The following is a 288,358-nucleotide window of genomic DNA, read 5'->3' as shown; positions in this document are numbered from 1 at the left end:
GCCACATACAGGCACTCAATCTATTCCATTTTTCTGGAGGGCCACCTACCTGCTCCTCTGGTTTAAAAACTTTTTTGGACTGCCACATACAGGCACTCAATCTATTCCATTTTTCTGGAGGGCCACCTACCTGCTCCTCTGGTTTAAAAACTTTTTTGGACTGCCACATACAGGCACTCAATCTATTCCATTTTTCTGGAGGGCCACCTACCTGCTCCTCTGGTTTAAAAACTTTTTTGGACTGCCACATACAGGCACTCAATCTATTCCATTTTTCTGGAGGGCCACCTACCTGCTCCTCTGGTTTGAAAAATTTTTTGGACTGCCACATAAGGCACTATCCAAATTGAATTGTCTCCATAGCAGCCTCCACACGTTGTCTCCATTGCTACCTCCAAAAGTCGTCCATATAGCTGCCTCCATACATCGTCCCTTTATCAAACGAGGTTTGTCAGGCCGAAATTTGGGTTGTTTTCATGGATTCCACATCAAAGTTGTTAACTTTGTCGCCACCCTGCTGTGTTATCCACAAAATACACTGGCAAACTTTTACCATTTACGGATATTATTTCAGCGCTTCTTGCGCATCTGTTTACATTCCCCTCACCCGCCATATCCCAAACTTATAAGAACGCTACTACACTTGATCTTATACAAAAGGTTCTTAGAAGTGCTGTTTGGGGAGTAGCCTAGAGACAGGGGCTTGGATTGGCGAAAGCTCGCCTGGCAGCGGAGCGGCAGCTCCATGCCAAGAACCAACTAACATAGTTTTAACTGCAGCACCTTTAATCTACTACTAGTTCACTGCCTCCATACATGCCCGCCTTATCAAACGTGCTGTGTCAGGCAAAATTTTGGGTTGTTTTCATGGCTTCCACAACAAACTTGTTAACTTTGTCGCCACCCTGCTGTGTAATCCACAAAATATACTGGCAAACTTTTACCATTTACGGATATTATTTCAGCGCTTCTTGCGCATCTGTTTACATCCCCCTCACCCGCCATATCCCAAACTTATAAGAACGCTACTACACTTAACTTGGTGCAGGCTGGGACCGAGTCTGACCCTGGGGCTGGTCATATACTGCCGACGCAGAGGATTGCGGGGCCTACCTCGGTCCAGGTCTCAAAGGCCTACTATACCTCCAAATCCTCCCACCCCTCCTCCACCTCCTCCTCCTCCGAATTACCATCCGTGGGCATGGCGCCATCAGTCGGTAGCTCTAGGCACAGCAGCAGTGCCGTCGCTAAGCGACAGCAGGCGGTGCTCAAACTGCTGAGCCTAGGTGATAAAAGGCACACCGCCCAAGAGCTATTGCAGGGCATTCCACATCAAACTTGTTAACTTTGTCGCCACCCTGCTGTGTAAGCCACAAAATATACTGGAAAACTTTTTTCATTTACGGATATTATTTCAGCGCTTCTTGCGCAGATGTTTACATTCCCCTCACCCGCCATATCCCAAACTTATAAGAACGCTACTACACTTGATCTTATCCGAAAGGTTCTTAGAAGTGCTGTTTGGGGAGTAGCCTAGAGACAGGGGCTTGGATTGGCGAAAGCTCGTCTGGCAGCGGAGCGCCAGCTCCATGCCAAGAAACAACTAACATAGTTTTAACTGCAGCACCTCTAATCTACTACTAGTTCACTGCCTCCATACATCGTCCCCTTATCAAACGAGCTGTGTCAGGCAGAATTTTGGATTGTTTTCATGGCTTCCATGTTAACTTTGTCGCCACCCTGCTGTGTAATCCACAAAATATACTGGCAAACTTTTATCATGTACCGATATTATTTGAGCGCTTCTTGCTCACCTCCTTTGGTTCCTCTCTGCTACCCATTGGTTTGAAGCCTGAGTCCATTTAGGGTATGTCGCCATGCCACTCTCTAGCCTTCCGCTGCTGCCGCTGCCTCTGCATGCCGTCCCCTATAGTGTCAGGGTCAATTATTGGATGTTTTAGATGCTATCTAGCTTCATTCTGTCACTCTGTCATGGCCATGCTGTTGCCCATAATTTTGGCATAATGGTGCATTTAAGCAGCCTCAGAGGCATCCATGCATGCTGCCCCTGCTGTTTCCTGTCCATTTCCGTGGTGTTTCCATCCTTTTCTGAGGTTCCCAGGTGTTTGGCCAAGCTTCCCTGTGCAGAGCCTTGGTCCCCTTGAAAAATGCTCGAGTCTCCCATTGACTTCAATGGGGCTCGTTACTCGAAACCAGCACTCGAGCATCGGGAAAAGTTCGTCTCGAATAACGAGTACCCTAGCATTTTAGTGCTCGCTCATCTCTACACTTAACCCATTCCCGACATTAGATGTAATAGTATTACAGTTAGAAAGACAAGTTTCCAGAGGATGCAGAACATGACTTGTTCAAGTCAAAGTATGAAAAACCGCAAAGAAAAGGGGAAAAAAAGTGAAAAATAATTTTATGATAAAGAAAAAAGAAAGAAAAAGCCACTCATACATCACATTTCCATAAACAAATCCAATAAAGTGTAAAAATCACAAAAACACAAAAAATTCACATGTTTGGTATCAGCATGTCTGCAACAAGAAAAAAAAGAGAATGTTCCAGCTCACCTCCAGCCTCTATGTGCTCCGGAAACGGCACGGACTTTACCTCGTCTGTTGAGGTCAAAATTGCATATGAAAAACTCTCGACAGTCCAGCCAAATTCCAGGAAAACTTCAAGACTTTATTTAGTCAAATCCATACATCCACAGCATTGTTTCCAATGTTCCCTTCACAACCCAACGCGTTTCGAACGGGTTAACCGTTCTTAGTCATGGTGTATCTGAGGAGGAGACGTGCACTCGACTTTATATTATCTGAAATAAAGACATGCACCTGTGAAAAGCTGTGTTGTGTAGAATTGTGCACGTATGCCCCCCTATACTCCATGTTACAAAAGTTTACATGGAAGTTTACATATACTTGTCAATACAAAAGATAAAACATACAGAGCTTTATTATAATACATTGTGGAAAACTAAAATTGAAAATAAAAAACACACACTAAATATCAAAAGTGAAAAAAGAACCTTTGCTGTTTCTTGCTGTTTCGGTCAAACTTCCGATGCTTCCCTTCACCAGGGCAACGGAGGCGTTTCTAATGATGATTACATGGAAATCATGTGCTGAATCCTTGTGTGGAGTATCAACAAGGCGTGGGTCTCGAAGGTCACATGTGATATCACGTGTTAGATCGCCCTGGTGACCCATATACAGTGGGAGGAGTTACAAGGTGTGGGTCTCGAAGGTCACATGTGGTATCACGTGTTAGATCGTCCTGGTGACCCATAATTTTATGATAAAGAAAAAAGAAAGAAAAAGCCACTCATACATCGCATTTCCATAAACAAATCCAATAAAGTGTAAAAATCACAAAAACACAAAAAATTCACATGTTTGGTATCAGCATGTCTGCAACAAACCTTGCAATAAATCTAATCCAAAGTAAACAATTTAAAAAAAACATTATGCCTCTAAATGAAAAAATAAATAAGATTTACTCCAAATTAGTATTTACTATATAATATTGGTAAATAAATAAATAAAAATATATGACTGAGGAATTCCCATAATCATAGTGACCCATAGATTAAAAAGAACCTATTATTTGTGTGGGGTTTTTACTTTTATTTAGGCTTCTAAAAGTCGCTTGAAAGCATGAAAACTTGTATCTTAAGTTATAATCCTAGTTAAATGAGTAGACACATAAACAAACATGCCAACATATAGCACACAATTTTAACAACAAACCTGAAGTACAATGTGTCACAAGAAACCAGTCTCAAAACAACCTGGATATGTCAAAGCATTCCAAAGTTATAACCACTTAAAGTGACACATGTTAGATTAGAAAATTGTGCCATATCAGGAAGTTGAAAAGTGGTTTAGGTGACAAGAGGTTAACACAACCCAGTCATATGGTTCTCCGATTATTTTCTACACATTTTTTATGTATATTGCTTTTTATACATTTTAATATATACATTTTTGCGGGTCGCGGGCTCACCCGTGCCTCTCGTCCTCCGCGCCTAGCATGCGCAACTCAGGGGTCCTGGCTCATGATCTGCCCCGTCCGGCCCCGGCTGCTGCTGCTCCATCCACCTCTACTGTGACAGTGGTTCAGAGGATCCAAAACCTCTGAGCCTTACAGTATTACATATTTTGGAATATTTACAAATGAATAGTAGTTTGTTATAAAGCAATTTATTATAAAGCGATCATCGGTGTAGTAGAACATTTTATTCTATTTACCATTTACCAATTGCAGAGGTTGCTTGGGGCATGGCGTCGTCCTAACTCTCAGAGTTCACAAAGGCTACACCACGCCTCTAAAGGTAATTTGTATAAAACATAGTAAAGTTACAAAGCTATGTCTATGGATGAGCCATACATAGGCTATCTACCTCTGGAATTACTGAGTAGTACTATCATTTCCAGACTTTTACATTTAAAGTTAATTTAACTGTGGCAATACATGGAGAAGATAGAAGGAACTATATTTTTGTCATTGTTTAACCATTATTTGTTAAGCAAAACAGTCATATTTTTGTTCTTGTATAAAATATTCAAATGAAACGGCTTGTTTTCCCTATTTAAAAAAAAAAAAAAAGATTTTTTATATGAGTTGACACTTGCTCCTGGGTAATACAACAGGTAAGTTTTTATGACACCATGTAAAAAATTGCATATACTATAGTTGATGCCATACAATATCCTTGCTTATATCTTGTAGCTTTCAAATTGCTGCTAAATCAGAAAAACCACTATAGCTGCCGGTTTTAATCTAAATAGTGTTACCTGTTCACTCTCCTAAGCCTTGACATCTGACAAAATTCATTATCACCTCTCTTGGAAATACTCCTGCATGTTCCACACTGTTTTGCCAACACATCCTGACCTTGAGGAACATAGATAACCAATAACAATTCTAAATTCATCATATTTGAACCTTATGACTCATTATTAGAGATGTAATAGACTATGTAATAGACTAGAGCAGCTAAATGACTGCAATGACTACTTATTACTTAGGGTTTGCCCAAGAGTTATGGGTCAGGGGTGTCAAAAGTAGCATCCAAAGCTATACATATCAAACTTTAAAGAGAAAAAGCGGATGCTAATGTACAAATAACATTTTATTGGTTCATATAGATACACAGAGAAGAGGTATAAAAACAGTTAAAAAGCACTAAACGTGCATATATAGTACCCTTGTCCCCAGTGCACAATGGTAAGTAATGCAAAAGAGGTTAGTACAGGTTACAATAAGATCACACATAATAATCTTAGTAAAGGATAAGGAGCAAAGTGTATTCCATATAAACATATATAAAGGGGTAACCTGTATATTACCTAGATGAAGAATATCCAGTAGTGACACTGGGGGCACTAATCCCCACGCGTTTCGCCTGGAACACCAGGCTTCCTCAGGGGTAAGATGGTAATGTGGGGGCACAGAATAAATAGTCCGCCCAGCCCTCGTAGCGGAATTAAAAACAGCTGTGGTTAGGCGCCAGCCGAAAGAGTGCGTGCCATATGATCGGAGTGCGTGTCAAACACCGGAAGTGATAATACGTCACTTCCGGTGTCATAGAGGCAAAGAAAAATTATCTTGGCGCCTGCGCAGTCTCTGGCGATTTGTGGCGCATGCGCGACTAACAGAGCGTTACTTGTGGCGCATGCGCGCCTGACAGAGCGCTGTCAGATATTATAAAGCCCATTCATACATACTAATACATAAGGCAGTTGTGCAGGGAAACAGAGACCAATTTACTTATTACTTAGGGTTATCATAGCTATCTTTACAATATGTAATGTTTATAAATACTAATGATTTATGGCTTATCTGCTATGCTGTAAGTGTCCAAAATATTAACCAATATAAATTAGAAGTCTTAGGTATTCTGTACAAAAGTTTTTATGCTGTTATTGTCATACTCCCTGGGACACATAAATAAAGTCTCCTAAGATTTATTTAATGGTTTTCAGAAATAAAAAATTATGTAATTAATAATGTTAATAATGTTATCCATGGTCTCCATTCCTTTAAAAACAACTTATAAAATTATGTTGCTACATCGGAGCGCACCCTCTCCCTTTCTCTCAACACTTTTCTGTCCATCTGCCTGTTGTAATCTCACACAGTGTGAGGGGTGAGTGCTCCTGCACAGTGTCACAGCCTGTGAAGCAACAGCCCTTCAGACTCATTAGCATAAAAAATATTCTAATATGTAATAAGAAAGTAGGCCAAAGATAACAAATGTCCCTGGATTATTATATATTTTGATTGTAAAGTTCCTATAAAGAGGAACTGTCACCCCAATATTGTCTATAGGAGCTGCTTAATACAGCCCTACCCCAGTAACAACAATGTTAACTTGCTAGCTTTATCGGAATCTTCTGAACTGCCATAGCACTAAGAACGCCAGACCAAGCTTATAACGGTCCAGCGTATTCATGAGAGGGTGGTCCGAGGATGCGTTGGCTACAGCATAAGCCTAGAAGTCAGTGCTGGCAAATGGTATGGGAGGGACAGTCTGCAGGAGAAGCAGATAAGAGGGAAGCACCTTGGACAGCCCCCCTACAGCTTTCCGGCAGTTATGTAGCACAGTGTTTGCTATCTTAATCAGTATGTTCCGATTAAAGCTAGCAATTTAACACTGCTATGGCTGGGGTAAGCCTAGAGAACTGCTTACGTTAGTAAGCAGCCCCTAGACGCAATATTGGGGTGATAAGTCCTCTTTAAATAAATAATCGATATCGAATTTCCTATATGTAGGGTAATATTTACTGAATAAATGAAATGATTTTATAATCAATTTACACTATGGGGCATATTTACTAAGAACAGTGCAGTCTGTAGTATATGCAGTTCGCCTGTGTATAGTGCAGAGGGCACAAGATTCATGATTTCACGTATACGTTACAGACATATACGTTAATATCTTAAAATCCTGTGCAAGGAGTTTGCACTAGAAAGAAAATGCAAACTCCCCATAGTAAATGTTCCCCTATACACTCACCGGCCACTTTATTAGGTACACCATGCTAGTAACGGGTTGGACCCCCTTTTGCCTTCAGAACTGCCTCAATTCTTCGTGGCATAGATTCAACAAGGTGCTGGAAGCATTCCTCAGAGATTTTGGTCCATACTGACATGATGACATCACACAGTTGCCGCAGATTTGTCGGCTGCACATCCATGATGCGAATCTCCCGTTCCACCACATCCCAAAGATGCTCTATTGGATTGAGATCCAATGTCAAATCCAGATGTCAACGTATGAAAAAGTTGCAATTTTGATGCAAATCAAGGTTAAAAAAGGCCAATAAATATTAGAAGTTGAAGTAGAGTTTGAGACTTTTGTGCGACTTTTTAATAAAAAGTCTCAAAAACCCTACAGACACAGCTATAACAGATATATCAACCTCTAAGATAAATCAACCAGGTCTAAAAGTAAAAAAAAAACAAGAATAGACGCACACACAAATGTCCTGACTAAAGATAAATGACCCCCAGTGCCTTTTTTGTTCGACTAATAGTTGTGTAGGGAGCCTTTTTAACAGAAATTTAATTTTTTTTCAAAATCATGTAACTACATATCACTGCATCTGCAACAGGAGAACATACAAGGACAATTTTATGGAATGTGATTGAATTTCTGAGGGATCATAATATTAGTTTATGTTGAGATAACTGTGATTCTGGCACATATCAATCCATTATATGAGTCAGATTCTCAGCAGCTTTCTACAAATTAGAAATAATTAATGAACGGGTGAAGGATTTGTAATTAGGTGACATCATTTCATCAGTAATTGTTTTGTCAATATCCTTTTTTTGCCCATTATCTTTGCAGAGATGATGTGAAAGCTCTGTCATGCTGTTCAGGAAAACTATAGATTTATTGTTTTTGCAGACTCTTCAATCTACCCATATAATTTATTCCTTACTTTGCAGAAGTGAAAATGACAGTGACTTGAACAATGGTTACTAAAAGTGCATGTGGGAAAACTAGCTGTAGTTACAATTGCTGAGAAGTAATTAGCTTTATTTCTACACTTGTACATTATACCTATACCTATTGAAGACAAAGTAAAGAAAAATACCGCACTATTATGAAATTTTTGTACATTATTTTTACATTAGTTTTAGGGATTTTCAAAGAAAACAAAATAAAGGGAAAACATTAATGCCTTCTACCATGTACAGCACTGTGTCGTGTCAGCATAATGGCTCACTAACTAACATTTAGTCTACACAGCTGCAGCATCAGAGATAGAAAAATGAGATTTTGACTTGCACAGTGACTGATATAAATGATGTATGTATAGCGAATAAAAAGTGGTGGCAGACCAGAATATCAAGCACAGAAGACATTTAAAGGAAATTTACCACTTACAATACAGCTTTTTAAACCACACATACCTTTATCGAGCTGCAAGCATGCCGTGAGATGATATTAGTTTCTTTAGCCAAATAATCTGGGATTTTGCTAAAACAAATTGCTTTTAGGATTATGCTAATCACTATCAGAGGCTCCTGACACATCACATGAAGGTGCTAGGCGCTCTGCTACTAATTAATCACATCTCCAGCCTCCAGGGTGCATTTCATAGCACTTCCCTCTCATTCCTTTTCCTGACATCTGGAGACATCACCATGGTCTCCTATCTAGAGTATGTACTGCAGAGCTGAACTGAGCCTCATACTAGGATGCACAGTAGGTAGTCATGAGTGAACCACAGGCAGGGGAACTCTTATTGTGAAACTACCTGCACACGGGACTATTTTTTCTTGCAGCTGCTTCTCCTGTTTCTCTGCACAGGAAGGGGAATGGAAGGGATTAGTTCTCTAATGCTGACGAGTTGGAAAGATTTAAGGTCCCAGCTCCGTTAAAAATAAAAACTTTCTTTATTAGAACATATTAAATAACAGTGACATCGCTATCTGTACTATAATCTTTCCAACTCGTCTACATAGTTTTGGCTACGATCCAGGCAGTCTGGTCTCAAGCCCCAAATTAATCGGATACAGCTGATTAAGGTAAGTGGCTGAGCTGTGAAAGAACTTCGATGAAATAGCTGTCAGGGGTAGTGGACCCACTCTACCACTGCAATCGATGACGTAAGCTGACACCTGGGAGCAGAGTCTAAGTCTAGTTTTTATCAGAGCCTGCCGCAAAGTGGGTTGGACTTGCTGTGGCGAGATACCACCGGGTCACTCCACAGGCACGACCTTGCTCGTGATGGCGGCCAAGGCGAAGTACAGAATCGGGAGACAGAATCATAGTCAAGGACAGACAGGAGGTCAGGAAAGGCAGTACGAAAGGTCAAAGGTGGCAGCAGAGTAGCAAAGTCAGTAACGGAAGCGGGGTCACAAAGGGAAATCAGGATAGACGCACAGGGCAACGAACACAGCTTTCTCAATGGCATGGAACAACAAAGAGATGGCGGGGCATGTTGGAAGAGGCTGGCTATTTATAGATTGCCAGGTGGCCAGCGACCTAGGAGGAGGGGATGCGTGTGCTGGATCGTGAGAGACAGTGCTCCTGGACAGGTGAGAGAGCCTGCCACACAGCTGAGGTGGCACAGGGAGGCACACAGGTGTGCCTGCAACCCGAGATGCACCCATGACATACTTTTTTACCATTATCCAATGCTCCCTGCAGGCTGGTGGTGTGCATAAATAGGAGCAGAAGACAGCACCCAGAACCTCAGAGTGACGTGACAGGAGCCTCTGAGAGTAATTAGCATAATTTTAAAAGAAATCCCTGGGTTTTATGGCTAAAAAAGGTAATATCCCACATCTAAATAAAGGAATGTGTGGTTTTAAAAGCTGTTTTGTAAGTGGTAGATTTCCTTTAACAACAGAAAAAACACTTAACAACATATTCTAGCAAATTGGTCTTTAGCCCCTCATTTTTCAGTTTTTTTCGCGAATGCCTTCTACTAGCTATAACTTTTTTATTTTTCAGCCACCATAGTTTTATAGGGTCTTGTTTTTTTAGGACAAAATGTAATTTTTAATAGCACAATTTTGGTCTCTTTATATCCTACTGGTGAACTTTTATTAACTCTGCACAATATATTTAAAAATATGTAAATGTCCTTTGTTTTTTTCGAAAAATAATTATTTGCTTTTATCATCAAACTAAACAATAGGAAATACAGTGCTACCAAATTTATAGTCTTTTTTATTACCTCCCTTTGCATAATGAAATAGTTTTGGCCACTTTCTAAGTTGTAACTTATGGCATTTCTTGTCACTGTGGCTGTATGTGGGCATTCTTTTTTACTTTTTATACTATTTTACAATTTTGTGTACAGACCAGTGTAAGGTGAAAATGTTTACAGGATAGGATGGGATGATGTTTATACCGTTTTGAAAACGATACGACCTTTTGATCAGTTTTTATTAAAATATTTATTGGAGGCAAATTGGCAAAAAAGTGAAAATTAGGAAATTTATTTTCTGTTATGGGGTTCATTACTGGAAATAATTGTTTATATAGTTAAAAAGATCAGACATTTTAGAATGTGCTGATATCTTATATGTTTACGATTTTACTTTTTTAATTTTTATATGTGTTATAGGGAAAAGGGGGTGATTTGAATTTTTTTTTTACCTCTTCATTTTTTAAAACTTTTTAACCTTAGGGTGAACACTCTATACCCCCATTCACAACCAGCTGACTTATATTTACATTGTGTAATTGTGAAAGGGTTTAAGTAAATAAACTATTAATAAAAGCAATATTAAAATGGAGAACAAATATAGTAAAACAAATGACATCAGAAATGCTGCTGTTTCGGTCAAGGCAACAAGGACAGTGAGATCTAACCATAAACGAACCTAGCTGTTCCTACCTACTTGCCATTCCTACCATAGAAAACTTGTCAATGTTTCCTTCCTGTACTAAAGTAAAAAAATACTGGCAAAACAGAACAAACTAATGGTCATACAGACATACAGAGTCAAAACCAAAATGTATGGTTAGAAGAAAATGCTAGCAAGCTCCAAAGAAAACTTATAGTAAGCACTAGGAAGTGGTCCGACAATCCGCTTATGAGATATGAGTAGGGGAGGCATATGTTCATCACAGTTAGATTAACTCTGCAGCCAAGAACAAAGTGAATAGTCACTTGTGATGGAAATCAATTAAGACAGCCAGGAGTAAAATAAGCAAGTGCTCAGACTAGTGCTGGACAAAATGAATATCTTCTGCTGCATTCTACTGGTAGAGGATGGCACTGAAGCCTAGAACTATAATTAACTAAATATATGTGGTAAGATAACGTATAAGCATTTATCATATCAGTGTGCCACCCATGATTTAGAAGGAGCAAATTAATAGAAAGGTAGAACACACAACAAGACACAGAAAGTGCAAAGAGGCAATAAGGAAGTGTGTCATTTAAGGTATTACTTAATATTGTTACATAACTTTTGTTTTCTATGTCCATGTGCAATTTAAAATTTTAATTAAAATATTTATTTTCAAACATTTATTGGGAATAAAACCAGTGAACTACTGGAGGTAACGAAGTTTGGAACATAGAGCAAAGTAGCGTTATGCAGAGAGGAGCAGAGCTGGCGCTGATCAACGTCAGTCCTCACCAGTGGTCATTTATCGGTGTAACTGGGGCTATTGTAGATGCCCCAGTTACAGGGGAAAACTTATAAAATAAAAAAAAAGCTGTGAAAATGTCCCGCAGGGACATGACCTCATGAAGGACATATAAAGTAAAACACACACCTAAAAAATATTCATAAATATTCATAAAAATACATTCACATTTTCCAATATAATAAATAAAAAAATATCCCTGCTACACTCCTAAAAACATCACCATAGTCTCCCTGTCTGCCCGAGACCAAATAGGGAATTCTTTTATATTGTTCATTGTGAATTAATTTGAAAATTAAAAATTATATATACAGGCAGTCCCCGGGTTACATTCAAGGTAGGGTCTGTAGGTTTGTTCTTAAGTTGAGTTTGTATGTAAGTCGGAACTGTATATTTTTCATTATAATCCCAGCCAGAACTTTTTTGGTCTCTGTGACAATTGGATTTTAAAAATGTAGGGTTGTCATAAGAATCAATATTAACACTAAAGCTTCATTACAGACAGATTTGATAACTGTTGTAGCTGTTTATTGTAGCTTAGGACTAAAGTAAAATAAATTACCAATATCCAGAGGTCCGTTTGTAACTATGGGTCGTATGTAAGTCGAGTGTTCTTAAGTAGGGGACCGTCTGTACTATAAATTACAAAAAAAAGCCTTATTTCCACTTTTAACCCCAAATAAAACAGAAAATTTTAAAAAAAACTTTCTATTACAGTTTAACTAGCCTTATATGTCCCGATAAAAATGCCACAAAAAATATGAGGTAGCGCACAAAAAATAGTTATGGCCCCAAAACATATATTTGCTAAAAATGTCCCAGTCATTGAAGCCTTTTGAAGCTTTTTCAGGCCTGCTTAATTAAGGGGTTAAATGAAATATAATACAAAGTTTGCCATCTGCACTAATAATTTATGCTATTAACTTAAAAGTTTACTTTTGCTTTATTTAAATGTGAAAAAATTAAATATGAAAGCAAATTTTCTTTTGTTCTTAGTTGGTATTTATAACTTGTTAAAAAATATATATATAACCAACAAGATATATTTATAAAACAAAGCAAAGTCTAAATGTCTAAAAAGGTTGGTCATGTTTTAATTTAGGAAATTGTTCCTTTTTGTACAGAGATAGTTCCGAAAATAATTGGACACTAACACAGATTTAGTTTTTTACCTGTTTCCTCAAACATATTCAAGTTATAGTCATATAATGGACATTGACATAAATTCTATACTTTCAGATTTTATTTGAGGCTATCCACATTAAAATTGGATGAAGGTTTAAGAAGTTTCACCCTCTTAAAGGGATTGGGGATCCAGCCGTAAGCTGAACGTGGCCATGTTTGTTGACATGTGGCATGGAACAGAGCAATAGCAGTGAGGGACACCCACAGGGTGCTGTGAGGTAAGTACATGTTTATTTTTTTAATCAGCCCCCTCCCGGCCACCTTTCTTTTTTTATAAAGTCTTGGGCAACCCCTTTAACACATACCACCCTGTTTTTAAAGGGACTAAAAGTATTTGGAAAATTGACTCAAAGGTTTTTTCATGGAAAGATGTGGACAATTCCTTCATTAAAAGGCCTGAAGCTAAGTGGAGGCGTGGTGCTTGCCCTTTGAAGATTTTGCTGCAAAGAAAACATGCCCATGTGCCGCCATCTTTTTGAAGCCGTCGGGCAGCTTTGCCAGCAGCGATTGCCGGGATAAAACCCGCAATCGTTGCTAGCACCAATTGCGGGTGTTACCAGTAAGTCTTTGCTGCATACTTCAGCAAAGACTTACTGGTTATGCAGAGAGCTCAGCCCATGAGCCCTCTCCAAGCACCGGGACCCACCTTGCACTGTGAATGCACGGCCGACAGTTGCCGAACCAGTTAAAAGTGTTTTTCCATGTAGGAAAGTTAGTCCCTATTTACAGGATAGGGCCTACTGATCAGTGGGCGTCTCAGGCCCCCTTGACGCTCCGCATGACCATTCTGCTCCATTAATCTCTGTGAATCTGATGTTAGTTGCCGATCGCCGCGCTCTCCAATCTCGTTTTCACGATTTACGGGGTTCTCAGCACTGAGACCCCCACTGATCAGAAAGGTAGGCCCTATTCCATGGATAGGTCCTAACTTTCTTCCGTGGGAAACCCCTATAAGTCAATTCTATAGAGCTTAAGTTAAAAATAGCCATGTTTTTTCATGTACATCCTCTTGTCCATTTGCTATCTTGAGGTGCTCCTGATTCCCTCTAGATCTTTGAATTCTCTTGTTTTGGGGTGTGCTGCTCTGTGGTTGGTCTCTAATTGTGCCACAGATGGTTGTGTTGTTAGTGAATATTTGAAACACTTCCTTTGTGGTTCAACTATCCTGTTATGTGATGCCCTTAATTGATTTTGTAGTCATCTGGTGTTTCTGTGTGTTTGTGTAATGAGAAGAGTGTGTTATTATTTGCTTCTTTCCTTGTTGATGGTGTTTGTGATATAACTGTAGTGTTTCCAGGTGATGATATTGTGTTTATGTTGTAGATCCTGTTGTAGATCCTATCCTGTTATTGAGGATGTTTGGAAGAATATTGTGTTCTGTAATATTGGCTGGAATGGTTTCAATTGTGCCTTCTTTGTGTATATGGTTTGTGTAACCTGTATTCCTGATTGTCATCGGAATATATTGTTTAGTGTGTCCACCATTTGTGTGTCCACTATATCTATATATCTATCCCTCTTATCTATCTATCCCTCCCATATCTATCTATCCCATATCTATCCCATATATATCTATCTCTTATATGTATGTATGTATCTATCTATGTATATCCTATCTATCTATCTATCTATCTATCTATCTATCTATCTATGTGTCTCTATGTATCTATTTCATATCTATCTATCTAAAAATGGAAAAGGCAGGCAGCACTCCAGGGTTCAAATCAAACGTGAGTGATTTTTATTGGAACGAGTAGCTTTATTTGCTACTCATTCCAATAAAAATCACTCACGTTTGATTTGAAACCCTGGAGTGCTGCCTGCCTTTTCCATTTTTTGACTACAAGTAAGGACCAGGCCAAGATCCTTGGAGGCACTGCACCCCTCCGCCTGAGGAGTTCTTTTACTGTGCGGACTTGAACTTTATTCATTCATTCTATCTATCTATCTATCTATCTATCTATCTATGTGTCTCTATCTATCTCATATCTGTCTATCTATATATGTGTCTCTATCTATCTATCTAAGTAATACTCAGGAACAGCACATGAGGGCACAGCTTGGAGATTGTCTCCTGCCACTTCCTTGTGTGAGGTGATGGGGGCGGGCTGCAGTTTCTATCAGTGTGGATTATTTGTTTATACACAAGTGTAGGGAAAGCTGAGGAGAGCGAAGTGTAGGTGTTTGGTTATCACATTAGTTAGGGCTTCTCTCTGCACATGACTGCTGGGGCAGTGAACCATGAGGTGATCAGCTGTGAGCAGAGAGAGATGGGGGCGTGTCTCCTGTTCTGTAGTCTCAGCTTCTTTATGAAGACAGAATGTCCATAGTAACGGCTATCTGAGCAGTCACTGCCATCTAGGGGAAGTCTGCAGAATACAAGAGGAAGGAGCAAGATTCGGGCAACTAATCCAATTGCAAAAGTGCTTCACATTACCTGCCCTACAACATATCCAAAGTTTTTTGAAATGACGGTTACACTTTAATAATCTGCTCATGTAAATGGTTTTATATCGGTAAGACTATAAGAGATCATTATGTGAGGATTTGTGAACATATAGAGTCTATTGAACAGGACAGGGGGCTTCAAGACTAATTGAACACATGAGATCTTGTCATAATTTTGACCCTCTTTAAATGTTTTTTGCACCAATAGAGTTTGTGCCACTAATCAAGGACATCTACCACCAGATTGCTGTTGGCAGACTGTCTACACAATCATGCTCGTTAATTTAGGAGGGTTGATTGCAGTCTTTATTCTCCATTTCAATTCTCCATTTCAGGTCCAGAATACCATGAAAAATAACTATATAAAAATATGTAAATGAGCATGTGACGCTCAGGCTGACATCACCTGAGCAGCTCATATCTCTAGCGGTTGCTTATTATTCACGCCCCCCTCTCCCACTTATACTCTTTCTTGCTGCCCTGCTCTTTACAGACAGCTGGTGACGTCTGCAAGTCTTGCGCATGTGCAAGAACTCCATTCTTTGCACAGACCACTGGTTACCATTGTTGTGCCTTATGGATATATTCCTATTACACAACATGTGTTATTAGTCACAACGTAATTGGTGTAACACCCATATAACTTTTGGTACAACAGTATAATGATGATTTATGTATATGTGCATTATACATTCTATGCAATTTATTTATGCAATATACATAAGCCCCCTATCCGCAGAATATAGCCTGCCAGCCACCTTCCCCCCAGTATTTAGCCTGCCTCCTGCCCCCAGTATTTAGCCTGCCTACACTAAATAGCCTACCTCCTGCCCCCAGTATACAGCCTGCCTACTGTCATCATTATATAGCCTGCCTCTTGCCCCCAGTATATAGCCTGCCTCCTGCCCCCTGTATATAGCTGGCCCCCTGTGTATAGCCTGCCTCCTGACCCCCGTATATAGCCTGCTTCCTGACGTGAGTGTGTGCACTGTGAACCTGTGCAAAGACCGGCCAATGTCAGGAAGCAAGAAGAGTACCTGCGGGGGGCATGAGAAAGGTGAGTATTGATTTTTTTTTTTTATAAGACTTGAGTATAAGCCAAGTTTAGTTTAGTGTACTGAAAAACTACTGGACTATATACAGTCAGAGTTAAATAGTTTTTGGTTTACATGTGTGGCTTATGTTCCTCTACTTGGTCACAACTTTATTTGCAATGCTATTATATTTATAAAGAACTTTAATTAAAAACTATTAAAACAAAATACAACAATAAAACAAGTAAAAAAAATATTTTTTCAAATATAACAAAAACTTTATAAAATGTTGTATATTCACTATTGTACTGACTCAAAGAAGAAAGGGGATTTGTCATTCCCAACACATATAGAATTTATTTTCAGCCTCCCAGTACATTGCACAGCATATCAAAGGCCTCCACTAGCAAGTATCATTTGTCCTGTAGAAGAAAAGCCCCAACACTGCTTTGTAAATGGAATGGAAAAATAAGAAATGCTAGCCTTTGTTGTGTGGGGAATGAAAAACACAAATGCAAAAAAATTAGAAAGGGCCCAGTCATCCCTTTAGAGTTCATATACAAAATGCAGATAATTTACTATTCATAAACAAAGAGAAGGTAAATGTGATGTAAATCAATTAAAATTATAATGAGCAGATATATGAAAGCACAGACACGAAGATAGCTGTGCACACATTTGAAATTAACATGATAATAAATATATATATTATTAAAATTTCTATTAAGTTTTACCTTACAGAGAACGTGTTTTTCTTATAAAAGCAGGCCTAGAAATGCAAAATTAATCCGTGATCTATTTAAAGACTTAAATGTGCTTTACTTGCAAAATATTATACTATTACAAGCTGCATAAGCAAACATAATTAAATTATGTAAGAAAATGTAATTTCCTTCTAACATGCCTCTAAGATTTAGTGTGCCAATGCAAATTTCACTTGCCACAAATTAAGCAAATATGCTTTACATCAAAACTTTTTTATTTCTTTTACTTTCTTTGTGATGGATTTGTCTATTGGAAAATAAATCAGTTGTTGCTATAGGTAATTAGTTGTAACATGATAATATTACAGATACTGGATAAATCCTTGTAAAATAGGTTTGTTTATATGCTATTTCTTCCAAGCAGAGTGACAGTAAGACAAAAGAAATTTCACTATTAAATATGCTCATAAATTTATTTAGTTTATTTATTGAACTATCCTCCATCAACTCTTTGGTGGGAATTTATGAAGACTGGGTGCATTGTGCTGCAGTCTTGACATTAACCTAGCTGGCACATGGCACACCAAGGTATATAAAGGTCTCAGACCCGGCAAAGAATTGTGCTTTAACTTGCTATAAGAGTGTAAAGTAGGGGAGTAATGATCACAGTTGCAGGGGGTGACGGAGATTGGATCCCTGTGAGAGAAGGGCCGAAGACGGGGCTGTCATATCTGCCTAGCATGTGGCAGTATATTGACCCGTGACAGCTGCAGCCCAGGCCCTCCTGTATTATGCCGGAGATAGCTGAGGGGGTGGGAGTGTGACTGTTACAGATTAAAATTGTGACAGGGGTGGAAATTGCATGGGTTACTGTAATATGTAATAAGAGGAGCAGGAGAAATTACAATGGCTACTGTTATGTAATAAGAGGGGGTGGGGGAAAGTATAATGGCTATTGTTATGTCATAAGGAGGGGTTGAAGGAAATTACAATGGATACTGGTATGTAACAAGAGGGGGTGGGGGGAAATTATAATGGCTACTGTTATATAATAAGAGGGGAGAGTATAGTGGCTACTGTTAGGTAATAAGGTGGAGTGGGCAGAAATTATAAAGGCTACTTTTATGTAATAAGTGGAGTTGGAGGGAAATTATGATGGCTACTGTTATGTAATGAAGGGATGGGGGAAATTAGAATGGCTACTGGTATGTAATAAGGGGGGTGGGGGAAATTATAGTGGCTACTGTTAAGTAATAAGGTGGAGTAAGAGGAAATTATAATGGCTATTTTTATGTAAAAAAGGGGGTGGGGGAAGTTATAATGGCTACTGGTATATAATAAGGGGGCGAGAGCATATAATAATGGCTACTGGTATGTAATAAAGGGGGGTGGGGGATATAATAATGGCTACTGCTGTGTAATAAGGAGGGTAGGGAGATAAAATAATGGCTACTGGTACGTGATAAGGGGGTAGGGGATGTAATAATGGCTACTGGTATGTTAAAATAGGAGTGGTAGCCATAATAATGGCTACCGGTATGTAACAAGGGGTGGGGGGTGGAGGGGGAATTATAATGGCTACCTGTATGTAATAAGGGAGTGGGGGGGTAATTAATAATGGATACTGGTTTGTAATAAGAGAGGGATAATGACTCCTGGACAATATATTATAAGAGGGGGGGGGGTAATCTTGGATGGTATATTAATAAGGGGCTCCTGGAGAGTAAATTATAGGAAAGAGGGCTCCTGGACAGTATATTATAAGGGGAGGGTAGTCCTGGACCTAATATTATAGGGATGTGTGCCTTCTGGATGGTATATTATAAGGGGGGATAGTAATGGAAGACTTCTGGACAAATTAAGGCTGATAGACAAAATATTTATAGCTGGGTGCTGCTGGACAATGTATTAACTACATTTATTAGTAGTAAGAGGGGTTTATATGCTACACATTAATTACTGGGGACACTGTTGACTATGTATAGATTGGGGTGAGGGGGGCTGCTTTGGTACTTTTATAAATGATGGGGTGCAGGGTTACATTTAAATTAATGGGGTACAGCTTTGCTAAATATTAATATTAAATATTTGCTAAAAAGAGCAACTGGAGGTGGGGTCCTATCGCCCAATATCCTTATTAAATACAGACTTTAAAATCCTTGCCAAAGCATTAGCCCGTGGGCTTCAAAAAGTAATTAAAGATATCATACACAGTGATCAGAAGGGGTTTATCCCAGATAGAAAGATAAGTGACTGTATGCTGAGGATATTCTCAGCTGTAGAGATGGGCTGTGGGAGTCATCGCTCCATCCTGTCACTGGACGCTGTTAAAGCGTTCGACAAGGTGGAGTGGTGCTTCTTATGGAAGGTCTTAGCCAAATTTGGTTTAGGGAGTAAATTCATAGGTTTTGTGAGGAGCATGTACAGCTGTCCGATGGCAAGAATAAAAATGGGTGATACTTTTTCGGAAGCATTTCCATTATCCAGAGGTACTCGCCAGGGCTGCCTCCTTTCCCCACTCTTATTTGCGTTGTATATAGAACCCCTAGCCATTATGATCAGGGAATATAGGGGGATTCGAGGTGGGGGTTGTGGTGGCATAGAAGACAAAATTTGTCTGTATGCCGACGACATGGTGTTATATCTGAGCAACTCTTTACAATCTGTCCCGAGGGTACTGGGTTTGGTTAAGAAATATGGGAGGCACTCTGGACTGGATATTAAAGGGGTTGTGTCACCATAGCACATGTCTGTATTGGGTTCAATGCATTGTGACAAGTACTTTCACCATTTACACTTATTAAAAAATATGCAGGCTTACTGAGATAACTCCTTTTGTCCTGGTTGCTGGCGCCCCCTAGTGGTAGCTGTGTCCCATCCTGAGATACAGCTGATCTGGCCGAGTCTGCGCACAGGGAGTCAGTCAGCTGCTCTACACTACAGATCACTCCATGGGATCACAGCTCCTCTCCACACTGAGAGGTCACCTGACACACTGCAGCCAATAGGAAGTGAGACAGGGGGCAGAGAGCTCAGCCGTCTACACCAGTGAATGAGGTGATTTCCACTGCTCCACAGTTGCTTCCAGCAGCATATACAAGGTAACTGCTGCACAGAGGAGTACTCCCCTAACATGGATCATAGCAATATGGCAGCCCTTCCTCCCTCCACCATTAGTCAGGTCACACAGGAGCCTACAGCAACAGATACAAGGTAACTGCAGCCAGACATGACTATCTGCTGCACAGAGGAGTCCTCCCCTAACATGGATCATAGCAATATGGCAGCCCTTCCTCCCTCCACCATTAGTCAGGTCACACAGGAGGCTGCAGAGATAACACAAGTAACAGGCTGAGCTCTGACCTCTCCTGATGCAGTCCTCCTCCTGTACTCTTCACCATTCACTGTCCCTCCATGTTACACAGCTCTCCTGCAAAGGGGCCCTTGTTCCTGACTAGCAGGGAAGTAGCTAAAGATCAGTAACATGTGAGAAGCTGTCACCTATTTATCTATGCATCCTTGCATGTCAGCCTGACCGACCATGATGCTGTGAGAATACATAGTACATGTGTACTATGTGCAGTGTCCTGTGTAGTGTGCCCCCAGGATTTCTAGCGCACGTTCTTCATGAATCTGGTGCCCCCTGCACTGCTTTGACAGACTGCACCAACTTTTTTTGGTGCACTTTTAACATGGGGCGTATGACACATTTCAATTGGACTTCTATTGGATCAGTAAATGCAGGGACTATTTGAGCACAGCAGGTGGAAGGAGACTCTGAAGGGTGAGCGCTATGTAGCACTGAGTTGTGCAATAACTGCTGCTGTCAGTGCTGTGCATGTGCCCGGCTAGGCCCCTCCCTCATCTGCCTCTCTGTGGAGCAGAATAGAGGCTTAACAAGCATCATAATAACAAATAGAAAGGAATCTTTAATTCCAGGTAACCATTACAAATAGATTTTTGAAATATTTTAACCTCTTTGACAGCTTTTTGCAGTCAATTGTTTTGTGGCATAACCCCTTTAACTGGCAGAAATCTTTACTCTTGCCCTTATGTCCAGAAGTGCAGGAAGCTTTTTCAAACAAAAATGAACTCCTATGTGTGGATCATTTCACCTATTTGGGTACTGTCGTTTCTAAAGAATTGAGCGAGTTTGAGAAGAAGAACTTAAGCCCCTTGATACAGGGAGTAAGAAATAAAGTGAAGACCTGGGGAAAATTACCATTGACAAAGGCAGATAAGACGGATTTAATTTAAATGATTCTGCTCCCCAAAGTTTTATTTACCCTGTCGGCCTATCCCGTCTGGATAAATGAAAGCTTTTTTAAGATGTTGGAGAGGATTTTGAACGATTTGTTATGGGGGCGAAAGAGGGTTAGAATTAAGATGTGCTATTTATACAAACCAATTGATCAAGGCGGTTTAGGATTACAGTTTTTTAAGGGATATTATTTGGCAGCCCGGTTAAGCAACTTGGTAAAATGGGAATCGAATATTACTTTTTCGCATCTGGTTCGACTCGCGGAGGGTAAAGTTAGTAATATTGTTGAGCTACTTGAATCTTCTATTCTGCTAGCCGAACCATTTTCAAAATCTTTAATATGCCACACTCTGTATAGATCTTGGTTAGAGATAAAGAAAATATTTGCAATACAAGGATTTCAAGACGAAACACCGATATGGTTTAACGACAATCTTCCAGATATGAAAACGATACCAGATAAGGGGTTTTGGATCAAGGAAGGGGTCATATATTTATCTCAAGTGGTGTCAGAAGAAAAGGTAGCGGCTTTTGAGGAATTAAGAGTGAAATGTAGATTAAGCAGGGATGATGTGTTCAGGTATATGCAATTTTCACATGCACTAAGAAGAGGAAAACACTTGATTAGGTTAAAGAAAGAAACACATGAGGGTTTGGAGTTAATTAAAAAAAATAGGGGACACAAAAAGAATTGTATCTAAAGTATATAAATACATTTTGCATACGTGTAAATTTTCACATGGATCTAAAATGAAATGGGAACGGGAGATTGGGACAGGGTGGTAAAGATTGGCAGAGAATGTATAGTAATTTTAAACAATGCTTGTTGAATTGGAATCACAGGATCATACAAATGAATTTGGTATATAGAATTTATTATACCCCCGATTTGTTATTTAAAATGAAAATTAAGGAAGATTCGAGGTGTAAATGTAATAGATTTGAAGCTGATTTCTCACATATTATATGGGAGTGCCCGGAGATGGAGAATTTTTGGAGAGAAGAGTTCGACTATACATCTGTGAGAGTTGCTGTAGTTGGTTTAGTCGAGCTTGAAGGGGTTACCAAATCCCAGAGGAATTTAATATCTAAACTAATGAATATAGCTCTAGTTTGTGTGGCTCGCAAATGGAGCGACAAAGACCCTCCCTCTAAAAAATTGTGGCATAATCTCTCCCTGAGAGTGAGTCAATACGAAAAAATGTATTCCGTTAGGAAGGGGCAGTTATCCAAATGGGAAAGTATCTGGTCGGGTTGGCATTTAAGAAAAAGGAATTTTTTTTTTTTTGTCGGGCCTTGGTTTATGTATAGTCATGAGATGTGAAATGTCTAATTAACTTAAGGAGGACTTTGTATTAATGTTAGGATGACAAGGTATGCATTATTGGGATAAAGGTATCCCTCTTTTTAATGTCTTTACAAGTTGGTTCATCCTATCTTTTTACCGTATAATGTGAAATATTTAATAAAGTTTATATGTTTATATTGGAAAAAAAAGGGGAGGGTAGTCCTGGACCTAATATTATAGGGATGGGTGCCTTCTGGATGGTATATTATAAGGGAGGGATAGTAATGGAAGACTTCTGGACAAATTAAGGCTGATAGAAAAAATATTTCTAGCTGAGTGCTGCTGAACAATGTATTAACTAGATTTATTAGTAGGAGGGGCTTCTATGCTACACATTAAATACTGGGGACACTGTTGACTACGTATAGATTGGTGCGGGGGCTGATTTGGTACTTTTATAAATGATGGGGTGCAGGGTTACATTTAAATTAATGGGGTACAGCTTTGCTAAATATTAATGAATGGGTGTAAACTTAAATTAAGGGGATGTTGTTGCTGTATAACAGTTAGTAGGAGTCATATGTAAATTAGGAGATAGGTTTTTATCCATGTAACATTATTCTGTAAGGGACTGTGGTGTTTTTAGGTACACAATTTCGGGATGTGCTGCACAGAGCTGAAGAAGTCTTGTGGTGAATTCTGTAGCAATAAGTCATGGTGGAAGAATTTATCAAGGTTCTGTAAACTGATGGAGAAGAAGAACCGTCATCTGTGAGGAGCCACTAAGATGAAGACCAGGACAGATCAGAGGTAGAAGGTCGGAGCTATGACTGAGTTATGCAGTAAGTGATGTCTACATCTGCCTTATGACAGGCCTGGTGTGCAGTAATTTTTTGATGCTGTATAGTAATGTGCAGTATATTCCCAGCTGGTATATCTGTATGTTTGTCTAACTATCTGTATCTCTGTATATCTGTATGTCTACCTATCTGTTTGTTTGTATATCTGTATGTCTATGTGTCTATCTATATGTCTTTTTATCTGTATGTTTGTCTATCTATCTTTATGTCTGTCTGTCTATCTGTATGTTTGTCTGTTTATCTGTATGTCTGTCTGTCTATCTATCTGTATGTCTGTCTATCTGTATGTTTGTCTATCTGTATGTTAGTTTGTGACTTACTTAAGCCTAAATCCTGCTACGAGCCTCCCTGGTAAGTCTTTTATTTTGGTTGGATATGCTCCCTGCATATAAATTGATACCATTCTAATATTTCCATTTATAAACTTCTCCATCAAGCTTACAATTCTTATGTATAACTAGCCCCCCTAGTTATACACTTATAGCTCCTATGTATACTTATTTCCTCTTATTTACATTACTCATGCATTGTCCCCCATTCTCCCATCATATGCTCTCTGATTTATTGTCCATTGTTTTACAATTATAAGGATTCTCTTATCGATAAATGAACGTAGGGATTTTAGTCTAATTTTTGATCCATTTTATACCTTAATTTATCTATATACATTGCTTCATGTTTACAGAATATACTGTAACTATGCATTTTTTTTTACATGTATGTTGCTTTTATTACATTGTGTACACAATGTTTCCTACTCTTTTTACATATGACTACTATTTGATCATATAGGATCTGATGAAGAGGGATGTCCTCCCTCAAAACCCGTCATCCTCATATTTGTAAATAAATTATTCTGTCTATGTGGAAGTGGCGCCTCAGAGTATGATTTTTGTTTTCCAAATCTCTATATAAAAAGAGAGACAAGTAAAAGAGCAACCCAATTTTAACCCCCGTTCCCAGCTCAGTTTTAAACATTTTTCAAGAAACACTAATGTATCTTGACTTATCTCATTGGCATCAGGGAGCTTGTCTAGTTTTTGTGATTCTCATGTTTTTATCAGAATGAACCTGGTGGCAGGTTTGTGTTGTAGAAAATGAGACTTTCAAAGCTGGAATAAAGGCATAAGCCCCAAAACACAAATATCTGTAGAATTGTAGCTTCACTGAAATAGTTTTGCAAAAGTGGCCTATTCAGTAGTCTACTGGTCCTCATATTCACATACTGTATGTTAGTGCTCTATTGTATCCCCTTTTCTAATTGTTTGTCACAATGAAAAGAAAAGCTTATCTGCCTAGTTTCCTCATACAATCTCTAAAGTTCAAGGCTTATTATGTCATCTTGTCTATTAAAATATCAGCTGTAACAAAGGACATAGCTGCTGCTCCTTGTCAGCTCAACAGCGGACCACAGAAAATATGTCTCCCGGGGGACATATAATTAGCATCTTTATACTCTAGGTGTTAAAAGAAATGGTGCTCTAACTGGTCCACTATGCATTATTCCAGAATACTCTGCTTCTTCTCCCAGAAAAAATCATGTCATGAGGGAAGTTACAGCTCAAAATTTCTGTTTGCTAAACTCTATGTAACCTACAGCTTGACATCTGCTTTGAGGTTTTATAGAGATGGAGTATAAAAGAATGGAATCACAAAGACAATAGTCACTTTAAAAATGGACCAAAGTGCTAACCAGTTAAGGAATGCGACTCACACACTAAATAATGTCTACCCAATGCCCCTACTTTTAAAATACTGAAAATTGCCCCTTCCTTAAAATGTCTACTTAAAGGAACCCCCACTTATCATAATAATGCCTCAACAATTATTAATGCCCCCACACATTCAGTAAGAGCCCACTACATTTAATTAGAGCCATCCCACATTCAGTAATAGCCTACCACACACTCACTAAGAGCCCCAACACACTTAGTAACAGTCCCCATACACTTAATAATAGTCCTCACACACTTAGTAATAGTCCACCAAACACTCTGTAACACCCCCTACACACTTAGTAATAACCCCACACACTTAGTAACATCCCACAAACACTAAGTTATAGCCTACACATACTCAGTAATAGCCCCCACACACTTAGGAATGATCTTTCATGCTCAGTAATGGCCCCACAAACTTAGTAATAGCCCCCACACAGTAATAACCCACTATACACTCAGTAATAGCCCCCACACACTTAGTACTAACCTACAACGCACTTAGTTATAGCCCCCACACAGTAATAGCCCCAACACACTTAGTAATATGGAAGGGGGCAAAATATATTGTTTATTAATGGTGGTCTATGATGTTACAACTCATTATTGGGGGTCTCTGTTTGTTTAGTAAAATTCAGTATGGTGGGCTCTCTTTATATCATAATTATTAATATTCATAATAAAGGAACCATATAAATCGGAGAGTACTGTATATATTATAATTAATATAATTCATTAGGGGGCATGAATTATTATTTAACTAGGGGTGTACAGCAAATATACAAGTTTTTTTCCAAGGTACGATCATAGCCATGGCAAGTTGCAAGGTTCCTTTATTTGCTGGATTGTCTGTTCTCTCACCAATACGGCAATGTGTCTGGGTTGCTTGCCTGGACTCGAAAGCAATGGTTGGTTCCGCTCACATATACTTTCTTACTTGACTCCTTATGCTTTGCTCCCTCATTCTGTAACTGTTAAGAGCCTGCTATCACACCAGGACTACTACAATTATGAGGGGGGGACATTTTTTCTTGGTAGCACCACTAATTAAAGGGTAGGGTAGTGTAAAAAGAGACAAATCTAAGTTTGTGCTAGTGAGTTAACATTCTGTGCCATATCTACTAATATTAGATTTTTTTTTTCTTGCTAATATAGCGGGAGATGACAGTATGTGAATGACACATTTTCAAGGTGGTAATAATTTTGAAGCATGTGAAATATCATATGATGTAAAAGAAAAACTTGAGGTACACCACATGTATTGTTTGAAACTAAGGGAAAAATTGTACTGAAACATAGTCTGCTGTCTTGGATTCTGAGAATTCTACTTTTTGAAGTTCTTTTGTTCTGTATTGAATTTGACAGGACAAAGAAATTATATTTATATCCACAGTTGAATATTCTTCTCTTAGCATTGTCTGAACAAGTAACAGTTTCAGTTGGGTCATTAGCATCTAAGCTAGAAGAGAACTATAGAATGTCTTAAAATAACTCCATGAAGACCAAACGAAGAAATTCTAGGACACTGTATTAATGTTACCCCAAGGACTAAAATCTTGTATTCACAGTAACCATTGAGGAAAAAAAACTATTATGTAAAGTAACATTTAAGCTTTATTAAAACCCCAGGTTTCCATTCATATCCTAATAGTTTGCAGTTATTTTTCTAATTATTATTATTTTGAATATAATTATAATGTATTATTTATGAAAAGGGTCAACAACAAGAATAGAATGCATATCATCCAGTTAATTATTGTAAATGGTTCTACTACATAAGTTGGAGAAATACAAATATTATAAGAGTGAGTTTATGTGCTGTGAAACACATTTTGGGGCAGATTTATGAAAAGTGTGGTAAGGTAAGACAGTGCAGAGTTAGACAATTTTGTGCTGCTCAAGATTCATTAAATAGATACTAATGCTGGTTGATAAATTGAGTGCGGTATACAACTGTCTAGTCATACTTTGCACCTCCTATTAGTTTTAGTGCAAGAACATACCCCCTTTACATAGACCACATCCATTTGCCGAACAAGTCATAGGGATCTAAATCCCTTTATAAATGTGGCACAGACAGTTTTTTAGTACAAATTGTATCTTGGACAGATTAATAAATCTCCCCCTTTGTATGTAAAATTTTGAAAAAAAATCATGCATGATGTCAAAGGGGACTAGCTTACAAGGTGTCCAAGAGGCAATGTTAATATTTGCATATTTTCCACAATTCAACTGTGGAGCATCAATGCCTCCACATGTCTGCATAGATAGCTTTTAATGGTAAAATCTGTATAATGAGTCTTCTTACTTCCCTTCCTTCTTCCCTCATCTAGGTATGATAAAATGCCCTGCCTAAAATATACCCTCAACAGCCATTAGACTATAATCAGAGCTACAATCTGTTTGCCAATGAGTGTATTTAATTCACCAAAAGCAACCTCAAATCGATCAAATCCATATACCTAGTGCATCCTATGTTGATCTTCAAATCTGGGAAAAATGTATAACATGTAAGGATGAACGGATGGGATAAAGCTACATTGATATCACACTTGCTCCTGAACTCTATATTACCATGTATACTTGAGTATAAGCCTAATTGTTCAGCACAAAAAAATGTGCTTAAAACCCAAACTCGGCTTATACTCGAGTAAAAAAATATAAAATCTCACCTTTCCAGCTTCCCCCGCTGCTGGCTATATACTGGGGCAGGGGGCTGCCTATATACTGGGGGATATGGGCTGGCAGGCTATATACTGGGGGGCAAGTGCTGGCTATATACTTTGGGGCAGGGTCCAGCAGGCTATATAATGGGGAGGCTGTGACCAATGCATTTTCCACCCTCAAGTCAATAGGTTTTCCCAGGTTTTTGTGGTAAAATTAGGGTAGATTACCATATATCTTATCACTGAGTTTAATTAGCGAGGATACACATTTTTGGCTACCCCATTTAAAGACTGTTTGAAACTATTTAGCAACCCATTTATCAGCCTGGCATTTCTATAGCATATAGGTCTCAGTTAGGGACCATTTAATACATCAAAATAAAATAGTTACATGATACAGCATAATTTTTTTTTTTTTTTTAATCAAACTAGAGAGAAAATGATTCTATGATTTTTATTCAGTACTGCCCAGGTTAACATAGTGGTTTCATGCTTGAAGAGCATGTTTGTGTATGCTCTGAAGAGCATGTTTGTGTATTTCTTTTGTCTATTTAATGTTCTCTGTACTTTTGCTTTCTCCATTAATTAGGAGATTATGATTACATTTCTGTTATCATTCTGGATACCCATTTGTTATTTTCAATCTGTATTTTGCCTCAAAATGCAGAAGATACATGAAACGTTTATCACGGAGGATCAGACACTACGGAAGATAATACTATTCTTCTGCCATGAAATCCTTTATCCTTTTTAAAGTCTGTTTTTTGAGCTATTTTGGTGACAGATGCTTTGTCTTTACAAAAAAAAATCAATATATTTTTAAAAGTAGATTTTACTCTCGTATTTCCATAGTAGATTCTAACATTGAGAATCATGTATTTATTGCCAGCTCAAACAATAAGATATTGGGGCACATTTACTTACCCGGTCCCTGTGCGATCCCCGATCCGGAATGTCCAACGAGGATGCCACGATTCACAAAGATTGTGCGCATGTGTTGCTTCCCCACTCAAGTCCAACAGTTTACCATCTTCTTCCCGGTGCAAGTAAGTGCTTGGCTTGCGATTTTAAAGTTAAATCCTGCAGTTTGTCCGAGTCCGTTGGATCATCCGACGGCCCACCCCCGGTTTGTGTCACATGAAAGCCGGCGCGATTGTGCCAAAATCCGATCGCGTGCGACACAATGCCCTTCTAAATTCCTGATCCCCGATAAGTCAGAAAACCCGCAGGCCGCGGGACCCTTAGTAAATAAGCCCCATTGTCTCTAGTCATTATCTGTTAATTATAGCTTATAATTTTAAGTGAAACAAAGACAAAAATGGAAAACAGTGGGAAATATTCATATTATGGCAGTTTGTGACAATGTATTTTCTATGTATGATTAGATATATAAATTGTACATGTACAGTTGCTGAATAATAAAATAGGTCAATTTTAAAGATATAAAAAGAACCTGTTATCATAAAAATTCTGTGTATTTTGTAGACAGCAGGTCACTCTAGTGAGTATATTGAAATGTCCAGTATTTGTTTTGCTTTTTTAAAATGTGTTCAATATGCAAATATATTTTCCATGATTTCCTCTAAGAGATCTGAAAAGGTAGCCCCCATAACATCAAGCATGACATGATGCAGGATAAAAGCTAAATTAGCATATTATATAAGAAACAGAATCCCACCTGTAGATAGCGCTGGTTTAGCTACATGAGAGGTTGGATGCTATATCAGAGAAGTAAAAATATGTTTTCCAGGTTTTGAACTAGTTTGTTGAACTATGACTTGATGTCTTTCTTAGGTCTGATTCTTAGTCCCATTTTTATCAAAAGTGAGTCAAACTCCATGTGCATGGTGCGTCAGATAGTTGAATACTGGGGCACATTTTTCGATTTTCTGGTGCACCATGATGCTCTGATCTGTAAGTGTGCACCATTTTTTATGCACCTTTAATATACAGTGTGTGACACAATTCAAATGTGTTGTTGCATTAAATGTGTCGCAAAAACTCATGCTAAGCAATAACATGCCCCATTAGGTGCACATTTTTCTGTCTTGTCAGACCTAGTGCAGCCGCGAAACAAAACTGGCACAAACATTTCATAAATACATGTGCAAGCCAATTTGACTGTCTTTTATGTGCAATGTTAGACCGAAAACTGTTGCAGCAAATTTAATAGACCTGGGTCTTTGTTTTTCTGTACTGTGCACTTATTCATGGTAGCTGCTGCCTGCCAATCGGAGCAGGAGACACGCTTTCCCTGCAATGCAAGTCAATCTATTTGCATTTTTTAAAATTTGTATTTATTGTTTGAGTATTTATGAACATGTCCAATTAAATGGAAAAGATTTTTTTATTTACAATTGAAAATGCTGACCTTTTTGTCATCATATAGTCTTCATACTTGCTTTGACCTATACAATAAAGTTATGTCCTTCATGATTCCTTAATGATGAGTGTATAAATAATATTCAAAATCAATATTGTAATTAAAACACTGGCAAAAGGTTTTTCTCCAAAACCTGTCCACCCACCACAAGGTTATTTACTAAAACCTTGCTTGCAATGTCCCTGCAAGCCTTTATTTTTGGTTAATCCCTTAAGGACGCAGGGTATTTCGCTGATTTATCGCTCTCCATCTTCAAAAATCTATAACTTTTTCATTTTTTCGTGTACAGACCTGTGTGAGGGCTTATTTTGTGCGTCAAAATGTTTATTGTCCCATGATGCTATTTATTATTCCCTGCCATGTAGTGGGAAGCCGGAAAAACTTCCAAATGTGGAAAAATTGAAAAAAATGCATGTGCCTCACGTTCTTGTGGGCTCAGTTTTTACGACTTTCACTCTGCGCTCCAAATAAAACTTCTTTATTCTTATGATCGCAGTATGATTGCATTTTAATACATTTTCAAAAAGTAAACAAATGTGTACAAAAAAGAAAAAACATTTTTTGCCATCTTCTGACACTAATACTTTGGTGCACAGAGCTATGTTATGTGTCATTTTTTGCAAAATGAAAATTATGTTTCATAGTAGAAGAAGCAAAAAAGCGGCACTCACCGGATTCGTGCAGAAAGATTTATTCGGACACACAGAGTGTAGACGTGGACATTTGTGCAGACCGCGGCAAGCGACGGGCCGTTTCGCGCCTGTGTGGCGCTTTCTCAAGCCTACAAAGGCACATCTCTGGGGCTGCCCCTCTTATATACCCCCAAAAGAATGAGAGATTTGCATTCTCCTTTGGCTATAGTCCACATGGAGACGCTATCCGAACAGCCATATATAAGAACTGGGACCTCCTTAAAAACGATCCCCAATTAACAGAGATCACCATGCAGAGACCTGTTATCTCATTTAGGAGAAGTAAAACCATCAGGAACCACCTAGTCAGTAGTCAGTTTTCATCTACAGAAAATAGAAAAAACACTTGGCTAGAGCGTAACATCCCCATTGGGAACTACAGGTGTGGATCCTGTAATTTTTGCAAATTCAACAGTCAGGCAAAATATATTGAATTGGGAGGCATCCGTTGGAAAATAAATTCGTTCATTACGTGTAAAACCACACATGTGGTATACATTATTTGGTGCCCATGCAGACGTTTTTATATAGGGAAGACTATCCGGAATCTGTTTATACGTTTCAGGGAACATTGCAGATCCATAGAAACGGGCAATGGCTGCCCTAGAGTCATTGAACACGTAAGGGAACAACACGAAGGTAACCCAGAGGTACTCCAATTTGCCGGTCTTGAAAGGGTCGATAAGGACCCGAGGGGAGGCAATAAAGAAAAAGAACTTCTACGCCGGGAGGCAAAACATATCATACGGTTCGATGCCATGGGGAGACTGGGCCTTAATGACAGAAATGACCTAAGCGTCTTTTTGGGCACAGGTTAAAAATGGTTTTAAAAAAATGACTAATATAAGAAAATTAAGATTCCCTAGGTACACCACCATAGAAAAAGAACCCTAACCAGAACCGGAGGATCTGAGCACGTTTAGGTGAAGCTGTAAAATAAAAATAAAAATAAAAAGATAGGCCTAATAATAATAGAGAAATAGAAAACAAAAGATAGGAGTTCTATAATAGAATAAAATGTTGCATACTCCAAATAGGAAGGAGCACGGTATAGTACTCTTAATTATCTTTGTATTTTGCTCTTTATTTGCCTGTTTTATCAGTTGAACTTGAGTGACAGGTAGTCACGATGTTTTGTATAAGTATACACCATTGCCTTTTAACATCTGGATCTTTTTTGTCTCCCCGGACTTGCCCACATTTCATTGAGATCGCCCCTTTGTTTTTCTATTATATTTTATGTACTTTCTATGTCACAACTTTTTCTCTCTCTTCCACTGCACTAATAGTGGCCATGTTTCATGGTTAATTATGCTAGGACAATATTAACATACAGGCATAATTCCATTCAATTTTCTTATTGACGATGCCGGTATTGTTTTATTAATACTTCCGATATGTCTAATAGACATAGCATAATGTTGGCGATCTTAATGCTGTGTTGGTAGTCCGATCAGCATTATGTCAATGCTTCGTTTGTTGCTAGGTAACAATACAATGAGCGCGTCACTGGGGGTGTTTACCTCCCGGCTCCCGGAAGTGCTGCCTCATGTGTCACATGACCGGCGCACTGCCGGAAGTCGTTCCATAAGAGGGGCAGCCCCAGAGATGTGCCTTTGTAGGCTTGAGAAAGCGCCACACAGGCGCGAAACGGCCCGTCGCTTGCCGCGGTCTGCACAAATGTCCACGTCTACACTCTGTGTGTCCGAATAAATCTTTCTGCACGAATCCGGTGAGTGCCGCTTTTTTGCTTCTTCTACTATGTGATTTTGTCTTCTCAGCTTTTCATTAGCTGAGCACCACCTTAGTGCAGCCTCGATTCCTATTGGAGTTAGGCGAAAAAGGGATGAGTGTCCTCAAGGGGTAGTGCAGGGCATCCATCTCATTGTGTACATGAAAATTATGTTTTATATCAGTTCTAGGGAAAGGGGGGTGATTTGAACTTTTAATATTTTATACATTTTTTTACATTTTTAAACTTTTTTTTCACTATTTCTTAGACCATCTAGGGTACATTAACCCTAGATGGTCAGATCGTTCCTACCATATACTGGAATACTTCTGCCACTGGCTCATTGTAACGAATCCTCAAAAGCCATTCAGCCTCGGGTCTCACGAAGACCCGAGGCTACCATGGCAACCAATCGCTGCCCCCCCCATGATGTTCAAGGGAGCAGCGATCGGAGGTAAGATGGTGGCGCCCATGCGCTGCCATGCTTTCAGTGCCGCCAGCGACTTTGCCAGTGGCAAACAACAGGTTAACACCCGCGATTGGTACAAGCACCGACCGCGGGTTTTAGCGATGGGTCTTTGCTACGATATTCAGCAAAGCCCATCTCTGTATGAAGAGGGCTCAGCCCTCATACACCCTTCATAGCTCTGTGGCGGATATATCTGCCACGGAACGTGAAGAGGTTAAACACCTCTCTGTCTGCAGTCAGGTTTCCTGGCTCCTCCATCTTCCATTTTGGGCTGGTGGCCGCTCGCTCTCAGATTTTTTAACAAACAATGGGGGTCATTTACCAAGGGCCCGAATTGCACTTTTCCGTTGGTCGCCGAATCGCCCCGAGTTTTTTGCCGCACGCGATCGGATTGTGGCGCATGGGCGCCGGCATGCATGCGACGGAAATCGGGGGAGTGGCTGTTGGAAAACCTGACAGATTTGGAAAAAACGCAGTTTTTTTTTAAAAAAAGTGTCGCTTGACACACGCTTACCTGTACTCAGCATAGGTTGGTGAACTTCGGCGAATTCCAGCGGACCTCGGCGCAGCAGCGACACCTGGTGGACATCGGGCGTACTACCTTAGTGAATTGCTGGAAGACCTGAATCCTCGATGGAGAACGCGCCGCTGGATCGTGACAGGACCGGGTAAGTAAATCTGCCCCAATATGTACAGGAGCATTTGTGTTCAATGATCACCTTAACTATATAGCTCACTATTTGTGTTTGATTCTTGGCCTATTCTGTGACTATGTTCCTCCATGTACAACCTTGGCTTATTACTGATGCCGTGCTACCTGCCATGACCTTTTGCCTTCTTTATGACATTACTTGTATACTGCCTGCCTTGATTTTGGACTGAACCTGGGTCTCAGTCTTGAACATGCCTTAGTAAACCTTTTCACTCACCTGTGGTCTGCTAGTGAGGTGTCAAAGAATGCAGAAAGTGCTGATATCTGGACCTTTAACATGCTCAGTCGGAGGCCTTTCTCAAAATAAAATCTAAAATCTGTGAAATATTAGGAGAGTTTTGATCAGGAGGAGAATCAGCAGAACAAGTCTGTTTTCCAGACCACTTTGGCTATTGGGACATCAATCTATTGAGGGTATTATACCAAACTTTTGTCTCTTCCACATCAAATGTAAGTCTATTTTAAAACTCCTTGGTTAGCTGAAAACATCTTTCTGGGTCTTTCCACTCCTCCAGCACTAATTCTTTGAGATTATCGTTAATCAGAAAAACTTTTTTTGCATCTTAAGAATCCAAATAAATCGTCTTAGATAGATTTTTCCTCCACCATATCCTCAATTTTAATGAATCACGCAACGCTTTAATTAGAGGTTCTAACTCCTCTAAAGGAAAGACATATTTAGTACCGATTTTTTGAGACGTGCTACAAGATTCAGTATCTGGGGGGAAAGAAAAATAGAGAGAGTACAGAAGATGAGGGGTACAATATGTAGACCCGACTCCCTAATTTTACACAGCTCACCTTGCGCCGCAAAATCCGGATTTGCAAACTATGTATAACCTCCGTCAATCTTTGTTTTTTAGAAGGGGGTCTCAGGGACCGTCTATGAATAATGAGTTTAGTCATGGCCTGAAGTCAACCCAGTTGATTAGTACACTGGTCTTAAAGGAAACCTACCACTTGTAGTGGCAGGTTTCCGATGGAAATACCGGGCACCAGCTCAGGGTGAGCTGGTGCCGGAGCTTATTTTAGTTAGTGTTTTAAACCGCGGTATCGCGGTTTAACACACTTTTTAAACGTTATACCCGTGCAGGCAGGTACGCGCTCGGCGCTTACCGTGCACGCGGCTCTCATTCACTTCCTATGTAGCCGCGTGCACGGTAAGCGCCGAGCGCGTAACTGCCTGCGCCGGCTATAAAGTTTAAAAAGTGTTTTAAACCGCGATACCGCGGTTTAAAACACTAACTAAAATAAGCTCCGGCACCAGCTCACCCTGAGCTGGTGCCCGGTATTGCCATCGGAAACCTGCCACTACAAGTGGTAGGTTTCCTTTAAAACCTCTGCGGAAATAGCTTTTTAATGCATTTATCCAATTACACAAAAATGATTATACCCCAAATAATATACACAATTTATAAATTCTTTGTTAGCAGGTTTTAACTTGTTAGTTGAACAAATAAAAAAAACTATGGATCTCTATTGCATGTCTGGGCATACCTATTCTAAAGTCCACCCCTCTAGAAGACCCATTTTTTCAGCAATTTTGTTAGTGTTACAGTAGGTCTTTTTTTGTAGACTGCTTCTCATATTTTGACAGCTTTTCATAATTTACAGGCTGTGGTATGTATTTGACTTGTATGCATGTTAACCATTTTATGACCAAGGGTCACTAGTAATTGTTTTATTCTTTTATGGTTATAGAATTAGCAAACAAATGACTAAATATGTGAAACCATAATTTGCACAAGGATTAGGTTTCTAGGTGCCACATAACCAGAGATATCCACAGTTAAACTCAGATGTAAGATTTTCATACACAGATCCTACTCCCAACTGTAACATCCACTGTGGATATCTCCATTTCTGTGGTTCCTATAAATACTATCCTGGTACAATATGACATTAGAATTGTGTTTCTAGGTCCCACCTTTTTTTACAATAGATATAGCCTTTTGAAGTTTGCCCTCTGCCACGACACGTGTACAAGTGTTGATCTGCATGGAGGTGTGCAATTAGGACATACAGCTGAAACCATAAGTTTACATGCAATATTTAAAAAGACATATATGCATGCTTTTCTCACTATCTGACAGGAAATCAGAATAAACCGTTCCTGTCTTTGGTAGAATTACCAAAATTATTTATATTTGCCAAATGCCAGAATAATGAGAGAGAGAGAACATTTTGAAATGCATTTTTACTACTTTCTGCGAAGTCAAAAGATTACTATACCTTTAAACAATTAGTGACAGCCCATTTGATGACACCATGTATCTGGAAGCTTCTGATGGTTTAATGACAACATCTGAGTTAATTAGAGACACCCCTGCGCATCAGAAAGTGGAGATACGAGCCAAGATATATGAAAGAGAATTGTGGACTTTCATAATTTTAGTTCATCAGTGGGTACAATTTCCAGAAACATGAAGGTGCCTCGTTCCCCTATACAAACAATTATACATTATGGGGCAGATTTATCAAGCTGTCTGAAAGTCAGAATATTTCTAGTTGCCCACAGCAACCAATCACAGCTCAGCTTTCATTTTACCAATGCTCATGAATATTTTAAAGGGGAGCTGTTTGGCGCTGGCCACTTCCGGGTTTTCCTTAAAGGCCGGCTGTTCCAATCATTCCCTGCCTGATCTTTGAACTCATAGCCTATGAAAAAGCTTCCTTGCATTGTTCCCAGTGTTCCTGTACTTCCCTTGCCTTGATCTCCTGTTGCCGACCCCAAACATGACCTCTGACCTCTGCATCTCTGCCGCCAGCCCTGACTGACGTGAGCCTCAACACCAATTCTGTACTGCGGCCTTGGCTGCTACCACAGGAACGAAATGGGGGCACCATCCCGCTTTGTGGTGGGTTCTGGTGAAGACCAGGTGCCGGTCCCAGGTGTCGGCTAGTACCATCTCCTACGGTGGTCCAGGGGGACCATGAACCCCAACAGTTTGCAAATACACACAGCAACAAAGACCTTCATTTTTGGAGACATGGCCTGTGTTCTTATAAAACTAAAATTGTTTGGCCATATAAACCATCATTACATTTGAAGGGAAAATTGAGGACTCCTATTGACCTTAAAAAGGAAAGGTTTGTTCTATTTTAATGTTAGACCTTTGTGCTTACTTTAATTATACTTTCTTAAGCTTGGGCTCGTTTTTCCCCATATACTTCATGTTTAAAAGGATAGTGCTGAACATACCAGGTGCAGGATACTTTAAGTGTGTTTTCTGTTAGAAACATAATCTGACACATTTATTCATACGTGTCTATATGTTCTTCTTCTTTCAGAAAGCCTAAATAGCCTGATTGATTCGATTTTCTTTGAAAATGAGCTCAGCTCACATACAATAGAGTACGATTAATTGTCCAAAATTGGAAGAAAGAAGAACAGTAATGACTATTGCGTAGAAAATAGATTGTATCTTTTTCCTGTCATGCCCAACTAAACAAGTATTGATCACAAAATATAACCTGAAGATACTCACAGCAGTTGAAGCGGTTAAGGAAGAAAACCATAGAATTTTCCTGAAGAAAATTACTTGCACGAATTTAAGTAGACTGTAACAATAGTTTTCATACATAAGGTATAAATTAATAGGGCACAATAGTTCTTTTTTCTCATGGAAACCACCTTTTACAATTTGGAACAGTTTCTGCTACTTTTATTTCTGAAAAGCAAACTGAAAAGTTATTGCCAAACACATCTTGATTTAAACATGTTAAAGTTATAATCTAACAAAAAATAACAAATAATGATGTAATGACGTAATTTAAGTAACTCCCCTTTACAGTCCTATCTCTTACCATACCTCCAGGTGACTGATAGGCAGGGTAATGGTGAATAGCTAATTAGAGGCCAGCTTCTTATCATGGCGCAAGCACTCGGCTTACCCGGGCAAGTGACCGGGGCCTCAGGGTACTCGAGGGGCCCACCCGGGCCCCCGGATCAATTATACCAGTGTCGCTTTAAGACACTGGTACAAATGATCGTCTTCTGGCTAATGTTGATTTCTGTCTCTATGCTGTGCTCACCAGGAGGGCAGCATAGAATCAGAATCCGAAACTCACTTCCTCATCCCCCTATTTGGGCTGATCATATGTGCTGATATGATCACATTAACGTCAAGCGGGCGTTTTTAAACTTCTTAAACTATTCAGCTGAAAGATCATGATTAAGGCATTGCCGTAACTGGCCAAAGCCAAAACATGCAGATTAATGCTGTCTGCCTTGTGTGCTGCTTGATGTATCTTCACTTTTACATGGAATAAACTTCATAATGTGTGGCTACTACTTTGGAGTGCTGGATTCTTATTTCCTAAAAGTGAAGCTGTCTTTTACCCCAGGACTTTCCGGTCACCGTTGCGTACTGCAGCCTTGGGTCGGTGAGCAAAAGACTTCCATTTTTCTTGTATTCTAAGAAACTAGTGGAAGGAGAAATTTAGATTTTTGTTAATGTTTTTGAGGCCAAAAAAAATAAGGGGATTAAAAAAGGAGAAGTTGCATGTCAAAAAAAAAAATAATTTGTGAAAACACAAAAAATGTGTAAATGCAAGATGAGTAGATTCAATCTAATGATTACTGCTGCAACTTAAATAAATTATAGGAAAGAATGAACTGTGTAGAACATTCAAATATTTAGCAAAAAAAGATCCAGCTCACTAGTATTTGGGGGGCAGTTACTTTCGCAGTATGTGCTCCTTGGTGCAGCAAAATATCAGATTGATGCAGCACCAAAACTCTCGAGTTATTTCAAATGTTTTGTCTACAGACGTTATTTGAGAAATAGCAATTGTTCCATAAAACATATCCAGGACAGGTACAGGTAACATCATATACCTATAATATATATAAAGAAAATGCTCCGGTATTTATAAACAGAGTGTGAACGCTGGTCTAATATACCAAGCCTCTCACGCTTGGGGTTAATGCAGACTTCAGAAAATATAACTTAGACCATATATAGCAGCGATAATTCTTTATATCTTTTACTTATAACATTGACATAAGGCATTAGTACATCACCATTTTTCGGCTAGCATGCCGTAGTCCATTGTAGTACAAGTCCACGCATAAACTTTCATGGCTTCACTGAAGACCTCCTTCTTCTGACATGCGCAGTGATGACCATGAACGGGTTTAAATACCATAGGCAGTAATCAAATATAATATACATATTTTTGCATTAAATATACATTTAGGCTATCCGTTCTGTCAATATAATACAAGCAACAGGTTTAAAGCTTAATGAATTACAAAAACACGCTAAAATTACATTGTTCATTAAGACCTCTCTGATACAATGTATCCAATTTAGTAATCCAGTACACCTCACGTTGGAGGAGTCTAGACCTCGAGTCATTGCCTTGTGTCACTTCTTCTAAGATCAACCAACGTATGTCGCTAACATTATGTTTATATTCTCTGAAATGTCTAGCTAGACCTGTTTCATGTTTAGTTTTAACCTGTGTATTTAATTCTTCTTCTGCTTTATTTAAGAATTGCCTGACCATAGATCTATGTTCATTCTCGTTACCTTTGCTAGGATGATATACAACGTTACCTTTGATTATACCCGAACAGTTTTGGCAAGACAGGCATGGATAAGTTCCATTTTTCTTTGCTGCCAAAAAAGTTTGGCGTGTTTTTTTCTTTTCTGTTATGTCTGATCGAATCAAATGGCTGGCTATTGATCTACCTTTTTTATATATAAATTTAAGTGTATTCTTAAATAATATCCCATATTTTCGGTCATGGGACAGTATGATCCAATTTTTCAAAATTGATTTTTTTATCAACTTAGCATGTTTGTCATATTTTGAGATTTTTTTATTTTTAGGTAGTCGAATTTCTTCTCTAGGTATTTTAGCTACTTCTAATCCCACTTTTTCTACTTCTTCAATGGGGTATCCTCGTTCTACAAATTTTTTTACTAGTTTTCTCCTATGTATTTCGTATTCTTCCTCATTACTACAAATTCTGCAGGCTCGTATAAACTGGCCTTTTGGTATTCCTCTGAAAGTGTGAGGAGCATGGTGAAATTATATATATATTACGATCGGTTTCTTTAGTATACAGCACCTGCAAATGACCATAAATAAAACTCGCACTGAATTTGATATGTTAGACGAGTTCAAATCCTTGAATAAACTGGATATGTATAATAAAACACATGAAGAAATGAAAATTAATATGGATAAATTAAAAGATACAAGCTTTCGAAGTTTGAAAGAAACATTAAAGATTATCAACTAAACAGAGTTTACACCTGGTCAGAAGAACGAAGGATAAACCGTAGAAGGAAGGAAAATCCAGATTCTTGCGTTACAGACAGTGACTATACGGATAATGAAAGAAATTCAAAAAATAGAAATAAAACAAAGAAAAATGACAAAAGCGGAAATTTTTTAAACACGGGTTGTCAGGCTTGCGGGTTGTGGATCCACTGGACCACTGCAGACGATGACTCAAGCCACTATCTGGAACCGGAGTCTAAGTGGTACCCGGTTTTCACCAGAGCCCGCCACAAATCGGGTTAGACAAGCTGCGGCGTGGTACCACCAGGTCGTTCCCTGGCATGACTTGTCTGCAGTGGCGGCCAAGGTTGAGGTACAAGAACGGCAATCAATCTTGTGGTCAAAGTCCAGGCACAGGGTCAGGGCAGGCGGCAGAGATGCAATGTCAGAGTTCAATCCGGGGTCAGCAACAGGAGGTCCAAGCAGAGGGGTACGGGAACACAGCACACAGGACAGCAGCACGGAGGATCACTGGTACACGGAAACACGTAGGAGCTCAGGTAACACAGGAACACGGAGGGACACAGGAATGCAGGAGACACAGGAACGCAGGAGACACAGGAATGCAGGCTAATCGCAGTAAAGCTTTCTCTCAGGCTGTAAGGCACAAAGATCTGGCAGGACTTGCAGGAAAAGGCAGGCTTATATAGATTTGGGCAATATGGCCAGCGACAATTAATGGCACGTTGGCCCTTTAAATCTTGAGAAGGAGCCGCACGCGCGCCCTAGCAGTCGGGGATGCGTGCGGACCGCAGAGGGGAGTGAGCCGGAAGCCGGGCCAGGTGAGACGTGCCGGCGGCGCGCTGGCAGGGGCTGGGCAGCACGGGTGACCACCCGTGACACACGTCAAGTGATGGAGCAACCGGAGGGATAACGAAAGGGAAGACAACAAGACAAAAACAGAAGAAGAAATTATAATAAAAAACCTTGCGGTTAATATTTCATCTCGTACATTATTGAAAGAAGAGAATGATGTAATCAACAAAGGTTTAGGATTTGTACCTACTCAAAACATAGATCATTTTGAATTTATGTCTAAGACTAAAGATGTTTTTTTATGGTCAAAAAAGTAAAGAGAATTTTGTTCCACCTGCATTAAGAAAGAAAAGTAAGTTTGATCCTAATATTTCTTCTACTTTTTTGGAGACATTTCAGAAAATCATTATTAACGAAGTTACCAAAGAATGGGACACCTGTAGAAATCATAAAGTGAATTTATCTAAAGAAGAAAGGACTGCATTAACAAATTAGAAAAAAGATCCATCCATCATTTTGAAGAGAGCAGATGAAGGCGGAGTTACCGTCATTATGAATAAAACAGATTACTGCCAAGAAGCATTGAACCAACTGTCTGATGAGTTGGTGTACCGCAAATTAAAAAATGATTCAACTAAAGAATATAATGAATACATCGACGTAATATTAGAAGAAGCACTGAGATCGGAGACCATCACGGAAGATATATATAATGTCTTGAAAGTAGATACACCACGGGTACCAATCCTATGCTTATTGCCCAAGATACATAAAGGGTTAAGCCCTCCACCGGGGCGACCTATCGTTTCCAGTGTGAATTTCCTTCTACAAACCTTATTCATTTACGTCGATTCGTTTTTGCAGAATATAGTAACTAAGTTACCTAACTGTCTTAAAGATACCAATGCCTTTCTCTCTAAACTAGACACCGTGAATTGTTCAGAAGTTACCTGGGTGTGTACACTCGACATAGAAAGCTTATATACTAATATTCCATATGAAGAAGGAACTGCTGCCGTTTCTGAAGCTTTGAAGAAAGATAGTTCTTTGAACAATAGAGACATTAAATTCATCATGACTTTGCTCGATGTTGTCCTTGAAAAAAACTACTGCAGATTTGGTGAGGAGTTTTACTTGCAGCTACAGGGATCCTCCATGGGGGCCCCTGTGGCTCCAACTTACGCCAATATTTTTATGGCGTATTTTGAGGACAAGTTCGTGCATAAAAGTCAATGGGAAGAGTCCATATCTCTATGGACAAGATATGTGGACGATGTCTGCCTATTATGGAAAGGTTCTGAAACAAACCTGGAAGAATTCATTGCGTATCTTAATCAATGTCATTCACTGATTAAATTCTCGGCTGAGAAGACTACACAAAGTCTACATTATTTAGATGTTGAGAAAAATCTGATACTCAATTCATTACTACTTTGTATACTAAAGAAACCGATCATAATAATATGTTAAATTTTGAAAGTCAACACGCTCCTCAAACTTTCAGAGGAATCCCTAAAGGCCAGTTTATACGAGCCCGCAGAATTTGTGGTAATGAGGAAGAATACGAAATACATAGGAGAAAACTAGTAAAAAAAATTGTAGAACGAGGATACCCCATTGAAGAAGTAGAAAAAGTGGGATTAGAAGTAGCTAAAATATCTAGAGAAGAAATTTGACTACCTAAAATTAAAAAAATCTTAAAATATGACAAACATGCTAAGTTGATAAAAAAATCAATTTTGAAAAATTGGACCATACTGTCCCATGACCCAAAATATGGGATATTATTTACACCTAAATTTATATATAAAAAGGTAGATCAATAGCCAACCATTTGATTCAATCAGACATAACAGAAAAGAAAAAAAACACGCCAAACTTTTTTGGCAGCAAAGAAAAATGGAACTTATCCATGCCTGTCTTGCCAAAACTGTTTGGGTATAATCAAAGGTAACATTGTATATCATCCTAGCAAAGGTAACAAGATCCAAATCAAAGGTTTTTTTACTTGTAATTCATCTGCAGTCATTTATATGATAAAATGCCCGTGCGGACTAGCCTATGTAGGACAGACATCAAGGGCAGCCAAGATTAGAATAAATGAACATAGATATGTGGTCAGGCAATTCTTAAATAAAATAGAAGAAGAATTAAATACACAGGTTAAAACTAAACATGAAACAGGTCTAGCTAGACATTTCAGTGAATATAAACATAATGTTAGCGACACACGTTGGTTGATCTTAGAAGAAGTGACACAAGGCAATGACTCGAGGTCTAGACTCCTCCAACGTGAGGTGTACTGGATTACTAAATTGGATACATTGTATCCGAGAGGTCTTAATAAACAATGTAATTTTAGCGTGATTTTTTAATTCATTAACCTTTAAACCTGTTGCTTGTATTATATTGACAGACCGGATAGCCTAACTGTATATTTAATGCAAAAATATGTATATTATATTTGATTACTGCCTATGGTATTTAAACCCGTTCATGGTCATCACTGCGCATGTCAGAAGAAGGAGGTCTTTCCTCCGAAACGTCACACAGGACACAGTCCAGTCGTTCAATCAACCAGTAAAGCCATGAAAGTTGTACTACAATGGACTACAGCATGCTAGCCGAAAAATGGTGATGTAATAATGCCTTATGTCGATGTTATAAGTAAAAGATATAAAGAATTATCGCTGCTATATATGGTCTAAGTTATATTTTATGAAGTTAACATCATATACCTACACTGTCAGAATTCACAAATCGTTCTGATGGGATCAGGTTTCAAGCTTCTTGCTGGAAAACCACACCCAGAGCTGCCTGTGATTGACAGCTCCCTTTCTGATATTTGGGAAAGCTGGGTGTGTTCTTGAACTCATTTTGTCTGCAGCAGCGGTTTGAGTGATGGACGGCTGAGCCAGTCAGTGCTGGAAGTAGTGTCCATTACTCCCTTATTTTCTTCCCAGCCCCTTTATTGAGTTCTGGTTATTCAGTCTCCTCTGTTTTCTAGTGCTCTAGCGTTTCTTACTATTTTGTGTATTGACATCTGCTTTGCCTACTGACCATTCTATTTGCAAATAGTTTGTTATCCCTTAGTATCGTTTATCTCCTAGTGTGACCCCACTTTCCTGCCTTAGTCTTCTGTTGGCTTCTGTGTACCAGTGTGAACATCCAGCAGCTGCCAGTCGAAGTAAGTCTTCCCTTTCATCTTGTAGGGTCGCTCAGGGACCGTCAGTTAGGTTCCTGATAGTGGGTTCGCCCTTACCAGGGTGGTTTATCTGCTTAAGGCAGGGCCTTATCCTGCAGGGACATCTCGGGGTGAGTTCGCCACCACTTACCTAGTCTGACAGCTAGCGCCAAGCCTGGTTGTGGTTGCGTGGTTGCTTGACAGGTACTCACATACACACTTTAATCATGACCAGAACCAAGTAGAATATGAAGGCAGCATGGACAATGTTAAGATTTTAATGAACTATTGAAATCTAATCTACCGTAATCTATACATAATATATAAAAATTGGTTGTGCCAGTAATCATTTTCAAATATATTGTGCTCTATCGGCATTTATTTTTGCTATTTCTGTAATACTAAAATATATTTCATATATAATCCAAAAGTCTTACAATTTGGTTGTTATGAGTACCAGTCTTACATAGCCCTTGATAGAAGAGACATTGGTCTTCAGATGCATTTTTCATATTAATACATTATTTATCTTAATTCTTTTAACTAAACAAAGCTCCTTTTACTGTAACTTCCCTTTTAAATAATCTCTCAACTGTTTTCATTCTTAGTTTGGAACTCCTTATCAGTTATGAATATTTATCTTAGTCCTGCTTGGTATTAACAGATGACAGGTATATTGAGAGCACTGTAATTATAAGATAGAATAAATATACAGTGTGAATACTAATAGGAGGGCACTGAAAATCAGAAAAAATGGAAATGTATTGTGATTAAGTGAATGCTTTAATTACAACCAATCTTTATTAAGAACCATATACTTGTATAATAAAGATAGGATGGTCTAAAATTGTTCACAAATAAACAATAAAGTGAACAAAAAGGGTTAAACAATTCAAACACTTTGACATTTGTATTTTTTATTTATGCCTTTTGTCTTCTTTAACCTTTAAGCTAACGTTGTTTTGGATGTGGTAATGTATTTTTATTTCATTTCATTGCACAATTAATACTTGTATAAGGGTTTAAGGTCACTTTGACATCAAGATGTTAATCTGCGGTGAAATGAGTTAACCATTATACACTAAAACCATTAATACCCTGTATGCTTCTAAGCTTCTTTGGCTTCCAACAACCAGCATGTCTCTGTGCAACAAAAATGCTATTAAGCTACCATATACAGTGGGTACGGAGAGTATTTTGATCCTTTTACATGTTTGACTCTTTGTTTCATTGCAGCTAATTGGTCTGTGAAAAATCACATGGCCATAAGTATTCAGACCCTTTACTCAGTATTGAGTAGAAGCACCTTTTGAATTAGTACATGGGACTTCTTGGGAACAATGCAACAAGTTTTTCACACCTGGATTTGGGGATCCTCTGCCATTCTTTCTTGCAGATCCTCTGGTGGATGCCATTTTCAGGTCTCTCCAGAGATGCTCCATTGGGATTGGGTCAGGGCTCTGGCTGGGCCATTCAGGAATGTTCACAGAGTTGTTCTGAAGTCAATGCATTGTTATTTTAGCTGTGTGCTTAGGGTTGTTGTCTTGTTCCAAGGTGAACCTTCGACCCAATTTGAGGTCCACAGCACTCTGGAAGCGATTTTCATCCAGGATATGTCTGTACTTGGTTGCATTAATCTTTCCTTCAATTGCAAACAATTATCCTGTTCCTGAAGTTGAAAAACACCTACATAGCATAATGCGGCCACCACCATGTTTAGCTGTTGGGATTGTATTTGGCAGGTGGTGAGCAGTGCCTGGTTTTCTCCACACATACCGCTTAGAATTAACACCAAAAAGTTCAAGAGAATTGTATTTCTTATGTCACTTTTTTGTGAACAGTATGCAGGCTTTCATATGTCCTGTGCATAGAAGCTTCCAGCCCTGGACAAGAAGCTTCCAGCGGCACACTATGCCATAAAGCCATGACGGGTTCAGGGCTGCATTGATATTTACATTTTCAGAACTTACTCCCATTTCCCTCTCTCCCAATCTCTAGTGCTCAGCCACAGTGATCTTGGGGTTCTTCTTAGTTTGATTGCTTCGTTTGGCTGGATGGCTAGGTCGAGGAACAGTTGCGGTTGTCCTAAACCAGGGGTCTCAAACTCGCGGCCCGCGGGCCAACTGCGGCCCGCGGGACAACATTTTGCGGCCCCCACCTGGAAAAGCACCGCCCGCCGTGTATTCACGGCGGCGGTCAGGTCGCGCTGCATGGAGAGGGCTCACGGGCTGAGCCCTCTCCATAGCCGGTAAGTCTTTGCTGCATATTGCAGCAAAGGCTTACCGGTAACACCCGCGATCGGTGCTAGCACCGATCGCGGGTGCTTTCACAGCGATGGCTGCCGGCAAAGCTGCCGGCAGCCTCAAAAAGATAGCGGCGCATGGCCCATGCGCCGCCATCTTACCTGGGATCGCCGCTCCCCCGGGGGCAGCGATCCGTCTCCATGGTAGCCTCGGGTCTTCCGTAGACCCGAGGCTATTTCGTTTTAACCCCTTCATTACAATGTGCTGATAGCACATTGTAATGAATGAGGAGGAAAATCCCCATATACTGCCATACTGTAGTATGGCAATATATGATAGGATCGATCAGACAACCTAGGGTTAAAGTACCCTAGGGAGTCTGAAAAATAGTATAAATAAAAATAAAAAAAAGTTTTTTAAAAAAAAATTATAATAAAAAAACATTAAATTTCAAATCACCCCCCTTTCCCTAGAACTGACATAAATATAAATAAACAGTAAAAATCATAAACACATCAGGTATCGACACGTCCAAAAATGCCCGATCTATCAAAATATGATAACGTTTTTTACAATGCGTTTAACCCCGTTACGGAAAATAGCGCCCAAAGTCGAAAATGGCACTTTTTTGCCATTTTGAAAAATATAAAAAAATCTATAAAAAGTGATCAAAAGGTCGTACAGTCCTAAAAATGATATAATTGAAAATATTGTCATATTTCGCAAAAAATGACACCACCCACAGCTCCGTACACCAAAGTATAAAAAAGTTATTAGCGCCAGAAGTTGGCAAAATCAAAAAAATAATTTTTGTACAGGTTTTAATTTTTGTAAATGTATGAAAACATTATAAAACCTATACAAATTTGGTATCCCCTTAATCGTACCGACCCAAAGAATAAAGTAGACATGTCATTTGGGGCGCTCAGTGAAAGACGTAATATCCAAGCCCACAAGAAAATGGCGCAAATGCATTTTCATTGCATTTGGAATTTTTTTCCCGCTTCCGAGTACATGGCATGTAATATTTAATACCATCACTATGAAGTGCAATTTGTTACGCAGAAAACAAGCCGTCACACAGCTCTTTACGTGTAAAAATAAAAAAGTTATAGATTTTTGAAGGTGGGGAGTGAAAAATGGACATGAAAAAACAGTAAAGGGCCCGTAACCGGTTAATCCCCTTCCCTCCGGTACTTGAAGAAGATGAAGTCGCCGCTCTGAACCCACTTGGTGAAGGTCAGAGCGGCGACTTCATCTTCTTTGATGGGAGGGACACGGGGAGGCAAGTACCGGGGGAGAGGGGGGGATGGAGTGTCCTGGGCTCAGTGCGGTAGGAGCTTGGGACCCCTCGGTGCACAGGACGCGTTCATAGAGAGAACACGTCTCCCAGCTCGGGGCTTTCCTTGCGCTGGGAGACGCCATGACATTTGAATCTGAATAATGATATTTTGTAAGCGCATTTTGTGTGGAAAACTTGATGCGGCCCAGCCTTACCCAGAATCTACCTCCAGCGGCCCCCAGGTAAATTGAGTTTGAGACCCCTGTCCTAAACTGTTGTCTTAGAGACCTTGAGTGCTGCAGAAATTCTTTTGTAACCTTGGCCAGTTTTGTACCTTTCCAGAATTATGTCTCTGAGCTCCCTGGACAGTTCCTTGCTCTGACATGCAGTATGAGCTGTGAGGTCTTATATAGACAGGTGTGTACCTTTCCTAATCAAGTCCAATCAGTTTAATTAAACACAGCTGCCCTCCAATGAAGGAGTAGAACCATTTCATGGAGGATCAGAAGAAAATTTAGAAAATGTGAGTTAGATATGAGTATACATATACTTATGACCATGTAATATTTCAGATTTTCTTGTTTAACCCCTTACTGAGTTGTGACATATTAGCATGTCGCATATCAGCTGTGGGGCCTGGAGGAAGGTACACCTATATAACCCTTCTTTGGCCAATACTTACCTGAGACTTACAGTCTGTGGAAACTCTTTTGAATCTCCCCCCCCCCCTATTATAGGATTCTGGCAGCCTAAATATATTACAAGTGACTAGAGGGACTCAGATCAACACACCGCTGATAACACTCAGGGTGAACATTAACACAGGGCAACTTGAGCTAAAAGTCTAACATCATAATGAACTACTGACTGTACGCACTACACAAGAGTATGTGACTCCTTATTCTGGTATGCCTGGGAATACCACTGATCTACTTATATTGACAGATACGTTGAGCGGCACACTATGTTCTTAATTCTTTAATCTTCACCACAACTTTTTATTAAGGTACATTAATAAAAGTTACATGTTAATACTTGGTTATAGTATACATGGGCTAAACCAGTGATTTTCAACCAGTGTGCCGTGGCGAAAGTTCCCCAAACTATGGTGCTCCCTGTACAGTCACGGTTTCTTACAATGTAGGAGACATGTACAATAACACATGTGCAAGCTTTGAACCTTGCGCAACAAAATGATGTCACCGAGGCCGGCGCATCATCCTGAGAGCGGAGAGACTCTCGCATTTCCCCACAACCAAGGTAATGCCCGCCAATAATGCTGACTATATGAGCTTTTGCCTGAGTATATGAACTGTTGGCAGAATACTCAGCATATGAGCTGGTACTTTTAGTACTCCAGCAGTATACTGCATATAACAATGAGAAATGTAAAATGAGAAATACTATAGTCATGAGGCTGGAGTACTACAAGTACCAGTCCATATTCTGAGTATATGAGCTGGCACTTGTACTCTGGCCTCATGGCCACAGTACTTCTCATTGTACCCCTTTATTTTGCAGTATGAGCCACATAATAATCAGCACCATATACTAAAAACTGGGAGAAACTGAGAACTTCGTATGTGTCTTTCCACCATTCCTGCCAGGATATCCCTTTTGTGTTTATCGAAACAGGCCCAGGTTTCACAATGAGTGAGTAAAATATATTTAGAATCTATATTATTAACTATATGTATAATATGACTGTTTTAGTGTCATTTTGTGCTATTTTGGTTGGTGGTGTGCCCCAGGATTTTCTAAGTATAAAAAGTGTGCCGCGGCTCAAAAAAGGTTGAAAATCACTGGGCTAAACCATAGCCCCCTTTTGGATGGTCTGTTTTGAACCTACCAAGTATAGATCCCTCCCAATTTTTTGTTTATGGCAATTTATACTCTATATCACAGTGTGCCAAATGAGGACTGTAATATATGTGCTGTAGAGTCACAATATATTGCTTTAAAATTGACTTGCAGTATTCTGCATCAGCGGTCAGACCCCTAATGTTCACCCTAAAGAACCTACAAAATAAGTAAATAAAAAATGATTTAAAAATTCTAAAAATATTTTAAAAATGAAAAAAAGAAAAATTATCACCTTTCCATAGAATAAATTTAAAAGTAAATAAACAGATAAAATCAGAAGCATATCAGGTATCAGCTGCATACTATAAGTTCAATTTTATTAAAATATAACAAAGGTTATTGGCAGCTGTGAACCCTACATTTTTAAGTAAAAAGTCATCAAAAAGTCATACAGTCCCCAAAATGGTGGCAATGAAAAGATCAGTTTGTATTGCGATGTATGAAAAAGTTATGAGCTTCAAAATAGGACAAAATTGAATGGTTTTTTTTTTACAAAATGCTTTAATTTTTTACATTTATTAAAATTTAATAAAGCTTATAGAAATTTGGTATCCACATGATCAAACCGATCAAAAGAATAAAGGGAAGGTATCATTTTGAACGCACAGTGAAAGACATAACACCAGTGTTTGCAGCCAGATCTTGTTGCAGTGAGCTCTGCAGATTTTTGTGGCAGATAACCTTTAAAAGAAGCATCAGAAAAGCGAGTGTGGGAGCTTGGTGGCGAGTGTGCATTGATCCGAAGTGTGTGCAGTGTCTTAAGTGTGACTTAGGTTTAAGGAACTTAAGTTTGAGGGGCTTTAGCAGGTAACTGCTGTATTTTGTGTTACTTCGACTGTAACTTCTTCTTTCTGTGCATATTTCTATTGTAATCCCCATTAGAATAATGGACTCCATAAGTGGCATTGCTACATGGTGTACATCCTGTGCCATGTATGCTTTCCTTGAACAGCCGTTCGAGGGGGAATACTGCTGTGTGGGGTGTGTGAAAATTGCTCACCTGGAAGCCCAGATTCTGGATCTAAATGAGCAAGTTTCAAGGCTGCGGGCAATTGAAGGGGCAGCCAACACTCTAAACTTCAGGAGGGCAAATTTTCAGCAACTAAGGGAAGACCTTAAAGGCATAGACTGGGATAATGTTCTCAAAGACAAAAGCCCCCCCCCCCCCCAAAAAAAAAAATGGGACTTTTTCTCATATATTCAGAAAAAGTCCTGTGAGAAACACATACCTTATGGGAAAAAGCATAAAAGGAACAAGAAAAACCCTATGTGGCTAACTAGTCTTGTAAGGAAAGCAATAAGCGTGAAAGATAAAGCGTTTAAGGTGCTAAAACGTGAAGGTAGTGATGAGGCATTACAGGATTATAGAGAGAAAAATAAATCCTGTAAAAAGCAGATAAAGGCCGCAAAAATAGAGACTGAGAGAAATATTGCCAGGGAGAGCAAAAATAATCCCAAATTATTTTTCAAGTATATAAATAATAAGAAGCTAAAAACAGAGAGTGTGGGTCCCCTTAGAAATAACATGGGGGTCATGGTGGAAGGAGATGAGGAAAGGGCCAATCTACTGAATGTCGCCTTCTCAACTGTCTTTACCCAGGAAAATCCCCTGGTGGAAGACACAATGAGGAATAATGTTAATTCTTTTTATAATGTCAACAGTTTAACCCAGGAAGTGGTACGGCGCCACCTCGCAACCACTAAGATAGATAAATCACCTGGGCCAGATGGCATACACCCCCGGGTTCTGCATGAATTATGTACGGTGATAGACAGACCGTTATTTTTAATATTTGAAGATTCACTGAGGACTGGTTATGTTCCACAGGTATGGCGCATAGCAAATGTGGTACCAATATACAAAAAAGGATCAAATAGCGAGCCTGGAAACTACAGACCCGTGAGTCTAACTGCTGTGGTGGGGAAAATATTTGAGGGGTTTATTAGAGATGCTATCCTGGAGTATCTCACTGTGCACAACCTTATAACCCAGCGTCAGCATGGGTTTGTGAGAGATCGGTCCTCTCAGACTAATCTGATTGGTTTCTACGAGGAGGTAAGTTCAAGACTGGATCTGGGGGACACTGTGGATGTTGTATATCTGGACTTCTCAAAGGCATTTGACACCGTGCCACATAAAAGGTTGGTATATAAAATGAAACTGCTGGGAATAGGAGAAAATCTGTGTATTTGGGTAAGTAATTGGCTTAGTGATAGAAAACAGAGGGTCGTCATTAATGGCACATTCTCAGATTGGGTTGATGTTACCAGTGGAGTGCCATAGGGGTCAGTATTGGGGCCACTTCTTTTTAATATTTTTATTAATGACCTTGTAGTGGGTTTACACAGTCAAGTTTCAATATTTGCAGATGATACTAAGCTGTGTAAAGTAATAAATACTGAGGTCGATAGTTTAGCATTACAGAGGGATTTGTGGAAGCTTGAGGGATGGGCAGAGAAATGGTTGATGAGGTTTAATGTAGATAAATGTAAAGTTATGCACTTGGGCCATGGAAACAAAAAGTATAATTATGTTATAAACAGTCAATTACTTAGTAAAACTGAAGCTGAAAAGGACTTGGGGGTATTGGTGGATGGTAAACTTAATTTTAGTGACCAGAGCCAGGCGGCTGCTGCTAAAGCAAATAAAATAATGGGCTGTATCAAGAGAGGAATAGATTCTCATGATAAAGACATAGTTTTGCCCTTATACAAATCCCTGGTCAGACCACACATGGAATATTGTGTACAGTTTTGGGCACCAGTGTATAAAAAGGATATAGTAGAGCTGGAACGGGTGCAGAGGAGAGCAACCAGGATTATTAGGGGAATGGGGGAACTAGAATACACTGACAGATTAAAAAATTTGGGATTATTCAGTTTAGAAAAAAGACGACTGAGGGGAGACCTCATTACAATGTACAAATACCTGAACGGACAGTACAAGGATCTCTCCAAAGATCTTTTTATACCTCGGCCTGTGACCAGGACAAGGGGGCATCCTCTACGCCTAGAGGAGAGGCGATTCTACCATCAACATAGACAAAGGTACTTTACTGTAAGAGCAGTGAGACTGTGGAACTCTCTGCCGCAGGAGGTTGTTATGGCGGACTCTATGTACATGTTCAAGAGAGGCCTGGATGCCTTTCCGGAGAGAAAAAATATCATGGGTTATGGGGATAAAACATTTATTTAATTCTTAAAGGTTGGACTTGATGGACTTGCGTCTCCTTCCAGCCTTATATACTATGATACTATGATAACACCCAATTGATAAATTATTTTCCCTTCCCCTAGCCATGCTCTCATCACTAATCTTACCTTGCCTTGCCACTCCTTCTCCTATCCACAGATCCAGACAACATTCCCCTCTCATATATATATATATATATATATATATATATATATATATATATATATATATAAAAGTTGCTGAATATCCAGCTTAAAACACCCCTCAGTGCTTCTTTAGCTGTAGAAGTAGAGTACTGGTGCCTGCAGCTTCGTCTGTCGACAGGAAAGAAATAACTCTGACAAGAGTGTTGTTTTTTATTTGCCAAATTTAGCTAAAATGCCCGGGGGAGTACTTATGTAAACATGACTTTCCTATTTAGTCTAATATATGTTCAGTATCATCATTTCCTATGTGTGCTGTTTAGGAGTTGCTCATTGCACCTAATATATCAACATTTAAATGTATGAGTTTTCTGTTTTCCATTCACTCCATGGAGCTTCAGAGTTGCAGCATTTATATATGATACTCAAATGCTTTAAGTATAAATTAAGCATACATTGTTTGGATATTTAAACTTAAGCTCACCGTCCAAATTTGTCACCACAAATTTATCATGAACTACTGCAGGGACAATTAACCACCTTCAAACAACAGGCCAGGTATTTTACCATTGAGAATGTCCAGTGTTTACTTTTTAAGTGAACACTGGAAACACGAAACACACTGGGGCTCATTTACGAAGGGTCGCGTTGCTCAGTTTTGTTGGACTGTTCGCCTTTTTCGAGGATTACATGGCTTGGACAGATATTTAACAGGTGAAGAATGCACAAAACCATGTGTCAAGTAGCCAAAAAGAAACAATTTTTATTGATAACTGTACATGAAAGAATACACTACTCGGACAAACAACAATACAAAAAATTAAAAAGGGGAACACAGCCTAACTGTTTCCCTGTGACAAGGACACAGGGGAGACAACGGCATATAATGACAATGTCACCCTGTACGTCCCTGTTCTGTACACCGTCCTATGCAAATATACAATATGCTATAAGTATGATGCCGAAGCAGGTGACAGGCTAATGGCAGCTTACATATACACATGAAAGATGCAATAAGGGAATCCAAAATCTGCCATATGCCTGTATGGTGCAGAATATAAACCGAATGTAATCACCACACGGGGAAGGTGAATGGCACTAAACCTGCTAAACAGACAAAAGACAATATTTACCATAGACCGGAGAGTGTGCAAGATCAGGGTTGAAAAGCACCCTACGCGTAACGCCACGACCCACGGCTTCCTCAGGGGTGCCCGATACGTGCAGTGTCCGCATATAAGTACCTATGTGTGCTGATTACTGTTTACCCGCAGCTGAGACATGCCCGGTATCCAAGATGGCGGCCGCCATATCAGCCTATGTCTTTGGGAACCGTGACGTGAAATGACGTTACTTACGGATTTGCCGAATGCAGAATGCCGCGCATGCGCGCTGCCGTTTTGTGTCGATACGACCACGGTGATGTAATATAAGGTAACATGTGTGAATTAGGAACCTATCTAAGTATCCAGTAAATGCTGCAAAGTGCCAATTAGTGCGCATATTTTGGAAACATAGAAAATGGAAAGATATATATAAAAATATAAAAATGAGAATAATAAAAAGTTAGTATACAGTTGGTTTCTAATTATCGCCCCTCATAAATATTTCATAAAGTGAACACCAATAAATAAATAAATAAGTATACAAAATTGGAAAACCGTGTGGTAGTGCACAGAGTGGACATAGTGCGAGTACCATATAGTATCCACTAATAAAAATCCATGTAAAAAGTAAAATGAATAAACAAAAAAGAATAAACAATAATAAATAATAAATACAGTGCCAAAAAGGGGTATGAACCACACATAGATTCACACACCCACGCAACACATGGGCTCATGTTCAGACATACCGTCATGCATACCAATAATGGTGCAATGTGTAATATTATAACCAGAGCGAAAAAATAATAATAAAGTCACAATAAATTCATATATATCTGCAAGTAACACAGAAGCTCAAGCAGATGATGTACAAATATATGCCTACACTAAGGACATGAAGATACAAAAATGAATAATCGGAAGTGTATATCTAAAATATGGTATCAATATAGGTGCTGGCAAGGCACAGGCCAGGAGATTACTTGACAGAAGCATAAGATACAAAAATGAATAATCGGAAGTGTATATCTAAAATATGGTATCAATATAGGTGCTGGCAAGGCACAGGCCAGGAGATTAGAAGCAGAATTCAATGCCACTGGTCAAAACTTCATGGAAAGTAACACCACATCAGAGCATAAGGATCCGGGATATGACAAAATACACTCGTAAGAAGATATAACCGGTGAAACAATCCTAGGGACAATAAACTGATAAAAACAATTATATGCATGCCACAGAAGTGAAGGCGGTGTCTTCAAATGAAAGAAAAAAAGGAAAGAAGAAAAGAGGGAAAAAAGGGAGAAGGAAGGAGGAAGGAAAAAAGGAAAAAACATGGGCAATTGTGAAATGTGTGTGATGTGACCCCTTGAGAGAAGAGTGGGCCCAAAGTATGTGGAAAGGAAACAAGCAAAATAGACCAAGGCAAGAGTGAAAAAGGAAAAGAAGAAAAAAGAAGAAGAGGAAAACTTTAGAAGAAGAAAAAAATATATAAAGGTGAGGTGCAATGTGCTGGATAAACTATAGGGGATAATAGGAATGAAAAATGTAAGGTGATCCAATATGTGCAAAAGAAAGTGAAATTATAGGATGTTGGTGAAAGTATCAGTGCCTTACTTTTGGTAAAAGCCGGAAAATAGCCTGTCTTCGTTAATCCCCTGTGATGCCAATTCGAAGATCTATTTGGCTTCTAAACGTAATAGTGCAGGTATACCATCACGTATATTGGGTTGCACCTTCTCTAGTCCCACAATCCTTATGCCCAAAGGGTTGCCCCGATGAACATTGCGGAAATGTTTTGCCAGAGTCGATAGTTGCTCCCCATTCGCGGAATCCTGTTCCGCATTGTGTATTATGGAAATATGTTTTTGAATCCTTTTGCGTAATTCCTGTGTGGTTTGACCCACATAAATCTTCGGACATGGACATATCAAACCGTAGATGACATTTCGTGTGCGACAATTCATGTAGGAACGAAGTGAAATATTTTCCTAATTTGCAGGGTTTGGGAAATGATCTCCTCTCAAAATTAGTGGACATATTGTACAGTCTCCGTATGTATAAGAACCAAGCAGTCTCTGACCACATCCCAGTGTATTAACTGGTCGCTAAAATGGCTTCTGGTTAGGGGGGGGATATGAATTTCCAGTCTTGAGTCACTCTTTAGGATGCCCCAGCTCTTATACAGCAGCTTATAGACATCTGACCATTGATTATGGAAAGCAGTGAATAGGCAAGGTTTCCCATCAGAGAGTTTCTGTCTCGGGATAAATGTATCCCTTCTGTTACAATGTTTTGTGCGCATATAGGCTTTGAGGATAACTCTCCACAGGTAGGCCCGATCTCGAAACCTTTGTGTCAAGTCTCTAGAATGATGGAGAAATTCCCTTTGTCTGCTGCAATTTCTCCTGACCCGTAAAAATTGGCCAATTGGGATTTTATCTTTCAGGTGGTGTAGGTGGAAGCTTGAGTAATGAAGAAGGTTGTTTGTCGCATGTTGTCTCGATGTTGTCTCGATGGGTTTGTCTCGATGGGTTTGTTCTCTGATGGATGAAAATCTCCAGGTCCAGAAAATGCGCGAGAAAAAAACGGTGTTAGGCGTATCTGCCAATCATTAGCATTCAGCTCCCCAATGAAATCAAAAGAGGACTCAAAAGGGCCCCTCCAAAACACGAGGACGTCATCGATGTAGCGAAACCACAACTGAATCTTGTCTCAGGAAATTTTCTGTGACATTGATACCCACCTTGTGTATGATGTTGGTGTATAAGGACTCCAGGTCCGATGGAGCTATGTAAATGTGCCCCTATGTGCATATACTACACATATACCACTGCTGAAGACAATCACTATCCCTAGCTTGTATAAGCATGGTCAGCACATGGTCAGTTAAAAGAAATTAATAGAAGGATAGTTAATACAGTATGTGCACAGTTATGTGCATGTGATCACTATAGGACAGGTAACAAATATCACTGAAATGACCAGAGCAGCAGTTCTGGAAAAATGGGGTTTTAAAAGTTGAGAATTAGTTAGTTTGCTACAAAGGTATGTTACCATTCTTCTTTGCCTTGATGTCTTATTTTTTTTTTTAGTCGTAATTAAACATTGTTGGGTAGACACATCAACAAAGTTTGCCATTAGCAAATCACTACTGTAAGAGGTTTAGCTTGATTTTTAAATGCAGTGGAAAACACAGGTTAAATGGCAAAGCAAAAATATAAATAAATCAATGAATAGTAAAAAAAAATTGTTAACATATTTTGTATCAACCCCTTGGCACCAAAGCCACTTGTCACCTTCCTGACATGGCCCATTTTTTTCAAATCTGCCCTGTGTCACTGTAAGTGGTTATAACTTTGGATTGTTCAACATATCAAAGTGATTTTGAAATCGTTTTCCCAGGACACTTTGTACTTCATGTTAGTTGACAGATTTTGGTGGTATGTTTTGCGTTTATTTCTGAAAAAAACCATAGTTGGTGTAAATTTGGAAAAATTCTTGATTTCCAAAATTCAAAATGTTCTACTTTTTCAACAAATAGTCATAACAGAAAAAGACTTCATAACTAACGCTTACCAAATGTCTACTTTATGTCTCCATTGTTTTTACGCGTCCTCTCATTTTTGCAGGAGATTATGGGACTTTAGGTGCACATTTTCATAAAAAATTTCACTATTGAGGGACCTGCTAAGGTTTCAAGTCACTTTGAGAGGGCTAAATAATAGTAAAACCTCATAGATTACCCCTTATATAAACTACACCCCTCATTTTTGTTAACCCTTTAATTGTTTTACAGAGGTTAAAACAAAATAGGATGCAATTTTGACATTTAATTTTTTGGGGCTAAATGAATGTGTTTTTCAAAATATTTACACATTCTCAGAGGATAAAATACCAAAATGCTCCACAAGATTTGATGCCCAATCTCTCCTGGGTATAACAATACCCCATATGTGGTAAACTGCTTATAGGGCCAAAGTATTAAAGGAAAGCCGTGCAATTTAGAGCAGATTTGCGTTGTCACTTTTTAATGGCTATATAATCTTTATTTTTTTGCCAATTTGGACATATAAGGGCTTATTTTCTGTGACATGACATTATTCAATAGATCACTATAATTATGGTGACACCTCATTTATAGGTTTTTTTATATATATTTTTACAATTTTACTAAAGAAAGACTAATATTGAGAAAATCTTATTTATTTTGGTATTGTCATCTTTTTGGAGACATAACTTTAATATTTTTTGGTTGACAGATCTGGTTTAGGGCTTTCATGAAAAATGTACATTTTGGCAAGTTTTTTGGGTTTTATTTTTACGGCATTCACCAAGCGGGACCAATCCTGTATTTAATTAATTCTTTTTATTAAAAAGTGTTTTCATTGAGTGTTTTAAACTTTTTTTTTTTTACTTTTACAGGTTGGCTTGAACAAGCATAATAACACAGTCTAATACAGATGTAACACAATGATCATGCTGCTCCTGGAGAGGATTGTGCATCTCCGATCAATGGTGTTAGCAGTGGGTGTCGGCTGTAATATACAGCCGACACCCGCAGCTTCTGGAACTGGCAGGCGGTGCCAGAAGTGGGATGTAGTACTACGTCATGATGCGGCAAGTCCCTGCCATCCATGATGCAGTACTACATCAAATGTCGGAAAGGGGTTAAAATAATTTTCTTGAATTAAAAATTACAAAATTGTACTAACAGCACATATCAACTCACCTAGAGCAAAAAATGAAGCTATAAAATACATCCACATCAAAAGAAAAATATAAAAAGCTTTGGTAAAAAAAATCTTTGTTAAGGTTGTAACAAGATATTGTCATGTCAGAGTTACGGTTGTACCTTTTATTTGAACTCAAATATGCTAAAGTCGAATCTCCAGAATATAGAAAGACATCATGGTGATTCTATTACTATCTTGGATAACAGGTTGGTGGCAGTTTGTAGGTCTAAATCCTAAGTTCCCTTTAAAAAATAAATCTAAATTTTCTTTTGTTTGCTGCCAAGCTAAATTTGAGCACACCATTACACATGCAGAACGTTTATAAAGCCCCAGCACATATGATTATTAGTAGAGAATAATGGAAAAAGACATTTTCATTATTGTTCTTATACTCCAAAGATATGTATGTGCCAAGGTCCCTTTTCCAATAAGAATGCTTGTGTTTATATTTAACAACAAGCAATGAAGAGAAATCCATCTACTTTAATAAACCTGCTCTCTTTGTTCTTCCTTCTGACTTATCTGTTATGTTCTTCACATATAATTGTTCATCTATTCCAGATAAATCATTGGAAATGATCGTACTCGCATTAGTAATGAACAGAGGCATACAATATGAATGTGCATCTGACAGTAAAGCTTTTGTCACAGAAAAAGAATATGAGGCAAATGAAGATTATGTACAGTCAACATCTGATTTTCAACATATTAAATTTCATAGAAATAAATTTTGTTAAGTCTATAGATAAATGGGTCAAAATCACAGTTCAGCACTATGAACGGTAGATGCCTACCTAATGGCAGCTATATGGAATGGCTCAGCAATATTTGTTGTGGATCCATCTATAATAATCTATAAATTTATACCAGCTATAGACAATGAGAAGTGAGTGAGTTGTTCTCTGAATGTAGTGAGAATGGAGTATTCCTTTATGTGCCTCCCCTGACTTATGGATCATTTGGCCCCTTGTCCTAGTGACCCCTTAGGATTGTGGCCCATCTCCTCCTGTCCCTTGTGATTTGGGCCCCTATCCTCCTACTGTTGGTGAATATTAAATAAAGAAACATCAGATTCTTATCTCTCCTTGTTCCCCATGCAGTAGTGCAGATTCCTCCTCTGCTCATCTCTGAAGCCGGGAGATGCAATGATGTAATCACATGGCAGCACAGCTGGCAGCTTTTTCTATCATCAGCTGACATCAAAAGACATTTCCCTTAAAAACTAACTGTTTCAGGAGGCACACATTAGAATGTAAGTGGGCTATGTTTGGAAGCACTGCATCCATGGTAGATTTCCTTTAAGTCATTCTGTCTTTTTTAGGCCAAAAAATGGATCCTAAAAAAATAAGGAAGTATTTTACACTTAAACTTAGGACCTCTTTAATGACGAGTAGTCCCACTTTTAGCTTGCTAGAGCACAGTAGATGGAGCATCTACTTCAATCAACCAAAATATAAATTATGAATATAGAATGTAAGTCATAAAAATAGGAGTCAAGGGGAACCTCTTTTGAGAATAGTTGTCAAAGGCTGCTTTCACATGACCATGGGGGGCACGTATGTACATATGTATGTCCTCCATAGACGTCATTGGGCGGCACCATAATGCTTTTTACATGGGGAAAAGATACCTTCTCTGTGTTACGGCGCTGTACGCCATACATCATTATTTTGAAGGTAGGGGTCACCACTCCTCCTCTCCATTGCGACAAACATATGGTCTACGGCCCAGCAGGCATACGTTTGTGTGAATGTAGCCTAAATGTGTTGTACTTGGCTGCAAAACTAAAAAATAAAGCTACATAAATTTTGTGCTGAGGAAAACCAGTCTGTGCCATAATGAAATCATTTAAGAGTCTCAAACAGCACTTGCACCAAGGTAACAGTTCCCTCAAACAGCTGAGGGTGGGGGTGGTAAAATATACAAAGGGTAGACTAATATCTGTAGGCAGTTTTAAATAGTGAAGAAGGAGTAGCGCAGATTGATTTAAAGATATTGTGAAGTTTTTTTTTTAGTTATTAACCCCTTAAGGACGCAGCCTGTTTGCAGGTTAAGGCTCGCAACTTTTTTTTTAAATTTGACCTGCGTCTCTTTATATGGTTATAACTTTTGAACACTGTTACTTATCAAAGCGATTCTGATATTGTTTTTTCCCCACATGTTGTACTTCATTTTAGTGGTAAATTTTGGCTGATACGTTTTGCGTTTATTTACAAAAAAAAGAAAAAAATGATGAATTTTTAGAAAAATTTGCCATTTTCGAAATTCAAAACCACCGCGTTTTCAGGCAGATAGATTTAACACCTAAATAACTTGCAGAATAACATTTCCCATTTGTCTACTTTACATTTTCATAATTTTTGAAATGTTTGGATAATTTATTTTGACGTCACGCGGCCTACAAATCGAATAGCGATTTTCCGTATTTTCGGAATTGACTATTTTGGGGATAAATACTGTTTGAAATCAAATTTTACATATTTAGCAACAAAACCGCCTATATAACCAACCCATTTTCAAATCTGCACCCCTCAAACTATCAGAAACAGCATTTACAAAGATTGTTAACCCCTTGAGATCTTCATAGTAATTGAATCAAAATGGCGGTGAAATTTAGAATGGTCAAATTTTGTCGGTTATACGTTCATCTAGCCCTAAAATTTACACATTTCCAAAAGATAAAAAGAGAAAACTCACCATAAAATTTGTTCTACAATTTCTCCTGAGTGCAGCGACCCCCCACATGTGGACATTACTTGTGTTATGGGGGCACAGCAAGGCGCAGAAGGGAAGGAGGGCGCTGCAGCTGCCAGGATTTTAGTTTTCTGGTTGCCCCCTTTTGAGGGCTATAACATTTTCGCTTTTCCGTTATTTGGGCCATGTGACAGCATTTTTTTTGCGGGACGAGATGCTTTTTCCAGTGTTACCATTTTGGGGTTGGTATCACCTATTGTTGAAAATTTAGGAACTTTTTTTTGAGGTCATGAGTAGAAAAGCATCAATTATGTACTGGATTTTTTACTTTTTTTTTTTTTGTGTTCACCGTATAGCCTAATAATCCTGTTATCTTTATTCTATGGGTCGATACGATTACGGGGATACCAGACATGAATATTTTTTCTTATGTTTTACTAAATTTGCCAAATAAAACCCTAATGTGGGGAAAAATCTATCATTTTTGCATCGCCGGCTTCCAAGTGGCATAACATTGTTACGTTTTTGGCTACAGAGCTGGTTGATGGCTTGTTTTTTGCGGGACATGTTGTTCTTTGCAACAATATCATTCTGGAGTACATATGTTTTGTTGATCACTTTTTATTGCATTTTTAGTGGGATATAATAGGTAAAAATCATAATTTTTGGCGGGTTTTTGACGTTTTTTTTTTACGGCGTTCATCATATGGGTTCAATAGTTATTTAGTTTTATTCTACGGATTGTTACGGACGCGGTGATACTATATATGTGGGGTTTGTGTTATGATTTAGACTTTTTTGAGTGTTATATGTCTCTTTATATGTTTTGGGGCTTATGGGCATTTTTAGTGATTTATAAAGTAATTTTTTATTGAAAAACATTTTTTTTTACATTTTTTTACATGATCCACCATGGGATATGAACAAGCAATCATCTGATTGCTTGTTCTTGATAATACTCTGCAATACTAATGTATTGCAGGGTATTATCAGTGCCAGCCTATGCAGATGCATAGGCTGACACTTTGCCTTTAAGATGACGTCACAGACGCCATCTTAAAGGTAAACCCTCCAGGCTTCTCTGGGGTCCCGATCGGACCCCAGAGGTGCCAAAACAGCAATCGGCCCCCCCGAAAACGGTGCGGGGGGGCCGATTGTGATGTAAAGACCCCCAGAAGGCATGTTAAATGCCGCGGTCGCGTTGACCGCGGCATTTAACGGGTTAAACACCCGCGATCGGAGCCCACTCCGACCGCGGGTGTTAGCCGGGGATGTCAACGGTAGATTACCGTTGAAATCCCGCGGCTAACGATGCCGGTTCGGCTGCTATACAGCGCTGAACCGGCATCGTCTCTGCGCAGTAGCTGTACTGCGCTGAGCGCTATTCGCGGGACTCAGCGCAGTACAGCTACGGCGCAGAGCGCTAAGGGGTTAAAATATCTGCTATTTCTTTGTTTATCAACAATGAAATATATACAAAGTATTCTATCACAAAACTACAGTAGATATCAATATACACTGCTTCTTCTTCTCTATATCATGCTGCCTATAAAGCTGAATTTGTAAAATGACACAATGCTTTCGTCTAGATAGATAAACTTCCATACATGAAGCGGAGGACCCCAGGCATGGCATCTTAGTTCTTCCAGGACAAAATGTACATAAAGATTTTATTTAAAAATATTTACATTTGTACACTTTCTTAAAGATGTGTCCTTTGATCATATGGCAAAAATCCCAACAATACCAAAAATAAACATAATTGTTCAAGTCACATCCAGAAATGTCCTCTATGTAGCAGAATATAAAATATTGTGATATTTCTGCATGGTATATGATATTATCATGCTGCCTGTTTTTGGTCATGTTGCCTTCCATAAAATGAAATTAAAATTATCACAAAAGGAGTATGTACAATAACATGGGCCAATAAAAACAACAGCATGTGGAAAAAAAACAAACACAACACAACTGGCAGCAAAGTTAAAATAAAAAAAATAGCATAAATTATGTCTGATTTCCAATAGATTTACAGAACATTTTAATTGTCATACAGAACATTTCAAATTATTGGTACAGAGCACATGAAAAAGAAATCTATGAGTTGCCACAAGGCAAATACACAGCAGAGAAACTAAAATAAGGAAAAAACTTGGTGGCAGATGGCTGGCAGTAGTCTCACATCAGAAATCGCTGCCACTTCCCAGCCTCTGGCTTGCATGATTGTGAAATGTTGGGAAACAGCAAAGTCTGCTGGATTTATAAACTATTGTTGTAAATGGAGAGATCTCCAATATCCCTCGGGAAAATAGATGCTTTGGATGTATTAACTGTATTGAACCAAAAATGCATCAATCAGTCTGGCTAGTGAAAGGAATCAGAAATGAATTTACAGATTGGCGTTCTCCTCTCATTCCTAATGCTTTCAGCTATGAGCAGAGAAATCTTGGCACAGGGCTAGATATTTAAATTTAGTAATTTCCGCAAGAGCTAAGTGGGTGCTGGGATGTCATCACACCCTGTGCTTTTCTGCTATAAGATGTGATGTCTCCATTCTTGTTTTTTGCCTCTGTGATCAGCCCTAAACCCAATAGAAATGTTTAGATGTTCTGTCCTGTTCTTCCTTCCTTATCATACAGAATTTTACTAGCACACTTGAAACAACTATTCCCTAAGGCATGGCATTATGATATCTAATGGTAAGTCTGATTTTTTTTATATATTTTTGTTTTCTAGTACAGTATTGAGCTGTAAATAATGGAAGCAGTCATTGATTACATAGTATTACAACATGGAAGATTTATGGGATAAATACTAGTCTAGGATTGGTAAAAGTTCCTCTTCAGGATAGTTTACACTTTTTAGGCTGCAATGGCTAAAATGCTGGCTACTAATATTCTGTGCTAATGTTCTAATTACTTTTTTCACATCTCTATGTTTTTGCTTAATATTTTTTTTGTGTCATACTGAGATTTATTTATATATATATATATATATATATATATATATATATATATATATATATATATAGTAAATAACTGACAGAGAAATAGCACCTGTTCTGAAAGTATTTAAGAGTCATAGAAATAGTTGTCTGGGTTGCCACATACAGATTTTTCAATATGTGTTTGCATTTGTTATTAATTGCTGTTTTAATATATGTACATAAGAAACTGCATCATCTAATTAGATTGTGTTATAATAGAATGTGTTATTAGGTTGAAAAGTTTATTTTTGCATAGGGTATTGTAATGGTATAGTAGAAAAATAATGTCTTTTAAGGTTGATGTTTTTGTTCAATAACATTCTAAGGAATGTCCACATGGTTGTGATATTCAGTGCTTTATGTATGTATGCCATGGTTATGCCAACTAGATCTCAAGACATATTAAAACATCACAAATCAAGTGGCAGGTATCCACATAACAGTCATTACAGCAATGCTGCCAGTTATCCTTTAATCACCTGTATTATACAATAAGAGAAAGCATCAAATGTTAACATGAAGACTGGAACCTCAATTACTGTATTGTTTCAATGTGTAAGTCTCATGAGATGTATTTAAAAAAAACATGCTAAATGATAAAAATCAAACATTTGTAGTGTAAGGAATAAAAGTAAACTATGGTAGAATTGTAGGTCTGTTTATACAGGTAGAAATGGCTCATTTTTAAGCAACTACCACAGATTTTCACATTGTATTGTGTCCTAATTTAAAATCTCTCCATGTAAGATACATATAGCTCAATCTGTCTACATGTGGCTTTCCTGCAAATGAATATATACATTTTTAATGAAGATTTTTCTATCTCATGGTATTACTAAGAGTTAACCAAATTGACATGCTGGAGATAAGAGAGCCAATTACACATTAAGCAATTTTATCTTTTAGCTTCGCATGGTATAAACTCAATCTGCATTTTCAGAATTATTGGTGCATTCCAGCAATTAATGTCTATTTTGAAACAATATATGCACTGATAAAGCTTTCCGATATTCTTTTGTGGACAAATGCATTTTTATTAAAAAAATTGAGTTTTTTTTACACTAGGAGATGCTGACATTTCATTGTAATATAAGTCTAATGTACACCAAACTAAATATCTTCTAACTAAGAACATTCATATCAGTATGTATACATAATTTTTAATCTTTTAGTTTCTACAAGTTTTATTGAATAGTGTCTAACAATAGGTTACGGCACAACATATACTCTTCGCAGGGGGAACTCATAGAAATTATTTGATACATAGCCAGCCACTGTACGAAATGAACAAAACTAATATAGGAGAGAGTAGGAGGGGACACAGAGGGAGGTAGGTATCCTGAATATAGAGTTAGTAAAAGATCAGCATTGGTGATCGCTATAGGTGTGAGTGGTGACAGCCATGTGTATCGATGAGCCGCGTGTCATCTACAAATATTACAAGGGGAACAGGCATAGGTAAGGCCTGTGCAGTGATCCATGGATTCCAAATGACCTCAAATATGGGTAGAGTGTCTGTCCTGGTCGTCCCTATCTTCTTGAACAACATCAGTAGGTTTACTCTGTTCTTTACCTCAGTAAGTTATAAATCTGGTGCTATAAACTGAATCAAATGATGAGGTTACTGGGGTCGTATTACCTTAGACAGAGTGGATAAGGGTCTTGTTATTCCAGAGAGGCGACCAGGGGCAGTGACACCATATGTAGGCCATATCGCCCAGAGCAATACAGCCTCTGAAGCAGCTGTTGGGTAGGTGGGGGAACATATTAGATAGACAGGTGAGAATGTAATAAACTCTATGTAATAACCTAAGGGAGGTCTCTGTCAATGACACTTGCTGGCTACCCTTCGCCAGAGTAGAGCAACAATGTCCCCATAATTCTTAATATTTTAACGTTGTTTTCATTCTGGTCATTTTAACTGTATCCAATTTGGTTTCTTTTTATATTAAAGTAAAAGAATATACCCATATTTTAACATGGAGCTGCACACCCTCATCTGCGAAGCCGGAGTTCTGCGCATGTGAAGTAGCTCCGGCTTTGGGAGTGACCGTGCAGCTGTGGGCCTGCATTCTGCGCATGCATACATATTTTGTGTGTATGTCTGTTTTTAATAGAGCACATGAAATACCATGCATTACTAATATGGTAATCTGCAAATCTTCCATATTGTGGTCCTCTCTGGAGAAATGTGCAGCTACTGGGAGATCTTTCCTTCCATTTTTAATATCAGATGTCCAGTTAGGCTACCGACCAAAAGTGACTTACAACCAAATAAGAAAAGCAGCATATACTCGCATATAAGGTGACCCAACACGAAGCCAGAGTACCCCTGGAAGTCACTTAGCCCACAACTGGAGATCCACGTCATATTGCCAAGGAACTCCAACCAATTCTGCATAAAGACACAAGACTCAAAGAAATATTCACAGTCCATCCTCTCCTGTGCTTCCAGCAACCTCCAAACCTGAAACAACTGGTTGTCTGGAGTGCCCTGAGACCCCCATCAGAAAAAGGTACCTCACCCTGCCTGCAAAGCATGTGTAAAACATGCAAGCATATTCGCACAGGTGACCAGGTACCTGTACCTCAATCACAGCATGCACATCAGATCAAGTGGACCTTTTCCTGCAGGTCCTCTAGTGTGGTCTACCTTATTGTGCGTCAACAGTGTCCAACCACAGGCCTCTATGTTGGGGAAACAGGACAGGGACACCATCAGCACATGAACTTGCACCGATCTGACATTAAAAATGGAAGAAAAGATCTCCCAGTGGCTGCACATTTCTCCAGAGAGGACCACACTATGGAAGATCTGCAGACTACTATTATAATGATTTTCGTATAGGAGTTGTATCGCACACCTTAGGTTTTGTTGTTCAGGTGCTCTGGATAGGGTCCCAATCCCATTCAAACATCATAGTACGGAATCCAGTCACACTGATTATGAATTTGAATTTTTTTATTTTGCACACAGTTAAATTTAAGTGACGTTTCGGTCAATCACTGACCTTCTTCAGACACTGTGAATGTTAAGGTGGGATAACATAAGTATTTATACATGACAGTGGGGAAGGAAACAAAGGGATATGTACAGTGGGCATATTAACATATTTACACAACAAGTATACATGATACAAATACAGAGAAGGTCAGGATAATTCCTGTGACAGCAAGGGTAAATCATGTATCAATTAACATAGTATATCAATTCATATGGTAATGGATGAGCAGGGAAACTTTGGGAATGCTATAAGATTCAATAGTAGAAGGCTTGACAGGGTAATCAAGTAGTAATGGTACCTGTAAAGGAAGCATAAGAATATAAGACAGTGCTTACCAGTATGCAAGTTTAGTCAGAGTTCAGAAGCTGCTATGCAGGCTGGGCGCTTAGGGGAAGAGCGGGAGTCCGCTTGTGTGGTAGAAGCGCTGCAGTGGTAAGTGTTGTGGGGCTTTAAATAGAAATATTAGGCGCGCGAGCGCCTGAAAACGTCACTTCCGGTCTGGACCGGAAGTGCGTCATAGCTTGCGTTCCACCCGTTGCCGCGAGGTGGAACGCATGGGCTGTTATATGCTGATTGGAGCAGAGATGGTGGGGGAGTGGTTGTAGCAAGAATTAATGTAATGGATGTGCTACACGATAAGAGAAATTAGGAGAATGGCGCAATGATAGTATCAAAGGGAGATACTATTAGTAATATGGGATAATGGGAGTAATTAGGCTAAACAGTAAATGCCTATATAATAGAATAAATTGAAAAGCGCCAAATATAGAAAGTGATCTATAGTGTATCTCATGCTACAATGGGAGTAGATGCAATAGTATGGAATGGAATGTGAGAATATGGAATGTGAGAAAATATATGGCATATGTAGATGTACAAAGTGATAACATAGCAATAACACAGATTAGACATATATCTACTATATTGCATATACAATACCATAGCGTTGATGATATGTATTGTTTTCAGCGTCTCTGTAACAAAAATAGAATTGTTCATGTTAATAACAAATCAGCAGAAGCTTTGGATATTATAAACCCTATTCATTCCTTTAGGTGACAACGTTTGTAGTGTGTGAATCCAAAACGACTCTCTTTTTTTCAGAATTGATACTCGGTCCCCACTGCGTCTCGGGGTCCCTATTTGTTCGATAACCTGGAATTTTAGTTGGTTAATGGAATGCTTTTTTTCAAGGAAGTGGGCAGGTATTGGGAGTAAAGTGTTCTTTAGTCTGATGGTAGATTTGTGTTTGGAAATTCTGTCTTTGATGGGTAATGTGGTCTCACCGACATATGCGAGGCCACATGGGCATTTGATCATGTAGATCACAAAATCGGAGTTACATGTGAAGAAATCATGTATGGGATAATTTTTCCCGTTAAGGGGGTGTGAAAAAGTCTCGCCTTTTTGTACATTGTTGCATTGTGCACAAGAAAGGCATGGGAAGGTGCCTTTTTTCTGAGTTTTCAGGAATAGTTGTTTTTGTAATTTAATTCCCGAGCCTATGTCAGCTTTAACTAGTCTGTCTCTTAGGTTATCGGGACGTTTGAAGCAGGGTAGAAATGGTTCGTTGAACTCTGGGATATTTGGGTGTCCTTTATGGAGTATGGGCCAGTGTTTCCGTATGATTTTATGGACTTTGAAGGAAAAAGGGTGATAGGTATGGACAAAAGGTATGCGACTTTGGGCGGACCTTTTGGGTCTCGAGGGCGTGTTTCTGTATTTTGTGAGTGTGTTGGAAGGGTATCCTCTTTCTGAGAATTTGGCTTGCATCTCCTCTAATCTAGTGTTTAGGATCTCTGGTTTGCTGATGATCCTTTCAAGTCTTTTATACTGGGAGATGGGGAGTGAGTTTTTTGTAGATTTGGGGTGACAACTAGTAAAGTGAAGGAGGTTGTTACGATCGGTTGGTTTGGTATAGAGATCTGACCATAAGGTCCCATCTGTCTCTTTGATGATCATGGTATCTAGGAAATTTATTTTCTCACTGTCACTGTGGAGTGTAAATTGTAACTCTGGCCAAATTGAATTGAGATCAAGAAGAAAATTGTGCAGGGAGTCCAATGTGCCACCCCATATGCAGAACACATCGTCGATGTAGCGTTTCCAGATGCGACAGTGGGTGGAAAAGAGTTGATTCGGATAGACAAAAGATTCTTCAAAGAAGGCCATGTAAGTGTTCGCATATGGGGGTGCCACATTGGACCCCATGGCAGTACCCTGTCGTTGGATGTAGAATGAGTCTTGAAACATGAAGTGATTTTCTGTGAGTACGATTTCTAGTAATTCCAGACATAGATCAATTACAACCGTGGGGTAGCTAGTTTCTTTAAGTAGTTCCTGAACCGCTCTAAGGCCTTTGTTGTGGGCTATCGAGGTGTAAAGGCTGTTAACGTCTAAGGTAACTAGAAGGTCTGTAGGGTGGACTTTTTTAATGTCATTAATAAGTTCGAGAAATGAGTTGGTATCGAGGAGAAAAGACTTAGTGGATCTTACCAATGGGGTTAGAATTTTTTCGAGAAGAATAGACAGTGGTGAGAGTATGGATTCGGTTGATGCCACTATGGGACGGCCTGGAGGTTTATTGAGATTTTTATGAATCTTTGGAAGGGTATAAATCACGGGGATAATGGGTGTTTTTTGTGTTAGGAAGGTGTGTGTGGAGGAGTCAATCGTGCCAAGTGAGAGATGTTTATCCAAGGTGTCTTTTATTCTTCTAGAGATCCTGGCTGTAGGATTTCTATCTAGTTTCTCATAGATATTGGTATCATTAAGTTGTGATAGTATTTCGTTAATGTAATCCTCTTTATTTTGGATTACTATAGCTCCGCCTTTATCGGCTGGTTTTATGGTAATCTCTTTGGATGTCAAAAGGTTAGATAGTGCTAATTTGTCAGTGCTACTCATGTTATTGGGTGCATATAGTTGGCCTGAGTCTATGTTCTGTCTCAGTTGGGTGATGTCTCTGTTGACTAAATTAATGAAGGCTTCAACACTATGTGAACCTTTGGGTGGCATGAAGTGACTTTTATTCCTCAAACCTAATGATGGAAGATTGATTGGGCTTCTATTCTCGATAGTTGGTGGGATAGAGTATTCAAAATGTGTTTTGAGGCGGATCCCTCTGAAAAATTTTTGTAGGTCCATTTCTAAATCGAAAGTGTTGAATTTATGTGACGGACAGAATGACAGACCTTTCTGCAGTAAACACATTTCTGCTGGGCTAATGTTTTTAGAGGAGATATTGACAACTAATGGAGTCTCCCTACCTGGGACCGAGTAGTCATGGTTGCCATGTTGTCTCTTGTGCTGCCCCCTCCGCGTCTTCCTCTTGGGCGGCGGCCTCGAGTTGTTCCTAAAAAAGAAGAAGAAGAATGGGTATGATCCTGAGGTTCTCCCTCGATGCTTGAGGCCGAGGAGTTGGCTGATGATCTGTAGTTTTTTCTGTGGAAATATGTTTGGAAGTTGTCTTGCCATCTGTACACTCTGTCGTTAAGATAGTCTTCGGCGTCTCGGAAGAATTTTCTCCTTTTCTTGTTTTCTGTATCCTTTTTGAAGGAGTCGAGATAGGTGTTGACTTTGGTTTTGAGCGAGGTGAAGTCTTCTGTTGTAAGAGTAGTTTGTAATTGAGTTTCGATGTTCTTCACTTTCACTTCTAGATCTCGTATTTCCTTGTGTAGAAAGTCTATGGTGAGGGTTATGAGGTCTAAAGAGCACTTATTCAGAATCTGTTCATATAATGAGCAGTATTCCTTATTCTCCTTGAAGAATGTAGGGCGTAGTGGGACTCTTAGTCCTCTTGGGATGCGTTGAACACGTAGGTATTCCGATAATGTGGCGCAGTGGAGTTGAGAGTTAAGAAGTTGTTTTGATGAACGTTCCAAATCCCTTGATTTAAATTCGTTCGTCGGGATCTGTAAGAAATCGGTTGGTAATTGTGTTTGTGCAAGTATGCCGGCAACCTCTTCTTGATTGTAGGAAAAAGTTGGTAAAGACATAGTAGGTGGGTGCTGATACTCGTATGGGTAATCAGATTTTCGTATAGGAGTTGTATCGCACACCTTAGGTTTTGTTGTTCAGGTGCTCTGGATAGGGTCCCAATCCCATTCAAACATCATAGTACGGAATCCAGTCACACTGATTATGAATTTTAATTTTTTTATTTTGCACACAGTTAAATTTAAGTGACGTTTCGGTCAATCACTGACCTTCTTCAGACACTGTGAATGTTAAGGTGGGATAACATAAGTATTTATACATGACAGTGGGGAAGGAAACAAAGGGATATGTACAGTGGGCATATTAACATATTTACACAACAAGTATACATGATACAAATACAGAGAAGGTCAGGATAATTCCTGTGACAGCAAGGGTAAATCATGTATCAATTAACATAGTATATCAATTCATATGGTAATGGATGAGCAGGGAAACTTTGGGAATGCTATAAGATTCAATAGTAGAAGGCTTGACAGGGTAATCAAGTAGTAATGGTACCTGTAAAGGAAGCATAAGAATATAAGACAGTGCTTACCAGTATGCAAGTTTAGTCAGAGTTCAGAAGCTGCTATGCAGGCTGGGCGCTTAGGGGAAGAGCGGGAGTCCGCTTGTGTGGTAGAAGCGCTGCAGTGGTAAGTGTTGTGGGGCTTTAAATAGAAATATTAGGCGCGCGAGCGCCTGAAAACGTCACTTCCGGTCTGGACCGGAAGTGCGTCATAGCTTGCGTTCCACCCGTTGCCGCGAGGTGGAACGCATGGGCTGTTATATGCTGATTGGAGCAGAGATGGTGGGGGAGTGGTTGTAGCAAGAATTAATGTAATGGATGTGCTACACGATAAGAGAAATTAGGAGAATGGCGCAATGATAGTATCAAAGGGAGATACTATTAGTAATATGGGATAATGGGAGTAATTAGGCTAAACAGTAAATGCCTATATAATAGAATAAATTGAAAAGCGCCAAATATAGAAAGTGATCTATAGTGTATCTCATGCTACAGTAGACTCAGGCCAACTATATGCACCCAATAACATGAGTAGCACTGACAAATTAGCACTATCTAACCTTTTGACATCCAAAGAGATTACCATAAAACCAGCCGATAAAGGCGGAGCTATAGTAATCCAAAATAAAGAGGATTACATTAACGAAATACTATCACAACTTAATGATACCAATATCTATGAGAAACTAGATAGAAATCCTACAGCCAGGATCTCTAGAAGAATAAAAGACACCTTGGATAAACATCTCTCACTTGGCACGATTGACTCCTCCACACACACCTTCCTAACACAAAAAACACCCATTATCCCCGTGATTTATACCCTTCCAAAGATTCATAAAAATCTCAATAAACCTCCAGGCCGTCCCATAGTGGCATCAACCGAATCCATACTCTCACCACTGTCTATTCTTCTCGAAAAAATTCTAACCCCATTGTTAAGATCCACTAAGTCTTTTCTCCTCAATACCAACTCATTTCTCGAACTTATTAATGACATTAAAAAAGTCCACCCTACAGACCTTCTAGTTACCTTAGACGTTAACAGCCTTTACACCTCGATAGCCCACAACAAAGGCCTTAGAGCGGTTCAGGAACTACTTAAAGAAACTAGCTACCCCACGGTTGTAATTGATCTATGTCTGGAATTACTAGAAATCGTACTCACAGAAAATCACTTCATGTTTCAAGACTCATTCTACATCCAACGACAGGGTACTGCCATGGGGTCCAATGTGGCACCCCCATATGCGAACACTTACATGGCCTTCTTTGAAGAATCTTTTGTCTATCCGAATCAACTCTTTTCCACCCACTGTCGCATCTGGAAACGCTACATCGACGATGTGTTCTGCATATGGGGTGGCACATTGGACTCCCTGCACAATTTTCTTCTTGATCTCAATTCAATTTGGCCAGAGTTACAATTTACACTCCACAGTGACAGTGAGAAAATAAATTTCCTAGATACCATGATCATCAAAGAGACAGATGGGACCTCATGGTCAGATCTCTATACCAAACCAACCGATCGTAACAACCTCCTTCACTTTACTAGCTGTCACCCCAAATCTACAAAAAACTCACTCCCCATCTCCCAGTATAAAAGACTTGAAAGGATCATCAGCAAACCAGAGATCCTAAACACTAGATTAGAGGAGATGCAAGCCAAATTCTCAGAAAGAGGATACCCTTCCAACACACTCACAAAATACAGAAACACGCCCTCGAGACCCAAAAGGTCCGCCCAAAGTCGCATACCTTTTGTCCATACCTATCACCCTTTTTCCTTCAAAGTCCATAAAATCATACGGAAACACTGGCCCATACTCCATAAAGGACACCCAAATATCCCAGAGTTCAACGAACCATTTCTACCCTGCTTCAAACGTCCCGATAACCTAAGAGACAGACTAGTTAAAGCTGACATAGGCTCGGGAATTAAATTACAAAAACAACTATTCCTGAAAACTCAGAAAAAAGGCACCTTCCCATGCCTTTCTTGTGCACAATGCAACAATGTACAAAAAGGCGAGACTTTTTCACACCCCCTTAACGGGAAAAATTATCCCATACATGATTTCTTCACATGTAACTCCGATTTTGTGATCTACATGATCAAATGCCCATGTGGCCTCGCATATGTCGGTGAGACCACATTACCCATCAAAGACAGAATTTCCAAACACAAATCTACCATCAGACTAAAGAACACTTTACTCCCAATACCTGCCCACTTCCTTGAAAAAAAGCATTCCATTAACCAACTAAAATTCCAGGTTATCGAACAAATAGGGACCCCGAGACGCAGTGGGGACCGAGTATCAATTCTGAAAAAAAGAGAGTCGTTTTGGATTCACACACTACAAACGTTGTCACCTAAAGGAATGAATAGGGACTATAATATCCAAAGCTTCTGCTGATTTGTTATTAACATGAACAATTCTATTTTTGTTACAGAGACGCTGAAAACAATACATATCATCAACGCTATGGTATTGTATATGCAATATAGTAGATATATGTCTAATCTGTGTTATTGCTATGTTATCACTTTGTACATCTACATATGCCATATATTTTCTCACATTCCATATTCTCACATTCCATTCCATACTATTGCATCTACTCCCATTGTAGCATGAGATACACTATAGATCACTTTCTATATTTGGCGCTTTTCAATTTATTCTATTATATAGGCATTTACTGTTTAGCCTAATTACTCCCATTATCCCATATTACTAATAGTATCTCCCTTTGATACTATCATTGCGCCATTCTCCTAATTTCTCTTATCGTGTAGCACATCCATTACATTAATTCTTGCTACAACCACTCCCCCACCATCTCTGCTCCAATCAGCATATAACAGCCCATGCGTTCCACCTCGCGGCAACGGGTGGAACGCAAGCTATGACGCACTTCCGGTCCAGACCGGAAGTGACGTTTTCAGGCGCTCGCGCGCCTAATATTTCTATTTAAAGCCCCACAACACTTACCACTGCAGCGCTTCTACCACACAAGCGGACTCCCGCTCTTCCCCTAAGCGCCCAGCCTGCATAGCAGCTTCTGAACTCTGACTAAACTTGCATACTGGTAAGCACTGTCTTATATTCTTATGCTTCCTTTACAGGTACCATTACTACTTGATTACCCTGTCAAGCCTTCTACTATTGAATCTTATAGCATTCCCAAAGTTTCCCTGCTCATCCATTACCATATGAATTGATATACTATGTTAATTGATACATGATTTACCCTTGCTGTCACAGGAATTATCCTGACCTTCTCTGTATTTGTATCATGTATACTTGTTGTGTAAATATGTTAATATGCCCACTGTACATATCCCTTTGTTTCCTTCCCCACTGTCATGTATAAATACTTATGTTATCCCACCTTAACATTCACAGTGTCTGAAGAAGGTCAGTGATTGACCGAAACGTCACTTAAATTTAACTGTGTGCAAAATAAAAAAATTCAAATTCATAATCAGTGTGACTGGATTCCGTACTATACTATTATAATGAGACATTTTAAGACACAGAGGGAAAGGAAAGAATGGGAGTATAAATTAATGAGGAGATTCAACACCTTGCAAAGTGGTCTTAACATTCATGTCAGCTTCATGACCTACTATCTCTGACCTGAACAAGAAGATAAGAGCCAGGGCTCTCTTTTCATACCTCACAAGTTTTTAGTGTGTTTATTGCTGTCCTGTCGTAAATAAGATGTTCCCTGTATTTATCAATCTGTTGTTTTAAGGTTTTTTTTAATATCCTTTGATGATCACTGCCTAGTGTGTATAAAATGCTGTGAATTTTCTGTTTGAAGCATAACATCATGTCTGACGAAGAGAACTAGTATTCTCCAATGCTCCTCATCAAATATACTCAGTTAGCCTCAAAAAGTTATTGCCTGCTTTCTTCACTCTTCTCCAGTTCATAAAGGGTATCCTATGTGGTGAAACCCTCTTTTCGGTCATTGGCTGGGTAGGAGGGCAAAATGGTGTGGGTTCTCTGGGATGGTTCACTATTTTATGGCCACCCAGCACATTAATAGAAATACAATTCTTAACCCTTTCTATTTGTGTTTCATAATCCTTATATTTACCCATTAACTTCTTTAGGATGATGAAAAATGATACAATTTTCCAATATACTTTCTATATCAATTCATCACAGTTTTCTAGATCTCTGCTTGCTGTCATTCTATAGAAGGCTGCATTATTTATCAGGGGATAGAAATTTATCCATGGTCACACAGGTGTGTCTCATTACTATCATAAAGAGTAATCAGAGTGTGACTATGGTTAGATTTCTGTCCACTGAAAATAAATGATGCAGCCATCTATAGAAGTACAGCAAGCAGAGATCTAGCAAACTGTGAGGAATTGATACAGAGAGTATATTGGAAATTAATAGAACTTTTCAATATTCAAACAATATCAATTACTTGTTACTTTAAGGCTCAGACACATTTTTTTGTAATCTGTCACTTTACATGGTTATAACTTTTGAAGTTTTTTATTAATACAAAAATAAAACAATTTTTAAAAAAAAAAAAAGATCTTGTTTTCAAGCGGATAATTTTACCAGCTAAGTTAGTTACTAAATAACATTTTCCATATGTCTGCTTTACGTTTTCATAATTACGTTTACTTATAATGAGGGAAACATCCTAGACTTGGTATTCTCCCGACTTACTTCAATATCTAATTTTACCAATTCTTCTTTTCCACTTTCGGACCATAACCTTCTTTCTTTTACGTTCAATAACCTCTCACCTTCCCAGAATCCTTTCACCCATCATTCATATCAGAACTCAGGTGCCATTCACCAACTCATAGAGACCTTCTCCCATCTCCTCTTTCACCTGGCTACTAACCATTATAATCATATTGTCAGAAGTGCCCTAGATGATATGGCACCACTCTCTATCAGATTTTTTTAACACAGATGTAGGCAACCTTGGCACATGGACAAAACTTGCTTTCTGGGTCCAGAGGTTGGGGGGGGGGGGAGCATATAGAGAGCGTGGCGGCATGGCAGTGAGTGTGGCCTCCATGCTGGTCCCCGGCTGCTGCATTGTGGAATCCTGACCTCATTACACACCGACATGGGAGCCATCACCGCCGATGAGTCCACAGGCGACTCCTTATCGACAGTGATGGAGCTGGCAATGACCAAAAAATCAACTTACTGGATAAAAGTTTTAGAAAAAAGTGGTCTAACTCCGGGTCACAGGAGGATGGATATTCCCAGTACTAGCGTATGCAAAGCAGCCTGTCTCAGTGCTCCTTCTCCATGGGGAAGACTCTCCTAGTGCACGGTCTGAACCTCCAAAAGATGGAGAACTACAAGATAAACAGTGATATTGAGAGCAGCATAGTTGCCACACATGTAATGATTGCCAAGCGTAATAAACAGATGCTGCAAGCCAAACATATCCAGAAAAATTGTCTTCTCCACCACGGTCTGTGGGATCACTATAGCACCAAGGTGGGAGGCCTGCTGTCTTGGGGTTGTGCTGGACCCTGACCTCTCCTTTGGCCCATATATTCAATTTCTTGCTTGGTCTTGTCACATGCATCTCAGAAACTTCTCCAGAATCCGTCAGAATTTGCTTATTGTTAGTCTGACTCACTTTTGACCAACTCTAACTCACTCTTGACCAACTCTTGACCAACTCTTCCACTCATTAAATTCTCTCCTCTAGAATCTATTCTTAATGAAGCATCCAGGCTTCAGACCAAATGCTACAAGGATGATTTCAGTTTCTGTAATCATTCCACAAAGCTCTACATAATACTTGGCCTCCCTATCTTACTTCTCTCATCTAAGTCTATCGCCCAACCTATTTTCTTCAATCTGCTAGTGATATTAGATTAATCTCTACCTTAATTCGAACCTTTCAGGCACATTTCCAGGACTTCTCCAGAGTTGCACCAAGTCTCTGGAATGACTTTCCCAGGACTATCAGGCTAATACCCAACCTCTAAAGTTTCAAACATGCTCTTAAAATCCATCTTTTTAGGCCACCCATCCACGCTCATGAAAAGTCAACTTTCTCTTTACTAATCCATCCTATATTTCCTCCCATCAGTTATCCGGCAAACTCCAAATATATACCAATCTCAAAGCTTCTCTGCACTCACATTCACCTTGGATATATACATAAGAGGGTGGCTGATGGCTGGTTCAAGCAGCAGAATTTTTATTTATTAAATTATTTTAAACTGTTATAAAGAATGGCTGGACCATTATAGAAGCTCTTATACTTCTCGTGTCACTCCCTTCATCCTTATAGACTGTAAGCTCTTTCTAGCAGGGCCCTCACTCCTATTGTTCTATATGACTGTTTGTACTGATTTCATTTTTGATCTACACTATCGTTTAAAAGCTTGGGGTCACCTAGACAATTTTGTGTTTTCCATAAAACTCTACTTTTATTTTTCAAATGAGTTGCAAAAAAAAAAGATCTTGTTTTCAAGCGGATAATTTTACCAGCTAAGTTAGTTACTAAATAACATTTTCCATATGTCTGCTTTACGTTTTCATAATTACGTTTACTTATAATGAGGGAAACATCCTAGACTTGGTATTCTCCCGACTTACTTCAATATCTAATTTTACCAATTCTTCTTTTCCACTTTCGGACCATAACCTTCTTTCTTTTACGTTCAATAACCTCTCACCTTCCCAGAATCCTTTCACCCATCATTCATATCAGAACTCAGGTGCCATTCACCAACTCATAGAGACCTTCTCCCATCTCCTCTTTCACCTGGCTACTAACCATTATAATCATATTGTCAGAAGTGCCCTAGATGATATGGCACCACTCTCTATCAGATTTTTTTAACACAGATGTAGGCAACCTTGGCACATGGACAAAACTTGCTTTCTGGGTCCAGAGGTTAGGGGGGGGGGAGCATATAGAGAGCGTGGCGGCATGGCAGTGAGTGTGGCCTCCATGCTGGTCCCCGGCTGCTGCATTGTGGAATCCTGACCTCATTACACACCGACATGGGAGCCATCACCGCCGATGAGTCCACAGGCGACTCCTTATCGACAGTGATGGAGCTGGCAATGACCAAAAAATCAACTTACTGGATAAAAGTTTTAGAAAAAAGTGGTCTAACTCCGGGTCACAGGAGGATGGATATTCCCAGTACTAGCGTATGCAAAGCAGCCTGTCTCAGTGCTCCTTCTCCATGGGGAAGACTCTCCTAGTGCACGGTCTGAACCTCCAAAAGATGGAGAACTACAAGATAAACAGTGATATTGAGAGCAGCATAGTTGCCACACATGTAATGATTGCCAAGCGTAATAAACAGATGCTGCAAGCCAAACATATCCAGAAAAATTGTCTTCTCCACCACGGTCTGTGGGATCACTATAGCACCAAGGTGGGAGGCCTGCTGTCTTGGGGTTGTGCTGGACCCTGACCTCTCCTTTGGCCCATATATTCAATTTCTTGCTTGGTCTTGTCACATGCATCTCAGAAACTTCTCCAGAATCCGTCAGAATTTGCTTATTGTTAGTCTGACTCACTCTTGACCAACTCTAACTCACTCTTGACCAACTCTTGACCAACTCTTCCACTCATTAAATTCTCTCCTCTAGAATCTATTCTTAATGAAGCATCCAGGCTTCAGACCAAATGCTACAAGGATGATTTCAGTTTCTGTAATCATTCCACAAAGCTCTACATAATACTTGGCCTCCCTATCTTACTTCTCTCATCTAAGTCTATCGCCCAACCTATTTTCTTCAATCTGCTAGTGATATTAGATTAATCTCTACCTTAATTCGAACCTTTCAGGCACATTTCCAGGACTTCTCCAGAGTTGCACCAAGTCTCTGGAATGACTTTCCCAGGACTATCAGGCTAATACCCAACCTCTAAAGTTTCAAACATGCTCTTAAAATCCATCTTTTTAGGCCACCCATCCACGCTCATGAAAAGTCAACTTTCTCTTTACTAATCCATCCTATATTTCCTCCCATCAGTTATCCGGCAAACTCCAAATATATACCAATCTCAAAGCTTCTCTGCACTCACATTCACCTTGGATATATACATAAGAGGGTGGCTGATGGCTGGTTCAAGCAGCAGAATTTTTATTTATTAAATTATTTTAAACTGTTATAAAGAATGGCTGGACCATTATAGAAGCTCTTATACTTCTTGTGTCACTCCCTTCATCCTTATAGACTGTAAGCTCTTTCTAGCAGGGCCCTCACTCCTATTGTTCTATATGACTGTTTGTACTGATTTCATTTTTGATCTACACTATCGTTTAAAAGCTTGGGGTCACCTAGACAATTTTGTGTTTTCCATAAAACTCTACTTTTATTTTTCAAATGAGTTGCAAAATAAATAGAAAAGATAGTCCAAACAAGGTTTGAAATATTTTTTCTCATTTGAAATAATTTTCCCCTTTAAACTTTTCTATCATCCAAAAATTCTCCCATTGCTGCAATTACAGCATTGCAGACTAGAGATGAGCGAACATACTCGTCCGAGCTTGATGCTCGATCGAGCATTAGCGTACTCGTAACTGCTCGTTGCTCGGACGAGTATTTCGCCCGCTCGAGAAAATGGCAGCTCCCGCCGTTTTGCTTTTTGGCGGCCAGAAACAGAGCCAATCACAAGCCAGGAGACTCTGCACTCCACCCAGCATGACGTGGTACCCTTACACGTAGATAGCAGTGGTTGGCTGGCCAGATCAGGTGACCCTGGGATAGACTAGCCGCTGCCCGCGCTGCTCGGATCATTCTCTGTCTGGATGCCGCTAGGGAGAGAGCTGCTGCTGCTCAGGGAAAGCGTTAGGGTGTTCTATTAGCTTACTGTTAGGCAGGAGTGATTCTTAAAGAACCCAACAGCCCTTCTTAGGGCTACAATAACGTTATAATTTTTTTTTTTTTTTATTTGCAGCTAGTACCATATTGTGAGGAATTAGCAGGGGACTTGCTACCGTTGTGTTTAGCTCTTAGTGACACACACATCCACCTCAAACACCAAAGTGGGAAAATTTATTAGGGGTTTGAGTAGAATTAGGCACAGTCTGCCAGTTTCTTTTTATTTTACGTTTATTTTTTTCATAACTCAGCGTCATCTCATCTGGCATAGTAGTGTGCTGTAATACTTGGCTAGAAAATAGCCATAGGAGAATACAAACGTCTTAATTACGCCTGCAGTAGCGTTATATATATTTGATTTCTGGTTGATCTGCTGGTGGCTGTACTTGCTGCAGTGCATCTACTATCAAATTGGGAGCAATTTGGAGTCAGACTTGCGACCACTGTGTTTTAGTGACGCACATATCCATCGCAAAGACCGAAGTGGGAAAATTTATTAGGGCCCAGGGTTGTATTTCAATTAGGCACAGTCTGCCAGTTTCTTTTTATTTTACGTTTATTTTTTTCATAACTCAGCGTCATCTCATCTGGCATAGTAGTGTGCTGTAATACTTGGCTAGAAAATAGCCATAGGAGAATACAAACGTCTTAATTACGCCTGCAGTAGCGTTATATATATTTGATTTCTGGTTGATCTGCTGGTGGCTGTACTTGCTGCAGTGCATCTACTATCAAATTGGGAGCAATTTGGAGTCAGACTTGCGACCACTGTGTTTTAGTGACGCACATATCCATCGCAAAGACCGAAGTGGGAAAATTTATTAGGGCCCGGGGTTGTATTTCAATTAGGCACAGTCTGCCAGTTTCTTTTTATTTTACGTTTATTTTTTTCATAACTCAGCGTCATCTCATCTGGCATAGTAGTGTGCTGTTATACTTGGCTAGAAAATAGCCATAGGAGAATACAAACGTCTTAATTACGCCTACAGTAGCGTTATATATATTTGATTTCTGGTTGATCTGCTGGTGGCTGTACTTGCTGCAGTGCATCTACTATCAAATTGGGAGCAATTTGGAGTCAGACTTGCGACCACTGTGTTTTAGTGACGCACATATCCATCGCAAAGACCGAAGTGGGAAAATTTATTAGGGCCCGGGGTTGTATTTCAATTAGGCACAGTCTGCCAGTTTCTTTTTATTTTACGTTTATTTTTTTCATAACTCAGCGTCATCTCATCTGGCATAGTAGTGTGCTGTAATACTTGGCTAGAAAATAGCCATAGGAGAATACAAACGTCTTAATTACGCCTACAGTAGCGTTATATATATTTGATTTCTGGTTGATCTGCTGGTGGCTGTACTTGCTGCAGTGCATCTACTATCAAATTGGGAGCAATTTGGAGTCAGACTTGCGACCACTGTGTTTTAGTGACGCACATATCCATCGCAAAGACCGCAGTGGGAAAATTTATTAGGGCCCGGGGTTGTATTTCAACTAGGCACAGTCTGCCATTTCCTTTTTTATTTTACGTTTATTTTTTTCATAACTCAGCGTCATCTCATCTGGCATAGTAGTGTGCTGTAATACTTGGCTAGAAAATAGCCATAGCAATAGGATAGCATCGTTTGGTTTTAAAAACTAAAAAACACAAAAAAAAAAAAAAAAAAAAAAGTTAAAAAAAAAATACAAGTTATAACTCTCATTTTCAAAATGTTTAACCCGAGGGCTAGGGGTAGAGGACGAGGGCGGGGACGTGGGCGTCCAACTACTGCAGGGGTCAGAGGCCGTGGTCCTGGGCGGGGTGAGACACCACCTGCTTATGAGGGAGCAGGGGAACGCCGCAGAGCTACACTCCCTAGGTTCATGTCTGAAGTTACTGGGACTCGTGGTAGAGCACTGTTGAGGCCAGAACAGTGCGAACAGGTGATGTCGTGGATTGCCGACAATGCTTCGAGCAATTTGTCCACCAGTCAGTCTTCCACGCAGTCCACCCATGTCACCGAAATCGGCACTCCTCCAGCTCCTGCACCTCAGCCTCCTCCCCCCCAGTCTGCCCCCTCCCAGCAAAATTTGCCATTTGAACCGGCATACTCTGAGGAACTGTTTTCTGGACCCTTCCCACAGTCACAAACCACTTGTCCGGTTGCTGATGAGCAATTTTCCGATGCCCAGGTTTTCCACCAGTCGCAGTCTGTGGGTGATGATGACCTTGTTGACGTAGTGGAAGAAGTGTGTAAAGAGGTGTCCGACGATGAGGAGACACGGTTGTCAGACAGTGGGGAAGTTGTTGTCAGGGCAGGAAGTCCGAGGGGGGAGCAGACTGAGGGATCGGAGGATGATGAGGTGACAGACCCAAGCTGGGTTGAGAGGCCGGGTGAACACAGTGCTTCTGAGACGGAGGAGAGTCCTCGACCAGAACAGGTTGGAAGAGGCAGTGGTGGGGCCAGACGGAGAGGCAGGGCCAGAGCTGGTGCATCAGCGCCAAATGTGTCAACTAGTGAAGCTCCCGTGGCGAGGGCTCCTGCGGCGAGGGCTAGATTTTCAGAAGTCTGGAGGTTCTTTAAGGAAACACCGGATGACCGACGGACTGTGGTGTGCCACATTTGCCAAACCAGGATCAGCAGGGGTTCCACCACTACTAGCTTAACTACCACCAGTATGCGCAGGCATATGAATGCTAAACACCCCACTCAGTGGCAACAAGCGCGTTCACCTCCGGCCGTGCACACCACTGCTCCTTCCCCTGTGTCAGCTGATAGTCAGCCCCCTGCCCAGGACCCTGCCACAAAAACCCCATCGTCACCTCCACGATCCTCCACAGCATCCACCAGCGTTCAGCTCTCCATACCCCAGACGCTGGAGCGGAAACGCAAATATAGTGCAACCCACCCGCACGCCCAAGCCCTTAATGTGCACATTTCCAGATTGCTAAGCCTGGAGATGCTGCCCTATAGGCTAGTAGAGACCGAGGCCTTTCGCAGCCTCATGGCGGCGGCCGCCCCTCGGTATTCGGTCCCCAGCCGCCACTACTTTTCCCGATGTGCCGTCCCAGCCCTGCACCAGCACGTGTCAGACAACATAATCCGTGCCCTGACCAACGCCGTTTCTGACAAGGTCCACCTGACCACGGACACGTGGACGAGTGCTGCCGGGCAGGGCCACTATATATCTCTGACGGCACATTGGGTTAACTTGGTGGAGGCTGGGACCGAGTGTGACCCTGCGGCTGGTCATATACTGCCGACGCCGAGGATTGCGGGGCCTACCTCGGTCCAGGTGTTTGAGGCCTACTATGCCTCTTCCTCCTCCCACCCCTCCTCCACCTCCTCCTCCGAACGACCATCCGTGGGCATGGCGCCATCAGTCGGTAGCTCTAGGCACAGCAGCAGTGCCGTCGCTAAGCGACAGCAGGCGGTGCTCAAACTGCTGAGCCTAGGCGATAAAAGGCACACCGCCCAAGAACTATTACAGGGCATCACGGCGCAGACTGATCTGTGGCTGGCACCGCTGAACCTGAAGCCAGGCATGGTTGTGTGTGACAACGGCCGTAACCTGGTGGCGGCTCTGCAACTCGGCAGACTGACACATGTGCCATGCCTGGCCCATGTGTTAAATCTGATAGTTCAGCGTTTCCTCAAGACATACCCCAATCTGTCTGATTTGCTCACGAAGGTGCGCCGCATCTGTGCGCATTTCAGGAAGTCCAGCACAGATGCTGCCACTCTCAGGGCAGCGCAGCGCCGCCTCCAACTGCCCGCTCACCGACTGTTGTGCGACGTGCCCACGAGGTGGAATTCAACACTGACCATGTTATCCAGAGTTTACCAGCAGCGCCGAGCGATTGTAGACTGCCAGATGTCAACTTCCACCAGAACTGGTAGTCAGGTCAGTCAGCTTCCTCAAGTCTACAATGAGGAGTGGACGTGGATGTCTGATATCTGTCAGGTGCTGAGTAACTTTGAGGAGTCAACACAGATGGTCAGTGGCGATGCCGCCATCATCAGCCTCACCATCCCGCTGCTTGGCCTGTTGAAAAACTCTCTGGTCAGCATGAAGTCGGAAGCTTTGCGCTCCTCACAAGAGACAGGGGAAGAAGATTCCCTTGTTGATAGCCAAAGCACCCTTAGGTCTGTTTCTCAGCGCATATCGGAGGAGGTGGAGGTGGAGGAGGATGAGGAGGAAGAGGAGGAGAATGTTGGCGAGACACAAGAGGGGACCATTGTTGAGTCCTACACTGTTGAGCGTGTATGGGCAGAAGAAGAGGAGTTGGAGGAGGAGGAAATGGACAGTCAGGCCAGTGAGGGGAGTGAATTCTTACGCGTTGGTACTCTGGCGCATATGGCAGATTTCATGCTAGGCTGCCTATCCCGTGACCCTCGCGTTCAAAGAATTTATTCCAGCACCGATTACTGGGTGTTCACTCTCCTGGACCCACGGTACAAGCAAAATCTTTCCACTCTCATCCCTGGAGAGGAAAGGAGTGTGAGAATGCATGAATACCAGCAGGCCCTGGTGCACAAGCTGAAACAGTATTTCCCTTCTGACAGCGCTAGCGGCAGAGTGCGTAGTTCTGCGGGACAAGTAGTGAGGGAGAGTAGGCGAGCAGGCAGCTTGTCCAGCACTGGCAAGGGTACGCTTTACAAGGCTTTTGCCAGCTTTATGTCACCCCAGCAAGACACTGTCACCTGTCCCCAGTCTCGGCAGAGTAGGGCTGATCTTTACAGAAAGATGGTGAGGGAGTACGTAGCTGACCATACCATCGTCCTAAATGATCACACAGCTCCCTACAACTACTGGGTTTCAAAGCTGGACATGTGGCACGAACTGGCGCTCTACGCCTTGGAGGTTCTTGCCTGCCCTGCCGCTAGCGTCTTGTCAGAGCGGGTTTTCAGTGCAGCTGGTGGCATCATCACCGATAAGCGTACACGCCTGTCGACTGACAGCGCTGACAGGCTGACGCTTATCAAGAGGAATAAAGCATGGATTTCTCCTAATTTCAAATCTCCAGCAGGTGAAGGAAGCTCAACCTGAATAATTTATCCACTCCTCCTCCTCCTCATTTTCCTCCTTCTCCTCCTCTTTCTACAGTAAAGCAGAGGAAACTGGCTGTTTTTTGACAGGGCCCACTGGCTCTAGGTATAGTACTTTATGCATTTAATTTTTCTGGAGGGCCACCGACACGGTCCTCTGTTTTAAACAATTTTTGGGAGTGCCACATACAGGCACTCAATCTATTCAATTTTTCTGGAGGGCCACCTTTCCGGTCCTCTGTTTTAAACAATTTTTTGGGACTGCCACATACAGGCACTCAATCTATTCCATTTTTCTGGAGGGCCACCTACCTGCTCCTCTGGTTTAAAAACTTTTTTGGACTGCCACATACAGGCACTCAATCTATTCCATTTTTCTGGAGGGCCACCTACCTGCTCCTCTGGTTTGAAAAATTTTTTGGACTGCCACATACAGGCACTATCCAAATTGAATTGTCTCCATAGCAGCCTCCACACGTTGTCTCCATTGCTACCTCCAAAAGTCGTCCATATAGCTGCCTCCATACATCGTCCATTTATCAAACGAGGTTTGTCAGGCCGAAATTTGGGTTGTTTTCATGGATTCCACATCAAAGTTGTTAACTTTGTCGCCACCCTGCTGTGTTATCCACAAAATACACTGGCAAACTTTTACCATTTACGGATATTATTTCAGCGCTTCTTGCGCATCTGTTTACATTCCCCTCACCCGCCATATCCTAAACTTATAAGAACGCTACTACACTTGATCTTATACAGAAGGTTCTTAGAAGTGCTGTTTGGGGAGTAGCCTAGAGACAGGGGCTTGGATTAACGAAAGCTCGCCTGGCAGCGGAGCGCCAGCCCCATGCGCATCATGCGCATCTTGGGGCTGGTCATATACTGCCGACGCAGAGGATTGCGGGGCCTACCTCGGTCCAGGTCTCAAAGGCCTACTATACCTCCAAATCCTCCCACCCCTCCTCCACCTCCTCCTCCTCCGAATTACCATCCGTGGGCATGGCGCCATCAGTCGGTAGCTCTAGGCACAGCAGCAGTGCCGTTGCTAAGCGACAGCAGGCGGTGCTCAAACTGCTGAGCCTAGGTGATAAAAGGCACACCGCCCAAGAGCTATTGCAGGGCATTCCACATCAAACTTGTTAACTTTGTCGCCACCCTGCTGTGTAAGCCACAAAATATACTGGAAAACTTTTTTCATTTACGGATATTATTTCAGCGCTTCTTGCGCAGATGTGTACATTCCCCTCACCCTTCATATCCCAAACTTATAAGAACGCTACTACACTTGATCTTATCCGAAAGGTTCTTAGAAGTGCTGTTTGGGGAGTAGCCTAGAGACAGGGGCTTGGATTGGCGAAAGCTCGCCTGGCAGCGGAGCGCCAGCTCCATGCCAAGAACCAACTAACATAGTTTTAACTGCAGCACCTTTAATCTACTACTAGTTCACTGCCTCCATACATCGTCCCCTTATCAAACGAGCTGTGTCAGGCAGAATTTTGGATTGTTTTCATGGCTTCCATGTTAACTTTGTCGCCACCCTGCTGTGTAATCCACAAAATATACTGGCAAACTTTTATCATGTACCAATATTATTTGAGCGCTTCTTGCTCACCTCCTTTGGTTCCTCTCTGCTACCCATTGGTTTGAAGCCTGAGTCCATTTAGGGTATGTCGCCATGCCACTCTCTAGCCTTCCGCTGCTGCCGCTGCCTCTGCATGCCGTCCCCTATAGTGTCAGGGTCAATTATTGGATGTTTTAGATGCTATCTAGCTTCATTCTGTCACTCTGTCATGGCCATGCTGTTGGCCATAATTTTGGCATAATGGTGCATTTAAGCAGCCTCAGAGGCATCCATGCATGCTGCCCCTGCTGTTTCCTGTCCATTTCCGTGGTGTTTCCATCCTTTTCTGAGGTTCCCAGGTGTTTGGCCAAGCTTCCCTGTGCAGAGCCTTGGTCCCCTTGAAAAATGCTTGAGTCTCCCATTGACTTCAATGGGGCTCGTTACTCGAAACGAGCACTCGAGCATCGGGAAAAGTTCGTCTCGAATAACGAGTACCCGAGCATTTTAGTGCTCGCTCATCTCTATTGCAGACCTTTGGCATTCTAGCTGGTAATTTGCTGAGGGAATCTGGAAAAAATTCCCCCCATGCTATCAGAAGCCCCTCCCACAAGTTGGATTGGCTCCATGGGCACTTTTTGCTTACCATACACTCAAGCTGCTCCCACAACAGCTCAATGAGGTTGATATTGAGATGGAGTACAATACAGGTAGAATACCAGCTTCCAACTTCTTCACTAAATTGTTCATGCATAATTTAGAGGCATGCCAAAGGTGTGCTGAGGACCAGCATCCTGGAGTCAGCTTTTCACTTTAGAGGTTGACACTATTATTTGGAGGGTACTAGTTAATGAAGATGCCAGTGAAGGACCTGTCAGGCGTTGTTTTCTCAAACTCTAACATACTTGTCTTGTTGCTTAGTTGTGCAGTGGGGCCTCCCACTTCTGTCTATTCTGGTTAGAGCCTGTTTGTGCTGTCCTCTGAAGGCAGTAGTGCACACCATTGTGGGAAATCTTCAGTTTCTTAGCAATTTATTGCATGGAACAGCCATATTTTCTAAGAACAAGAATAGATTTTTGACATGAAAGTTCTTTTTTCTGTCCATTCTTTGCAGGATCTTTGTTTCCCAGTGCTCACTGCACATTAAACTGATGTCCTACCAGTTCACCACCGAACGCTCTAAGCTAGTGTTTGTTTTCTCTTTGCTCTCTGGAGAGGCCCTGGCCTGGGCTACTCCTTTCTGGGATAGTGGTGATCTGGATATCGCTACAGATACCACGTTTCTGGCAAAAAAAATGGTCCAGGTTCGAACAACCTCAAGTCTGGCTTCCATGCCTGCCATGCTTGTCCCCGGTGTTCCCAGAGTCTCCTCCAGCATACCCAGAGGCCACTCCACTCGGTGCGGTAAATCTTTGCTGCAATATACAGCCCTCTCCATGCACCCACAGCCGACCCGTGATGTGCTATTACGTCACAAGTCATGAAAGGGTAAAAGTTCAATGCAGATATGATCACAACCTAAATTGATATGGACAGGAAAAATGATTTCTAGAAATTCCTTATATTCTGCTATTTAAACCCATTTTTCTCTGCTGCCTTTACATTTTAGGTAGAGGAATACCGTTTTAGGAATAGCTCCTACTAATGAGCCAGTGCAGCTTGAGGCTTAATAATTTTGCAACCAGCCGCTGCCTCTTTGTAATGATATTTTTTTATTTCAAGTTAATTACCCAAAGAAAAAGGTTACCTAAAAAGTATGACAAAGTTTAACCATAATGAAAAACAAATCTGTTTATGTTGGGTATATAGTGTGGGAGATTTGGCCCAGTAGAGACCGTGGTAGCGGGGTACTGTGATGCAGTTCAAGACAGTGACACCAAGGTACAGTCCAAAACAGGTCTCGCCTGCGTAGCAGCAAAATAAAACAGCCTTTACATTCAGGCATTAAACAAACAAAATCCTACCCGTCAGGGTGCTAACTAAACAGAGTTTCTCTAACTCACCACTAGTACATAAAATAAGTCGCTGCTCCAGGCACAGAGGTCAGGGCTGTGTGCTCTCCAGCCTCCTTTCAGAGAGACAACACTTTCAGCTCTGCTCAGCGGCTTTATGCAGACTGATTACGCTGCTCCCATCACCTGTGTCCAAGGTGCTGGACAACACAACCTCAGCACTCAGGCCTCGCATAGTATGAAAACCTAGGGGAAACATACCGCCCATCCACAGTTAACCCCTTCAGTGTCTCACAATAGTTATGTAGTTTATACTGTAGATAGTTCAGGTCACCTTTTGTAAAGCTGGTTTCAACTGTATTAGAGTCAGAGATCATATGCTAGAGTACACACATCTATCAGATGAATGAACATTTAAGGTCAATGGGGGAGATTAATCATACGCCCTCCAGGGCCAGGCTAAGCTGGCTTACGATGCCCTGCCTGGCATAGATTTGTGCTACCATTGACCATTCAGGCTTGAATGGTCACAGTCTACGGAGAGTTTGCTGGCGCAGGACAGGAACTCCCCACACCAGCCGATTCCATTAGATAATATTAGACTCCATGTAATCTACAATAATGTACTGTTACAGGATGTTTGCATTTAAGGAATTCAAAAAGTGGGGTTGGGATGCGATTTATCAAGGAGCCAGCACATCAAAGCAACCATTGAATGTATTCAGCAAGGATTTTCATGAAATGCATGCCTATGTGTTCTATTTTGCCCTGACTCACAGTCACAAATCCCCCTGATGTGCAGTGGTCCCTTGTTTACTTTCAGTCAAATAGTGTCCCTGTATGTTATTGTTGTTATTTGGTGTTAACTGAAGTGCTGTACCTCTCCCATTCACCTCTTGGATATACAATCTTGTTTTCTCATCAGGTCCAGATGCATGTAAGAGATGATATCAGCCTCAGTACTTCCCAAACTTCTCCTGCATGCCTGTTAGTGCTGGAGCTCTGCTCTATTGCCTTCAACGTTCCTCACCTACTCCTCTGAATTAGAGGAGTTTTTTTTCCCCGAGTGTTTATACCTGGGATATAGGGCTTGAGCCATTTTACTTGTCAATTTAGTCCTCCATTTCATGTCTCTATTGTTTCTTTTCAATAACACCTTTTCTTTTTCATTGCCCTTTTATATTTGTTTACCTCCTCCCTATAGTTGTACTATGTCTCATCTTTTCTGTTTTCCCTGGTTGTGACCTTCGTATCTCACTAATGGTGGTGCCTGGTCTTGAGGGCCCGAGACAAATTAGTACTCAATTCCCTCAATGTAAAGAGATTACATAGCCCTGAGAAGAGCTCTATTCTTTTTATTTTACTTAGAGGAATGAAGATACAGACTGCCTTCATTCAGGAGACTCATCTTAGCGAAGTGAGACTGTACAACTTCACAGACAGAAGGCACAACCCCCGCCCCCCCCCCCTCCCCGCCCCCCGTGATCCAACGGCACTTTGATTCAATGGAAGTTTTTGGTCTCAAGATTTGACTCTGATGGTGAGGCCATCCTAGTCAAGGGCAAGATAGCTAATAGCATATACACTTTTTCCTTTCTCTATTTACCCATCACTAGACAGGCCCGGGTCCAGGTCTTTATTGTTAGATTTCATAGACAAATTTCCTGAAGGAGTCCTAGTTGTCAGGCTATATTAAGTTTATCATGTGGCCCCGCTGTAAAAGAGGCAGAGTGACATGCCACAACCTTACTACAGCCAGGAGACTGAAAGGTAGAGGCTGCAGCTGGAGATAGGGATAGGCATATATGGACTAAATAAGAATGCATAATTGCCCTTTTCAGGGCATCTAGGTAATGAAAGTAGCCTGTTATATATGGGGACAGCTAGAATTGTTAAATAATTGTGACTATAACTGTATTTGTATATGCATAATATCCTGTAGTGCAGTGCCAGATTTCGAACACAGTAGGTAAGTGCTAGGAACCCTGTAATAATTTGGGGATCACGCGTCCCCTGTTGATCTGCTAAACATGCAATCCGCTCAATACAGTTCTATTTTTCTAAGTTCCACCCTCAGTGAGGGGGAGGAGGAAGCATTGAAGAAGGAAGGAAGAGTTGGTCTTACATGGCTGAAGTCCTTTTTAAATTTAGTATTTGTGCTAAAATATCTAGCTGGATTATGTCTCTGGACCTTCTTCTGCGTCTGTCAGAGTGAATGGCATTTTCTTTGACAGCTTTCACATACAGAGTGGCACGAGGCAGGGATGCCATCAGACCCCTTTTCTTTTAGTTCTCTCTCTAGAACCTTTTCTCTGTGACATTCTTGATAACATTGATATCTCAGTGATTTGGGTTAGGGGCTCCATGTATAAGATAGCAGCCTACGCTGATGACCTTCTCTTTTTCCTCACTAACCCCCACGTCTCCCTTCCCAATTTAATGTGGGAGATACAGAAATTAGATAATTGAGCAAACAAGTGTATAAACTGGTCCAAGTCAGAGGCCTTATACTTTTCCCTGCCTCAACACGTTAAGGAAACAGTGGAAGCATCATTTAACGTTAAGTGGACATCCCAGAGTATTACTTACTTGGGAATTCAGATGTCTGCAGATCTGTCTAAACTTTTTGCTATAAATTTTCTACCACTCTACTTAAAAGAGTACAGAAGGACTGCCACAGGTGGACCAGGGGCATTTTCTCATGGTTTGGCAGATGCACCATAATCAAAACTAATATCCTGCCACCCTTGCTTGATCTCTTCCATGCAGTCGTTAAATTGGCAAAGGCCTACTTTCAATCACTGAATGCCTTTCAGCAAAAATTTATCTGAGCTGGTAAACCTGCCAGAATCAAGCGCACTACTTTGTACCATCCCAAAATCTCGGGATTCTGGAAAGCTACCATATGGCTGGCCACTTGGCCAGAGTCCTAGACAGTTGCTAAAATTCCAACTTGAAACCTTGGATATGCCCCGAGCAGTCTTTCACTTCATCCTGCCCTGCAGGTAGCACCTTGGCTAGACCCCAACAAGACGTCCACCCTGAGAACCCATCCTACAGTTGGCTCAACCGTTCTTTGCTGTCAGACAGAAATAGTGAGAGATCGCCTCTTATCCCAGCACTACCCACTTCTGGGCCATCCAGATATCCCTATGGGATGTGAGAACATTGTTTACAAAGAGTGGAGAGGAGCCGGTAGATTCAGAGAAGAGCACTCACTCATGGAGCTCACAGATCCTAGTAAATTGCATGAGTGAAGAACCGTTATGACGTTATCTAACCTCCCTTCATCCTTGCTCTAAATTCACTTGTAACAAGACATATTTTGAAAGCCTTTGTAACACTCTACATCACACAGTTTCATGCTTATACTGTACTTGTGTCTTCTGGCCAATCCTGATAATCCTAGTTCCCAGTATTTAGTACAGTGAGAACTAGGCAGATGAGGATATATGAACTATGCCACAGCACCTCGGTTAGCTCTAGGTATCAACGCCAGATGGTAAAGAGTTCTGACCAAGTTACATACCTGTTTCATGCAGGTCCCAGACACGTGTTGGAGGTGTGGAGAGGGTGAGGGAACCTTCCTTCACGTGTTTTGATCTTGCTACTGGTACTCACTCCATTCTGGCGGGAGTTACAAAGTCTTATCTCACTGATTTGTGGAGACTCAATCCAGTCAGACCGTCTTCTTCTCCTCCTACACCACTGTGATATCGTGACATCAGCCTACAAGCTCCCTATTATACTTTGGAATTACTGCCACCTGGTCCTGTATTTCGATTCTGAGGAAGAAGACCATTCTTCTGACTATTTCCATGTGCATTACTAACGTATACAACATTATGCATAAGGACCTTACCTCATCACTCCATGGAATGCATGTCAAGTTCCATAAAAGTTGGCCACCATGGCTCCTCTCTCAGTAATCTGCTGATTATAGACAAGCACTTTGAGATCCTGCTTGTCCCCCCCCCCCTCCCTCCCCAGTCTGTACACCCTCTCCTCCCCCTGGCCCTCACCCCTTCCTTTCCTCCTACATTTTCCTCTTTTCCCTATTCCTCTCTCTTCCCTCAATGTTTCCTTTCTTTCTCTTTCCCCTTACCATATTATTTCCTCTTTGCTTATCTGTAGGGCCCTTTCTGTGGACCCGATGATGTCACTGGGCTTTCTCATTGTTTTGCCCCTTATAAAATATAAAGCAGGCTAGGGTGCTTTAATGTGGGTCCTTTATTTCCATGTTTGAACTCTTTATATATGATGTTTGACATTATTTATGTTGTAAGTTGTTCTTATTATGTACATTTTTCTTTTTGTGTACTGAGTGTAATAATGAGGACTGTGTTCCTGGCTTTTACCTATGTTCTTGCCACTAATAAAGCAAAAAAGATGAAAGTATCCAGCAAGATAAGAGGATGTGTCACAGATATGCACTTACACACTTACCCCTGAGGAAGTGAACATAAACAATAAAACATTTGGGGTGCTTGCATCTTGCTGTCTGTGTGCCCACCTCTTTAATGTTATTGTATCTGGTAATTTATCTTATATTGGTTGATTCTATTCACTTAAATTTTGTTGTGTATTTTTTGTAGATTAACTTTATTATCTGATTGGTTCTTACTGCTGTGTATAAACTATTGGGGACTTGACTATTGTAGGCAGAAGGGCTTCGGTGGAAAAGGCACATTACTTCACAACATCAGGGTGTGGATTTACTGGCTGTACTATTTTAGATGATCGTACCTTTTTGTCCTTTCATGTCATGTCTAATTGCTATATATCAATACAGAGTTGTAACATATCTGAGCCTCTCTGTGACACATCTCTTTTCTTGCTGGATACTTTCAAAGGATGTTGGCATTTGTAGTTGCTACATGTCTTTTTGTGTGCTGCATGATACTTCTGTGACACTACTGCTTTTGGCTGCTTATGCCAGATGATTATAAGGAGAATACATGATTTCAATTGACTATTTGTCTAACATGCAGAATAAAAGCTTCCCCCTTCCCCCGGTTATTTTGCCTGATACAGCTGAATATTTTATATGCTAATGTAAATTCTATTTTTGTTCCCGTTGGGATTTTAAGTGATTGTAATTGTTGCTCTTCAAAAGCCAAACAGATGATGATTGCTGCTTCATGAATATACCAAAAGAAACCCAGCGTTGATTAAACCTGCTCATCCACTTCATAATTATCTCTATTTTGTCTTGCTAAGGAGGAGAGATGGCAAATACACTTCATTGAAAGCTACTTCAGTTATTTAAACATGTTTTTATAGAGAAAACAGGAAATGTTAAAAAGAAATAGATCAATCCACCCTCTCATTGGGTCAAGAAAGTACTGAATTATGATAGGGCATTGCGCAGGCCTTCTGAACTGAAAAACTTAAAGAAATTAGGTTGACACATCTCTCATGTGTTATACTCCATATTACATTGTGGATATAGAGGATTAAAGGATTAAAAAAAATGTTTCTCCATGTTTGTTATTTGTGAAGATCCAGAAGCAAGTTTGAAAACGTATTAATGCAACAAGGATAATAGTTAACCCTGTTTTAAAACTCAGATTTCTGAACAAAAAATACATTATACCAAATATCAATTTCAAACATGTCTTTACTCTCAAAGTAAAACTAGTAATGTTTAGAATTCATATCTGTTTCTTTTGACTTGTCTTCACACAAAACAGACCAATACACCAAATCTGAACATACACAGAATTAGTTATCTGGTTAGTATGTATAGTATGCTGGTTAACATTTAAACACAGAATTGATAAATGGTTTGACTATATGCAGGTTTTCCCATAAAAGGTATCATTCACAACTTATGAAGTATCTTCATTTTACTTCGGCAGTTGAAAAAAGATAATTATGAGGCTGTTCTCAATGACAAATGACAGTAACAGTCTGTGATCTTTCTTCCTAGCCTGAGTCTAAGGTTGCCCCTTCCCCATCTACACATTGAAAAAAAAAACATTGTAATACCTTTTACACTGAACCCAGAATGAATACTGCAGCCTACATATTGCACACAGAAAATATATTATCTTTAATACAATACCAAGTACCATGTCTTGTCACATCAAGTGGTTAAAGAGGTAAGAGAAGTCCCATAAATCTTGTAACTGTTCATGTGTATATTACAAGTATCTCTTCTAGAGGACAAGTATCTCTTTCTAGTGGGCCTGGCATGTTAATATAGTATACAGGCAGCCTATTGACTTTAATGGGGACAATGAAGTACTGTCATTCCCCTAGCAAGTAGAACGGATGCCTTGGGTTCCCAGCATTGGACATCCTGTTATCACTTCATTGTTGGGGGAAATCCTTCTAAGCAAAGTTGTTCCGACAAACTTGCTGCATGCAGTAGGAAACCTATGCCAGGTCCTGCTAGGCATAGATTTCTGCTAGCCTGGGCCAGGATCCTGTGCAGCTTAAAGTAAATTAGCTAGCCAGGTGTCCCTGTCCTGTGTCCCAACCCAAGAATTTGCAACTTTTTTTGCGAAATTCAAAGTAATGTAAAATTATGTGATATATTATTCATCAGGGTGGCTATTCTAACAAGTGTGTACCATCCAATGAAAAAAATGTAAATAACCTTCAGCATACCAACTAGTAATTTGAATTTGCAGCAATGTATAGAGACATCAGCCCTGTCAGCCATTAGATATGTTATATATTACATTTCAATGCCATGTGCTCTGTGACTAGGCACTTTTCACCTTGGAGTGGCTATAGAGGAGCAGTCACCCCCCCCCCCCCCCACACACACACACACACTTTTGGGAAACCACTCCTCCATGTGAACTTTTCAAATATATGAATAACTTCCATCTTGGTACTCCCCATGACATCATTGCGGAGTGGCTATTGGTTGCCATGACACATTGTAATGCATCCTATGTAAAAATGCCAAAAAAATAGTAAAAAAAATTTTACAGGAAAATGTTTAAAAAAATATTTCAAAATAAAACATAAATAGACATTCAAATCCCCCCCTTTCCTTTCCCTGGAACTGATAAAAAACTAAATAAATAGTTAAAATAGCAAAATGTCCGATGTATCAAAATATAAAAACAGTTATTGCAGTTATAATGGAAAATAGCCCAAATGCCCAAAATGTAACTTATACACCATTTTACAGAACATAAAAAATTTAATAAATAGTGATCAAAAGGTCGCAAAATGTATTAAAACACCATAAAAACTATAAAAATTTTGCATCACCGTGATTGAACCCAATCAAAGAATAAAGTAGACAAATGATTTGGAGCATACAGTGAAAGTCGTAAAAAATGAGCCCACAAGAAAGTGACACAAGTTTTTTTTTTCACAAATTTCACCACATTTGCTATTTTTTTCCATCTTCCCAGTACGCGGCATGGAATGATAAATAATATCACTGAGAAGTAAAATTTGTTACACAAAAATTAGCCCTGACACAGTTCTTTACATGAAATAATGAAAAAGGTGGGGAGCAAAAATTGAACGAAAAAGTGCTGCAACATGAAAGGGTAAAGATATAATAATGGTTACTTACCAGTATTGAACTCCATAACAGAAAATAGCACCCAAATGTCCTAAATGGCACTTTTTTTACATTTTGCAACATATTAAATTTTTTTTATAAAAGTAATCAAAACATAGTACATTCCCCTAAATAGTGGCAAAGAAAAAAAATCAGCTTGTCCCACTAAAAGTTGATGCCTCAAAAAGTCCATACAATGAAGTATGAAGACGTTATTAGCGTTGGAATATGGCAAAATATGTGGTATCTCTGTGATTATACTGACCCAAAGAATAAAGAGGACGTGTCTTTTGGAGCGCCAAAAAGCCACTAGAACTGAGCCCATTTTTTCACCAATGTTACCTCATTTGGAATTTTTTTCCCACTTTCAAGTATTTTTACTTTACGGTGGCATGGAATATTAAACACTATAAAGTGCAATTTCTTATTTAGCCTTAAAATGTTTATGTTCATGAAGCATAAAAGGAGGAACAGCATCTCAGATTGCGTTGTACAGTTTTGTCCAACTATGGCAATAACCCTAATGTAGATGTGAACAGCTTTATGGGCCCACAACCTGGTACTGAATGGAAGAAGTATGATTGATCTTTTGGAGGGCAGATTCTGTGAAAGTGACATATTTGAAAAGTTCCTAAGGTACCTGAACAGTTAAACCACCCTTCTCACCCAGAAATGTCTTTCATGGCCCAATATTTGAATGATTGATTAACCAGCTGCAACTAATGTTCAATGAGACTCTGGACCCCCAGATTGAAGGAAACCTCTAGAAATGAAAAATAAAAAAATTTAATTTTTCATAAACACATCATTTATAGGACAGATTTTTCAGGTGTAGAGCAAGAAAGTTAAGAAAAGGGGTTCCATTTTTATCACGCTGTTTCTCATGAGTTTAGAAATACCCCCAAAGTGGCAAAGATATGGTCACTGGAGATATGGAAGGGCCTGGAAGTGAAGCATTAACCTAAGGCTTTCAAGGACTAATATTTGAATGATTGATTCACCAGCCTTAAATAATGGTCAAAAAGACTCCAGAACCCAAAACGATGGAAACCCCGCAGAAATTACCCCATTTTAGAAACTACACCCCTCAAAGAATGTATTTAGGAGTATAATCAGCCTTTTGACCTAATGGTTTTTTTTTTCATTTTTTTGTTGAAATGATCTTTGAAAAATAAAAGTTTACAGACAGCACTAAAGTAAGCATCAGGAATCAATTGATGAACTTTCAGGGATTATCTTTAAGGCAGTAAAGGCACATCAGAAATGTATGTAAAATAGTGGCCAACCACTTTAAAGCTTTTTCCCTTCATGTTTTGTAGTCCCCAGTTTGATTTACACTGGCCCTAAATAGCCAAAATAATTTTAATACTGCTTTAATAAAATACCCTCTAAATACTAAGGGGTTATGTAAGTTCGCTTGGTACATTGGTCTCTTGTAGAGATGAGCTAGCATACTCGTCCGAGCTCAATGCTCGTTCAAGCATTAGCGTACTCGCAACTGCTCGGTGCTCGGACGAGTATTTTGCCCGTTCGAAAAAAAGGTATCTTGCGGCGTTTAGATTTTTGGCGGCCAGAAACAGAGCCAATCACAGGCCAGGAGACTCTGCAGTACACCCAGCATCAAGTGGTACACCTACATGTCGATAGCAGTGGTTGGCTGGCCTGATCAGGCTACCATGGATATACAAGCCTCTGCCCGCGGTGCTCGGATCATTCTCTGCCTGGATGCCGTTAGGGATGGAGCTGCTGCTGGTCAGGGATAGTGTTAGGGTGTTCTAGTAGATTACTGTTAGGCAGGAGTGATTCTCCAAGAACCTTACTGTTAGACAGGAGTGATTCACCAAGAACCCAACAGCCCTGGTTAGGGCTACATTAGCGTTTTTCAAAAGTTAAAGTGACAGACTAGCCATAGCAATCATCTTCTGTGGTTGCTGTCTGATTTCTTCTGCATGTTTTGTTCTATAAAAAAAAAAGAAACTGAAATTTTTTTTTACAGTTTATATTTCTGTTTTGTCGATAAAATAGACTTTAATTTTGAAAATGTTGAACCCGAGGGTTAGGGGTAGAGGACGAGGGCGTGGGCATCCAATTACTGCAGGGGTCAGAGGCCGTGGTACTGGGTGGGGTGAGACACCACCTGCTGACGAGGGAGCAGGGGAACGCCACAGAGCTACACTCCCTAGCTTCATGTCTCAAGTTACTGGGACTCGTGGTAGAGCACTGTTGAGGCCAGAACAGTGCGAACAGGTGATGTCGTGGATTGCGGACAATGCTTCAAGTAATTTGTCCACCAGTCAGTCTTCCACGCAGTCCACCCATGTTACCCAAGTGAGCACTCCTCCACCTCAACCTCCTTCCCCCCAGTCTGCCCCCTCCCAGGATAATTTGGCATTTGAGCCGGCATACTCTGAGGAACTGTTTTCTGGACCTTTCCCAGAGTCACAAACCACTTGTCAGGTTGCTGCTGAGCTGTTTCCCGATGCCCAGGTTTTCCAATGGCCGCAGTCTGTGGGTGATGATGACATTGTTGACGTAGTGGAAGAAGTTTGTAAAGAGGTATCGGACGATGAGGAGACACGGTTGTCAGACAGTGGTGAAGTTGTTGTCAGGGCAGGAAGTCCGAAGGGGGAGCAGACTGAGGGATTGGAGGATGATGAATTGACAGACCCAAGCTGGGTTGATAGGCCGGGTGAACACAGTGCTTCTGAGACGGATGTGATTCCTATACGAGAACAGGTTGGAAGAGGCAGTAGTGGGGCCAGACGGAGAGGCAGGGCCAGAGCTGGTGCATCAGCGCCAAATGTTTCATGTAGTGAAGCTCCCCAGATACAAGAAAAAATAAAAACAATTAAAAAAGCACCCTAGGTGCTCTACAAAAGCCCTTGTCCCCAGTGCACAAATGATAAGCAATACAATACATGTAAACAGCCTGCAGTATTCATCTATGAGGCACCATCAATGCAATTTATTATATGAATATGGTGTGGTAGGGGAGTAGTGTGGGGGCAAGAAATTCTTGTCTACACTACTATACTACTTGTCCACCACTACTAGCTTAACCACCACCAGTATGCGCAGGCATAAGAATGCTAAACACCCCACTCAATGGAACCAAGGCCATTCACCTCCAGCTGGGCACACCACTGCAGCTTCCCCTGTGTCATTTGCTGCCTCTGCTAGTCAGCCCTCTGCCAAAGACCACGGCACAAACACGGCTCGAAAACCACACCTTGGCCTCCACAGCGTTCACCAATGTAACAATGCTCTATACAGCTGTCTATACCCCAGAAGCTGGAGCACAAGAGGAAATACAGTTCCACCCACCCACACTCCCAAGCCCTCAACGTCCACATCTCCAAATTACTGATCCTGGAGATGCTGCCCTATAGGCTGGTAGAGACCGAGGCTTATACTTGTAAGAACAGTACTGCACTTGATCTTACACAAAAGGTTTTTAGAAATGCGGTTTGTAGCCAGTGTACACTCTGGTTATGTCGCCTGGACAATCGCCAGACTGAGGCTGCGGCAGCTGCCTCCACACGTCGTCCACATAGATTCCTCCATACATCGTCCCCTTAGCAAACGAGCTGTGGCAGGCAGAATTTTGGGTTGTTTTAACGGCTTCTACATTAAACTTGTTAACTTTGTCGCCACCCTGCTGTGTTATCCACAAAATATACTGCCAAACTTTTATCTTTGACCGATATTATTTCAGCGCTACTTGCGCATCTCTTTACGTTCCCCTCCCCCACCATAACCAGGCCAAATACTTATAAGAACAGTACTACACTTGATCTTACAAAAAAGGTTTTTAGAAATGCTGTTTGTAGCCCCCGCCTGCTTTGAAAATGATAATTTTTTCAAAGTAAACGCTTCGGGCCCTCAGGTCCATTTTGGGTGGGGAGGAGCCAAGAGGCAGGGGCTTGGACAGACGAAAGCTCGCCTGGCAGTAGACCACCAGCTCCATCCCAAGATCCAACTAACATTGTTTTAACTACAGCAACTTTAATCTAATACTTTAACCTTTTACCTCTAAAATCTATCTTTTCACTTCTCTTTTCTCACCTCCTTTCGTTCACCTCAGGTGCCATTCCCATCCCCTCCACACGTCGTCTACAAAGCAGCCTCCACAGCCATCTCCATAGCAGCCTCCACATGTCGTCTCCATAGCTGCCTCCACATGTCGTCCCCTTAGCAAATGAACTGTGTCAGGCTCATTTTTCGGGTGTTTCACCAGATACGTTATGGAACTTGGTCACTCTGTCGCCGCCATGCTGTGTTATCGACTGAATATACCGTCAACCTTTTGTTAACATAGGAAATAATTTCAGCGCTTCTTGCTCACCTCCTACGGTTCCTCTCTGCTGCCATAACCAGGCCAAATACTGATACGTACAGTGCTACATGTTATCCTCGCCAAAAGGAATTTTTTTAATTGGTTTGAAGCCTGAGTCCATTTGGGGTATGTCACCATGCCACTCTCTAGCCTGCCGCTGCTGCCTCCGCATGCCGTCCCCTATAGTGTCAGGGTCAATTATTGGGTGTTTTAGATGCTATCTCGCCTCACTCGGTCACTCTGTCATAGCCATGCTGTTGCCCATAATTTTGGCATAATGGTGCGATTAGGCAGCCTCAGAGGCATCTTTGCATGCTGCCCCTGCTGTTTACTGTCCATTTCTGTGGTGTTTCCATCATTTTCTGAGGTTTACAGGTTTTTGGCCAAGCTTCCCTGTGCACAGCCTTGGTCCCCTTGAAAAATGCTCTAGTCTCCCATTGAATTCAATGCGGTTCGTTTTTCGAAACGAGCACTTGAGCATCAGAAAAAGTTTGACTCAAGTAACGAACACTCGAGTATTTAAGTGCTCGCTCATCTCTAGCCTCTTGTTTTTATGGAACAAATGTGCTGATTATCTAAAATATTGAAATGTATTGTTATAAGTGTTCTCTTAAAACATATGTTTCATCAACAGACATGAAAGTTGAAAAATATACTCTGAAATTTATAAGGTTATTTCTAAAGAACCCTTAAATGGCCCTAATGTACTGCCTGAACACATGGCATGGCCTGATGGAATGCCACAAAGATTTTGTGGCTGTCTTTTAATTGGTATTTATCTAAGAGTATGATGGGAATGATACAAATATATAAATTATACAAATACATTTTTAAAAACAGGTAAAAAAAAGAAATTGTCCATAGATGTGTGGTATTGGTGGTTATTTTTTTCTGCTGGCTCTATTGTTTGTGCTATCCTTGATATTCTACTGTCCTTCTGGTTTGCTGATTTTTGTCTATTCTTCTGTGACTATCCCTTTGTATCTGCAATTTATTGCATTATCTGCCATCTCTGCTGTGACCTAGGCCTCTGACCAGACGTTATTGTATTTACCATTTATTTGTCTTGTTTTATTTCGGCACAGTGACCTAGAAAGGGACTATCTTCGTGGTTGTCCTGATTGCTTAGGATACACAGAGGCAAATAGGCAAGTGACAGTTTGGGGGAACAGTTTAGGGGTCACTCTCCAGTTTGTCTTTCCAGAGTCCCAGTCCCAATTACACATGCACATTTTGTAGAGCTGTTAAACATACGCAAAAGAAATCTGATGTTTGAAGGATTTCAATGGCATTTATAAATAGTTTTTTCCTATTTGCTCTACTTCTCAGAATCCAAAAATGTCAAACAAAAACAGATTACCCTTTCTAATGACTTATGAATTTCACAAAATTACCTCTAACACCCACTCCAAAAAAAAACAAAACAATGTTTAAGTAGAAACTACCATTTTTTAGGGCCAGACCACAACGTAATTATTTCATGATTTTTTTTTAGCAAAAGCTTTGTGTGTAATTTTTAAGCATTACACTCAGGGCTGGCCTTGGAGGGTTGCAGCGGGCATTGTCCAGGGTCTGCATTACCAAAATTTCTCACTGCCCCCAGTGGGAGGTTGGGGGGTGGGGGAGGGTAGGGTTATATATATTTATAAAAAAAAAAGTAAAAATGCATGTGAATTGGATTCTCACAAGTCTATTTTTTAATATGTGATGATATTTGTTTTGCTATGTGCTACTCATGTGGGAAATAATGACATTGTAATTGTGTATTCATAAATAAAGGTTAAAAAAAAAAAAAAGAATTGCCTCTCCTCTAGGCATAGAGGATGCCCCCTTGTCCTGGTCACAGGCCTAGAATCAATTCCTCTCTTGACAAATCCCATGATTTTATTTTGTTTAGCAGCAGCTGCCTGGGTCTGGTCACTAAAATTAAGTTTACCATCCACCAATACCCCCAAGTCCTTTTCAGCTCCAGTTTTACCAAGTAATTGACTCTTTAGAACATAATTATAATTTTTGTTTCCATGGCCCAAGTGCATAACTTTACATTTATCTACATTAAACCTCATCAACTATTTCTCTGCCCACTCCTCAAGCTTCCACAAATCTCTCTGTAATGCTAAACTATCGACCTCAGTATTTATTACTTTACACAGCTTAGTATGATATGCAAATATTGAAACTTGACTGTGTAAACCCACTACAAGGTCATTAATAAAAATAAAAAAGAAGTGGCCCCAATACTGACCCCTGTGGCACTCCACTGGTAATATATGTTCTTAATATTACATAATAATATACAATCAATGTACAGGGCGGTCCCACAAAATTTTCCCAGTCAGGGGCCCCAAAATTCCTACTGGTGGCCCTGACCTACAGGGCCATGCATTTGACTATATTTGGTCTAGTAGATATAGTTCCGAGACTGATTGATGAAAGCTCTCTTGTAAAACCATCTAGCTTATCTAGCTATTATTCTCTCTCTGCTTGCTTCACTGCTCTTCTGGCCCTGGGTGAAGTGCTTATGTCTTTGTTTGTACAATGTGCTAGACTTTTAAGTATCTAAAAACCTTGTATTCTGCTCCTAGGAATAGCATCTCCCACTGGAATCTGGCTTTGCAATGGTTCCTTGTTCTGGAAACAATGTTGCCATTTCGTTAGGTGATTTTGTATTTGTTGACTACCTTAACTTATGCTTGTGTGCTTTACTTTGATTTGTGATCTGACCATGTCTATTTCTGTTTCAGCCTTATTCCTTGTTTACTGTGTCTGCCGGGATTTACCCTGTGTGTTGTTTTGTAGATGTTCTTTGCCTGCTCTCTTGCTATGTCCCCTCGGGGCTATCGATTATTGTATTAAATTATGGTTTCCTCTTTCCCGGAGGAAATCACATGTAATTAACACCTATCTATCAGGCAAATGCATTAATAGAAAATTGTATATAATACTTTCCTCCCATGTCCCATGAATAGAAATGTTGATGGATACAGAGTTTGTAACTCCAAGTCTCATTTTTTTGCCAGGTGTCTAAAATGGCTGCTTAAGAATATGGCAAAATGATACTTCAAAGAAAACCTGGTCGTAAATCAAATATTTCTATTTTTGGTCAACCAATCTCTGATCAGCATCCTCTGATAGTCCTGGGGTCTCAAACACCAAGGATTTCAAAGTTGTGTATCTAAGAAAATATAATTGTGTTTGATATTGTCGGATTTGTTAATTCATACTGGGAAGGGTGCTGGGTGAATCTTCTCCATGGAACCATGGAACAACATATGAAATATGTCCTATGTTGCATTAGGAGATGCAACAAGATTTTTAGGACTGTCCATGGTTTTCATTGGTTATCTTCCAAGGATTTCTATGCCAATCCAATTCGTAAGAGGTCTTTATTTTTTTTATTTCATCTCTTTTTACTTCACTGTTTTTGCATTTATGTATGTTTCCCCATTTCTGTAACTAACAACCATTGTGCCTTTTTTGCATATTAAATTGGCATTTAATAAGTTTTTCCTTGTGCTCTAAATGTTCCCATACCTCTATAGAGGCGAATTACCACTAAGCTGTGTTACCTTGTGATTGTCTGTGTGCTAGCAGTAGCTATAAGCAGTTTGTGTGTGCAAGGGGAGGAATTAGTGTAAAGGAATTACACTAGGAATTAGTGTAAAGATGCCATTTTGGATAAGTGGTGGAGCTTAAGGGCTAGCAAGGTTCTATAACGTACGTGATTGGACCCAAGAGTGGGGGTTCATGACAGCTAGTGTTTACTGTTTAGATCTGGTTTGTTTTAACAACTTCTCCAAAATTAAGTTATTAGATGGTCCCTTGATGATCTCAGGAAATCAAGGAGATCATTTGGATAATGCTCTTAGTTCAAGTAGCATGGCTGACAAATCTGGTGTTGTATAGGACTAACTAGTCTAGCTTTATTTCTCCTATTACTTGGCTTAGTTTAAACCAGTAACCAGTGCCAACATTCTGGTAATTTGCTTTTTTTTTAGGGGAACACCCTTTTCCTGCAAGGCAAAGCCAATCTTATTAGTTGTAAAATAGTCTTAAACCCTTGAAAAATGTGGGAGCTAGGCATTTAACATTGATTTAGAACAAATTATAACAGCGTCATTGTGTCCACACCCGCTGTACATTTTATCTCTGAACTGAACGTAAGGCATTGCAGTTTTGTATAGTTCCAGCCTCAACACACAACAAATTATGTTCTGAAATATTATCAAGGAATTAAAAGAAAGAATAATAATGTGAGTTTTAGTTAGAGAGTTGTCTGCAGTTCAGGAGATATACCATAAATGTGCACCATGTTTCCTAGGCTGAACATTTTTATATATTTCCCAATCCTAGGTGACAAAGGCCAGTCTCTAATAGTGAATGTTAATGTCCAGAAGACCGAGAAAGAGCAGAAACTCTGTTTTTCTTTGCAGGATGATACATGAGAACAAAGTCAAAGCAAGAAAAGAAGAGAACCCAGAGAAAGCCAGAATGGGTGTTTTATTATAACTCAACTTATCCTGCTGTATTAGCTTTATTTTATTAAAATTAAGATGATTCTTTGTGTATTGAGTATTATAGTTTGAACTTGGAGAAGTCAAGGAGGACTGGCTCTCTTGACTAAACTAGACCTTTGGGGGATTTATAATCTAATCCAGTGACTATGTCCTATGTCATTCACCAGCTGTGTTGCAGAAATGTGTTAATTATGTTTCCTTAATATAAGCAGACATCGCCCCAGACATGTCTGCAAAGAAAACTGATATACTATTCTTCTTGAGAGTTATTTTAATATCCTAATGCTGGGATTTCTAGATAATTTTAAAAGTTAAGGATACTTAATTATTGCACAAATAATGATGAAATTGATTGAAAATTTCTTGACAACCCCTTGACAAAGTTTTAATTAAAGCACAACTGCAAAGTATAAAAGCTTTTGACTAATTCTGCTCTAAGCAAAAATAAGCAATTTTCTAATTTACTCTAATTAGCTATCTTCAGGGTTTTAGCTGGTAGTAGAGGCTTTACCATGTCCCCTCCGGCTACTTTTGTCATGCTTTTTGGTAACCTTGGGAAACCGTACACGACTGCTAAAGAAAACAGGAGGCTTGTTGGGAGGGGCAATAGAAGAGGAGTGCAAGAAAACAGAACATGGAGTGACGTCACAAGCAAGTGACTTATCACATGCTTCAGGTCATTCAATTACAAACATGCTGTCCTAATTCATGTGAATGCCCTCAGTGCTCTGGCCTCACTGCCCTTAGCTGATGTAACAACAAGGAAGTCCTGCCCACTTCAGGAAAAGCTGAATATGATTTATAAGAATGGCTGCTAGATTAGGCTGTATACAAGCCTAGGAAGTAGCCAGAAGCATGATACAGGTATCAATGGAATTGTTGTCAAAAGCTCTCCCCAGCTCTCTCTAGCTGTTCTAAAACTAACAGTACTGTTACAGTTATGCTTTAAATTAGTTATTTGGAATACAGTGATTTAGAAAACGATTACAAACTATTGTTACAGCACTGAAACCCTTCAACCTGGGTGTATAGGAAATCTACAAAAAGTAGGAGGTGCGCTGCAAGAAAATGTCCAAGTGCCAAATGGACTAAAAACAAGGATATTCACTTATTAGTGCTCAGCCATTTATTTATTTATTGTTGACTAAAAAACTATCTTTTTGATGTTCAATCTGAGTTTATTGAATTTTTTCACATATTAGAATAAAAATAAGAAACATGAAAATGATCATGTAGGAATTATCACAATAAGAAAAGCAAAATAAACTACAAAACAGAGCAAGTAGACAATCAAGAGCCACATAAGATCCAGTCGAGTAGTATAAGAAGTCCTTCCAAACATGGAAGAAAAAGGAAAGTGTAATGAGTACACAGGACTCAGGGATGGCAGTGCACCCTAAAACTCCAGCCCCCTAACATCCCTCCCTGCTTGCCTCCAGGTATCCTGGGTGATACTAGACAACTACAAAGACTGTATGCCAAAATGGGACACGGAGACAGACAAACCAACAAACACAATAAGGGGTAGTCAACAATCTGGGTCAAAATGGAGATGGCATATAAAGAACCAAATTGTATACACAAAAGTATAATCAAAAAAACAATAGCAAAGAATCAGAAAACATGAAGTACAGAAATGGTGAATAATAGCACAGACAATAGAAGTAGAGAACATAATGGTCAAGTGACAAAGCATAGAAAATGTAACAGTTAGTGAGCAACCCTGCTCCAGGTGAAAGTGCCAAGCCTCTGACAATTAGAGTAAGTAAACCCCTGCAGGTCCAGAACCAAACTGCAGAGAGCGGGGCATTGCAGGCTCAATCAGCAATAGAACTCAATACAGAGAGATCAGCAAATTGTCAAAGAAAGATTTGTAAAATAAATTTTAAAATTTAGGATAATATTTTAATATTTAACTGTAGCAGCTTTAAAGGCTGCTACAGTTTGCAAGGAGCCCTCCTTCCCACTGTATGTTGAATCATTCTCTCTTGCCGAGAGATTATAGCAGGTAGATGAGAAGGTGCTGAGGGAGCAAGGGGAGGGTGAGACAGTGGATCAGCCTATGTAGCTACATGCATGAGGGGCTCTAGTAATGATAACTAGAGCTTTTCTGGCTCACTAGCATCATTTTAAAAGTTGACTCCAGAAGGAAAGATGCCATTATTAACAAATATAAGAAGATTACCACTGTCACAGTGCCTGAATCTATGAGTTAGTGTTACTAGTTTATCATGCTGGATATGATGGTACATTTCCTTTAAATAGGGATTATGTCTGTATTTGGTAAATACAAATCAACATGTTGTAGTTGGTTATCTGAGGATGTATTTACCTAATTTTAAGGACAAGATTTCTTTTTATTATGTCCTGGTATACAAAATAATGAACCTTTTCTTTATTCATTACTGCATGTACAGTCAAAACGAGCATTTTAAATTAAAACTCATCTTACAAAAAGCCTTCATATACCTCCATCTGTGGATGCGTAAAAAAGGCTTAGTCTATAAGGGGTTATTACAATTCACGATTTGAATATTGAAAATATTGTAAATATTATTTGAAGAAAAAGATCTTTCTTGCTTTTTAATTTAATCAAGTGGAGGCTGATAAACAGATTCAGGGGCATTTCCTTTCTGGCCATGATTGCAGAGATAATCCTCTTCACTATCAGAAAGGAGGTGCTGGTGTTTTATGGAAATCTTCTCTGAGGCTGCAGCCAGTGTCAGAGAAGCTGCTGTGTACATTAACACTGTGTTCTCACAATGCTGATCTATGAGATGCTGCAGTCACCACAATAGCAACATAGCTAAAACTATTTTATTTTCTATCAAAATAGCTTCAGTAAGGTTTTGAGGAATGAGATAGGGTTTTAGATGGGAGCATTTTGTAGTACATCCAATCTTTTGACATTTATTTTTTTTGTGAGAGAAGATACACAAAAATTAGCAATTGTGGCATAGTGTTATTATTTATTTTCCATTTTTATGTATTTCTTATTCATTTTATTTATTATAAATCAGACAGTAGTTCACAGACCTGGGGGCCTTTGTCAGGCAACCCCAAAGAAGCTAGTGACTGCTTTACAGTTGGCCATGGAGGTGACAGAGGGAACATAGACAACATTATCTAGGGGGTTAAATTGCCCTAAACAGAGGGGAAACGGGGCATTTTTTGTGTTCACGGCAGAAGTAGCAGTTCCTGCAGTTGAGTGTGCAGGTACAGTGATAGTAGCCATGCCATCTGCAGGCTGAGAATGTTTGTCCTGTTGTATTACCTTCCTGTAAATCAGGACAGGCATGCTTGCTCTCCATCCTTAACCTGTGAAAAATGCTTTGATCTGTATAATGTGAAAAGGGATGATAATGAATTCTGTAATCTTTCTACAAAAAAATTTCGTTAAAGTGTGGCAACTTCTTAAACACACATAGAAAGCATAGCATGCTTCTCCACATAGAAAAATGTCTAATTATATCACAGATCTGCTACAACATAAGCAGAATTGTCAACACAGCACAAACACAGGGTTGACAAGATATTGGTCCTGCCAGAGGCAGAACTAAACTAATATATATTGCAGCTGTTGTTAAGACCCAGCTGAGTACTTTCTCTCACTAATTATAAAGAATGGATAAGGCTGAGTCAAAACAACAAAACATGGGCACAGTTAATAGAACATTCTATATCAATTATTGCATGGAACACAAACCATACATTTGTGTATGGAAATATATGTCATACACACTGTTTATCAGGGAGTCATAAGAGTTATGAATGAACAATGTACATTGCACATTGTATTATACAGTATATAAAGAATAAAGAACACAAAGTTCCTATTATTATTATTATTATTATCATGGTGACTCAAAAATGGTCTTGACTCCTTGTAAACTCACATGTGGTAAGGACTGCTCAATGTATTAACACTAGAGATGGGCAAATCGATTCTAACGAATCGGAATTTGGTTAGAATTTCAGGAAAACTTTGATTCACCACGAATCCGAAGTTTACGCTGATTCGTGGGAAAAAAGTTTTTTTCCCCTCCTTTATTACCAAAATGGCTGCGAGCACAACGTGTAACATGGGGCAGAGAACTCTGGGAAGTAGAAAGGAACACCCTCGATCGCATGTGCAGACCTATAAGCCTATCAGCGACAGGCTTATGTGATGTCATACAGCCCTATAAAAACAGGAAGCCATTTTCAATCTCGGCACTTCACACTGCATGTAGTGTGTCTCCAGCGTCTTGATGTTTTTACTGTAGTGCTGTAGCGAATTCTGCCCCAATCCCAGGATGTCCGTTTTGGGGGATCTGTATACCCCAAATAGCAGTTCTATTTAGTTGCTGAAGTGAACAGGAAGAAATCTGTGTAAAATCCACATACTTTCTGAAGTGATTTCTGCTTCAATCTCAGGGTGTCCATTTTGGGGGATCTGTATATCCCAAATAGCAGTTATTTTTTGTTACGGAACTGAATAGGAAGAAATCTGTAAATTCCACATACTTTCTGTAGTGATTGAAGGATCAGTGGATCCTCAGGACCACAGCGGGAGGCGGTACTAGCTGACACCTGGAACCAGAGTCTAAGTGGCACCTGGTCTTTACCAGAGCCCGCCGCAAAGGGGGATGGACTTACTATGGCAGGGTACCACCAGGTTGTTCCACAGGTGCGACTAGTCCGCGGTGGCAGACGAGGTCGAGGTACCTTAATGGAAGACAGTCTCGTGTTTGGGTCCAGGCACAGGGTCAGGGCAGGAGCCAAAGATGCAGGGTCAAGAGCAATCTGGGGTCAGCAACGTGAGGTCCAGGCAGATTGGAATGGGAACACAGGCACACGGGACACAGGAACACAGCAACATGGAGGAACATGGCAACAAAGGACTCAGGAGCAGGAACACACAGGAACGCGGAATACACAGGAACGCAGTAATACACAGAAACGCAGGAATACACAGGAACACAGCTTTTTCTAAGGCACAAAGATCCGGCAGGGTTTGCAGGAAGAGGCAAGGTTAAATAGATTACCTGAAAATGGGCAGTGCCAATTAGTGGCGCGCTGGCCCTTTAACTCTCTTAAAGGCGGCACGTGAGCCCTAGGAGTCAGGAACGCACGTGCACGGCCAAAGAGGGCAGAGCAGGAACCAGGACCCGTGAGTTGCGCATGCGACACGCTGGCGGTGAGTGCGGGGCACATGTGACCCCACGATATGGGTCGCGGGACCACTCATTTTATAGTATGTTACGGTGCACAATATGAACATGTAAATGGATGGCCATATTGCTATTGTAATAACTGGGGGGGCCTGTATGCTACACATAGGGGCTTACTTACTAAGGGTCCGCCGACGCACTTTCGTCGTACATTCCGCCATTTTTTGGTTTGCACGGCTGTGACAGGTATTTAACAGGGGATTGTGTCGCATGCGATCAAATTGTGGCACAGCTGCGCTGGCTTTCACACAACAGAAATCGGGGGCGGGCCGTCGGACAATCCAACTGATTCGGACTGAGCGTGGGATTTAACTTTCAAATTGTGTCGCAAGATCAAGCACTTACATACACCAAGAAGAAGAGGGTTAACTCCGTCGGACCTGAGCGAGGAAGCCAGACATGCAGGATATCGGGCGCATCTTAGTGAATTGCGGCAGAGTGCATGATCGTTGGACAATGCACTTTCGTTGAACTCCTCGGACCAGGTAAGTAAATGTGCCCCATATTTGTTAACATAATTTTTATTTTGGTATGTTGTACTGCACATGACCAAATATTTTTGGGGTGTGGAACAAATCCTCTGCGTTTCAATTATTTCCTATAGGAAAACTTATTTTGATATGTGAGCGATTTGGATTACGAGCACAGATTCCTTTTATAATCCAAGGTATTTGGTCATTGTGGAAAAAATTGTCTGGGTTTCCTATGGGAAAACTTGCTTTTATATACAAGTGATTTGGATTACAATACTCATATGAATTGTGTTCATTATCCAATGTTGCATAGTACTTATAATTTGGTAAAGAGTACTCACCATGTCAGACATGTCAGACCCTTGACCTTGACCCTGAACAGATATAAAAACAAAAAAAACATTAAGATGTTCCCAATCTATCAAAATATAAAATCAGTTATTCCCGTCGGTAAATCCTCAACAGAAAAGACCGCCCAAATGTCTAAAACACCATTTTTTTGCAACAAATAAAAAATGTAATAAAAAGAGATCAATAGGTCATACATTCCCCAAATGTACATCCTGAAAATAATGGTACCTTACAAGGGCCATAACCCATAGCATGAAAACATTATTAGCATCATTTGGAGTGCACAGCACCAGCTGTAAAGCAGAGCCCACAGGAAAATGGCGTAGACATTTTTTTTGTCAATTTAACCACATTTGAAATCTGTTCCTGATTCCCAGTACACGTAATGGAATATTTAATACCGTGACTAGTAAGTACAATTTGTTAAGCAAAAACATAAGCCCGTATACAGCCGTGTACAAGTAAAAATAAAAAAGTAATGGATTTTTAAAAGAAAGGAACAAAAAATGGAAACGCAAAAATGAAAAAAATTGCATTGTTAGGAAGAGCTTAATAAAAACCTACCATCAAGAATATAATATTAAGGTAGATCTAATGGTGGGTTCCTAGTATATTTTTAAGCCCTAAACTATCTTTCTTTAGCTCTATAATACTTTATAACCTTACCTACACGTTATCTAACTAATATCCTAGCAGAGGCCACTGGGGCCCCAGTTGTCCTTTGCTGTCCCTTCTACCTAGTCTTCCTAGTCACATTTTTGTCTATCAGCTGACTTCTTCGGTTACTGCACATGTGCATTAGCTCAGGCTCGAATGCCAGGCATGTGCATATTGTTACTTCTGACAGAAGTACGACAGCATAGGCTACTGGGGCATTGAGCAGTATAGTAAAAATGAAGGTAGATTTGCTTTCTTTTTTAAATATATCACACAGAAACAAAATATAATCAACAGAATTTGTACAACTCTAAATTTTTCCATTAAAAGCTACAAATAAATCTAGAGAAAACAAGACCCAATATAGCTATGAATATAGTCAAAGTAGTAAGGGGTTAATGTACAATTTCCCAAAACTAATGCACACCATGTCTAAAAACTATTCATGTTTGAAATATAGCATGCATGCAGATCTTCAAATATATGATATTCATAGTCGAAAAGACTGTGGTTGATTATCCACAGTCTTTCAGCTCCATTCAATTGTAAGGGAGTTTTGAAAATTGAAAAGCACAGCAGTTGGCTATCCTCAACACTACCAGACAGGGTTAGACTGGCCCGGTGGAGGACCAGAGGATCGGCACCTGGCTCTGTGGTAGGGGCCTCTGACCCTATAGGATGCCCCTGCCAGTTCTAGTATGGCACAGGCCACTTGTGCACCGTTGCTGTACCAAATGTATCAATGGCATTGTCATCCGTAAGAATTTTCTGTATTTTCATGACTATAAAAATTGTAGATTCACACTGAAGGCAACTATAAATTAACACATGTGAAATTATATACTTAACAAAAGTGTGAAACAATGGAAAATATGTCTTATATTTTAGGTTCTTCAAAGTAGCCACCTTTTGCTATGATTACTGCTTTGCACGCTCTTAGCATTCTCTTAATGAGGTTGAAGAGGGAGTCACCTAAAATGGTCTTCCAACAAAAGTTCCCAGAGATGCTTAGCATTTATTGGCCCTTTTGCCTTCACTCTGCGGTCCAGCTTACCCCAAATCATCTCAATTGTGTTCAGGTCTGGTGACTGGTGCCATAGCACCCCATCACTCTACTGCTTGGTCAAATAGCTCTTACACAGCCTGGAGGTGTGTTTGGGGTCATTGTCCTGTTGAAAAATTAAATGAAGGTCCAACTAAACGCAAACCGGATGCAATTGCAGACATGTGCTGCTGGGAGCTGAAGACATCATGATTGGTGGAAAATTCTGCAGCCATAAGTCATGATAGGGAGAAGTAATCAGAACTTCTGGAATCAAAGGATAAGACATGCCACTTGTGAGGTAAAAGATCCCAATGGAGCTGACACTTACATCCCTGACCACAGCCCTGCCCCCAGGAGGAAGCCCACAAAAGCAGGGGTAACTCTTATAACATCCTTAACACTAATGCCGTGACATATGGTCACTACCAGCTCAGTATATAAACAGAAAGCCGTGCACTGGAAGAGAGGGAAGGAGAAATTCTGTATTAGTTATTCCACTACCCTACCCGTGCCTAAAAATTCCCTGATCTCACACTATTGCAATGTAAGTAATATTTCTATGTAGCGGTAGGGTATGCCCCCAGAATCAATTTCTCTGGTGGCCCCAAGAACCCCTGCTACCTGATACAGTGAAAACTAATGTTTTCTTTAAGCATTATAACAAAAAACTATATAATACATTACCTAGCTGTACTGACCAGAATAATGCTTACTTGCTATTCATGCAGTACAGTAAATAATCCATAATTATTTTCTAAAACTGATATAAGATTATTTCAGTTTTTTACTTATTGCTCCAAGAAATAAATAAAACTAGGCAAGAAAGTTTTGCAAAAATAAAAAGGTTTTAAATATCATGCTACGTTCACAAACTTCTACAGATGACATAAACGTGTTTGCTCATAAACTCAAGAAGGAAACATGCTTTAAACCTATCTATGCCTAGATAGGTGAAAGAACAGAAATAGTTTAAATGTTTGAAGGTAAGGTAGTTCAAACCCTGTACAGCATTTAGAGATAAACTTACAGTAAGCAAACCTACTGTTCTTTTATTATACCACTGTAGAGGTCACTGTACAGGAGGGGTAGATAAACTGTGACCATCGCTTATTGTAAATGTTGGATTCTATAAAAGTGGCTTCATTGTAATTTTGCCTTTGAAGAAAAAGTTTACAAAATATAGATATAACCATGATAAGAAAAAAGTTAACAAAATGCTTAACTGTATAGCGACACAGGAAAAAAAAGATCATCCAAATTAGCGGCCCATTGCCGCAGTTGGAGAATGTTTTTTCCTCCTCCGAATAGCATTGGCACACAGACAGTAGCAGGAGACGGCTGTTACATACAGCCTAGTGCCTTTCAAGTCTGTCCTGCAGGGAGACCTCTCAGCTCGCGATCCTGGGGTGTCAGTGGGTTGATGTGGCATCTGGAGACCTCCGTTTCTGCCATGTAAGATGTCCAGTCCAAGACTGGGTCTCATAAGCAAACTGTCAGTAAAATACAGATACAATACAATGCAGTACAGTAGTAACACTGGAATGTACTGTATGAGGGATCAAGGTATACCCAGTGTAAGTATCCTAAAAGGACAGTAAAAAAAAGTTTAAAAGTTTTTAAAAATATAAATTAATAAAAAAATTAACCACACACTATATATAATTCTATTTTGCATTTACAAAAATAAATAATAAGACCAACCCCAGCAATTTTAGTGTTTCCTACTTCCTAATGTAATAGAAAGAGATTCAAATGAGTGTTGAAATGTACCCTGTAATAGTACCAATCTTGCCAATATCTATTCCTGCAATAAACAAGCCCTAATATTCCTTTTTTGATTGAGGAATAAAAGCGTTAAAGTTCTCTGAATATGGTGACACATAACAAATCATTAAAAAAAGTTTTATTTGCTAAAGTAGTGTTAAGGTCAGAGGTAGTGGACTTACTGAACCACCACGAGCAATGATGTAAGCCAATACCTGGGAGCAGAGTCTAAGTGGCACGCGGGATACCACCGGGTTTCTCCACCTGCATGATTTTGTTTGCGGTGATGGTCAAGATGAGGTACAGAAACAGCAGGCTGCAGAGAATCGAGGTCAAATCAAAGGTCACAACAGAAAATCACATAAGTCCCAAAGTCAAGCTTTCTCTCAGGTTATGAGGCACAAAGATCCATCTGGGGTTAGAGTAGAGGCCAGCTATTTATCAGGTCATCAGCCAGCCAGCGCCAATTAGAAGCACACTGGCCCTTTACATTTCACAGAGCTGGCTCGTGCGCACCCTTGGAGGAGGGGAGGGGTGCCTTGGATCACAGCCATCGCTGGAGCTTGGAAAGTTGAGTGAGGCTGCGGCTACCGAATATGGGTCGCAGGAGCACCCGTGACAAGTAGTAAAGCATAAGAAAACTTGTACATGTCTCCTTAATCCTACTAACCTATAGAATGTTTATTATACTGTATGGTGAACATTTTAATTAAAATACAAGTGACAAAACAGCTGATTTATTCTGCTCTGCTGCAGGAAAGAGTAAAGACATTTGAATCACCCTATTTTTACCATAAAAATGAACTCATTGGAAAATATAAATCTTACCACAAAGAATAAGCCCTCATATACCCAAGTCAGATTAAAAGTCATGTCTTAATTAGAGTTGGTAAAAATGTAAAAAAGGTCTGTGTCCTAAAGGCCATTTTAAACCATATTCTTGAAGGACATCTACCACCAGGATTGTAAACCAAGCAAATGGACGTACTGATATGTGCCCACCATTGAAGCATCTGTTCTTCTTTAAGCTTCCTATGCTCTTGTTTTTCAGAAAAAAAGGCTTTAAAACAATGCAAATGAGACTGAGAGGCTCCAGGTTCCATTAACACCTTGTGGGGAATTGCTCTGGTAGTTGACTGGTAGCAGTGCAGGAAGCAGTGACACACGCAGGTTTAAAAGTCCAACTTAAGTGTTTATTCACACTTGCAAAACAGAACACAAATTCAGCCTTGGCTTAGGCACATGCAAAAAACATTATAAAAGTAATTCCTGCCCGGCTAGGCGCTGTCTAATACATTTTGAGGACCATAGCTATCCGGGTACCAGGCTGCCTGGCACACGCTCTTGGCCAGCAGCAAGACAGGAGACCCTCAGTTACCTTTGCTGTGAGAATGCAATCTCGCTTTCAGCTCTCCAGGTAGGGCCTCTCCTACTGCTTCTGGCCTGCAGACTAAATCAGGCCCTAACGAGGCCTGTGACCCGCACCTGTGGGCAATTCACAAACCCAGGACCGAAGCCCGGGTGGAGTAGGAGTCCCACTACCAGCCTACCCCTACTCCATAATAAGCAGGCCCAGTACGGACATTACAAATGTGTCTGTGTTAGCTAGGCCAACACAGACAAAACAGACTATTCCTGCTTATCATGTCTGCATTAACCCTTGGGTTACTGCAGACAAACCCAGGGCTTTTACCACCAGCATTTCATCTGCCTGTAAGACAGATAGGGGTTTTCCCACACAACACCTCTCACTTTCTCACAACCTATAGAGCCTGGAGCCCCTCATGTTCATGTGCATCATTTTAAAAGCCTTTTTTTGTAAAAACCAGGAATTAGGATGCTAACAGAAGAGTGTATCCTGCCAGAGCGGGTAAACACCAGCATATCGGTGTGCTTGGTTTACAATCGTTCATCCTGGTGGTAGATGTCCTTTAAGATATTAAGAAATATGTTTAACCTAAAAAACTTGATTTTAAAATTAGATCATATTCTAAAGACACAATACATTGAAAGGAGGAAGGAGACACTTATATTTTGCATGCGTCCAGGGCAGACTGCTAATAAAAAACATTTATGCTACGCTTTTGTGCATCATTATACTAAAATAAAAAAAATAGCAAGGCTTAATGTTACTACTCTGTTTTTTGTACATAGTAGCCACACTGAGAACAACCTAAGGGCTTCTTTTGGCACTGTTGGACCACAGTTGTCATAGTCGGTGCCCTAATTTGCTGATCCCTCCAACAGACACTCTTATCTTTTGTAGGTCAGATATGCTGGAAATTGTTTATTTCTCAGTTTGACCAACTAAAGCTGCTGTTCTGCATTGTCGAGCATAAAAAAACAGCCGTATGCGGTTATCAGGAGCTGAAACGCTTTTTCCAGCAATTTCATTTTGTCACTGTCCATGTCATCTTAGGAATTAATGTATTATTTGTATAGCTCTCATTAGGGTTTATTATAACTGCTAAAAGCTTTTGCTGATGCTGCAATCCTATAAGGTATATAAGGTGTATAGAAAGTCTTCAGAATATGTCTGTTACAGGTAAGTGATATGAAGACTGTGTGATCCTGTCTTTTGTTTTTCACATATTTCAAAATGAAGATTTTGAAAAAAATCAAAAATGAATATGGTTCTTCATTACAGTATCAACGTTTAGGAAAAGAGAACGGATTTCAATGTTGTGGTCGTAAGAAAATGAAAAATAAATGTCACATCATTACAGTTTAAAAACAGCCTATAGATGGCACACAGGATTTTAAATACATTAAAAGAAAGAATCCTGAGATGAAATGATTCTAAAAAGAAGTAGCAAAGTAGCAAAGAATCAATATTACAATATCAATATTACATTTTCAATATTGTTATGTTTATTTCTGTTCCGTCTAGTAAATTCAGGCAAGCAGAACATGCACAAAACGCAGCATTACATTTTATGAAACCAAGTGTGTGGACCTATGTGAAAAAGCTTAGTGCTTATATAGCAAGACAAGTTGTAGTGAGGGTAGTTGAGAAACAGGGGGACATGCAGGATGAAGAAAAGAGGATGACATGGGAGTGCAAGCTTTAATCTGCTTATAGTTCCCTTTAGCTAAAAAGTGCCTTTTACTGTCTCTCTTATAAGGTACAAAGATCTTGAGCACCAGCATCAATAGGCAGATATTTTGCATAACAGAAGATTAAGCTTTTACACTATGAAAGACTGCGACACACTGGGAGGGAGGAAGTGCTTCTGTTCAGTTTAAAAGCCTGTGAAGCTGCATGGAGGGGCTTTGGTAAGGCCCTTTCTACACTTGTGTTTTTCATGCGCGTGTTCTGCGCATGAAAAATGTATTGAAATTGCATTGAAAATGCATTGAAAAAGAGTGTGAAAAACCGAAACACTGAACAAACTGACTGAAAACTGATTAACCCTTTCAGGACCTGGCCCTTTTTTGTTTTTTCATTTTCATTTTTTACTCCCCATGATCAAAAATCCATAACTGTTTTATTTTTCCATGTACAGAGCTGTGTGATGGCTTATTTTCTGCGTAACAAATTGCACTTCATAGAGATGGTATTGAATATTCCATGCCGTGTACTAGGAAGCGGGAAAAAAATTCCAAATGCAGTGAAATTGGTAAAAAAAACGCATTTGTGCCGCCTTCTTGTGGGCTTGGATCTTATGGATTTCACTGTGCGCCCCAAATGACATGTCTACTTTATTCTTTGGGTCGGTACGATTACAGGGATACCAAATTTGTATAGGTTTTATAATGTTTTCATACATTTAAAAAAATTAAAACCTCCTGTGCAAAATTTTTTTGGGGGATTTTGCCATCTTCTGGCGCTAGTAACTTTTTTATACTTTGGTGTACTGAGCTGTGGGTGGTGTCGTTTTTTGTGGATTTTGATGACGTTTACAATGTTATCAATTTTAGGACTGTTCGACCTTGTGATCACTTTTTATAGAATTTTTTAATTTTTTTAAATGACAAAAAAAGTGCCATTTTCGACTTTGGGGGCGATTTTCCGTTACGGTATTAAGCGCAGTGAAAAACCGTTAAACACCTATTGTGTTTACGATTTTTACTGTTTATTTATATTTATATCAGTTCTAGGGAAAGGGGGGTGATTTGAGTTTTTAGGGTTTTTTATTATAATTTTTTTTTTTTAACTTTTTTTTTATTTTTATTTTTAGTACTTTTCAGACTCCCTAGGGTACTTTAACCCTAGGGGGTCTGCACGATCCTATCATATACTGCCATACTACAGTATGGCAGTATATGGGGATTTTACTACTCATACATTACAATGTGCTGATAGCACATTGTAATGCATGGGTTAACCCGAAGTAGCCTCGGGTCTTCGCGAGACCCGAGGTTACCATGGCGACGGATCGCCGCTCCCCGATGACGTCACGGGGAGCAGCGATCCTCGAAAAGATGGCGACGTCCACGCGCCGCCATCCTTTTGAAGCCGCTGGCAGCATTGCTAGCACCGATCGCGGGTGTTACCGATAAGCCTTTGCTTAATATGCAGCAAAGATTTACCGGCTATGGAGAGGGCTCGGCGCGTGAGCCCTCTCCATGCACCCGCGGCCGACCCGTGACGTGCAATTACGTCACAGGTCGTGAAAGGGTTAAGCTCTGATATGAAATGTCAGTTTTTCACTGACCAAACGCAAATGTGGAAGGGGCCTAACACATTTTGCATCAAAGTTCAATCAGTTTTCAGTCAGAGTTTGTTCAGTGTCATTTTTAATGCAATTTCAATGCATTTATCACGCGCAAATAATGCGTGTGAAAAGGACTCAGGACTGAGCTCTATCTTTTCTATGGCAATGAATGTGTGAAAAACGCATTGCACTTGCATTGAACTTGCATGTGTCTCAGAGTGCAATGCATTTTTGATGCGTCTCCATAGACTTGTATGGTGCGTTTTTCACGCGCGTGACTTCCAAAAGTAGAGCATGCTGAGATTTAAACATACGTTTTAAAAAATGCGTGTGTGTGCGTGAAAAAAAATGCAAGTCTGAAGAAGCCCGTTGATTACAATTACTTATACAATTACTTGTACGTACCCGGTCCTGTTGCGATCGAGATCCTGTCCGACGAGGATTAAGTCCGCCGCGATTCACTTAGATGGTGCGCCCGAGATCCTGCATGTTTCAGTTCCCCGCTGAGTTTACCTTCTTTTTCCCGGTGCATGTAAGTGCATTGTCTTGCGACACAATTTAAATTTTAAATCCTGCGGTTTTTCCGAATCAGTTGAGTTGTTTGATAGCCACGTCTCCTGATTTGTGTCGCATGAAAGTTGGCGTACGCCAATAGCCCCTGTTAAATGCGTCACAAATCGGAAATAGTAGGAAACACAACATAAATGCGGTGTGCGGACCCTTAGTCAGGGGCGTTGCTAGGGTCGCAAAACATGCGGGGGACGGGCCCCAATGCATATGTACCAAATTTTCAGTAATATTCACTCATGTACATAACCTGTAATAATAACAATAATAACAACTGTACCTAACATATACAGCTACAGGCCCGGCATCACCATGTCTCCTCTTCAACCACTTGTCCTCCCTGTGAAGTTCACCACACAGACATCTTATGTTCTTTATTGTGCCATCATCTTGTTCGCAAAACAGTGTTATCCTGCTGCTACCCCTAACACTTTCTCTCCTTTACTATAAGGCCCTTTTCACACACACATGTATGCTTTGCCTGGGCAAGGACTGCTGGAGGGGGACGAGTGCTCCTTACTCCTTCCCTGTACATAAGAAGCCGTGCAGCCTGGCCGTTCTTACTGGAAATATTTGTTTTCCAGCGGCGGCACGGTGACACAAATGTGTGCTCACCATGCTGGACTTTGCTATTGCCACCAGTAATGTCCCCCTCAGCCCCCTATAAGGTCCCCCATAGACCCCCCCCCCCCCCAGTGTCCTCCACAGCCCCAACTAAACAGTTCCCCTCAACCACAAGTAAAGCCCACGGCCACAAGTAAGGTTCTCTGCAGACAATTGTAAGGTTCCCCGCAACAACCTGCAATGTTCCTCGCAGCCTCTTGTAATGTTCCCCTCAGCCCCCTGCAATGTCTCCCACAGCCCCTGCAATGTCTCCCACAGCCACCTGCAATGTCTCCCACAGCCCCCTGCGGCCCCCTACAATGTCCCCCACAGCCATCTGTAATGTCCCCCACATCCCCCTCTAAAAAGTCCTCCGAAGTCCCTCATGTCCTCATAGCCGCCCTTTAATGTCCCCAGCTTCAAGTAATGTACCCCACAGCTCCCCCCCATGTGCTCATAAATCCCTATAATGACATCTGCAGCCCCCATGTCTTCATAGGCCCCAGTAATGCCTTTAGCTGCAAGTAATGTCCCTCACAACCCCCCCCTTCCCAGGTCCTCTTAGCCCCCTGTAATGTTCGTCACAGTCTCCTCAAAGTGCCACTGTATAATTAAAAAAACAAACATAATCACTCTTGTCTTCCATCTGTCTTCTCACAAGACTGAGGGGCGGTGACGTCATCAGCCGGCGTCTCCTGCTCCCAGCAGCTGTAGTGAGCTGCTAGAAGCAGGAGACGCTGTGTGATCACGTCTCCTGCTTTCTGTAGAGGAGAACGGAGCTGGCGGCTCTGTTAACCACTACAGTGCTGAGGAAATTTGCCCAGGCACCTGGACATTCGGGGCACGGGCCAAAAGATTCGGGGCTCAGGCCCCGGATCTTTTGACCTAGCGACGCCCCTGCCCTTAGTAAATAAGCCCCAATGGGTTAGAGTGCAATGCAAGATCTGCGTCAAAAGGACGTGAAAAACGCAAGTGTAGAAGGGGCCTTAGTGTCCCAGGTTTATGATGATTGATTTTGATGGTAGATTTTCTTTAAAGGATAAACCACAGTATCTCAGTCATCTCACCAGTCTATGAAGTCCTTAATTCAAAAAGACTTCAAGAACATCAAAGGGATTTTTGCAACTCTCATAGGATCCTTTATGTTCTTCTTTCCCTTACAATGTTTCTGCATTGTTTCTATTTCTATCAAACGGAAGAGCTTTAAATGCCAAATGAAACACACTGCAGTAATAGTCTCTCTGTGTCACCAAACCAGTATGACTTTGCACTAGAGCTAAAGGTGTTATCCGAAAACCACTGAAGGTTTTTGCCCATTAACTCCTGTACAAGGATATGGACTTCACTGCATCAAGGTCATTAGACCTTGGAATACTTCTTGCTATAGTCCACAGTCAAGTAGAATCCTATCTGCTTTTGATCAAAGCAATCTTGAGGCTGCCCGAGGTCATAGACTGAACCACATTGGTGCTCAGCTCTAGACAGCACAAGACGCTCAATTTCACTTAGAACTATATAGAAAAAAGGTGCACCACTCACCGATTAATAGACATCCATTTTATTTCATCTAAAGGTAAAAACATTTCATCTAACGGTAACATCTAACGGTGCCAGAGGTACAGCTGGGTCTTTTTTCAGACAAAAGCCAATGTTAAAGATTTTTATCTTTGGATGAAATCAAATGGATGGCTTTTATTCTGTGAGAGCCGCACCTTTTTTATATACCTCTTGTAATAGCCCATGTGTAGGTGAGACCTGTCTGTCTAGGGCTAACAGGCATGGTCAAAGATATAGGACGAGGTAAGGACAGGCAGTGTTTGGACATAGTTAATAACCCAGGTGATAATACAGTGCAGACAGAATTGATTTAAAAAAAAGCCAGGGGTCGTATACAATACCTTCAAATGATCTGGAGCTTGGAAACTTTTTGCTCAGAGAGTTGCCTTTAACAGCCCCCAGATTCAGGAGATTGGCAAGGAGCCAACTGCAAGTTAGTGGACCAAACAGACTGCGGCATACTTCTACATCAGACATTGCCTGCTATAGAATTGTATGCTGGTGCAGCCGCTCCTCCAAATACATGAAGAGGCCGCAGACTCCGCATGTATACAGTGGCGCCGATGGGGCTGGGTGTTCTTCATATGCTGGCACACAAGCACTGGCATATGATAAATGTCCCCCACTGTTCTTGTCCAAGGCCAGCAATGCACAATGTTCTTCTGCGTTCTTTTTTAAATGTCTCACCATCAGTCCTCGGATCTATAGAATCCTCCAAGCCAAGTGATGAAACAAATCTTAATCTGTGTACAAAACAAATTTTGAAGGGCTATGACCAACATCATCAGTGTAGAAAAATGATGTCAAATAATTGTGAAGTAACTGGATACACTTGATTGTGGGATGTTTTATTAGTCTTCAGAGCATCTGTGGCAGCTATTGTAGGGAATGGATAGGTGTGTAAAACAATAGGTATTATCTAGCAATAACAATAGCTTATACAATCAGATGTTCCTTATTAAATGGAAACTCATCAAGAAGATACACAATAAACCTTGGCTCCACCCACTTGTGTGTTACCATTGCGGGGTTCAAGGAATTGTGAAAAGATCTGCAGTTTCCGACACAATGCCTCACTGCTAAATTCATCATGCATTGAGAGGGACAGCATTCTGAAGGACAGGAAGTGGACAGAAAGAGGACTTCCTGTCATCTCTGGCCAGGATTTGAAGAGACACTTGAGCTGTCAATCAAAAAAGGAAGGCATGGTTCGCTGGCAAACTAGAGAAAACATGAAAAAAGAGTTCACATACCCTTTGGCTTGTCTGAAGGGTGGATCCGCTCAAGATGGTGCTTCCACGGCGTCTGGCATAACGATAAAGTCCAAGAAAGCCGGAGCACGTTTGGAATAAAAATCACATAGTTTTATTGGGTATCCATTAAAAATGTTGCACTAGGCATGTGCTAACAAAGTGCAGGTATACGACCTACGCGTTTCAGCTTAAAACAAAGCCTTAATCATGGTCTGACATTTTAATGGATACCCAATAAAACTATGTGATTTTTATTCCAAACGTGCTCCGGGTTTTTTGAGAAAAATTTCTAGAGAAAACATGACTTCACTTCAGAAATTGACTCATGTATACTCATACTCACCTGTTTTTAAAAGGAAGACAAGATTCCTAAATATACTCAGGATAACAAACTAACACAATGGGGCACTGTTGAGGGGGGAATGGTGAACTGTTTGTCTGTCTGTGTGTTTGTATCTTTTCTTCTTTTTTCTCCTCCTGCTGGCCAGCATCCCTTTGTCTCTGTCCACTATTGTTTCAACAGACAAACCAGTTCAGCAGTCACCACTCAGCATTACCTGATCTTACCCGTGTGTGTGCAAAACCTGAGCAGAGGGTGAGCTGGGGTTATATAGCTGCACCTGATTACTGCCAGGTGATGCAGAGCGGAAGCCATGAGATATGTATTTGTATTTCTTACTTTGGTTACTTTTTGTATTTGGAAACTCCCCATTATTTTTATATTGTTTATTATTCTGTATTGTGGTGTTTTGTATATTAAGTAAGAAATATATCTTTGTGATGTTTGTTGTTAAATGTGCAACCCAGGGGTGTATCCCTTTAAGACTCAAGGGAAATAGATGGTCTCTAGGTCAGAGTGTCTGATCTGACTAAAGGGGAGCTGCTTGTTCCAAGGTAGCTGCAACCTGACCCCTGAATTATCTGCATTTTTGTTCTGTTGATTTTATTTTTGTGCAAATAAATGCAAGCCTTTTCTTTGGACCTGAAGCCTGAGTAAGGCCGCAGTCACACGTACCGCTAGGCGTCCGTCATAATGCGACACTAGCGCACAGGGGGAGGTCCTCGGCCGATCGTGTGGAAACGCATGTGCGTTCGGGCCGAGAACCTCCCCCTGTGAGCTAGCGTCGCATTATGAACGGACACCTAGCGGATCGGGTGACCGCGGCCTCAAGAGTTCTTTCTTTTAACGGCCAGAAGACCCCACATCTCAACAGGCACATTTACTTACCCGGTCCGGAGGAGATCCAAGATTCAAGAAGATCGTGCGCCCGATATTCTGCATGTGTCGCTTCCCCGCTCAGGTCCGCCGAAGTTCACCATCTTCCTCCCGGTCCATATAAGTGCATGGCTTGCAACACAATTTTTAAGTCAAATGCTGTGCTCTGTTCCAATCCATTGAATCGTCCCCCCCTGATTTGTTTTGCATGAAAGCCTGCCCCGATGCGCCAAAATCCGATTGTGGGAGACACAATCCCCTCCTAAATCCTTGTCCCAGCGTTGCAATCCTGTAAACGTCAGAAAACCCAATGGAAATGCGGCCAGGGGAACCTTAGTAAATAAGCCCCATTGTCTAGTTCAATTTTAACCCCTTCCAGCTCCGCGGTGAATCGGAGCTGAACCGGCATCGGGATACATGGGGTACCAGCTGTAACTAACAGCCGACACCCCAGTGTAACACCCACGGTCGGGGTGGCTCCGATCGCGGGTGTTCAACCCATTAAATGCCGGGGTCAGCACAACCGTGACATTTAACCTGCCTTCTGGGGGTCTTTCCCCCACGATCGCCCCAAAGGCGCACCGATGGTTGCTATGTATTGCAGGATATTATCATGAACAAGCATTCAGATGATTGCTTGTTTATGTCCCATGGTGGAAACTGTGAAAAAAAAAAATCTTATTCAATAAAAAATAAAGCAGTAAATCAATAAAAATGCCCATGAGCCCCATAACATATAAATAGACAGAATAAAAGTAAGTCATTATTGAACCCGCACGATGAACGCCATAAAAAAAAACTGTAAAAAATGGCCAAAAAACGGCTTTCCCTTCTGCGCCTCGCTGTGCACCCATAAAACATATAACGGCCACATTTGGGGGGGTCTCTGTACTCGGGAGAAATTGCAGAACAAATTGTATGGTGGGTTTTCTCTTTTTATCTTTTGGAAATGTGTACATTTTATGGCTAAATGAACATATAACCAACTAAATTTCACCTCCATTTTGATTCAATTACTATGAAGATCTCAAGGGGTTAACAATCTTCCTAAGAGCGGTTTCTGATAGTTTGAGGGGTGCAGATTTTAAAATGGGTTGATTATATAGGGGGGTTTTGTTGTTAAATATGTAAAATTTCATTCAAAACAGTATTTATCCCCAAAATAGTCAATTCTGCCGCGTGACATCAAAATAAATTATCCAGACATTTCAAAAATGTCTATACTGCCATACTGTAGTATCACAAGGTGGACAAATAAAATGGCACTTGTCCCCACTAGCAGACTCAGTGACCATAATCAGGGGCCATATAACTGTATGCCTCCAAAGCTGTGTAAGTTTAAAGGGCCATGATTTTCCGTGACCTGAAAAAAGGAAAACAGACGATGGGGGAGGATGGTGCACAAACTTGTACAAACTAAAACCTCCACGACTACTCTTCCTCTGCACGACTACTACTTCTACCCACAAGCACTATTGCTCCTCCCCACAACTGATATTCCTCCTCCTTGCCATGTCTATGCTTCCTCCATATGACTACTGCTACTATACACGACTACTACTATTCCTCCACACTACTACCTCCTACTACTACTATGACTATCAGATCACACTTGAAAGTGTGGTTGTGGGGGAAGGGAAAACTGGACAATGGGGGGGGGGGGTAATAGTGATTTTTGGGGACAGATCGCTAACACCCCTCTCTCCACCAAACATAGAATGGGGGCGTTGGCCCCCAGGTCAAGGATTGCGGTCATTGGCCAGTCTGTATTGATCAATCAAAGTGGTCCTGTGATGTTATTGGAGGGCTTTCGCCTTGCTATCCCGATCATACCGGCCAAGCTGTAACAAAAGAAATTGTACAAAAACACACAAACAAGACCATCACAAATTCAGGAAGCGGCCGCCTCCAATATATGCGATGCTGAGCGCTAAAGAAGTAGGGGGGAGAGTGAGACTGTGTAACCACTTGTAAGGCTGCAAAACGGAGTAAACAGACCCAGGTGTAATTAGCATAATTTTAAAAGTTTATTTTAGAAGGAAGGAAGCCATGGATAACAAATATAAGTAAAATACCACAGTCATGGTGCCCGGATCCATGGGTAAGTGTCCCTGGTTTATCATTTGATTGATTTTTATGGTAGAATCCTTTAAGTCAATAGAAATCAGAGGCACAACATATTATAGGTTATCAGGCATCATGCAAAGCAAGAACAATGACCTGGTCCACTACAATGGAGAAACATCCCTCCATTTATTCACTTGAATGTGACATCGAGCCTCAGTTAGTTTTTAATATAAGCTTAAAGGAAAAGTAATTCTGTGTTGAGTTTTATAACAGATAAAAATATATGGACACCGCTAGTAAGTAACTGCTAAGAATTTTGTAAGTAATATGTATTTTGTGCCATTTTTTGGGGGGAACTTGTTTGATTTATCTTAGAGGGTCTTAAAATTGGCAGCTGAGGTTTTTTGTGACTCAAAAAACTCACAAAAAAACTCACACATTTTTGAGCAACCATTCAAATCTCTTTGCTATCCCACCAAGCGAGTGGTACAATCAATAGATTAACAATTTACCTGTTTTATTTCCTAATTTTATATTTCTGACTGAAAACACAGAACATATGTGAACTTTGCCTTACTAGTGAGGAGCATTATAAGAATGTTATTTGATGCTGCACATCACCAGTTGGGTGGAAAAATGTACAGACAGGTTGCTTTAAAACAATGCAGACTGTCTTACCTTTTTTAGAGCAACATAACTAAGGCTACATTCACACTGCAGTATAGGGGACGTATATATGTCCCCACATGTGTCCTATCTTTACGGCGCTGTGCGTCATACATCGCTATGAAAAGGGCGGGGGTGAGCAGCTCTGACCCCCTCCTCCCCTCCCGGGTGCCACAATGTGCCCGTTGTACTACGGTATGGCGTGCACATCGTCGTGTGAATGTAGCCTTATCTCTATTTATTGTTAAGTGTTGTACTGTACATATAATACTTTGTGGTGAAAGGCTTAATAGGATAGCCTGAACTCCATTCTCTTTAGACCAGTTACTCAGTAACGAGTGTCAAATCCTACTATTGTGTCCGTGAAAATTGTACGAGTTTGGTCAGATTTCAATCCTAGTGCTATCTTACCATTCGTTTGTGTAGTCCTAGCGCAATCCTAGTTGTGTCAGATTTTCACATCTGTGAACTACTTCCTTGAACATGTGAATGCAACCCTTGTGCAGTAATTTTTTTTTTCTCTCACACCCAATGACTTCAATGAGTGAGTTTCACACACAACTCGCATCAGTTTGCAGTTTTCTCTGATAGCACAATAGACTCAGACAGCACTTGTACAAGGAAATTCCTCATTGGAAAGAGACTTTAATGCAATTGTTTTGATATACATGCCCAATTGTGTAGTAAGGTGAACCACTAAATTAAAAGTAAAGTATGGTTCATTTAGTATACATCTGAATTAGGCCCCTTCCACACTAGCGAGTGTGATGCGATGAACTCGCATCACACTCGCAACGCAAGCTGCCGGGAACGCACGGCCCGAACGCTGCACCGCGGGAGTGAACTGACATGCTGAGTTCACTCCCGCGGTGCAGCGTTCGGGCCGTGCGTTCCCGGCAGCTTGCGTTGCGAGTGTGATGCGAGTTCATCGCATCACACTCGCTAATGTGGAAGGGGCCTTATAGCTAGAAAATTGCTAAAATGCAAAAGCAAAACCTGTCACAAAGTTTCCCCAGAAACTAATGCATTGACTGGAGAGGTGGAAAGGCAATAATTCAGAATATAGTATATATTTTTGATCCATCACTGTAAAGCACTCTCCGTTTGGGATTTCCAGTTTTATCTTAGCACACATGGCATGAAATGCAAAAGCAAAACTTGTCACAAAGTTTCCCCAGAAACTAATGCATTGACTGGAGAGGTGGAAAGGCAATAATTCAGAATATAGTACAGGCGGTCCCCAACTTAAGAACACTCGACTTACATACGACCCCTAGTTACAAACGGACCTCTGGATATTGGTAATTTATTCTACTTTAGTCCTAGGCTACAATAAACAGCTATATCAGTTATCAAATGTGTCTGTAATGAAGCTTCATTGTTAATCCTGATTCTTGTGACAACCCAACATTTTTAAAATCCAATTGTCACAGAGACCAAAAAGGTTCTGGCTGGGGTTACAATGATAAAATATACAGTTCCGACTTACATACAAATTCAACTTAACAACAAACCTACAGACCAACAAACCTACAGACCCTATCTTGTATGTAACCCGGGGACTGCCTGTATATATTTTTGATCCATCACTGTAAAGCACTCTCCGTTTGGAAATGCCAGTTTTATCTTAGCACACATGGCATGGACGCTTTATAAGCTGACAGTGTGGCCATCCAGAGATTATCTATTCAGAATCAGCCTTTCCATTTATTATTCATTTCCTCTTAAAAAATAAATTGTGATCTTTTTCTTTAAATTACTATGACTACAAAGCCTGCTATAGTGAGAAACTCATCAGTTCCCCGTGAATGCTCATTGTACATGATACATGGTAAATGCATGCAGTTTGTAAGCCATTTCAGCAGGACTCAATACTTTTTGTCCCTAAAATGTTCAAAGGAAATAATAAAAACACGTCTACAATAATAGTAACATGCGTATTACCACTGCCTCTAAGGAGTTGTTACAAAAAGACTGCCGAACTTGTGTAATAAGTAAATATGTTCTACTGCCCCACTCTATACACTGATGCACATATACGCGTCCTAGTTATAGAGGAGTTATTTTTATTACAGTTTCATCAATACTTTTAGCATATCAAGATGTGACAGAGATATAAATGTACAGCAGGGAAGATGCCCTGCTAGACCACATGATGATAAAATAGGGTAAAAGTATGATGCATACACGGGGGAGTACCTGACCTGTTTCTGCTACAATGTTACGGTGGTCTTCAGGTTACTACCGATTCTCCTTGAAACATGAATTATGTTTGTGGCATGTCTTCTCCGTTTGGTAAATCATGGCATGGAGGATAGTCTTCACACTAGCCCTGCACCATATACAAAACAGCTCTTCCTGCAGAGACTCCTAGGTGATGGATTAGGGGAAGAGCTCCAGGCAGCAGAGATTCTGGAGAAGCTGTCCATGGTGCTGAATCAGCACTGCACAACTTCTGGAGAACATACCCATACTTTGTGTGCCATTTAATATTAGTAAGAAGACCACCATAGATGAGCAGATCATTAAAGATTTATACAATCAAAGGACGGATACAACGGCTTTACACATATGATCTGTAATAACTTTTCTTCTCCATAGCCTTGGAGTAACTTAACTCTATTAATCTGTTGTGCACATGCCTGACCCAAGACTAGTTTCTGTTGAGGGCTGATACAATGTGCAGGCAATTTGTGAGCTGATGCAATGTCATAAATCTTCCATAAAGGATGGAGGGCATGTAGGAGGTATGGATCGGAGTCTGGCCATTCATTATTCATGGGCACTGATCTACTTGGTACCAGTACAAGTGGTATAGCATGTGCCCTGTATAGCATGCATAGCCTCGGAACTACGCCCCTTCTAGAAAGATTCAGTGAAAGTACAGCTGCGGTGGTGTGATCGGAGCCGCTGACCTCTCCCATCCAGGTCACGCTACACACCATCACATCCCTAGCCATATCACAGATATAGGATGTAGCGGCTGGCTGTGACCTTGTCAAGTCCTTGGCGGCCGGTGTGATCTCCATAGAGAGCCGTGCACTTAGGTAGTGATGATCGCGAGCCCCGCCCCCCGCTGCTCATCCTGGGTGTGGCCAGAGCTGGAGGCAGAGGAGAGCGCAGAGCGGCAGGTGTAGTGCAGAGCACGGGCTGCTTACCGGGGGCTCTGCTCATCACTCGGCATCTAGTGGCCGCCGCTGACTCCCCTCTCCATTTCTTCTCCGCCACCAGCGACCTCCCTCCCTTCCTTCCTCTCTCTCCCCTCCCCATTTCTCCGGGATGCCGCAGATCTGTCAGTAATAGAACAGGGAGTGGGCAGTAATAAGGGCAGCTTCCTGATAGAAGCGGGGGGCAGTGTGCCACACGTTGTGCCGCTCTTTGTTTGCCTCCTTACTGAAGCCCTTTGATTTTTACAAGAGGCTATTGCATGGGGTTAATGTAGACTATCCTCTTCACTGCAGACAACCCGACCTATAGGCGAGAACTGCTGCATTTCCAGCCATCTGGGGAGACACAGCATCCTTTAAGAGGCAGCTGACAGCTAAAGGTAAGTTACTGGATGTCTGACACTCAGAGATGGGAAAGTGCTCGGAGACTTCAGTGTAGATGTCTAATGCACTTGAATGGTAGTGAGTGGGGATCTTTCCTTATGGGTAGAGGAGATTGGGGTTGACTCGGTAATCGGTTAGTTTGATCTGATTTCTGTGTTACACATCTGCTGATTTATCAGTTACCTTTGTCATTCTGGAATGGTTATAGTTCATGGCTATGCTAACCCCAAAATCTTCCCAGCATAGGCGCTGTCCAATCTATCCTCTGTGCTGTACATTCACTTCCCCTCTCTGCTGCTAGAAGGGGATATTCACACGTGCAGGATTTTTGGTAGTTTTTAAGTAATGCCAAAAAACCCCATTGGATCCAAATAAAATCGGTATGTTTTGCCATTAACATGTTATTTAATTCTAAACATTTAGTAACTGAAGGTGTAACTTTGGTATATACCGGAGGAGGCTTCCTATCCAGTACCACACTTCATAAAAAACATGACCTGCAGACTCCAACATCAAATTCAAAACCCTATATTGTCATTATTGTCAAATGTATTAGCCTTCCAGCTGCTATAGGTGATCTCTCATGAAATGAGGTGGCCAGTACAGGACAGCTTGTTAAGGGTGTATTCACACAGTCAGGTTTTCAGATGCCGTTTTTTCTGTCCAAACCAGGAGTGGAGTGATAAAAAGACTAGTAATAGCACTTCCCCATTCTATGAACCACACCTGCTTTAGGTTTCAAAAACTACAGCAGAAAACCTGAAGATGGGAGTGCAGGGTAGAGGCGTATTCACACAGTCAGGTATTCTGCTAGGGTGGCAATATCAGGAAGGAGAGAGGGAGGATAGAGGGAAGGTTTATGGTTCTTGCTCTGGAAAACCTTGTTTTGGCTTGTAAATACTGACCCTGTTGTAAGGGTCTATCCCTGTGGTACAGAAGGATTCTGCACGTGTGAATAGACCTTGAGGGCCTGTCATGTTCTGCCTCTACACACAGGGTTGTGTTAGCAGACGCCTCATACAACATGGCCCCAATCAGCAATGGGCGGGATTGCTCTGTCATGCACCTGGCAGCAGGTTACCAGTGAACTTCTTTCCTATCCGCTTGTCCAGCTAGAGCTGGGCCCGTGTTACCAGCGGGTAACCAGGATAACTACCGGAGTACAGTGAGTAGCTGACGAGCTATTGTACACGCATGGGTATGGGAGGCGCCAGCCGCTCCCCCGCACAATCACCTCCACCTGCGCTCTCTCACACACACACACACACGTTCTCCTTGGTCCTCCCTCCAGTCTTCCAGGGATAACGTTCCACTCGCCCCGCCTTCGTGACGTCACGGCTCGAGGCTATATCTTGCCCTCGCGGGCGGCGACCGCTCGCTAGCGGTTTGCAGTGTTGCGCTGAGGACGGCGCTGTCGGGTTTCGCTGCTTCTCTCCGGTGCCGAGGTCCTGGCAAGCAGGGGGAAGTGGTTTCTCGTCTGGTGTGCGCTTCCAACACGCCCCGGATGCTGAGACGCCGCGGTCTGCGTGCACAACCTAGACATGTGAGTGTGGAAGAAAGGGCGGGAACTGTGTGCTACAGTGCGCTCCGTTTATATAAGCTGTGCAGTTACTTGGATGGTGGCTATTGGCAGTGCCCATTGCAGTAGTATGTCACAAATGCGCGGCTATTGCCGCCTTTTATTTGCATCTGTACGCGAAGGAGGCGACACGTGGAGAATGGCAGCAGGGGGTGTCCTCTCTTCAGACCTGCCGTCCACGCCCTACTCTCATCCTGTCATACTGTGTCACAGCGGGCTGCGCCGCTATCACCTCCAGGGGGGTGTTAACTAAGTTTTAAGCCGCAAAAAAAGTGACTTTTACTGTGTGGAAACTTAACAATATGATGTCTGCACTGTATTCTCTAACATGGACATGCCCTTCATGTGACTGCTAGGCTTGTATGCTAAGGCTGAGGTACTGTAGCATACCTCCCAACATTTGGGAAAAGGAAAGAGGGACAAAATGGCGGCACGCGTAGCGTGCCGCGGCGAACCCCCTAAGCCACACCCCCAATCACTCCCTGGCCACGCCCCAAATTTTAGCCATATTAAAAATAATAAAAATCATAATTTAAAAAAAAAAAAAAAAATATTATCCTCATTGGGATTTGAACCCAGAACCTGCAGTGTCCATGTACAATAATAACACAGCGCCTCAACCCACTGAGCTATAACCTCAGTGATTAACAAGTGGAGAATTTTGGTAACTAAGAACTATATACTGCCTTGGTATATAGGGAGGGATCTTCTCAGATTATTGTAATTATTGAGACTATTATTATTATTATTATTATTATTATTATTATTATTATTATTATTGAGATGATTATTATTATTTTTACCATTATTAATAATCATCTCCATAATAATAAAAATTATAATAATAATAATAGTTTCAATAATTACAATAATAATCTCTGAGAAGATCCCTCTCTATATATCAGTGCATTAGTCTGTGTCACAATGTATCACTGGCTGATAACATGTCTTACTTACCAGAAATCCTCAGCTCTGTATCACTGGGCTTATAGCTCAGTTAGTTAAGCTCCTGTCTATGGTGCAGAGGGTCCCAGGTTCGAATCTCAGCCTGGCCAAAACTTTATTTAATTTAATTATATAAAGAGCTTGTGTCTGGGGAAGACCTGGAGACCATATATGGACAGATAGAGATCTGAGCTGATGACGTGGTCCCTGCTCTCTCCACTAAGCCGACACTTCTCTGAAAAGGATTCCCTGCCCGATGTCTGCTCTGGGGAACCCTAGTGACCATATATGGACAGATCTGAAGCTGATGACGTGGTCCCTGCTCTGCGCTAAGCCCGACACTTCTCTGAAAAGGATTCCCTCCCGATGTCTGTAGAAGCCATTCTGTACTGTGAGTTCAGACTTTCAAAGTATTTACTATGCGGACACAGCAGCGGGACACAGCGGGACCTGGGGGGAGAATCCGTGACAATATCATAGCTGCCCGTGACGCGGGGCAGGGGTACGAAAAACGGGAAAGTCCCGTCAAAATCGGGACGGTTGGGAGCTATGCTGTAGCTGGTGCCTAAATCTGCAATATTGGGGCATATAGTTAAGAATTCTGAATGAGACCACATAACCCCATTTTGGTTAAATGTGCTGCAGATTATTTGTTCATTTTTGCAATTGGAAAATCTGCAGTATTAGAGACCGTCAAATCGGCCACAGTCTGGGAAGTCATTGGGGGCTATGGATTGTGGCAGGTGTATCCCCATAGCCTCTGTATCCATAGTCCTAGAAGGATTACATCCTTATCAACCAGTTGTACAACATGTGAGCAAAACTTGCTCTCCTGTTTTATGGTAGCAATACATGGCATCATTTAGCAGCAAGTGCAAAGTCAGTGTGTGCCATTGAAGGGCAATAGTTGTATTAACCTCTTTGTTACTAAGCCATTTTAGGGCTTTAGGACCAAGCCTGTTTTTTTTTTTTTTTTTTTTAAATTTGCCCAGTGTCATAAGAGGTTATACCCTTTGTAATGCTTGAACATACTCAAGGTATTTTGAGATTGTCTCGTTACACATTGTGCTTCAAATAAGTAGATCAATTTGCATAATATCTTTTGTGATTAGTTCTGGAAAAAAAAGGAAATTTGGCAAAAACTTATAAAACATTTTTTTCGAAGTCTAAAATTTTATGCAGATAGTCATAGCACCCAAACAACCTCATAACTAATATTTCCCAAATGTCTGCTTTATATCGGCGTGGCTTTGTATGTAGCCTCTTATTTTTTTTCTCGGTTGTTAAAAGGTTAAAAATTTTGGGAGCAGTTTTTCAAATTTTTATGAAAATTGCCAAAACCCATATTTAGAGGCACCTGCTCAGCCTTAACCCCTTAAGGATGCCTCGTTTTTTCGTTAATTTTAAGTTCTCCAACTTCAAAAATTTCATTTTTTCATTTACAGAGCTGTGTGATGGCTTATTTTCTGCGTAACAAATTTTACTTCAGTGATGTTATTTATTATTCTGTGGCGTGTACTGGGAAGCTGGAAAAAAATTCCAAATGTGGTAAAATTGGCAAAACAATGTTAATTTGCGTCACTTTCTTGTGGCTCCAGGTTGTACGACTTTTGGTATGCGCTCCAAGTGATACAACTACTTTATTCTTTGGTTCGATATGATTACGGTGATACCAAATTTATAGAGGTTTTATTGTTTCAATACATTTTCAAAAATAAAACAAATGTGTATGAAAAAAAATTGTTAATCTTCAAAGCTAATAACTTACATACTTTGTTGTACGGAGTCATTGTTTGCAAAATGAGCTGATGTTTTCAATGCTATCATTCTGAAGACTGCGACCTTTTGATCAATTTTTATTACCGTATATACCGGAGTAAAAGTAGAGCTACCTAATTTTAACACAAGGAAAATTAGAAAACGTATTGACTCGAGTAAAAGCCTAGAGTGGAAAATGCATTGGTCAGTCTCCAGCAATTAAATACTCAGCCAGCCCCTGCTCCCCCCCCCACTATATAGTCAGCCAGCCCCTGCCCCCCCCACTATATAGTCAGCCAGCCCCTGCCCCCCCCCACTATATAGTCAGCCAGCCCCTGGCCCCCCCCCACTATATAGTCAGCCAGCCCCTGCCCCCCCCCACTATATAGTCAGCCAGCCCCTGCCCCCCCCACTATATAGTCAGCCAGCCCCTGCCCCCCCCCCCCCACTATATAGTCAGCCAGCCCCTGCCCCCCCCCACTATATAGTCAGCCAGCGCCAGCCCCTGGGCCTGCCACCAGTATATAGTCAGCCAGCCCCCCCCCCACCAGTATATAGTCAGCCAGACCCCCCCCCCCACCAGTATATAGTCAGCCAGACCCCCCCCACCAGTATATAGTCAGCCAGCCCCTGCCCCCCCCACCAGTATATAGTCAGCTGCCCCCCCCCCACCAGTATATAGTCAGCCAGCCCCTGGCCCCCCCCCACCAGTATATAGTCAGCCATCCCCTGCCCCCCCCTCGCCAGTATATAGTCAGCCTGCCCCCCCCACCAGTATATAGTCAGCCAGCCCCTGGCCCCCCACCAGTATATAGTCAGCCAGCCCCCCCCCCCACCAGTATATAGTCAGCCTGCCCCCCCCCACCAGTATATAGTCAGCCAGCCCGTGCCCCCCCCACCAGTATATAGTCAGCCAGCCCGTGCCCCCCCCACCAGTATATAGTCAGCCAGCCCGTGCCCCCCCCACCAGTATATAGTCAGCCAGCCCCTGCCCCCCACCAGTATATAGTCAGCCAGCCCCTGGCCCCCCCCACCAGTATATAGTCGGCCAGCCCCTGGCCCACCCCCACCAGTATATAGTCTGCCAGCCCCTCCCTCACCAGTATATAGTCAGCCAGCCCCTGCCCCCCCCCACCAGTATATAGTCAGCCAGCCCCTGCCCCCCCCACCAGTATATAGTCAGCCAGCCCCTGGCCCCCCCCCCACCAGTATATAGTCAGCCAGCCCCTGGCCCCCCCCCACCAGTATATAGTCAGCCAGCCCCCGCCCCCCCCCCCCAGTGTATGGCCAGTCTGCCAGCCCCCGCCCCCCCCCCAGTGTATGGCCAGTCTGCCAGCCACCGCCCCCCCCCCCCAGTGTATGGCCAGTCTGCTAGCACCCGCCCCCCCCCCCAGTGTATGGCCTGCCAGCCAGCCCCCGCCCCCCCAGTGTATGGCAGGGCAGCCCCCACCCCCCCAGTGTATGGCCAGCCGACCAGCCCCCACCCTCCCCCCTCCCAGCGTATGGCCAGACAGCCCCCGCCCATTCCCCCCCACAGCGTATGGCTAGCTTGTTTAGGGCTTATTTTTTCCGTGTTGAGTTGTCCTTTACAGTGGTACCATTTTTTTAACGTTTTGAAACATTTTTGTGAAGGGATTTTATGAAAAATTTACATTTTTGGCAAGTTTTTCGTGTTTTGTTTTTACGGCGTTCACCGAGCGGGTCCATCAGAGCAGTGGTGTGTAAGTGGTTAACACCCACGGAGTAATCTCCAATCTAGGGTGCTAGAGGTGGGTGTCGGCTATAATATTTAGCCGACACCCACAGCTTCTATTACCTGCTCTGTGCAGGAGTCGGTGCCAGAAGTTTGATGTAATAATGCTGCGAAATGCTGAAATGCACCTCCCGCCATGCAGTATTATTACTTCAAATGTCGGAAATGGGTTAATTTGTGGAGTTTTTCGGGAAGGGGTTAAATGACGAAAAACTCCACAAAGTTTGATACCCAATTTCTCCAGTGTTTGACAATACCCCTTATTTGTATGGGCACATGGCATTGAATAGAACGGAAGGAGCACCATTCAGAGCAGATTTGGTTTGTCACATTTTGCAGGCTATACAATGTTTATTTTTTTGTATATTGGACGTATGGGGGATTATTTTTTTTTTTTTTGTGGATGAGATGCACTTTGCAGGTACATCATTTAGGGGACAATGGTGAAGAGAGAAAGTTCTGTAGAAGCACAGACTGGATTAGAGGAACTGATAGGGAACAGGGGAGATCTCTTATACCTCACTACTCTGTATCCACAATCCTGAACACATCCAAGTCTGCTACATACACAGAGAAAGCTCTGTCACATGATGACCAGATGTCCGAAATGCGACTTTTACACCTTTTTACATGACATAAAAAATGTAATAAAAATGATCTAAATGTCTAACAGTCCTCAAAATGAAAGGAATGAAAACGTTGGCTTGTTTCGCAAAAAATGACACCTCCCCCAGCTACATGCACCAAAGTATGAAAAAGTTATTAGGGTCAGAAGATGGCAACATTTTATTTTTGTACGCATTCGTTAAATTTTTTAAAAATGTATTAAAACGCAATAAAATATATATAAATTTGGTATCACCGCGATTGTACTGAACCAAAGTATAAAGTAGAGGTGTTATTTGGAGCGCAGAGTGAAAGTCGTAAAAACTGAGCCCACAAGAACGTGACTCACGCAATTTTTTTCCACATTTGGAATTTTTTTCTGGCTTCCCACTACATGGCAGGGAATAATAACCCCTAGGCGCACCAGGACGTTATAGTACGTCCCCGGGGCTAGATGCTTAGCGCACGGGGACGTTCTATAACGTCCTGCTTCTGGCACCGGCTCACGAACGGAGCCGGTACCAGAAGCAGCGTCCGTCAGCTGTCTAGTACAGCTGACAGCCTGCGCTAACACCCGCGATCGGAGCCGGCTCCGATCGCGGGTGTTAACCCCTTACACGCCGCGGTCAAACATGACCGCGGCGTGTAAGGGTGTAAGCGCTGTGGATCGGATCCCCCGTGCCGCTTACCGGGGGATCCGATCCTCTGCCGGGCAGCTCCGAGGACTGGCATGTGCCCCGGAGCTGCCCGGTCTCCATGGCAGCCAGACCCCTTCCGGGTCTGGCTGTAAACTGTCTGAGCATGCGCAAGCTTGCTCAGACAGTTTACACTGCTCTACAATAAAATAGTATTGTAGAGCAGTGTATTGAACTTAAACCAGTGATCAGAGCATCACTGGTTTAAGTTCAAGTATGTATAAGTAAAAATATGCAAAACCACTTAACACTACACATTATAATAAATAAAAAATTAATACATAAAAATATAAGCCCCTAAAATGTCACTTTCCCATAAAAAAAACTTAATAAAGTATAAAAAACATAAAAACACAAAAAAACCCCGCATATTTGGTATTGCCGCGTCCGTAACAATCTGCATAATAAAACAGAATTGTTACTGGACCCGCACGGTAAACGCCGGAGGAAAAAAACGCAAAAAACATTCCGAAAAAAGATAATTTTTAATACCCTATAAAAAATGCTCTAAAAAGTGATTTTAAAAATGTTATGCACTCCAAAATAAGCCCACTAAAAAGAACAACTGTTCTCGCAAAAAATAAGCCCCTAACAAGATTTATCTGCCAAAAAATAAAAAAGTTATGCATATAAAAAGATGGTGATGCTAAAATGAATAAGATTTTCTCCAAATTAGTTTTTATTCAGTACAATTGAATAAAATACACAAAACCCCACATATTTGGTATCCCTGCGTCCGTAACAATCTGTATAATAAAACAGAATCGTTATTAGATCCGCAAAGTGAACCCCGTAAAAAACAACCTAAAAAAACTCTCTCTGATAAAGATGATTTTTTATTAATGCCCTTTAAAAATGCTCTAAAAAAGTGATTTAAAAAAGTTACGCAATCTAAAATAAGACCACTAAAAAGAGCTATCATTCTTGCAAAAAATAAGCCCTTAAACAGATTTTTGAGGTGAAAAATAAAAAAGTTATGCATATGAAAGACGGTGATGCTAAAATTAACAACAATTTTGCCAAATTACTTTTTATTCAGTAAAAATGGGAAAAAATAAAAAAATATATATAAATGAAGCATTTTCATAAACGTGGCGACCCAAAGAATAAAAATAATATACTATTTTCATGGTATGGTTAACGGCCAAAAAAAAAAACACATAAAAATTTTCCTAAAACTTGATGATTTTCATTTCCTCCACCAACAAAGAGTTAATTAAATCTCACCAATTAGCTATAGATGCCCCAAAATTATGTATTAGAAAAGTGCATCTCATGTGGCAAAAGAAATAAGCCCCTATAGGTGCACAATAAAAAAAAGAAAAAAATTATAGCCTGTACAATGTGACATAGCAAATCTGATTTGAATGGCGCCTCCTTCCCTTCTATGCCCGGCCGTGCGCCCATACAGCAGGTTACCACCACATGTAGGGTATCGGTGTACTCGGGAGAAATTGCGTATCAAACTTTGTGGAGCCTTTTTTCATTTTATCCATTACAAATGTTTAATTTTCCACCCAAAATGAGTGTATTGTGAAAAAATATTACAATTTGCAGACTCCACCTCCATTTTGTTTTAACCCCTATAAAACACGTAAAGGGTTAACAAACTTCTTAAAAGTGGTTTTTCATACGTTGAGGGGTGTAGTTTCCACAATGGGGTAATTTACGAGTCTCGCTATTATTTAGGCCTCTCAGTGTCAATTAGAAGTTGAGCAGGTCCATCTAAATACAGGTTTTGGCGATTTTACAAAAAATGTGAAAAATGGCACCCAAATTCTGAGCTTCATAACATTCTAGTAAAATATGTGGAATCTGAAAAAACCATGCCAACATAAAGCAGACATTTGTGAAATGTAAGTTATGAATTTATTTGGGTGCTATGACTTTCTGAATCAAAAGTAGAGAATTTAGAACGTTGAAAATAAAGAATTTTTCTAAATTTTTGCCAAATTTTGTTTTTTTTCATAACTAAACGCAAAAGATTTCATCCAAATTTTTAAACTAATTTGAAGTACAATGTGTCACGAGAAAACAATCTCAAAATCCCCTGGATATCTCACAGCGTTCCAAAGCTATAACCACTTATAGTGACACAGGCCAGATTTGAAAAATGGGGCCGCGTCCTTTAGGCCAAAAGATGCTGTGTCCCGTAGGGGATAAATAACATCACAGCAAAGTAAAATTTGTTACGCACAAAATAAGTTATGGATTTTTGAAGATGGAAATGAGCGAAAATACCCTGCGTCCCTAAGGGGTTAAACTAGTGTCCACAAGAAAATGGTGCAAGTGTGTTTGGTTTTTTTTTCTACAATTTTATCAATGGCTAATAATGAGATTTTATTAACTTTTATTTAATGATTTCTTTTTTGAATGGTTTTTAGTATTTTCTTTCCGGCCGTTAGCCATGCCATAAAAATGTGTTCTATTTGTTCTATGGGTCACCACAATAACCCATTTATATAGCTTTTTTTAATGGTTAACTGGTTTTGGAGAATATAGAACTCGTTTTGTGAGAAATTTGTTTGTTTTTGCCTCGCCTTGTATTAATGGGCATAACATTTTTATTTTTTTTGTATACAGCGCTGTTTTAGGGCTTGTTTTTTTGCGGGACAAGTTGTACTTTTTCTTCGTATCATGTCAGGGTAAATGTAACTTTTTGATCACCCTTTATCTTTTTTGATCATGTGTCATTTGATCACTTGTTAATTGTAATATACTACAGCACTAATGTATTGCAGCATATTACATAGTCAGCCTATGTTGACGTTAGTTTTAAAGAACTGTAAGGGATCTTTTTTGCTCTTTAAGAAGCTTGTTTTACATAGTTTCTTTGCTATACCCCTCAGATTATCTCTGCGCTGCAGTAGCTGCTTTCTCTCTGTGCTAATAAACCCAGGAGTCAGCTTTAAAACAAACTCTAGTTTCATGGGAAGGGAGGGGGTACTGACCAGAGGAGGTCGTCATGTGACAGAGCTTTCTCTGTGTATGTAGCAGACTTGGATGTGTTCAGGACTGTGGATACAGAGTAGTGAGGTATAAGAGATCTCCCCTGTTCCCTACAGAGCTTTCTCTCTTCACCTCATACTGCAGCCCTTCCCCCACTTTGCAGTCTGCACTTTGTGCACTGTGCAGATTAGCTATCAACCCAGATTAGTAAACTGATGATAGATGTCCTTTCAAAAATTCTGATGTCCCCGACCCTTTCCTGAACTGATACCTAACAATTTTCTGACTTTTTTTTTTAATTGCCATGTCATAAAATCTATCAAAATATAGTAAATTATTCCCATCGCTTAACCCGTAATGGAAAATGGCACCCAAATGTCCAAAATGCCACTTTCGCCATTTTGCAACAAATAAAAAGTAATCAAAAGACCCTAGAATCTTTAAATTAGTAGCAATGAAAGTGTTCTCATCTTGCAAAAAAATGACATCACTTGGCTCCCTACACCGAAGTATGAAAAAGATATTAGCGCCAGAAGATGGCAAGATGAAGATATTTTTTTTTTTTTGTAAAGGTTTTTTATTTTTTTGAGCAGTGTACTTTAAAAAAAAATGTATGGAACGCTCAAATAACACATCCTATATCTGAATGAATTAAATATGTGAGCACAACCCCCATGTGTGGACGTCTGGTTCTCATACCATCCTTATGGACTCCTCAGGGTTTCTAAGTTTGAACAAATACATATTTCTGGCCTGCTGGATATCCTTTTGCAAAGCTCTTGCAGGGCTCCTCATGTTCCTCCTTTCAGAAAGGCAGAGGTAGTGGTCCTGCTGCTGGGTTATTTCCCTCCTGCGGCCCCCTCCACATCTTCTGGTGTATTGACCTATATCCTGGTAGCACCTATGGACACTACCAAATGGACACAACAAACCTTCTAGCCACAGCTTGCATTTATGTGCCATCCTGGATGGGCTGCACTTCCTGAGCCACTCCGTCTCATGCCACCACGAGTGTGAAAGCATCACCAATATTCAAAATTGACAAAAAAAATCAGCCAGAAAGCATTGGTTCTGAGAAGTGGTCTGTGGTCCCTACCTGAGTGTGTCTTGTGAATTGCCTGTGAAATTTGTTAATCAGTGTTGCTTCCTAAGTGGACACAGAAGTTTGATTTCACGGAAGTTTGATTCACTTGGAGTTATATTGTATTATTTAAGTGTTCCCTTTGTTTTTTTGAGAAGAGTATTAAAACAGATATTACTTTAGAATCCTGGTGATCGTATTGATTCAAAGAATAAAGGAGACATGTCATTTGGGGCTTACAGTGAATGCCGGAAAAACCCAGCCTACAAGAAAATTCCGTAAATGCATTTTTTTGTTTAACCCATGCCTTTGCATTTGTTTTTTTTTTGTTTTTTTTACCACTTCCCAGTACCGGACATGGAATGTTAAATACCATCACTTGTTTTGCAGAAAATAAGGCCACCCACTGCTTTTTACATGGAAAAATAAGTTATAGATTTTTGAATGTGGGGAGTAAAAAAATCGCGAATTTGAAATTGGGAGTGTGTGAGGGGGGGGGGGGGGTGTTTAAGGAAATCTACCACCAGGATCAAGGATTGTAAAACAAGCACACTTGCATGCTAGTGTATGGCCTGTCAGACAGGGTCTACTCTTTTAGCCTCTTATGCCCTTGTTTTTGCAAAATTATGCAAATGAGCTCAATTTACTGCTGGGCAGCTCAAAGCCCCTCAGTTCTATTTGTTTATACGTACACCCCATGGCCTACTGAGTAATGCAAAGTGACATGGCTCCAGGCTGCTGCTGTGAGGAGATGCTGCTCCCTTTCCTCTCTACATAAAGATTACAGATACCAGAATTTTAAAGGGAACCTACCACCACAAATCTACCGTATATTCCGGTGCATAAGACGCGCTGCTGAGCCCTCTCCATAGCCGGTAAGTCTTTGCTGCATATTGCAGGTGCTAGCACCGATAGTGGGTGTTTTCACAGCGTGGGCTGCCGGCAAAGATGCCGGCAGCCTCAAAAAGATAGCGGCGCGTGGGCGCCGCCATCTTACCTGGGATCGCCGCTCCCCGTGACGTCATCGGTAGCCTCCCCGCGATCTGTCTCCATGGTAGCCTCGGGTCTTCCAAAGACCCGAGACTATTTAGTTTTAACCCCTGCATTACAATGTGCTGATAGCACATTGTAATGAATGAGGAAAATCCCCATATGGTAGGTTCGATCAGACAACCTAGGGTTAAAGTACCCTAGGGAGTCTGAAAAATAGTATAAATAAAAATTTAAAAAAAGTTTAAAAAAAAAATTATAATAAAAAAACCTAAAATTTCAAATCACCCCCCCTTTCCCTAGAACTGACATAAATATAAATTAACAGTAAAAATCATAAACACATCAGGTATCGACGCGTCCGAAAATGCCCGATCTATCAAAATATGATAACGGTTTTTCAATGTGTTTAACCCTGTAACGGAAAATAGCGCCCAAAGTCGAAAATGGCAATTTTTGAAAAATATAAAAAAAATCTATAAAAAGTGATCAAAAGGTCGTACAGTCCTAAAAATGATATCATTGAAAATATTATCAAATTTTGCAAAAAATGACACCACCCGCAGCTCTGTACACCAAAGTATAAAAAAAGTTATTAGCGCCAGAAGTTGGCAAAATCAAATGTATGAAAACATTATAAAACCTATACAAATTTGGTATCCCCATAATCGTACATGGAATGGCATATTTAATAAAATAAAAATTTAAGGTACAGTATGGTAACATTTACAGTAAAATGAACGATGGTCATGTTGTTGTATGCCTTATGTTTATGAGCGACAGTTTTCCTGCTATATACCTGCATGTCATAAGAATTTAAATTAAAAAAAGGACCATGTTAAATTCAAATCTGTTCTTTTTAAAAAATTTTACCGGTGTTTTGCATGCGTTGGAAAAGGGGTAGTCTTATACGGCGAATATATCTTAAACTCTACATTTTAAACAGGAAAGTAGGGGGGTCGTCTTATACACCAGGTCGTCTTATACGCCGGAATATACGGTACCTATAAAGGTAGATCGCGTGGTAGGTGGATCAATGGGACGTGAGGATAGCCCTTTTAAGGGCTAATCCTCACGTCCCCGCACTTTTTTACGAACTTTTATTAGACTTTTATGCAAATTTTACTATGCGGCTACTGGGGCGTGGAGTAGCCGCATCTGAGGTTACATGGCACGGCTACTCCATACCCCGGTAGCCTCTTTTCTCCTCCTACTCACCATCTTCGGCGTGCAGCTGCTCGTAGCTGCGCTCCCTCGTCCGAGGATCCTGCAGTCTGCACATGCGCAGAACAGCACTGTGCAGCCCCGGCTTCAGAGCAGTGACCGTGCAGGCGCGGGCCTGCTGTTCTGCGCATGCGCAGACTGCAGGATCATCGGACGAGGGCGCACAGCTGCGCGCTGAAGATGGTGAGTAGGAGGAGAAAAGAGGCTACCGGGGCGTTGAGTAGCCGCGCCATGTAACCTCAGATGCGGCTACTCCACGCCCCAGTAGCCGCATAATAAAATTTGCATAAAAGTCTAATAAAAGTTAGTAAAAAAAGCGCGGGGACGTGAGGATTAGCCCTTAAAAGGGCTATCCTCATGTCCCATTGATCCACCTACAACCCGATCTACCTTTATAGGTAGATTTGTGGTGGTAGGTGCGATACCCAGAGAAGTATCCAAACACTCATTACCGCTTCAATACTTTCAAGAAAATGAAGTATTTTCTGGATTCAATGTTTAGAGTGGGGTCATGTGGATCATTTACATTTCCAATTAAATTCATACGGTCAGTAACAATCAAGGCTGTATTGGTAATGTTAATAATTATAATCTTTTGCGCCGTCAAATTCTGCAGTGCTTTACAAATCGTAGGGGACATATAGAATTGTAATATAACATTAGAGTACAAATGGTCATATGAAACAATAGGAGTGAGGGCCCTGCTCACAAGACCTTACAGTCTGAGGATGAAGGGGGTGACACAAAAGGTATATCATGAGCTTGTATTATGGTCCATCCATTCTCTATTAATGTATATTTTATTGTGTCTTAAACGTTTTTATTAATTCAGTTAACTGTATTTAATTTATTTTATGAATAACATTAAATCATTTTGAGACCTTGTGGGAGATTTATCACAAGTATCTAGAGAAAAATGGCTCTAGTTGCTCATGGTAATCAATTAGAGCTCAGCTTTCATTTTACCACAGCAGTTTATAAATGAAAGTTGATTTCTGATTGGTTGCCATGAGCAACTAGAACAGTTTTACCTCAGAAATGTCTAATAAATCTCTCCCCTTGTGTTGGGGGAAACTGAGAGATGTAGAAACACCATATGGACTATTATTAGTATAGTATTATTATTTATCATCCTGCCAGACACATCTCTTCAATAGGATTGCCTGCCTGATGTCTCCTTTGCAGATTCCCCTGCAGACAAATACTAGTAGTCCAACAACAGCAGAGGTCGTTCAGTACTGAAGATGACAGAATCTCGATATTGAACCGCTCTTAGTATGAAAGTATTGCACAAGACACAAGATTGATAAATTGTGCAAACCTAACTAGAGGTTCTGTGCATTATGCAACACCCACGTTTGTGGCTGGCATCGATTGTGGGCATTGCCATAGTTTTATAGAGATTGTCTACCCCTTTGAAATTGTTGGGGGCCACAACCTGTCACGGAGAGCCTGGATTCTCAAGCGCCTGTCGTGCACACAGATCTGTTGCATGTTACCAGAAGATCTGCTGTGTACTCTAGAGGGACTAATACAGTAAGAAAAATATCAAAGTTAAAATCACCCGCCCTCTCCCTTGGAGTAACAAAAAAACATGTTGCCACTACCCATTAGTACAGTTCTTTGAAAATATAAAAGCGATTATTCCTGGAAGTGAAGTTTTATAATATAAAGCTTTTAATAAAAAGTGGTCAAAAAGTTGTCTTTATATAAATTTGGTATCCCGGGGACCGTACTAACCCAAAAAGTAAAGTGGAGCACACAGTGAAAGCTATTAACCCTTTCACGCTCCGTGACGGATATATCCGCCTCGGAGCTATGAAGGGTGTATGAAGAGGGCTCACGGGCTGAGCCTTCTTCATACAGAGATGGGCTTTGCATATGGGCATATCGCAGAAAAGACCCATCACTAACACCCCCGGTCGTCAAAGACGGCGGCGGCACTTTAAACGTGGCGCTGCAATCTTACCTGCAATCGTCGCTCCCACGAACGTCATCCGGGGGGGGGGGGGGGTTTCCATGGTAGCCTCGGGTCTTCGTCTGATCCGAGGCTTATTGGCTTATGCATATTCATTACAATGAGCCAGTGGCTCATTGTAATGTATAGTGAGCATAAATGCCATATACTGGGATACAGTAGTATTTCATTATATGGTAGGAATGATCTGACCATCTAGGGTTAATGTAGCCTAGAGGGTCTAACAAATTGTGAAAAAATTAAGTCCGAATCGCCCCCCCCCCCTTTCCCTAGAACTGATATAAAATATAATAAACAGTAAAAATCAGACACATTAGGTATCGCCATGTCCCAAAATGCTAGATCTTTCAAAATATTAAAACGCTTATAACCGGCGGTGACCTCCGAGACGGGAAATGGCGCCAAGATGTCCGAAATACGACTTTTACACCTTTTTACATGACATAAAAAATGTAATAAAAATAATCTAAATGTCTAACAGTCCTCAAAATGATAGCAATGAAAACGTCGGCTCGTTTCGCAAAAAATGACACCTCCCCCAGCTCCATGCACCAAAGTATGAAAGTTATTAGCTTCAGAAGATGGCAACATTTTATTTTTGTACGCATTCGTTTAATTTTTGAAAATGTATTAAAACACAATAAAACATATATAAATTCGGTATCACCGCGATTGTACCGAACCAAAGTATAAAGTAGAGGTGTTATTTGGAGCGCAGAGTGAAAGTCGTAAAAACTGAGCCCACAAGAACGTGACGCACACGCAATTTTTTGTGTGAGCCGAATTTTTTTTCGGGACAAGCTTACATTCAGTAGTACCATTTTGCCAACTTTTTAATTAACATTTTTAGGTAATTCAAAATTGTGAGTGTTGGTTTTGACTTTTGGGCACTATTTTCCATCCTACAATAGGTGTTGAGACCTACTGGTACACGTTTACTAATTCACTACGGAACAGCAGTCAGTTACTTTTAGTGCCAGTTTTCTCTAAATATCTCCAACCATTGGTGGATAAGTAAGGAGCTTTATGGCGAACCCTGAAATCCTTTATTTAACACTAGGTTCTCTATGTAGAGTGACCACCTCTAATACTTTATACTGCATTGGATTGACCTATTATCTGTGGGGTTGAGAATTGAGACAGGCAGAATATGGAATTGCATCCTATTTGATATTTTTAAATATAACCTAAAAAACGATTGTGGGGTAAACGCAAATCTATCATTGACGATGTAGAGTGAGTCCGGCTGCAGCAGGAAAAAAATATTTTTGTCGATATACAAAATACAGACGGTCCCCTATTTTAGGACACCCGATTTAGACAACCCATAGTTACAGACAGACCCCTCTGACCTTTGAAGCTCTCTGAATGCTTTACTATAGTCCCAGATTGCAATAATCAGCTGTAAGTTGTCTGTAATGAAGCTTTATTGATAATCCTTGGTCCCATTACAGCAAAAAATGTTTAAACTCCAATTGTCACTGGGGCAAAAAATGTTTTTGTCTTGATCTACAATTATAAAATATACAGTTTCGACTTACATACAAATTTAACTTAAGAACAAACCTCCGGACCCTATCTTGTACGTAACCCGGGGACTGCCTGTATATCAATATGTTCCCCCTCTGGCAGGATCTGCTGTTCTTTGAGCTTCTTACACCTTTTTTTTTTTTTTTTTTTAAAGGCTTTTAATATTATGCAAATGTGCCGTAGGGGCCCCAAGCTCCCTAGGAGTTAATGGAACCTGGAGCCCCCAGGCTCATTTGCATATTTTTTAAAGCTTTTTTAAATTAAAAACAAGGGCATACGATGCGAAAAGAGCAGCAGATCCTGCCAGAGGGGGCACATGCCAGTGTGTCTGTATGTTTGGTTTACAATCCTTGATCTGGTGATAATGTCCTTTAAAGCCGCAATTACCACAAAAGTTAATCGACCCATGAGACCTTGAGGGGCTACAAAAGTAATGGTTAATTTTATCCAAGAAATTATCTAAGCGTGCGTTAATATCCCCGACTATATAGCAATTACAGAAAATGAGAGGCAGACCTGACAATATTTATTAGGATGGTCGGGACCGATGTTTAGAGGAGTTAATTCATATTTCTTGCATCTCTGCAAGAAAAAAGGAGGTCCTTTGACCTAAATTTAAAACTTAACTTTTAATAATCTTGAGATTAGAACTGAATAGTATTTTTAATTTTTCAATTCAGGAATTGTGTGCTAGTAACGTGTGCAAGTTGAATTAAAAACTTAATGTGGTGGGAGTAGGTACTGTCTTTAGTAGGGTTCGGGATGGGGGAGTGGGTTTATGGTATTGGCTGGAACTCAGTTCAGCCCCGATACCCCCTGAGGACGCCATAATCATGGCGAAACATGTCGGGGGGGGCTGTCTGAGCGTTTATACTCACAGTTTTAGAAGTGGTGATACGAAGTGGGACAAAGCTAGTTTAGTACTGTGTCGATCTGCAGCGACACACTACAGCTAGGCAATTCACTAGGAGGGAGACTCTAGGGAATTTTGGCTGGCTGGGTGGCTAACTGAAGAGCGGCTACCTTACAACCGCACGACAACAGGGTAGTGAAATATACCCACTCCAGCCAATACCATAAACCCACTCCCCCATCCCGAACCCTACTAAAGACAGTACCTACTCCCACCACATTAAGTTTTTAATTCAACTTGCACACGTTACTAGCACACAATTCCTGAATTGAAAAATTAAAAATACTATTCAGTTCTAATCTCAAGATTATTAAAAGTTAAGTTTTAAATTTAGGTCAAAGGACCTCCTTTTTTCTTGCAGAGATGCAAGAAATATGAATTAATATCCCCGACTATTACAACAGGACAGTCAACTGTGACAATTTGCAGAAAGGATGTGAGCGCTCTTCAAACACCCGCGGCGACACATGACATAGTAATACATTACGCTTCGCAAGGGGTTAATAAAGCTATCCTATGAAGTTAGTCTCACATGTCATGTAAAAAAGTTAATATTTTTATGATAGGTAAAGATTTCCAGAGATATGTCATTTAAAGTGTATAGCAGAACTTCAAAAATTGACCTAAACATTAAGGCACCGTTGACCATCTGTCACAATAAAGTTAAAGGGGTTTGCCCATGAAAGAAAATGTTCAAATTTCAATCCCCTAGTGATTACACAAAAATAATTTTTAACCCCTTGCTTTAGTTTTACTCAGTGTTATTGCTGTTTTAGCTCCTATCACTGCCTAAGCTGGTCAGTGCAAAATCTTAGGGTGTGGGCGGGGACTCTCTAAGCAGAAACATCATGATCCTCTCTAGTGCATAACACATATAAGAGCCCAGTACCTGGACCTTTGAGTAAGACTCCATTCAGACGACGGTATATGGCAGCTGTATGCTAGTTGTAATGCACGACATGCCTGTCACTTAGCCTTTCCGAGAAAAAAGTTAGTGGTTTATCTTTAGAAGTGCGTACAGCAGCACGCTCCCATTGCTCACCCTTCCAGCTCTCCAGCCGAATGTATGATAAGCCTGGATCCTAGCCTGGGCATAACATCCATTATTGAGGAATGAGCCTTAGTGTCGCTGGTTTATTATACTTGATTTTGATGGTAGATTTTCCTTTCATAGCAATGTATTAGTGTAAAAAGCCTATATCTTAAGTCCTCTCATGCATGTTGTAAGTTAACCTTTTTAGATCTGTCTTTAACGAGGAGTAACGAAATATACCAAAATAATATAGAACACTCGCTGCCGTAAATGCTTATGTTAAGTGTGACAGAGCTGTTTGAGGGCTTATTTATGTTCAACAAATTGCACTTTGCTGTGATGGTATTTTTATTCCATAACTTGACCTGTTAATTTTGTCGCCATTTTCTGACGTTAATAACTTTATTTATACTTCGGTGTACGGAGCTGTGTAGGGTGTCATTTTTAGCGAGATGAGTTGACGTTTTCTGTGCTACCATTTTGAGGACTGTACAACCGTATTACCCCTTTTTGATAAATTTTTTTTTTGCATTATCCAGAAAAAGCGACGTTTCAGACATTTGGGGTTCAACGTGATACCTTACATGTTTGATTTAACTTAAACTTTTTATATCCATTCTCTGGATAAGGGGGGCAATTTGAACTTTTAGGGGTTAAGAAATTAAAAAAAACCCTTTTTTACTATTTTTCTGACCCCCTAAGATGTCTGATTCCACCATATATTGCCATACTACAGTATGGCTGTATATGGGAATTTTCCACATCGTCTATTACAATGTGCAAATCGTACATTGTAATAGATGGGCTAAAACATTGCTTCATAGCAATGTATTGTAACAGGGATCATGGTATCCCAAGTTAGTCCTCTTGTGGGACAGTGAAAAAAGTTTGTTTTAATTAAGGAATACTAAAAATAAAAAAACCCAGTTACAGGCGGTCCCCTACTTAAGAACACTCGACTTGCATACGACCCCTAGTTACAGATGGACCACTGGATATTGGTAATTTACTGTACTTTAGTCCTAGGCTACAATAATCAGCTACAACAGTTATCACAGGTGTCTGTAATGAAGCTTTAGTGCTAATCCTGATTCTTATGACAACACAACATTTTTAAAATCCAATTGTCACAGAGACCAAAAAAAATTCTGGCTGGGATTACAATGATAAAATATACAGTTCCGACTTGCATACAAATTCAACTTAAGAACAAACCTATAGACCCTATCTTGTATGTAACTCGGGGACTGCCTGTATTAACTAAATAGTTGGTTAAAAATAAAAGCCCACCAAATGGGTATTGTCACGTATGGAGCGACCTTGGCTAAGAGGACATTAAATTATACCCATACAGAAGGGCAGAAATATACTATTCCAAAATGTTTAAATTTTATTTTTTTGCACCTCCCAAAAATTGTAATAAAAAAAATTAAAAAGTCAAATGTGCCATTTAAAAGGTTCTTATCTCTAAAAAAACAAGTGGTGGTCATGACTTCCAGAATATGGCATATAAGGTGTATATTTGCTGAATAAAACTTAAGAAAAACCCTTACATGTTTGGTGTCTCCTTAAAGGGAACCTGTCACCAGGAGACCCATTTTTAGCACTCCCCCAGTCCCCACAGAGCATAGTACATACACTGCCAAAGTGTTTTTGTATAAAAAATTGGTTTTACAGAAAAAAAGTTATATTGTAACTTTCATTAGCATCTGCTGTGTGACTAGGCAGTTGCCAAAAGGGAGGGTCTGGAAAGGAGCAGTCCCCCACCCCCACCCTTGGGGAACAGCTTCTCCATGTGACCTTTTCAAATATATGAAAACACCCATCACTTGGCTTAGCAACGCCCCCTGCTCCTCTGCAGCCAATCCCGAGTGTGGGGAGTTATTCATATATTTGAAAAGGTCACATGTTTCCCAAGGGTGGGGGGGAACTGCTCCTTTCCAGCTCCTCCCAAAAGGCAACTGCCTAGTCACACAACAGATGCTAATAAAAGGTACAATATAACATATCTTTTTTTCTGTAAAACCTAATTTTTATACAAAAACACTTTGGCAGTGTATGTACTATGCTCTGTGGGGACTGGGGGAGTGCTAAAAATGGGTCTCCTGGTGACAGGTTCCCTTTAATTGCACTTACCTACAGAATAATCTACATCCCCAGCATAATCATACAAACGGTGTCTTTACCGTTTTGTTCTAAGACACATCAGTATTTACTTTGTAGCATGATAATGTAATGGTGTTGGTTGGCTTTGCATTCAAGTACATCTTTTCCACCTGGTGCATTGCTATCTGCACAGCATCACTACTCAGCCTCTGTATACAAACAGAGAATGGCAGTGGCGAATGGCGACTGGAGAGGGGCCTTATATTTAAAACTGGACAACCCCATTAACGTAAAAGGCACAAAGCTGTATGCACCGTACATACTGCAAATTATATTCCTTTGATCTTCAAGCAAAGTATTGAAATTTAATTGGTCACTGATTATTTTTATATTTTTTTCATTTTTTTATCTAGCATAAATCAGTAGTACAAAGGACTTTGTAATATTTCTTGTAAGTACAGCAATAAATACCATCCCAGCAAACAAAAACCAAATGCAAACTAATGCTAAAGAACCCCAGAGCAGACACTCCTTTTCTTGCCCCTCATCTGCTCCCTGCAGCACACAGCAGCTCCTTCTCAGCAGTAGGACCTAGAGCAGAGCTGCACCAAGAAAGGTAGAGCACCCAGGAGTGGTACAGTACTGTTGACAAGTACTTGACAGTTCTGCTCTTGGTCCTGCCCTGGTGTATACTAACAGTCAGGACACAGAGCAAGTGGCAGCAGAGGACCCAGGTTCAGCAAGGACTAAGCTGTACTCCTTGGACTGTGACTGTCAGCAGGTTGTGGGCCTCAATGGGGTTTAACGGGCTGTGTGGCGCCTGTATATATTGGTTATTATTCCTCTTTTTTAGGCTTTTAGTTGAGATGAATGTTTGCTGCACTTTATGTACATGCTCAATAGTGAAGCTTTTCTGTCTCAGATCAGAAGAATTAGCCACTGGGAAGGAATGCCTGCATTCTGTGCAGTCTTTAGCATTATGGTGGATGAGTCAGAGTTGAAGTCAGAAGTGTGATTTACGGACTCCACAGTCTTGCTGAATGCCACCTTCCAAGACGCAATCTTACTGTCTACAGTGAGCCATGTGAGCAAAGTCATTCTCCCAGCAGCATTAAGACTGCCTAAAACTGTGACACTGCTGCATGAATGAGAGAATGGAAAATGTGCACACATTGAACTAATTTCACTCTTTAATATCTCTGACTATTTTTGCGCAGTGGTATTTACTTTCAGACCTCTAGGTTTCATGTTGCATAAACTTCAAACATGAGGCAGTGTTATTTATCGGACGCTGAGCCGATGCCAGTTCAGCTCAAGATCTGAGCCGAACCGGCATCGGGAAACACAGGGTGCCGTCTGTAACGTATAGCTGGCACCCCAGTGTAACACCCGCGATCGGCGTGGGCTTCGATCGCCGCTGCTTAACCCGTTAAATGCTGCGGTGAGCGCGACCGCGGCATCTAACATGCCTTTGGGGGGGTCTTTCCCCCACGAAACTTTTTCGGGGGCGCCGATCGTTGCTGTGGCATCACTGGGGTCCTGAAAGATGGCGTCTGTGATGTCATGTTTCAGGCACAGTGTTGGCCTATGCATGTGCATAGGCGGACACTGCCAATACCCTGCAATACATCAGTATTGCAGAGTATTATCATGAACAAGCAATCAGATGATTGCTTGTTCATGTCCCATGATGGAAATGGTCAAAAAGTACAAAAAAAATAATTTGAATAAAAAAATAGTAATAAATCACTAAAAATGCCCATAAGCCCCATAACCCGTAGAATAAAGCTAAATAACTGAACCCGCACGATGAACGCAGTTAAAAAAAATATATATTTTACCTATTGAATCCCACAAAAAATGCAATAAAAAGTGTTAAAAAAACATATGTACTCCAGATGATACAGTTGCAAAGTACAACATCTCCCGCAAAAAACAAGCCATCAACCAGCTCCGTAGCCAAAAAGGTAAAAATGTTATGCCACTTGGAACACGGCAATGCAAAAATGATAGATTTTTCCCACATTAGGGTTTTATTTGGCAAATTTAGTAAAACGTATGAAAAAATATTCATGTCTGGTATCCCAGTAATCGTATCAACGCATAGATTAAAGATAACATGATTATTAGGCTAAACGGTGAACACAAAAAAGGAAAAAATCCAGTATAGAATTATTTTTTACTCCTGCCCTCAAAAAAAAAGTTATAAATTTTCAACAATAGGGGATACCAACCCCAAAATGGTAACACTGGAAAAAGCATCTTATCCCGCAAAAAAAATGCCGTCCAATAACGAAAAAGCGAAAATTTTATAGCCTACAAAAAGGGGCCAATAAGGAAACTAAAATCCTGGCAGCCGCAGGGCACTTCTTCCATTCTGCGCCTCGCTGTGCGCCCATAAAGTAACGGCCACATGTCGGAGGTCTCTGTACTCGGGAGAAATTGCAGAACAAATTGTAAGATGAGTTTTCTCTTTTTATCTTTTGGAAAGTGTAAATTTTAGGGCTAAATAAACGACACAATTTGACCATTCTAAATTTCACCATTTTGATTTCATTACTATGAAGATCTCAAGGGGTTACCAATCTTCCTAAAAGCTGTGTCTGATAGCTTGAGGGGAGCAGATTTGAAAACGGGTTGATACATAGGGGGTTTTTGATGCTAAATATGTAAAATTTCATTCAAAACGGGATTCATCCCCAAAATAGTCAATTCTGAAAATATGGAAAATCGATAATCTATTTGTAAGCCGGCAACATCAAAATAAATTATCCAGACATTTCAAAAATTATGAAAATGTAAAGTAGACATATGGGAAATGTTATTCAACAATTTATTTAGGTGGTAAATTTATCTGCCTGAAAACGCAATAATTTTGAAGTTCGAAAATGGCAAATTTTTCAAAAAATCATCATTTTTCTTTTTTGTAAATAAATGCAAAACTTATCAGCCAAAATTTACCACTAAAATGAAGTACAATATGTGAGGAAAAAAATATCTCAGAATCGCTTTGATAAGTAACAGTGTTCAAAAGATACAACCATATAAAGTGACACAAGTCAGAATCCAAACAAATCGTGCTGAGCCTTAAGCTACAAAATAGCTGCGTCTTTAAGGGGTTAAATGTTGAGTGAGTACCCTGCTGTTACCCATTATTATGTTTGCCCATATGATTATAGTGCTGCTCAGTTTATTATGTGTACCACTTTAAATGGCGGATGTGTCCTTAGTCACGTATGAATGAAAAGTTTATATGTAAGCTTTTTGGTGCACCATGGACTTGCCACTGCACGCTGTTGCCCAGTTTTAGAATTGCATATAAATAATTTTTCATGTGTGTATCCTTTGGGTAACCTAAATATTCAATATACAGAGCTCCCAAAGAGCTATTCTATTCCAGTACTTCTATGTGCCAGTGTTGCTTATTTAGAAACTGCTTGGCTAGGATGATTGTTATGCTATATTTTCATTTTCTTGCTTATCTAACATGCAGTACTTTTTGTGTCCATATTGCAGACGGCAGCTCCAAACTAACATGGCAGTCAGACTGTGTGATGTGGCTTCTCTGCTTAGAAGTGGTTCGTGGGCAGCAGAGCCTTGGACTGGGGTCTGTGGGATTTTCATTCATTTTCTGTAGGCTTTTAATAGTGAAATGAGGCCATACCAAAACCTAAAATTTTGCTTTATTCAATTTAATGCAGCATTAAGAAAATTTCTCCAACCATTTGTAATTCCACAACAACTTTGAATAGACAGAAGGATGTATTTGAGATGAAATATGCCTCCTCACAGCATTTGATTGGATACTTAGTTTATGGGCACAACTTATGTTGCATTTCACAGCATTCTGATTGCATGAAAAATGGCTTCCGTTTTCAAAAGAAAAAACGTAGTAAGTACATTCCTTCAGCTATCCCCATTCTATCAGTTTTGGCCTGGCCGGAAATGGTGAGGCTCCTGTGACTGGCTTCAGAAGCCACTGTCCTTACACGTGTGACCACTTATGCCAGGGATTGGCTGCAATATTCAAAGTTGCTTTAATAGATTTTCCGGTTAGCACATAAAACCCTTTTAGTCCTGGATTCCCTGGTAAATACTGTCCAACACTTGATTACCCTTGATTTGATCATAGCAGAATAGGTATTATGGATGCTGAGCTTTGGGGGAAAAATTTCTTGCTTGTTATGTCAATGTAGCTGATAGTGGTGGCAAAAACGCTATATTTTTAGCACCAAATATAAACTAAACAATCATAAGCACTGATGTAAGTGTGTACCTCGATTTTCTCATTTGCGTGCTCTGGACCTCAGCAGCATGTGCATTGTGGTCCAAAGTGGACTCAAGTCACTGGAACTTCAGGAACATGGTGACTGACGTAGATGAGGTAAAAGGTTTGGGTCCCTAAACGCTAACTGCAGAAGAGCATACTATGGCGTCTTAAGTGCCCCAAACCTAAGGACAGGCTCCCTTTAAGGTTGAGTTGGAGGCACTAAACGTGTGAAACTAGCCTAGAGGGTGCACCAGGGCTCTGCCCACACCCATAGTGCACCAAAATTCTAATTTATATAGAAGACTAAAGATTTATATGAATTCACGCCATAGCCCTTTTCAAGAAAAGAATGCTTATGATGCAGAATACGGCACCTTCAAGGACCTGTGTTTAGGTTATATGTGAGGAGATCTAAGCTTTGCAGGCTGGATAACGGAGGCATTGCTTTTAACTTTTTCTTATCAAAATGCTATGAATGCTGAAATTACATTTAAAAATATGCTACCAATTGCTGTGAGGTGTGTGCTAGGAATTTTTCAATTGTTGGGCTCCTAGTTATTTTTGCATTGAACATGTTTTGGTATGGGCTCAAGGACCATTTGAATATTTAATGGCTACCACTTACCCAAAACCTCACATACAGTTGGAAGAAATGTTATTTTTCCTGTGTAGTGAGAACAGTTTTGTTGATGCCATCAACACAATGTACAGTACTTTGAAAAACTTCAACATGAGTATCATTTTATTCAGAGCAGATGGTCCTGTAGCTGAGCAATGCTATTATTTCAGCACAACCAGCCTAGTGCAGCTGTTCGCTGGACTGTTGGCTTAAGATCTCATTTTTGCCACCTGAGAAAGGAAATAAATGTGCAGTTGGGCACAGAGGTCGCGCTAACATTTTTCCAGAAGGGTAAAAATACTCCTCTCACCATTTTTGAGGAGTATTTTTACCCGAGGAGGAGTATGAAAATTTCGGTAGCACACTGCGCACACAGCACACACTACACTCACACACTGCGCACACAGCACACACTACACTCACACACTACTCACACACTGTGCACACAGCACACACTACACTCACACACTGCGCACACAGCACACACTACACTCACACACTGTGCACACAGCACACACTACACTCACACACTGCGCACACAGCACACACTACACTCACACACTGCGCACACAGCACACACTACACTCACACACTGCGCACACAGCACACACTACTCACACACTGTGCACACAGCACACACAGCACACACACACTGCGCACACAGCACACACACACTGCGCACACAGCACACACACACTGCGCACACAGCACACACACACTGCGCACACAGCACACACACACTGCGCACACAGCACACACACACTGCGCACACACACTGCGCACACACACTGCGCACACTACACACACACTGCGCACACAGCACACACTACACACACACTGCGCACACAGCACACACTACACTCACACACTGCGCACACAGCACACACTACACTCACACACTGCGCACACAGCACACACTACTCACACATTGTGCACACAGCACACACTACACTCACACACTGCGCACACAGCACACACAGCACTCACACACTGCGCACACAGCACACACAGCACACACACACTGCGCACACAGCACACTGCGCACACAGCACACACACACTGCGCACACTACACACACACTGCGCACACAGCACACACTACACACACACTGCGCACACAGCACACACTACACACACACTGCGCACACAGCACACACTACACACACACTGCGCACACAGCACACACTACACACACACTGCGCACACAGCACACACTACACACACACTGCGCACACAGCACACACTACACTCACACACTGCGCACACAGCACACACTACACTCACACACTGCGCACACAGCACACACTACACACTACACTCACACACTGCGCACACAGCACACACTACACTCACACACTGCGCACACACTACACTCACACACTGCGCACACACTACACTCACACACTGGGCACACAGCACACACTGCACTCACACACTGCGCACACAGCACACACTACACTCGCACACAGCACACACTACACTCACACACTGCGCACACAGCACACACTACACTCACACACTGCGCACACAGCACACACTACACTCGCACACAGCACACACTACACTCACACACTGCGCACACAGCACACACTACACTCGCACACAGCACACACTACACTCGCACACAGCACACACTACACTCGCACACAGCACACACTACACTCACACACTGCGCACACAGCACACACTACACTCACACACTGCGCACACAGCACACACTACACTCGCACACAGCACACACTACACTCACACACTGCGCACACAGCACACACTACACTCGCACACAGCACACACTACACTCGCACACAGCACACACTACACTCGCACACAGCACACACTACACTCACACACTGCGCACACAGCACACACTACACACACACTGCGCACACAGCACACACTACACTCACACACTGCGCACACAGCACACACAGAACACTACACTCACAGAACATTACACTCACACTGCACACACAGAACATTACACTCACACTGCACACACAGAACACTACACCTACAATCACACAGAACATTACACTACACTGCACACACAGAACATTACACTACACTGCACACACAGAACATTACACTACACTGCACACACAGAACATTACACTACACTGCACACACAGAACATTACACTACACTGCACACACAGAACATTACACTACACTGCACACACAGAACATTACACTACACTGCACACACAGAACATTACACTACACTGCACACACAGAACACTACACTACACTGCACACACAGAACACTACACTACACTGCACACACAGAACACTACACTACACTGCACACACAGAACACTACACTACACTGCACACACAGAACACTACACTACACTGCACACACAGAACACTACACTACACTGCACACACAGAACATTACACTACACTGCACACACAGAACATTACACTACACTGCACACACAGAACATTACACTACACTGCACACACAGAACATTACACTACACTGCACACACAGAACACTACACTACACTGCACACACAGAACACTACACTACACTGCACACACAGAACACTACACTACACTGCACACACAGAACACTACACTACACTGCACACACAGAACACTACACTACACTGCACACACAGAACACTACACTACACTGCACACACAGAACACTACACTACACTGCACACACAGAACATTACACTACACTGCACACACAGAACATTACACTACACTGCACACACAGAACATTACACTACACTGCACACACAGAACATTACACTACACACACAGAACATTACACTACACTGCACACACAGAACATTACACTACACTGCACACACAGAACATTACACTACACTGCACACACAGAACATTACACTACACTGCACACACAGAACATTACACTACACTGCACACACAGAACATTACACTACACTGCACACACAGAACATTACACTACACTGCACACACAGAACATTACACTACACTGCACACACAGAACATTACACTACACTGCACACACAGAACATTACACTACACTGCACACACAGAACATTACACTACACTGCACACACAGAACATTACACTACACTGCACACACAGAACATTACACTACACTGCACACACAGAACACTACACCTACAATCACACACTCACCCGTCCGGATCTGCGGGCAGGTAGAGATGGAGCAGGACAGGGAGCAGCAGCCCCGCTGTCCACAGGTATCGCGGGGCCTGCGCTCTCGCTCCGGAGCGCTGCTGACACAGATCACTGTGTCAAGTGTCGCGCTGAGCGGTCCGGCGCGCGCTGTGATCGCGCGACATTTACCTCTTTTGCAGCGCGCGCCGAGCCGCTCAGCCTGCGCGCTGCAAGGAATAATTGCCAAGCGTAACTTTACGCATGGCAATTATTTTGGGGGGTAATGGCGCCTCATCACGCGTCTATGACGCGTGGTGAGGCGTTAATGCGACCTCTGGTTGGGCAAAAATTATATTTTATGAAACACTGTTCATTTTTATTTTATTGTGTCAAGGCATTATATTTTTCTGTTCTACAAAGTGTAGAATATATTTTATTTATTTTGCAAAAGTAATCTCACTTAAATAATATGTATTTTAAAGTCAGCCAACAAAATCTTGCTTTGCCTTTTTATAAGGGACTGGTAGAAATTTTACACATTTCCCTTTTGTGTATTGAAGCTACTGACGTTTTCCAATACCATTTATGGCAGTTTAAAAGAAAAATCTTTTGTATAATGGCATTGCAGCTCCTAATTAGGGTGAGCTTAATATTTTTTTGATTAGGGATTCACATGAAGATTCATCCAGGTTAAACATTTGGTCACTTTTTAAAAAAAAAATTTTTTTTGGTGGTGGGGGGACTTTAACCTGTGGGAAGACACTTGAGGCATCCATTAAAGCTTGCACTGGGTCAGGCTTTGAATAGACAGACTTCCAATCAATTAATACCTGTACATTGATCCCATAGGAACCATATAATGCTTCAGTTTCCCTTAGAAGTGAAATAGGCTTTCACAGCCAACCACCCAGCTGTACTTTTAAATCACACACAAAATTGTTGTACTTTACCAGTCACCATTGAAAGCCTTATTTTACATCTGTGTGACAGAAAAGTATGTCTTTATGCAAAAAAATAAATCTGGGACCATTTGTCTGGTACAAAATAATGCTCGGTGAATTTTATTGTTTATTGTGTAAAAATGTCATTATGCTGTAAAGTTTAGTGTTTTGTGTCTGTGGTTTTCTTGCGGCCTAAATAGTTTAAAGGGAACCTGTCAGCAATTTGGGGCACAGAACCATCCGTGTCCTTATGGACCAATGGTCCCAAAGCACACTACATCTTCTATATCTGTGTCAACAATGGAAAGCATACAATCACTTGTACTATCTACAGCTCTCAGTAACTGCAGAGTAACCACTCATTTAGTGATGTCAGCATGTACCACACAGCAACGTGCAGTTACAGGGAGCACCTCTTCTCTAGACAAGTATAAATGTGTGTGCGTAATGATTGTACTGATTTTGGGACACTAAACCACTGGTCCATAAAGACCTGTAGCTGATTTAGTGTCCGAAATTGCTTTGACAGATTGCCTTTAAATTTGTTGCCCAAGTCAGGGAATGCTTCAACATATTGACCTTGTACTCTCCAGTTCTCCCCTCTGCCAATCTCAGGGTTCAGCTTTGCTGTTCTCTGCCTGGATTTACATGGCTGGAGCAGGGAGGTGACCTTACATTTGCATTACTGGAGTCAACAGAATACAATGGGGAGGTTTAGGGAACTATATTGTTGTAAAGTGCTTTTCATGTCCAAAAGTAAGAATTGCCCATCTATAGGATAGGTTAATAATACTTGATTGAGCGTAACCCTCTTGATTAATTGAGAACTATGGTGCTGCTACACATTTGAAGTAGTCTTTGCTGCAGCTCAGGCTTCCATAAGCTTCACTAGTGGCTGAGCCTGCACCTAACCTATATGGCTGCTACACTACAGCCATAGATGACTCCTACCTCTGTCCTGTGTTTAGAAGTGCCACAGGAAACACTGTTCTAGGCTGCTGGAGCGTTGTCGCGATCAAGCGTTAATTATTATGGATATATCGATAATGATATATACAAATATCCAATAATACATAATATATAGTTTTGTATAGAAAACTCCTTCCTGCATTACCCTCACTTGGGCACATTTATTGAATGACACATTGTTCACAATATTTCTTGAAAAGACACCTGTTGGGTCTCCAGTTGTGTGTTTACTGCATTTATGTACCTTCATCCTCAGATTATCTTTATAGTGTTCTCACAAGAGCTATAAAACCCAGTTTGTTGACTTGTGTTTACAGGATAAACGGCAGAGCACCAGTTTCAATTCAATTCACCAATTCAAGAGATTTTTAATGTTTTAATATGTTTGTAAATGGACAGTTCAGGTTATTATATTAAAAAAAAAATCCATGCTACACTTACAGCTGAAATTCATAACTTAGATCTGTTTCAGTGAAGACAGATTTCACTTCATATTTCTTTGGAGAAAGGGGAATATGCCAAATAGTAGATACATACTGCAACCATCTTGTTTATACCCAGAAAACCCAAGAAAAAAGGTCCAATGCAACTTAATTGAATTGTTCCACTTCGTGTCAGAGTGCTGCCATTGAGTCCATTTGCTGTGTTTGCAGCACATGCCTAATCTTCAATATCTACTAAAATAGAAGACAGAAGGTTTAGTAAATAAACAATAATTGATTAAAGCGAATTTTAGACACTCTAACTAGTTTTGATTCTTAGACATAAAACCTTATAAAATTAATTTTTGTGGATTACTGTATTTGTAATGCATATAGAAGTAATGGAAAGAATTAACAGCACATTAGTGATATTCTCAGTAGTATTTACAGCAGATCCTTAGGGAAAGTTATACACATGTTCTCAGCTTTTTCTGTACACTCATAGACTTCAATACCTTAAATATTGAGCCACCTCCTCCCAGTCAGATGCCAAAGAATTTTCTATAGTGGCCAATGTTTAAAGTGTGAATATGCTGGAGCATTGCAGCACACTTCATAAAACTCAGTTAGGAGTGCAATATCATTTCCAAAATTTTGCAGATGTATTTACAAAAAAGATTAGTTCTGACAGCTTTTTTTTCTCCCCTTTCCTCTATTCTGTCTTGTTAGCAGGTAATTGCTGCCATGGAAACACAGCTGTCCAATGGTCCCACTTGCAATAACACAGGCAACTGTCAAAACAACATAAACAACTGCTCATCACCAGTGGACTCCAGCAATACAGAGGACAGCAAGACAAACCTAATAGTCAACTACTTGCCACAGAACATGACACAGGAGGAATTAAAGAGCTTGTTTGGAAGCATTGGAGAAATAGAATCCTGTAAACTAGTCAGAGACAAGATTACAGGTATGCTATACTGTCAAGTCACAAGCATTTCAAGGGATTTGGAATCGCTGTTTTGTTAAGCACACACATTCTAATTACATCGGGTCTTTAATTCCCCAAAACTGTTTTGGAGAAAGGGGCACTGGTGTTACAAAATGTGACACAGGAACAATTTAATTTTAATCCTTTTTGGTGGGGGTTGTTCAGTGGATGCAGTCAGTCGCTAGTTAACCTCCTCAGGCAAATTTTAAGGAATGCTATATTTAGGTCACATGACTCAACAAAAGTTTAAAAATGTTTAAAACATTTGTTTTGAAACTTGTCCTTCCCTATTGCATTTTCTTTAGCTAAGAGTCATAATTTAGTTTAATGACATTGCATATTTCATATTTGGAAGCAGTAGAAAGTTTGGTCCTAATAAATGTCTAATGAAGTGATTAAAGACTGTAATGTAAGACATTTTATTCCATATACAGTGCACATATAAAAGCAAATGAAAATGAAGCCAGATGCTCTTTAAAACTTGACCTTCCTCCATCTCCACTTTCTCCTTTTAGTAAAGGCTGCTTCATTCGAAATGTTTTCTCTAATTTTGGCACCCTGTATTGGAATTATGCTCTTTGCTGTTTGCTTGAGATAAGACCACCTGCCTGACAGTATAAGGCCTTATTAAAATATTAGTTGCTTAAATGGACAACACAGATTGCTTGAGAGGTGGAGAATAAATTCCAACTGTCATAATTGGTTGATGGTTGGGAAGTAAGAGCTCTCCTCACAGAGACTTTGCCAATTAAGGCCCACATGCAGGTGTATGGAGACACCTTTTTAGGGCTCATGCACACGTCAGGGTTGTACATATGTCCCCCATAGACTGCTGTGGAGCACAGGCTCGGTACAGTGAGCTTGACAAGCAATCACCGTTTTGAGCCGTGGCCGCAAAAAGATAGCCTGCTCGATCTTCGGCTGTATTGACAGCCGTGCGGCTACTATTTTCTATGGAGAGGGGCAAACGGCGCTCGCCCCCTCTTCCTCTCCCGCGCGTTGACGTGTATATGGAGTGCCCTCTATATAAACTGGACCAACCAAGAGCAGGACTGCTAAAGCTAATCTGTTTTCCGCTTTGGGTTTGGACCTATTTTTAACAAGTGTATAAAACTTTTTTTTTTCATATCAGATTATAAAGTGTAATCTATGTTGAGTGGCTTTTGTTTCAGGCTTCAGAAAGAACCTGCATGGCTAAGAAAGGCCATGTGCGGCAGAAACAACCATCCCTTAAAGGGAACCTACCACCACAAATCTACCTATAAAGGTAGATTGGGTGGTAGGTGGATCAATGGGACGTGAGGATAGCCCTTTTAAGGGCTAATCCTCACGTCCCTGCACTTTTTTGATAACTTTAATTTGATATTTATTCAAATATATGGAGTAGCCGCATATGAGATTACACGAGGCGGCTACTCCACGCCCCGGTAGCCACTTTACCCCTCCTACTCACCCATCTTCGGCGCGCAGCTCCGCGTAGCTGCGCGCCCTCGTCTGGCGATCCTGCCGTCTGCGCATGCGCAGAAGAGCAGGCCCGCGCCTGTTTCGGAGTTGTGACCGCGCATCATGTTATCTTATTTTAATTTTTTTTTTTTTTTTTTTTGAGAAAATCAGATCTGAACCCACTTGATGCAGGATTTTGCCTTGTAAAATATTCTGTTAGTGACGCTGTTCAAGAACATATTAGACAGAGGATTTCCTTTGACCCCTTTCATGACTTCCATACGGCTATATACATGCTATTTGGACAACTCCTGTGCAGAAATGATGATTCTAAACATCTTGACAGTGGTCAACTTCACACAGCCTGACAACTAGAAACACAATCTGGGTGTCATATTAAACAGGAGTATCTCCCCTTTCATATGATATCTGGGACCCAAATGTATCATGTATTTGACATATCAATATTCTGTTATGTCATATAGACATTGGATGGAAAAAAATCGCCTTTAACAACTTGGCCATTTTGTACCATCTGGACACGGCCCATTTTTTCAAATCTGTTACTATAAGTGGTTATAACTTTACGCTTTTACATATCCCAGTGATTTTGAGATTTTTTTTTCACATGACATATTGCACTTTGAGTTAGTTGAAAAATTTGGGTTTTTTTGTTTATAGGAAAAGAGGATATTTGAACATTTTTAAATATTCTTTTAAGAAATTCAAAATTTTCTAATTTTGACATTTTTATGATGTCAAAAAAACTTGATAACACTTACCAAATGTCTGCTTTATGTTGGCATGATTTTTTTTTTTTTTTATGCGTCCTCTCATATTTGTAGTATGTTATGGGGTTTAGAACTTTAGGTGTGATTTCACATTTTCGTTCAAAACGCAAAATCATACTTTTGTGGGACCTGCTCAGCTTTCAAGTCACTATGAGAGGCCTAAATAATACTAAATCCCCATAACATAGGGGAGACTTTCACTGTACCATAAAAAAAAATCTTCTATCTTCTATGGATCGCTATGATTACAGTGATAGCTCATTTATATAGTTTGTCCAATTTTACTGAAGAAAAACAAAATAGAGAAAATCACATGGCAAGTTTTTCATTTTTTTTTTTTTTTTTTTTTTTATACAGCGTTCACCAAGCAGTTAAAATAATGCTTCCCATTTATTGTATAGATTGTTACGGTCACGACCATACCAAATATGTGGGGATTTTTGGGGGATCTAGTGTTGTCTCATACACAGCTGATAAAGTACATATGTAGTTTAAGGGACATTCACTTTATTTAATTAAAAAAAAATTTAAAAGTTATTTTATTTTAAAACTTTATTTGACAGGTTGACTTGAACAAGCAATCCTCTGATCACTTGTTTAAGCTATTGAGCTAACACAGTTCAATACATATGTATGTCCTCTCTAATCTAGATCCTGAATGAGGAATCAGCTAAAACCCGCAGCAGGTTTTTGGCACAGGTTTTAGCCAATTTGGTTGGATTGGTCTATTCTCCCACCCCTTAATCTCAATTGGTGTGAGTGTGGCATGAGGGGGCACAATTCATTATGCCAGGAATGTGGATTTATTCATGCCTTTCTGCTTTTGGTGCAGACTTTGGGGCTGGATGTTTTCATGTGTTTCATTTTCGGCTCAGCATTCCTCTGCTGGGGGAATCCTACGATGTGTTCTTGTCATTCAATTGGTGGCAATTTATCAGTTCTCGGCATAATATCCGGCTCAGAGCCGAACCGGCATTGGGATACACGGGGTGCCGGCTGTAGCTAACAGCTGTCATACCAGTGGAACACCCGTGGTCGGAGTGGGCTCCGATCGCGGGTGTTTAAAGGACACCTGTCATCAGGTCTGTGTCACTTGTCCTGTTACTTCTACCTGTTGGAGCAGCTTACAAGGATTCCATCACAGCCTTAATCTAGTCAATTCATACAATGATAATTGCAAAATCATCGTTTCTTTATTATGTAAATGAGGCTGGTCACATGGTCTGAGGCAGTGATGTCACTCCTGTTACCCCCTCCCCTCTCCTCCCCCTGCTCATGTCTGTGTAATCTATAGTAAAGCATTGCCAGTGTGTGTGCTGCATCTGATGACATGCAGCATCCTCCTAATACACAGAGACACAGACATCAGCTACACAAGTACCTGACATGTTCTGCTACAACATGGCTGCCTGGAGCTGTTGTATCTCTCCTACACACACAGGCAGCAGGGGGCATGGCCACCAGCAAGCACATGGAGCAGCCATCACAGCATTATACAAGCAGTCAAATACTGGGGGGTGTGGCTGTACCTCCCATTTGCTAATGACTCATTGGACATTTCACAGGTCATTTTCTTAGCTTTAGGACCTCATTGCATAAGTTTACAGGCATGTAGAGGGACAATGAAGGGATAGAGGCAATGCTCTCTAATGGCAGTTTATGAAAATATATTTAGTTTATGGGGCTTATTTTGCCTGACGGGTTCTCTTTAACCAGTTAAATGCTGCAGTCAGCGCGACTGCCGCATTTAACATGCCTTCTGGGGGTCTTTCCCCCACGATTGCCACCAAACTGCCCCACCACCACCACTACCAAGCACAGTCTTCAGGGTGGCGACGGTCGTTGCTATGGCAGCCCTGGGGTCCAATCAGGATCCCAGAGCTGCCTGTAGGCACTGCTTGAAAGTCACCTTATGCATGTGTATATAGGCTGACGCTGCTAATACCCTGCAATACATCAGTATTGCAGAGTATTATCATGAACAAGAAATCAGATGATTGCTTGTTCAAGTCCCATGTTGGAACTAGTAAAAAAAAAGTTTTTTCAATTAAAAATGAAGTAATTAATCAATAAAAAATGCCTGTAAACACATAACATATAAAGAGACCTATAACACAAAAAACAGTCTAACAAACCCCACATATATATAGTATCACCGCTTCCGTAACAACCCATAGAATAAAATTAAATAATTATTGAAGCCGCATGATGAACGCCGCTAAAAAAAAACTGTTGAAAACTCGCCAAAAATTATCTTTTTTCTACCTATTGAATCCCACAAAAATGCAATGAAAGGTGAACAAAAAAACATATGTAATCCAGAATACTGTTGCAAAGTACAACATGCCCCGCAAAAAACAAGCCATCAACCAGCTCCGTAGCCAAAAAAGTAAAAATGTTATGCCACTTGGAAGACTGCAATGCAAAAATGATATTTTCCCCACATTAGTGTTTTATTTGGCAAATTTAGTAAAACGTAAGAAAAAAAATTCAAGTATGGTATCCCTGTAATTGTATCGACCCAAAGAATAAAGATAACATGACTATTAGGCTATACAGTGAACACCAAAAAGAAAAAATCCAGTACAGAATTGATGCTTTTCTATTCCAGCCCTCAAAAAGTAGATCCTACATTTTCAAGAATAGGGGATACCAACCCCAAGATGGTAACACAGGAAAAAGCATCTCATCTTGCAAAAAAAAAAGCCATCACGTGGCCCCAATAATGAACAAGCAAAAATCATAGCCTACAAAAGGGGCCAATGAGTAAACGAAAATCCTGGGAGCTGCAGGGCACTATTTCCCTCCTCCGCCTCGCTGTGTGCCCATAAAACAAGTAACGGCCACATTTGGAGGGGAGAAATTGCATAACTTGCATAATTTGGATATGTGTAAATTTTAAGGTTAACATATAACCCCCAAAATTGCCCATTCTAAATTTCATCTCCATTTTGATTCAATTACTATGAAGATGTCAAAGGGTTAACAATCTTCCTAAAAGCTGTTGGGGGGGGGGGGCTGCAGATTTAAAAATGGGTTGATTATATAGGGTGTTTTTGATGTTAAATATGTAAAATTTAATTCAAAACCGTATTTGTCCCCAAAATAGTAAATGCTGAAAATACAGAAAATCGATATGTAAGCCACATGACATCAAAATACATTACCAGACATTTCAAAAATTATGAAAATGTAAAGCAAACCTATGGGAAATGCTATTCAGCAACTTATTTAGGTGGTAAATCTGCCTTAAAATGCAATGATTTTGAAAATGGCAAATTTTTAAAAAAAATTCTAAATTTTTCTTTTTGTAAATAACGCAACACTCATCATCCAACATTTACCACTAACCTGTGGGAACACCAACATGTGGGCATTGTTTTGATAAGTGTTCAAAAGTTATAACCATATAAAGCGAATGTCAAAATACAAAAAATGGGGCTGAGCCTTAAGCTGTAAACTGTCTGCGTCCTTAAGGGGTTAAATAAATCATTTTCTAAAAACCAGTGGCTGTTTATGTCCATTGCCCTCTTCCTCATGCAGAATCCGGCAATCGCAAAAAGGGGCACTGTAAATATAGCCTAGTCATGCAGATTTACATGGAGCAGTTAGTTTGAGGTAAAAACAGTTAGGTTGAGGTCATCCAAAGGGATATGTTTTTTTAATTTGAATTAAACGCACGATGGAGCTAAAGGTAAACTTACATCTAACTTTTCTTTTTATTGGGAACATGTTTTATTATAAAAACACTTTGGAAACCTGCACACTATTTTGTATGGGGACATGGAGGAGCCATAAAAAGGGCTCCTGAGGACAGGTTCCCTTTTTTAAAGGGGTGTTTCAAGAATAAGCATAATTTAATATTCAAATAACCCATTAAAAAATGGCTGCTGGTCACATGCCCACAGCACATGTCCTGTACCTGCCTGGGCAGTTCATGTGATCATCACTATTTGGGTGTAGTGGGTTTGATGTCACTGAGGGGGCAGGACCTATCACGATTAGGGGGCAGAGCAATCTTTAACCCCTTCCCGACGCGTGCCGTACTAGTACGGCGCGCGCCGGGTCCGGGTGCATGGAGAGGGCTCTCGGGCCGAGCCCTCTCCATAGCCGGTAAGTCTTTGCTGCTTTCACTACGATCGCCGCCGGCAATGCTGCCGGAGGCTTCAGAAAGATGGTGCCGCATGGGCGCCGCCATCTTGCCGCGGATCATCGCTCCCCGATGACGTCACGGGGAGCGGTGATCCGTTGCCATGAAGCTGTCTCGTTTTAACCATTCATTACAATGTGCTATCAGCACATTGTAATGAATGAGGAGTAAAATCCCCATACAGGCGGTCCCCTACTTAAGGACACCCGACTTACAGACGACTCATAGTTGAGGACAGAGACCTCTGCCCCCTGTGACCTCTCTGGATGCTTTACTTTAGTCCCAAACTGTAATGATCAGCTGTAAGGTGTCTGTAATGAAGTTTTATTGATAATCCTTGGTCCAATTACAGCAAAAAATTTTGAAATTTCAATTGTCACTGGGGCTAATTTTTTTTTTGTCTGGATCTACCATTATAAAATATACTGTTTCGACTTGCATACAAATTCAACTTAAGAACAAACCTACAGACCCTATCTTGTATGTAACCTGGGGACTGCCTGTATACTGCCATATTGCAGTATGGCAGTATATGGTAGGATCGATCAGACAACCTAGGGTTAAAGTACCCTAGGGAGTCTGAAAAATAGTAAAAGTAAAAAAAAGTTAAAAAAAAAAAAATTTTAATAAAAAAACCTAAAAATTCAAATCACCCCCCTTTCCCTGGAACTGATATTAATATTAATAAACAGTAAAAATCATAAACACATTAGGTATCCCCGCGTCCGATCTATCAAAATATAATAACGGTTTTTCGCTGCGTTTAACCCCGTAACGGAAAATAGCGTCCAAAGTCAAAAATGACATTTTTTTGCCATTTTGGAAAAATTTAAAAAAATTAATAAGTGATCAAAAGGTCGCACAGTCCTAAAAATGATAGCAATGAAAACGCCATCAAAAGTCGCAAAAAATTACACCACCCACAGCTCTGTTCACCAAAGTATAAAAAAGTTATTGCCGCCAGAAGACGGCAAAATCAAAAAAAAAAAATTTTGTACAGGAGGTTTTCATTTTTTTAAATGTATGAAAACATTATAAAACCTATACAAATTTGGTATCCACATAATCGTAGCAACCCAAAGAATAAAGTAGACATGTCATTTGTGGCACACAGTGAAAGCTGTAAAATCCAAGCCCACAAGAAAACATCGCAAATGTGTTTTTTCACCATTTTCACTGCATTTGGAATTTTTTTCCTGCTTCCCAGTACGCACCATGGAATATTAAATACCGTCACTACGAAGTGCAATTTGTTACGCAGAAAATAAGCCATAACAGAGCTCTTTGTGGAAAAATAAAAAAGTTATAGATTTTTGAAGGTGGGGAGTGAAAAATGGAAGTGAAAAAACTAAAAAAGGCCAAGTCGTTAAGGGGTTAAGAGCATAGACCCCTCAGAGATATCTGTGTTGAGGGGTCAGTGCATGGAGGAGAAAAGTGGAGGGGTGTGTGGCAGGGCAGTTTAAAGGGGTATTCCCATCTGGGCATTTACATTTAATTGAATTCATTTGCCATATATAAACATTTCTTCAAATGGATGTTATTAAAAAAAATGTTCCTGTGTGAAGATAATTTCTCATAAATGTAGTCATGTAGTCCCTTAGAAATGAGAGAGCTTCCTCGGATACGGCCACTTCTGCTGGAGTGATTGCACAAATAAAAGGTTTTTGTACATGAAATGTCCAGGAATTACACCGCTATCCTGTGGTAATGATTCCTGAAGCAGAGCTCAATAGCGCATGCCTGGCCACTGCTGCCAAAATGTAAGGTGGTCGTATCAGAGGAAGCTGTTTCGGGATTCGGAAAAAAACTCGGAATTTAAAGAGTTTGTGTAGCAAGATCAGCACTCGCATGCACCGGGACGAAGAAGGTGAACTCCGGCAGACTTCGGCGCAGCATCAACACCTGGTGGATATCGGGTGCACGGACCTTAGTGAATCCTGGCAGACCCGAATCCTCGTCGGAGAACGTGCCGCTGGATCGTGACTGGACCGAGTAAGTAAATGTGCCCTAATGTTCAGAAGGTAAATTAAAGTGTATATAAACCTTTACCCTGATAATATTACCACATTTTCAGCTCATAGAACTGGATGGATCATAATGTGTCTGCTTAGAGAGTCCCACATCCTGGAATTTTGCACTGACGAGCCTAGGGAGTGATAGGAGCTAAAACAGTAATAAAACTGAGTAAAATTGTGATGTAAAAAGTTAATGATCTGTGTTAACATCACTAGGGGATTGAGATTTGTGTATTTTATTTCATGGAAAACCCCTTTAACTATTGTTCTTGATGTTAACCCTCTCCTACGCAGAACAATCGGAGAGCACACCATCCCTACATGATCAACACCTATGTAATGGTGTTCTTGCTCAAATTCTTATAAACCATGGAAGTTTCCATCGCAGTGCACATATTACACCCATCTAAATAAAATCTGTTTGAAGCTTGGTGCAATTTTCAGCAAAAATTATTTGGTACCCTGTGGATTTAACATCCCGTTTGCTGCATATTTTGGTGAATATTCCCCATATATGTGGGGAATGTATGAACTCCTCACATCTTACTGTATTTAGGAAAGTACATTTTCTGTATAGAAGTAGCCTAGATGTGTACATATTTTAGTAAACATTTGCTGCAAAATTGCATTAAGGTGGTTGTGTGTGTTAAATAGTTAATTTTGTATACATGGCTGGCTGTGTTTTGAGCTTTTTACTTTGTGTTGTAGATATATAAAACACATTTGTGGATTGCAACCAAATATTGCATGGCTTTTGTTAATTCTTATTGGTGTGGTGTGTTGTGGTGTATATATAAAACTGTCCTTTCTGTTATTATTTTTGCATCCCTATTTGTGTGTAAGCCTCTGCTTTGTTCTGAGATTTATGTAAAAATTGTATGTTGTCATAGCATTTTCGGTTTAATTTGTGTTTGTTACAAAGCTGTATGATAGTGGCACAGGCTGTCAATTGTTAAGACAAATGCAATTGACAGGTTTTCTGCTTTAATCGCTATACTTTGCAGGTTGTGACTCTTAAAATTTCTCGCTGAAATGCAGATTTTTTGTTATTTGATTTAGTGATATGATTTATTCGAATGAATAGATGACCATGAGGTATCTGATCACTACAAATGTTCATCTGTTACATGTAGGAAGTGTAAAGTTGATTTCTGTTTGAGGCACATTTTTCCATAAATGTTTATGCATGTTTAATAAAATTTTACACTTGGACACCTTCATGCAATTTTGATTCAATCCCTATAAATTCCTTAATGCACTTTTGAAAATGTGGTAAGTGCCTACTTTCAGAATATTATATGGTTTGTTTGGGTTTAGCAGAATTCTTTATGCTGTAATTTAGGTTGTATTTGTACATGTCAAAATTGTAAAAATTGCTCTGGCCAAGAATGAAACAATATCCAGAAACACGTTCATGTGGAGGTGAGTGAGGGGGCGATCACTATGCCAGAATTCTGGCGTAATTTACACCTTAAATGCTGTGCATCACAATTAAGGGTTTTGAACTATTTTAAGGCAGTTTTCCAACTTATCCGAAAAGGAAGCATTTCAAATCAAACTGGTGACACAACTCAATAGAAATTGGTTATATCAATAATTGCCATGCTCCATTAAATAACAATTCTGATAATCTTATCTTATAAATCTGCTCTGCTGTTCCTTTGTTACTATTAAAATGGAATGAGTAGTAAGGTGGTGCCGGGACCCTCCAATGTGTAACACTAATTTTGTCCTGTGAGCCCTGACAAGGTCACAGTACCCTTAGTAGTAACATTCCCTTCAGGAGTGTTGACTTATTGTACCACTGACTTCATACAGAAGCAAATGTTGTTTTTGTCAGATTTTTTTAAATATGCGTGGCGTTGTCTATATGGTGGTCCTCAGAAGTCTTGCATTATCTGCACCAAAATCTGGAGTGGTTTAACATAAAGAACTTAGTGGAAAGACTTGCAACTGTTTGGTGTTCAACCACTCCTGGTTTTGTCTCAAAATAACTGATGCAAATAACTGGAGACATAACGGAGATGTGAACTGTGTGGGGCATGCATCTTCCAGGCCTGTGCAATCAAATGCATTATCAAAAATGGTTGACATCTTTGTATTAAGAACATTATTAGCTTTTGTAAAGTTTATTGTGGATAATGGGGAAATTAAAAGGGTTGTCCACTGTCCACAAATTGACATGGTTTGGGTAAGGAAAAGTTACAGAAAGTATATTGGAAAATTATATATCAGTTCCTTGCAGTATTCAAGATTTGTGCTTGTTCATTCTATAGAAAGCTTCTCTGTTTAGATCTAGTGGATAGAAATCTGTCCATGTGATGTGTTGGACAGGCAGGTACAAAAGCCGTTTGTATCATGAGTCTGCGATAATGGCTCGTGCCCCTGCATGTCCATCACATGACCATAGACAGGTTTCTATCCACTGGATTTTAACAGATAAGCTTTCTATAGCAGGACAGCAAGCACAGATCTTGAATACAGTGAAGAATTGATAAAGTATATTGAAAAATTGTATAATTTTTCCTTACACAAACCATATAAATTATTTGCAGAAAGTGGACAACCCCCTAACTTATGTGGCTTATTTGTAAAGCCAACTAAGCTTGCAAATGTTTCAATTTATTTTAGACCTTTTATTTCTTATGCTTTGAAATAAGGAGAATTAAGTGTTCAAGTGAGCCATTATCTTCTATTATCACTTAGAAAAACACTACCTTTTTGCAGATTTTTTTTCCATCCCAAATGTAAATGTTCTCTCATGCACTAAAATGCATGTTTGCCTTATTTAAATTGTTTTTTTAAAATTTCTATTAAAAAAAAATGTCCCCTCCTACTCATTCACCTGCATTTTCTTTTCTGCCATGCTTTGCGGATTTACAAACTGCCATTTCCTAAAAAAGAAGGTATGTGGAGATTACTTTTATGTATATATTACTGTACGTACTCTTGTGTTGTGACCTAACAATCCCTCCCTATTAACTCATATTGGCATTATTTAAACCTTTTTATGCTTCCAATAAATAAGTATGCTTCAAATAAATGGCTAAGACACATCTATTAATTCAATTTTATTAACTTTCTATTAACTACACGATAAAAAATTAAACCTGTTGTCTTTTTCAGTCAGGTATGATTCACATAACGTTAACAAACTAGAGATAACGATCATCTTGCTCATCTACTGTGGGTTCCCAAGTAGGATGCCTCTCGTTTTATGTAGAAACAACCACCTGGAACTTCATTAATCCTTTATTTGCAATAGATGAAAGCTGCTATACACAGATGTGACATTTCGGTATAGAACAGAGACTTCCTCAGACATGGAGACAGGGCTATGGAGTCGTTTAGCCAAGACTCCCCAGTTTCCCGAACTTCAGCTCCACCAAAATTGTTAGACTCAGATTTCACAGTCCCATTTTCCTGATCACTCTAGCAGTGCTTGACATGATACTTCCAAGCATGTACATAAAGTGCAGCACACATTCAACTTTTTTTTCAGGCGTTTACAATGTATCAAACTTGAAGAAGACTAGCACCAGAATCGAGGTAAAGAGGAGTATAGGAGAGTATGTGTACTTTTACTTATATTCTTTTGTAGGAAGTTCGGGAACTCCACCTCCTGCAGTTAGGCTGCTTTGCCCACTCTATGCAGTCCTACCTACTAATTGTGATGTAATTTTCTGATCTGGAGATCTGGAAGGCAGGGCTGGGTTAGTCCACATGCATAGAGTGGGCAAATAAGCCTGACTGCAGGAGGTGAAGGCCTTTCTCAGTATGAAATTTGGCTGGTTTTGTTGGCCATGGGCCCCCTAGAAGGCTTGGGCCAATGGCTTTCTCCCAAATAGCATACATTTTAATCCACTACTGTGTATACATAATCAAGGTTCACCAGATTTCTGGAGAAAAGAGGGGTCAGTGAAGCAGGGCTGTGGAGTCGGTAAGCCAAACCTTCAACTACAACTTAGACTCCTTTATTTCCAAAACTTTGATTTAGACTCCAGCTCCAAAAAAAGGCAAAAATCTTGTCTGTTTTCCCTGGTTACTCTAGCAGTGTTTGAGATAAATGCAGGCATTCCTTCCAAGTGCCTTATTGCTCCCGGGTACGCTCCTGCTCTGCTCAAAAAGCGTGGGATGCAGAGTGGCACATGGAGGAAAACAGAAGCTGCAGTGTGGTGCAGGATAGGAAAGAGGAGTCTGGAGAGGAGAGGATTTTTTTTTTCTGCACTACAGTATTAGTTTTATGCTCTGGGGGCTCTTCAGTATTAGTGTCCCCACTGAATGCAGTATTTGGTTGCTTGGGTGCTATATATTGCTGTACTGTGGCATTTATAATTTCTGGGGTAGCATTTCTCCTACTATAGACAGTCGTCCTACTCTACACAAGGCTATAGATTCTTAGAACATACAGAGGCCAACATTAAAGTATAAGTTTTAACAAATAAAATATCCGTTCTTATAAAAAGCTGTTTCGGCAAAACAGTTAGAAGATAAAGGGGAAAAAAGCAAAATGACAAAGTAAATCCTGATTTCCTTGGAGATAGTCTAAACTTGTTGCATATTTCTCCTAAGGCCACCTCCAGAAATGTATTCCTCTATATCACATTATTTTATATGTTGTCTGTTTGGTTCAGGTTTCAGAACCAAACAGTGAAAAGGGAAAGTCGAGGAATATATTTAAATATATTTGGAGGAAGTGTAGATGGGGTGGGGAAGAGATGTCTATGTGTTCCCTTTTGTAGTCTGCAGAAACAGGTAACAGATTTTCAGGCTCTACGCCACCATCTTTTCATAAACTTTTCTAACAGCTTCAGAGAGGCCAATTGCATCATGTCTGACCAATTTGTATTTCGTTTACCGTATATACTCGAGTATAAGCCGAGACCCCTAATTTTACCACTAAGAAATGGGAAAACCTATTGACTCGAATATAAGCAGAGGGTGGGAAATGCATATGTCACAGCCCCAGTATATAGCTTGCCAGCCCCCTGTAGTATATAGCTTGCCAGCCCCCTGTAGTATATAGCTTGCCAGCCCCCTGTAGTATATAGCTTGCCAGCCCCCTGTAGTATATAGCCTGCCAGCCCCCTGTAGTATATAGCCTGCCAGCCCCCTGTAGTATATAGCCTGCCAGCCCCCTGTAGTATATAGCCTGCCAGCCCCCTGCAAGTAATAGCCTGCCAGCCCCCTGCAAGTAATAGCCTGCCAGCCCCCTGCAAGTAATAGCCTGCCAGCCCTCTGTAGCAGCCTGTAAAAAAAAAAAAACTCGGTACTCACCATTCCGAGCAGCGGCAGCTCCGCCTGCAGTGCCTCTTCTTACTTCATGCCGGCACCAGGTCTGCGACTGCTCTGTGCCCGCGACCTGACCGGCACACAACTATGATGTCAGCTGCTGCTGACATCATAGTTGTGTGCCGGTCGGGTCGCGGGCACGGAGCCGTCGCGGACTTGGCGCCGGCATGAAGTAAGTAGAGGCACTGCATAGTTGTGTGCCGGTCAGGACGCGGGCACGGAGCCATCGACGACCTGGCGCCGGCATGTAGTAAGAGGGACTGCAGACGGAGCTGCCGCGGACCTGCTCGGGCCGTCGGAATGGTGAGTACCGAGTTGTTGGTTTTTTTTTTTGGTTGGTTTTTTTAATACCCGAGTATAAGCTGAGTGGGGAATACTCGGGTGGGGAATTTTCAGCACAAAAATTGTGCTAAGAAACTCGGCTTATACTCGGGTATATACGGTAATGATTTTTTTATCCACAGTAATAAACAATGTGTAGGCACTAAAATGATCTATTGTATGAAATAAAAGCATTTAGTCCAATATACTTTAATAGAAATAAAATAAATCTATAAATTTATAAATCATGTGCAGGGCCCTTGCACTCTAAATCATAATAATATAAAGTAATAAAATAGCAGGAAAAAATCCTAAACACAAATATTGAATGGCAAAATTTATTTTTTTTAAATTTTATTATTTATTTATAGGATTGCCCACTGATTTTAGACATCAGTGGGTGCAGGTTCTGAGTCTGCAGTAGTGTGTTTAGACTTCGCTCCAGCTTTCTACTGCTCTCACGCTAGCCTTGGGCGCAGGCCTGGGTTCTGGTTTCCAGAAACACACAGAGACCCTAGGGAGATGCGGTTTATTACTGCTTCTCACAGCATCGCGCCATCGTGGTCTAAAGGGGTTAACCAGAGCTAATTAGACCCAATACAGCTCTGATCAGCACCACCAGTGACCGGTGGTGGTTTTCCTCTGTAACGGAGGCTCTTTATGCATCTATAGTTACACTTAGTTCTGTTACAGGAGAAAACTTGTAAAAGAAAAAAAAATTAAATAGTAAAATTTAAAGTGAAAATGTCCCTCAGGGGTCTTTTATGACCTTATGGGGGCCATACAAAGTAAAATCACACAAAATATTCATTAATATTCATAATAATATATTGACATTTCCCCATATAATAAAAAACAATCCCCCATTACACTACAAAAAGGCAACGCCATAGTTGCCCCGTATGCCTGAGACTATACCTATTACAGTGCCTACAAGTAGTATTCAACCCCCTGCAGATTTAGCAGGTTTGATAAGAAGCAAACAAGTTATAGCCTTCAGACTTCAAACAAGAGCAGGATTTATTAACAGATGCATCAATCTTACAAACCAAAAAGTTATGTTGCTCAGTTAAATTTTAATAAATTTTAAACATATGGGTCAATTATTATTCAACCCCTCAAACCACCGGAATTCTGTTTGGTTCCCTCTAAAGTATTAAGTAGTAGTTCAGGCACAAAGAACAATGAGCTTCACATGTTTGGATTCGTTATCTGTTTTTCCAGCCTTTTCTGACTATTTAAGACCCTCCCCGAACTTGTGAACAGCACTCATACATGGTCAACATGGGAAAGACAAAGGAGTATTCCAAGGCCATTAGGGACGAGATCGTGGAGGGTCACAAGGCTGGCAAGGGGTACAAAACCCTTTCTAAGGAGTTGGGCCTACCTGTCTCCACTGTTGGTAGCATCATCCGGAAGTGGAAGGCTTATGGAACTACTGTTAGCCTTCCACGGCCTGGACAGCCTTTGAAAGTTTCTTCCCGTGCCGAGGCCAGGCTTGTCCGAAGAGTCAAGGCTAACCCAAGGACAACAAGGAAGGAGCTTCAGGAAGATCTCATTGCAGCTGAGACATTGGTTTCAGTCAATACCATAAATAACGTACTCCACCGCAATGGTCTCCGTTCCAGACGAGCACATAAGGTACCTTTACTTTCAAAGTGTCATGTCAAGGCTCGTTTACAGTTTGCTCATGATCACTTGGAGGACTCTGAGACAGACTGGTTCAAGGTTCTCTAGTCTGATGAGACCAAGATTGAGATCTTTGGTGCCAACCACACGTGACGTTTGGAGACTGGACGGCACTGCATACGACCCCAAGAATACCATCCCTACAGTCAAGCATGGTGGTGGCAGCATCATGCTGTGGGGCTTCTTCTCAGCCAAGGGGCCTGGCCATCTGGTCCGCATCCATGGGAAGATGGATAGCACGGCCTACTTGGAGATTTTGGCCAAGAACCTCCTTCAAGGATGTTAAGATGCGTCGTCATTTCATCTTCCAACAAGACAACGACCCAAAGAACACAGCCAAGAAAACAAAGGCCTGGTTCAAGAGGGAAAAAAATCAAGGTGTTGCAGTGGCCTAGTCAGTCTCCTGACCTTAACCCAATTGAAAACTTGTGGAAGGAGCTCAAGATTAAAGTCCTCATGAGACACCCAAAGAACCTAGATAACTTGGAGAAGATCTGCATGGAGGAGTGGGCCAAGATAACTCCAGAGACCTGTGCCGGCCTGATCAGGTCTTATAAAAGACGATTATTAGCTTTAATTGCAAACAAGGATTATTCCACAAAATATTAAACCTAGGTGTTTAATAATAATAATTGACCTACACTTTTATGTTTAAAATTTATCAAAATTTAACTGAGCAACATAACTTTTTGATTTGTAAGGTTTATGCATCTGTTAATAAATCCTGCTCTTGTTTGAAGTTTGAAGGCTCTAACTTATTTGCTTCTTATCAAACCTGCTAAATCTGCAGGGGGTTGAATACTACTTGTAGGCACTGTATATATCACAACGACCAATACATATAGGAAATTTATTATTAATGTTCATTTTGCGTTAATTTGAAAACTAAAAAAGTACTATAAATTACAAAAGCCTTTTTTTCACTTTCAAATAAAAATAAAAAAAAAAGTTTTTAAACTTTTACCTCCTTTAAGTGATAATTCAATATGCGGCAGGCACACCAGTGTTATAAGAACAGAATTTACTACATGCTATAAGGTATCTTTAACCCCATAGCGCAATAAGACGTACCCTTACGTCTTACTGCGCATGGGGGAGTATGAAGAGGGCTCACAGGCTGAGCCCTCTTCATACTCACCGGGCATTTGCTTCATAATGAAGCAAACGCCCGTCGCTAACACCCGCGATCGGTGCTTGCACCGATCGCGGGTGTTAACCCTTTGATTGCCGCCGGCAAAGCTGCCGGCGGCATTAAAGAGCCGGCGGCGCGTGGGCGCCGCCATCTTGGCTCCGATCGTCACTCCCCGTGACGTCACCGGGGAGCGGCGATCCGTTGCCATGACAGCCTGGGATCACACAAAGATCCCAGGCTGTCATGATCGAGGCTATCTATTATAATGTGCGATCTGCACATTATAATAGATGGTATGCAAAATCCCCATATACTGCCATACTGTAGTATGGCAGTATATGGTAGGATCAATCAGACAACCTAGGGTTAAAGTACCCTAGGGAGTCTGTAAAATAGTAAAAAAAATAAATAAAAAAAAGTAAAAAAAAAAAAATTATATTAAAAAAACATAAAAATTCAAATCACCCCCCTTTCCCTAGAACTGATATAAATATAAATAAACAGTAAAAATCATAAACACAATAGGTATCGCCGCGTCCGAAAATGCCCGATCTATCAAAATATAATAACCGTTTTTCACTGCGTTAAACCCCGTAGCGGAAAATAGCGCCCGAAGTCGCAAATGGCATTTTTTTTGCCATTTTGAAAAATAGAAAAAATTCTATAAAAAGTGATCAAAATGTCGAACAGTCCTAAAAATAGAAGCATTGAAAACGTCATCAGAAGTCGCAAAAAATGACACCACCCACAGCTCCATACACCAAAGTATGAAACAGTTATTAGCGCAAGAACACGGCAAAATGAAGAATTTTTTTTCTGTACAGGAGGTTTTAATTTTTGTAAATGTATGAAAACATTATAAAACCTATACAAATTTGGTATCCCCGTGATCGTATTGACCCAATGAATGAAATAGACATGTCATTTAGGGTGCACAGTGAAAGCTGTAAAAACCAAGCCCACAAGAAATGGCGCAAATGTGTTTTTTCATCATTTTCACTGCATTTAGAATTTTTTTCCCGCTTCCCAGTACACGGCATGGAATATTTAATACCATCACTACGAAGTACAATTTGTTACGCAGAAAATAAGCCATCACACAGCTCTGTACATGGAAAAATAAAAAAGTTATAGATTTTTGAAGGTGGGGAGTGAAAAATAAAAACGCAAAAACGAAAAAGGGCCTGGTCCTTAAGGGGTTAAGGGTTCAGCAGGCATTCCCCCTTGTGACAGGTTTCATTTAATTTTTAGGTGTTTCTGATTTGTCCATTTTTTTTATCTATTGCTCTTTGATAGTTTTTATTTTATTGACTTTGTAAAATGGGCATGTATTATTCCTCTATTTCCCAGGACTAAAACACCTATTCCAGGTGAGGGCCGAACCAATGCTTTGAACAGTGGTATTACATCCCTTTCCCGAGAGTTCATACCTCTTTGGATACATGAAACCAGGTCATTCTCAACATAGGACTCTCCAAGATTTACTCTCTAAGGACATATGTTGCTTGTAGATTATTGGTCCCGAGGTGCATAACCTTTTATTTATCCACATTATATAGGAACCAACCAGTTTTCATTCCAATTGCAAACCATTTCTGCTAAACTAATGGACCTTATTTTACCCATTAGGTGTAGATGCAAATTTAAAGAACCTTATATCCACAGCAGCTCCTATGTTTAGTATTCTACTCAATTCTCGATTATAACAAATCAGCACTGGTAACTTCTATCCTTAGTAGTCCATTATCAATTGGAATACTCTAAGTTTTATTATCTAATTCAGAACCATCAATCTAATGCAGTCAAATATTTGTATGTATAATATATCATATATATCATACTTACTAGGGGACATTTATCTTCACTTCTATGCCAGAAAATTGGCACCCTGAAATAATGGCAGTGTCTTGCAAAGTACCAGACATTTTTATTATTCCCTTTAAGCCAGTGCCCCGCCAAGGGGGTGTTGAGGGGCGTGCATGTATCGATCATAAGGCCTAAGCCTCTTGATGTGTATGGTGGCATCAGAGGGATGGGGCTTCCATCTTATTTAAGCATATGATAAATCTCTCCCACTGTATAGAAGTATGACCCAATGCCAAAAATGTTAGTATTTGTTAAAGCACCTACAAAATCAGTTGTTCCAATTCTATATTCAATCACGGCTCAATATCATCTGGAATCTTTATCAAGGATTGGTAACAGCGTGGTCCTCCTTTACATAAAGATTTGTTCTCTTGGCTATCTTTTTTTAATTTTATTAACATTTTTGAATATTTCAACATACAAAACAAATTACAACAGACGTACAAACTTAGATACTTCTCTACGCTATCTTAAATATCACAAAATGACCAGCTTTCTACATGAAACCTAATCTTGCGCTACATGCACACACCTACAGCAGTGAACTTATGCTGTGAGTTGCAAGTTGGCAGGAGAGGAGATTGGTGAGGGGTAGCTGAGTGGCTGCGCAAACCACTATCTGCCCCCCACTTTTTTTTTTTTTTTTTTGGAGCGGCCCCCTGGCTCAGACACAGTGCAGTGAGAGATGCAATGTGCTCACCACACAGGGAGCTAGCTGCCATCTCTGTGGCTAACTCATGGCTGCTTCTTGTGGACATGCATAATTACCCTTAGTTGTTGCATTTCCAATTAGTGCACATTAGTGTCACGGTCGTTGGGCCATTGCTTGGCACCCTCCCCTGTAAGCCAGGATGGAGAGCAGCTCTGTAAGAACTTGAATGTTGATGTGCCATTGTACATAATATTCTGCTTGTATATGAGCTATTTTTGTTTTTTCAGAAATTTCCCCGTGCACTTGTTATTGGTCTTTTTGATAAGGTCGTTGAGTGTTTTGGTAAATGGTTATGATTTTTTTTTTTTTTTTAAATTGAGATTTCACCCTTTAATGCTATATTCACATCTACATTTATTTATATATATTTTTTTGTTACTTCCAGTGTATGCAAGAGGAAAGCATATACACTGAATATATCCATAGACTTATACTGGCAGGTGGAGGCATCCTTTTGGTCTCCATCTGCACAGTGTCTCCATCCTTTTCCTGTTGGAGGGCACAGTATCTGCTCAGCAGTGGCCATATTAGCTGAGTGGTCTCTCTGGTAGGTCCTCATTGATGTCCCTGTCTATATAAGGAGACACCCTTACAATTGACAGCAGCCCATCACTCCTCCTTCTTTCATAAGAGGGGTTGGAAGAGTCCATGGGATACATCCTAGCCCTCCTTTGTTAGAAAACTGTATGTAGGGAATCCAATATTGTAAACTATAGGATACACCCTAGTGTACACCACCTATAGTAATCTGTCAAACTGGCCAAGGGGTAAGGGAGAGAGGGTGGGAAGAAAACTTTGCTTTCCGTGTAAACTACCACTAAAATTATCTATAATTTGTAAGCACTTTATGTTCCATGTCTGTGTACCCCACTTTATGGGGTTATTGAATAGCATGGGGTTGTTGACTAGCATAGGGGTATGACCCCTCCATAAAAATATCCCCTATATTCTCTTCTGATTCAGTGGAATCAAACAAAGCCCTCCTATATGATGAACCCTACTATTACACTAATTTTACTGCAAAAAAAACCCAACCCCAACATGTCTCTGTCTAGAGGCCACTTGCTGAGCTGTATTTGGTGCTGCTCTTGCATTATTAGTCTGGTTGCCATATGTCTCCAGACAAGACTAGCACAGCACTGATAGCCATGTTGATTTAATAAGCAGACAGATATTAAGGTGTTTTTATGGTTAAAATGAGAGTAATAATGGGGTTCCTCATGTTGGAGGGCTTTGTTTGATTCCTCTGACAGTGGAATCCTAAGAGAATATAGGAGATATTTTTATGGAGGGGACATAACCCTATCCTATTCAACAACCCCATAATGTGGGGTTGTAATCTTAATTTAGATTGTTTTAGTGGTAATTTATACTGATATACATCACTGATATATATTTTATATAATTGCTCAATAAAAGCTAAGTTTTCTTCCCACCGTCAACTTCTCCCTCTTTTACCTACCTCTTGGTCAGTTTGATATGTAGGGAATCCTCCTGATGTATGCTTACAAGGGAGAGGGAGATGGTGGAATTATAGTACAGCATTTAGGTTGTTCAAATCGCACAATGTCTGAACATGGCCTTAGACTATACTGTAATGTTTTTCTGAGAAATTCTTTTTATCCTGATATCCATTTTAGTACAAGGAAACTGAATTGCTCTTCAGCCTTTGTATTTTATGGTCATTTTAGAGCTGGGTAAAATTGCAATGCATTTAAAAGTTTCTGCAATTTTTCACTGTCTTAGAATGACACAGAGGTGGTAAAATACAATAGGTGTAATCATCGTGGCTGGATTATGTCCTTGTGACTTTGCTATTTTTATCAAGCTGTTCTACTCAACACAATGCTTCAAAATAGCCTGTCTTGACAAAAGAGCCCAAGGAAAGAGCAGTTATCCCTATGTCTACTTCACTCTGCCTCGGGGTGTGAGGGACAAGTTAAAAAAAATGGATGCTTGCTGAGGTATATCGCTATTAAAAAAAAATAATAAATAAACATTCTTTTCTTCTAGTCTTTGTAGCAATTTTGCAACTCTGGACTAAAATTGTTAAATCTTTCACAAGAACATAATGCAGTCCCAGTTCCATATCATTCTTCACAAGGTCTTTGGTGATGAATACTAAACTACACTACAAAGACCACCCTCACTCACACATAGACCTATAGGTATTTATTTAAATCTGAACCCCTGAATTGTTATTGTGTTTTTGATCATTTGTGTTATGAAATTTGTTCATGGAAAATGCCAAACCATGTGTTTCATTACGCTAAGCAAGTATGACATAAATGATATGAATGTTGTTTTGTTGTGCATCTGTGCAGCACAGTTGAATGGAAAAGAATACTTATTCATTTTAAACCTGCCTTCTCTGCAATAACTGGCAATTTTAAAATTTCTTAGTTTAATAGGGTGGCGGTCAGACTTTTGGGACCCCATGCTATCTAAAGAACGGGGGTCCTGTGCTCACTAATGGGAGGAGGGCAGGATCAGCCCAACTCTTAATTCATTAGTATGGGAGTGTTTTAAATTGGCAAGCATGGCACTTGTCTATTTCTGGATCTGCTCTTTTAGTTTTATACCCTCGTTCTTTAAATGTCTTTTAAAATTGTGTAAATAATACAGCTATTGATACTTATTAGGAATCTGTGGGAACCTAATTTGACATCCTTCTTTTAGCTAAAAAGTGTTTCCCTTACATTCCAATAAATTAACTTTTCTTTACATTACCTGGCATCAGAGGAGGTGTCTTACTTGGCCAGTCCCTCCCATCTACTCCTCCCCATGCCTTATGCCTCCTCACTCTTAAAGGGGTATTCTCGTCTGGTCACTGACATTCAGTTTCATTAATCTGCCATATATAAACATTTCTTCAATTAGATGTTATTAAAAAAGACAGCCCCTACCCCCCCAGTATATAGCCTGACAGCCCCTACCCCCCCAGTATATAGCCTGACAGCCCCTACCCCCCCAGTATATAGCCTGACAGCCCCTACCCCCCCCCCAGTATATAGCCTGACAGCCCCTACCCCCCCCCCAGTATATAGCCTGACAGCCCCTACCCCCCCAGTATATAGCCTGCCGGACCCTACCTCCCCCCCCCCCAGTATATAGCCTGCCAGACCCTTCCTACCCCCCAGTATGTAGCCTGCCAGACCCTACCTGCCCCCCCCCTATATATAGTCTGCCAGCCCCCCCCCCAGTATATAGCCTGCCAGCCCCTACCCGCCCCCCCAGTATATAGCCTGCCAGCCCCTACCCGCCCCCCCAGTATATAGCCTGCCAGCCTCTACCTGCCCCGCCAGTATATAGCCCCTGCCAGCCTCTACCTGCCCCCCCAGTATATAGCCTGCCAGCCTCTACCTGCCCCCCCCAGTATATAGCCTGCCAGCCTCTACCTGCCCCCCCCCCCAGTATATAGCCTGCCAGCCTCTACCTGCCCCCCCCCCCGTATATAGCCTGCCAGCCTCTACCTGCCCCCCCCCCCGTATATAGCCTGCCAGCCTCTACCTGCCCCCCCCCAGTATATAGCCTGCCAGCCTCTACCTGCCCCCCCCCAGTATATAGCCTGCCAGCCTCTACCTGCCCCCCCCCCCCAGTATATAGCCTGCCAGCCGAGTATGCCAAGCCTTTAATAATAAAAAAAAAAAAAAATTACACTGTACTCGCCTTTCCAACGCCCCCGCAGGTCCCCTTTCTGCTTCGGATGCTCTGGTGCCTCTTCAGATCGTTTGGCTTCTCTTCTGGTCCCCGCGCACTGCCGGCACACACAATGACATTGATTGTGAGCCGCCGGAATCACGAGGGGACCCGAAGAGGCACTGGAGCCTCCGAAGCAAGAACAGAACCTGTGGGGGGCAACAGAAAGGTGAGTACAGTGTTAACAATTTTTGTGCTTATACTTGAGTATATATGGCAATCAGATACATACATGGGGTACATTTTGCTAATGTAAAGGGTATAGAGGACCTTAGATTACATCGCCCTGGTCACATAACATGTAACACTAGGCTTCATGTAAAAAAATGTACTATTTCATCTAAGTAAATAGAGCATTTTAGGTGTGTAGTTGAATAATGGCAGACACTACCTAAGTACAAGATGGCAGGGCAGTGATTTGAAGAGAAATGGAGCTGTCAATCAAAATAATCGGGCGTTGCTCACTGGCAGCCTGGAAGAAAATTGAGTCATATTTTTAAGTCACGTAAATGAATTTGCATATCAGAAAAACAGCTGCAAGGTACCGTGCCTCACTTGTTGCTTATTTAAGGTGATATGGGTAGGACTTATAACCCTTTACCAGTAAGCATTGTTTTTGTTTCTTACATTTGAATGTAGTATATCCTGTGTGGGAATTAATATTGTTCCATTTTAATATAATATGACAAGATAAATGGGTTTTACAGACTATTGATTAGTGCCCTAAACACAGCTTTCTTTGTTTGATCAGGACAAAGCTTGGGTTATGGTTTTGTGAACTACATTGACCCCAAGGATGCTGAGAAGGCCATCAATACGCTGAATGGACTAAGACTTCAAACCAAAACCATTAAAGTAGGTCCACATTTTAATAAACTTTCTCTAGTCTAGTATCTTTGCTAGTCATATATTAGGTTATACTAGTAACTCTTTGTAAAGAGCTGTGCACACTGTTTTACTTGATAGGTCACTCTTAGAATTTGATCACTGCATCTTGTGATTCCTGGTGACTTTGAACAATTGAGAAAGACTCTGTTTGCATCTCTGTTTTGTCTCCTGCTATTTGCATCCGTTTTTGTGAGCCACAACAGGAATAAGGTATAATGGAAAGACTGTTTTGGGTGTTAATTATACCTGCTTTTGTTTCACTATAACTGAAGGAAATAACTGTAGACAAATCTGAGATGTGAACTGGGACTTAAATTTCTTTGAAATAAAATATTGGATCTAATACATTGCTCTTACTGCAGTATCTTGGTGGATACTTGAATTTTGAGATGAAAACTGCAGCACCTTCAGTAACTCTTGTGCCATTCTATATGTCTTGGTCAGCTGATCTGTGGGGGTGCCAGTAGTCAGTTATGTGTATCTGATATTGATGACCTTACTTAATATAAATGAAATATAATATAAGTAACATGCACATGAATAAAGTATAAAAGGCCCTTGCCTGAAATTGACACAAAGTAATGGCTGCTAGCGGTCTCCCTTCCATCTAGCTTTGTTGTGGTGCCGGGACAGCCCACAATGGTCCAATACGCTCCCTGCTGGGCATCCCCTTTACATCCCGCCATGCATCCTTGGAGTGGAGGTGGCATAAAGGGTAAAATAATTGCAATTGCTGGTGGTGCACTAGGCACTGTGATTAATTCAGGGCTTGTACGCTGGAAGCTGCTGGGCAAGCCCTGATAAATGCCCCCAAGAAAATGGAGACGGAAAACTGTTCTAGGTTTTATATTATATTATATTATATTGGGCTTATAAACACTCATAACCGCATGCATATGTGTATATTACATAAAGAAAAGTACAAGTAAAAAAAGCTTTTTGTTTTGCATATGAACAATAATTGTTACACATAACTTATATGATTATAAAAGGAAATTCCAGTGCAGCACAAAAATGTAGGTGCAAATACGTCAGAGTAATGGCAATGTAGTCCACAACAAATATATCAGGAACAAGGCAGCATGCTTGAAAAAGGTGCTGTGCCACCGAAACATCGCAGAATGGAATAGACACCCTCAGAGATCGCGATAACGCCTCTACAAGCGTCTATGACGCTTGTAAAGGCTGATTACCCCTCCAAAAAAACGCCAAGCATATAAATACGCTTGGTGGTTATCTGCCCGGTGGGTGCTTGGCTGCCAGCGCTTGCTGCCCAGGATCGCAGCTCATGCCCGCAACACCCACAATATAGTGCCGTCCCTCCTCTCCTGCCGAGCTATCTTGCTTTCCGATGGAAAGTCATGTGACCGGAGCACAGGTCACATGAAGTTCTACATCAGCCACGGACTGAAGCAGTGAGTAGCAACCCCCCCCCCCATGGCTGTGTGCGATCGTGCACACAGAGCTATGAACAAGATTGGGCTGTCTATGTGACAGCCCAATCTTGTAGCCAGAGCAGCCCCTGTATACAGTGAGAGGCTGCAGGGAAGGTGCTATATGCATCCTCTCTGCATGACTCTGTATACATATCACTGATAACAGTGATCCAATAGACTGTTACCATTAGATTACTGTTATCTGTGATCTATATATATACTCTGTAGGGGTTTGGGGCAGGCATCAGCCAGGTCTATGGGGGAGCGGGTCCTGGGGATGGAGTGTCTGCGGCCAACGTCAGCTCTGGCCCGCTCTGTGGGTGGGGTCTGGGGCTCAGCTTTATCCCTGGCCCGCTCTGTGGGTGGGGGTCTGGGGCCAGCATCAGCCCTGGACCACTTTTGTGGGTGGTGGTGGGGGTCTGGGGGCGGGGTCTGCTCTGGCCCTCTCTGTGGGTGGGGTCTGGGGCTCAGTGTCAGCGCAGGGCCGCTCTTTGGGTGGTGGTGGGGTCTGGGGCCAGCGTCAGCCCTGGCCCGCTCTGTGGGTGGAGGGTTCTTGGGTCGGCGTCAGCTCTGGCCTGCTCTGTGGGTGATGGTAGGGGTCTGGGGCTCAACGTCAGCCCTGGCCCACTCTGTGGGTGGTGGAGGGGTCTTGGGCGGGCGTCAGCTCTGGTCCTTTCTGTGGGTGGGGTCTGGGGCGCAGCGTCAGCCCTGCCCAACTCTGGGTGGTTGGGGGTCTGGGGCCGGCGTCGGCCCCAAATAGTACTATAATTGTCCCAAGAAGCTACAAAAACAGGGGCTGTAACAATGTTTCTTCTATAAATAGACATCTGTAATATTAATAATCTTTATGTAGAGCTTTACAAATCATAGGTGACATATACAAATAAAATAAGACAATATAGGGTAAAGACATAGTCCTGTGGAACAAAAGTCTATTAACACTATATACGACTAGGAGTTATATATTTGTATTACTGAAAATTTCATACTCCTCCTCGGCTGAGATTACTCCTCAAAAATGGTGAGAGGAGTATTATTACCCTTATGGAAAAATGTTAGTGCGACCTCTGGACACCCTGCTTTTTCACTTATATGATTATAAAGCTAGATTTACATCACTTTTCTGTGTGATATGCCAGGAAAGATCCTAACTTGTACACTGAATATATCCATAGACCTATACTAGCAGATGGATGAATCTTGTTTTCCTCTGCCTGCACAGTATTGGGTTACATTCTTATGTGGACTACAGCTCAGACGGCGCATTGCTCACCCCTCCCTTCTCATAAAGCAGAGCATGACTTATATATTGCAGTGCATTGTCACGGTGCAGTGAGGGAATGTGTGCTCACTGCATCATGACCGGGTGCCATAGACATCAATGGGGACCGATATGTGGTGCAGTCACATATCGGTTCCATTACGTTAGTTTGAATGAGCCTTAAGTGTACATTCACATGAATGTAATTGGCACCATTTGCGGCCAGATATCTGTCCCCATTGACGCCTATGGTGCCTGGTCACTGTGCAGTGAGCACATGTTCCTGCACTGGACTAGCGAAATATAGGACATGTCCTGCTATGTTCTATGGAGAGAGGAGCGGTGAATAGAGCTCATCCCTCCTCTCCAGCGCACTGACGCATGCCCTTGCACACATGTATGGTGCACCCGGGCGTACCATATGTTTGGCTGGAGCAGTGGAGGCGTGCTGCCGTGCCATTCTTATGGCAAAAGAGCATTCCTTTATATAAAGCACACAAATTACACAGCGATACAGAGCTTACCAAATCAGCCCTTGTCCCCATGGGGCTCTTAATCTAATCGTCCTACCAGTATGTTTTGGGTTGTGGGGGGAAACCGGAGGACCCAGAGGAAACCCACACAAACGAGGAGAGAACATAAATTCTTTCCGTATGTTGACCTGGATGAGACTCAAACCCAGGACCTTAGTGCTGCAAGACTGTAATGCTAAACAATAAGCCATTGTGCGGCCCCATGCTTTTTTTTTTTTTCTGACAACAATACGGTGAAAGACGTGTGTGCTCACCAAACAGTGGAGTGCACATTGCACTACTTAGTTGTTTGTACATGGGGCCCAGGGGGAAGAGCAGGATGACATATCCCACTGTATGATAATACCGAGGGAAAACGTCTTTGCCCTCCATTGCAGTGACAAATTGGGAATCTTCCCTACTAGAGATGAGCAGACCCGTTGGTCAGGTTCCTGCCAACCAGGACAGATTTACGGATTGGTGGCTTAAGTGACTTGATGTTAATGTGTCTGCCTTACAAAGTTTATAAAAAGGAATTGTTTTCTCGAATGTCAACCTAAAAAACATATTTGCATATTTACTATGTTCCATCAGTCAATACAGATCAAAAGGAAAACTGCCTTATACTGCAGAAGGTAGGTGTTCTGCTCATGGAGAGATTGCCAATTAAGTCCACCTTAAAGGCGTGTGGAGACTTAAAGGGGTATTCTCAAATGGGAATTCACATTTAATTTAATTCATATGGAAACATTTCTTCTATTGGATGTTATGAAAAAAATGTTCCTGTTTGAAGATTTCTCGTAAATGTAGCCATGTTGTCCCTTAGAAATGAGATAACGTCCTCGGATACGACCACCTTTTTTGGCAGCAGTGGCCGGACATGTGCTATTGAGCCCTACCTGACTTCCTGGATTCAGCAATCATTACCACAGGACATCTGTGGGTCATGCAGTAACTACCAAGACATTTTATACACCAAAACGTTTTTTCTTTGTGCAATCTCTACAGCAGAGGTGGTCATATCCAAGGACAGTCTTGTTTCTAAGGGACCGTGTTAAATGTCCTTAGCACTTCTTGATTTGATAAGAAATGCAGAGAGTGAGCTCAGATAAAATATAAGAGTTTTAGTTGAATAAAAATGGTTTAATTAGAACCAAAAAAGAAAAATATATTACAAAGTATTTTAAGAAATTAAATAACACCGCAAAAAAGAGACAATAAGAAATTCAAAAGCAAAATAAAATAAAGTTCCCAAAATACAAAAATGTATGTGTGATGTGTGAAGAGAGCTCAGTGTGTGCAAGGTAAAGCTCCCCCCAAGACCCCTTGAATAGGACCCCTTTTTAAACCCTAAACTCCCATTGACTTGCATTGTAAGTCAAATTCATCCATTGGCCTTGCACAACCATATATGGTAACATTCCAAGGACCCTTCCTCTAAGAACAGCTAACCCAAAGGACCCTTATATGGTAAAGGCTAACTTGCCATATGGATGTAGTTGGGGGAAGGTTGCTTCCTTCCATTGAATATCCATTGTATATATCAAGAATGTACATACAACTCGAGTGCTGGCCATATGGTCCTGATCTTTCCCTCAATCTATATGATTAGTATTTTAAAGATTAGTATATTATTTAACAGACCGTATGACTACATTTATGAGAAATTATCTTTACACAGGTACGTTTTTTAAAAAAAAAGAACCTCTAATTGAAGAAATATATATATATATATATATATATATATATATATACATATCTCTATATCTATATATCTATATATATCTCTATATCTATATATCTATATATATCTCTATATCTATATATATCTCTATATATATCTCTATATCTATATATATCTCTATATATATCTCTATATCTCTATATATATCTCTATATCTATATATCTATATATATCTCTATATCTATATATCTCTATATCTATATATCTATATATCTATATATCTATATATATATCTATATATCTATATATATCTATATCTCTATATATATCTATATCTCTATATATATCTATATCTCTATATATATCTATATCTCTATATATATCTATATCTCTATATATATCTATATCTATATATATATCTATATCTATATATATATCTATATCTATATATATATCTATATCTATATATATATATATATCTATATATCTATATCTATATATATCTATATCTATATATCTATATCTATATATATATATATAATCTCAATCAGATTAATCAAACTAAATGTGAGTACCCAGGCGGGAATACCCCTTTAAAGTCATAGATGCACCACTAGGGAATTCTGGGAAGTATGCAAATATGTTTTCCAAGGTGTTAAATGGCAAACAATGCCTCCTTTTGCTACCTTCAAAGGCAGCCCCCTTAACACAAAGTATGATCTACAAGAAGTCTAAAAACATGTGGGATTAAGCCAAAGAAGTATATCTATTCCAGAAAAACTCCCAACTGCAGACAGCACTGTTTTAACCTCGTTGGGTCTCCTCAGTACAGCGAAGGGAACTGGATTGGCTGTGTGAGAGGCTAGTGATTAGGGTCAGAAGGTAGGTGTTCTCATTATGGAGAGATTTCCAGTTAAGGCAACCTTACAGGTGTGTGGAGACTTAATGCTATAGATGGTGAACCTTTTAGAGACAGAGTGCCCCAACTACAACCAAAACCCCAACCAAGTGCCAAATTTCAGTAGTAATTTATTTCTACCTGTTCTATAATAACTTTCAATCATAGCAGCCTCTTGAGGACAACAAAACAGTTGAAAAAAAGAAAAGCAAATTTGACCTATCATTGTATTATCTTGCCGTTGTCCCCCTGTACAGGAAGAAATTTGGGGCTAGCAGGAGCTCCAAAGATAATCCGTCCTTTCCACATGTTATACCTTTTCCTGCAGCCCCAAGCAATCAAGAATGTGTTGCTTTAAAATAGTACAAAGAGCAGAATTTCTTGAGTTGCTTGCGATGGCAGGATGATTCTGAGTCCTCTCTGTGCTATGTTGATGGCTTTGGTGCCCAAAAAGGGGGCTCTGAATTTTGTACAGCATAAGAGGTTTTCACACAAAGAAAGTTCTGCTCTATCCACAGGATTGGTGGGGGTCTCGGTGATGGGACCCATACAGATCACTAGAATGGGACAATCTCTGTCAGCTCCACAGAGATAAACTGGGCAGCCCGGCCATGCACGACCAGCTTCTATCGCCATCTTGGTGGTGCTCTGAGGTGTGCGATGGGGTATTTTGGACCCCCGTTCTAGTGATCTGTGGGGGTCCCATCACTGAACCCCTCACATCCTGTGTATAGGGCCTAACTTGCTTCATGGGAAAACCCCTTTAAGTTTGTTGAATTTGTATGCGAATCGGAACAGGTATATTTTATAATTGTAACTCCAGAAAAAAATTTTTTTTTGTCCTGTTGACAATTAGATTTAAAAAAAATTATGCTTTCATGATAATACAGATTATTAAGAAAACTTCATTGCAGACACTTTACAGATAATTGCAGCCCAGGACTAATGTAAAGCGTCCAGAGAGCTTCACCAGATGTCACAATGGGCAGGGAGGTCAGTCTGTAACTAGGGGTCGTCCAATTCTGGTGTCCTTAAGTCTGGGACCACCTGTTAAAAGCGATCTAGTATCCTGGGGGGGCCATTAAACAGTACAATAAAAATGAAATCACCCCACTTTCCTTTTTGTATTTTTTTAATAGATTTTTAAATGTTTGAGCAAGTAAAATTCTTGCCATCTGTCACATCTGTAAGAAAGTACAGTATAGTGATGCATGGTATTAAAATATGTAGCTGGTCATGAATGATCCTGGAGTCACTGGGAACGTAGATAAACCATTACCAGATCTGATACCTGGACCTATGAGTGTCTTATAACGAGGAAGCCAGTATTGGGATGACCTGCCGTGCTGCAGAAGTTTATTGCATTGAATAGATCTATATAGAAAATATGAAAGAAAAGATGTAATGCAAAAATCTTATTGGTTTAAAGGGAACCCGTCACCACTATTTTCACAAATACAGGTAGTGACAGGTTCCTATAGAGCTCTAATAACTATTTGACACCCTGCTTGTAGCTAAAAATTATGCCCCTGAGATTCCCATATATACAGCGTGTCCAGGTGGGCGTGGCCTCCTCAGGCTGAATCCAGCAGCTCCTCCCCATCCCTATCTCTGTATGCTGCTATAATGTCATGTGACCAGGGTGACATCATCGCAGGTCCTATAGCTTTTGTAGCATTAGGAACTGTACACTAAGCATATTTGTCATGAAATCACAGCATATTTTATCACCTGAAATCACAGCAGAAGCATGGAGAGCAGTAGAAGTCCATGGAGGCTGCTGTGATTGTTTTATGTGGTCAGATATGTACATGGGGTACAGTTCTCATATTAAGTAGCTCAAGGACCTTTGATGTCACCCTGGTCACATGACATTAGGCCACGCCCCCCGTGGACTCGCTCCAAAGCTGCATAGATACCAGGCAAGATTATAACTCTGATTTTATCGGGATCTGAGGGGAACAATTTTTAGCTAAAAGCAGGGTGTCAGATAGTTACTAGAGCTCTATAGGAACCTGCCACTACCTGTATTTGTGAAAATAGTGGTGACGGGTTCCCTTTAAAACACTTAAAATACACCAAGCTGTTTAAGTTAGATCAGGGACTCACCCCTTGCTCTCCCTTACACTCCATCATGTGGTTAGCAATGAAACACTTTGGAAGGTGGAATGCCTAGGGAGGCAGGTGAGAAGTGTTTCAGGGGGCCTGTGATAGCCAGAACCTGGAGGGGCTCTTCTGACGGACTTCGGTGCACTTAGGCTTTATTAATATTTAATTTTAGAGGTAGTCTACAGGAACACAACTGCTAATAAACAGTGTGTTACACATGTTGCTGGGAACTACATAGTAGCAATAATGGTTCATAGTCATGGTACTCTTTGAGTATACCAGTGTGATAACAGAAGTCCTTAAAGGAAATCTACTAGTCACTTTAACTAGTAATACACTTGTAATTCAAACTAAATTATTGCAGACCCCCCTTCACAATTGTATCATATATACAATAATATATACACACACACACAGTAATGGCCATAAGTTTTGAGAATGATACAAATGTTAATATTTAAAAAGTCTACCACATCAGGTTTTATAATGGCAATTTGCATATACTCCAGAATGTTATAAAGAGTGATCAGCTTAACAGCAATTAATTGCAAAGTTAATATTTCCCTAGAAAATGAACTTTTTCCCCCCAAAACTTATTTCAACTTGTTTGCAGGCCTGCCTTAAAAGGAGCAGCTATCATCGTTTCAGTGATTGCTCCAGTAACACAGGTGTGGGTGTTGATGAGGACAGGGCTGGAGATCAATCTGTCATGATTAAGTACGAATCACATAACTGGACACTTTAAAAGGAGGCTGGTACTTGGCATCATTGTTTCTCTTCTGTTAACCATGGTTATCTCTAAATAAACACGTGCAGTCATCATTGCACTGCACAAAACTGGCCTAACAGGGAAGAGTATCGCAACTAGAAAGATTGCACCTCAGTCAGCAATCTATCGCATCATCAAGGAATTAAAGGTGAGAAGTTCCATTATTGTCAAAAAGGCTCCAGGGCGCCCAAGAAGGACCAGCAAGCGTCAGGACCGTCTCATAAAAGTGTTTCAGCTTCAAGATCAGACTACCAGCAGTGCTTGCCCAGGAACGGCAGCAGGCAGGTGTGAGTGCATCTGCACGCACTGTGAGGAGGAGACTCTTGGAGTAAGGCCTGGTATCAAGGAGGGCAGAAAAGAAGCCACTTCTCTCCAGAAAAAACATCAGGGACAGACTGATATTCTGCAAAAGGTACAGGGAGTGGACTGCTGAGGACTGGGGTAAAGTAATTTTCTCTGATGAATCCCCTTTCCAATTGTTTGGAACATCTGGAAAACAGCTTGTTCGGAGAAGACAAGGTGACCGATACCTCCAGTCTTGTCTCATGCCAACTGTAAAGCATCCTGCAACCATTCATGTGTGGGGTTGCTTCTCAGCCAAGGGAATCGGCTCTCTCACAGTCTTGCCTAAAAACACATCCATGAATAAAGAATGGTACCAGAATGTCCTCCAAGAGCAACTTCTCCCAACCGTCCAAGAGCTGTTTGGTGATCAACAATGCCTTTTCCAGCATGATAGAGCCATAAACCAAAGGTGAAAACTAAATGGCTCAGGAAACAAAACATAGAGATTGTGGGTGCATGGCCTGGAAACTCCCCAGATCTTAATCCCATTGAGAACTTGTGGTCAATCATCAAGAGACGGGGGACAAACAAAAACCGACAAAATGCAAGCATTGATTGTGCAAGAATGAACTGCTATCAGTCAGGATTTGGTCCAGAAGGTGAGTGAGAGCTGCCAGGGAGAATTGCAGAGGTCCTGAAGAAGAAGGGTCAACACTGCAGATATTGACTTGCTGCATTAACTCATTTTAACTGTCAATAAAAGCTTTTGTTACTCATATGATTGCACTTGTATTTCTGTATGTGCTAAAAACATCTGACAAACACACATAAAAACCAGAGGGCAACAGATCATGTGAAATTATAATATTTGTGTCATTCTCAAAACTTATGCCCTTGACTGTGTATATATGTATGTGTATATCAAGCAAAAAAGTAGAACACAGCAGCACAATCTATAAGGAGAAAAAAGGCAAGATTCAGGTGCTATCATGCACTCTCAACAACAGCCCATGTATGTGTATGTATGTATGTATATATATATATATATATATATATATATATATATATATATATATATATATATATACTTTGTTTTCTATATAGATATAGAAAACAAAGTCTATTCTATTATTCTATTCTATTATGCCTATAAGTAGTTTCTTCCTTATTTGTTTTGTCTCCAGTAACTGACCACAGCAGATAAAAAAAGTAATTTAAAAATAATGCACACACAGTCCATTAAAAACATCTGTAATGATCCTTGAAAAACTATTGCAATCGGTATAGCGGTTTTATTGTGTAAGCAATTAACATCTTTGTGCCACTGAGTTTCCACAAATACGATGAGGGCTTGAGAATGATAACTAAACTTGCATATAGTAAAGCTACGACCCTTTTCACATGTGGATTCTGTTTGGGTCTGGTAATGCATTTATGAGTGTGTAATTTATGTGTAAATAATTGGGAATTTTATGCAAAATTAACAATTTTCTGAGAAATGTGGACAATGGCCTATATATTACATTCAAGTCTGAATATATAGTTATATATATATCTGTGAGCATATCACAAAAACAAGATTTAAATGTAGCCTAACTGTAGCAATATTTTGTTTTTAAGGTTTCCTATGCTCGTCCCAGCTCTGCATCAATCAGGGATGCAAATCTGTATGTCAGCGGACTCCCAAAAACAATGACACAGAAAGAGTTGGAACAACTGTTCTCTCAGTATGGTCGCATTATTACATCTCGTATTCTTGTTGACCAAGTCACTGGTAAGTAGACAATAATGCTATGTGACTTTATTTCTTATGTTGTCAAGCTGTAAATACACTCGCCTCAAAAACAGCAGTCTTGCCTCCAGAACATATCAAAGGTGGTGATATGTGGGCCAGAAAATGCAATTTTCTGCTGGAGTTGTTCATAAATATGTATGTACAAAAATAGATTGTTGAATGTCTGAGTCATTTCCACCCTGAAGGTGCAGGTTTGGAATCATTTTCATGTCTTGTAATAAATTTACAGCTGCTATATTCTTACTTTCCAAACTGCTGTGAAGAAATGGTCCCCCTGCTCCTTCTAAACTGCTAATAAACAATCTTATTTTTTTACAGAAAGTGAAATTTTATGCAGAAATGCACAGCTGGTTCTTCCAGGCTTATATTATACACAAGGGACTAGCTGGTAATTGGTAATAGGAGTGGTGGTTTGTTAGTGAAATACTTTGAGCTTTGGAAGATTCTTAATAGCATTGAAGTTTAGTCATCCTGTGGCAAGAGGGTTGTTTTGTACAGTTTTAGTTGTGTGTTTTTTTTTTGGTTTTTTTTGTTTGACAGCTTGGTAAAAACTTGACATATGTCTGATCTTTTTTTTGAATGTATTATCTTAATATGATTTTGCATGTAACAGTAAATATATTACAGAAAATACATTAAAGGGGTTATCCGGGTTTAAAAATCTTTTTATGGCCGGGCTGGGGAGGGATAGTTAAACATAATAAACATGGACTTACCTCCTCCGGCGCCGCCGATGTCCCGCGCCGCGGTCACTTCGATCCGTGCCCCTGTAAACAAACAGGGGCACGGAAGCCGCGCACAGGGAGCTTCCGGTCCGCGTTGTGGACGGCCCCTCCCATCCGTCCCTATCTCCCAGCGTTGTAAGCGCTGGGAGATGGTGCGCATGGGAGCATCCGGCCGGCCGGAAGCTCCCTATGCGCCGGTGTAATGAAACCGGCGCACGGAGAAGACGGGCCGCGGCGCGGGACATCGGCAGCACCGGAGGAGGGAAGTACATGTTTATTATGTTTAAATAGCCCTCCCCAGCCCAGCCATAAAAAAAATGTTTAAACCCGGATAACCCCTTTAACTACCTTATTCAACATAAAGTGCCTAACTAAGCAAAAATGGAAAAACACGATGATGCTTAATCCATGAAAAACACTGTTTGCTGGATGAATTTCAGACTCCACACAAACTGAACGAGGGATTCACTCTATCACAGAGAAATATGACACACACAGAGCCCCTGCCTTTCCAAAGAACAGCAACATTAACGCCTTCCCGCAGCAGCACTTTTTCGATTTTGCGTTTTCATTTTTCACTCCCCACCTTCAAAAATCTAACTTTTTTATTTTTCTATGTACAGAGCTGTGTTATGGCTTATTTTCTGCATAACAAATTACACTTCAATATGGTGGTATTTAATTTTCCATGCTGTGTACTGGCAAGCGGTATAAAATTTCCAAATGCAGTGAAATTGGTAAAAAAAAAAAAACCTTTGTGCCGTATTCTTGTGGGCTTGGATTTTACAGATTTCACTGTGCTCCCCAAATGACATGTCTACTTTATTGTTTGGGTTGTTACAATTACGGGGATAACATATTTGTATAGGTTTTAAAATGTTTTCATACATTTACAAAAATTAAAACCACCTGTACTAAAAATTTCTGGGGATTTTGCCATCTTCTGGCGCTAATAACTTTTTTTGTACTTTCGTATACAGAGCTCTGGGAGGTTTTTTGCGGCTTTTGATGACGTTTACAATGTTATCATTTTTAGGACTGTACAACCTTTCGATCACTTTTTATAGAATTTTTTAATTTTTTTTTTTTAAAGGCAAAATAGAGGCATTTTCAACTTTGGGCGCTTTTTTCCATTATGGGGTTAAACGCAGTGAAAACCTGTTATATTTTGAACGGGCATTTTTGGACGCGTTGATACCTAATGTGTTTGTGATTTTTACTGTTTATTTATATTTATATCAGTTCTAGGGAAAGGGGGGGTGATTTGAGTTTTTAGACTTTTATTATAATTTTTTTTAAAACTTTTTTTAATTTTTATTTTTACTTTTTTTTTTTTAGACTCCCTAGGGTACTTTAACCCTAGGTTGTCTGTATGATCCTATAATATATTGCCATACTACAGTATGGCAGTATATCAGGATTCTCCTCCTCATTCGTTACAATGTGCTGATGCATTTCCCACCCTCAGCTCCTGCAGGGAAATAATATCAAATGATGGGGTCAGTCTTGTTCAGCAGATTAGGGGGGGCAGGATAATCATTTTTGATAAATATAATGATCCTGTAGAAAGTGTTAGACAGCTGGTCTGGTGAGTTGGATAACCATACTTTTTATATAAATATATATATATATGGGACACCCACAGACAACAAGAACGGGGGTCTGATGTATCGCGTTGCACTCTGAGATGATTGGAGCAGCCGGTCTCGCATGCCTCACTGAGACCCCCACCAATTAGGCCCTACCCACAGGATAGTGGCTAACTAGCAAACTATTGCATATTGGTGTCGGTGATCATGTGGAACCTGCAGTTTAGCAGGTTAACATAGATTCATAGTATGTCCACATACATTGCTTTTTGTGGATGACTGTATTTTGGAGGACAACCTTTTAAAGTGCAATTCATAGTTTGGTCAAAAAATGCAGTGTATTTGCTGAAATTGTGTTTTCATAGACTGGAACTTTGTCCATTGCAAATTTTAGTAGGTCATTTTTTTCAGTGATTTCTTTGCTGTTTACTCTTGCATGTAATAACAAGATTGTAACATTTATGTTCCAACAATAGGTGTATCCAGAGGAGTGGGATTCATACGCTTTGATAAAAGGATTGAAGCTGAAGAAGCCATCAAGGGCTTAAATGGACAGAAACCACCTGGAGCAACAGAACCCATAACTGTTAAATTTGCCAATAACCCAAGCCAAAAAGTAAACCACACTATTTTGTCCCAGTTATACCAGTCGCCAAATCGGAGATATCCTGGACCACTGGCCCAACAAGCTCAAAGATTTAGGTTGGTTTGTGTTTTATTTTACCTGCTTTTTTTGTGTACTTGACAACATTTCAAACTGGTAAAGCTTTGACATGTAATTAACTTGAAGGTTTTTTTTTCATGATTAAAGGGTTGTTCCGAGAATCCTCAAAACACCCCAAAGGCAGGTGAAGGCAAAAGGAATTGAACTGTATTTAGTACCTTATTCACTGCAGTATCAGATGGGTTGGCTCTTCTGGTTGTGTTGATAGTTCCAGGGGTCTGCTTTGATCAATCAGTAACACCTGGGAATTAGTACCATTGTACCCCGCGGTGAGACTGGTATGCCACTGAATATGGTATTAAGGGCAGTATACATAATTTCAAAATATTCTTTCCCTGTGATCTGTCATTTGAGTTTTTTCTCTTTTTGCAAATTATCATCTTAGCGCACCAAGAACATGGAGTGCAACTGTTTTCTACAACTTATTTGGCAGGCAGGACAGAGAGCTCTGCAGTGGCAGGCATACAACACTCATAGATGCGACAAGAAGGAAATTATCTTTGTTCTCTTAAATGCCACAGCTTTTGCTTGGAAAACTTGTAAAGCTCCTTAGGCTACATTCACACGGACGTATAAAAACGGCCGTATACGTACCGTTTTTTTACAGGTTACATACAGCCACATTCATTTCAATGGACAATACGTTCAACCATTTATATTGCAGTTTTTGACACTGGAGTGTACGTACCGTATACTGGCCGTATAAAAATATAGAGCATGTCCTATTTTCTCCCGTATTTCAGTTCTGTATGCCCTAAAAGTCTATGGGCATGTATAAAATACGGGTTAAATACGTGCTGCATACGGATGAAAAACGTCACGTATTTATACAGAAATACAGCCTGTAGATACAGGACTGGAGAAATACAATATACAGCAATTATACAGTGCTCTTGTGGAGGCATTTGGGAGCTGACAGTGTCTCTTGCAAGACTATTGTTTATTTAGAGTTCTCCTCTCAGCTCTCCTGATATGTTTTAGTAAATACTTAAAGGGGTATTCACATTTTAGCAAGTTGTTTTTATGATGGTTATACAATTTTCCAGTATATATTTTTAAAATCAATTTATCATGGTCTTCTCAAATCTCCGCCTGCTGTCATTCAAGATAAGGATTCTGGCGCAGATTTATAAAAAGTGTCCGAAGTTTAGAAAGTGCAGTTAGACTAGACAGTCTTGTTCTCCACCAGATTTGTAGAAGTGTCTGGTGCTAGGTGATGATTCTGAGCAGTATTTTTGGAGCATGGACCTTTTTTCCCAATGAGCCTAAGGACTTTTCATAGGCCACGCCCCTTTTGCTGAGCTGTTCGTAGGAGAGCTTGAAAACGGTCTAAAACCCTTTGAGCGTTTTTTTGTGTGTGTGTGTGCAAACTACTAAATTCTATCATAGACAAATTAACCCCTTAAGGATGCAGCGTTTTTCATTCTTTTTGCTCTCTACCTTCAAAAATCTGTAACTTTCTTTTTTACATGTACAGAGCTGTGTGAGGGCTTATTTTATGCGTAACAAATTTTAGTAATGTAACGTTCATTAGTCTATGCTGTACTGGAAAAAATAATCCAAATGTGGTGAAATTGGCAAAAAGACGCATTTGCCTCACTTTCTTGTGGGCTCAGTTTTTACAACTCGCTGTTCACTCCAATTGATACATCTAACTTTATTTTTTTTTTCCACCATGATCGACCATCCTCCACTGCGCCGTTTTCGGGGGGCCGCAATCATTGCTGTGGCAGCCCTGTGGTCTTATCAGGACCCCAGAGCTGCCTGAAAGACGGCATCACTGACATCATGTTAAAGGCACAGGGTGAGCCTATCCATGTGCATAGGCTGACACTGTTAATACCCTGAATACATCAGTATTACAGGATATTATCATGAATAAGCAATCAGATGATCGCTTGTTCATGTCCCATGGTGGAAAAGGTAAAAAACTAAATTCAAAAATTCAATAAAAAAGCAATAAATCACTAAAAATGTCCATAATCCCCCATAATCTGCCAAAAAGTATGATTTTTACCTATTGAATCCCACTAAAAATGCAACAAAAAGTGATAAAAATAAATATGTACTCCAGAATGATTCTGTTGCAAGGTACAACATGTCAAGCCATTAACCAGCTCCATAGCCAAAAAGGCAAAATGTTATGCCACTTGGAAGATGGCAATGCAAAAATGAGATTTTTCCTCACATTAGGGTTTTATTTGGTAAATTTAGTAAAACATAAGAAAACAATTGTCTAAATCTGTTATCCCTGTAATTGTATTGACCCAACGAATAAAGATAACATGATAATTAGGCTATACGGTAAATACACCAGTACAGAATTGATGCTTTTCTACTCCTTCCCTCAAAAAAAAAGTTCCTACATTTTCAACAATAGCGAATACCAACCCTAAAATGGTAACACTGGAAAAAGCAGCTGCAGGTCCCTGCTCATAGTATATAAGGCCGGAAAAAGATGCAAGCCCATCAAGTCCAACCTTAAAACATTTACTTAATTCTTAATCCCCTTAATTTGTGATATTTTTTCCACCATAACAACCTCCTGCGACAGAGAATTCCATAGTCTCTCTGCTCTTACAGAAAAGAAACTTTACCTATGTTGATGGTAGAATCGCCTCTCCTCTAGGCTTTGGTGATGCCCTCTTGTCCTGGTCACAGGCCTAGGTATAAATAGAGAGATCCTTGTACTGTCCGTTGTAATGAGGACTCCCCTCAGTCGTCTTTTTTCTAAACTGAATAATCCCAAATTTTGTAATCTGTCATTGTTTTCTAGTCCCCCCATTCCCCTAATAATCCTGGTTGCTCTCCTCTGCACCTGTTCCAGTTCTACTATATCCTTTTTATACACTGGTGCCCCAAACTGTACACAATATTTCATGTGTGGTCTGCCCAGTGATATGTATAAGGGCAAAAATAAAGCTTACCATCCACCAATACCCCCAAGTCCTTTTCAGCTCCAGTTTTACCAAGAAGTTGACCTCAGTATTTATTACATTACACAGCTTGGTATCCTCTGCAAATATTGAAACTTGACTGTGTAAACCCACTACAAAAATATTAAAAAGTGGCCCAATACTAACCCCTGTGGCACTCCACGCTGTGCGCCCATAAAACAAGTAGCCACATGTGGGGGTCTCTGTACTTGGGATAAATTGCTTAACAATTTGTATGCTGGGTTTTTCTTTTTATCTTTTGCAAATAATTTTTAGGGCTAAATGAACGTATAACCGACAAATTTTGACCATTCTAAATTTAACCTCCATTTTGATGTAATAACTATGAAGATCTCAAGGGGTAAAAAAATCTTCCCAAAAACTGTTTCTTATAGTTTGAGGGGAGCAGATGGAAATGGGTTGATAATATAAAGGTTTTTTTTATTTTTAAATATGTAAAATTTCATTCAAAACAGTAATTATCCCCAAAATAGTCAATTCGGAAAATACAGAAAATGGATATTCGATATGTAAGTCGCGTAACTTCAAAGTAAATTATCCAGACATGTAAAAAAATTATGAAAATGTAAAGCATAGGGGAAAATGTAAAGACATAGGGGAAAATGTTATTCAGCAACTTATTTGGGTGGTAAATCTATCTGCCTGAAAACGCAATAATTTCGAAAGTGGCAAATTTTTCAAAAAATTCATCATTTTTTCTTTTTTGTAAATAAATGCAAAACTTATCAATTAATTAATGCAAATATTTACTACTAAAATGATGTATAACATGTGAGGAAAAAACTATCTCAGATTTGTTTAGATAAGTAACAATGTTCAAAAGTTAAACCATATAAAGCGACGCATGTCAGAATACAAAAATTGGGGCTGAGACTTAAGCTACAAAATGGTTGCGTCCTTAAAGGGGTATTCTCATCTGGGAATTCACATTCAGTTTGATTAATCTGCCATTAATAAACATTTCTTCAATTAGATGTTATTAAAAAAATGTTCCTGTGTGAAGATAGTTTTCCATAAATGTAGTGATATGGTCCCTTAGAAACGAGATAGCTTCCTTGGATACGGCCACCTCTGCTGAAGGGATTGCACAAATAAACCAAAAATTTTTTGTATATGAAATATCTGAGAATTACTACATGTCCCACAGCCGTCCTGTAGTGATGATCGCTGAATCCTGGTGGTCAGGCAGGGCTCAATAGTACATGTCTGGCCACTGCTGCCTAAATGTGACGTGGTCGTAACCGAGGAAGCCATCTCGTTTCTAAGGGACAACATGGCTATGTTTATGGGAAATTATCATCACACAGAAACATTTTTTTTAATAACATCCAATTGAAGAAATGTTTATATATGGAAGATTAATGAAACTGAATGTGAATGCCGAGACGAGAATACCCCTTTAAGGGTTTAGAAACCGTTTGTGAACATGTTTGATATGATTCCACACTGGGTGCATATACATGGATCACAGAGCATGTTCAGGGCAGCCAAAAACTTCTGTGACTTCTGTTTATTCGAGTACATTCTTGCAAAGTTTGGACTGGACAGCTCTAAAAATGTTTATTTGGTGGATAAGAAAGGCCAGCACGAGAGGTTGCTTCAACATTTTTACAAAAATATTTATACTTTTCTAAAGGAGCACTGGTGTGTGGTTGACAAATGTAATCTCCCTGGACTTGTATAAACTGGTAGCACAATGGACCGCAGTTATTTTTACATGGGGGGGGAAGAGGCACTTGCGCTCAGTAACTCAGTTAGCAGAGGGCTGAAGAGGCTGTATTTTACAAATCCACATCTGCATAATGGAACCGAATGGTGTGTGAAGGTAAGCACCACCTCATAACTGAAAGTAATGTTCTGCATGCATATTGTGGTTGTACTCCTTAGAAATAGATCTGTGCCAAGGGTAGGGGTTCAAACCCACTGGTTGCTGTGCCAGGCACTGTCGGTGTCACAACGTGTTGCTGCTCTACAGAAAGGATGGTGCACCCCAATGGGAAATAAATCCAGAGAGTCCATTCTGTCTTTACTGAAGACATTCAGGTAAAAAGCAATACAAGCAAATCAAAGGGCTGACTCTTCAAATCTCCTTCCTGATAGAAGAAGGGTTAATACTGAGAAAAGGCCTGGGCTAGCTGTCCCTTTTTTCAGAAGGTTGGTACCCTGGTCTCAAGTTAGGAGCCCATTCAGTTTCTTCTGGTTGCTCAGGTAGACTCAATCGTCTTCTCCAAACTGTGTTCCCTAACTGCAAATCGGTAGGGACTAGGACTGTTCTCCTTATTTACCATCTACCAGCGGAGGAGTGGTTACACTTTAGCACATTTTTAGCACAATGACAAAGCGTTTTCCTATAGACTCGCAATGAGTTTCCATTATATTCTATGGCAGAGATTATAAAGTGTAAATGACTTTTCCAGACAGGACTGGTCATTCTAAAGGTCCGGCTATCTGCTTGTCTGGTAAACAAGTTGTTTTTTTCTGCTAAACTGTACTATATTTGGAAATGTGCTTGTTTCTCTGAGGTAGAGATGCAGTCAGAAATGTCTCAATGTTCATTAACCCTTTCTACTTGTCTATGCATTAATCTATAGTGTTTTGTTATATGTATTCTATTATTAATGTAAGTTAACCCTTGATGTAAAATACTGCTGAGTTGGCATAGGGGGAAGTATTCAAATATCCACAAATGTCAAAGTGCAATGCTCCTCTGATCAAGGGCACTACATCAAGACAAAAGATTTTTATTGCATCAGTCATTGGGGCACGTGTATCATAGTTTTGTCTTTCTGAGGTGAATTTTAGAGACGTTTGGCGGCTCTTTTTTGCACCATATGTATGATCCTGTCTTTTTACTTGTGATACAGTTTTTCCTATCCTGGCAAGTGCAAATTTTGGCTTTTTTAGACTTTTTGGAGCAAAAGTCTCAAATCCACATGGACACATGCAACGTGAGGGAGTTATATACAGGAGAGGACACAATCCATGTGAGGGGTTTATATACAGGAGCGGACACAAGCCACATGAGGTTATATGCAGGAGTGGACACTACTGTTAATTTGGGATTTAACATGTTGCATTTTTAATGAATTTTGAAACCTATTACAACAACTGAGGAGAGGTGATTTTCCTAATTACATTACTGTTAACATTTGTACAAAACGCATAGTAAACGCAATGTTAACACATGCGTTAATGTTGTTTATATTGTTTTGTAAACGCAAATGTTTACAGTAATGAAATAAGGCAAATCACCTATTAGTTTCAAAATGCATTAAAAACGTAATTAAACCGCTACATATCACCTCACCCTTAGAAGTAACTAATGAAAAAAAATAACAAATTTAAAAATGTAAGAATTTTGACAAGAGGTAAATGTTACAGTTAAAGCATGTGAAATATTTCCAGTTTACAAGTTAATATCGGGTCCATGAAAAAAACAATGATACATAAGGCACCCTGCACAAAGGTGCAGACTAGGTGTAATTGAAACAGATCAGAGTTTAAAGTCGCAAAAACTGCAAAAGTCGCTAAAATTTGACAATTTGCCTTGCTGAAACTATGATACATGTGCCCCATTGAGTCTACGCATCCTTGTGAACCTGGGTTGTCTTTTAAATTGGAATGTTGAATAAACTTCAACCACAGTCAGTGCCCTATCAAAGTGAAAGATAATTTCCCCTTGATGTCACAGTCCCCTTGCACTCCACAATAAAAGTGAAGGTAGAAGCAAGAACTGTACATCCAATTTTACATGAAACCTTCCTCCACTAAATGAGCATCTGTTTGGTTTGGAGGCTGACAATCCAATTACAGAGCTGCTTACTAATGCTTATGTTGGGCAGAGACTAAAGAGCTTTGCTATTGGTAAGTGCTGGAAGCTGCGACTGGCTGCTAATGATTTTGGTGCGCTGCCAGCAAAGGACTGTATCCACCCTGTGTTGGCTGCTGAGATGGTTGATCCCTGTAGAATGCTTTTTGCATGTAAAGGTATAAAAACACACTTCCTGCATATAAAGTTAAAAAAAAATAGGGGAAAGGTTCCAGAACAAAGGGAGAGTTCTAATATAGACAAGCCTTAATTGTACAAGTTGGGACCTGGTGGCATATATGGAAGAGTTTAATAATGTGGAAAAACCTACTGAAAGATTCAAAGTATATCAATGGTGTGTCATTGCCTTCTGTCCCCTTGCTGAGCTTGATATACATACTGGGGTAGGTATACTAATACAGTCTCATAAACTGTGTGCCTCTGCCTCATTTCTTGTGAGTGGTGGGTCCCATCTTTTGGGCAGAGACGGGATTAGTGCAGCAAATTAAAGACGCCCCTTTAGCTTTGCTCCAGAGCCTGAGGCACAAGGGCTTTTTTTTTTTTTGTTCTCTCCAATAGAAGAGATCAAAGTCAGATCAGTAGGGTCTTTTCCCTGGCACCCTCATTACCAGCTCGTTTTCCCTATCAAAGTGAATGGGACTTGCTCAGTAGATAGAGTATGCTGCATTCAGACAAATGTTTTAGCTTCTCTACTGAACACACGCACACTTCACTTATAGTGTTTGGGAGATATTCCAAACACAAAAACGGGTCCAACTTACCAGGTATATGCTACCAAATAAAATATCTGTGCAAGTACTAAATACAATTTGGACATCGTGTGAAACGATCAAGAGTCAATGTTTATGCATGTATTGTAATGTGGTGTTTTCCATAGAATAGAGTGATATTGCTTAATTTACATTTGAATACTGTGAAAATCCAGTAGCATCATTCTCTAGCAGTTAGCAATAGTGAAAACACCTGGGCTGCTGGGTTAAAGGGCTATTCCTATCTTAACCAAATGTGACTAAAGTATTACCCATCTACTTTTCCCATCCACTTGGTTGCGAATTGCCTGTTTCCGCTGTTTCTGTAACTTTGGGATGCACTGTACATTTTTTTTCTCCTGGTGAAATTATTAAAAAATGTAAACTGTCAAACCACAGTTCCAGGTTTTATTTGTGTTGACCAACTTTTTTAGGGTTAGTCCAAAGGAATTGCTGGTATTGGATTACCTCGAAAATAATTTTCTAGAGTTAGAGGTCTCCGTTTTATCACTTTGTGAAATGGACGTGGTCAAAAGATTTTACCCCATAAAACTACTAGCCCCCTCAAGTAGGGTATAAAATGTCCTTTATAGGATCCGTTTATCTCCTCTATTTAAGACCATTGTGTCTTTTAGATGGCTTGCTCTGGTTCTATAGCACCTAGAAACAGAATTTTGGTATCATTATAACTATAAGAATGTCATCCTGCATGTTGTGGTTCTGTGAGATACAGAACCAGAGAACCTATTTTCTATTTTTTAGTGTAAAAAGCTTTGTCAGGACTTATTTTCTGTAAGACAAATTGTAGTTGGTAGTGACAGTATTTAATATTCCATGCTGTGTGGGCGGAAAAAGGGGGTGGGTAAAATCCAAATGCTGTCAAATTGGCCAAAAAAACATTTCTGGCATTTTTTTGTGGGCTGTTTTACAGCTTTCACTGTGCCCTTCAAATGACAAATCTCCTTTATTCTTTGTGTACGATCAGGTGTTCTAATGCATTTATGAAAATTTACCGTATTTTTCGGACTATAAGACGCACTGGACCATAAGACGCACCTAGGTTTTAGAGGAGGAAAAATAAGAAAAATGTTTTTTCACAAAATAGTATGCTAAAATATTTTATAAAGTGACAGTAAAGTAACTGGGCAGTGCAGCCTAGTTTCTCTTTGGAGAGGGGCAGGGGCGAGCAGCCTATCTAGATAGAATTATGCTGGCACGTAGTCAGGGGGTCTCAAGAGTTACCAGGGCTGTATAGGTATGAGTATATGTGACACTGGTCACAAGAGCTTACAATCAATGAGGAAGAGGACACAGGAGATGACAGTGCTTGCACAATGGCCACAAGAGCTTACAATCTATGAGGAGGAGCGGACACAGGAGGTGACAGTGCTTGTACAATGGCCACAAGAGCTTACAATCTATGAGGAGGAAGAGGACACAGGAGATGACAGTGCTTGTACAATGGCCACAAGAGCTTACAATCTATGAGGAGGAGGAGGCCACAGGGATGACAGTGCTTGTACAATGGCCACAAGAGCTTACAATCTATGAGAAGGAGGGGGAGACACAGGATGACAGTGCTTGTACAATGGCCACAAGAGCTTACAATCTATGAGGAGGAGGAGGCCACAGGGGATGACAGTGCTTGTACAATGGCCACAAGAGCTTACAATCTATGAGGAGGATGAGAGGACACAGGACTTGTACAATGGCCACAAGAGCTGACAATCTATGAGGAGGAGGACACAGGAGATGACAGTGCTTGTACAATGGTCCCCAGAGCTTACAATCTATGAGGAGGGGGACACAGGAGGTGACAGTCCTTGTACAATGGCCACAAGAGCTTACAATCTATGAGGAGGAGGAGGACACAGGAGATGACAGTGCTTGTACAATGCTCACAAGAGCTTACAATCTACCAGGGGGACAGCAGCCACTACATACCAGGCAACAAGTGGTTAAGACTGTGAGAGCAGAGACCGGGGGAAGGGAGCACTAATCACTTATCTGATCCTGTGCTGGGAGAGAAGTTACAGGTCAGACACTGCAGCGCTGTACAGGCTCGGCTCCTCTTCACACAGTGCGGCAGCCTTCATCTTCTGTTTTCACTTTGAGCCTCCCGGGCTACTTACAAGCCAAGTGGGGATTGGCCAGACAGAGTCAGTGATTTTCTCCTCCCCCCTCTCTCTCTCCACTGCTGCCATAATGATCATTTATATCGGTGCCCTGAGGACGGCAGAGCGCAGGGGTGCTGCTATCCATTCCCTCCACCAGTGGAGGGCTGAGAAGAGGAGAGTAGCGCAGCGGCACTCAGCACAGCCGCTGCGCTTCACTTCACTGTGAAGGGCTGCGCTTACTGCCAGCATCGGCTGGCAGAGCGCAGCCAGGTGCCCTCCATTCCCTCCTGCAGCTACATCCGGACTATAAGACGCACCACTGTTTTTTCCCCATTTTCTGGGGAAAAAAAGTGCGTCTTATAGTCCAGAAAATACGGTAAACCTATTTACGAAAACATTGTTTTGACAAATTCATCATATTGTTGTGTGTTTGTTTTTTGAGGGATGAGATGACTTCTTTGCTACCAGTTTGAGGCCTGTACAACCTCTTCATTAAATTTTCTAAAAATATGTTTATACATTGCAAAAAAGTGGTTGTAGTTTCTTTACAATTTACTTTACTATCCCTTCCTGTGAGGCCCTTTTTCATTTTTGCGGTTTTATTGCTCACTCCACACTATCAAAAATCCATAACTTTTTTTATCTTTCCAAGTAAAGAGCTGTGTGATGCCTTGTTTTCTGTGTAACAAATTGCACTTATTGACGGAATTTAATTTTTCATGCAGTGTAGTGGGAAGCGGGAAAATAATTCCAAATGTAGTGAAAATGGTGAAAAACCGCATTTGTGCTTTATTCCTGTGGGCTTAGATTTTATGGCTTTCGTTGTGCTCCCCAAATGACATGTCTCTCCTTCATTCTTTGGGTCGGAGCGATCACAAGGATACCAAATTTTAGAATGTTTTCATACATTCACAAAAATTAAAGCCTCCTGTAAAAAAGAAAATTCTTCATTTTGCCATTACGCTAATAACTTTCATACTTTAGTGTACAGAGCTGTGTGTGGTGACATTTTTGCAACTTTTGATTACTTTTTCAATGTTACGATTTGTAGGACTGTACCCTTTTTGATCACTTTTTATTGAATTCTTCATATTTTCAAAATTCCAAATGGTATTTTCCACTTAGGGCACTATTTTACATTACAGGGTTATGATTTTTTTTTAATAGAATGGACATTTTGGGATGCGACTATGCCCAGCATGTTTGATTTTTAAAAATTTTTTTGTTCTAGGAAAAAAAGAGGGAGGGTATATAAATTTTGTATCCCCATGATCGCACAGACTCAAAGAATAGTGGAGACATGTCATTTGGGGCGCACAGTGAACGCCGTAAAATCCAAGCCCATAAGAAAATGTTTCCTTTTTTTTTTCACCAATTTCACTGCTTTTAGAATTTTTTTTCACCGCTTCCCAGTACATGGCATGGCATATTAAATACAACTACTATGAAGTGTAATTTGTTACACAGAAAGCCTTCACACAGCTCTTTACTAGAGATGAGCGAGCACTAAAATGCTGGGGTGCTCGTTATTCGAGACAAACTTTTCCAGATGCTCGAGTGCTCATCTCGTATAACAAACCCTATTAAAGTCAATGGGAGACCTGAGCATTTTTTTTGCTAAAACAGAACAGTAAAAGAACAGTGCTTAAAGGAAACCTACCATTTAGAATGGCAGGGGTAAGCTGTAAGTACCGAGCACCAGCTCAGGGTGAGCTGGTGCCGGTACTTTTGTTAGTGTAATAAACCGCGGTATCGCTGTTTTAACACTTTTTAAACTCTAGACCAGAACAGGCTTCGGCGCCTACATAGGAAATAGCGGAGATGTTGCGCGCGCACGGTCGCGCGCAGCGCTGAAGCCTGTTCTGGTCTAGAGTTTAAAAAGTGTTAAAACCGCGATACCGCGGTTTATAACACTAAAAAAAGTAAGTACCGGCACCAGCTCACCCTGAGCTGGTGCTCGGTACTTACAGCTTACCCCTGCCATTCTAAATGGTAGGTTTCCTTTAATTAAATATTCCAGATGTTTCCTGATGTTTTGCTTGTTAGAACACATTGAAATAACGCTATTCTTCACTTTGCAGGTGTTCGCACGTGTCTCCCTCTAAGTTCGGAGATGTTCGGAACATCTGGAATGTGAAGAATAGTGTTCTTTCAATGTGTTCTGCACTTAAATGGTCCTGTATTCACGGTTTTTAATGTTTTAATTCTATTTTTCACTTTGCTTAGATGTGCGCGCGTATCTCCGAACCTATCGGAAGACACGCGCGAACACCTGCAATGTGAAGAATAGAATTAAAACATTAAAAACAGTGAATACAGGACCATTTAAGTGCAGATAAATTGAAAGACCAATATTCTCAGACGAGTATACTCGCTCATCTCTACTCTTTACGTAATAAAATAAAAAAGTTATACATTTATGAAGGTGGGGAGTAAAAAAATTAAAATGCAAAACCGAAAAAAGGGATTAACTCTATTGTGTAGTTCTCACTGAAGCTATTTGAAAGCTTAGCTTGTTTACTATAGTACCGAAGATAAGGATGCCTGAAGTAACTCTCCCCCTACAGCCTCTAAATTTCAATTCAATTTACACACATGACAATGCACACATATGACTCTTCTCTTATTTTTACATGACTTTGGAGACTTTTTTTTTTAAATTGGTAAACAGACAACCTTTCTATAATGGATACTAGAAGGCATTTAATTTGCCTTCCTGAAGGGGCTATGTTTAATGGAGAAAAATCTGTTGAGTGTTCCTTTTAAAGTGGTTAAAGAACAAACTGCTCCTTCTCTGTGCATTGGATGGCCACAAAACCTAAACAGGGTTTAACTAGACACCACCTAGGAACTGGTATAATGCTTATGTAGGAGACATATTTTGCAATCCTACAAAAACCTCTTATTTCCTGTTGAATCCATTCAGGAGAAAAAAACTTAAATGAAACTTTGACCGGTAACACAATGTAATACAAGTAATATCCAACTAACAGTGAACATAAGGCCAGCTGCCCGAATGTGTGCAGCACATGGAATGGACCCGTATGTTGGTATGATCAGACTGCATACTTTGCATGGGACAGGAGTCCTTGCATCTTACAGAAATATGATCCAAGCACTTCTTATGATGAGTCGGCGCTGAATTTCAGCAGGCTCATATTTCTGTATGCTACACGGACTCCAGTCCTGTGCAATCTTTGCAGTCCGTGTGATTTAACCAACGTACGGGTTAGCGTGCAGCTGGCCTCAGATTGTCATTGGGAGATTATAACAAAATAATTTGTTGCTCAATGAAATGATCCACTTGGCTTTAAAGAGGGGCAGTATGTGCCTAGACTGAACAATCTGCCAAATGTGTTTTGCAGGTTGGACAATTTGCTCAATATGGCTTATGGAGGAATAAAGAGGTAAACTCTTGCAGATTATTTTTTCTAGTTGTGGATTTGTCCATTTTGCATAATTTTTAGTTTGTCTTCACACCTTTATATGCCTGTAGCAGAAAGCTACATTTTCCATATTTTTGTAATTTTTTTGATCAAATGTATGTTTTGATTTCTTTACCTCCCTTCACGTTGGCATTTTGTTTATTTTTTTTTATTCCATTGTTTGCCTGTGTTGAATTACATTTTATACAGATAAGTGCAAAAAGCGGACTCATGAGAAACCTAATTAAAGCGGCCAGCCACCTAAAGATTACCAAGAGCGTTTACATGTGCTATTGTCACAAGTTTTGCTGCTTTTTGAACTATTCCCTGACCAAACGCTGCTTTCCAAAATCAGGATGCTCAAAGTTCTCGTCACTGCACCTCCAACTATGGTCATATCATGGATTGAAAAAAATCATGCACTAGGAATATATGATTTTCATTAAAAAATTAGCATCCATGCTGTACATTTGCTATAAAAATTATCACTAAGAAACTTCTGTGTATTGGCTACAGCACAGTTTCCAATGCTGAAGCATATGATTACTGGATTTGAGGAAAGTTGTGACAAGGCATTTTATTTTGCGCTGTGGGAAGTGACGAAGGTGTGTCAACCATGCCAATGAATCAAGCGTCTCATATCTCCTTTTAGGCCTAATATGAAAAGATGAATATTGTTGCATACTTAAATTTTTTTTTTTTTTTTTACATATAATGGAGGTCCCCGTCTTAAAGAGGACTTGTCACCCTAAAAAATGCTCTAGGAGCTGCTTACAAGGGAAGCGCTACCTCATTTTTAGCAGTGTTAAACTGCTAGTTTTATTGGAACCTTCTGATAAAGCTAGCGAACGGCCATACCCAGAGAAGTCTGGACTGATCTTACAGCGGTCCGGCGTATTCATGAGGGGTAGGTCCAGGCGCTGCTTCTTCCCCGGACAGACCCTCCCTCGCCATAGGCCGGCAGTGACTGTCAGGCTTCATGCGGCATTCACCTCCTCAGAAAGCCCCCTCATGAATACACCAGACTGCTGAAAGATTGGTCCAACATTCTCTAGGTATGGCAGTGCAGTGTTTGCTAGCTTTATCGGAAAGGGTTCCGATAAAACTAGCAGTTTAACACGGCTAATAATGGGGCAGTGCCAGGAACTGAGTTCTTTAGTAAGCGGCTCTTAAAGAGGACCCTAAAAAAAAAAAAAAAAAAGCTCTAAGGACACCCACCCCACTTTGGCTATCCCTAGTTACAGATGGACCTCTGCCCACTGTGACTTCTGGTGAAGCTCCCTGGATGCTTTGCTTTGGTCCCAGACTGCAATGATCAGCTGTAAGGTGTCTGCAGTTTTATTGATTGTTGTTTTTATGAGAGCAAAATAATTTCAAAATCCAAATTTGTAACTGGGACAAAAAAAATTTGTTTGGAACTACAATTATAAAATATACCTGTTCTGCCTTGCATACAAATTCAGTTTAAGAACAAACCTGAAGAACCTATCTTGTATGTAACCTGAGGACTGCTTGTATGAATATTCCAACCCTTTTATATTCACCATTTTTTTTTCTCTGTTCCATTATTGGGAAAAACCACTTCAGATGAATAATTCTTTCCCCATTCCAAGATGGTGAAAGGCGAAGGACACATGTACATTTCTCCAAATAAACACTGTGCTGTTTAGCCCTTATAGCTTGCACCAAACGCTACATCTTTGTCACCATAAAAGTACCAAAAAATTAATTAAACCACTTTTTGCATCAATGAAGAAATTGTTCCAAAACCTGAAGGCTATTGGCAATTATCTTTAATGTACTTTGCATACACAATCAGTAAAGTCACAGATTATGCAAGTCTATAGTTGCATTGAATATCATACCACATATATTAAGTGAAATGCTAACTGAAAGGACAAAAATGAGAGGTAAACTGATAGTGGCCCACTGGCCTAAAGTTTAAAAAAAATTGTAGAATTTAGCATGAAACTATTCATGCCTTTTCAAAGCAGGGAGTTGACACTTTCTATATCAAGTTAAATTTGGCATACCTATCTTGATAATTTTCCCATAACATAATTTTTGTACTGTATAGAATACACAGTATTTGCATGAGCAGCCATTTCAGTTTTGCATGTTCATAATTTTTTTTCTTTTAGCCTATTATACTTAATACATGTTAATTGCAAGGATGGCTAACATTTTACCTTTTGCTTTATCTTTTTTTTAGTAGATTCTCGCCAATGACCATCGATGGTATGACCAGTTTGGCTGGTATAAACTTTCCTGGACATGCTGGCACTGGATGGTGTATATTTGTATACAACTTGGCACCCGACGCGGATGAAAGCATCTTGTGGCAGATGTTTGGCCCCTTTGGAGCGGTCACCAATGTTAAAGTTATCCGTGACTTCAACACAAACAAATGCAAGGGCTTTGGTTTTGTGACTATGACAAACTATGATGAAGCTGCAATGGCTATCGCCAGTCTTAACGGTTATCGCCTTGGTGACAGAGTTCTGCAGGTGTCTTTCAAAACTAGCAAAACGCACAAAGCTTAACTAGTTAACCTCACTCCTGTTGACGCACACAAGCATCAAAGGCTACTTTGATAGTTCTTACACACAGTGTGTGGGGGTGAGGTAGGCAAAGTTAGATATGGTTTAGCAAAATTAGCATTTGTGAGATTTTGTTATTACTGGTCTTTGAATTTCTATTTTATGTTTAAATATGGACGTAAGGTAACAGGGTTTTTACCTGTCCCATTGCATTCTAATGCCTTCAGTTATTGGGGCCTTTTACTATTACTGCAATGGGAAGAACGTTGTTTTATTTTTACATTATTGCCTTCAATCCTATGTGTTTAAAAGGATGAAAAAGCTTTGCTTTTCAATTTTTTTTTTTCTGTAATACATGTTGTATTGCGGTTCCTAAAAACATTATTTTATAAAATGTTTTTCTTTGTAAAGTGTAAAACTTTATGTTACTATTATTTCAATTTAGGGGCAAGGGTGGCCTCAGTTCTAATAAAGCCTATTGTAAGATTACTGCTGACTTTTCATAAAGTAGTACCTTGCCAAAGAGAGAACCTCTTTGATGTGGGTTTCAAATGAGAAAAAGCATCTATTTTTATAAAAAAGTAAAATAAAAAAATTTGAACAAACTTTTTACTGGTCCTGGAACAAACTATTTTGACTTGAATACTTTGCAAAATCTACTTCATATGACAACCTTGTGAGCTTTTAAAACTTGCCAGGATATTTGTGTGTTATCAGTATTTTTGGAGAGAAGGATACAGCCCTACTTCTGGTTGGGAATGAGAGAGGCATAACAATGGATGACATTTTTCTTCCTTTTACATTTTTGTTAGCATTTTTGTATTGAGGATCAAAAATTACTATTGCTTGATTCTAATAATGTAATTTTCCAGTTGGTCATCCTGGTTATGTAATTGCTCACATCTGTTTGTAATTTTCAAACAAGTGGAAAAAAAATAAAATCAAAGTATAAATGAGCAGGTAAGAACAATTTAATTGTCGAAAGATTTTGGGAAAAAAAATCAGTTCTTCCTAAATCATTCCCTTCAGAAGGAGCTCATGGTGTTTAGTGATGTACTTGCAGTCTTGTTTGAATATTTAATTTAGTTTTATTTATAAAATTTACGATTTTGTGTAAGAAAAGTTGGTATTACCAACCAAGAAAAAGTGGCACAATTTTGTCCTTTAAGAAATGTGATTCTGTTTAAAGCTAGCACCTGAGCTTTTATGTATTGTACATATTATTCTATAATCATATAAGAGTAGGGAAAAACAAAACCTAGCTATGATGATTTCTGCAGAGTCCTCAAGGATTGCTGGTAGATTGTACACATCTTTTTGCTGCTGGGTCTCAAATTTAAGTTTATGAAACTTTTGGTTATTTTGTCAGGCAAAGTGATGTTGAGACTTTTCTGTATTTGTATTTTTAGTTGTGTATGTAGTGTAACTATATTGTTACTTAAGTACCTTATTTTTATGTTTGGTCCTGAGAACTTGAAATATACATTCATTTGTTACTTTTTATTTGTATCATATTAAGGCGGGATACTATTTGCTTGCACATTTGTGATCATTTATTTAAGTATATTGTATAATAAAGGTAACGGAATTAATTTTGTATATGCTTTGGAAAATCTGATTCACAATATTCATAAACCACTTGGGGAAGATTTTGATGGTAACTAAATATGAAAGCAATTACAGAAAGGAGTTCACAATAAAATGGAGGGTTTAGGTGCCTTTTATGGGTATGAAGTGACATTTTTCTTTTTGGTTTCATTTTTTTATTTGCACAAATTTAAATGCTTCCTCCTAAGGCTAAGCAGTGTGTGCTATGCATTCATACATGTATATGACTTGCATTTGCAGTTTTTGTTTTATATATTAATGTTTTGTTTTCTTTATGGTAGGTCAGTACATTTACTGTGAAAAGTGCACGACAAAGTGTTTGGGCAAGTTTTCATGCTCCTTTTCAGGCTCCCCCTTCTATGTATCTTTTTACACAGATGTCTTTAAATTGTGGCATTCTTACAGTTGCTATGAGAAAAATATTGGAAACATACTTGCTGTATTATATATAGAAATATTTCACAGTATTGAAATACATATAATCAATGAGATGTCAAGCATTGGTAAAAGAGCATGAAAATGATTCCTCACTTTGCAGCGTTTCTCAGAGCACTTGGTAAAATGTGAGACTGGTGTTTGCTTTGAACTTGTACTGTATGACTTAACACATCTGTTAAATATAATATATATTCTGTTGAGTATTTAACAGGCTGTATGTGTTTTTATTTTGTGTTTGAATCCTTTGTATTTTTTCCATGTTTAGTACATCAATAAACAAAGTTGAAGGGAAAAATACTTGCAAGTTTGTTTTTTTTTTAATATATATGTCTCACTCAGCCAAATTATTGATTTATATGGGTCTGTACATATGTCCAATCTTTTCACTGATGTGCAGAATTTGATAAAAATTGCAGCATATCATTCGCTCATATACGGACCTCCGAAAAGTTCAATGGATCCGCCAAAAATAAAATACGGACTGCACACGTCTGCATCTAAAGTCTACATTTTTGTGGATGGACACACTTGTGTGAACGAGCCCTTTTAGAGTATCAAAAGCAGCTGTCTACAACATTATCTGTTTTTAAGTACTGTATATTTAACCATGCATTTGTATAAGAAACATTTTCAGCAATTATTGCTTTATTCTGTGTTAACATGGTTCTCTATTTACTATAAGATTCAAGTCTACTATGACTTGGGCTGTCTAAGCCGTTTAGTTACCCATACACGTTAATTTCATGAACGAACTCATGTTGACAAGTTCCCACAACATAACGTAATCACAAAAATACCTAATGCATTGGATGGTTTTCGCAAATGTCTGTCCTTTTAAGTGAGTAAAAAGATATTTAAGACCCTATGCAGGTTAACGGTTTGAAGTCACAGGTTGAGACCTTGTGTACAAATTGAAGCTTTTCATATGTTTACTCAGCCTCTATCCTTTAAACATGCCCTTCTCTACTCTATGTAGTCTACTCTGCTGGCTAGGACAGCCTCTGGTCTCACTTATATCACTCCGTATTGATTTCTCTTCAGGTTTCGCAACATGCTCAATGAGCTACTCAGACTTCATTCCTTTATTTTGTGATAATTGCAAAATCAGCATGCATATGCAAATCACTTGCCAATTGACTTTTTATCTGTCTGTACCTCGTAAATGATAAGTGCCCAAGATAGTGCAGTCTAAAGTTTCCCTTTCCTCCCTCCTGAGTGATTCCACCAGGCTTTCTCCAAAGCTTAAATGTAATCATTTACATTTGAAATTCCTCTATTACCCCTTTCCCTGTAAGGGCTAAACTTGTGTATCCTGACAGGGTGGCCCTTGGGTATGTAAGGTCAGCTTTTTCTTGATACCACTAGATACAAAGGCTCATGGGGGCACAGGTAGTGAGAGTGGACCATACGACTACTTGCTAGCCTGAAAGACTGAGAGATTCCTTTCATTGAAATGGAGCCCTGTTGCAGATAGAACTGCCACAAGCTTCTTGTTAGGTAGAAGCCAGGTCTGTAACAGGATTATATTGGAACAAGATGGTGTATTATGTGGACCAAGAACACAGACATGTGGATTCACAGATTAAAAATTTATCTATTATATATACAATGATATGCCTATACAGTGGACCGAATTCCAAACTATAATTGCTAAATTTGTGACCGCTACCTGGGGGCAAGCATGTAGAGATGCCTTCCAGTAAGATGTTCGGCATGATCCTCCCCAGTAGAGAACAAAACCCAGAACATGAGTTCTGTATTCTGAAAAACCATATAAAGCTATTTAGACCCATAGAATAAAGATGACATTGTTTTTATGGTATGGTGAACGGTATACCAAAAAAGGCTTTAAACCCAACTAGACTTAATGATTTTCTTAACCCCACCAAGAAAGTAAAAAAAAAAAAGCCCTCATTTGCCCACATTACAAAAAACATAAACATTTTAAAGCCTGTACAATGTTGCAATGCCAATCTGCTCTAAATGGCGTTTCTTCCTTCCTATACCCTGCCGTATATAGGAAAAAATCAGTTTGTGGAGCTTTTCATTATTTAATCTATTGTCAATGTATTGGTAATTGTCAATTAATGTATTGTCCAAAAAAATTAATTCTAAATTCCACCACCTTTTTGTTTTAACCCCTGGTTAACAAACGTGTTATTTTTTCATACATTGAGGGGTGCAGTTTCTATAATGGGGTTTTACTATTATATAGGTTTCTCAGTAAAAAAAAAATTGCTCCCAAAATTCTAAGCCCCATCTCTTTCTAGAAATGTTAATTATGAAGTTATTTAGGTGCTATGATTATCTTCCTGAGAAGCAAAAAATTTACTTTGAAACTGGAGATTTTTAGTTGTTTGCCAAATTAGCTTTTCACATAAGTAAATGCAAAAAATATCTAAATGTTTTCAACTAATGTGAAGTACAATGTGTCATGAAAATCTACAAATCTCCTGGATATGTTAAAGCTTTCCAATGTTATAACCACTTATAGTGACTCAGCCTGATTTCTTTTTTTATACCTGCCCTTAGTCCTTAAGGGGTTAAACCCTTCTAAAAATAAAAATTTGGCGGCCAAAGTTAAAAAAAAAAAAAAAAAAAAAATCATTCATACTAGCTACAACTTTCTGTGGTGTTAAAATGATCATTATACAAAATTGATGAACTCTGTGAGTGGAGTAGTTTACAAAGGTAATTTGAGAGCGGCTCCAGTGTTCTGGCAACTCAGGAACTTTTCATGTGTAATGACACTTAAAAACAACGTCTTCAAAATCTTCCTTCCAAAACTGGCACTCTCTCCCCCCCGAGCCCTGTTGTGGGCCCTCCACGTGTGGGTTACTGGTGTACTCAAGAGCAACTGCAAAACAAAATCTGGTGTGTGTTCCCCTTTTATTGTGCATGAACGACAAAAGTTTAGTTTATTAATGTTTACATCCTTACTGGCTTTCCCGCACCGGGGTCCGCGCTCGGCGCACCATGCGCACGACCGTGCATGCATCTGAATAGGATAGCTAGTAAGGATATAAACATTAATAAACTGTTAAAACACTTTAAAACTATTTAAAAACATAACGGAGATAAGCGCCGGCACCAGCTCACCCTGAGCTGGTGCACGGCATGTCCAGCTTATAAGCCCTATCCCAAGTGGTAGGTTTCCTTTAAACGCCGGGAATAAGTTGTTATATTTTGGGCATTTTTGGACGTAGCGATATCTAACATGTTTATGAGTTTTACTGTTTATATCAGTTCTAGAGAAAGGGGGGATGATTAGAATATTTAGGTCTTTATTATTCTATAGTATGGCAGTTTGTGGGGATTTTACACATGTATTACAATGTGCAAATTGCACATTTTAACACCTTGTGTAAAAAGAGACAGCCTTGGGTCTGAAACAGATCTCAGCCAATATGGCAGCACCCACGTGCTACTGGCTATTTAATGCTACATTGCGTGTTAACAAACTTGCCAAAGGCTGTTTTGAATCGTTTGAGGGGTCCTGTGTTAATTATGGGGCAATTTATGAGTTTTTGATTGAACTTTTAAAACCCCTGAAAATTGGAAAAGGCTCATAAAATAAGTTCCTAATTAACATAAAAAATGGCAACATAAAGCAGACATATAATAAATTTTAGTAAACGATTTAAGAGGTTATACTATCAAGAGCATAACATTTAGAAATCAGAAAATCACAAATCACCAAATTTCAATTTTTTTTTAAATAAGTGCAAAACTTCAATCACAATTTACCACTATGCAGTGCAGTATCTCGCGAAAAACAATCTGAAAATCACCTTAGTAAGTTAAAGCTTTCTAAAGTTAAAACCAAATATAATGACACATTCACATTTGAAAAATAGGACTGTCATTAACCCCTTAACGCTCTGCGCTGTAGCTCTACTGCGCAGAGGTATAAGGGATGTATGAAGAGGGCTCACGGGCTGAGTCCTCTTCATACAAAGGTGGGGTTTTTTGCATTATGGCGCCGCCATCTTTGTTTCGATCGCCGCGCCCCCGAACGTCATCGGGGGCGGCGATCGGTTGCCATGGTAGCCTCGGGTCTTCGTTTGACCCGAGGATACATGGCTTCTGCATATCCATTACAATGAGCCTGTGGCTCATTGTAATGTATAGTGTGCAAAAATGCCATATATTGCAATACTGTAGTATTGCAGTATATGGTAGGAGCGATCTGACCATCTAGGGTTAATGTACCCTAGATGGTCTAAAAAATAGTGAAAAAAAAAAGTTTAAAAAATAAAAAAAATTAATAAAATATTAACAGTTCAAATCACCCCCCTTTCCCTAGAACGGATATAAAACATAATAAACAGTAAAAATCACAAACATATTAGGTATCGCCGCGTCCCAAAATGCCCGATCTATCAAAATATAAAAACGGTTACGGGCGGCGGTGACCTCCGAGGCGGGAAATGGCGCCCAAATGTCCGAAATGCGACTTTTACACCTTTTTACATAACATAAAAAATGAAATAAAAAATGATCAAAATGGTAGCAATGAAAACGTCACCTCATTTCGCAAAAAATGACACCTCACACATCTCCGTGCGCCAAAATATGAAAAAGTTATTAGCGTCAGAACATGGCAAAAAAATGTTCTTCTTTTTTGTACACATTCGTTTAATTTTTGAAAATGTATTAAAACACAATAAAACCTGTATAAATTTGGTATCACCACGATCGCACCGAACCAAAGAATAAAGTAGGCGTGTTATTTGGAGCGAAGAGCGAAAGTCTTAAAAACTGAGCCCACAAGAACGTGACGCACGTGCGTTTTTTTTTTCAATTTTTCAACATTTGGAATTTTTTTTCAGCTTCGCAGTACACGGCATGTTAAAATAAATAACATTACGGGAAAGTAAACTTTGTTACGCACAAAATAAGCCCTCACACAGGTCTGTACACGTAAAAATGAAAAAGTTATGGATTTTTGAAGTTGGAGGGCGAGAAATGAGCCGAAAAACCCTGCGTCCTTAAGGGGTTAAGGGTTAAACAAAATGGAGGTGCAAGATACATTAAAATAGCCAAATAAAATGACACATTTTACAATGGATTAAATGACCAGTTGCTTACAGATTTTAATACTACTTTTGTGGTAGTAAACTGCTGTAGGGGGCCAATGGGCTTTTCAGAGCAGATTTGCGTTGTCACATTGAACTGGCTTATTTTATTTTTTGGACATATAAGGACTTTTATTTTGTGAGATGAGATGCAGTTTTCAGATACTGAATTGTGGGGTGGCAATGGCTTATAGATGTGATTTGTTTAACTCTTGGTGGAGGAAAAGAAAATCAATTTTCACCAAGCCATAAAAATGTTATCTTTATTCTATGGATTTTATAGTTTTAATATTTATATTTGCCAAATTTTACTGACTAAAAGCAAAACTGGAGAAAATGTAATTTTTATTTTCTCCACCATTTTCGCAGAAGGATAACATTGTAATGTTTTTATACACACTGCTGGTTGGCGATAATTTTTTTAGAAATAAATGCTGCTTTTCAGTGGTAAGTATGAAAATATGTTTTCCAAGGTGAAAAAAGGAAAACATTCTTCCTACCTTGAAGGCAGCCCCCTTTACACCAAGTATGACCAAAAAGTAGTCTAATAACATGTGGAATTAAGCCAAACCCAGTATATCTTTTCCAGAAGGAACAGACTCCAACTGTAGACCCAAAATACCCTAGTCTGACAATGCTCCTGAGAGCAGCTCTGCCTCCAGCCTGTTCTATATCCATATCTTCTGACTGCTGAATATGGATATTCTCTAGCAACAGCTGCTTGTTTGCATAGGGACTATTATTCCCAAACTGTTTTCCTGAAAAAGGAGGATTAATGATATAATAAAATATATTACAAAAATTCACTAAATCATATATATGTGCAATTTTGTGTTTTCCATGAAAATTTATTTATTTATTTTTCAAATGAGTTGCTAATTGAATAGATAATATAGTCCAGACATTATCAAGGTTTGAAGTATTTTGAGATAATTAACTTCCATATTTTGCTTTCATCAAAGAATGTCCCCTTTGCTGCAATTCCAGCATTGCAGACCTTTGGCATTCTAGCTGTTAATTTGCTGAGGTAATGTGGAAAAATTTCACCCCATGCTTCCAGAAGCCCCTGGCACAAGTTGGATTGGCTTGATGGGCACTTTTTACGTACCATACGGTTAAGCTGCTCCCACAACAGCTCCATGGGGTTGAGATCTGGTTACTGGGCTGGCCACTCCATTACAGATAGAATACCAGCTGCCTGCTTCTTAAATAGTTTATGCATAATTTGGAGGGGTGCTTTGGGTCATTGTCCTGTTGTAGGATGTAATTGGCTCCAATCAAATGAGGCTCTACAGGGTATGGCATAGTGATGCAAAATAGAGTGACAGCCTTCCTTATTCAAAATCCCTTTGACCTTGTACAAATCTCCCACTTTACCAGCACTAAAGCAACCATAGACCATCACAGTATCTCCACCATGCTTGACAGGTTGGGGTCAGGCACTCTTCCAGTAGTTCTGCATCTCACACAGTTGGCAAACACACTGTATTGCATTATGAAACAGACTTTTTGAGCTAGAATAGTGATTTACAATGTTAACAAGTGTATGTGTGTGTATATATTTATTATTCGAAGTTGCACACATTTAACACTATCAATTAACGAGTGTATAATGTGTGTGTGTGTGTGTGTGTGTGTGTGTATATATATATTATATACACACATAATACAGTTGCACACATTTAACATATTTTTTTACTTCTTCCCTAAAATACTTTAGAAATATGTATTGAGAAAAAGTGATTTGTAGATGACGGCCATGAAAAAGTAAACTGACACTAAAGTATTCATGTTGTGTGATCAGAACATTGATAGTTTTTATGTAATCTCAGTGCCCCTTATACATCATAAAACACAGAAAATGTTACCAGCAACCTTTTACTTGTTTCCTTTCGCTTCACTTGCGCAAGGCAACTGTTCATAAATTCCTTACTTCTTAGCTGCCAAGCAGTTTCCTTGCTGTAGCATTTGTGTACTTTCCTTCAGATGCTGACATCAATTAACCAGAACGCTCCAGCTGTTAGACACTACTCCAAAGGAATCAGTAGAGACTCTAATTGCAGTTATACTGTCAGGTTTCTTTTCTACTTTGACATTTTCTGTTTGATTTGACAAAAAAAGGAATTGCATTGTTAAAATATATTAATGCTGTTACCACTAGTCTGATAGTAACAAAGCCGGAGTACCTGCTGTCCACAAATAATAATGCTAATTTTCCTGTACTAATAATTAAGTATTTAGTATTTTCCAACACCTTTCCTGCTCCTGTATTCTGTATTAGTCAGTTTATATCCACCCCCTTAAGCTACCCCTCACCACTGCCTTCATCTCCCTATAGAGGATGAGTTGTCAGAGGAAGCGCATCTCCTCCAAGTGGGGTGCGGGGACTCAAATTATCCTCAACACCTCACTCGGTCATTTCCTCTGTTTCTGGATGGCAGACTCCGACACAGTCTCCAACCAGCGGTCCCTCGGGCTAATGCTGGAGACTAAAGGGCCGCTCGTTGGTCTTGGCAAATATGCTGGTGTTCCTAGCATTTCATCCTTAGACATCCAGTCGTCCGAAGGCTAGCCAGATGCCATGTCACTAGGACCAGAAACTATAGTGTTGGACCAGAAGTACGGTCAAGTTCAAAATTTTGGATGTTGGTGATCAGGTGAAGAGGGAGGATGTGTACACAACGGAAGTTGCTTGGGGGTAAGTGTATTTAAACGGGGACCACTATGCTCTGAGGTCTCATCTTCATTATCTGCAGCTATGGCAAATGTTGTAGAATCTATTAAACAGGTCCTGATCAGTGAGTACTCGGCTCTATATATAACTTTATAACTACCTTAGTAGGATGAAACCAAAGAAACTTTTATGTGCTGATTGTATTTCAAGTGTCATGAGAAAAAAAAAATTGTCCTTATTAGAAGACTTAAAATCTGATCTAGACCTCCAAAGAAAAGAGTAAAACACATGTTAGATACTATGAATCTGAATCTGATGTACCTTCAGTTTCCTTTGAAGACTTTTTAGAGGAGGATCTATCTACTAATATGCCAGATGAGGGTCCCAGTACCAGGTACTACTTTGGCTCAATTACATGCTTAATATTCATTGTGTAGCAAAGCCAATCAGCTCTTTAGTGGCCTAAAGTTTAAAAGAAAAGGGCATTTCCAGTAAATGAAACTCTTGGAGACATTCTTGAGTGGAAAGAACCTGAAAACAGACTTTCAAGTTATAAACTCTTATTCAGGAAGAATGAGTTGCGGGTTCATCCTCCAAGTGTAGATGGCTCGGTTACTAAAGTGGTTAAAAAACGACTTGCTGTTTGAAGATGCGGCTCAGTTAATAGATCCTTTGGACTGTCAGTGTAATGAATTACTCCAAAAAGATTGGGAGTGTGCTATGATAAATTTAATATTGTTGTGTACAGAAAATACTACTATTGGCTGTGAGAACTTGAAACCCACTTAGAAGCAAAATGCCCTTGAAGAACTGATTCTTGGATCAATCCCACTTTTAAGATTTGCTAGGTAGTTTTTCATAGACACCTCTGCAGAAAGCCTTATATTTGCAGCAAAAGTAGGTGCTTTAAACAATTCTGGCTAAAGCAGTGGAGTGTGGATTTTAAATCTAAAATGAAAATGTTTTCCTTTCCAGGGGAAGTTACTCTTAAGCAGAGATCTACACTCTATATTAGAAAGGGACTCCAGTAAAAAGAATGGATTCCCAGATAATATTTCAGCAAACATAAAGCAACGCAAACAAAATAAATTCACCTATAACAGAAAGGGCAAGCAGGGTAGACTGAGCTACACCAAAGTGAGGAAGGGAGAAGATTTTCTCTTCATCTCCAAAATAAGACACAACAGTGACTCAAACGTGGGGGAAGACTTCTTTCTTTTTTAGGCAGTTGGGGGGACATAACCCAAAATCCATGGGTATTAATGGGGTTTCCACTTTCAGCAAATAATTTATATTGTTTCTGTAATGTAAATGTATACAATTTCCCATATTCTTTCTGTATCAATTCCTCATGGATCTTACTAGATCTCTACTTGCTGTCCTGCTATCGAAAGCTTCTATGATTACTTCCAGTGTAAAGAAATCTGCCCATGGTCATGTGATGGACATGCATGAGCCATTATTAAGAGAGCTGTGTGATACCCTGTTTCCCCGAAAATAAGACAGTGTCTCATATTAATTTTTGGTTCCTTATGAGGCACTAGGTCTTATTTTCAGGGAATGTCTTATTTTTCCATGAACAAGAATTTACGTTTATCGTTGAACAAAAAAATCTACTTCTCTAACATCCTTATGACTCTCCAAACTCTGAATTTCATGCTGCATTTCTTGTGACTCCATTTCTATTAGAATCATTGGCCCCAATCTCTCATGTTTAGTAAAAACACTTTCCATAAATGACCCCTTCTTATCTTGGTAGCTTCTGGTATCACATATGCAGCTGCTGTTAAGTCTTATTTTCAGGGGCCTATTATTTCTAAGCCTGAACAAAATTGTACTAGGTCTTATTTTCAGGGCATGTCTTATTTTAGGGGAAACAGGGTACTAATGACTTGTTCACGTGTGACATCACATGACCATGAGCAGACTTCTATCCACTGGAAGTAGGCATAGAAGCTTTCTTTGGCAGGACAGCAAGCAGAGATCTTAAAATCTGTCAGGAATTGATACAGAAACTATATTGGAAAATTGTATAACTTTTCATTACAGTAATCATATGAATTATTTGAATCATATCAATTATCTGAAAGTGGACAACCCTTTTAAGTTTAATAAGAGAGGTCTGCAAAATAGTGTTCATCAAAAACCCCCCACAAAAATATATAATATATTACCAACCCACACTGAGTCTGAAAAAAAGGTTCTAGATCAACATTCAGGATTTAATTCAGCTGGCTGTGATTTGTTGCTTTCACCTTTTGGCTACAGAAATTGGGTTTTTAATCTACCCCTATTTTTGGTGAAACCAAATTAGGCTTTCAGACTGTTGACTATTCAATATGGAATGGAGATAGTCACTCCATTGATAGGAAAATGATGTGTTCTGTCAATTTCAAATATGTGTCCTACCACATACACAGGATTTCGGTCGCTCCACGGACTTTCACTAAATTTGTGGTGGAGCTGGTAGCCCAATTGGTAGATAAACACATTATTGTCCCTCCCTGAATGATCTACTTTTAGTGCTTTGTTGGAGGGAAGAACTAGAGAGAAAAAACTAGCCAGGGTGCAATAAAAAAGTTAACAATTGGTGTGAGCAATATAAAAAGAAGCAGCTGTCCCATAATGGAATATTAAAATATATTAGAGATATGTCTTTTTATGAGCAAAGCTGCAATATAAGACCGATAAGTAGCAGATATAAATAAGAGCATATACAACAGCAAAGACAGATGCTATGCATGACAAGACCTAGTATATAGACTAGAGTACCCAATGTTACCAAGGTAATATGACCGCTGGGAGTACAGAATAATGGTGAGGGTGGACAAATAGCAAGTACTTACAGCAAAGAGTAAAAATAGTAACCAAACACAATGCCTGAAGTCCTCCACAACTCGTGTTTCAATCTCACTGATCCTTATTAAGAGCTGACGCCAGGTAGCATGGGGCAAGGTTTAAGAAGTCGGTATGGCCAATGAGAAGCATATAACAGGCGCCCACCTGAATGTCTGATACATGCAGTCTGGAGTGCCGAGAGCTCTCCAAAGGGATTACGGTCAGGTGATGACAGCAGGGAGGGATAGAGAATCCATTACTGATTACACCAGCAGACCCACCATGCACCAAAGGGCAGTGGCTGCACACAAATGTGGGATAGCCGATGGTAAGTATACCTAAAAATAAGTGTTCCAATTTACCTTGAGGGTGTATATAAGGGAGCAATGAGAGGCTGAGTTAGGTGACTGCATATGCAGATATTGAGTGAGTACAACACAAGTAAAAGTTACACTGCAAAATGATGCAAATTGAACACATTGATGTGGCACCACTAAACACAGCAATTAGTGCAAGTAGCCCATCTCTGCTTCTTAACTTTGCATTTCTGTTTTTTGCTCCCCTTCTTTTAAAATCCAAATTGTTTTCAGTGTATAAGGGGCTTCATAATTGCCTGCTTTCTGCGTAACCAATTGTATTTCCTATTGGGGGTATTTAATTTCAAGGCCATGTACTGGGAAGCAGGAAAAAAAATTCCAAAAGCAGTGTACTTCACAAAAAACAGCTTTGCACCATTTTCTTGTGGGCTCTGTTTTACCGCTTTCACTGTGTGAATTACGCCTCCCCTTTATTCTTTGATTTGGCGTGATTATGTGGATACCAAATTTATATAGGTTTTAAAAACCTTTGTACAAAAAAGGCCATCTGATGCTAATAACTTTGGCATATGGAGCTGTGTAAGGTGTCATAATTTGTAAGACATAATGACGTTTACATTCATTTGTAGGACTGTAGGACCATTTGATCACTTTTTATATACATTTTTGAGAGTTGCACAATGACAAAAAGTGACATTTCAGACAATTCGGTGCTGTTTTCCGTTACCGAATTCTCTGCCCAGAATAACAGTCTTTATATATTGATCAGGACTTTGGCACAAGGTGATACCCAGCATGTTTTATAATTTCTATTGTTTATTTTTAAGTCCAACTTTAAGAATCAAACAAATGTCCCCATAACCTGTGATATTTTTCCCCATAACCTGTGATATCTTTGCTCTCCAGAAAGGCATCCAGGCCCCTCTTTAACATGTACATAGAGTCCGCCATAACAACCTCCTGCAGCAGAGAGTTCCATAGTCTCACTGCTCTAACAGTAAAGAACCTTTGTCTTTGTTGATGGTAGAATTGCCTCTCCTCTAGGTGTAGAGGATGTCCCCATTTCCTAGTTACAGGCCTAGGTCTCAAAAGATCTTTGGAGATATCCTTGTACTGTCCATTCAGCCATATTTTTTCTAAACTGAAGAACCCCAAATTCTGTAACCTGTCATTGTACTCTAGTCCCCCCATTCCCCTTATAATCTTGGTTGCTCTCCTCTGCACCCGTTCCAGTTCTACTATGTCCTTTTTGTACTCTAGTGCCTAAAACTGTACACAATATTCCATGTGGGTCTGAGCAATGATTTGTCATGGCAAAACTGTCTTTATTATGAGAATCTATTCCTCTTGATACATCCCATAATTTTATTTGCTTTAGCAGTAGCTGTCTGGCTTTGGTCAATCGTATTAGGTTTACTATCCACCAATATCCCCCAAGTCTTTTTCAGCTGCAGTTTTACCAAGTAATTGACTGTTTAGAACATAATTGTACCTTATGTTTCCATGGCCCAATTGCATAACTTTACATTTATCTACATTAAACCTCATCAACCATTTCTCTGCCCACTCCTTCAGCTTCCACAAATCCCTCTGTAATGCTATACTATCGGCCTCAGTATTAATTACTTTACACGGCTGCTGTCATTAATAAAAATACAGCTCATGAAGACTGTTATTTAGACAGATCATTGCTCCCCATGACATCATGGGGAGCATCAATCGCAACTAAAATGGTGGTTACATGCATACTTGCATTTCATTAAAGGGAGTGTGGGTTAGCTGTGCTGTGGACATTTTTCTGTAAAGGGGGGGGGCTTGCTATCGACTTTTAAAGGGTATCCCTGCTGTGGACATTTATGTGAAGGGGGGGCACTGCTCTGGACAAGGGGGGCACTGCTGTGTATAATCATAGCTGTATATGGACTATGGGGAAAAGATGCTACAGTGCTACGTGCTTTTGCAACGAGGATGTCATGATCAGACAACCAATCATCTATGTCATCACTCCTTACTAACCGTTAGGTGCCCCTCCCCAAAGTAGTTTGTATATAATGGTTTGTGTTGACAATAAAAGCTAGAACTAATTGTTCTTTTGCTCGGTACCATATCCTGCTGAGGAAGATTTTCATGCCATACTCCATGTTTGGTGTGACTTGTTTGAGCAAACTCAGCAGTTTACGGAAATTATTAGAATACCTCTGGTTGTGTAAGAAAGGGCAACCTAACACTGTGGACATTTCTGTAAAGGTGGCTCTGCTGTGGACATTTTATTAATGAGGTACGGCTGCTGATGGACATTTTATTATAGCAGTGGCTGCATTTCCTTGCCAGGGCTTATACTCGAGTCAATATATATTCCCAGGTTTATGTTGTAAAATTAGGAGCCTTGGCTGAGTATTGTCGGTGGGACATTAAAGGTGTGTGTGAGGTTATAAAAAAGGGTATTATGTCGTCACATTTTTTAAGCCCCTGTTTTAGACATGCAACAGAAAAAGCAGCACTGTCAGAAGGGGCTACAGAAAAGGGAGGCGTTGCAGGAAAGGGGGCATTTTAGACCAGGGAAGGGTATATGTGGGGGGGACTAATTTTTTTCCATGGGACCATGGTAAGGGGTTTATCCAACCCGGTACCTGGAAAAAAAATCATTACGAACTGTGGTGGTGTTGTCATGGGGGAGGATATTAGGCCTCGGGGGACAATTCTGGGGGTTAGGGGGGGGGGAGAGTTCAGCTGAACAAGGCACAGAAGATGGGCCAGCCAGGTGCAGCAGTCCAGATCTCATACACTGGGAGATCTGGTTTGGACAGTGGTCAGGCGGATGGTTTCATTCAGTTAGGAATTGTGACTGGCTTTCCTACATAAATGGGTTTTAAGAGCATGCTTGAAGATTAGCATTAAATTACTTTCATGAACAGTACAAGAATAAGGATATAGAGCAGTACTTAAGTCCCAACATCCGAGCACATGTTGGTTTGTATGCTGGGGGGGGGGCAAGTCGTGTGAACAGCCCGGGGCCCATGGGACAATTGACCTGCCACTGACTACAGGGAGCTGAAAGCTGAAAGTAACTTCAGACACTAAAACATATCAGCATACTGTTCCACAATAATACCACAGAGGCATATCTACAAGGACAGGAAGGCACAAAGTCTCAGGATCTTTCTCTTCTGTCTAGGGAGATATTTGTATGGGCCAAGAAATATATTCTCTCATTCTTTTTAGCAATCAGATGATTGCTTCTTCATGTCCCATGGTGGAAACTGTAAAAAAGTTTTTACGACTCACTGTTCGCTCCAATTGATACATATACTTAATTTTTTGGTTCCACCACAATCAACCATCCTCCCCTGCGCCATTTTCGGGGGGCGCTGATCATTGCTATGGCAGGCCTGGGGTCTGATCAGGACCCCAGAGCTGCCTGTAAGCACTGCCTGAAAGATGGCGTCACTGATGTCATCTTAAAGGCACGTTGTGGGCCTATGCAGTATTCAGTATTACAGGAAATTATCATGAATAAGCAATCAGATGATCGCTTGTTCATGTCCCATGGTGGAAAAAGTAAAAAAAAATGTTCAAAAATTCAATAAAAAATAAAGTAATCAATAAAAATGCTGATATGCCCCTTAACACATAAAGAGACATATAACACCAAAAAAAGTCTAAATCATAACACAAACCCCACATATATAGTATCACCATGTCCGTAACAACCCGTTGAATAACACTAAATAATTATTGAACCTGCACGATGAACGCCGTTAAAAAACTATTATAAACCCTCCAAAAATTATGATTAGTCCCATAAAAAAATGCTATAAAAAGTGATCAAAACACATATGTACTCCAGAATGATACTGGTGCAAAGTACAACATGTCCCGCAAAAAACAAGCCATCAACCAGCTCTGTAGCCAAAAAAGTAACAATGTGATGCCACTTGGAAGATGGCAATGCAAAAATGATAGATTTTTCCCAAATTAGGGTTTTATTTGACAAATTTAGTAAAACGTAAGAAAAAATATTTATGTATGGTATCCCCGTAACTGTATTGAGCCAAAGAATAAAGATAACATGATTATTGGGCTATACGGTGAAAACCAAAAGTTAAAGTTAAAAATCCATTAGAAAATGTATGCTTTTCTACTCCTGCCCTCAAATAAAAGCTCCTAAATTTTCCGGAAAATCGATAATCTATTTGTAAGCCACGTGACATCAAAATAAATTATCCAGACATTTGAAACATTATGAAAATGTAAAGTAGACATATGGGAAATGTTATTCAGCAATTTATTTAGATGGTATATCTATCTGCCTGAAAACGCAATGATTTCGAATTTCGAAAATGGCAAATTTTTCAAAAGATTCATCAATTTTTCTTTCTCTCTCCTTGAATTCCTTGATGATGCGATAGATTGACTGAGGTGCAATCTTTCTAGCTGAGTTACTCTTGCCTGTTAGGCCAGTTTTGTGCAGTGCAATGATGACTGCACGTGTTTCTTTAGAGATAACCACATTTTTTTTAATTGACTCAAGTATATTTTTCGAGCGCATTTTTTGTGCTGAAAAACTCGGCTTATACTCAAGTATTTAGGGTATATTGGAGTCTAAATGCTATTACTATATACTGCAATACCACTGTATTGCAGTATATAGCAATTTTACTGCTGATCTCTAATAGCCTGCCATCTTCTGGCTATTAGAGATCATAACACATGGCAAGCCTATAAGTCTTAATGAGACTGTAGGCTGCCATAACAACTGTTAGCCCCTCTCTGATTACATCATGGGGGAGAGGGCGGCGGCGATCGGCCATCCAAGATGGCAGCTTCCATGGAATGGTAAGTTAGGTGCCGCGTTTTGAACTGCGGCACCTAACTTACCATTCCATGGGAGGCGCCAGCACTTGACAGGTTAACTGCCACGATAGGTGCCAGTACTGACCATGTCAGTAACAGGCGGGTGTTGGCTGTATTATACAGCCAACAACCGTTGTGTATCAAGAGAGCTCAGCCCGTGAGCGCTCTCCATAACACCACCACCAGTACGTTATAGTACGCGAAGGGTTTAACCAGCGTCAGCTAGGGTTTACAATGAGGAATGGACTATATAGGTGTATACAGAGTATGTACCCAATTTGTGTGGTATTGAATGGATTTTTAATCCCCTGGGACTGAGGAGACTGTCCCTGTTACTCGTGCGATTCAATCCATTCCTCCTTGTAAACCCTAGCTAATGGAGGATAAGAAGCATCTGTCCAGTGAACTTTACATTCATACTGGGGTAAGAACCTCCTTTTTTTGCATACGGTGCAGTACAAGTCATTCGAATATGAGTACTTGACTTGACTAAACTGATTTCACAAATGTGATATTGACCTGTTTTTTAAATATTGCCGTATAGCCAAACATTATATTGATTGTTTACATCTTTCCATTACAAGAAAACTTTTTCTTCATTTTTAACTATCTTTGTATTAAAAGCTAAGTTTCATACACTTCACCTTTTTGAATTTACATTGAAGATAATTATAACTTAAAAGTGTGTGGAAGGCAAAAATTTGCCCTTTAACCCCTTCCTGACATGTGCCATATTTGTATGGTACAGCATTGGGACAGTTTTATGGGCTGAGCTCTCTGCATACAAGGTGGAGATATAAAAATAAAATAAAAATCATAAACATGACAGGTATCGCCACTTTTCCAAAATGCCATGTCTATCAAAATATAAAAACTATTATTCCCAGCTGTGAACCCCATAATAGAAAGTACCTCCCAACTAATAAAAATGTTAGTAAAACGTAATTAAAAGGTCTCACAGTCCCCAAAATAGTAGCAATGAAAATATCATCTTGTCCCACGAAAAAAAAACACTTTACACAAATATCCAAATTACCCAATAGGGAATAATGATATAGACCACATTGAAGACACTCCCTTGCCTTTCAGCTCATTGCTATTTTGTCATGCATGGTAATGAGCTGCTTTAGAGATTGATTCAGAACATTGTATTGAAGTCCTGGATGATATCTAAGATCACTAAGAAAAAAAGAGATTGCTTTAAAAAAGTGTTGTTTATCAACACTTAGTGATAGCAAATGAGTAAGAAGGTGTGACTCTAATTTGCACCTCTCTTTCATCCGCCCAAAGGATTTGCCGATCTTTCCTAAAACATCAGAGGAAAGACAAGGGTATACTTTCTAAACATGCTGTGAACAGATGCAAGATCACACTTAATTTTTTGTTTAGATTTTATAGCATACAGTTCAAATTTCAAAATGCTTTCTTACATGTGGTGTAGAGACAGTAACTAATGACATCTTTGGATTTGATAATTAGTATACATTTCCCATGGTCATATTCTCTGTAATTTTCTGTAATTATCTTTAGGAAACCCTATAAGGCCAGTAACTGCTAGCTCACAGGCTCAAACTGCGCAATTTATTTTACCTATTTGGAATTTTTTTTCCAGCTTCCACCACATACATGGAATGCAAAAAAAAGCCCTCATACAAGTCTCTATGAATGGAAAAATTAACTCTTGGCTTTTGAAAGGAGCAGAGCTAAATTCTGATATACAATTGAAACATCTGCAACATGTGGTTAAAGATAAGAATATTTTAAAAATATTGTAAAAAGAAATACAAAATAATGTCCTGTATAAATAAAGGTTTGACATCTAGAAAATTGTTCTTTTATGTCTTTATAAACTTATACAGTTCAATATATTGCTATTGCATTCATTTTGTTGGCAAAAAATGTCCATAAAAAGGCATCAGAAATTAAAAGAAAGCAGAGAGAAGGACAACAAAATTATTTTGTTAAATGAAAAAATCTTTATTTTAATCTTTAACAAAAATTAAAATCTAAATATATTTAGTCTTAAGTAAATGCTGAGGGAGGACAATATATTCTATTATGTAAATTGTCCTTATTTTTCTTAATGCACTAAATTATTCTTAAGAAAAATGAAATGTGCAGAGTAATTTACTGTGCCATTCTTGTCAATGCAGTGCTGGCACCGATAGAGACAGTTATCCTGTTCAACCACAGCACCTAACAGCTCTGCTCATGAGTGCTGCCATGTTTAAATGCTGTTCGGCACCCCCTGTGATCTCATCGGAGGGCGCCTATTGGTTGCCATGACAGCTCTGAGTCTGTCATTAGGCATTCTGTAATAAAGTTGGCCAATGATAGACTGTAATACAATACAGTTATATTGCAGTATATTGTGAAATTCATCAGACCCCCTAGGGTTAAAGTCCCCTAGGGGGCCTGAAATAGTAGTAGAAAAAGTTGAAGGTTTAAAAATATAATAAAATATAAAATTCTAATCACATCCGCCTCCTTTTTCATTAGAATACACGTAAAGAAATAAACAAGTAAAATCATAAATATGTTTTAGTATCTCTGTGTCCCAGATACTTCTGGTGGTGAATCCCATAACGGGAAATAATCCAAATGTCCGAATTGCAACTTTTTTGATATTGCGCAAAAAAAACATAAGAATTAAAATAAAAAGTGATCAAAAGATCATATTGTTCCCAAAAATGGTATTATTGAAAATATCAGCTTGTCAAAATATGACAAAAGGTCAATATGGCAAAACTAAGAATTTTCTTTCATACAAAAGATTTTAATTTTTTTTTTTAGTATTAAAACATAACAGACCTATACAAATTTATTATCTCTGTGATCATACCACCCCATTGAGTAAAGGAGAGGTGTCATTTGGACTGCACAGGAAAAGATGTAAAAACAAATCCCATTGGAAAATGGTGCAGCTATGGTTTTTTTTTGCAAATCGTTATTTGAATTTATTATTTTTTATTATTCATTTATTATTCATTTATTATTTTTTCTCCAGCTTCCCTGTACATTGCACAAAAAATAAAATGGTGCACTTTGTCCTACAGATAACAAGCTTTCATATGTCTCTATAAACATAAAAAGGATATGGTTTGTGGAAAGAAGGGAGAAAAAAATTGAAACACAATAGTGGTAAGGAAAGAGTGAAAATTATCATTCTCCCTTGTGTTAAAGTACGACTGTAAATTATAAAAACTTTTGTTCAGCTATGCACTAAGCCAAAATAACCAATTCTCTACTTTTACAGTCATTAGCTATCTGCATCTGTTTGTCAGCTAGCAGGCTAGAAACTAGCGGTTACCTTATCTCTCTGTCTTTGGTTGGTTTCCACGAGAATCCGTAGCTAGAAGGAGGAGAGAATGGTGGATGGGTGTTAGGAAGGATTACTAGCACATGCATGCTCCTTTTCAGTAGCAGGAGAATTTCAGTCCCGACAGCATGTAAAAAGTTCCAGGACCTGCAGTGATGTCATAAGCATGTGAATGGAATAACCAGGAATGGTTAATTAAATTATTTTAATATGATTTAATATCGTGTTAAATGCATGCATTTTGTAAACACAATGTTAATCATTATGTTATCTCCTCTTTTCAGCTGTTCTGATGGATTTAAAAAGAAAACACATGCATGCCTGCCACATGTATGCTGCCATGTGTTCATCTTCTTATTCCTATGCAGATGTTTTATAGTGTAGTTGGACATGTTTTAATATATCTTTTTCTTTGTGATGTAGTATCATTGTATAATTGTATCATGCAGAGATCCAGTGCTTTGTCTTCTCTGCCTTGCTCTACACTAGATCTTTGTACAAGCAGTAACACGGATTCTGCGTTTTGATTGGCTGTTTGTGCGTCTTCATGTGAATGTCCTGAGTGCTATTGGCTGTTGCCCATAGCTGATGTCCCAACCAGCAAGCCTGCCCACTTCAGGGAAAGCTGAGAGATTTTTTACAGATATCCTTTAGCCCTATGTCTCAGGATAGGAAGAAGGCAGTAGCATGATACAGGTATTATTGGAATTGTTGTCAAAGGCTCTCTCCAGCTGTGCTAAAACTATTTTTTGTGAAGTAACTTCACAGTTATGTTTTAAGCATGTGGGGCTAAATCTAAAGATTGCCACATTTAGCACTTATGACACGATGAAGCAATGGCCTTTGGCATTACTACTAAATGCAGATATTTCTGATCCTAGTAAATGCCCCCTACATGACACTATTATTGGTTTGGGAGGCATTTTGGACCTGATTGGAGCCTCTGTTTTTTACAAATAACTTTAGTGTGTTAAAATACACAATGTTCAGAACAGAATATTTCATAATAGTGTGTCATGCAGTCTTTTTAAAATAATGTTTAGTTGCCCTGGAATGTGCAACATAATTATGAGAACACAAATACAGCTGGAAACCAGTCCTGATGTTCCAAATCAAGGGGGCACATTTACTTGGTCCTGCATGTTTCCCGATCCGGACTGTCCGATGAGAATTAACTCTGCCCGATATCCTGCATGTGTCGTTTCGCGGCTCAGGTCTGCCGGGGTTTACCTCCTTCTTCCTAGTGCATGTAAGTGCTTGGCTTGCGACACAATTTTAAAGTTAAATCCCGCACTCTGTCTGAGTCCGACAGCCCGCCCCCCGATCTCTATCGCATGAAAGCCGGCGCTGATGCGCCAAAATCCGATCGTGTGCGACACAATCCCCTTCTAAATAGCTGTCCCAGCGGCACGATCCCCGAAAACGTCAGAAAACCGGACGGAAATGTGGCCGCGGGACCCTTAGTAAATAAGCCCCCATGTGTCAATAGTACACTGACATGAGACTGTTAACACCAACTAGCTCAAAATATACCCAAAACCTGTGCAGTTTAAGAACATTATAACATAACTTTTTCTCAATATACTTTCAAAGCGAAATAATTAGGAGAAAAACCTAGAACCAAGACATAAGTTTACTGAGTCACTTACAGCTGATTCCCCACAGTTCACAATCACCATCCAAGAACATGGATCATTTAAAAAGCAATGGTTGGATCTTGCCAAAGAGGTAGGAGGTAGGTAGTCATCAGATGATTCTGAACCGGAATGTCTAGCCCAAATGTTAAAACTAAACCGTTTCTTGCCCCATAGACTCCCACCCTGAAGAAGGCAGTACCAAATACTATCGCTATTCAAGAGACTGATATGCCATGCAAAGTCCAAAAAATGGCATCCTGACACATTTCTGGAATTCTATAACAGTGATTCTGTCCTCAGGGGATGTATACAAAGCTTCTAGCCTGCTAAAGACCCTGGGCAGCAGTTTTGTATGTTAAGATCCAACCATTATTTTTTATGTGATCAATGTTCTTGGATGGTGATGACCTTTATGTGAATTACTGTGTGGAATGGGCTATAAGTGCATCGGTAAATCCATTCTCTTGGTTCTAGGTTGTTTCCTAATTTTTCACCTTTGAATGCTTATTGAGGAAAAGATTTTTTTTATATTCTTAAACTTAGCATAGTAATTATATGTTTTAAAAGACTGATATAATACATTTGTGGTTTACAGATTCACAAGTTTTCATCATCTATTTATACCTTCATGTATACGTGGGATGCTGTGACAGAGGTACTAGCACATGACTCATTTTCAGATGCTAATTATATAATTGTTAATATCTTAATTGTCGTCATTGTAAGATAATCTAGGTTACATGTTTTGGTTTCCGAAGGACTGTCATTAAATAACAATAAAAGTTTGGAAAAATTAAAAATAAATGTTGGTTTTATAGATCCAAGCAATCGTCTGCTACTGGAAAGTAAGATTCTTTTAATGCATTGACTTTTCCTATCAGATCTGCATGTATCCAAATATACATAGCAATATATATGCAAATGTTTGTACTCATGCCATTTAGCATGGGTGAAAGGCAGTTTTTTGAAGAAAAAATAGCACAGAAAACAGAGCTGCATAAATGATTCTATTCGTGCTCAGGATAGCGTGAAAAACACAAGCAAATAGCTTCTAGTAAATCAAAAGCACAGCATTATCTTCCCAGACTGGCATTTAATCATTTTGCAATGTGACAAACACAATTGGTTTTCATGCTGGCAGATGACACACATCTCCAAATATTACATCTCAAATCTGCAAACAAAACCGCCCGCGTTCAACAGAATGTGCTTTGCTTTACATGCCATTATCTCAGTCCTCGCATCTCAACAGTCAGGATGTGTATTCAGTCGTTTTTCCATCAATGATTTGCTCGCTGTTAACATGTTCAGGTTTTTCTTTTTCTTCTGAAAGCATTGCATTCCTTTATGAGAGCTTCTGAAATACTCTAGATAGTTCAAAGCGTAACTTCAGGGGTCATATTATTTGGAAGAGAAAATATTAAAATATGATCACACAGCCTCCGCTCATAAATCAGCCACTGTGAATAGTCTGAGGATAGGAGGCTTGAGTGAATGGTCTTATATTAGTAGTACATCATGACTATTCACAAAGGGCTATTACTCCTACAAGGTTGTAACAGAAAGATCTAAGAGAATGTCATTATATTTGAAATCGGCTGTGAATATGTGACTAAAGAGCAGTGAAATGAGGTGTATGGCAGATAACATGAGGGTTTCTGCATAGAAAATATACATTGAACTTTGTTACTGATTCCATTGGTCAAATATAAGACATATACTCTTTTGTAACATTATGGATCCCGTTTACTTTACTTTACTGCCGGACTTTTCACAATCTTTTAATTGTAAATTGCTTCGACAGGTATTTAAAAAATGTCTGTGCCACTATTGGTGCTAGCCAGCATGCGACACAAAATAGGGTGCGTTCTGGCGCTCAGTTGGACTATGAAACCAGATTTAACCTGCAAAGTCTGTTGCACGCTGTGAGGGAATAGAATCCATTTTCTTTTGTGTACCATATGTTTTACTATACAAAGATCCCTATGAATAGCACCATCCCCCACGTACACAGATCATCTTTCAGTTACATCCTGTTGGCTATTGGAATGTGGGTATGGTCAGTAGGCTCCTTTGTCTTAAGAACCTATAAAAACTGTCTGCAACCTAAATAAATTGGAACTCTCTCAAACATGTCAAGGTCTGAGTGATTCACTGAGCAGCTCGTACTATACAATGATTTGGAACCACACACACATCGAGATAAAGGGATATTTCCCTGATAAAACTTGGCGCTCGAACAGCGACATGGGTTTGAATGACGCCTACCGGAGAATTTAGGGATCATCCTTTCAGGACAGACAGACCATGCAGCTGCACAAAAAGGTAAGAAGCTTTTTTTCTTACAAATTGTTCTGTCTCTCCTTGTTTGGATTGTTCCACGTCCGGTGAGTTGCATGCCTATATTGCCCAGTCCAAAGAATCTTGTTAGTTTATTTGAAAACTCCATGTGATGTGTGGTAGTGTATATGGGTATTGTGTGAGTTTGAACATGTGTGTTTGATAGCGCTATTGTGATACTGTACTGTACTGGTTTTAAGAACGTAACATCCAGGAATCGCCCCTACCTAAAGAGTCTCCTAGACGAGCAGCTTTTGGATCGTAATTTGCTTGAGACAAAGTAGACTGAGTTTGGACAGTCGGACTTTATAAATTTATTTTGTGTGGTAGGATCCAGAGCTGCTTCAAGGAAGGGGACTGCAGTCATTTCTTGACGGGCAAACGGTTTAAAAAAAAAAGAAAAAAAAATTTTAGAATTAGAAGTGGTTAAAACTGCCCTATGGAAGAGTGGGTGACTGCGAGTGTGTGCCGGCACTAGAGATATATAGAAAATTATGGGAAAAATTGCTAGGTAGGATGAGAGGCAATTCAGAGGGAAACCAGACGTACGGATCTTGAATGAGAAAAGAGGCTGTAAAAGGATGTCAGAGAATGTTGGAAAAGGACAAGTATACCAAAAGATGGTTGTTTGTATGTTGGTAAATGGAAAGGTTCTTAAAAGAACAAAGGCTGGTTGCATAATAATGATATGATGGAAATTGCAAGTGGATAGAAGAAAGTTACAGAGGAAGTGACCAGAGGAGGTTATAAAGAAACAGCCATAGGAAATTGTGTGTTTGTATGAGTTTTATGACGATGACGGACAAAAATGTTGGACAGACAAAGAAACAGACTGGCGGGAGACATGTGCATGCAATGTGGCACCTAGACCCAACCCCCACACTGGAATATATCTGGTCAAGACTAGATTAGAAAAAGTGCGGGCTCTGCACAGAACAAAGACGTAGTCTTCAGATGTTTCTCCTGTAGGGGGCAGATGTTTCTCACTTTGATATACTTTAATAGAGCAGTGGTATGGGTAATGATGCATTGCCTAAAGATCTTTGGATTTGCTCCGCTCAGCTGTATTGCTGTAACTTTAGAAGACAACTAAGATATAGTACCCAGGGAATAAATGTAGGAGACTGTGCCTGCTTATCTAAGAGTCACCTCTCAGGACTTCAAAGTCCAAAAACCCGGGTAGTAACATATTTGTTACGGATTCTGGTCTTCTGTGGGGAGAGCTCCTGGACGGTTGTGCAGTCCCAATTGGATTCCCTGAGCTGACCATTGCCAGATACTGTAGATGTTCTAGGAGTTTATTCCATTATACAGTCCTGCGGATATGGCAGAAATATAAATATGTGTTTTGTCTATATCATGTATAGTGCTAGTGGTATTTCATCAGAGTTACCAGATGTAAGGAGAGCACAGCACACAATTGTGGACATTGTTAATTGCTGGCTTGGACCTGAGAAATCCTGTGATTTATGTTTAATAACATCAGAAATGTAGTGTAAAACTTTATAATACACCTAAAGTTTGAAGGGTGTGGTCAAAAGTTTTTGCAAGTTGTGTAGGATGATACAGTGAACTTAGATGTTACAAATGGTGTGTTGGATTCTTTCTTTGTTCTCTTGGTATGCTGGGACACCTAGTACTACAGACCCCACAGGGAGAAGGAGGGGGCTGCCTCCCCCCTTGTCTCAGTGAACACAGGATGGGGGGGGGGGGAGGGGGAGCACATGTTGGAATGTTAAGAGAAGAAAGGAACAATGAGAATGTGTGTTCATGATAACCCTCATGGCAGATTTTGGGATTGATTCAGTGCAACATCTGTAATTTTAATGTTTTAACCAGGAGTAAAACCTCCCTATGATCCCATACTATTAGTCCTATTCAGCAGCTATGACGGTGATTATTATTAGGAGCTTTTTAGGCAGAAGTTATAACACCCCTAGAAGCCTCCTACATCACTGTCTCTAGTGATGCTTCTGCTAAGTAACGCTGTTCCCCAAGCATGTGCCACCGGTATGACTGTATAGGTTATAATAAGATCTAAGGTATTTGTATGCTGTATGTCTCCTATTATACAGCATTGATACATCGGCATTGGTCCCAAAACTGTGTTTTTCTGGAGTATATTGTTCACTTTCTATTGTTCTCATTTAAGTTTAAGCCAAGCACCTCAGAGGAGAGGACACAGGCCTGAAACTGCTGATCGTGTGTCACATGACAACCTGGATCCTTCTTGGTTTTGTATCCTACTGCTGCCTGTGTATATAAAGCTTCTGTAGTAGTTTTGGACTATCCTGTTACTATTTCACCTCTTCATGACCAGAAACCTTGGTTATAAAGTGCCCTCTTTATGATGTATTACATTGAATCCAGCTCCACTATTTTCGCTAGATTCAAAGGGGGGAGACATGAGGTAGACGGGTTGTATTTAAAATTTTCTATTAACTTAATGATTAATGAACCAGTTACCTTTTAATATGTCAAACCTGAATATATCATTAATCTGCATTTTGAGTTTTTTGTAGATGGCTTTAGAAACCAGGAATGAGGTTAATTCTACATCAGATGTGCAGTGGTCACACAACATGAGGTAACAGCAGCAGAACCACTCCTCTGTACAGGAGGCGGAGGTGAAGGCACTGATGGAGGGGTGTAAAGTGGCAGAGGGGAAGAATGTGAGTCTTTTGGGATTCCTTATGATTTCTAACTTCATATAGTAAGTATATCAACAACTATGAGACTTTGAAATAGCTGATAGAGGCCTTAGTGTTTCAATAAAGGTCCACAGTAGAAGCTAAAACCTCTAAAGCTGTAACACATGGAGTGACCATACTGGTTGCTAGAAAGCCTAGGGAAAGGAGCCTGGATCGGTACAGTCCGTGACCCTCGCTGGCCCAGTAGGGTTATCTATACTCCTATCTTTATAGAAACAGGCTTCACAGGTGAGGAAGCAAGACTGGAGTAACACTGGGACCCCATGGATGGAGGGAGGACTATGACAAACAGGTGACAAGCAATGTCTGCCAAGGGCCCTTTACCCTATGATGGTTCAGTGCACCTGCAGGGTGAGGCACCAGTCTAAGACTCTATATGCTCCGTGGTGGATAAGTATTGAGTATCACTTAGATTCACTTTTGCTACTGTCCATTTACACAAGTATGCTTATATATGCTTAGTACAATGTAGGGAGAGTAGTGAAGACCCTCATATATATACTCCGAAGCCGCATTACCCCTTCCAGAGGTTGCAGATTGGCTAAGTACAGCTACCAAAGGTAAGTAGCTATGAACAGGTGCTTGTGTGTGTGGACCTCTTTTCTGGGTAATCTGAACCCTATCCTGTAACTAAAGCAACTGTAAAGACCACAGCCAGGGATCGAGGAATATGTTAGTCCACTTATTCTACAGACTAAAGTAATAATCCCTATTGGGGCAGTAATATAGTTGATGAGAGCTCTAGGGATTAAATAGGTTTTTCAACTACTGAGGTTGTTTTTAGAATTGCCCCATGGATGAACATATACTTCCCTAAGGTTGTCTAGAGGTGTCATAGAGAATTGGTAGGATGTCCAAAACCTGCAGATACATTTTTTCTTAGGTGCATAACCAAGTATCTGTTTCAGTTCCAGAACCTAAAGTAGCTAGAGCAGAGGACCTGCACCCGGGTGATGAGATGGTCCTGATGTGACACCTGAGAGTCTTTTGAAGGGTCATCCCAAGTACCTGTGACACATCAACGTGTAGAAACTACAACGAGACAGCGACAGCTGAAGAAGGGAGCAGGACCCAGAGACTGTTGAACATGAATCTGTGTAGCTCGATGCTGCTATGGACATTACCACTCCTACCACTCCTACTACAGTGTGTGCGCCGCATACCATGTCTAATAGTACTTAGGGGGTGGTAGGGTGGCATGTATAAGTATATACACCAATAGGATGTACAGATTCTGCCCTTTACAATGGATTTACATGAATTGTGTTGTGATATAATGTTCAGGATGCTCAGGAGGGAAGCAGGTGAAGAGGTCAGATAAGTCCTGGATGTGTGACTAGCATATGTCAATGTACCATCTGAGCAGTACCTGAAATTATTCACAAAAAGGGAGGAATTGTGAAGGAATAGAATCCATTTTCTTTTGTGTACCATATGTTTTACTATACAAAGATCCCTATGAATAGCACTATCCCCCGCGTACACAGATCATCTTTCAGTTACATCCTGTTGGCTATTGGAATGTGGGTATGGTCAGTAGGCTCCTTTGTCTTAAGAACCTATAAAAACTGTCTGCAACCTAAATAAATTGGAATTCTCTCAAACATGTGAAGGTCTGAGTGATTCACCGAGCAGCTCGTACTATACAATGATTTGGAACCACACACACATCGAGATAAAGGGATTTTTCCCTGACAACGCCCTATGTTAAAGGTGCACCACAAAAATGTTGGTGAACTCTGTCGGGCCAGTGCAGGGAAGCACCAGATTCATGATTTCTGCATGTCCTAAATGAATCTGGCGCACCGATTATCATACACCGGCAGAGCACTTTTATTGAGAATGCTGGAAACTGCGCTAAATGTGCCCCTATTTGTCATATAGAGGATTTTGGGGTACTCTTTATGTGAAACATCTTTAAGGAACAGTAGATATTGAATAAAATCTTGGAAGATGGAATGTCCCAGTGGCTGCACAGTAATTTTAGCAGTCTTACCCCATTTCAAGAAGGGAGATCCCAAGAAATGGCGAAACAAACCAGTATCTTATAGAATTATATATTATCATAAAGTAAAAGTGGATAAACATTTATATACAAATAATGTAGCTTTAGCTTTCAACCAATAGAAATATTCTAATATTCTACTTAGAGAGTACAGGCCATTGATGTTAACGCCTTAAAGAGGCAGCCATTTTATAGCTAAAGGCTCAGTCCCATCTTTTGTAATCTGACATGTGTTATGGTTATAACTTTAAAATACTTTAACTTACTTGCAAGTAATCGCTATGTGACATGGTTTACAATTCGAACATCGGTTTTCTGTATGTTAAAAGGGATTTCAGAGTTGCCTTTTTAGGGGATCATTTTTGTTTTTAATGAGCTTTTAAGTATATAATATTAGAAACCCCCTATTAATCCCCCCATTTTCAAATCTGTACCCTTCAAACTATTAAAAACAGCTTTTAGGAAGATTGTAAACCCTTTGAGATCTTCATGGTAATTAAAACAAAGTGAAGGTGAAATTTAGAATGGTCTAATACTATTGGTATTGCATTCATTTCAGCCATTCACAAAAGATAAAAAGAGAAAACCCATTTAATGTTTTATGCAATTTCTTTGGTAGAGAGAAACTCAATATGTTGTATGGAATTATCACCATGCAACAGACAGTTTTGCCCTACATGATCATGCAGTTTTTAGATGCATTAGTGCAATTTTATGAGATATAAAATATTAGTTTTCTGTTAATGTTATCATGTAAAAGCTTGTTTTTTTCCAGGATCAGATGCAATTTTTAGTACTTGTATACGCGGGTCAGTAAGATTATGGCAATACCAATTTTCTATATTTTTTCTTACATTTTACTAATTTTGTAGAATAAAACCTAATGTGTGTAAAAAAAATTATTTTTGCAATGCCAAGAGGCATAACACTTGTTTTTTGCAGGACATGTTGTACTTTACATCATTTTGGTACAGATTAGAGATGAGCGAGCACTAAAATGCTCGAGTGCTCGTTATTCGAGACAAACTTTTCCTGATGCTCGAGTGCTCGTCTCGAATAACAAGCCCCATTGAAGTCAATGGGAGACTCAAGCATTTTTCAAAGGGACCATGGTTCGGGAATAAAATGTGTTATTTAATTGAAAAAGAATGTCTTCTGATAAGTTAGCAGATGTATGCAAACATCTGCAATCTATTCTTCACTGTTCCGCGTGTATATTATCTCCCGACAAGTTAGCAGATGTGAAGAACAGTGAAGAATAGAATAAAAACAGTGACCACAGTGAACACAGGATCATTTAAGTGAAAAACACAGTGAAGAACACAGTGAAGAATAGATTGCAGATGTTCGGCACATCTGCTTACTTGTCGGGAGATACGCTGTCCCGGGATCCGCTCCTCTTCTTCCACTGAAGTCTCCCCGATCTCTCTGCGCTGCTCCCCGATGCCTCTGCGCTGCTCCCCGATGCCTGTGTTTTTCACTTAAATGGTCCTGTGTTCACTGTTTTTATTCTATTCTTCATTGTTCTTCACTGTTTTTTTAATTTAATGCTCGATCTCGAGCATGGGAAATACTCGTCCGAGCAACGAGCCGTTTCGAGTACCTTAATACTCGAACGAGCATCAATCTCGGACGAGTATACTCGCTCATCTCTAGTACAGATACATTTTAACATTACTTTTAATTGCATTTTATGTAGGAAAAGATAGATAAAAATCATCATATTCAAAACTTTTGGTGTTTTAAAAAATGTTTTTATCTAATTAATCATGCCGTTTGAATGATGATTTTGTTTTATTGTACAGGCAATTGCAGATGAAGTGATAAAATATATGTGGGGTTTGCAAGGTGGTTTTTACTTTTTTTTCCTTTGACTTCTATATGTAGGAGCAATCGGGGTTTTGCGGGCAGTTTTATTAATTTAGTTGTTTATTTTTTATTTAAAATTTTTGTTTCCTTTTTTTTCCCCTTTTTTCGTCACAACCATGAGAAGTGAACATGCCAAGAAGCAAAGCAACAGGTGCCAAGCTAGTCCACACACGGCTCACAGCATGGGTTCCAGAACCAGTGGTCTGCTACTGCTCTGACCGGATGGGGAACAGTTTTTAATCAGGAGAAGGAGAAGTTTGGTGATACCCAGAGCAGCACACAGGCATCAGTGAAGTATGGATGGGGAGATGCAGAGGAGGAGGAGACAGCTCACACTGAGGACAGCTTGTCTTTTCCTCTGGACAACCTGGCCCACATGAGCCACTATATGTACTATACACCCTTCTTGCCTGTATATTCCATGGTGCAAAATGCTCGGTGGCCACCCTGCTGGATCTATGCTACAAGGATAGCGTAGCATCCTTCATTCTAATACTAGAGTGTTCATTGGCAGCATGAGGAGGAGGTAGAAATCATCAATGCATCAGGAACACTTGGGGAGGAAGAATGAACACGACCACAATGTTGAACACCGTATTAAAGTGTCCTCTACCATCAGAATGGGCACGTATTACCAGGAGGTAGAATGTGATGGTGGAGGATTATCTATACACACGTCTATTGGTACTGAAGGATGGGTCCTCCCCGGAACTTCGTATTGCCAGAATTTTAAATGCAGTGACAGGAATAGTGCCTGTTATTTTCCATTTCCACTAAAATCTTCTATGTAAATAAGTAGGTCTGAACAGCCAGAGTTCTTTAACTTTAGTGCAAGGAATTGTTTTGAGGTTTTCCCCATTGCTTGTCCTACCACATGTCTGTTATGTCTGTTATTATTTTAACTACTTTCCCTAGCCCATTGTGTGCAAGGCAACTGCCATGTTATTCCCACCAATTTTCCTTGAGGAAAAAAGATTCCCTGAGGGTAGATGGTAGATTTATACTCACCTCCCTTTCCCCCTTTGCAGTAATGTGATTTTAGTATTAATAGGAACGGCTGCATTTAGAAGAAGTAAAAATTTTTTAAATACTCAAATGAGCCTAAGGTTTTCTGCAGAGCACCTCCGAGTTTGTCTAAATTTTAATTCATTCACTTTTCTCCTCTTGCTGCCTACCCACACTCCGAGCAGAGTGCGCAAATCTTGCATATACAATGTTGTTTGCATAGTCAGCTGCTAAGAACTGTGGCTGTACAATCAACATTGTATAAAGATTTACAGAAAACCCCTGGTCAGAGTGTGGATGGGAGGCAAAAAGAGAACAGTGAATAAATTAAAAAAACGGACAAGCTCAGAGGTGCTCTGCAGAGAACGCTTTATTTTTTCTAAATGCGGCATTTTCTATTTATACTAAAATCACATTATTGCAAAGGAGGAGGGGATGCGGAGGTGAGTATAAATCATCTACCATCAGGGAATCTGATGGCAGATATCCTTTAAAATCCGGATGCTTTAATGGAGTTCGTGTTTGGGCCAAAGTTTGGCTTAAATCCTGGTCCCGAACCGAATTTTGTCCCAAAATTTGGATGAACATGTTGAACCCGAATTACAACTAACCTGCTCATCTCTATTTAGTAAGTGAAAGATTACTAGAAATTTGCAATGACGGAGATAAGAATAGAAGCAACACTACTTGAAGAAAGAGAGGTTAAAATTTTAGTTGGATGAGTTGTGGCAGCCCGACAAAGATTGGACAAGGTGGGAAGAGGAGTTAGTAGGGCGAGAGGAACTAAGGGAGCGGAGAGAGTATTACTGTAATTTGTTCAAAGAATGAACATATTTCTTAGTTCTAGTGTTCTAGGACCTGTGCCCTTGTAAAGGAATGTTTACTTCCATGGTTTCCCTTGCCAAATCTTTTAAAAGCAATGTTTTTTTCACTGAGAAAATCCAATCAAAAACTATTTTTTTTCGTCAATGAGAAATCAATTTCAAATGTGAAAATGTGTCTCAAAATAGTAAATTAATCTTGTAAATATATCACAATTTTTCAGGAAAACCAAAGCCAATAATCGAGGCAGTGTGATCTGGTGTAACAAGATGCCAGTACATGTGCTTGTGACTTAAACCTGAACAACTGTTTTATGAAAACAACAGATGTTTTTGAATAAAATTTTGTTAATCTGTGAATAACTGTATCCACACAAAGTAATAGAAAACACATCAACATTAAGAATTCTTCTTTTTCCTCACTAACATGATAAGGACATCAAAATGGTATATACAAATTTCAAGCTACCTAAGCAATGTTGGTTATTTAATTTCTAATCCTATATGTTAATGATGAAACCAGTATTTCATGGCCACTCTTCAATCTAATGGTTTTCTTGGACATGCTTATGCTTTTGTATGATGAGTTAGATTTTTAAAGGGATATTCACATTTATATCTACCATATATTTACATTTTTTCAAATGCATGTTATTAAAAACATTGTAAACATGTGAAGATAATTTCCTAGCAATTTTGCCATGTCAGGTCTGCCCCGGGGCTGCCCCAGCAGTCCTACAGTCGAGTCAGATGCCTACCGGGTCTGACTGTAAGCTGTCTGAGCATGCTTGAGCATGCCAGACAGTTTACACTGATCTACAATGCATTAGTATTGTAGAGTAGTGTATTGGACTTCTTCCAGTAATCAGAGCATCGCTGTTTCAAGTTCAAGTTTGTATAAGAAAAATAAATAATGAAAAACTTAAAATAAATAAAAAAATAAAAAGGTAAAAAATATAAGCCATAACAATCTGGATAATAAAACAGAATCGTTACTGGACTCGCACAGTAAACGCTGGAGAACCTCCCCCCCCCCCCCCAAAAAAAAAGTTCCAAAAACAGATCATTCTTAATTAATACCCTTGAAAAATGCTTAAAAAATGTTACACATTCTAAAACAAGACCACTAGAAAGAACAACTCTTCTCACAAAAAATAAGCCTCTAACTCATCAGCCAAAAAATAAAAAAGTTATGCATCTGAAAAATGGTGATGCTAAAATGTACAAGATTTTCTCCAAATTAGGTTTTATTCAGTAAAGTTAAATAAAATACACAACCCCCCCCCCCCCCCACACACACACACACACATATTTGGTATGGCTGCATCCATGAAAATCTGTATAATAAAACTGAATTATTACTAGACCCACACAGTGAACCTCGTAAAAAAATAAAAAAAAAATGTTCACAAAAAAGATCATTTTTAATTAATACCCTTTAAAAATGTTCTAAAAAGTTTGTTAAAAAATGTTCCTTGCTCCAAAATAAGACCATTAAAAAGAGCAATGCTTCTAAAAAAAAAAAAAAAAAGCCCTTAACCAGAAAAGTAAAAAAGTTATGCATTTGAAAAGACGGTGATGCTAAAATTAACAACATTTTCTCCAAATTAGTTTTTATTCAGTAAAATTGGTAAACAAAATAAATCTATATACATGAGGTATTTTCATAATCGTGGTGACCCAAAGAATAAAAATAATATATTATTTTTATGGTATGATGAATGGCTAAAAAAACCAAACCGAAAAGAGCTAATAAAATCTTATAAATTAGCTATAGATGTCCCAAAATTATGTAGCAGAAAAGTGCATCTCATGTGGCAAAAAATAAGCCTCTAGGGGGCAGATTAACTTACCCGACCCATTCGCGATCCAGCGGCGCGTTCTCTGTGGTGGATTCGGGTCTTCCGACGATTCACCAAGGCAGTTCCTCCGACGTCCACCAGTCGCTGCTGCACTGAAGAGCATCGGAACGCACTGGAGTTCACCGAGCCATCCTGGGTGAAGGTAAGCGCGTGTTTTTAAATGCGACGGTTTCTCCGAATCCGTTGGATTATCATTCGGTCACCCCCCTTCCCCCCCCCCCCCGATTTCCATCACATGTATGCCGGTGCCGATGCACCACAATCCGATCGCGTGCGCCAAAAACCCAGGGCAATACAGGGAAAATCGGTGCAAATTGGAAATATTCGGGTAACATGTTGGGAAAATGCGAATCGGGCCCTTAGTAAATGACCCCCTATATGTCCACATTAGAAAAAAATAAATAAATTATAGCCTGTACAATTTGACAATGCGAATCTGCATTCTATGCCCGGCCATGGGCCCATACAGCAGGTTACCACCACATATAGTGATCAGTACACTCGGGAGAAATTGGGTATCAAACTTTGTGGTTTTTTTTTCTATTTTATCCATTGCGAATGTTTCAATTTCCGCCCTAAATGAATGTATTGTCCAAAAATATTACAATTTGTAGACGGCACCTCCATATTGTTTTAACTCACCTAAAGGGTTAATAAACTTCTTAAAATGTCTTTTTAATATGTTAACCCCTTCCCGCCGCAGCTCTTTTTCATTTTTGCGTTTTCATTTTTCACTCCCCACATTCAAAAATTTGTAACTTTTTTTATTTTTCCATGTACAAAGCTGTGTGATGGCTTATTTTCTGCGTAACAAATTACACTTCACAATAGTGGTATTTAATATTCCATGCCATGTACTGGGAAGCGGGAAAAATATTCCAAGTGCAGTGAAATTGGTAAAAAAACGCATTTGTGCTGTATTCTTGTGGGCTTGGATTTTATGGATTTCACTGTACGCCCCAAATGACAGGTCTACTTTATTCTTTGGGTCGGTACGATTACGGGGATAACACATGTATATATGTTTTATAATGTTTTCATACATTTAAAAAAATTAAAACCTCCTGGACAAAATTTTTTTTGGTGATTTTGCCATCTTCTGGCGCTAATAACTTTTTTTATACTTTGATGTATAGAGCTGTGGGTGGTGCCATTTTTTGTGGATTTTGATGACGTTTACAATGTTATCATTTTTAGGACTGTACAACCTTTTGATCACTTTTTATTGAATTTTTATTTTTTTTAAAAATGGCAAAAAAGTGCCATTTTCGACTTTGGGTGCGATTATCCATTAAGAGGTTAAACACCATGTAAAACCGTTATAATATTTTGATAGATCGGGCATTTTCGGACGTGGCGATACCTAATGTGTTTATGATTTTTACTGTTTATTTATATTTCTATCAGTTCTAGGGAAAGGGTGGTGATTTGAATTTGTAGGTTTTTTTATTATAATTTTTTTTTAACTTTTTTTTATTTTTATTTTTTACTATTTTTCAGACTCCCTAGGGTACTTTAACCCTAGGGTGTCTGTACGATCCTATCATATACTGCCATACTACAGTATGGCAGTATATTGGGATTTTACTCCTCATACATTACAATGTGCTGATAGCACATTGTAATGGATTGGTTAACCTGAAGTATCTTCGGGTCTTCGTGGAGCGACAATCCTCGGAAAGATGGCGGACATCTTTTTGAAGCCGCCGGCACCGATCATGGGTGTTACCGGTAAGCCTTTGCTGCAATATGAACTGTCAACTATACATCAATAAGAAAATTTTTAGTGTATTGGAGTTTTTTAGCATATTTTAATTCAAATGAAAGTTTTCTTGGCGCTGTTATAACACTAAAAGATAGTGACAGAAAATAATGTCATACCCAAATGCACCATTTTGATATTGATATATGTGGGGTGTGCTCATGCTAATTTTTAAACCTCTGATCTCAAGAATTGTGATTTTATTCCTTTTAATTGATAGAGAAAAAATGTTTCCGAGGATGTGTCCTTACCACTCTATTCCAACATGGGGAGAGAAAAAGAACTGGACCGCACATCCACACATCACACAATAATCTACTGCCGCTAGGCTACATTATATAACGAACTTGAGGTTCTTAGTTACATATTGATCAAATTGTATAAGCCCACCAACCACTTCACGGTGACCTCTTTATGGTGGGTGCCTGCCAGTATGGGTGCTGGGGGGGCAACCGGGTCTTGGTCCCTGCCGGCACTGTGCTGCATTGGTGGTGGACGCCATGTGATGCCGCAGGGACATAGCATAGGGACCCACCATAAAGAGGTCACTGTGAAGTGGTTGGTGGGCTTATACAATTTGATCAAAATGTAAGTAAGAACCTCGAGTTCGTTATATAATGTAGCCTAGCGGCAGTAGATCATTGTGTGATGTGTGGATGTGCGGTCCAGTTATTTTTCTCTCCCCATGTTGCCTTACCACTCTATTCATTCTCTATGAGTGTGACAAATATAATTTCACAGACATTGAAATGAGAAGCTAATAGTAACCTGGGACAACCCCTTTCAGCCCTGTACAGGGATCTGGAATGTGTGGCATCATGACCACCATGTTTACTACCTCGAAATTAGTCTCACAGTTGGTGGCACCTGACACAGGCTGGTTAAATGGATGCCCATGTGCTGTATCAGGTGCTTTGTCAGAGAATAGTCAGGGACAAGCCAAGAACCATTATACTTGAGGTGCAGGCCAAATGTCTGAATGGACAGCACAGGATTTTGATCCTGCCTCATGGTAGGTGCGGCCCTGCTGCTTTGTGCAGGAGGTTGTGATGAGAGAGCAGAAAGGAGAGTGTAAGCCAGAGGCATTACACCAACACTATTATGAAATTTTTTTTGTTTAAAGTATAAGCTGTCTCTGTAATCACAGGGTCAGGTTTTACAATCGATGCAATCCATTAAGGAAATAATATTGTCAGCAGTCTGGAATACAATATCATATGCAGCACTCTTTAATACAAAATGCTATCTTTCTATTGAGGTCTTTTTAAATAATGGATTCTTATGTAGCTTAAGAAAGCTGGTAATTTGGAAAATTGTACGATTTTGTTTAGCAATTTATCTGTTGCTGATTTGCATTGCAGTGTAACTGTTAACTTCTATTATGTAAAGAAGGTAAATTGAAATCCATTTATACAGCTGGATAAAGTTTAAACTCATCACCTCGGAAGTTGGTGAAATGGAAATGATTATTCTGACTGTATGGATCAATGGCTCCACTATTATCATAAAATGCATTCCTGAAATAACAAATAGCTTCTGCTATGACTAGGTGAGCCCACATTCCCTGAAGATTTCTGTCTAATACTGTATGTCTTAGCTAGAAGCTGCTTTGAGATCTCATACTGAAAATGAAGCAGAACAGAAACCAATCACCCAATTGCAAGTCACCTTTATGGATTTTAGAGTTACATTTTCAATATGCATTAACAATAAGGGACTCTATCTACCACAGTATATATCTTTAAAAACTCCTGACTTAGGTTTTACCAATCAATCATTTACATAGGGCAGAATGATTCAGCATGAAGAGCTTTTCTCCACAAAATAAAATGTTATCAATAAAACATTCACATTAAAAATCCATCTCAACTTTTCGATATACAAATTTACATGACCACTTCATACTTCAGGTCATTATAGCAAGCAGGAGCTGTGAGGATGAGAAAAAAAAATACATTTTTCATCAGTTTTTCAATTTTGGCCTCAATATTGCCTGCAAACTGGCACCTCTGTATAGAAATTTCAAGGAGTACATAAAAATCTGTAAAGAATAATCAAGTGGGCATTGAATGTATTTTTATTGGTACCAAAATATAACAACTCTGTTTTCATTACCAGTATTATAGTATGAAAGCAAATATGAACCAAAACTAGCAACTACATGCGGTGTTAATTTAGTTTTTTTTGTAGTTTGTGATCTTGGGTGCTTTTTAAAGAATGCCTAAAAAATTTTAAATTGTTGTTGATGTTTTAAATTCTCATATCTGTTGGTTTTGGTTTTTATGTCGAGAGATTAGTAGAACAGGATTGTTCATAACCCTTAGATTTTCTACTCTTCTTGCTGACTACTTAGGTAAGCAAGTGTGTACAGTATACTTCCACTGGCCCAAACATTCTCAGCTACAGGTAAATACAGTCTAGAGCAGTGATGGCGAACGTTTTGGGGACAGAGTGCCCAAGCTACAACCAAAACCCACTTGTATTCTGCAAAGTGCCAACATGACAATTAAAGCAGTAACTTATTGATCCCTGCTGTATTACAGGTTTTAAACGTTTCGGCGTCCTGAGTTCACCAATACAATAGAAAGATGGAGAAATTTGGATTGTAGCTTCCCCCTGGGGTCCCCTGAAGAGGAAGAATCAGGGGACCCAGAGCAGGAGCTGAAATGACAATCCATCTCTATCCACACCTTCTGGCTCCTCCTGTAGTCCTGCCAGCCAAGGATGTCACTTTAAATAGTGCTGAGCATGGAGCATCCTGGGCTGTATTAGACCACAGGAAAAAGCCTTGAGTCGTATATGGCAAACTTTGTGATGGGGTGAGGGCTTGGGTGCCCACAGAAAGGGCTCTTAGTGCCACCACTGGCACCCGTGCCAAAGGTTCGCCACCACTGGACTAGAGGGTGCTTACCATTACAGTAATATAAACCAATATGGCCCGATATTCCCTGCAGGAGGGAAGACATGTAGCAGTAGCCCACAGAAGGTGAATCCTGCAGGATTAAGTGCATGTAAGCGCGAAACGGGCCGTTGCCTTCTGTGGGGTCCTGCTACATGTCTTCCCTCCTGTAGCACAGTTTTTATGGAAATGGTGAAATAAAGATTTGAATTTTAACGGTGAGTTCCAGCTCCACTTCTTTCTTTCTCCTCACAGTATTGTTTTGCCATTGCCTCTCAGGATCCACACCTCCTCCGACACCATAGGGAAGTACAATGTCTCTGGGCAGTCTTAACACACTCTAAGAGTTATAGGTGCCAGTCACTAATTTCCTGCAGAGGAGTTTGTTCTGTGTTTTGTCCTGTTTTTTTTTTTTTTTTTTTTAGCATGACTCGCAATTCTATAGCCATGGTGAAGACCTGACCTGCCCTGCCTTAAAATCAACTTGTAGCTTTGCCACTATGGATGCATTGACTTTGGCTGGCTTACAAGACTTCCTTACCTTATCATCTTTAGTGTATCTGGGCACTTCAGGGCCAGTTTTTACCATAACCAAAACTATAGCAGTTATTGATGTTACTGCAAAGTGGTACAGTTCACTGTACAGGGGATTAATGATCGATTTTTTTTTTTGTATTGGTGTATTTTGGTACTTTCGTACTACACTGTAGTAATGATGTACATACTGTATTGTATTGCTGGGTTGTTTTAGAAAGTATGTTTTCATTTAAATATTACAGACCACTGTCTCTAGAAACTAATACTTAGGCTTTAATAATTAATCAGTGATTGCTCTAATAGATGTTAAGTGGTTGGAGAGCCAATGATGGCGTGCAATGCTTTATATAGAGTGACTGTCCTATATTTAATCATAGGATGACATTCATTATAACACTTCAATACCACCTGTAACTATAATATCACACTGTGGTTAGAGACAAGTCTTCTTTTTTCAATCCTATTGATTTAACCCTGCAGGAATCATGTCATTTCTGTAGTGAACAATATATCACTGCTGCAGAGCATGGACAAGTTACAGAGCCTCCTATGGTCTCTCAGTCTACATGTTTTACTGATATTAGTGTTTAATGGAGTTCATATGTATAATGTTGCTATTTTAATGCCTAACAAGTATCAACATACAGTAGCTATAAATGTTCAGTAAAATTATTTAATTCAATAACTTAATGTAGTACCTTAATATAGCTTTTACAGTAATTCCACCAAAGTGTATCTTTTTCCAAAAGTGTTTTCTCTATGAATGCTTAAAGCTACACTCCAAGCCTAGCAAACCCATTAGTAAATATTACAATATTGTATTATGCGAGGTACTTGAGTCAACGCTTACAGTCTTACTTTCGCATCCCCCTCTGGTATGTGTTTCCTGGCCGTCGCTGAATACAAGTGTGAGTTAGTTGAAAAACTATTACATGTGCCCTGCAATCAAGTAAACAACTCAGCTAGGGGAAGCTGATTGAGTTATAAAGTTCCTAGTAAATTAGTTTACCAGCAAAGATGCACATATAGTTTTTGTCTTTACTAGTCAAATTGTTAGCATATTTGTGCCTATTGCCCTTACATCTAACTGGATAACATTTATATTAGAACTCTCCCAACTTAGACTTGGCCTATTTTCTTACTAGGATCATACCTGTCCCTCAGGTGCAACACATTGGTGTCTCTTGACTTGCTATACCAAAGATACCCTTAAGATAGGAGCCTGGTACTTGCCTGCAACAATATCCAGAGCTCCATATGAGGTTAAATTAAAAACCAGGACCAAGAACCTAGAACCAAGACCACATATAGCTACTCCTTAAGGTGATGTCTAAGTAAAATTAGTTTAGTGTCACAGAAAACCTACACCTTCTGCTCAGGCCATGAACTCCACTGAAGCCCTCAAGTCTTAGACCTGTTTAAAGAGGGTGCTCATCACCAAAGGGACTCGGATGAACTACTTAGTTTCAGCACACTGTGGGGCTCATTTACTAAGGGCTTTGCGTCGGTTTTCTGACGGACTTTGCACATTCTTTTAGGTGAAAACGGCTTGCACAAGTATTTAAGAAATGTCTGTGTTACTATTGTGTTACCCGCAACCCTTTTGTGGCGCAGCTGCGCTAGATTCCATGCGACACAAATTTATGGGGCTTTCTGGCTCTCAGTTAGACTGTGCGCCTTATTTAGCATGTCTGTTGCACGCCCTTTGTTAAGGGTGGACCTCAAAGAAGTTGGTGGACTTAGGGAAGTGACAGATTCATGATTTCTGTTGCACGTCCTTAATGAATAGGCCGCACCCAGCATTATACATGGGCAGAGCACTTTTAGTGAACTTTCCGATTTTCTTAGTAAATGTGCCCCTGTAGGTATTTAAACATGCCTCAGCTCTACCATCCTTCTTTGGTCGTCAGATATTGCTGTTTCAATGGATCTACTTGATGGAGTTTTTCTTTCTGATAAGATTTTCTTATATGTGACACCTAAGTCTAAGAGTCAATGTAACCTGTTCAAACATGGAGAGGCATCGCCACTCTTGATGCATTCTGGCTGCCTGTGACATGCTGCATGACCTAGTAGCCCCTGAAGCCTGATATCCCTATGTGTCAACCTTGAATTTAAATAATAGTATGGAACAAGCATGTAATCCCGTGCAATCAATAGATATATGGTAAGTTATTTTTGGAATTCATTCCATTGGGTTGTTTAGAAATTAAAGCCAGAATCCAGAACGCTTCTCTCTTAAGGAGAACCTTCCCCAAACTGGGCAATTAACATGTTCAATGCCAAAAAAAACGTAAACAAGAAATGTCCTTATCATGCATCTCTATAAAGTGTTTGGCGGCACCTGAAACATTGGAGTAACCATTTTTTATACTTGTTATATGTTGGGCAATCCTTGTTTTCAACTTTTGTATCGTGCATCCGACATAGATAGTAAGACAACATGTACAATGAATGATGTAGATGACATGATGTGTGTTGCAATTAATAAAAGTTTTGATTGTGCCTAGAGTTTTGCCACGTTTAGCGACACTTCTATGTTCATCTTTCATGACCTCATAGAGTACAGTATCTTGATTTAATACAATATTAATATACTTCTAAATAATATTCTTGATCGCATTAAATTGTGAACTGTATGGGGTACTGAAGAAGAAATATCATTGACCAGTGCCGTGGACTTCAGAGTATCCTTTCTTTTTAGTAAGTTCCTTCTGTCTATTGTTTTTGCTTTCTCCCTGGAACATTTTTTTTTATCAATTCTCTTTTTATTAAAACATTTTGTAAAAACAGGATTCATACAATGTACAATGTCAATTTGTTTGTTCAATGCAAGAATACAAAACATACCTCGTAATAATTCTACTGTAACAATTGAACAAATATATTCAGTATTATTATCTCCATCAGGTTCGCGGGCATTTACAGATATACTACGCGTTTGTGCAACAGGAAGTCATACTCCATACCTGCACGATACCTTTTTGACCTCATGACATTGCAATGTATTAGTAACAAAGCAAGTGTGACAACATAATATTGTGAACAAATATATAACCAGATCATGATGGTAGGATCCTAGTTTATGGTAGCTTTTGTACATGGGGGGGGGGAGGGGGGGGGAGGGATCATGGGGAAGGTAAGTCCGAGGGAGAGAGTGTGTTGTGTTATAGTACTGTCTGTTACTTGGGGGGAGAGAAGGAATTGTTGTTTTGTTTTTGCTATTCGGGGGGTGTGTGCTCACACTACTGTCGTAGCCATTATCCTTTATTGGCATTGGCTCTGTAATCTATCCAAGGTTGCCATGTTGTGACAAATTGCTCATGAGTGTGAGACGCCCAGCTCGAAAGTTCCTCCATCCGACAAATCTGAGCCACTTTCTCCTCCCAAGCTGAGATGGGTGGTGCAATGGGTTGTAGCCAGTAAGTGGGTATCAGCGCCTTTGCTGCCGCGATAAGGTGTGTAAAAATAGACTTCCCATCTAACTTAGTGTCGTCTGACGCCCATCCCATACAAATTAAGGGTAGTGTTATCTGGGGGGAAGCAGAGCATATGGTGCGAATTCTGCTTTGGATCTCCAGCCAAAAAGTTTTAATTAGAGAGCAGGACCACCACACATGCGTGTAAGAACCTAGTTCTAGTCCGCATCTCCAACATACCCCTGAAGGGTGCAAGCCCCAGTGGAACAATGACTCTGGTGTTTTGTACCACCTCGATAATAGTTTGTAATGATTTTCTTGTAGCCTAACACAGCGCGAAAAACCATAGGAGTGTCTCAGTACCCAGTCTTTTTGCTTTTCTGTAAGGGTAAGTCCCAGCTCCTTTTCCCAAGCTGAAATGTAAAGTGGGTAATCTGGTGCTTTTTTAGACAACAAAATGTCATGTAGAAACGACACCTTTGCAGCCCTGGGGGCACCTACCGCTAAAGATATTTCTAGAGTGGTTGCCTCTCTTACTGCACCGTGGTTCTTTAGGAACTCCCTACACACTGATTTGAGCTGCATCTTGATGAGTGACAGACATCCTCCCCCTTTTGTTCTATCTTTAATTTCCTCATCTTTCATAGTGTCGGTTTTTTTTAGAAATTCCCCTAATGTGAGGTCCTCAAATCCCGCCCACCAGTTAGGCACGTCAGACCAATTTTTTGATATCGTGTAGGGTAGGAGACTAGCTGGCATTAAAGGGGATGGGAAAGGGGATAACTCAAATCTCTTGTTTACTGCATGCCACATCTGAAGTGTGTGTCTCGTCAGTTTGTCCAAACAATCTAAGTTCTGTCTCCAGGGAGGTGGAATCCATGCCCCTCCAAGCGTCAGTAATCTCTCTTTCTGCTCCATTGACTTGGTGATTACTGAGGAGCTACCTGGTGTTCTATACGCCAACCCTCTCACCGCCTGTGCAGCCCAGTAGTAGAATCTTGCATCTGGTACCCCCAGACCTCCTCTCCCCTTCTTCCGCATCAGCAGAGTATGTGCCAACCTAGGACGTTTCCCTCTCCATAGATAATTCGAAAACATTTTCTTAATTTTGGAAAAAAAACATCCTGGTACTGTTATTGGGAGCATCAAAAGGGGGTAGAGTATCTTGGGTAATACATAAGCTTTTAACACGTTCTTCCTACCCATCCACGAGATGTTTGGTAGGTTGTAGTCTGTTAGCTTTTGTTGTATGGTGTCTAGAAGTGGAGTGAAGTTTAGTTTATAAAGATTGCGTGGATCTCTAGACAGCTGGACTCCCAGATATTTAATAGAGTCATTTTGCCAAATAAAGGGGGACGTTGGTTTGATCTTTTTGACTTGATGCGCTGGTAGGGATATATTTAAAATTTCTGACTTGCTCATATTTACTTTAAAGTTAGCAATCTGATTAAAGTACTCAAAGTGTTTGCAGAGAATCGGTAAGGCTTCCGATGGATTGGTAAGCAGGAAAATTAAGTCGTCGGCAAAGGCCGCTAGTAAACATGTGGATTTCCCCATCTTAAGCCCTTTAATGCGTTTGTCTTGACGTACATACTGAATCATAGCTTCTAGGCAGAGTATGAAGAGGGAGGGGGATAGGGGACACCCCTGCCTCGTTCCATTTCGTATATGGAAGGTGGGTGACAAGATCCCGTTGATTCTAATACGTGCAGAGGGCCCGTTGTACAACGAGAAGATAGCTTCCACAAAGCTACTCGGGAGGCCATACTTTAGGAGGACCTCCTTCATAAAGAGCCAGTCTACCCTATCGAATGCCTTCTCGGCATCCGTGCCGAGAAGGATTAGAGGGGCCTTCCTGGAATTAGCTAAGTGTATGGCTTTAACTACTTTGGATATATTATCTTTGCCTTCCCTCCCCTTGACAAATCCTGCCTGATCATCCGCTATAAGACGTGGGAGCAGTGATGTTAATCTGCTGGCCAGTAATTTAGCCCATACCTTTAAATCCACGTTCAGTAGGGAAATTGGGCGATAACTCCCAGGCTGTTCAGGGTCTTTGCCCGCTTTGTGTATTATGGTAATATGAGCTGAAAGCATAGAAGGAAGTGAATGTTGCCCTCTGAGCAGTGCATTGCACATATTCGTAAAGTGGGGAGTCAATAAAGGGCCTAGTTTCTTATAATAAAGTATTGTGAACCCATCTGGGCCCGGGCTCTTTCCCCCTGGTATGGACGCAATGATATCTCCCAGTTCTTGTTCTGTTATCGGTTGTGTTAATGGACCCATGTCCGCCTCACCCAAGTGTGGGAGCTGCACCCTCCCCAGGAATTCTCGGATATTATCCAATCTCACTCCTCTTTCCTGGCTAGACTCTCGTTGTCTCAAGTTATATAGGCCTGTATAATATTCTTGGAAAGCCTGAGCTATGTCTTCCGTTTTGTGTACTCTATCCCCTTTTGATGTTCTAATCGTAGAGACGAATGTACGTGCCTGTGCCTTTTTCAAAAGACTTGTCATGGTTCTACTACACTTGTCCCCGTGAGCGTAAAATTTATGTTGGGCTTTTAAATAAATCTTTGATATAGTGATGTTAAGGTGGTCCTTCAATTGGTCTCTGGCCAATTTCAGATCCTCTTCTACCTGCAGGGCCTTAGATCTCTTATGTTGTCTTTCTAGGTCTGAGATTCTTTTTAACAGGCCCTCTATTTTCGCGTTCCTTTTTTTCTTAACCCTAGCTCCCATCTCCATTAGGAACCCTCTAGCGACAACTTTCTGACCTTCCCACAGGGTTACTGGATCTAGTTCAGTATCGGCGTTGTCAGTGAAAGATTTGGACATCTTAGTTGTTAGTTCCGCTACTAGAGACTCGTCTCCAAGAAGCGTCTCATTTAGTCGCCATGTCCACTCTTTAGCCGGGATATGCGGTAAGAGGAAGGACATCAAAAGAGGGGCATGATCAGATATCGTGCTTGGTCCTATCTCAACCGACAAGGCCTGTTTAATATAGTCTGATTGTACGAAGAGGTAGTCTAATCTCTGCCATGTGTTGTGAGGGACAGAGTGAAAGGTGTAAGATCTATCCCCTGGATGTAAACTTCTCCAGGAGTCCAACAGTGAGAGATCCCCCAGAGCCACCTTAATACGCTTTATAGCCCTAAAAGAACAAGCAGAGTGCCCAGTGGAGGAGTCCTCTAGCGGATTCAGCGTGACGTTCAGGTCACCTCCTACTATAAGGATTCCTTCTGCGAATAGCTTAATTTTTTCTAAAATGCTACACAGCCACGCGCATTGGCCCCTATTTGGCCCGTACAGTGAAACAAAAGTAAACATCACTCCCCCTAATAGACCTTTTACTAGAATGACCCTTCCCTCAGCATCTTTGTATGTATCTTTTAATGTGAAGGGTGTGTTCCTATGGATCCCTATGGAGACTCCTTTAGAAGCTGCAGAAGAACTGCCGCTGTGGAACCACTGATCATACATCTTAAGCGGTAGTTTTGGTACCCTATTTTCTTTAAAGTGGGTTTCCTGAAGTAAAATTACTTAAGTGTTAAAGCGCCGTAATAAGAGCCAAAGTTGGGATCGCTTACCAGGGGAGTTGAGACCTTTCATGTTCCAGGAGGTAATCTGAAGGGTCGCCATCACATTTGTATCATGGGTGTGGAGTCCAGTTGCGAATTGCACCTCTTTGCTCTACTTGGTTGTGTTACCTGAGGGGGAAGGTAAGACCAGGAAAAAGGGGGAGGGAGGGGATGGAAGAAAGCTACCACCTTGTTACCATGAACATGATCTAGCAAAAGACACACAGAAAACAATGAAAAGAACAAGTAAACAGATGAAACATACCCATGATCTCTCTGTGGGTGTTTCGCGGTACAGGTGCATAGAGCTCCCACTTTTGGAGAGTGGTCTATACAACCTGCGACAATGCGCCTGTATGCGCTGGGGGGCACTACTAGACTGGGTAGTCGCATCGCCATTTTAGGCGAGACCTATTATCTGCATAGGCCATCAGCTAATAAGTAAAACTGGGATTTGGGCTGGTTAGTGTATCTACGGTCTCAGGTGTTTTACCGAAATTTCGTACCAGCTTAGACTTGTTGACCGTCATATATACCTACTGGGGCAAATGGTGAATAAAAAGAAAACTAAGCTTTGCAAGTGCTTAACTTATTAATGAGATAACAACATTTAAACAAAATACCGCATGGCGGCTGAGCATCTTACTACATAAACGAGATGAGAACCAGTGAAAAGATGAAAGGCATGTTGAAAGGTAAGTTAGACCTGTCCGATGCGAGTGATTCAAGTGTCCTCTTTCCAGGTTGGTCTCTTCTTCTTCTCTCTCACAGGTTTCGGCGCCGCCACTTGCTGCCAGGGAGTGGGTGTTTTCAGTAGAGGTAGCTCTATCTCGTCAGCTGCCGGTAGCCATGAGGGAATGTTGATGGGATTAATTCCTAGAAGCTTCCAGGCTTTCTCCAGGTCTCTCGGGTGTTTGATCGCTACTTGCTGGTTCCCTTTAGAAAATTGCAGGCCAAACGGGAAAAGCCATTTGTACTGTAGGTTGAGGTCGCGCAGTTGGGTCAAAAGTGGCCTGAAGAGGCGTCTTTTAGCCAGAGTGGAGGCTGCTAAGTCCTGAAAGAGGGCCACTTTAGCGCCTTCATATTCTAAGTCGCCATGTTCTCTCGCTTTGCTGAGGATGGCTGCCGTGTCGACATAGCTCAGGAGCCCGCAAATTATGTCTCTAGGTGGGTCTGATGGGCCTGGCTTGGGCCTAAGGGCTCTGTGCACTCTCTCGATTATCACTTTTTCAGAGCGGTCTGCCCCTAATAGCATAGTGAATATCTGCTGCATGATGCTTGGCAGCGCTTCTGTAGCCCAGGATTCGGGGAGGCCTTTTAGTCTGACGTTTTTGCGGCGACTCCTGTTTTCTTGGTCTTCCAGCATCAGGAAGGTATGATTTATCTGGTTGTCCTTGGCTGTTAATTTGCTCCTTACCGCCTCAGCAAAGCCCACTAGTTCTTCCTGCCCTGACTCGAGAGCTTCCACCCTGTGCCCCACGTGGCGTACCTCTGCTTTGATCTCCGAGAGCTCCTTCATGACCGGGGCCAACGCTGCCGTGATCGTTCTTTGTAGCACTGCTTGTGAAATCTCAAAGCGTGAGGAGCCGGGCTCGTGGTCTGACGGCGTGTCTGAGTGCTCTGAGGCATCAGAGGGTGAGTTGCTCGGCGCCATCTTGTGCCGCATGCACGCGGGTCTTTCTGGGCTCTTTTTCTCTCTAACAGTTTTATGTGCACTGATTTGGGAGCGATCGACTTGTCCCCGGTTACCTCCGGGACCGCTACCTCCGTACTTCACCATTTGCCGCTGCTTCTGCCCAGTTTACTACGGGTCTCACATGTGTAGCGCACGGAGCTCCGGGTTTATGCTGCCATCTTCCGCAGCGGTCAGCTCCGCCCCCCTCCCTGGAACATTTTAACATGGAATGGGAATATCCTCTTTTTTCAGTTTGTTTTCTATTTTGTTAAACTGTTCATTGAATCCATTGTCATTTGAACATATGCGTCCTGGCATGCAGGAACTCCCCATATGTATGAGAAGGATGGCAGCTTGATGCTGATAAAATAGAGTTCCCCACCAGAGGCTTTGAACATGGTGGTGATCACATTGTCCTGATCAAGTGACGCTATTAATTTAATGTCCAAAAAAATGTGTACTTAATGATGGTTTTTCAGATGTGAGTCTGGGATTTATTTCATTGTCGTTAATATATGGGACAAAATCTATGACCTTTTCTTTTTCCCCCTGCCATACCATCAGGATGTCATCCACATATCTACCGTAAAATACAATATTGTATAAAAAAGGATTGTGAAAAAAAAAATCTTATTTTTTTTCCCCACCATGCCACAAACAATATGGCTAAGGAAGGGAAGAATTTTAAGCCCATGGGGGCACCACAGACTTGTAAGAAGTATTCTCCATTAAACATTAAGAAATTGTTTTTCAACAGATATTCAATAGCCAAAACAAAAAAACCCCTGTAGGTTGGATTCAAAACTGCTGTACTTGCATATGTGGGATTGAATGGCATTGATAGCTGAGTTGTGAGGAGTGCACAAATACAAATTTATGACATCACAAGTGAAAAAGGAAAAAAATGATCCCATTTAAATTCTTCAAACACCCTAAGGAAATCTGATCTATCTTTGAGGAAACCCGGTGTTCTGAGGACAACCCAGGCACTGCGTGCCGGAGATGATAGGAGGGGGGGGGGGAATTCTACGGGTTTTCTGAAGTCCAATATAGGTATACTGGGATTATCTGTAACCAAATATTTATTAGTTTTCTTATCTAATATCCCCAAGGATAGTCCATCCTTGATAAGCCGATTCAATGTGCATTTGGTAGTAGGCATGGGATCGGATGCCAGTTTGTGATAGGTACTGGAATCATATTGCATGCCAATTGCACATATAAACCAGAGTCCATTATAACGACCGACCCTCCTTTATCCAATTTACAGACTATTAGCTGAGTATGGCTTTAAATTGTGCATTACTGAGGTTCTTTTTTTGTGACTTATTTGAGGAGTTAACTGTGTTATTAAGTATATGCAATTCATTTTCTACTAGTGTCTGAAAAAATCCAGTGCCGGCACTCTAGATTTTAACGGGTAAAAATCACAATTTGTCATGGTAAAATTCACATTAGATGCATCAATTGTTGGCATATTTTTAAATTCATCAAGCTCATGCATATTTAAAAGAGCTTTTTGTTTATGAAACATGAGATCAGTAAATCCATTCTGTTTTATAGGTGTTAAGGGAGATGATGGAGTTTGAATGTTCTCATGATCGTTGGTGAAAAAGTGTCTCTTGATGGTAATAGTCCTTGCAAACCGATTTACATCTAGTAAAGTCTGGAAAACGTCAAAATTCTGAGATGGAACATAATTGAAAGTATGATAATGTTATCTTGTACATCTGGTTCAACTTCGACATTTATTTCTTGCTCTTGCACCTTGTGTATCTCTTGTCTCCGCAATCCTCGTTGGTTTCGCTTACCCCGTTTTTTAAAAATTGATTTTGGGAGGATGATTTGTTCTTTGTGTGTCTTTTCCTGTTTCCAGATCTTTTGTATTTTGGAGCGTAGAAATATTCTGTATCATTTGTGAACAATACCAAATTTGTTCTCTTATATCCACTAGTTTTTTCTCTTCATATGATACAATTAACAACATTAAATCACTGGAACATTTGGACAGGATATTGTTCCATTTCTCCTGAAATTGTTTACTAAAAACAGTAGTGGGGAATTTATATATTCTCAATCCTCGCAGAAAGAGATTTTTCTCAAGATAGGCTCTAAGAGTGTTGTGATCCCATCACACTCGAAGTTCCTGTCTGGACACTTTCAAAGTAGTACTATTTCAGAAGGGGGGTTGTCGATGGCAGGCCACTGTAATTAAAATTAGACAAACCTGGCCCAAGTCCCAAACTCCTAATGAAGTTTGGGGTCCAATCCGGGGGATCCAAACCCGCAAAGTTTGGTACAAATCCAAACTTTCCAGTTTCAACACGATACATATATTTCTGATCTTCTGTGACTTTGCCATACAATTATGTATTTAACTCTTCATGATGACCTCTTCCTAAGGCTGTGATTTCCGCCTTAGTTTGTCAGCAACAAACTGATTGTATTTTCAGGATTTAAAGTTAAACTAAATGGGATGTCAAACCAATATTCAAGTTGTAGGAGTTGGCAAGCCAATTTTCTCTTGGCAGGACACCTTGCTTAAAATATGTGGATGTCTACCTGACAATTCTTTCTGATTAAGGAAATCAGATGACAAAACTTTTCAATAAAATATGTCTTGGACTTTTATGGGGAGGTAACTGTCACAGTCTCAAGTCAAATGACTTGGAGGAAAAGGCTGTATACAGAGGATAAAATGCTGTGCTCTGCAGCTGGATGCTGTAAGTAGCTGTTGGGCTGGGTAGCTGAAGGGGAAGGTGATGGGGATTGTGGCTTAGCCAGAGATGTGAGCGGCCGCCTGCTGAGGAGCTCTGTGGCGTGATAACTTCTATTATCCTTGCCCGGCCCACTGCTGCACCAGAGCATAGCCTACTTCATCGCCGACACATCCCTGCTCCCGGGAGATGGCCGATGGGAACGGGATTGAACCGGCGGAGGTGGTGTACCGCCTGGAGAAGTTAGCCCGGGCAAATGAGCCTGGAGCGGAGGACTAGGGGGAGAGGAGAGAAAGGAATGGCCATCACTCCCACAGCCACCTTCCAAAATGGCGGCTGCCACGAGGTGCCGGACACACCTCGGCCACCATGAGATGCATGTGGGACAGAGGCTGTTGTGCTGTCCCTAACCCTTGCTGGACAAACTCCTCCCTCTGGGCTCAAACAGCCTGCTACAACTCCTGCTGACAAAGTTACTGAACCCTCCCTGGCCAAGATCTTGTCTGCTGTGCATACCTGTAATAATGCTTTGAGGCCTTACTATGATGGTGGGAAAAGTCGAGAGAAATATAATGCAATATAATGTCCAGAAAGAGGACGGCAGCACTCGAAGGCAGGATGGGTGAAGTGATCCCCCCTGATAAGAGGGATGTTTTTCATATGCAAAATATGATGGCCAATCTAGTAGCCAAGACGGATGATATGGAAAATAGGCTGTGCAGGAATCACATTAGCTTGATCGGGGTACCAGAGAGCGCTGTGGGGCTCAATGTAGATGAATTTTTTGAAGGATGTCTGTTGTTGGTCTTTGTTATAGATGCTTAACTCCACTGTTTGCAGTGGAACGTGCCCACAGGGTACCATCGCGCCGTCTGCCACCAGGGAATGTGCCACGTCTGGTCCTGATTTGTATTTTACACTACAAGGACAGGGACATTATCCTGCATAAAACCCGTGTGAAGGAAGAATTGCGAATAGATGGCACAAAAATTTCAATTTTCCCTGATTTTTCTGCAGAAGTCCAGAAGAAAAGAGTACATTTCCAGGGAGTGAAGCAGTGTCTGTGTAGGCTGAATATTCCCTACTCTATGTTCTAGAGTAGTTCCCATGAATACCACACATTTCTTCACTTCCCCTGAGGATGTTACAATCTGTTTGGATGTGCATGAAAACTACCTTAGGAGATGCAGGCCAAGACCGGACTGAGGCTGGTTAGATTGTAACATATGCTATAAATCCCTCACGCTACATAATCACTTGGACAGGGTGAATTAATTTTGTCATTGTTACGCTGATCTTCAATCCATAGGTTGTGCCAATGCCATGAGGGTCTCTGTGTTGGGGGAAATATGTTTGTTGTGACTGTATTTCAGATTATGTCTTTTTTCTGTACAGAAATGATTATCTCTTACTGTAATATGACATGACAAACTTGGGGTTAAAGTTGTGGGCGGAATGTGAGGGGGCTGGGAGACTCTGCAAAGAGGTATGCCATCACAACGGTCCTGAAACAATTCCAACCCGCGGTGATATGCCTCTCTGAGACCCATTTATTTCCACCACCGTGTCTAGTCTGGGACGTTCTTGGATTGGAGTGGCATACCATTCTGTATTTTCATCACAAGCAAGAGGAGTTAGCATTCTAATTCATAAATCGATCGAACAGTCAGACGGTTCTCCTGTTATTCCTCCTCCCGCAATTATCTATCCCCCCTTGATCTGGCATATGATGCTGAGCTTGGTGGAAGATGTGGACTATGGTTCTAGAAGTGTGTCTGACCACTCTCCTGTGTTAGTTATGCTTGTTTTGGCTGCAGACACGGGGGGGTGGGGTGGAGGGGCTCCTTTTGGAAGCTTAATCCGCTTTGGCTTCAAATTTTGCACCCTTCTGATACCTTCATTAGGAATTTTGAGGGATTAGACAAATCAGTGGTTCAATTAATAGGTTAGTGTTTTGGAACAGCCTGAAGTCTCTTATCAGGGGCCAATTTCACAAATACATAACAGCAAACAAAGGGAGTACATCCTGACGTTTTAAGGGAGGGTGCAGAGCACAGAAGAAAGTTATGTAGAAGAGGGATATGAAGCAACTAAGGCAGAGTGGGTGGAAGTACAAGATCTATTACAGGCCCACACATTTAAATTGGCAGACATGAAGAAATTTTTCGTCCAGCACAGATATTTGGAAGGGAGGGAGGGTACCGGTAAACTTTTAGCTGCAGTCATTAGGGACCAGAGTTAGTCATCTCGTATCCAGTCCCTGGTTAATGAAGGAGGTGAAGTGGTCACTATAGATAATGACATCCTGGATACTCTAAGAAATTTTTATCATAATACCTGCTCCTCAGGGTTATCTGTAATGGAGCAGTAGATAGAGGGATTTGTGGCTAATTTACCCCTTCCAGAGGTGTCCTCAAGTCAGAGGAGTGCTCTGGGTGCTCCCATAACATTGGAAGATTTGGGGTTAGCTTTGAAATCATTCCTGAATGAAAAAGCACCAGGTTTAGATGGCATCCTTAGTGAGGTCTATAAAAAGTATGGCTCATATCTGCTACCTGAACTTTTAGAGGTCATCAAAAGTGCTGAGGGAGCTGGACAACTTCCTGAGTCTATCTTAGTATTGCCTAAACCGGATAAGGGTCCAAAGATGCCTGAATCCTAGAGGCCCATATCTTTACTATGCCATGATGTTAAACTCATAGCAAAAGTGTTGGCCAATAAATAGATGGCGGTCATCTTAGACTTATTGCATAATGACCAAACCGGCTTTATGCTTGGTAAAGCCACATCGCTTAATCTTAGGAGACTATTTCTGAACCTGCAGATGCAACAGGAGGGGAAAGGGACCAGGGTGGTACTTTCATTAGATTCCTCTAAGGTCTGTGATTGACTGTGGGATGACATGTGACTATGCTGTATAAGAAAAGTCACATGTCTAGGCACAATAACAGACAGGAGACAGAGCTAGGCACTTACCAATAATAAATGATAGCCCTTTTTTTAGGACGGAAAGGTAGGAAAAGGAGGCTACTGTGATTAGGGACAGGTTTAAATCTTAAATAATTGCACTATTTATGGAACCGAAGAAGCAAATTTTGCTACTCATAAGGTGCTATAAGTTCATGGCCAGTGTTAGTACAGCAATATCTTAACCGCTCCATACACTGTGAATTTTGCTGCATATTGGAGCCAACTCCCTCCAGTAACACCCCCGATCGGCGGCAGTAAAAAGCCAAAGGTGTGTGGGCGCCTCTATCTTGGCTTCAATCATCACTCCCCATGACGTCATTAGGGAGCAACGATCTGTCAAGACCCAAAACTGTATAGCATCTGAACATTCTTTACAATGTGCCAATGGTACATTGTAATACATTATCGTTAAATTCCCCATATACTGCCATACTATAGTATGGCAGTATATGGTAGGATCAATCAGACAATCTAGGTGTAAAGTATCCTAGGGGATCGAAAAAATAGTAAATAAATTAATTAATTAGAAAACCTAAAAATTCTAATCACCCCTTTCCCTAGAAAAAAAAATCATACACATTAGGTATAACCGCATCCCAAAATGTCTGATCTAAATAGCACCCAAAGTTGAAAGTGCCACTATTTCGCCATTTTGTAACATAAAATTTTTTATAAAAAGTGAGTCCTCAAAATGGTAGTATTGAAGACGTCATCTCATCTTGCTAAAAATGACACCACACACAACTAAGTACATTGAAGAATGAAAAAGTTATTAGCGTCAGAAGATGGCACAATGAAGGGGTTTTTTTTTTGTACAGGAGGTTTTAATTTTAAAAAATGTTTGAAAACATTATAATACCTATATAAATTTGCTATCCACGTGATTGTACTCACCCAAAGAATAAAGGAGACATGTCATTTGGGGCAAACAGCGAAAGCCGGACTAAACTAACCCACAAGAAAAAGCTGCAAATGCATTTTTTCACCAATTTTAATGCATTTGGAATTTTTTTCCCACTTCCCAGTATATGGCATGGAATATTAAATATGTCACTATGAATTACAATTTGTTAAGCAGAAAACAAGCCCTCATATAGCTCTTTACAAGGAAAAATAAAAAAGTTATAGATATTTGAAGGTGGGTAATGAAAAATGGAAAAGCAAAAACGAAAAAGGGCCTGGTCGTTAAGGGGTTAAAGGAGCAGTCTTAGTACTGTAGTTCCACCATCATACAGTGTACAGTTGAATTACCAGTCTTAGAACTATTTCCATCAGTATAACCTTACAGTACAGGTAGTACCAGTATTTTCATCCGTTGTTACATTACAGTACTAGTGTTAGACCAATTTGCGTCATTGTAACCTTACAATATCTTATTTACTATATCTTTTAAAATACCAAACTTTTGAAATATTATTTTAACTTACATCAATTGTCTAATCAAAGTGGTGCACATCCGGTCATCAATTCTGTCTCACTAGGCTATTAAACAACAAATACAATTACATAGTAACAGCGGGTGGATATCGCATCATATTTCATAACTGTACCTATTGCAGATCATAAGGGCATCAAGCAATGAGGACATGGCCGGAGCAGAATATAAGGTTAGGGGTGAGTCACACCATTTCCCCATACTTTTGTAAATTTCTCGGGGCATTGCCTATGCAGAAAAACTACTCTTTCATATGGGACTATACCGTTTACAAGGATTTTCCATTGAGAACACATGGGAGGGCGTGGGCCCATCCAATGGAGCGCCACTGCTTTGCAGGCCATAAACAGTGACTCACTGAGGAAGATTCTAGTGTGATGTGGCCATAGCTCCTCGTCCAGGAGCCCGAATAAACATATGGTGGGCGATAGATCAATTGGTGACTCTACTATATTAGATAGCGTGTTGATTAACTCTTTCCAAAAAGTTTGGAGGAATGGGCAAAAGCCCAGATCATGTGCCAAAAAGAGGCTGGCACACAATTACACCTATGGCAGCTGGGAGAGGGGATATGACCCATTTTGTGTAGCCGTATCGAGGTCAGGTAGCATTGATGAACTATATAGAGTTGAATAAGTTTGTTGTTAATAGAGGGAGATACATAACAGTGCGATTAAAGTAGCTCAGCAAAGTCCTCCTCACTTAAAGTGGGGATCAGTGTCCTCCATTCCGCTAATGCCTTACCTGAATGGAATTGGCTTTGGCCTGGATGAGTAGAAATTAAACCTGCTGGCCCCTGAGATGTTACTATGCTTATCAAGGGACATAAGGAGAAGGAGTGGTCAGGGGATGTGTGCCTTTGTTGGAAGTATCGGTATAAGTAGTGCTTATGGAGTTGGTGTTTTGTAGATAACTGCTCAAACATTATCCTGCATAACATCATTTATTGTGCATATCCCACGGGCATTCCAGAATGGTGGGCCAATCTCTTGGGAGAAATGAGGGAGACCAGGGTTATTCCAAAGAGGTCATCCAGGGGGATGTCTTTGTATTTAATGAGGGGGGTGGCTTCTCACTAAGTTATCCTGGTCACCCTATGTATCAGGAGTTTAATGCCTAACCAGCGTGGCGCATGCAGAAGGTGCCACAGATGCTCTGACTCCAAGTGTGCAGCCAGGTCAGCGTCCGGAGTCTGAAGCATTTCTCCCCCCTCCCATGAGCCCAGATGTTTCAATTGCCCTGCCAGAGAGTACAAGTAAATATCTGGGAGTGCCATACCTGCCAGGGATTTTCGGTGTTGTAGTTTCGCTAATCGTAGCTAAGAGAGGCCCAACCCCCATATAAAGGAAGTCAGTAAGGAGTCCATGGCCTTAAAAAAAGATGTGGAGAGAAATATTAGAGGTCACGTAAAGACACTTTGGTTGTCCCACCATTTTGATGAGGTTTCTGTCCTGCCACCGACAGAGGTAATTTGGACCAAATCTCAAATTTGGATTGAAAGTGTGGAATCAGTGACCATATATTCCTGGCTAACATCTCTGCTGGTGATCTGGTTATATGGATCCCTAGGTACTTAAAATTAGACACCTTTTCAAGTGCCTGACTGGCTGTCGATAGACCCGAGGCCTTTCTATCCTGCAAATACATTACACAACTCAACAAATTTATAGACAAGGCGGAAAAGCCGGCGCCATCTTGTGAGCCATGCCATGCATATTCTCTGAGTTTTGCAGCAGCTCCGGAGGCTCTGGTCTTGCTCATTCTCTGTGGGTAATGGCCAGAGCCACGTTTAGCGTTGCTGCCCAGTATTTTGACAGCAGGATATCTGCAGGATTAGCTGGTTATCGCTGGGAGCTCTCCTCACGTGTGACTGCTCTTCCCAAAGAGACTCCTGGCTACTCTCCTAACAGAAGCCTTCCAAGAATCCCATTTACTGACAGTAAGGTCTGGCCATGGACCCCACCAAGATCAGGGACTCCGCCAAGGATTCTCATCGGTTGCTGGCTGATCTTTCCGGAGTGGTCGCCCAGCAGTCTCACCTGCTCACTTTTTGGGAAAAACAGGCAGAGTTGTCTCAGCGCTTCAATGTCTTCTTAACCGTCAGCAACTTCGAGGTCAGCTTCCATGTTCGCCTCGCTTGGCTTCGGCTTTCCAAAAGCTGCTCCAGTGTCTGGCTTTCCAAGAGCCATTCCGGTCTCCAGCTTTCCAAGAGCCACTCGGGTTCCTGGCTTTCCCAGAGCCACTCCAGTCTCCGGCCTTCCAAGAGCCACTCCAGTCTCCCGCTTTCCCAGAGCCACTCCGGTCTCCGGCTTTGCATGAGCCACTCCAGTCTCCGTGTTTCCAAGAGCCATTCCAGTCTTCAACTTTCCCAGAGCCACTCCATTCTCTGGCTTTCCAAGAGCCACTCAAGTCTCAGGTCTTCCAAGAGCCATTCCAGTCTTCAGCTTTCCCAGAGCCACTCCAGTCTCCGGCTCTCCTAACAGTAGCCTTCCATGAATGCCATTTACTGGCAAGTATAATATTCGTGATCAAACCTCCTAGAGTTCAAGTACCCTAGGAGGTCTAGAATTTTTTATTTATATAAAGAATTTTAAAAATCAGGGTTTCATTAAACATGGCTGAAAGTAAAAACCTAAAATTAGTTCTGTTGCTATAATAAAGAAAAAGTATTTTTAAGCAGCTTAAGAACGTTAATACAGAGTCTTGTATGTTTTTCAACAGATACCTTTTTATTTTTTTAAATAGGAGAAAAATCCATGTGGGAAAAATAAAAATCTGCTTAGCTGAACCATTCAACTGAAAAGAAACAAATACAAATGAAATACTGTAAGAGCAGTGATAGCAGATGTGTATGAGAATCCACCACAGACCATGATACGGCTCAAAGTCTCGCACATAATATTATCTTTTATTGAATCTGGCAGCTCAAACATAAACAGCTTTTTTCAGCAAACAAACTAAATCTTTTCTTTAAGACAACACATATGGTCAATAGGATACAGTTCATAAAAACAGCAAACATTTCCAGGAGAAAGCGTAGCAATCTAATATATGTCATCGAGGGAATGATACATTTCCACAACAGATTTTTTTTTTAACGAGGATTAACACACCTTATGGTTGATCAGCAGGTATGCGCTCAACAAGACAGAGTAGTCCTTGGCTATGTCTCTCACAATCCAATTATCAATGTCTAATACCCATCTGCGTATAGAGAAAAATTTCTTTAAATTTAAAAAAATGCAGAAACCAGTCAAAGAAATCTGTCACGTGTGCAGAGCTAACTAGATATTATATTTACTGGTTTTACTTAAAATGCTTGCACAACTTTCACATGTGTACTAAATATTTCCTAAGATAAACAACTGGAACCAAGGGCACTCTTGCTGCATCACCTACCAGTTTCCCGTGCTCTCTTGACATCGGAGATGAATATATTCAGTTGTATTTGTGGTTATAGCAAAAGCATCAAAGGTATACCTGTGTATGATGTGTCTGCTTTTCAAATTCTATTCTAAATATGTTTGTGATGCAGCCAGGGTGTAGCCTTATTCTCCAGAACACCGCTGCCACAACTCACACTCTTCCTCCTCCCAGTATTGCCCCTCTGAGCACATCCTCTCCTTTTGTATCGCACTGCATGTGCAAGTATGGCTGTCAACACTGCACCACTCCATTCTTGCACTGATGACATATTGCACATACACAAGCCTGCGTGGCACAGAATGAAGCCAACAACAGTGCAGTACAGCTGTCATCAATTCAGGACTCAAAATCAAGTGCGAGTAACAGTGTTATTCAATATTAACTGGACTTCAGCTTAATAGAAGAAACAGTAAAAACTGACAATATATTACATCACTCATCAAGCATCAGGAATAAACTCAAATTTGTACTGATTTGACACTAACTAATAGGTTTAAACTACAGCCTGTTGATTGAATTCTGATGTAAGGGGAATTTCCCTTGATGAATGAGGAAGTTCTGTATCTTTCAGTTACAGAAACACTCCTGGTAGCAAAAGTTACTGACTAGTCGCTGCCTGGACAGGAATCATGAGATCTTCCAGTAGTGTCCACCGAGTTAGATTGTTCCTGAAATGACTGATGGATTTTATCTGGATTTAACTTTTACTTCCCTATCTAATTAAATTCCTGGACTGAATAATTGTCTAGATCCATGGTGACTATAGAGTACTAGACACAGCCACAGTCTAAGGTCCCATGCACGCCAAGTATATGGCACTCATTTGTTTGCTTCAAAGTTTACACTCTTATCTGCAGCCATTTAGCAGCTAGCAGTTACCTTCTCACTCTGGCTGTCTTTGTTTGGTTGCCATGGCAATCTGTAGCTAAGAGGAGAGTAAAGGTGGGTGGATGTTGAGAGGGGTTTCTAGCAGCTGCACACTCCTGATGGTGCAGGATGAGTCCTGGCAGCATGAGCATGTGACTAATGACATGCTTCCCATCATCCAATTATATTCCAGAATATAGTAGAAATGTGTATGCATGAAAGTTTGAATACACAAAGACAGAGCTCAGGCTCCCCATCAGTTCTAATGAATAGCTATCAGATCCTGCACACACAACACAGTGAATATACTGTATAGTGCAACCTCTTTGAGCAGTTCTCTTTGCACAGGTAAGTGGTGGCCTGCTGATAGGGGGCAACTTCCATAGAGTATAATGGCACAGGTGGTCTTCGGGAGAGATTTCAGGGTGTGTTCACATATGGCAGCAACGTATGCCTGATTATTGTTTTGTAAACACAATGCTAACATGTGTGTTTTGTTAACACAATGCTAGCGCACATGTTAATACTGTGTTAGCGCATGCATTTTGTAAACACAATGTTAATAGCTGTCATCAGGCAAATCTCCTATTCTCAGCTGTTTTGATGCGTTTGGAAATGCATGTGTTACTGCCACGTATGAACGTATATCTATATTTACACATATAGTGATGTTGCCATGTGTGTGTCTTCTTATTCCTATGTTGGGACAGGTTTTTATACATCTTTTTCCTTGTGGTGTAGTAGATAACTGTGCAGAGCTCCAGTGCTGTGTCTTCCCTGCCTTGCTCTCTCCAGCTGTGCTAAAACTATTCTTTGTCAAGCAACTTTACAGTTATATTAAGAACTATATTTAAATTGTAAGAATCAAGGAGCTCAGTTTCTGGGCAAATCTGTGGCCATTTTAGACATTACTATTGGTAATTATAATCCTTATAATCCTTTAACCATCAAGATATTTGATCGATGGACAAGTAATATTGCGTCATTATGATATTTATTATCAAATGAATAAACATTACATGTCCTCTCCACCTCCCACACTGCTGCATATAGTGTATGTGTTAGATTTTGCGTGAAACAATTGTGTTAATCTGGCATTTCACAAATATAAAATGTTGCATTGAAATATTGTGATTGATATTCTTGTATAAGATATAGACTGCCCCTGATCAAGTATAGATGGCTACTAATATCACAGTTGGGATTGCTGATATTTACTGTAGTAACCAGTGGCAAGCTCCAGCATTTCACTAGCTAGATGATTAGCAATAGTTAGCCCACGTCAAATCTTTTAAAGTGCTGCATAACATGCCCCCTTGCAATAATGTCAAAAAATAAGCAAGAATCTCATTGAATGCAATTACTAGTTCTCAGCCCTAATAGTGTAATTAAACCAGACTCAATGATATCCACACTCCTAATTGGTGCTGCTGACACTAAGAAACAAGCTGTGATCATTATCTGCAGTATCCACACATATGGAATGATACAAAGACAAGGGCCAAAGTAATTATAGGGAGAAAAAGACAGGCTAGCATGCCTTATCAACAAATAATATCAGAATAGACAGGTAAATAAGGCTGAAATGTGTGTAGGCTGACATAGCAACGCATGTATTTTATATCTCTAACTAAAAGATCATTTCATGGCAGACAAAACAAACAAAACCTATTGGTACTAAAAGCTAATGAGAACTCTAATTCTGCAATATCATATAGATTCTAAGACAGCATGAAAAATGCATTCACTGCAATCTGTTTGCACCTTGGACTACACCTGTTATCAATACCAAACATATCCATAGGGCAGTTTAGTGTCATATAAGGAACGGAGTAGTTAATTTTTTTAGCATCTTTTTGTGATGTATACAGTATTCACATCCCTTGAACTTTACTTAATTTTTAACCATTACATCCATAAACATAAAAATAATTTATAGATTTTTTTTCTGATAGAGCTACACAAAGTATCAAGTATTTGTGAAATGTAAAGAAAAGGAAAAAAATTTTAAAATTAAAAAAAAATAAACTATGGCAGGCATATGTATTCAGCCCACTGTACACTGATACCCCATAAATAATATCCAGTGTGCCCAATTCATCTTATTAGTAGATGGAAAACATGTGTGTGCAATTTACACTCTGGATAACTACAGTTGTTATGTGAAGCCCTCACAGGTTTATTAGAGAACATCATTAAACAAACAGCATTATGAAAACCATGGAATAAACCAGGCAGCTCAGGGATAAAGCCTTAGCAAAGTAGTTTGCAGGGTTAGATTTTGGGGAAAAATAGCCCAAACTGTGAACGTCTCACAGAGCGCTATGGCACATGGCTAAACTAACTTTACAGCTTAGACAAGGAGGTGCATTGAAAAAGCCCAGGATGGATGAAGTTTATACAGGTTATATCCGTATTTAATTTAAACTGAAAGATATGTAATTGCTGGACAACTATTGTATGATATTATGATAGTATTATGATATGATATATTATCATAATATTATATTATCATATGAATGAACATGCTGTCTCCACCTACCACATACACAGATGTCCTAATTTTGAGTGAAATAATTGTGTTAATCTGTTAGTTCATAAATATTGCATGAAAATATTGAGATTGATATTCTCGTATAAGGTATCATGTATTTTTGCATATAGTGTGTATAGTGGGATATGCTTAGAGTTTACAGAATTGTTGATAGCATACTTTCTGCTTGTTTTATAAATCTGTTGATTTATTCATTCTGGAGGAGAATCTACAGAGATTCTCAGCTCAAATGAGAGAACCTGTCCCAACAGACTTGTAGCTGCTAGTGCGGCTACAAGTTGTCCTGCAAAGTCAGGGGTCTGAATACATATGCACATCACACTTTCTTTACTTGTAGAAATCTGCAAAAGCAAGAATCATTTTCTTCAGAGTTTACAAATACTTTATACTTTATTTTGCTCTATCTAAGGCATTTCTCCACCCTTCACAAACCCCAACCCTTTGCATCCATAAAGCAGTAGGCCACATTTCAATAATTTGTTCCATTAGACGTGTCTCTGCATGTATATGTCCTGTACCTTCCTCTCCTTTGCAAGCTTCAGCCTTTCCCTGTTTTCACCATGCTGCCCACTGCTTATATATCAAACATTCTGTTTCTCACTCTTCCAGTCTGTCCTAATTGCGTTACCCACGGTGCCTCTTTCTCTCAAAGTCAATCTCACCGAAGGATACTGGGGGAGGGGATGGGGTACAGCAGGATGAGTCATAATCTCCTGCTGCAGACCCCTTCTATTCAGAAGAGCTCAGACATGAAACAAACATCTATGGAGAGATTGCAGACAACCCTATGAGTAGGAATGCTAAATCACTTGATGAACATTCAGGGATTATCATTAAGGCAGTAAAGGCACATGGGCAACTTATGTAAAAAAGTGTTCAACCCTATAAAACATTGGGGTCATGTGTTAATGGGTCAGTTATTAGACAGATTAAAAATGGTCTAAAACCAACAATAAATGCGGCACATTACTTCGGTGTTGTGGCATAGACAGATTGATACATCTCTCCCATTGTTATACTGATTATGGTATAGCTGCAAATGTTTTTCTAGTCTCACCACTTCTCAAGCAATCAATGTTGTTACTTCTAGATCTCTACTTTCAGGGGTGGAGCCAGGCTGTTTCAGCTCATAATCATGCATCTGATAATAGAGGCCTAATTTACTGAGATGAATGATAGTTTTAGTAGACTATATGCCAACTAAGCTCTCTACTGTCTCGAAGATGAAGTTATGCTACATACAATTGTTTTTAAGGTGAAACTGTGAATGGCTCATTAAATCACTTATAAAAGTACAAATTTGTATGGTCTGCTCAAAGAGGTTTTACATGTATTCAGCTACATGTCAGCATTTTTTGGTGGTGGTGGGGGATTTGTCCGTTTCAAGGACATTTAGCATCAGTTTGACTGATGGCAGATGTCAAACATGACACAAAGTTTCTTTATGCAATAATTGATTTTTAAAAAAATATGTAAATGAGACGCTGTCTGTCTGTGAGCCTTTTGGCTTCCACGGGTTTAATTTATGGACACCCCCTCACTGCAATCCTACCTCTTGCTCCCGGGCGAGTGACCTCTTTGACGTCACAAGCCGCCTCCTAGGTCCTCGGCCGGGAGCAGGAGGTACAATTCCAGGAGTTGGGATTGTGTGCATGAATTAAAACTTGGGGAAGCTGAGAGGCGCTCAGGCTAACATCACCTGCGGCTCGTTTAGATATTTTTTAAAAGTCTTTTTAGGAGCAAATATGAACTTTTATGCACGAAAAACTGTTCCAATTAGTGCATAAAGAAACAAGCATGTGATGCTGGATATCTACCATCAGTAAAACTGATGGTAGGTGTCCTTTAAAGGAGATCTACCATGAGGATCAAAGATTGTAAACCAAACACACTGACATACTGGTATGTGCCCCCTCTGGCAGGATGTGCTATCTTCAAGCTTCCTATGCCATTGTTTTTAAGAAAAAAAGGCGTTAAAATTATGCAATTGAGCTGATTGGCTCCAGGCTCCATTAACACCAATGGAGCCCAGAGCCCCTCAGCCACATTTGCATAATTTTTAAAGCCGTTTAAAAAAAAAAAAACACGCCATAATAAGATAAGAAAAATTGATCCTGCCAGATGGGGCACACACCAGTATGTCAGTTTGCTTGATTTACAATCCTTGATCTTGGTGGTAGATGTCCTTTAAGGTACAATAAAATGTAATTATTAGGGAACCCAAATAGTGAACACAAAGAAAAAAAAATAATAAAAAATGGCTCACAAAAACAGGATTAACGGAGATCAAACAATCAGATTTACCAAAAAATTATTTTTATAAAAATTACAACTTGTCAACAAGCACTAAAACAACTCTATCAAAAAAGTAATGCCTCTTAGGTGATGGCAATACAAAAAAATAGCTTGTATTTTGTACTCGTAGCCAAAGATAATTAAAAAAAAATTAATTAGAACAACTCTATCCTCAAAATCAAGCATGATGAACCAGGAATACTTACTCATAGACCCAAGGGGAGGGGGTAATCTTCTTAAATTCCTTATTCATGGCTTCCTTCCTTCAAAAATCTACTTTTAAAATAATGCTAATGTGTCAGAAAGGTGTCTTTGGGGCATTACAAAAGGCTCTCCATACTTTAATACAGGCAGTCCCCGGGTTACATACAAGATAGGGTCTGTAGGTTTGATCTTAAGTTGAATTTGTATGTAAGTCGGAACTGTATATTTTATCATTGTAATCCCAGCTAGAACTTTTTTTGGTCTCTGTGACAATTGGAATTTAAAAATGTCATAAGAATCAGGATTAACAATAAATCTTATTACAGACACCTGTGATAACTGTTATAGCTGTTTATTGTAGCCTAGGACTAAAGTACAATAAATTACCAATATCCAGAGGTCCGTTTGTAACTAGGCGTCGTATGTAAGTCGTGTGTTCTTAAGTAGGGGACTGCCTGTATTTATAGACAGTAACACCCTGCAAGAGCACTTCCCCCCTAGGGAAGAACATTCAGATTGAGGGGTACTACCATGTACACATGCCCTAGGGATGGAATTGCTACTCCAAAGAAAAAGTTAGTACTTCAATGCATAGAAATTATACCATTCTTTATGTAATAGTAATCTTGAGATTGCAGATTATATATACAAGTCAGTCTATTCATTGATGAATTGATGACTTTTATGAGTATCAAAATGGACTGAAACCTTTATGCATTGTGCCACAGTTACTTAAATGATTTTTCACTCCTACAGTTTCAGAATGTCTGGAATCTTTGAAAGCAATTTCAATATAACACAGTATTTTGCATTTTTACTTGGTGGGCAGAGAAGAAAACTCAGTTCATTCTTGACGGGAACTGTGAAACAGCAAATTCATGGTGGATTTATACAAAAAAGTTTATTCTCCATCACAATTCCACAGGGAATAACGTTTAAGCTTCAGTTTAATTGCATATAATACAATCTCTTTGAGGTGAACCTTATAATCTCTACCCATTACCATATATACTCCAGTATAAGCCTAGTTTTACAGCACAAAAAATGTACTGAAAACCCAAACTAGGCTTATACTCAAGTAAAAAAATATAGGTTTTACCAGGTTTTTGTGGTAAAATTAGGGGCATCAGCTTATACTTGGGTCGGCGTATACTCGAGTATATACGGTAAATAACTATTTAAAATACTAAGTCCTCTGACTAGAGAAATACATGAAAATGGTGTTTTATCATTATCTATTTAGGATCATCCACACAGGTAGTTATAATGTTGAAACAGCAAATATTATTGTAATTTTACATTAATGACAAGCTCAGTTGGTTTATAGCTACTACTGAAAGCTGATTCCTTACATGAATAGAAAAAGCTGTAATCATAAAAATGACAAACCATATATACTAGAGTATAAGCCAATTTTTGTTCTCAAAACACCTCACTGACTTTATATTCAAGTAAGGTTGCACAATGTTGGACATAATTGTTGGTGTTGGTTCCTACAATGTCAGGCAGAGGAGTGGGAATTATTTGAATAGATGTGTTGGCTGTCTGCAGAAGAGGAAACAATTTCATTTACATAAACTGTCCTTATATGGTATTTCTATATCTCTGAGGGCTTCCCCTGACACAAGGTCTTTACATTATTGAATGTTATCCCAATTATTTATTTTTGGTCAGACAGGATTTGAACCTACAATCTCCACGCTTGAACAGAGAAATAGTATTACAGTGATCATAACCACTAGCTTATACACGCGCCTACTGTCAATGAAGGGATCGGATGTAACATGGAGCTTCACTAGAGCTTCCATAAATTTACACTTTCACACAAGTTTAATACACTGGTATATAGAAATGTGTCTTCTCAGAGATCTCTCTATAAAGCCCTAGATAATTCTTTTTTTCAAAAAAATTTTAAAGCGTATAATTAGTACAATTAAATTTCAATAATTAAAATGTTTAAGACACAACATAAATTATATATATATATATTTATATATTTTTTATAAACGTTGCCAGGAGAACCTTTACAATACATGTAACTGTCATAAAAAAAGAAAAAAAGATGCACCGGTTGTTTGTTACCGTTTTGCATGTGTTTCAATTGAAATGCATATGCAATAGGGTTGATCTCTGCCCCATTTCTAAATGCAATGTAAATTGCTTTTGTGCACACACCTAAACATTTTAAATTCAGATAATGCTTTTTTTCTATGGCATATATCTGTTCTCCATACACGGCAATGGGCACACAGCAGTATGGTACAGCACACATGCGGCTCCGTAAAGTTCCATAGCCGGAAGAAAGATAGGACATGTCCTATCTCTCTGGAATATGGCGCCGTGTGCAATGTTCCTCTACGTTAATCTGAATGTAGCCTTAAAATTCTGGTATTGTTGCAAATCGAGTATATAAATGTGCTGGACAGGGAGCTGGCTGGCTATGTCCTGGGGGACAGGAGGCAAGCTATATACTGCAAGCTGGCTGACTATATACAGGGGACAGTTGGCTGGTAGCTATATGCTGGGGGCAGGGGGTGGCAGCCTATATTCTGGGGGCAGGAGAATGGCGAGCTATGATTTTCCCATCCTAGGCTTATACTAAAGTCAATAGGTTTTCCCAGTTAAAATGAGGTGCCTTGGCTTATATTTGGGTTGGCTCATACTCAAGTGTATACAGTATTTGTATAACTCTATTATACTTTGTTTCAAGAAAAAAAAGATTTGTACCCTGCTAGCCACATGAAGAAATTCCTGTTGCTTTTGAAAGGTCAAATAAAGTCACCTTCTTGAGATTGTGATATCTTTTAATGGCTAACTGATATAGATAAGATGTTACAAGCAAGCTTTGGTATGTCTATGGTCCCTTCAACAGGTATGGTATGACAATCTTTCTGAAGTGACAAAACTCTTATTCACCATGGACAGAGAACAAACGCAAACAAAATGTAAACAAAAGGACAATGGCAATAACAAAGTTGAGACAACAGGTCCTTAATTATTAGACTTGGGCAGTGTGATTGCCTGCAATTTAACAATTCTGGAGTCTCTGATGAACCATTTTCTCAAGATAACATCTGTTACAGGTTCTAGTGGGTCATGAATCCCTTTGATAGATTCCTGTGTGAAGGGTGTCAAAGAGGGTAATGTGAGGGACTAGAATCCCCTTTTGAATCTGTTCTTCTAGCATGTATCTAACAAAGACTAAGACTAGTACCCATCCCCCCGTGTACACAGATCATTTTACACTGATCCTTTTTGAGGGCTATTGGAATGTGGGTATGGTCAGTAGGTTCCTTTGTCCCAAGAACCTATAAAAACTGTCTGCAACCTAAATAAATTGGAATTCTCTCAAACATGTGAAGGTCTGAGTGATTCACCGAGCAGCTTGTACTATACAATGATTTGGAACCACATATCACATCGAGAAATATGGGGATATTCCCCTGACAAAACTTGGCGCTCGAACAGCGACATGGGTTTGCATGACGCCTACTGGAGAATTTAGGGATCATCCTTTCAGGACAGACAGACCATGCAGTTGCACAAAAAGGTAAGAAGCTTTTTCTTACAATTTGCTCTGTCTCTCCTTGTTTGGATTGTTCCACGTCCGGTGAGTTGCATGCCTATATTGCCCAGTCCAAAGAATCTTGTTAGTTTATTTGAAAACTCCATGTGATGTGTGGTAGTGTATATGGGTATTGTGTGAGTTGAACATGTGTGTTTGATAGCGCTATTGTGATACCGTACTGTACTGGTTTTAAGAACGTAACATTCTAGAATGGCCCTACTTAAAGAGTCACCTAGAAGAGCAGTTGGTGGATCGTAATTTGCTTGAGACAAAGTAGACTGAGTTTGGACAGTCGGACTTTATAAATTTATTTTGTGTGGTAGGATCCAAAGCTGCTTCAAGGAAGGGGACTGCAGTCATTTCTTGACGGGCAAACGATTTAGGAAAAAAAATTATTAAATTAAGTGGTTAAAACTGCCCTTTGGAAGAGTGACTGCGAGTGTGTGCCGGCACTAGAGATATATAGAAAATTATGGGAAAAATTTTCTAGGTAGGATGAGAGGCAATTCAGAGGGAAACCAGTACTACGGATTGTGAAAGAGAAAGAGGCTGTAAAAGGATGTCAGAGAATGTTGGAAAAGGACAAGTATATCAAAAGATGGTTGTTTGTATGTTGGTAAATGGAAAGGTTCTTAAAAGAACAAAGGCTGGTTGCATGATAATGATATGATGGAAATTGCAAGTGGATAGAAGAAAGTTACAGAGGAAGTGACCAGAGGAGGTTATAAAGAAACAGCCATAGGAAATTGTGTGTTGTATGAGTGTTATGACGATGATGGACAGAAACGTTGGACAGACAAAAGACAAAGACAACATTCAGGAAAGGTTCTGCCTCCACCCTAAAATGGTGGATGAATTGATGTATGGAAACAAAGAAACAGACTGGCAGGAGACATGTGCATGCAATGTGGCACTTAGACCCAACCCCCACACTGGAATATATCCGACTAGATTAGAAAAAGTGCGGGCTCTGCACAGAACAAAGACGTAGTCTTCAGATGTTTCTCCTGTAGAGGGCATCTCACTTTGATACCAGACCAGTGATATGGAGAATAATGCATTGCCTAAAGATCTTTGGATTTGCACCCACAGTCCGCTCAGCTGTATTTAGCTGTATTTGGCTATTGCTGTAAATTTAGAGGACAACTAAGATATAGTACCCAGGGAATAAATGTAGGAGACTGTGCCTGCTTATCTAAGAGTCACCTCTCAGAACTACAAAGTCCAAAAACCCGGGTAGTAACATATTTGTTACGGATTTTGGTCTTCTGTGGGGAGAGCTCCTGGACAGTTGTGCAGTCCCAATTGGGTTCCCTGAGCTGACCCTTGCCAGATACTGTAGATGTTCTATGAGTTTATTCCATTATACAGTCCTGAAGATTATGGCAAAGATATAAATATGTGTTTTGTCTATATGATGTGTAGTGCTAATGGTATTTCATCAGAGATACCAGATGTGAGGAAAGCACAGCACACAATTGTGGACATTGTTCATTGTAGGCTTGGACCTGAGAAATCCTGTGATTTATGTTTAAAAACATCAGACATGTAGTGTAAAACTTTATAAATACACCTAAAGTCTGAAGGGTGTGGTCAAAAGTTTTTGCAATTTGTGTAAGATGATGGAGTGAACTTAGATGTTACAAATGGTGTGTTAGATTCCTTCTTTATTATCCTGGTGTGCTGGGACACTTAGTACTACAGACACCACAGGGAGAAGGAGGGGGCTGCCTCCCCCCCTTGTCTCACTGAACACAGGAGGGGAGGGAGGGGGACAAGTGTTGGAATGTTAAGAGAAGAAAGGAACAATGAGAATGTGTGTTCATTACTGAGGACTGATAACCCTCATGGCCCTAAGCAGATTTTGGGTTTAATTCGATGCAACATCTGTAATTTTAATGTTTTAACCAGGAGTACAACCTCCCCATGATCCCATACTATTAGTCCTATTCAGCAGCTATGACTGAGATT

At 40.2% G+C, this 288,358-nt stretch overlaps 1 protein-coding gene across 13 annotated transcripts; it reads left to right on the top strand.

Annotated features, from left to right (window-relative positions):
- The first annotated feature begins 63,851 nt into the window (after positions 1–63,851).
- ELAVL2 (ELAV like RNA binding protein 2) lies at positions 63,852–219,434 on the top strand. Of its 13 annotated transcripts, none has more exons than XM_072153332.1 (9): positions 130,614–130,723; positions 131,138–131,223; positions 155,884–155,974; positions 163,439–163,679; positions 187,562–187,665; positions 198,273–198,426; positions 201,238–201,463; positions 214,503–214,544; positions 216,775–219,434. In XM_072153332.1, the coding sequence occupies exons 3-9, from the start codon at positions 155,903–155,905 to the stop codon at positions 217,103–217,105; spliced, it is 1,170 nt and encodes a 389-aa protein (XP_072009433.1). In that variant the 5' UTR covers positions 130,614–130,723; positions 131,138–131,223; positions 155,884–155,902; the 3' UTR covers positions 217,106–219,434. The 13 variants fall into 13 exon arrangements, with proteins under 13 accessions (XP_072009459.1, XP_072009433.1, XP_072009495.1 ...); XM_072153323.1 differs by lacking the exon at positions 130,614–130,723 and adding an exon at positions 130,789–130,807; XM_072153358.1 differs by lacking the exons at positions 130,614–130,723; positions 131,138–131,223 and adding an exon at positions 63,852–63,989.
- Positions 219,435–288,358: the final 68,924 nt, after the last annotated feature.

This window comes from Engystomops pustulosus, chromosome 1 (assembly GCF_040894005.1).
Source record: "Engystomops pustulosus chromosome 1, aEngPut4.maternal, whole genome shotgun sequence".
NCBI lineage: Eukaryota > Metazoa > Chordata > Amphibia > Anura > Leptodactylidae > Engystomops > Engystomops pustulosus.
The sequence above is the reverse complement of the archived record's forward strand: the minus strand, read 5'-3'. Positions and strand labels throughout refer to the sequence as shown.

Bases quoted from the DNA above. Each gene is read 5' to 3' on its own strand.
- ELAVL2 (XM_072153358.1), top strand. From the start codon at position 155,903: ATGGCAGTCAGACTGTGTGATGTGGCTTCTCTGCTTAGAAGTGGTTCG. The intron at 187,666-198,272 runs GTAGGTCCACAT...TTTGTTTTTAAG, and splicing joins TTCAAACCAAAACCATTAAA to GTTTCCTATGCTCGTCCCAG. The intron at 201,464-214,502 runs GTTGGTTTGTGT...TGTGTTTTGCAG, and splicing joins CAACAAGCTCAAAGATTTAG to GTTGGACAATTTGCTCAATA.